General features: G+C 41.8%; 10 protein-coding genes and 2 long non-coding RNA genes across 17 annotated transcripts in view; 9 read left to right on the top strand and 3 right to left on the bottom strand.

The window, feature by feature from the left end:
* GABBR1 (gamma-aminobutyric acid type B receptor subunit 1) overlaps nt 1–14715 on the top strand; it is a 76156-nt gene extending 61441 nt beyond the window's left edge. Inside the window, exons 18-23 of the mRNA XM_075186391.1 lie at nt 7340–7456; nt 8225–8318; nt 8513–8640; nt 9615–9743; nt 13781–13924; nt 14103–14715. Of these exons, the coding sequence (XP_075042492.1) occupies nt 7340–7456; nt 8225–8318; nt 8513–8640; nt 9615–9743; nt 13781–13924; nt 14103–14330 (840 nt within the window). The 3' untranslated portion in view covers nt 14331–14715. The remainder of the gene's footprint in view (nt 1–7339; nt 7457–8224; nt 8319–8512; nt 8641–9614; nt 9744–13780; nt 13925–14102) is intronic.
* Nucleotides 14716–18782: 4067 nt separating this feature from the next.
* Nucleotides 18783–23522, bottom strand: RNF225 (ring finger protein 225). The gene is made up of 2 exons (XM_075186390.1): nt 23305–23522; nt 18783–21768 (listed from the first exon to the last, which is right to left on the bottom strand). The coding sequence occupies exon 2, from the start codon at nt 21743–21745 to the stop codon at nt 21122–21124; it is 624 nt and encodes a 207-aa protein (XP_075042491.1). The 5' UTR covers nt 21746–21768; nt 23305–23522; the 3' UTR covers nt 18783–21121.
* A 9138-nt stretch (nt 23523–32660) lies between these two features.
* Nucleotides 32661–46669, bottom strand: LOC142101930 (butyrophilin subfamily 1 member A1-like). Its single transcript, XM_075186378.1, has 7 exons — nt 46306–46669; nt 44179–44454; nt 43015–43131; nt 40431–40451; nt 40147–40167; nt 36846–36872; nt 32661–33675 (listed from the first exon to the last, which is right to left on the bottom strand). Exons 1-7 carry the CDS (start codon nt 46652–46654, stop codon nt 33134–33136), a joined length of 1353 nt encoding a protein of 450 aa, XP_075042479.1. The 5' UTR covers nt 46655–46669; the 3' UTR covers nt 32661–33133.
* LOC142101942 (uncharacterized) lies at nt 42697–68611 on the top strand. The gene is made up of 3 exons (XR_012679164.1): nt 42697–42858; nt 42948–43172; nt 68305–68611. It is a non-coding gene; the product is annotated as an uncharacterized LOC142101942 (long non-coding RNA).
* A 7156-nt stretch (nt 68612–75767) lies between these two features.
* On the top strand, nt 75768–189556 carry LOC142101929 (butyrophilin subfamily 1 member A1-like). 2 transcript variants are annotated; one of them, XR_012679155.1, is made up of 9 exons: nt 75768–75859; nt 77380–77730; nt 78769–79047; nt 83076–83192; nt 84743–84775; nt 89260–89280; nt 90825–90851; nt 91320–92904; nt 189530–189556. XR_012679155.1 is itself a non-coding variant. In XM_075186376.1 (8 exons), exons 1-8 carry the CDS (start codon nt 75808–75810, stop codon nt 91889–91891), a joined length of 1452 nt encoding a protein of 483 aa, XP_075042477.1. In that variant the 5' UTR covers nt 75768–75807; the 3' UTR covers nt 91892–93083. The 2 variants fall into 2 exon arrangements, 1 of the variants encoding a protein (XP_075042477.1); XM_075186376.1 differs by lacking the exon at nt 189530–189556 and having other exon boundaries at nt 91320–93083.
* LOC142101939 (uncharacterized) lies at nt 101703–106179 on the bottom strand. The gene is made up of 5 exons (XR_012679161.1): nt 106009–106179; nt 104166–104278; nt 103277–103362; nt 102681–102798; nt 101703–101869 (listed from the first exon to the last, which is right to left on the bottom strand). It is a non-coding gene; the product is annotated as an uncharacterized LOC142101939 (long non-coding RNA).
* On the top strand, nt 125138–141523 carry LOC142101428 (carbohydrate sulfotransferase 6-like). 4 transcript variants are annotated; one of them, XM_075185888.1, is made up of 3 exons: nt 125138–125247; nt 137208–137277; nt 139894–141523. In XM_075185888.1, exon 3 carries the CDS (start codon nt 140081–140083, stop codon nt 141251–141253), a length of 1173 nt encoding a protein of 390 aa, XP_075041989.1. In that variant the 5' UTR covers nt 125138–125247; nt 137208–137277; nt 139894–140080; the 3' UTR covers nt 141254–141523. The 4 variants fall into 4 exon arrangements, with proteins under 4 accessions (XP_075041989.1, XP_075041992.1, XP_075041990.1 ...); XM_075185889.1 differs by lacking the exon at nt 125138–125247 and adding an exon at nt 135928–137037; XM_075185890.1 differs by lacking the exon at nt 125138–125247 and adding an exon at nt 135928–137037 and having other exon boundaries at nt 137208–137281.
* LOC142101427 (carbohydrate sulfotransferase 4-like) lies at nt 149399–150795 on the top strand. The gene has a single exon (XM_075185887.1). The coding sequence runs from the start codon at nt 149558–149560 to the stop codon at nt 150737–150739; it is 1182 nt and encodes a 393-aa protein (XP_075041988.1). The 5' UTR covers nt 149399–149557; the 3' UTR covers nt 150740–150795.
* Nucleotides 160282–161721, top strand: LOC142101426 (carbohydrate sulfotransferase 4-like). The gene has a single exon (XM_075185885.1). It carries the CDS (start codon nt 160282–160284, stop codon nt 161452–161454), a length of 1173 nt encoding a protein of 390 aa, XP_075041986.1. The 3' UTR covers nt 161455–161721.
* LOC142101467 (carbohydrate sulfotransferase 4-like) lies at nt 167950–169122 on the top strand. Its single transcript, XM_075185920.1, has one exon. It carries the CDS (start codon nt 167950–167952, stop codon nt 169120–169122), a length of 1173 nt encoding a protein of 390 aa, XP_075042021.1.
* LOC142101424 (carbohydrate sulfotransferase 4-like) lies at nt 185132–186847 on the top strand. The gene has a single exon (XM_075185883.1). The coding sequence runs from the start codon at nt 185326–185328 to the stop codon at nt 186508–186510; it is 1185 nt and encodes a 394-aa protein (XP_075041984.1). The 5' UTR covers nt 185132–185325; the 3' UTR covers nt 186511–186847.
* A 9721-nt stretch (nt 189557–199277) lies between the features above and the next one.
* On the top strand, nt 199278–205138 carry LOC142101422 (carbohydrate sulfotransferase 6-like). Of its 2 annotated transcripts, none has more exons than XM_075185882.1 (2): nt 199278–199352; nt 203890–205138. In XM_075185882.1, the coding sequence occupies exon 2, from the start codon at nt 203903–203905 to the stop codon at nt 205019–205021; it is 1119 nt and encodes a 372-aa protein (XP_075041983.1). In that variant the 5' UTR covers nt 199278–199352; nt 203890–203902; the 3' UTR covers nt 205022–205138. The 2 variants fall into 2 exon arrangements, with proteins under 2 accessions (XP_075041983.1, XP_075041982.1); XM_075185881.1 differs by lacking the exon at nt 199278–199352 and adding an exon at nt 203110–203171.
* The last annotated feature ends 53388 nt before the right edge of the window (nt 205139–258526 follow it).

Here is a 258526-nt window from a genome sequence, read left to right as displayed (position 1 = left end):
GTCTTGGACAACCTGCAGCTGCTGTGGGACTACAAGTCCCAGCTCACGGGGTATTCTGGGACTATAAGTTCCACAGCAGTTTGAGCCACGGTTGGCTCATCTCTGTGGTACAGTTGTTGCAGCAGATGGTTATTTTGGGCCTGTCTTACTGCTTGTAGCTGGTGGGAACAATTGGGACCAAAGATACCCTTAAAGTCAGCACGGTGGCTCAGTGGTTAGCACTTCTGCCTCACAGCGCTGGGGTCATGAGTTCGATTCCCGACCATGGCCTTATCTGTGTGGAGTTTGTATGTTCTCCCCATGTTTGCGTGGGTTTCCTCCGGGTGCTCCGGTTTCCTCCCACACTCCAAAAACATACTGGTAGGTTAATTGGCTGCTAACAAATTGACCCTAGACTGTGTGTGTGTGTGTGTGTGTTAGGGAATTTAGACTGTAAGCTCCAATGGGGCAGGGACTGATGTGAGTGAGTTCTCTGTACAGCGCTGCGGAATTAGTGGCGCTATATAAATAAATGGTGATGATGAAAGTCCCCATTATTCAGGACTAAGGGGTAAATATAAATCCAGCCTGGGAGATATCACTAGTTTTATAAGGGTGAAATCCCCTAAGTAAATTTAGATGTGTTGGTGAGATGGAGACAAAATTGGATCCATCACAAAGATTCTGGCTTTAGAAAATCGCACCAATAATCTGCAAATGTCTGGTCCTAATAGTACAGGGAACGAGGAGACTTCTTTGGTCCAGGTCGTGTAATCAGCAGATCCCAGGAAGCGTATTTAATAATATACTGCAATGGGCACCAGGGGGCTGCTGTAACCCATAGCAACCAGTTACCTGTCTGTTTCTAATCAGGTGACTGGTTGCTATGGGTTACAGGACCCCTGTGTGCGCCATTTTCGTGCAGCTTTCCCCATATATCTTCTCTAAAGGAGCGATAAAGAAATACATCTCTATAGAGATTTGTACAGAAAGGCTTTTAGTATATTACGTGATAGTGTCCTAACTCCTCCCACTGCGCTCTAGTAAACCCCGCCCCTGCTCTGTCAGCCCGGCCCCCTTCACGACTCTACGTTCTCATTACACATTGGTTTATGGGAGAAGAGAGTGAGAGGGTGCGGGAGGGACCCCCGAGGGCCACTCATGGCCGCCAGCTGTGTGTAGAAGATATAGAGAGGGGATAAAATGAGCTTAGGGTCCCTTTAAATCCCCCCCCCACCCCATAAGTGTTGTAGGATGAAGCCAGGCTACTGGGGGGGGGGGGGGGGGGGGGGGCAGCAAGTCGTTTTTGTGTTTCCATGGTAACAGACAGCAACGCAGTGCAGAAGCTTCACACCTGCCCCCCCTATCACCCATCGCCCGTATAGATTGAGCACCCTCCGAATAACACTTCATCACGGGGAGAGATCACACAAGACGGGCTGCATCTTAATATAGAAGAGGCGCTGCTGGAAGATGGAGTATGACAAACAGCATCTGGTTGGCGCCTGGTGCTCCGGCCTCCTCTCAGCCTCTTGTCCCCTCTGGTCATACTGCACGTCCGGGAGCGCGATACCTCTCCTCCTCCTGTCATCATTCTCCACGTTCTCTCCATGTATTTATATCCCAAGCGGCAGTGATGATCTGGTGCCTCCGCTCTGGGGGGGGGGGGGATGTTATCACCCATCTCTGAAACATTTGCTGAGTTGCAGCTTTCTATTGTATACTTGGTGCTGTTAGTCGTTTACACTGAAATTACTGCATATAAACCCACTTTCTGCCGATCATCATAAAGCTCAGAGTCATGTGACCACCACGTCTCCTGTCACCCTATAATAACTGCACGGACCTTCATGGTGACGTTTGTGTCCCCGTAGCCAGATGTAGGAGCTGTATGGTCACAGACTAAACCTGTCCGTCATGTTAACACTGGAAAAAACAGATTTAAAACGAAAGCTTGACTTCCCCTTTAAATCTATTGTTCGCCATCAGTCGACTTTAATATATTGAATATATTGTTTTTTATCTACCATTCAGCAACTTTTACTGAGTGCGTTGTTTTATCTGTCTTGTGGGATTTTTAGACGGCTCTTTTTCATCATCTGGGTGAGGTTTTTTTCATTTTTGCTTCCTTTAGATACGACATGGATCTGCTTTGCTCTCTGCATTGGATGCAGTTGTGTTCAAAGAGCAGCTCTGTGCTGTATCCAAGGGCAGTAAGAATGAATAACTGTCTATATGATATGTGGATTGTGCTGTCGTCTGCTGATGGAAACCCACTTTTGAATGATTGACAGGTGTTATCTTTTTTTTAGTTTTTGCATATCCCAGGTGTATGTTCCTCCTGTCTCACATGAGGGATATTTAATATGTGGCATGTTATTTACTGTTTCACTTAATCAATAACCCCCCATATTGTGTTATATATATATATATATAATTATAAGATTGCAATTGAGCGTCCCATGGTTTCAAATGCAGGTTCTGTAACAGAAGTTAGATTGTAAGCTCCACTGGGGCAGGACTGACATGCCCGAATATAGTTCTCTACTGCGCTGCGGAATATGTTGGCGCTATATTATTGATGGATCATAGTAATGTGTTGTGTACCGCTGTGATTTCCTCCATACATCATATACCCCGGTATAACACACTGTTATAGATGATAATACTCTCAGCCGTGCCTCGGGCCTGCTCTGAGTATTCTAGTTATTAGGATGCCAGTGATTTATAACGTCTTATCACTCTAATGGCCTCATTCCTGCTCCCGCCGCTTCTCTCCTTTCCACTGTTATTCATTTATTTCAGGACCCCATTTCCAGCGTCTTGACAGCTTCTTAAATTTCTTTCCCAGCGTTCTGCTTTGGATTATAGGGTTATAAATCTCTTTATTTTCCCCCTTTTCATTACACTGTAGTTGTCACCTTTAAGATAATGTTTTTGGCTGCTGGATAAATGTTTGGATGGGATATAATCAGCCCTGCACATCTGCCAGCTACTTCTAATGAAATATGTCCTGTCTCCCAGGCTTGAAATCGGGGATTTCACACCTTCCAAAATTCACCCAGTTCAGGAAATAAGTTTTTGATTAAAGGTTCCTGATTTGCGTTATCAGCCGGTGTGTTTGGACGATAGAGATTGGTGTTAGGGTTCCATGATCTTTGTTATAGGGAGGGTAATATTTCAGCATAACGCAGACATGACCCCTATATACACAGTAGTTCCTTAGTAGAGTTGTCGGCATTTCATTGTTCATTAGGATCACTAAAAAGGCTATTTGCATAAATTCTGTATTTCTAATGCAAGCTAAGTGCCTGTAAACAGATGTGTAAATATCATCATCATCAACAACATTTATTTATATAGCGCCAGCAGATTCCATAGCGCCTTACAATTGGGAACAAACAGTAATAAAACAATACTGGGTAATATATACAGAGAGGTAAGAGGGCCCTGCTCACAAGCTTACAATCTATGGGACAATGGGAGTTTGATACACAAGGGTAAGTGCTACATCATATTGCATATTGGACCAGCTAGAATGCAAAGGTTACGAAGTATTGAGTGGGCTGTGAGATCAGTCACACAACTATGTTGGTCAGAGAGTTGTTGTTTTGTGTTAGCTGTGTAGAGGGTGGTAATAGGGTAAACTAGGGAGATTAAGATGCTGGTTGAGGAATACTATAAGCTTGCCTGAAGAGGTGGGTTTTCAGAGAACGCTTGAAGGTTTGAAGACTAGAGGAAAGTCTTACTGTGCGAGGGAGGGAATTCCACAAAGTGGGTGCAGCCCGAAAAAAGTCCTGTAACCGAGAATGGGAGGATGTGATGAGAGTGGAAGAGAGACGCGGATCTTGTGCAGAGCGAAGGTGTTGAGTTGGGAGATATTTTGAGACAAGTGAGGAGATGTCGGTGCAATTTTGTTGATGGCCTTGTATGTTAGTAGAAGAAGTTTATATTGGACTTGTTAAAAAATAGGCAACCAATGTAGAGACTGACAGAGTGGCTCAGCAGAAGAAGAACGATTTGCAAGGAAAATCAATCTAGCTGCTGTGTGCAAAATAGATTGTAGGGGTTCAAGTCTGATTTTGGGATGATAAAATACAAATTATTGCACCAAATGAGACTGTAAGTATTTACTTTGTTTAGTTGCGTTTAACTTGTAAATCTTACATTCCTCCATGGGAGCGTCTTGTAAACGCAATAGGATGCGGCTAACAAGTGCGTCTGGATTCAACAAGATAATAACTTCCTGCTTCCTGTTGTGTCACAGACTGATGTTTAAAACAATGTAGGATGTTAATGTGTCAAAACGCTTATAAAACGCTTACGGAAATGCAGTGCGGTTTCTATGCGTTTTTAGCCGCAATTTAACATGCGTTAAACATCGCATCGCAAACGCCACTGTGTGTACGTAGCCTAAAGAGGTCTCTGGAGGGGTCCAGGCCCTGCTTAGAAGCACAGAGCTTAAAATCTCTTGTCAGAAGGTCACAGAACACGCGTGACCACTAATATGTGTATAATTTACACTAAGATCTGTCATTATTCTATATATAGCAAATGTTGTATGTATGTATATCATGTTGTAATTATCTAGTGGGAAAATTATCATGTTTTTTGGGTAGGAACAAATCCTAATTGTAAATCGGCTGGAATGGGCAGAATCAGTCTTTTAATGGTTGGGCACAACCCAGTTTGTTTATTAGTTTACTATGTTTGTCCCCAATAGTAAAGCGCTACGGAATATGTTGGCGCTATATAAATAAATGATGATGATGATGCCAGTTAGTGGCGTCAGGAGACGTCGGTGCCCGCGTAGTGTAATATCTGCCAGTCACAATCAAAATGTGAACCGGCTTGGTCGGGATCGTTGACTGATTTGGGCATCAGGCAAATTGCAAGAATCGCTCAGTGCTTCAGCAGCCTAAAGAGGTGGCATTAGCCCGTAAGATACAGAGGGGTATTTGTGGAAAGGTCACATGCCTGGAGACGAGGGTGGTATAGGTGGCACAGGAGAGGTCCTCATGATCAATATCTTAATTTCCTATCTTATAAATCACCGGTCCTTCTGCTGAGGGTGTGTTTATCATCAGTCCGCTCTCAGTCCTAGTTACTGGTAGGTTATAGAGATGCGACAAGATGGAGCGCTACGGAATATGTTGGCGCTATATAAATTGATGATGATGATGGAGGGAGCTCTGCACCGTTGCAGGGGAGAGGCAGTGCCAGTAAATGCGTCAGGCGGGTACTGTAGAAAGCCGCTAGTGTTTACAGCACCCAATTTGCTCCGTGCAGACACTCTGAGCGCTCTTCCCCGGTCACACAAGCAATTATTACATAGGGAACAATATATACCTTTTGTAGGGCTTGGTCACATGTCTGTGCCGTGCTCACTGCGTTTATACCGCGTTACCCACGTGCATAGAGCGTGCAGCGGATTTGGGGCTCGTTGATCCCTATGTCCAAAGACCTTGTAACATGCTTTTAGCGTGTGAACGTGTTGAATACCACGCTGATTACATGCACGGTGTATAACAGACCTGTATGTGGATGAGCCCACACTGTAGATTATAAGGATATAATAGAGCACTGGTATCCTGGCCACAGAACCCCTCGGAGCTCTAACTTAGGTAAATAATTATAATGCGTGATACATTTATTACTGAGAAGGAAATGTGAGTTATTCACGGCGGTGATCCGGGTTTGCTGGTGTAACCAGAGCGCTAGATGTGACAGCGCACCTGGAAACAACGCCGCGGCCCATGACATGTCTGTATGTCTAGCGTTAAGCCCCTGGCCCCGGCTGTCTGTACAGATCTATAGGAGCAGAACGAAGCTGTCGCGGTTGATCGCACTTTGCAAGTTCTTAACCCCATTCTGTCACCGCACCGCGCCTAGGAAACACTGGGTGATGGCCGCTGTCAGGTACACACAGCAGGGCAGCACAGGACATATGGATCAGCATACAGACCAGGACGTATCTCCCCAGGTGTAACTGGCATCAAGGGCTGCAATAAATCACTTGGGAAATTAGTTTCTTAAAAAAAACAAAAGAATTGTTCAGAATAAAAATGATTGTGGATTTCTCTGCATGTTCTGAATGTAATCTCTCAGTGACTGCAGTCATTTCCCTAATGGAGCCTAGTGATTACTGAGAGCAGACAAAAGCCGTAGGGGATCTGAGCCACCCAGGGCTTCCAGCCTCCACCGGTCCTTTGTATTGTGGCTCTCCCAGTGATTGCACGAAATCTGGGGGTCTATTCATAATCGCAAATTGCTCAGGTTCATTTTAATTTCTTATCACAATGAGAGGCTCCAATAGGAGTCTGTCCTAGCGAATAATCTATAGCGCAGCGATCACTTTACTAACAGGTGGTAATGCCATCATCATCATCATCATCATTTATTTATATAGCGCCACTGATTCTGCAGCGCTGTACAGAGAACTCATGGCTGAATGTGCAATGGGGGGGGGGGCACGATGCTGGTGGTGGTGGTGGTGGGACCACCCATAGATCCTTCTCCTGCGATGCTGTCCCCGTAGGTTATAACGTCAAGCTCTCGGTTTCAGATATATGGGGCTAATTCGCCCTCCCATTGACAACAATGGAGACTGGTTTGTTTGCGATTGAAGCGGTCGGGACCACAGTAGATATTTGCTGCCATCCTCTATTAATAAATAGCCTTGAAACTTGCAAATGCAGCAATCACCAGAAACTTGCAGTTTTTGGGTGATTTAAACCTCTTTGGAGTTAATATGAATAGGCCCCCTGGTCTGTTACCTGCCTTCCAAGTATGAAGTTTTGCAGCCTAGAGCTATAGTAACATCTGCATAATGGCCACTAGAGGGCGACATGTTAGATAGAACAAAGAGCTCTTAGGAGATGTTCATCATAGCTCTGTGCTTTCTGCCACTGATGAGCGTTAAAATGAGTGATGTCACATATGTGGGCGGGGCCTGTTTATTGGTTACATAAAAAAGAGAGTTTGTGTAAATGCAGCATGTCCTTATTCGCTTTGGAAAAATACGCTAAAAATTATTCATGTCTACCACTTGAATAGTTGTCAACGGTCCCTAACTTTTAGGGACCGTCACAGGTTTACAAAACGTATGGCTGGGAGTATCCCCGGCTTTGGACAGCTTCCTTTATTCTGTATATTGAATATATTTGTCATTATCTCTTCTCTCTTCTACATCAGTAGAAATCTGGGCCGTGTCTGCTCCATTTGTCCTGTAAGATGGCAGCGCGGTCCCATGTGCACGAAAGTGTCTGTAGAAACTGCATTCACATGTTCTTAGTAATCTATGTTTACTGCTCTGTGTGTTTCATAGGATACTATATACTGTATTACTGTTTATCTGCAGCAGTCTCAGACGGTGGAGCCCTGGAAGCTGTACAGCACGGTCTCACTGCTCCTGGGCCTGGACGTCATAGTACTCGGCATCTGGCAGATAGTGGATCCTCTGCAGCGCTCCATCGAGGTGAGAGGTTGGATCGGGAGAGGTCAGATGGCTCCTGGAAGCTGCCTTAAAAATATCCCCTGTTGTCACTCCCAGGGGGGTCAGTTAGCATCGGGAAAATGTCAATCTTGAAGCGTGTATAAGTTGCTGCTTGATGTCCATATCATGTGGCCTTTCAGTGCTTTTAGTGGCCCCCAGTGTCTTGGAGACCATGGTTACATAATAAGTAAGGCTACAGAAAGACACCGGTCCGTCAGATTAATCCTCTCATCTTATCTAACTCATCACACCCCTCAGAAAGTGTTTATTTACCTCTTTTATTAGTAATTATAGTTGCTTTATGACTACGGTTTCTGTAGCATTTCCTTCCTTGGGATGTTTTTCTTTGTATCCACTGATACCTTTGTTTAACACGTTTTTATTATTTTGACCCTGCTCGTGGCTGCCGCTTTCTGTGTATTTGTTTATTTGTATAACTGCACAGTACTTAATTGTTATACTTTAGTTTTTTTCTGCTTTGTCCTAATTTTTCTTGTTTTGGGTTCAATCTCTGGTGACTTTAGCTCTTTTTATTTTGTTCTTCCACTAATTCCCTGTCCTGTTCCTCCCGGGGTGTCTGGCTGCTCCCTTCCCGTGCCCGACACTCTTGCCGGTGATCTTCCCGGTTTCACTTCTCCACTGTCTACGTCCATGTTCCTCTTCGGCTTCTGTTCTGTCTTAGACGTTGGGCTGTCTTAGTCTCTGAGACATACTCTGCTCTTCACTCTCTTTGTCTCACTCTTATTCCAGGAATTTACGAAGGAAGAACCTCGCGGAGACCTGGACGTCCTGATCCTTCCCCAGCTGGAGCACTGCAGCTCAGTGAAGATGAACACTTGGCTTGGTGAGTTTATCAGAGTTTTCCTGATTCCTACTTCCCCTAAATGTTTGGTTCTTTCCTGTGCTGTTTTCCTTGTCTTGTTTTCTTCTTACTCTCCCTCCTCTCTCGTGGCCCAAGGTTCTGACTCTTTGCTTCTCCAGTCTCTTCTGTTTCATCCTCTCTGTCTTCTGATGCTTTTCGCTGTGTTATATTTTTAGGTGTCGTGTACGGCTCTAAGGGTCTCCTCCTCTTGCTTGGTATATTCCTGGCTTACGAGACCAAGAGTGTCTCCACTGAGAAGATTAATGACCATCGTGCGGTGGGAATGGCCATATACAATGTCGCTGTGAGTATTGCGAGGAAGAGAGGATATTGTGAGGAAGTGGGATTAAAGGGGACCAAAGAGAGAGAGAGAACAAAACCCAACACAACGAAAGAGATTAATTAAAAAAGACTCCACTAATATTATGCAACAAGGGCCACTTAACTCCAACTAGCACAATGGACGCCTAATCTCATCCGTTTGTGAAATACTTACCCTACAGCGCTTTAACAATGGTGGATTTTCCTACCGCAGGAGAACGTCAGAACCTTCGCACCTCCTGTAACATATTTATACATTTCAGATTCTTTGACACTACAGCGCTCTCTTGTGACGAGAGCTCTGATTGGCTGGTAACATGTATCATGTGCTAATTGGAGGGATCCTAGCTATACAACGATCAGCCACAACATTATAACCACTGACAAGTGCAGTGAATAACATTTATTTTCTCCTTTTAATGGTACCTGACAAGGGGTGGGATATATTAGTCGGCAAGTATACAGTCAGTTCTTGAAGTTGATGTGTCGGAAGCAGGAAAAATGAGCAAGCGTAAGGATCTGAGCGACTTTGACAAGGGACAAATGATGGTTAGTCGGCTGGGTCAGAGCACCTCCAAAACGGCCGGTCTTGTGTCCCTGGTATGCAGTGGTTAGTATAAGGGTTCAAGGTGTTGACTTGGCCTCCAAATTCCCCAGATCTAGTCTGATCGAGCATCTGTGGGATGTGCTGGAAAAACAAGTCCGAGCCATGGAGGCCCCACCTCGCACCTTACAGGACTTATAGGATCTGCTGCTAACGTCTTGGTCCCAGATACCACAGGACACCTTCAGAGGTCTTGTGGAGTCCATGCCTCGAGGGGGCAGAGCTGTTTTGGCGCCACCAGTGGGATCTACACAAAATTAGGAAGGTGTTTTTAATGTTGAGGCTGATGAGTGTATATTATATATAACATTACAAGTCTTTATCTGGTCCTGTCTTACGATCTCCGTCTCTAGGTCCTGTGTCTGATCACCGCACCAGTCACCATGATCCTCAGCAGTCAGCAAGACGCCTCCTTTGCCTTCTCCTCTCTCGCCATCGTCTTCTCGGCCTACATCACTCTGGTTGTTCTATTTGTACCTAAGGTGAGGAGGGTCCTTGTGGGGCATAAGTAGGTGGAGATACTGTGGATATCTGAGATACTTACGTGGTTAATTAGTTGCAGAGTGTTTGATGGAATTGAGAGGTTCCTTAGGTCCCCTGTGGAAGGGACTGGAATTTAATGCTCCGTGTTTTGATTTGGCGGACAGGGGAATGCGTTAATAGAAGATTATTAACTGGTTAGTAAAGGAAGAGGACAATATAAAGAAACACTCTTGTATTAAGAGTATATATGAGATAATAATTGGAACTAAAGTTGTAATGGAGAATTAATAACTCCTGATAAATAAAATAGGACTTCTGCTTAAACATCTCCTTTTAAACCTCACATTTAGGAGAGTTATTGCACAGAAAAACTGTGCTGTTGCCCGTGGCAGCTGGTTCAGTGTATGCATTTATTTACTATACTCCCTAGAATTTCATTGGTTGTTAGAAACAACACGACAGTTTTCCTGTGCAGTAGTTTTCACAACCTGTTCCCACCCATTTGACAGAAGGTCGTGAATAACCACTTTTGTAACCATGGAAATAATTAGTATAGTCACCAGATTGTTCTCATGGTTACCGATGTATTAAGAATGCTCCGTTATTAGCTGCCTCTCTGCCATTATAACCCGCCCGTGAACCTGCGCCAGTTAGATATTAATGGAACAAAAGTGAGACAGTGATTCGTCTGTAAATTGTTCTCCGTTTACAAATCGGGGTTCTGCATAAGGGCAAAACTCATTCTCGGTCATTCCAAAATTTCAAAATGCTGAATCCATTTTTCTTTAGGATTGCATCTGGCTCCAACAACACCTTCCTATCACAGACTGGGGTGAGATCCCGTCTTAGGGCCTGATTCATTAAGGATCTTAACTTGAGAAACTTCTTATTTCAGTCTCCTGGACAAAACCATGTTACAATGCAAGGGGTGCAAATTAGCATTCTGTTTTGCACATAAGTTAAATACTGACGGTTTTTCCATGTAGCAGACAAATATTAACTTTAAATTTCAGTGTACAACTAAGCTATCAAGTATTTGTGTGCTACATGGAAAAACCATCAGTATTTAACTTATGTGCAAAATAGAATGCTAATTTGCACCCCTTGCATTGTAACATGGTTTTGTCCAGGAGACTGAAATAAGAAGTTTCTCAAGTTAAAATCCTTAATGAATCAGGCCCCTTGTCTTGATAAGATTGTATCTGCTTATGTACATTTCTTTAGCAACTTCTGATCTTCAATTTCCTCTGTCTTTTCAATACTCCAGATTTGCTGACTTCTTTTGCAAACGTAAGTCTGGGTACACACTATACAAAATTTCTCCCGATGCGTTATCAGTAACGATTAAAATAACGGTTAGAATAAACAAATAAGCCCCGATCAGCAGCCGATTCATGTGTACAGTACACGCTATACACATCTTACAGGATTCACCTTCAGTCTGTGCTCTTCATCTGTCATAACCATCGGATGATAAGATGGTGACTCTGCACATTCCATAGAGATCTATGGACACTGCCGGTCCTGAGTGCACACACACTGCAGGATCGGATCGACACCGTTCAGTCGTTGAACGAGAATTTTATTTCACTTTACAAATCAAATGAAACGATACGATGTGCTTTGGAACGATAACTGTTCATCATTGAAGCTTACACACTAATGCTCTATCAGGCCGTACAGTCGTTTATCGTGTGTACCCAGCCTAAGTCTGGGACCTTACACTCACATTGTCTGTATGATTGTGCCGTCAATTTAATCCCATATACCAGATCTCCTAAAGGCCGTGACACCCACTAACAAATTAAAACATCTCTGAACAGCCTCAATATTCTCAAGACTTGATGTACTTGGACCCTACAGTTTCATCCGCATTAAAAAAGGTTCGAGTGAAAGACCGCGATCAATAATTTTGATGACTACTACAAATACGTCATATTTGGGCAGCGTAATGGTCTCCTGGTCTTTCCACACTCCATTAATAAGGCTTTCTGGGGCTATCTTGCCTAATTTGATCTATTATCCTGACCCAGTTACACCATACTCATGTCAGTGTCTGTCCTCCAAAGTGTTTGTGAAAGTGGACTATTTGCCCAGCTTGAAAATTGTCTCTACTCATAAGAGCAGGTATCATTCTTGGGATACATTATCTGACAAAACTGGTCTTCAAATAGATCCTGAAAAGGTGTCTTCAGTACTTAAATGGCCACAACCATTTCGGCCTAAAATCTGTACAATGTGTCCTAGGTTTTTGCCAATTACTAACAACAATTTTTGAAAAACGATTCTTCAATCATCATCGGAAATGGGGCTAGGTCTTGTTTGGCCACCAGCGTCTGCCTTCCAGCTCATTAATTAGGGTTCGGCCCTGGTGCTGAGACACTATAATACTACCCTACCCTTGTATATTGAGGTAGACACCTCTACGCTTATTTCTGCGCAGTAAACAAGGCAGACACCAAGCATGCGGTTTATTCTATACGTTCATCTGAGAACAGAGAGTGACAGAGAATGTTTGGCTATTAAACTGGCTTTCGAGAAACAGAAATATTTTTAAAACATGCCCTTTGCCCTGTCACTATCTCACGTATCATAAAAATGTCCAGGAACTTCAAGCAGCCAAGAGATTAAATCCTAGGCAACATATGGGCACTCTTCTCTTATCTGTTTCAGTCTCTATTGTTACCCGGGTACCAGCAATGTCAGATCTGATGCTCTCTGTACATTTCTTCGATCTTCTAGACCAGGTCTGGACAACCGGTGTCTCTCCAGGTGTTGTGAAACTACAATTCCCAGCATAGACTGCCAGCTATTGGCAAAGCATGCTGGGCCTTGTGGTTGTCTAGGCTTGCTAGACCTGCAGAAGTCCACTCATATCATTTGCATCCACCAATGCTTTGGAGATGCCTCAAGAACAGACATTTTTTGCTAAGAATCTTTGTCGTCTGGCTCCTTGCTGGAGCTCCCAACTCTACACTTTCAAATGTGATTTAAAGAAGGATATATCTGTATTTTGTCTGAACCAGACCTGTTTCCATCAAACATAAATTTAATCAACACCTCCTTAAGCGCCTCATTTTCCTCCTACTGTTGCAGAAAGAACGTGGACCCGTATTTCTGTGGACTTGATCGCCCAACTTCTAAGAATTTCACAATTATCTGAGAGTGGTGGATAGTTTTTCTAAAATATCTCACTTTGTTCCCCTCTAGTATCTCAACTGCTCCTCTAGTCGAAAAATCATTCTTAAAGAAATCTCCCATCTACATGGACCAGCTGTTCATATTTGAGCAGATCGTGGACTTGGGTGTTCTGTAAACAACTAAATTTTAATTTTATGTTCTTCTGAAAATCATCCCCAGCCTAATAGACAGGTCAGTCAGGTTCTCCTGCATCACCTACAGACTTATGTCAGACACACAGCAGAGATAATAGATCGGTGTCGGTGGCTTTAAACATATCTCCGCTTGCACCACCCACGCTATGCCCTTGGCGAGGTGTCATCTACTGGCCCGTGTAATCCGGATACATTAAGGCAAGCCTGGCCAACCTGTTGCTCACCAGGTGTTGTGAAGTTTCAAGTCCCAGCATGCCCTGCCTGCTATCGTTTGACTGTCACAAGCAAAGCATGCTGGGACTTGTAGTTTCATAAACACCTTGAGAGCCACAGGTTGGCCAGGCCTGCATTAGACCTTATCCACATTTTGGGTTTTTTTTGTACAAATTTCTTGACTGACAAAAACACTCCTAAACACTCTGATGTTTATAGTGTTTATATGAGTCTTTAGGAGTGTTTTTCTTTGGTATGTTCCGGTCTTCTGTCATGGCGGTACTAGGTGGAAATGATTCTGACACATTTATCAAAATCAGTTAAAACTTGCTGATCTCTTCTCCCCAGCCCACTATGTATAAATATAAAGTCGCGGTGACTAGTGGGATTGGCGCTCAGATAGGGATCAGTTTAGAGGCGTTTCTCAGGCAGCACAGTGCTGAGATATAGATACATTGCTTCAGCCTCGATCTCTGTGTTACATACAGATGAGACGACTTATTACCAGGGGAGAGTGGCAGTCCGAGCAGCAGGACACGCTGAAGACTGGGTCCTCCACCAACAACAACGAGGAGGAGAAGTCTCGTCTTCTGGAGAGAGAGAACCAGGAACTGGGCAGGATAATCGCTGAGGTGACGTTCTGCTTACTATTTAGCCTGCATCATGTGTGTTCCCTAATAACTCCTTATATGTACACGTATGTGACACATTCATTATATAAAGTGTTCTTTGGTGGAACCGCTGGAAGATAATGGAATAACGACCACATTCCGTAAATGACTCATTGTCTCTCTCTTGTTTCCTCTCCAGAAAGAAGAGCGGGTGTTGGAGTTGCGCCAGCAATTGCGCTCTCGCAGGAAACAGTCCGTGACGCCCCGTGAAAACTGCTCTGACAATCACTACCCCAATTCCTCCGGGGCGGTCTCCTCCCTGTACCAGCCCGGTTTTCCCCTCGCTCGATGCCTGGTAGCCGAGGGGAGCGACAAGCTGGGGAGAAACAGCTGTGACGGCAGCAGAGTGCACCTCCTCTACAAGTAGAGAAGTCCCACCCCCGAGGGGACCAGACCAGCTTGTTCTACATGACTGTCAGTACACTGTGTGGCCTCTGATCGTCTCTTCCCGGCCTCACCCTGTGTCTGTCTCTCTTCAGCCTCCCTCCCTCGTGTGTCTCTGCGCTCTCTCCTATGTCTCTTTGTAGTCTGGATGTCTCATCTAATATGGCACTTTATAAAATCAGCCTACACTAGACACAGGTCCCTGCCCCTCTGGAAGACACAGCCCCCGAATAACCCCCCAGCCCGGTCTCTTCCCCCTCAGGGAATCATCATCATCATCATCTGGTCGTACCCACTGCACTTACAACATGTTTTCTAAACTGTGATTGGCTATTGCAATAAATAAATAAGAGAAGATTTTTTTTTTATTGTTTGGTTATTAAATTCTGTCTTCTCTAGTAACATGCAGTCATTACAGACAGACGTGTTCTGCAAATAACTAAGTGTGCAAACTGTCGGTCTGTACAGGACAGAGGCTCACACACTGCAAGTCTGCACAGGACAGAGGATCACACACTGCAGGTCTGTACAGGACAGAGGCTCACACACTGCAGGTCTGTACAGGACAGAGGCTCACACACTGCAGGTCTGTACAGGACAGAGGATCACACACTGCAGGTCTGTACAGGACAGAGGATCACACACTGCAGGTCTGTACAGGACAGAGGATCACACACTGCAGGTCTGTACAGGACAGAGGCTCACACACTGCAGGTCTGTACAGGACAGCGGATCACACACTGCAGGTCTGTACAGGACAGAGGCTCACACACTGCAGGTCTGTACAGGACAGAGGATCACACACTGCAGGTCTGTACAGGACAGAGGCTCACACTGCAGGTCTGTACAGGACAGAGGCTCACACACTGCAGGTCTGTACAGGACAGAGGATCACACACTGCAGGTCTGTACAGGACAGAGGATCACACACTGCAGGTCTGTACAGGACAGAGGATCACACACTGCAGGTCTGTACAGGACAGAGGATCACACACTGCAGGTCTGTACAGGACAAAGGATCACACACTGCAGGTCTGTACAGGACAGGGGATCACACACTGCAGGTCTGTACAGGACAGAGGATCACACATTGCTGGTCTGTACAGGACAGAGGATCACACACTGCAGGTCTGTACAGGACAGGGGATCACACACTGCTGGTCTGTACAGGACAGAGGATCACACACTGCAGGTCTGTACAGGACAGAGGATCACACACTGCAGGTCTGTACAGGACAGAGGATCACACACTGCAGGTCTGTACAGGACAGAGGATCACACACTGCAGGTCTGTACAGGACAGAGGCTCACACATTGCTGGTCTGTACAGGACAGAGGATCACACTGCAGGTCTGTACAGGACAGAGGATCACATACTGCAGGTCTGTACAGGACAGAGGCTCACACATTGCTGGTCTGTACAGGACAGAGGATCACATACTGCAGGTCTGTACAGGACAGAGGATCACACACTGCAGGTCTGTACAGAACAGGATCACATACTGCAGGTCTGTACAGAACAGGATCACACACTGCAGGTCTGTACAGGACAGAGGCTCACACACTGCAGGTCTGTACAGGACAGAGGCTCACACTGCAGGTCTGTACAGGGCAGAGGATCACACACTGCAGGTCTGTACAGGACAGAGGCTCACACACTGCAGGTCTGTACAGGACAGGATCACACACTGCAGGTCTGTACAGGACAGGATCACACACTGCAGATCTGTACAGGACAGGATCACACACTGCAGGTCTGTACAGGACAGGATCACACACTGCAGATCTGTACAGGACAGGATCACACACTGCAGGTCTGTAAAGGACAGAGGATCACACACTGCAGGTCTGTACAGGACAGAGGATCAGACTCTGTTCTTCTTCCTTCTCCATAAGATGCAGTTAGACATTAATACCAGCAGCTCTTCTGTAGTTATAGAGACGACCGGTGGTTGATCTGTGTACGGACACAGATTCTGGATAATACCAGTCACTGTTATCTTCAATCATCGAACACACTGTGAAATATTCCACATATTTTCCGGCTGCTGTCTCCTCCTAGATGCTGTGTGTTAGTTTTTGTACCTGGGCACTATTGGGTTAATGTTCTTATCTCTCCGTTTCTGGCATTACGGGAAATATATGGAAATTTATGAAAATCTTTCCACTGATAACTGTAGAAAAGGCGACGTTGCCCCCGGCAACCAATCAGATCCATCCATTCGTAATCACACAAGATCAGCAATCATGTAAATAGCCTGGAGTATATTACCGTGATCCGATTGGCTGCAGGTTGCTCTGCCCGCTGTATAACGGGGAGATCCCAGGTGACTGGATACACTAAGGCACTAACCTGTCGGACGCACCTACAAGGGGACAACACTTCTAAACTTCCATTACGAGAGGCATCTGTACGTCCATTTTATTGCACAAATCTACTGTAACCGATAGCAACCAGACGAATCCGACCTGTCATTCTCTGTGCAGTCTAAAAAATGAAATCAAATGTCTGATTGGTTACAATATAACACTATGTTATTAACTTTCCTTTGTATAACTGGTATTATTCGATATCGCTAAGACATAACTGGTTTTCGTGGTAATTTTGGCAACCTAAAGATGAAATATATATGTATTTTTCCCACCACCACGCGAGTGCGAAGGCTGTCACGACTCATGTTGTTATTGCAGAGAACTAAAGTTCCCTGTGCTGGGCTTTAGTACAAAGTACTACGGTGGCACAGTGGTTAGCATTGCTGGCTAGCAATAATAAAATGAATGATGATAATAATAATTGATAGTACGTTTGTGAAAATGAACCAGACTTCCAATTCATAGTGTGGTAACCAGTGTGTGTCACCTTGGTGTATACGTCAATGTCATGTGACTTAAGATGTCACTATATTTAGTAATGCGCCCTGATGTCACTCACCAATTATAAGTGATGACATCACTTTAAACAAATAGTTTACAGGAGTTGATCCACATATTATGCGGCCGGTGTAATATTCTGTCAGTGACTGGTCTGTGTAGAATGAGCTTCTGTCTCTCATCTCCGAGAGTTATCGGAAATCCTCAATGATTATCTGTGTTCTGTAATTACAGCTAATTTGCATAATGACAGGTCATTTGCATATTGACATATTGACTAATTATTATTATTTTTTGGAATTGTTAGAATATAAAATAGTGTCAGACATTGGTTGTAATGGGCTGAAGATTCCCACGTTGTGACTAATACGTATCTCACAGTATATTGCACAACGCAGGTTCTTCAACGCGTTTCCTTGAAGTCAGATTCCACCACGTCCCATCCAGATTCATGCTAAATACACAATACTGATTTATGGTCCTCTCGCTGTCGGGTCAGTCGCAGAGATCTGGCCTGATGCAGAGTTGGTCGCATGTTGGGTGTAATTTCTGCTTAAAAAAAGACACCTGTAATATTACGGTCCTGTGCTGAGTGGTCGTCGCCTCAAGATGTGTCCAGCTCGGTACCTGTAGTATATGAGCCAGGATAACATCAGATGTACGCCTTCTGTCTGGGCACGTGCAGACATATTTTAAGAAGAAACAGGGAGATAAGAGTGAAGTTACGATGGATTTTCATCTTAACTTAAGAAATTATTCACTTACACAGTGGATTTTGCTTCTTCTCTCCCTTTTGTGGGGATGCACAGAGTGGATTTGCTTAAGATAAGCAAAAAACGGCAGATAAGATCACTAATGAATCAGGCCCCATGCGCTTTATGTGTTCCCCTTTAGATTGTAAGCTCACCTGCACTCTTCAATGTCTGCGCACTCTCAAAAATTGTACAACGTTACGTAAATTGTTGGCACTTTAGAATACTGGATAACAATGATATTGGGTATGTTGGTAAATGTGGTGATAAGGAGACTCCTATCTGCCTGTGCGCAGCTTCATCTTCGGTGCCAGCGCATATATCTTGTAGGTGGTCCTGTCCGAGTGACCGGATCTCTATGACTGTGGCCGGCCGACAAGTAAGAGATCGAGAGCTGAGTGACCGGATCAACACGTAATGATCCCATTGTTTTCAATAAGATAATTATTGTACATTGGGGTGAATTTGCCAACAACAAGCCAATTGTCTGATCGATAGTTATATCGCAGTGTGTGTCACACAATAACATCCTTGGTCCCTTTAACTCTCTCTCCTTGTCTGCATAGATTGCAAGCTCACAGGTTCCAACACCTATTGCTGTCGGTATCATCCCTCGCTCAGTATCCCACGTGTATATTATTTACTCCATATCGGTTTTTCCCATTATTTTCGCCTTCTTACTGATTCTGCAAATGAAACAATTTTAGTTTTGGTCCCATTTCGATAACCTCACCCTTCTATGGTAATTATGAGTGTAAATTGTTTTCCCATTGATACATTGCACCTAAATTGAACAGTAAGCACAAGCTCAGTTATGATTGTTTATTGCACAATTTTTATTCTTCATTGTTTAAACAGAGATTGCATACAGAAGAAGTGGAAATGTGGGTGGTTTACAAAGATATATGATTGGATACAATTCATGTTCTTTTAGTTGTCAAATTCCCTTTTTACTCTTATTTGTGGCTCTTTATGTCCTGTCCTATTGTCCTATATATTCAAACTTAAAATAACTTTATTTGATCCACTGCGGAGCTGACAATCTACACTATAATATAGCATAGACCATAAAATTCAGTATAATGCCCTAGACGTGTGATAAGTGTAATAGTCACACTATACATGGTATATTATGGTTTTATTATATAGTGAGCTTTATTTGATGTATTATTTCCTGAACGTGACAGTGGAGGACCTACAGAGAACAGAATAACGCTGACATTAGACAAAGACTGACTGATCTGTTTTGCTGGGTTACTGGTACAATACAGGCAAGACAGGTTTATCCCCAACATGATTACATTCCTTCTACAGCGTCTGCTGGCTGTCTCTTCCACGTGACCACCACTCTTTCAGTGACATAGTTTTGTAGCAATTCTTATCCACCTTTCAAAGCCTAATAACACCCCACTATGCCATGTCTTACACACCCATTCTCCTGCTATTTAGACCGTACACAGACTGATTCTTGCTCCATGAGGTAGAGAGTGGCATTTGAAATGCAAAATGTCTCGTTAATTCAGCGGATGCACCCCCCGAAGACTGCTACTAATTTGCACCGTTGCGGTTGTACGGTCTACCCAGCGCGTTTCTGGGCTTTAGAAACCTGTCTGCAGACTGGAGGGGCACAGAACGATCTCCAGAGGTGCACTGCGCATAAGTGTAAGAGTCGCGTCAAGTCCCACCTCCGGCGACAATATGTTCACATTCGTTCATTAAATACAACAGGTCCCTTTTTCTCCTAAAATACTGCTAACTTTAGTTCTCATTATGGCTTAAAATAATCATGACAGTGAGGGGAAATCGGGACTGTCTGTTTGTTTTGAAGTTTTATTTCCGTTGGGCAAAGGGCATCTAGTAATTGGCTTCTCTGCTGAAGTTCATCTGGAAGGTGCAAGTGCGCCTCACTGAGCGCTCAGGAAGAGACTGGTTCTTGCTCGCTCAGAGCTAGTGCAGAAGTGTTTGCAGAGTTAAAGTGGATATGCTCTCTCTGCAAAGCAAAGAACACCAGTAAAAATGTGCATCTCCCCCCAATCCAATTTCAATAATCTCACTCCATAAACTTGACGCTACGCAGAACAAGGCACAGCTCCTCCTTCAGCTTCTCCGCAAACCACTGAGGAGAACGTCTAAGACCACCAGAACAAGGCAAAGTGCATGGTACTACTAAAGAGGGCTTTGCCCTGCGCTTTGTAAATTAAGACCGATGTGTTTATCACTGTAGGTCTTGGCCAATGGGCTGTGTAGTTGTCCTGGTATAGAGAGAGGCTACCGGCATCTCTCATCTCGTTGTTAAATGTCCTCACATGTCCTGCCAGCAACAGCTTGGAGTCACAGGTCCTAGAAGGGGGCTGGTGGTGGTTTAACTGCTAGTTACATTGTGCAGAAAGAACTCAAGTTATCTTCCACATACTGCAGCATATAATGATCACTAGGTCCCCTTTCTCACATTGAAAAATATAGAGACAGTTCTTGCTTGTGTCGGCTATTAAGACTTGTCCATCCTCCACTTTATCACCAGATGTGGCTTACACCAGAAGCCACCCATCTTCCAAAGCAAAGAAGAAAAGCGTTCTTCACGCTCCACATAGGAGAACTATAGCCTATAAATTGTTTAGAGATTTAGATGCTAAATAAGACCATTGATTGACATAATTTACAGTTTCAGTTCCTCATTACAAAAGCAGCACGTTAATAATGAGAGCGTGTGAAGAGCTTTCTAAGACGTATGGCTCAATCATGTGTCTGTGCCTCATTATTACAGCAGTGTTTAGATGAGGCAGCATTCACACATTGGAATTTTTGGAAACTTGCACGTCAGCAAATTACACCTTACAGAAGTCACCGTCAGCAGTGCAAGAATGAAAAATGTATCTCAACAGATATGTCAGTAGAAGAAGACACTGCGGTGGAAAGACCTCTGTCTCCTTGTATGAGGATGTCCAACAATATTTAATCCAATGCTTTGGATTTCACAGTGAGGTTCCGTCTGGTAAATAGACAAGTGGCTTCATCCTATGGAGTGGTATAATAATTATTGAATGAGTACAATGTAGAAAACCACTTACTGATTATAAAAGTCCAATGATTGGAAATTGTAGTTCAGATCTGTAGAAAGTGCTTTAAGTGGTGAAGACTCTGTTTGAATGGCTCAGCTGTGCTCAGGTCTTGTGGTGGTGATATTTGGTATTAGTGTATTATTGGCACTCCCAGTCGCAGGATATGAACTTGTATAATGCCATGGAAGCAGGTAGAAAATGTAGACTCCAGCCAGGATAAGAGCCACAGTTAGCACCACAATTAAAATAATGGATCCATAGAAGATCCAGCCCCCTGACCTCATAAGTAGACACAGTCCTCGAGGAGAATGAGGTTCCGGCGGTGGGCGCCCAAGGTCTACGCTGAGACTGACGGAGCTAATGTTTACAGAGTTAGTTTGTGGCACATACAAAAGGCCCCGTTTTCTGTTGAATCTCAAGGAGGGTACTGGGCAAGTGAGTGATTTGCTAAGCCTACTCAACAAGTCTTTGTCAGTGGACAGTGCTGGAGGACCCTTCTTTGGTGGAAGTATGGTTGGCACTCGACAAACTGGGCAAGGGAGAGATTCTGGTTCTGTCGATCCCACGGTGATCCGAGATAGACATTCAAGGCAGAAAATATGGCCGCAGGAGAGGACCTTGGGAAGATGGAAGAGTGTGTCATATGGCGTGAAGCAGATCACGCACTCGGAGAGTCCATCCCCGTCCAGGGATGAAGTGGCCTCCTCGTCGGTCATGATGACGTGTGTTCATTACAGGCCTGTGGAGACAAAGGAGGAAAAATAAAGGACATTAATTTTTTGATCTGACTGTTTCTCTGTACCACCCTATCTCTGAAAGCAGAAAAATAACATTATTAATGAAACTCTTAAGAGCTTGTTTTATTAAGGCACGTAAACTGCGCGTATAAGCCACACAATTATTAACATCACAAGGCGTAACTACGTTCAGTGTTCGAGCGCAAAGGACACTTACTACAGCCTGTGATTTCAGGGAGCAACAGGGCAGGGAAGGGGGGTCTTTGTCTGTAGTCAATCTACAGTAAGATCGTGCCAATCTCGATTCAAGCTCTGGGCATCTCTCAGGTACTTGTTTTTCAGCCGTATATCTTGATCCAATTTAAGTAACGGCTGAGTATACATGCTACGACATGTGTTTGCAATCAGGAGGAATTGTAAAAAAGTATTTTATGTACAGTAGACATTCATAACCTCCTAATAAATGTATTTCATGGGGAAAAAAAATAAAATAAACCTTAATGTTTTATCATTAATGCCTATATTATTAACAGTTTACATTAATTGAAATGTGTTTTTTTTCTGTGTGTTCTTTTGTGATTTTATATTCCTCATAGCTATTGTACGTACCCTGCAGTGTCTCATAGAGTAGAGCAGAGCAGACCTACACCCGTATATACCACCGCACATATCGTCAGATCCGCGCCTTGTTCAATTACGTATGCCGCGATTTACGTGCGCAGAGTGCAAGCCTTGATGATTTAGGCCACAGCTGTACTTTTTCACATTGTGTGTACTCAGACGGAATATAAGCCGTATTTATATTAAAGCATAAAATACAATTTACATATTAGACGGCAGTCACGTAGCAAAATCGAAACTGTAGTCGTGTGCGCTGGCACCATGATCTACTGAGCTGTAACAACGATGGTTACTGAGCTGTGACAAAGATGGTGCACATCCCCCCTAACGTATAGGACAGGGCAACAGACGGACAATTAGAGAGTCAGCTCATAAAGCTAGCAATTAGAAAACTAGGGGTTGCCAAGAAAGATGATAGAAGTGTCCGCAGGCCAGTTATATGATATGATCGTGTATACTGGGTGGTTTTAAATATAATTATATCCTCAAAATATCAGATTATAATTACATGACAATAAATCGCAGTGCTTTAATAAATGCAGGTTTTAAGGCTATTCCAATGTAAAACAAAGTGATTTAAAATAAAAACGTGCCCTTGGCGTTGTCTTACCCATGTTTAGGTAGAATAGCAATAGACTGATAGCTACAGTTAGATAATCTATATGTATGTGATGAGGTTTTTTGCCAGAGATGTCAGTTGCTGTGACCCAGCGGTCTCGTACACCTTCTCCGCTGCCCTCTCTATCACTGTGCCAGCTCTCATGTTTGCCACCACTCCTGTCAGTCACTTTATCTTGCTCTAGCTGCTGGTACTGCCCGCTCTGCACATTCTGTAATCTGTCGCGCCCTACAGGTGCCAACTTTCCCTCCTGTGTTTTTTCTCTCTCATTATTATATTATTTCTACGTGTCTCTTACCTTCTCTCTTCATTCAGTCTCTCTTCTCACACCAGACGCCTGATACTCCCATCTCTCTCTCTGCAATATTTCGTCTCTCTTTCCTGAGAAGTCACTTTCTCCTGCTGAGAGTCTCCTTCAGATCGCCAGTTGCCCTCTGCTTGCGGACAGTTTTTTCCAGGCTGTCTAATCTGGCCCAGTGCAGCTCGGGGAATCTCACCCGACCTGTCTATCTGGAAGTCTCACCTACTGCAGATTCTGCCTGCTTCCTTGTACACTCCCTCTTGGCAGGTAGACTGATAAGGGACTTGTCACCTGTAGCAATTGTCCTGCTGACGCACATAGACGGCATGTTGTGTGACACGGCTCCTCCCACAAGAGGGTGGCCAAGACACAAGTCATGAGCATATAATGATTTTCCTTATGTGATGCTGACAATACATTCACTTTATCTAACAGCTGTAGACTGTTTCAGCGGTAAACAACCTGCAGCTCACCAGCTTGTGTGGAACTACAAGTCCCAGCAAGCCACACTAGTCAGAGACAGTCTAAATGAGAGTATTCTTACGAACCCTGTCTAATGCAAAGGTAGGTAACCCATGACATGGCAGTATGAGCCAAGGTAGGCATGCTGGTGCTTGTAGTTCCACAACAATTGAAGAGCTGCAGGTTGCAAGTGACTTGTCGCTCTCCAGCTTTTTCCAAATACCTGCAGGACTTTCTGTAACTTGTAGTTCACCAATAGCTGCCCTAGCTTGTTCTAGGCTTATGTAAGTAGGTGACGTGGGAACCAACTTTCCCACCAGTCTCTCAACACTTACTTTTCAGACTCTATAAACTCTTGGGGCCTCTCCTTCAATATTTCACTGTCACCAAAGGACAATAGAGAAAGAACATATTTCCATCACTTGTGAAAACAAAATGTCATCTCGGGTTGACACGTAGAAAAGCAATCTGCTATGTAAGGAGAGTATTGCATAATACAGACTGAGATTGTTTTTTAACTGTTCTATAGCAATAAATAGGTAGTAATCCTTCGGCCTTCAATACAAAAAACACATCTTTATTCATACTCCTACCATATGGCCTCTAATACATTACATAATCTATTAATGCATAACTAGAGAAACCTGGCGGTAACCATATTACCTTAAAGTAAAATGTAATGACTAAATCTCTTTGTATACTACAATATATGTATAAGTTCTTCCATCGAAGTTATTTGCTGGGCATGGTCCCCGCAAGACACAATGATATATGTGGCTGCAAATAACTGTCACAGTTTTCAGACCACCCAGCAGGTCACATGTTCCAGGTCACCCAGCAGGGCTTAAATTAACTGTCAGTTTCCAGACCACCCAGCAGGTCACATGTTCCAAGTCACCCAGCAGGTGCGCAGGGAAAGTTCACTAACTGTCACAGCTTCCACAGCAACCAGCAGGTGCACAGGTGTATTGTCAACTGTCACATTTTCCAGAGAACAATGTTTTTGCATAGTTGTAATAAAAGACAACGGCATCGAAGAAATAAGTCACTCACAAAAGGGGTACTTATGCTATTAATATATAAATATACAAGTGAATAAAATTTAGCAGCATAAATATATAAACTGTTAAAAAGCTGCTAGGCACTTTCCTCAGTTATTTTGTGTGTGTGTGGAACACTAGGCCCTTCACTTTAGAGAGGGTGCTCCTGTGTATTAGTTAGAAGCCAGACAGACAAGGATGTTGTATATGTTTTGTTTATTTTGATGCTAGTGAATAAAACTAGCATGCAGCTATTTGAACAAAAGCACTGGACTGGTGTGTTTTGGTGTATTTGGCTGATGCATGTGAAGTGCTATCCGAGGAGACTGTAACCCTAACCCGATCTTGTGACTATATATGTATATGTATATATATATATATATATATATTACTGTGCAAAACTTTTAGGCAGGTGTGGGAAAAATGCTGCAAAGTTTTAATAGTTTCTTTTTTATCAATTAAAAAAAATGCAAAGTGAATGAACAGAGGAGACATCAAAATCAAATCAATATTTGGTGTGACCACCCTTTGTCTTCAAAGCCGCATAAATCCTTCTAGGTACACTTGCACACATACATACATACATACATACATACATACATACATACATACATACATACATACATATATACATACATACATACATACATACATACACACACACATACATACATACATACACACACACACATACATACATACATACATACATACATACATACATACATACACACACATACATACATACATACATACACACACATACATACATACATACATACATACATACATACATACATACATACATATATACATACATACATACATACATACATACACACACATACATACATACATACATACACACACATACATACATACATACATACATACACACATACATACACACACATACATACATACATACATACATACACACACATACATACATACATACATACATACATACACACATACATACATACATACATACATACACACATACATACACACACATACATACATACATACATACATACACACACATACATACATACATACATACATACATACACACACATACATACATACATACATACACACACATACATACATACATACATACATACATACATACATACATACATACACAGTATTCGAAGTGGGAGTATATAATACATTATACCGATCAGCCACAACATTAAAACCACTGACAAGTGCAGTGAATAACATTGATATTCTAGTCACAATGGCACCTGCCAAAGGATGGGATATATTTAAGCAGCAAGTGAATAGTCAGTTCTTGAAGTTAATGTCTTGGAAGCAGGAAAATGGGCAAGCGTAAGGATCTGAGCGACTTTGACAAGGGCCAAATTGTGTTGGCTAGATGACTGGGTCAGGGCGTCTCCAAAACGTCTGTTCTTGTGGGGTGATCCCGGTATGCAGTGGTTAGTAACTACTTAAACTGGTCCAAGGAAGGACAATCGGTGAACTGGTAACAGGGTCATGAGAGCCCACGGTTTATTGATGTATGTGGGGAGTGAAGGCTCTAGCCTGTCTGGTCCAGTCCCACATAAAAGCTACTGTAGCACATACTGCTGAAAATGTTAATACTGGCTATGATAGAAAGGTGTCAGCACACACAGTGCATCGCAGCTTTCTGCGTATGGGGCTACAGAGCCACAGACCGGTCAGAGTGCCCATGCTGACCCTTGACCACCGCCAAAAGCACCTACAATGGGCACGTGAGCGCCAGAACTGGACCATGGAGCAATGGAAGAAGGTGGCCTGGTCCGATGAATCATGTTTTCTTTTACATCATGTGGACGGCCGGGTGCGTGTGCGTCATTTACCTGGGGAAGAGATGGCTCCAGGGTGCATTATGGGAAGAAGGCAGCCGGCGGAGGCAGTGTGATGCTCTGGGCAATGTTCTGCTGGGAAACCTTCGGTCCTGGCATTCATGTGGTTGTTACTTTGACATGTACCATCCACCTGCTACACTGCTAAAAAAGGTGCAGGAATGGTTTGAGGAACATGACAAGGGGCTAGATTTACTAAGCTGCGGGTTTGAAAAAGTGGGGATGTTGCCTATAGCAACCAATCAGATTCTAGCTATCATTTTGTAGAAGGTACTAAATAAATGGAAGCTAGAATCCGATTGGTTGCTATAGGCAACATCCCCACTTTTTCAAACCCGCAGCTTAGTAAATCTAGCCCAAAGAGTTAAATGTGTTGACTTGGCCTCCAAATTCCCCAGACCTCAGTCTGATCTAACATCTGTGCATGTGCTGGAAAAACAAGTTCCACCCATGGAGGCCCCACTTTGCAACTTACAGGACTTTAAGGATCTGGGGCCTGATTCATTAGTGATCTTATCTTGTGCAAAAGTTAAGATGCTTACTTTTAAGAAGAAACGGGGAGATAAGAGTGAAGTTAAGATGGATTTTCATCTTAACTTAAGAAATTCTTCACTTACGCAGTGGATTTTGCTTCTTATCTCCCTTTTCTGAGCATGCACAGAGTGGATTTGCTTAAGATAAGCAAAAAACGGTAGATAAGATCACTAATGAATCAGGCCCCTGCTGCTAACGTCTTGGTGCCAGATACCACAGGACACCTTCAGAGGTCTTGTGGAGTCCATACCTCGACGGGTCAGAGCTGTTTTGGCAGCATGAAAGGGGCCTACACAATATTGGGCAGGTGGCTTTAATGGTGTGGCTGATCGGTGTATATATATTATATACACACATACAAAATATTGAATAAATATGTATAAAATAGAGAAACTATAGAAAACACATAAAAGACAATTCTGGCTCATAAATAAAACAGAAAACAACCTCATGAAAATGGAAGCAATGCCACAAACACTGGACTGAATTATAAAATGAGAGCGATTTCTTGTTAACATCGTTTGGAGATATTGTATTTATATTTTATATCCCGTTGGGGTCGTTAGTATGTGTGGGGGATCCTGGAGACGAGGAGAATTGCACATGGAGTTGCATCATTTCGTCACAGGTCGAAATGATTCAATTTGCCGCAGATGAAGGCATCGAACCCCCATCTTGTCAACTTCATCGGGAAACAATGCCACTCTAGCCACCACCCCACTCTCCCTCGATTCCCCCACTCTGCTCTAAAAAGAGGAGTGGTACAAAGCCAAGACTTTTTGCGCTGTGCATCGAATGACCTTCAGCATCTACAATAACCACCAGAAGATCATTATTACTCTTTATTATTTATAAGTGCCGGCATATTATGTAGCGCTGTACATCTAGGAGATCGCGATACAAACAAATTACATACAATGATATGAGACAGACGGTAATGATGGATCTGCCCAAACGAGTTTAGAATGTAAGAGATTCCTTGTTGCTGTACGGCTATCAGAATAGACGGAGGGTGAGATTTGGGCTACACACCATTGCTAGAGGCTTTCTTTGTCCTCTATAGGACAACACCCTGCCCTATAGAGGAAATAGGGTAGATGATATTTTGCGGCATTCGTAATTGGTGGCAAGAAAGGATTGTGACGTTATGTTGTGGACTTTAAACCAGAATGAACTATAGGAAGAATGTGTGTTAGAGTGAGGTGCGGGAGCTCAGCTATGTCTGTAAAACATTGAAAAACTAATGAGAAAAATAAGCTATAAACGTTTAACCCTGTACTGGCCCAGCAGAGTCCCTTGGACTCCTCTCTGCTGCAGCTTTCAGGGCGGACAATAAAACTGTCCGTGGAATTTGGCTAATTATGAAGCTATTTATTTTTTCCAGCTTGGGTCTCCTGTACACCAATGTCAGAGGTCCGTCATGGAATCATTCACCTTCTACACGCTTTCGGAAGTCAGCCATCTTCTCATTTGGAAACAGTTCTTTAATACAGAGACATGCAAACTGTGAGTCAGGACCCCAAGAATCTGTTTTTGGGGTCCTATGATGTCAGATATACACACTTGGGGTCCCAGAACAATGGCACACGGACAATTGGGGTTCCAGAAGACTGGCACACTGACACCTGGGGTCACAGAACAATGGCACACTGACACTTGTGGTCCCAGAACAATGGCACACTGACACTTGTGGTCACAGAACAAAGGCACACTGACACTTGGGGTCACAGAACAAAGGCACACTGACACTTGGGGTCACAGAACAAAGGCACACTGACACTTGGGGTCACAGAACAATGGCACACTGACACTTGTGGTCCCAGAACAATGACACACTGACAGTTGTGGTCACAGAACAAAGGCACACTGACACTTGGGGTCACAGAACAAAGGCACACTGACACTTGGGGTCACAGAACAATGGCACACTGACACTTGTGGTCCCAGAACAATGACACACTGACAGTTGTGGTCACAGAACAAAGGCACACTGACACTTGGGGTCCCAGAACAATGGCACACTGACACTTGGGGTCACAGAACACTGGCACACTGACACTTGGGGTCCCAGAACAATGGCACAAGGACACTAGGGGGTCACAGAACAATGGCGCACTGACACTTGGGGGTCACAGAACAATGACACACTGACACTTGTGGTCCCAGAACAATGACACACTGACACTTGTGGTCACAGAACAAAGGCACACTGACACTTGGGGTACCAGAACAATGACACACTGACACTTGTGGTCACAGAACACTGGCACACTGACACTTGTGGTCACAGAACAATGGCACACTGACACTTGGGGTCACAGAACAAAGGCACACTGACACTTGGGGGTCACAGAACAAAGGCACACTGACACTTGTGGTCACAGAACAATGGCACACTGACACTTGGGGTACCAGAACAATGACACACTGACACTTGGGGGTCACAGAACAAAGGCACACTGACACTTGGGGTCACAGAACAATGGCACACTGACACTTGGGGGTCACAGAACAATGGCACACTGACACTTGGGGGTCACAGAACAATGGCACACTGACACTTGTGGTCCCAGAACAATGGCACACTGACACTTGGGGGTCACAGAACACTGGCGCACTGACACTTGGGGTTATAGAACCACTGCTTTAATAGACATAAATCTTATACGTCTAGTTTTGCTCCTTTTATGGGTAATGATGTGTTGCTGCTGAGCATTTTAACAACATTCCTAACACCATCATTTTAATCTGTTTCTTGTAAAACATGTATTTGGACCTTGCTCTTGGACGTTATTTTTATTTGCTGTACTAACCTGAAAGTAAATTCTTCCAAAGAGCACAACTCGATTCACAAAATAGCGCCCACACATCAATCGCACTGACTAAGAGACTCTAATGAATAACGTGTGATAAATGTGTACACAGCGCTATTAGTAACACTCTGCAAAATGCTTGAAACATTTCAAATCACTGGGGACTGAACCCTTCCAGAGAGAAACCTCTCTCAGAACATGCACAAATAAGTCAATAAACTGATTGCTTTCATGTTATCAAACGTTTGCTTGCCTAATGCATTATATGATCAAAATATACAAATTGGGGATTATATTAGGTATAGATCACGTGCCTTAAGGTGGCCACACGTGGGCTGAGTGTGCCGCCATCCATCCCCCAGAGCTGAGGGACTGGATATTGGTACAATTTGGCAACACACACAGAGCACTAGAAGGTCTGTGAGTGCAGTCAGTAGGGGGTAGTACGAGACACTGCTAGAAGCAACGGTACAAAGAGGGCACAAGACTCCGAGAGGGTGGGATACAAGTAGTGGCCACAGTGAGTTCTCCGTGACAGCCAGAAGTCATGGAGAGGCAGTCATAGAGTGGTCAGCATACACCATAAGCAGTTTTCGGGGCACATATGCTGAGATAGGGGGGTGTTGCCAGCATTGCTATTTCCCAAACTGACAGACTTTGACAATCTGCCAATGGCGTGAGCCAAGAGATTTCCATGTCCTTCCATTATCTCATTTTTTTTCCTCTTTCCCAACTGGTGATTTTCCCCAGACACTGTGTAATAGGATTAAATGGAACCTGTAACACACCAGCCCTTTGTAGCTAAAATAAATTCAGTATTTAATCTCTGCGTTAAAAGTCTCATTATAGATTCCAGGTTCATGTGGGTCAGTTTCTAGTATGACGGGCAACAGGTGGCCCGGGGGCCGCATGCGGCCCATCAGGCCTTTACCTGTGGCCCTCAGCTCCTCCCGCCTGTCCTTATCTCTGCTTTGTGCCCGTTCGGCCCCAGCACTCACTCTCGGCCCCACCAAGCTTCACCGGCTGCTTATTACATAAGTGAGTGAGGAGAGGGGTTATGAGGGGCTTTTTGGGGATGGGGGAAGTGCACTTAGTTAATGAGGTTGAAAAAAAGACACCAGTCCATCAAGTTCAACCTATTTGGATCTCCTGCGATCCCTCACTTATATATATGATCCAGATGGAGCAACCACCAATATGTTTCAATCGGGAAGATCCCTCCTGACCCAATATATCAGTCCTATTTCTCACTGAATCTACTACTATCCTTCATTTTAATTAATGGTCGTAACCCTGGATATCCTGTTCCGCTAAAACTTTGTCTAACCATTTCTTAAACATATCAATTCAATCTGCCATCACAACCTTCCCTGGCAGTGAATTCTTGACTGCCCTTACCGTAAAGAACCCCTTCCTTTGCTGGTTGTAAAACTTCCTCTCCTCTAACCTTAGGGGGTGACCGCGTGTCCTGTGTGTAGTCCTTGGGGTAAAAAGTTCTTAATGACTCCATACCCTTTATCAATATTGTCGCCCTTCTCTGAATCCTTTCTAGTTACAAAATATCTTGTTTATAGAGTGGTTCCCAGAAGTGTACTCAATATTCAAGATGAGGTCTTACCAGCGATTTATACAGTGGCAAAATGACACTGTCTTCCCTTGCATCTATACCCCATTTTATGTATGCCAATACTTTATTTGCCCTTGCAGCTGCTGATTGACATTGAGCACTATTGCTAAGTCTTCTGTCTACGAGAACTCCCAAATCCTTTTCCAATATAGATTCCCCTAAATTTATCCCATTTAATTTATAGATTCCGTGCTTGTTTTTGATCCCTAAGTGCATAACCTTACATTTATCTATGTTAAACCTCATATTCCATTTGGCCGCCCAATCCTCCAGTTTATTTAAGTCCCTCTGCAAGAGGAAGTATATCTTTCTCTGATTTATTATGTTATAAAGTTTAGTGTTATCAGCAAAAATTGAATTTTTGCCAACACCAAAATCATTAATAAATATATTAAATATATTAGTTGTATGCTAGGGGTTGAATGTTACTTGTAGTAAATTGTCCCTCCTCTTAGTTGCTTAGTGCTGATTATAGAATTATTCCCAAATTCATTAAGACACTTTTGTGTTTAGATACATTTGACCAAGGTCAGGGTACCTATTACATTCATTTTCATACAGAGGTGTAAGAGATGAAGTGAGACAGAACAATCTGTAGCCAATCAGAGCATTGGCATGGTAACAGCACAGAGTATTTCAGCTTAGCCATCTCTTGTGTTTAACATTCTAGGCAGATCTGAATTGGGAGGGGCTAAACTGGGCACGTAACCCTTAGCAACAGCACAAAATAGTCATGTTTCACTGATGCTGGAAGATTGCGGTGTCAAACACATCTGTAGAAGACACAGATTGCAACATTGTTTTAGCAGGCAACTATGGGAGGTCTGGAAATGCCTTTCGGTGGTCTTTGTATATGACCCCCCCTATTAAAAAATAGAGAGCTATGAATGTGTTTCTACTTATAGACTAGAATAATCACAATTAGCTCCTCAGATAATAACACTATAGAAGGTCATTGTCAAGTATCTTTACCTTTCTCACTTGCTACAATGTAACAACTGAATATAAGTAAAACAGCTTTGTGGAAAAACTTTATTATAATAAACACTGACAACTTACAATACACGTGTGGCCAGCCCATTCTTGGCTACTAGATGTACCACTTGTGCAACAAATCACCAATAAGTGTTATCGTCTTTACTGGTGTAAAGCGCTATGGAATTTGCTGGCGCTATATAAATAAATGTTGATGATGATGTTGATAATGGTTCCCAAATCATCATTTTCATACCGAGTCCTTTTATAAACTTTGAGTCTAGAGTTCTCCTGTGTTCTATTTCCTCTTCTGCTCTCGATTAGATCCATTGGTAAGAGTGGAATTCGGCATTAGTTTAGAAGATATTTGAATCCACTATGAAATCTTTGTTCGGGAAGGTTAATTCAGATATTGCATTCAGCAAACTGCTACCTTCTTCATTCATATACTTTCTCTTTATCCATTCATCTAAATTTTGATATATTTGCCCTTTCAGTCGATATCTTGTTCAACATCTACCCGCTGCCACCACCACTTTTTAATTTTACTGCCTCTCCATTTTTGCCCAGCCAGAAAAAGGGTAAGACACTTTCTCTTTCCTGGGCCACGTCATTGAATGTATAGAGTATATCCCAGTTTCGAGGGTCATAGAAAGTAATATTACGAGGACCTGATAGATTCAGGTAGACCCCGATCACATGAAGTTTTCCCCCTTCCACTGACAGAGTACTTTCCTGAGTGTCCAGGACTTTAATATCTTCCATAAAACGGGAAATACACCAAATATGTTCCTGGGGGCGAAACATGTAAGCGTGACCTTTTCTTTGCACCTGTGGGGAGGCAACACCCACTGCCCACTCGAGACCATTCCCCAGTTCCACTTCCCAATAATGGCAACCAGTGGAAAAGGCTGGGAGACCAAGGCAGCACCGCTCTGTCTCAAAACGGGAGTTGGATGGAGAAGCCGCGACCGTAGGAGGCTGGTTCATGAGCGTGAGAAAGTCGTTGGTAACAGATAGATCCGGGTGGGCCGTATCCGGAGAGAATGTGATGTGTTCTGAGAGAGAAAGGAAAAGTCATTGTTAGTCATAATGGTATTATATGAAAATACAAACATGGTGAGAGTCTGTGTGAGATGAGGGAGGGTTCTCTTTTACCTAGTATGGATAGATAGATAGATAGATAGATGGATAGATGGATAGATAGATAGATAGATGGATAGATGGATAGATGGATAGATGGATAGAGAGATGGATAGATAGAGAGATAGATAGATATGAGATGGATAGATGGATAGATAGATAGATAGATATGAGATAGATAGATGGATAGATAGATATAGATAGATATGAGATAGATAGATGGATAGATAGATAGATAGATATGAGATAGATAGATAGATAGATATGAGATAGATAAATAGATAGATAGATAGATAGATAGATAGATAGATAGATAGATAGATGGATAGATATAGATAGATGGATGGATAGATAGATAGATAGATAGATAGATAGATAGATAGATATGAGATAGATAGATAGATAGATAGATAGATAGATATGAGATAGATAGATAGATATGAGATAGATAAATAGATAGATAGATAGATAGATAGATAGATAGATAGATAGATAGATAGATATGAGATAGATAAATAAATAGATAGATAGATAAATAGATAGATAGAGAGATAGATAGATATGAGATAGATAGATAGATATGAGATAGATAAATAAATAGATAGATAGATAGATAGATAGATATGAGATAGATAAATAGATAGATAGATAGATAGATAGATAGATAAATAGATAGATAGATAGATAGATAGATAGATATGAGATAGATAAATAGATAGATAGATAGATAGATAGATAGATATGATATAGATAAATAAATAGATAGATAGATAGATAGATAGCATTGTTATTGCCTTAGTGGATAGAAAACTTGTTGAAAAGAGGGATATATAGGACACATTCCTTATGTCACAGGTAACCATTGGAAATTAATTTATATTTTTCAAATACAGAGTTCAAAGCAGCAAAAACAAGTGGAAAAGTAGTGCTTGTCTGGGGGTCCCAGAAGCTTTAGAGAATTTGATTGTTTAAATTTAGTTTTTAACACTATGTAGTAAAATACAGATACATAATAAATGATGCAAGATTATCCCTGCTGTGCCCACCTGTCCCCTGTGTCCCTTCAGCTCTCCACTGTGTCCCTTCAGCTCTCCACTGTGTCCCTTCGTCTTTCCCCTGTGTCCCTTCACCTCTTCGCTGTGTCCCTTTACCTTTCCCCTGTGTCCCTTCACCTCTTCGCTGTGTCCCTTTACCTTTCCCCTGTGTCCCTTCACCTTTCCCCTGTGTCCCTTCACCTCTCCGCTATGTCCCTTCACCTCTCCCGTGTCCCTTCACCTCTCCGCTATGTCCCTTCACCTCTCCCGTGTCCTTGCTCCTTCACTTCTCCTCATATGGGGCGGGGGAGGGTCATCTCATTTACAACTGTCTGGGGTCTCCTGCTGACATTGCTGATACTGGCAGGCAGGATACCCCAGACAGATGTAGTGTGGGGGCGCGGAAGGAGGGAGACAACTAAAGGAGCAGGAGCGGGTGATCTCCTGCATTGACCAGTTGTCTTTGACTTGCTCTGATTAATGTTAGTGAGGAGGGAGCGCTCTATCGGGGAGGAGGCACGTAGTCACGGGAAAGACAGCACAGACGGAGAGCACATGGTCACATGCTCTGCAGTGCAGGAGTACCTGTCTACAGACCATGTGATGAGCAAGGTGGAGAAGTGCCGCTATGTCAAATGCTATATAATATTATCTAGGAATGAATACATAATCCATTATGCATCCTCCCCTCTTTTATTAATATGCATTTTAATATATTTTATTGAAACCAAATTTTATTTATATATATATGTATATATATATATATATATATATATATATATATATATATATATATACAAGTTAACCCGTGCATGATACTCATGCATTCTAGTCAAATCAAGCTACTTAAGGTGTTAAAAAGGTTCTTGTCATGCATTTGGGCCATAGCCCAGGCCTCAACCACCAACCACTCCCCACTGTCACCCCCGGCAACCACCAACCACTCCCCACTGTCACCCCCGGCAACCACCAACCACTCCCAACTGTCACTTCTCCTTCAAGAAATATATATATATTTTTTTTAAATCGTTATAAACACTTTTAACAATTAACAAATTAAATTAACAAATTAAAAACATCATAGTATACCAAATTTCAGCCCTTTCTGAATTTTTTTTTCCACACACACTAAGAATTTAGTAGGTCAGTGTATAACTTTGCCCAGCAGGTGGCGCTGCAGCTTGGTTTTATTTTTTCCACACACACACAGACAGACAGACTAACACACGCCGCTAGACATTTATATATTAGATATATATATATATATATATATATATATATATATATATATATATATATTTATATATATTTATATATATATATATATATAAACTCTGCTGCTATATATCATTGTACATACTAAATCATAAAAGTATGATATATAAATATAATCAAATACTAACTCACAATAAGATTTACTCTTCATTTTCCTGTTCTTACCTCTGCCCCATTAAATAGAGAGTTACATGTTGGCAGCAGAGTGTAATTGATCCTTGGCAACCTTCTATTAGTAAAGACGTCTTACAATAACGCTACCCACAATCCTAAGGATGAGCGTGTCATGCTTACTTACAGGTTTAGGACTTCTGGGCAATCCAAGTGGGATGCATGTAAAACGCGTAAGATGCCTTCGGTGTTATCCTGTCACACAGAGGCGGATGTTCCATAGACCCACCAGTACATTTTATCTCCCTTTTCGTGTATGTTATCCTCTCTTCACTTACCATGTTAGTATATGATATATGCTCTTTATTGTTAAATAAATATAATAATGTTCCCAAGCGCTCTTGTTATTTATTTTTTTTTTTTTGAGATTTTCCTACAATATTGACCGGATGATTGGTATCGATTGCTGGGAGGTCTAAATCCTGGATACTTAACTGGTTGGCACAAATCACCAATCTACACTTTTAGAAGACAAGTATGTCTACAGGAACCAATTCCTCAGCATGGGCAGTAAAAGAATTAAAGTGGTAGATGACAATCTGAGGTGACAAAACAGGGAATCCGAAAACAAATGAGAGATCGGGAGAAAAATGCAGCAAGTTTACCTGGACTCATGACGGCTTTTCTCCAATCTAAAATGAAAACAGAAACGTCAAACAATGGAGTGTTCTCCAGGAATTCCAAACACCCCAATAGCTGAATACTCCTTGTACAAGGTGTAATGTTTTGCCCCTGTCTCTACTTTTCTTGTGCTTGTTAAAACAATCTCGTTCAATAGATAACCTTTATTTTCTCATGTCCTTTTATTCTAGTCTGTTGTCTTATGTGTTGAACGGAGTCATTTTTTTTGCTCAAAGTTTTTGTATATAACTTGTACAATGATGGTAAAGTCTGCAAATGTGTATAAATACGAGTTGATTTCTGTAAGCGTCACTCTCCCCTTCTACTTTGAAGACATAGAGCCCATGCTGGTGTGTTAACCTGAATAAAGAGACGTCTATACTCAGTTCATCAGAGAAAGAACTCATTTCTTCATCCCCTACACTAGTTCCACATTACCAACATTCACATCATGCTTCTCACCTTCAAAGCCCTCACCAACTCCTTCCCTTCAGGTATCTCTGGCCTTGTCAGGAGATAACTCCCCCGTGACCTGTTAGACCTGTGCCTCACCTCCTCTCTGGTAACCACCTCTCACTCCTTCCTCCAAAACTTCTCCAGTGCTGCTCCACAGTTATGGAATTCCCTACCACACCTGACCAGACTCTGTCTCAACCTTCAATCTTTTAAGCTTTTTCTCAAAACTCACCTCTTCACTGCAGTCTATCGTACTATAGGACTGGAGTCTATCAGCTCCAGTACCATCTCCACTCTGACTCCCACTAGCTCCTATTTATTCAGCAGTGAGCTCTTCCTCTAGACTGTAAGCTCTCACAAGCAGGGTCCTGTCTACCTTCTTCTCATGTCAGTTCCTCCTTAGTCTTCGTTCTATGTAGTTGTTCTGTTTTTTTTTATATATATGAGTTATTGTTCTGCCTGTCTGGCGCTGTGGAGTTTGGTGGTGCCTTACAAGTAAACATTGATTATAAATGATGACCATTCTATTCAAGATTAGTGTTACGAGATGCAAATTTACAAATACAGTTTGGAATAGTATTAAGCAGAATGAGGAAGCAAAAGTACAGTGGAAATATTGTATCATGTGAACCTGTCCTGCTTTGAAATTCGATTTGTGGACAATTTCACAACGGTTTTGCTCATCTGTATTATGGAGTAAGAAGAGGTCAGTTTTGTTGGTTGGGTCAACACCATCATCATCATCATCATCACCATTATATTGTATGATACCACAGATTCCATGGTGTCTGACATAACTGACATAAATGACATACTCAATCAGAATAATAAATGAAAGGATGCAATTAACATGTGGAAGTTAGGGAACATACGAGTGAAGAACGAGGGGTGTCAAGCAGATTGCCCAAAAAAAACAAAAAGAGGACTTGAAGTCTAACTGAGCACAGTAGTCAAGTTATACTGACAACATTATACAATAAGAACTGACAAGAGTTAACAGGACAAAGCAGGATGAGGATAAACAATAATGTATATGCTAAGAGTCAGTAAATAGTGACTACGGATTACAGTACAAACATTAAGGCTAAATGCAGATACGGGACGGTCAGTGGGCGTTGCATGGGGCTGTAGATGACAGTAGTCAGTTGTCGGCTGACTGTCACTAGTTGACTTCAAATGGGGCATTAAACTTTTGCAGGCCTCGTACCAGGTAGCTAGGGCACGGCTCTCTGTTAGAGCTCTGACTGAGCCCAGCTCAGTGAGGATGTGGAGAGATGGGTTCTGAGGATTCTGATGAAGTCTCGTCCGCCAGGCTGGTCTTATGGGAGGCAATCGTACAGGCTGCTACTGCTGGAAGTGGGAGTCGCAGGGGGGAACCAATTACTTGTATGGGGGGTAAGACGGGTGCCACCAGTGCTCCACCCACTCCCGGTGAGGCGGGAGTTCTGATATCCGTTTCATGTGTAGGTAGATAAGCCTAACACAGACCTTTCAAAGGACAATACCACAAAATACATTTGCTGACATTGTCCTAGCAGGCCCACTGCGAAAAAGAGGAGTTGGAACAATGTTTGAAAAATATAAAGAGAACGGGCGCTCGGAGTCTCTCCACCGTTACAATAAAAATGTCACCTCGCAAGTTTGACTTACCTTGACACACAGCTTTAGACCGGTCATTGCTTATATGCAGGGGCAGGACTAGCATGAGTGGAGCAAACTGCGTCATTGTGCAATTTGCTCACCTCATTGCGCATGGACCATACTGACGAGCGTTGCATCATCAGGACCCGCTCATCAGTGCCGGGAGGCGCGTTTCGTGTCATCAAGGCCCCGCCCTGCCCTCTATAAGAAAGAGAGGTAGTATCTGGGATGGTGGACTACTCCCCTGGCAGTCCCTGCGAAATTAGGGAGTCTCCCGGACATTCCAGAGAAACAGACAAGTATGACATAGAATAATTGAATTTTGGTGGACGGCAGAGTTAGAATACCGCTTGTCATAGACCTGCCCTTGACTCCCCCTGTTGTTTTTTGATGAAAGGATAGCTGGTTTGGATGCGACACGTAGAACTGTAATCACAGACTCTGATATTGACTCCAGAAAGTGTCAGCTTGTCGCCTACATTTAAAAAAAACATAGCACAGTTTATTGGTTCACCTTTTAGTGACTCACGGTGCCGACAGCTGTGTGCAGTCAGCCGCGTTTAATTTATGATCTTTCACAAGAAGGATTGTCAAGGTGTGGGCACATGTGAATGCACAATACAGCGTGTCGTCTGTTTATCAAATTATAAGTCGCTCTGGGGCAGGAGCTCACTGGGAAAATCATTCAACGTAAACTACATTTTTGTGGACAGTCCCTACTTTTTAAACTTGGTATTACACTTCACGTTTTCTTGCCAACGTTGTCCCTGTTGCGCTTGATTGGCAGATGTCATATTCCCTAATAATTTAAATGTTATACCTAAAAAGCCTCACTGTTATTTCTGTGTCAGACATTATATATATAGATGATATACGTCACGGCAGCCATTTTGTTGACCGAACCAACGTTTATGATAATGCAGCCTATCAGTTTACTAGGAGCTATTGAAATCCCTGAGGCAGGAGGCACTTTGTGCCTCACTGATGCCACAAGCTCCAGGGGAATTGATAGGCTGAACATCGGCTCATGCCTCAGTGATGACACTACTTTCTAGGGAATGGATAGGCTGAATATATTGCTGCGGCCCACAAGATGTCGGCCTCCGTCGTGTGAGAAAACAGGTTCCCCTTAAAAGTCTTATTTTTTTAAGAATGTCGAAGGCTGTTCTTTGTTTGTTTTTGACTTACCCACTTCAGAAGATAAAGTACCTGCATAAAAACAGAGAAAACACATTATATAAACATCTCTTTATCAGTCTAGTTATTATTATGCTAAGGCTGTTTTTTTTTTTCTATCGCTGAAAATTCACAAATCGAAATGTATCAATAAAATATCAGCGGAGCAGCGTTACTGGAGCGATAAGGTTTAATTTAGCGGGTAGCCGGGTCACGGGATATGCACATGCTTGACGCAAATAGTCAACTCTCACATTCACAGTGGGGATGATCCTATATATGCTGTGACAACTCACCTATTTCCTGATGGAGCGCCTCTAAAAGAGAGAGAGAGGGGGGGGGGGGACAGCAAGATTTAGAGAAATGACAAACACTTACCAAACATATTTATTCTACTACTCATAAAAGCATAATGATAACAAAAGCAGCCAATAATCTATCTACGGGCAGAGTCACCGTACTTGGGAAGAGAGAAACACCGGACACAGGAATAATAAATATTATCAGTATCATCTTCAGAATGGCTGGCATACCTAGTATATAATACAGCTCCCGATACCTAGTATACAATACAGCTCCCGATACCTAGTATATAATACAGCTCCCGATACCTAGTATACAATACAGCTCCCGATACCTAGTATACAATACAGCTCCCGATACCTAGTATACAATACAGCTCCCGATACCTAGTATACAATACAGCTCCCGATACCTAGTATACAATACAGCTCCCGATACCTAGTATACAATACAGCTCCCGATACCTAGTATACAGTACAGCTCCCGATACCTAGTATACAATACAGCTCCCGATACCTAGTATATAATACAGCTCCCGATACCTAGTATACAATACAGCTCCCGATACCTAGTATACAATACAGCTCCCGATACCTAGTATACAGTACAGCCCCCGATACCTAGTACACAATACAGCTCCTGATACCTAGTATACAGTACAGCCCCCGATACCTAGTATACAGTACAGCCCCCGATACCTAGTATACAATACAGCCCCTGATACCTAGTATACAATACAGCCCCTGATACCTAGTATACAATACAGCCCCTGATACCTAGTATACAATACAGCCCCTGATACCTAGTATACAATACAGCCCCTGATACCTAGTATACAATACAGCTCCCGAAACCTAGTATACAATACAGCTCCTGATACCTAGTATACAATACAGCTCTCGATACCTAGTATACAATACAGCTCCCGATACCTAGTATACAATACAGCCCCTGATACCTAGTATACAATACAGCTCCCGATACCTAGTATACAATACAGCTCCCGATACCTAGTATACAATACAGCTCTCGATACCTAGTATACAATACAGCTCCCGAAACCTAGTATACAATACAGCTCCCGATACCTAGTATACAATACAGCTCTCGATACCTAGTATACAATACAGCTCCTGATACCTAGTATACAATACAGCTCCCGATACCTAGTATACAATACAGCTCCTGATACCTAGTATACAATACAGCTCCCGATACCTAGTATACAATACAGCTCCTGATACCTAGTATACAATACAGCCCCTGATACCTAGTATACAATACAGCCCCTGATACCTAGTACACAATACAGCCCCCAATACCTAGTATACAATACAGCTCCTGATACCTAGTATACAATACAGCCCCTGATACCTAGTATACAATACAGCTCCCGATACCTAGTATACAATACAGCTCTCGATACCTAGTATACAATACAGCTCCCGATACCTAGTATACAATACAGCTCCCGATACCTAGTATACAATACAGCTCCCGTCCCGATACCTAGTATACAATACAGCTCTCGATACCTAGTATACAATACAGCTCCTGATACCTAGTATACAATACAGCTCCCGATACCTAGTATACAATACAGCTCCTGATACCTAGTATACAATACAGCTCCCGATACCTAGTATACAATACAGCTCTCGATACCTAGTATACAATACAGCTCCCGATACCTAGTATACAATACAGCTCTCGATACCTAGTATACAATACAGCCCTCATGCCAGTATACACTATGCTTTGTTGGTTACGTATACACTATGTTAAGTTGTAGTATCCTATTCTTATTCAATGTTATCCTCAAGAAACAGTAAATGTTGTGCCCCATCACTAGAATACGACACAACCTTATACAGCAGTAAACCTTGTGCCCCAGCGATCAATGACACGGGCTGACGGTCATCATCCTATGACCACAATCACAGGCCTCAGTCACGTGGGGATTCGGACTCTCATTTTGGAAGACCAACCTGTTAAATCTCAGTCAATTGTCCACCTATCCGTGCACGCTGAGCAGTAGAGTCGGCCCGTGTGTACACATTTTACCCTGTCCCATCAGTCCTTATATCCCAACGGTCAAATAGGGTGAAGACCAGTAGTGGATCCACAGGGGGTAATCGGGGCATTTAACCCCCCTCCCCCTCCCCCAGCAGCACTGTACATAACTTTGATTTGCGGACGAGAGGTCTGATCAAAGAGGAGGAGGGTGGGGCCAACCGGAGCCAACCAATCAGAGTGAAGGAGGGGCGTGGCTACCATGACTAAATGGGGGCATTGCTGGCCGCCCGAGGGACTTGGCCTGTCTGGATGAATGGCGTGGCAAATTTTAACATGATTTTTAAACTTTATTTTCGTATATCAGGAGATGTAAGAGACACCTTACCTCCATACTGACATATGCAGGTAACTATGGAGGATAGAGTGATATCGCACACGATGTTGGGTGTAACTTTAGTAAAGGAGTAACCAGGAAGTGTCCTTATTTTGTACAGGGCCTGTATATTTCCAGTGCGCCCCTGGCCGCCCTTCTCACCCCTTTCACCCACTTTCCGTTCCCACCTTTCTGTGCCAGCTGTGTCTTGATGTAATAAATCGTCAATATCGAGCCTATAACCAGCAGCACAAGGGTGAAGAGGAAGGCGTAGGACCAGGCTGAGACACGAGGGAACATATCCGCTGTGGAGACAAATCAACAAATCACTGCTGTTACAATGGACGTAAGTCTTCACAATGATCAACCTGATGTAACTACGGCTGTTCCAGTACATAGATCAAGCTGTGTTTGTACATGTGTGTGTGTATCAACAACATGGGCTTATTTACTAACTCAGAACACAGAACTATACACGGAAGGGGTTAAAGCCAGTTCTTGTTGTGGTGAAGTAAAATGAGATATTAGCAATAGACTCCAATAAACAGAGCTCAGTGACCATGTTGTTGGCAGCCAATTGACCTACCGGTATGTTTTTAGACTATGGGAGGAAACCAGAGCACCCAGAGGAAACCAACATAGTCACAGGCAGAACATACAAACTCTACACTGCCCTGGTAGTAACTGAACCCATGGTCTCAGCGCTATGAGGCAGCACGGTGGCTTAGTGGTTAGCACTTCTGCCTCACAGCTCTGGGGTCATGAGCTCAATTCCTGACCATGGACTTATCTGTGAGGAGTTTGTATGTTCTCCCCGTGTTTGCGTGGGTTTCCTCCGGGTGCTCCGGTTTCCTCCCACACTCCAAAAACATACTGGTAGGTTAATTGGCTGTTATCAAAATTGACCCTAGTCTCTCTCTCTCTGTATATTAGGGGATTTAGACTGTAAGCTCCAGTGGGGCAGGGACTGATGTGAATGAGTTCTCTGTACAGCACTGCGGAATTAGTAGCGCTATATAAAAAGCTGCTGCTGAGGCAGCTATGCTAACCACTGTGCCATCTTTAGGGAACTCGTGGCTCTCCAGCTCTTATGCAACTACCATTCCCTGCTTTATCTGTCATCCTATGATTGGGGCTTAGTCTATATCAGTTTTAGACAACCAGTGGCTCTCTAGCTGTTGCGGAAACACAAAGCCCATAGTTTGCACTTCTACTACAGCTAGGGAGGGCCCTACGTCTGGTTTATTGTCTCAGAAACGCATGTTGTTGACTTGCCCTGTGTGGAGAAAATAAGCACGGCTATTGTTACTGGCTGGTGACATAGGACAACGCTCAGGAGATAAGTCACACACCTGCGAACGTCATATTAAGTCCAATCTCTTTTCCCGTCACCGGGTGTCTGGCTGCTCCGTACAGCCGTCCGGCACTGGCGTCTTCTAGTAGAATACTGCTCTCTAGTTGGAACCGTCCATTGCTCTGGTTGCGGATCTCTATATTATCGGCGGCGATGGGGGAACCGTCCACTTGCCAACGCATCTCCGGCCTTGGAAACCAGTCACGGGTGACAAAAGAGACCATGATGGCGCTGTCTTTCAGAGAGACTGCCAACTCCGGGAGGGAGCCGCTACCTGCAAAACAGCCACCGCCAAGTTGTACAGTCAATTTACTGACGGATGGTAAAAAAAAAAAAAAAAAAAAAGTGCAAATTGTACAGTTTGTGGGAAACTAAGAAAAGAAAACACATCCTGTAACTCTCAAACTCTGTAAAAGTTTACTTTAAATTAAGGTTTACTGACTTTAACAAAGGCAGATTTAAGATCCTGGTGATTTGCTTGTGTCCTGTATCTGGGATTATGTAATCTCCTTTGAAAATATTTTAAGTGCAACAGAAGCCCTTAATACCCCGTTCATTTGATATAAGTGAGCTGGGGGACTGGAGGATTTTACAGCGTTAAAGGAACAGAATAAACACCACAATTATATACAGCTATAAAGCTCCCATCTTATTTTGGTTATGTAAGTAAATGGTTAGAAGAGTATGTGTTGCAGTATGTGCCCCTAATTATCTTCTCTTGCTCCAAATGAAATCAGGGGGTAAATGTATCATACTCCGGTTTCTTCAACTCACAGGAGTTCGGCAAGATGACAGCTAAAATTTAAAGCGGCGCTGCCTTGTAAAGGGAATTTTTAACACTTTGTGGGACATCACGGACTGTAAGTGTAAATGATGAGATGTACTACAGCATTAATTACCTGTTTATACATTTTACATGTATGAACAGACACTTATTACACAGAGTTATAAAAGTTGTGTTTCCATTTGGGCTAATTCCAGTCTAATATACATTAAATTTAAACATTTGGTATTAATTGGTTATTATTGAGCTCTCTATGTACTTTCTATATCAGCAAATTGTTTTAGCAACTTTATCATATTCCAGAATGCACCAGATAAACGATAGCTAGACTATGAATGGTTGCTATGGGCAACACCTCCACTCTTCCTGTATAGAAGGTTTGATAAATCTACCCCACAGTTCCAAAATGTGATTTAATTTAAACCCTTAATTTTGAACATCTGCATTTTCTTACATTGATTTTATTCCTGCAAATATCTTCTTACGCTCGTTCCTCAACATCTCCCATACTCTCTCCCTTTGTGTTTTATTGTAACTTTCCTTAATTCAGTTATAACTAGTTGCATTTTTCATCATGATAAATGGATCTCCGTGCAATCCTGGTCCATTATACTGTCAGGAGAAGTTTGGCTGCTAATGCTATATTATACAGTCATTAAGCTCCTAATTAGCCATCTATGTGGGAGTAGATTCAGGTGTCTGTGTGGAATATAGAGAGTGGATTAATAATTAATTATTACAAATATTTGTTTTTCTCAAGTAATGTATTTATCTTTGGGTATTTTAGTAAAGGAGGGGTTGTATTATATATGATATGCTTTGTGCTAATGTCCCAGTGAATGTGTACATACATTGCCAGGTGTAACAGGCATGTCCCAATTTAATAATTCCTGACAAATAAATCTCAGTTGCACTGACCTTCAAATACATTGGGAATGACAGGCTAATTAGACACAAATAAAAACATGGAGGAAAAGAAATGGAATGGGAATTCTGAGTGTTTTAGCAACTACATTTAAGGGGAGAGGAAAAGCCAAAAGTCAGAAAACAGAATGCTGAAGAACAGTGTGGTAGGTAAACCTGCAGCCTCTCAGCCACTGTTGAACTACAAGTCCTAGCATGCCCAGTCAGCTACAGTACAATCTAGGCATATAGGTTTATGCAATAACATTTCACTATGTGCTAAAATGTGCTGTAACCCATAGCAACCAGACATTTGCTTGCAATATAGAAAATGCACTAGAAAATTATGAAATCTAGTTGGTTGCTATGGGTAACAGACAGTACATTGTACCACGTTACTAATTAAGCTATGCACTAATTGCCTGGTGCAAAACTGACCTATGACAGTGAGCTTTATGATCGCTTCCTCGTATTGTAAATTGCTGATGTTCTCTACGAAACAGTGATAGACGTCTGCATCGGAGAGACTGACATTGCGCAGCATCAGTGTCAGGTCTCCGGCGTCAGTCTTGCCCTGGAGAGACGCTCTCCCGCTGTATTCCTCGCTCTGCTGCTCTTTTTCCTCCTTTCCATTTTTCAGCTGGAATACAGTCGAGTGAGAGAGTTCACGAAACCAATGCACTTTGAGCCCAATAAGTCCGAGAGGAGGCGAGAGAGTGCATGAAAGACACAGGTACAAATGTCTGTGTGGACGGACCCTTAAAGGAATCAGCCATAGGTTCTGCATTTAAGATAAAACAATGGTGGTCTAAAAACTATATAGTAAAAAACGGATCAGTAACAGACATTTACAGAGCAGAAGAGTGCAGGATGAGCCTTTAGTCGTAATTGGCTAATAAAAATTAACATTTGGGAGTAAGTTAGAAAGGTGATTTTTTTAGGTTCTAAACTCTTATCTTGTTGCTTTTCAGCAAACAGCGAGACACCCGCATTGTAAATGTTTTTCAACCTCTTTCCCACTGAAAACCTGTTTTGCCAGAATAACATATTTCTTGCAATCCGCCCAGGTAGGGAACATCTCCGTGTTAACCCATCACTTCACAGTATCAATACAAGTCATACAGAGTTCTAATTAATTCTAACTGCCCTCTGTTTGCCTTAACGTATACACCCTCCCCTATATTTGTGTCTTTCTCTCAATAAAGCTTCGGTCCTGTGACCACAACTATTCTGGGTATAACATACTTATCAACTAATTACTTTTCCCCTCTGGGAGATCCTGGTAGGGGAGGTAAAGAGTGAGGGCGGAGGGGGGCGGTGCACAGCGAATCAAATCATTTTGGTGCCTCCACGATACAATGATCCTAAAGTCTCGTTTTGTCCGACATTCTGTGACAGTGGGCAAGTTTGGCTTATAGTGGCTAACTTGCCCGTGCCACCAGGGAGTCGTAACTCGCGATCTCTAGGCGCCAACCAAATTTTGGGGTGTGGTTGCGGGGATGCCTATCTACGTACCCGGCCGGAAGCCCCGCTCTTTTCAGAATATGTGGCGGCTGGTGCAGGCGCAGTGGATTTTAATTATAATAATAACAGCGGAACTGGAAACGCAAACTGGCCGCCACTGCACACGCTCAGAAGAACGCGGGGCCTCCGGTGCTGTTAGTGGATACGCATTGCCGAAGCCACACCCACAATTTATTATAGAGCCCAGTGGGTTACTCCCTTTGGCGGCATTAGTAGGCTATCCTGCACCTCTAGCGGTTACTTTCATTCCGCTTTATTCTATCACGCCTATTAATGAACGTGTTTTTCACTATCAAAACTGACGTTAAGATTTTTTTCTTGTGCTTATGACCTGGTTGGGTCTATGTGTCTGTGGTCGTATGAATGCCTGACGTAAACCTGGTACACTCGCCACATGAGATGCCTCCGACGTAAATTACAACTAACACTACTGGATATCTCAGGGAGGCTTCTCTAAATAGGACGTCATTCTGAATTCATTTAGTGTTTGGGAATAATATAGTGTAATTATAATAACATTTTGGTTTGATATAACAGTGCATATATTATACTATGTAATAATGGATATTAGGATAACAGAGGGCAGCTATTGGCCCAAAGTAGTGTAAACGCCGAGATTGTTTATATTAAAGAAAAAGTATTGAGATAAGCAAGAGTTAACTTAACATGGAGGGGTGTGGTAATTATTAGCCAATCAGTTTTAGGGCTCAGGGCGGAGCTACGGTAGGGAGGGCTTATAAGTGGGGTAAGTGGCAATTAGATGTCTTTTGCCTTCTGGAAAGTCCAGTTGGCGGAAAGCAGTCAAATCAGCGACCATAATGACACAATCAGGTGGCGTATTGGGCACTCTCCCCTAACAGTGATGTTCCATTATTTGGCTACCCTCGGGATAGTTGGGGGCACCACTTGGTCGGACCGGCCTCAGCTAATAAGCCCTTTGGGGTAGAGATGGGCTCCACCGCCTAAAAGTGTCCCAATATTTAGTTCTAGAAGTCTATGGTTTATGGATATGGCTGGAGGCTGATTGGTCTCGTTTCTATTGGCCACCAGTATGATTACAATGTATTCTTCAATAAATTGTGTGACCTTTCATATGCAAACAAGTCTCTCGTGTCTTTATTTCATGGTGATAAGGTAACTCTTGGTAAGTGACATAATGTAAAGGTGAAGTTATCAACCGCTGGGCGGATTAGGATATGTGTGATGGTGGTGGAGACATTTGGGAAGTCTCTGATGAGAACAGATGAAGTCAAAAGGTCGGAAGAGATTATATATAGACAGAAACAATGTCACAAATGTATATGTATTGTCTGACTGTATTACAGCTTCCTGCAACAAAGCAGAGTGTGAAGCATATTGTGTCAGAGGAATGTGAAACAGGAAATCACTCAAATAGTAGAAAATGATCTAGAAATACTGCAAATTGGTGTCAATGCACAGAAATGGTATTAATACTAATTTTTAGATAGATGAAACATGCAGAAAATCAATTTCACAGCTTTTTGTGTGAAATGCAAAGCCAAAAAACAAAACCAAAACCATATATATAATTTTTTTGATACTTACAATATCAACATATGTACATTTGGTTATTTTTCTTAGAATCTTATAGAGCCTGGATTTCAATTCGATTTGACTTTTTTAGTCTTCAGTCCTCTTTGGAGAGGTCATGCTAGTTGCTGGCTTTACAGCTGAAAACGTTTGAAAGGGGGCGAGGAGAACATGTGATGTGGTTTTGGCCGGCTCAGAACCAATCATACGACGTCTTCTCTTGGCTACTGAAGCTCAAGTTTGTTTCAATGTGATTGTCAAACTACTGATCACTAAATCTGCTCTAAAGTTTGAAAACTTGAGATAAATGATTGAAATTTAGATAGAGTGAAAGACTGAAGCTAGATTCCAGCAAGGCAAATCTGTTTGACTATTTTATTGCCGCTTCAAACATGTCCGAGCTCGGTTGAGCTTAAAGCTGCGCTGCCACCTACAGCGGTCAACGTTCCTGTTCACCGTTCAGAATGGCCGCAGCGCAGGGTGTGAGCGTGAGGACCAGAGAAGGTGCAAAGGCCCCAATTGTAGCTTCTCATCGAACCTCTGCACACACCCCCTCCAAAAAGTGAGAATAACCAAGGACTGTAAGGGGCTGCTCCCAGGGCTTCGGGGAGAGCCCAGAGCTTTAAAGCTCCACTTCTGACTTCTGACTACATTGTAATGGTTACATTGTTTTGTTTTTTTTAATGGTTTTACATCTAAACTTAACTTTAAACTTAACTTTAACTAAAAAAAAAAAAAAGCTGTGACCTCACACTTTGAACCTTCAATTCGGCCTCCACGGTTAAATCCAAATTTACCAGATAGGTGCAGGAGCAAATGCAGGATTTGCAAAGGGGGGTTTCCACACCACACTGCCAGGGGGCGTGACCAGCATGCATGGGGGCGTGACTATAATATTAGACAGTGCTTGGCTGCTCTCCAACTCTCCCTATCCCTATAATATACATGGACAATGCTGCATGCACTACTGTGTGAAGAGCTGTGTGAAGCGGGGACAGGGTCCAGCCACCTCAATTATACAGTGCCCCAGGCTTGGAGGGGGGGTTCCAGACACTAGGAAACCCCCCTTGGTTTGCCTATGAGGTGTGTATATACAACCCTTGGTACTGTACTGTCCTATATTTAAAGAGCGGAAGTGAGTCATCTACGGTGGCTGAAGATGGCTAAAGTGTGGATTAACTGACCGTGAACTGGAACAGTCAGAGTATTCTGAGAGTATTCAGCGTCGGAAGAATATTAAAGCTGAGACCAGAGCACTGTATACCGGAGTCCTTATCTCAGTCACTGTGATACGCCCATCTCAGAATCTGCGACAAAGTCAATATTTGACAGATTCAATTTGAGTTTTAGTCATACTTCCTTTTTTTTTATCACATTGGGTTTTATGTCGAGTACATTTCATAAACCAGTATACATGTAACTGTCTCACACAGCACATATTATGATTGAACCTTGCCTTATAGCTGCAGCCCATATCCATATATCATTACATTGACTGTTTTTTATACAGGAAGTCGATTGGCTCTTGAATTTGCTGCCCATGCGAACGGCTTCCTGTAAATTGCAGTGTGTGCGTCAATTAAAGCAGCAATCCCACATAGAAGGTTTAATTGTTTTCTTTAAATATCTACTTAAGTACTGTTTAAGCATTCATCTGATTTTTCTTAGCTGTCCTCTTACAAATCATTATGTCCTTTTCAAAATCTCTCTGGCGATTGCAAAATATGGCAACCATTCACACACAGGGGGCCTGATTCATTAAGGTTCTTAAATGAAGAGGATTCTCATTTCAGTCTCCTGGACAAAACCATGTTACAATGGAAGGGGTGCAAATAAGTGTTCTGTTTTACACATAAGTTAACTACTGCCTGTTTTTTCATGTAACACACAAATATCAACTTTAAATTTCAGTGTACAAATAAGCTATCAAATATTTGTGTGTTACATGAAAAAACAGGCAGTATTTAACTTATGTGCAAAACAGAACACTTATTTGCACCCCTTCCATTGTAACATGGTTTTGTCCAGGAGACTGAAATGAGAATCCTCTTCATTTAAGAACCTTAATGAATCAGGCCCAGGGTTACAGCTTGCAACATGTCATGTAGTGGCAGAGGGGGGAGAAGATGGAGGAGGAATTTACAGTACACAGAGCTCAAAGGGGGGTTCCAAAACCTCTCTGCTCACTACATCATCTGCCATGTGGCTGTGGTTGTCATGGTAGTACATCATTAAAAGCAGTCTGAAGAAACAAACCAAGGAAAAATGGTAAATACCAAAAATCTTCTTATATCCTGATACAGTGATTTAGGTAGAAAAATATTCTAAAATGTGTATATAAAGTTTACCATACCTTGAGAATAGTTTTTCATGCACGTGTCTACAGAGAAAAGTTTGTCTGTTTAGAAAGAATTTTGGGGAGAAAGTACCACCACAAATAATGTTCACAAGTTAAATGCATGAACGATGCAATGATTAATAAAGCAGTTTTAAAAAAATATTTTTATAAACTCATGTCTGCAGCACTAATGGACTATCTCACATTACGCAACCTTAAAGCTTGTTTTATTCCTCTCCCTGAAAAGAAACACATTTAGCACCTAGTCCCATTAATTTACAGAGGATAGGTGACACTTGTTAATTAGGATAAATAAGAAGTGATAGGTCAGACGTCCACACCCATCAAGGAAAACTAGGACATAGTATTTAGCATAGTGGGTTAAATTAAATGTAATTAGCATTCAGAAATGAATTGTATGATTAATGATGTACTGCTCTGTACTGCAAGATAATTAAACAGCATATTGCCCCCCTCCCCTTAATTTTAAGAGTATGGTCTTTAACCACAAATTATTATTTCATGATGAATGAATGAGGTACTCTCAGGGGGATATTTAGACATTTGTGTTCTTCTTAGAAACATTTTATAAGGGTCCCCATGTACAAGAATCAATCAATTTCCCACCTCATCAGCGTATAGAACTTTCCTCTATTGATTGGTCTGTAGCTAGTAGCAACCTATAGGAAGCAACTTGCTCTGTAGTAATCCAAAAGCACCAATCACAAGCTTCCTTTGGATTACTATAGCAGCTACTGTGTGATCTTTAGAGGGAGCTTCAGTAAGCCAGAGGAGGAGAGAAATTGTTTAGAGTTAAACTAGAGCCCCAGTGAAGCTGCATGGGGCTTTGATGGTGTGGGCAACCCCCATCCACGGGTTGCTACCACGGCAGTGTCACTGGCTACTGTATGTGCAGATCCTGACACTTGGCCTGAGGACCTGGTCACAGGTTCACACCTGTGGGTGGTTTAAACTGGACAGTATCCACAAGTTTGGCATCTTTATCACTACATGATCGTACACAAACAGCGGTCATCTTCCGACCACATTTTCCAACAAACCAGATAATTACGGGATTGAAAAAAAAAAAGATATTATTTAAATGTCCACGTAAACTTTTTTTCCCCTGGTGTTTAATCAGTGGGTGGGTCTGCGATCACACCCACGCTTTTACCTTTAAACTATTTCTGGAGTGCATGACTTGGCTATTATTAGAAGATAAGCGCGGGAGGACCGCCTGCGCCATCACACAGTACCTCGTCGTACTAGTGTAACCTGTTCTGTTTGCACAGTCTGCCAGGTATGCGAGTTATGTCAGATGCGTTCAGATATGTGAACTTTACTCTATAAAAAACAAAGGTCTCATCAGCTAAAAGATATATAGTGCGATGAAAGACACATTTACACTAAACAGGCCGAGGGTGTTGATGTTTCCATTGAAAATTGAAAACAAAAGTTTTTATCTATAAAAGTTATTTTTTTCTCAGCAGAGCATAGAGGAGCTCCAGAGTGACCTCTATCGCTCGGTATATTTTTCGATACATAAATTAATGTTAAATCGTTGCGATAAGACTTTATTTGACAAATTGTTAATTGGATGCTTGTAGACGGTATGCACTGGTCAATACAAACTTTAAAGGGCATATAAAAACTGGCACCAACAATATGTATTTTCTGGGAGTTATTTGTGAAACTGAAATATACACATCTACAAAATACAACACGGTGCCTTAAAGTATATAACATATATAACATATAGCATATATGGCCATTCGCAGAGGGCAAGTAAAGCCGGGGCAGCATGGTGGCTTAGTGGTTAGCACTTCTGCCTCACAGCGCTGGGGTCATGAGTTCAATTCCCAACCATGGCCTTATCTGTGTGGAGTTTGTATGTTCACCCCGTGTTTGCGTGGGTTTCCTCCGGGTGCTCCGGTTTCCTCCCACCCTCCAAAAACATATTAGTAGGTTAATTGGCTGCTATAAAAATTGACCCTAGCCTCTCGCTCTGTGTCTGTGTGTATGTTAGGGTATTTAGACTGTAAGCTCCAATGGGACAGGGACTGATGTGAATGAGTTCTCTGTACAGCACTGCAGAATCAGTGGCGCTATATAAATAAATGGTGGTGATGATGATGATGCTTGACATTATATTAAAAAGTTTGAGTGTTTACAGATCACTAAGAATGTTCATCTCCCAGGCTGCCATGTTAGAAGGTTCTCTATCTGAGCCAGCAAAGTGTGAGTTACAGGCTTCCAGACTTGCTCTGCAGAAAGCACTAGGGCTAATTTACTAACTTAGGTGTAACATTTGCACTAAACCACAGCAGCCAATCACCCCCTTCCTTGTCCAGCTTGCACTAAATAGATAAAAGCTAATTGCTGATTGGTTGCCGTGGATCAGTTCAAATTCTGAAGCCCCGCTGTGCGGGTTACTGATTTATACACAGCTACATAAATAAATAAATGATGATGATAATATAAAGGCAATGATGTCAACAGTGTGACAATGTAGGCATTAGGTTCCCATTAAAATACTGTCCTAAAAATAATGTGGTGCTTAAGCTATCTAATGGGATGGGGAGTTAATAGTTTAATAACTTTTATTTGTTATCTTCTAAAATACTGATTTTTAGGCACCGTAGGAAGGGGGGAGTGTAGCACGCGGGGCAACTAACTAGGAGGGCACAGTAGGACCGTTGTCCCAGGCTTGTCTGAGCCGGAGAGAGAGCGGAGCTGCTGCCTGTCTAATGTGTGTATCCGGCCAGTCCCAGACTATAGTACAATGCGGGGATTGGGGATGTTCAGATAGAGACAGGGCCGGATTAAGAGAATGGAGGCCCCCTGGGCTAAGGGTACTTTGAGACCCACCCTCCTCCATGAGCAGTCTCCCCCCCACGTGAGGTCCCAAGAGCGCTTACCTCCTTCCGTTCTTCCGCCACTGTAGTCTCACTCTCACGAGATCTCCTCAGTAAGGAGCTTACTGCGCGGTGCGGAAGGACTACAATGACAGCAGGCAGTTAACAGCATAACATTTGCTGTTAGCTGCCTGCCATTCTCCAGCTGACAGTCGGAGCTGGGGGCCCCCCGACCCAATGAATGCCAGCGGGCCCCCCGGATGCCCGCTGCCCCTGGGCTGTAGCCCAGTTAGAACAATGGTTAATCCGGCCCTTGATAGAGATAGCAGCACTTTAGATCCGCTACCTCCAACTTAATCATCTTCTCACAAAAATAAAGCAGTTTAAAATTGTGTAAAGGCAGCGGACAATCACAAGGTGGAGCTGGGGCGTCTCATCACACCGAGGGCATCTCGGTTCAGCCGCTGGTCCAGGAGGGTCCAACTGTCATTGCTGTTACTATCTCTGCTTCTTCTACAATGACCTCTGAGGCCTCCTCCATAACTTCTATCAACACAGGGAACAAGCATCATGGGTCTGTATCCAGCTGTGAAGATGATGCCAGAGAAGGAAGCCGGGCACGAAGCTACTCCGAGCTGGTGGAAGACCACAACAGTGCCCAGCAAAGGAAAATAATTGCTACAGGACGGTCATGGTTATGGACTAGTTCATCTTTAATATCTCAATCCTCCGCTGTCTCTCCTCCTTACAACTGCGCCATACCAGCGGTAGAAATGACAGTCGCCAATGGCTGCTTTAATATTGGTGGTTGAAGATGGAGTTAGCAGTTCTAGCCTATGGGGAGAGCATTCCCGGAGAGGGATCCTCTGCTCCGGTCCTGGCAGACTAGATACTAGATCCTCCTCACCCTCCTCAAGACTCCAGGCATGTGCTGACCGACGATAACACAACGCAATAGAGATACTGGGTCAGTACCCAGAGCTGTGAGTAATGCAGAGTCATCGCCAGGGCCGCCTGTTATTGGTTACGCTGTTCTTACATATAGTACAAGTCCGAAACTTCATAATTTATTGCTGCAAAAAGTGTCGATAAGGGACGATAATTAACGAGGAAATATTGAAGTGGGTCATAAATAGACCCCTGAGTACTTGCTGGCAGAACTCTGCAGTGAATAATATATTTCTTAACGCATTTTGTCCGTTCATTCTGACCTGTTCCATGTATACCGGCTGTACGTGACTGGATATGTATAATTACTCGTATGTCCCTAAACACAACCTGTGCCACCCTTGGAACTTTTTACTTATTTAGGGCAGTATTGCTCCTATATTTAGCCTGGGGACATCCAGCTGATTAGGATACCGGTCACCTCCTAATAGATGATTTCGGCAGAGTCATTACCTCACCTCGCTGTCAGTCATCGCTGTGAGCTCTGTTACGTGAAGGTTTCACCTGGTTGTTGTGTTTTATGTGCTCCTGTTTTATGCTTGTTGTATAATTTAATAATATAATAAATCATACTTGCCTACTTTCAGTAGTGACGTCCGTGAGAGGGGCGTGACTAATGGGCGGGAGGGGGCAGGGCGCCTCGAATCGCATCATTTTGGCCTCACCCCCACGAGTAAAATGTCGTTTTGTCGCGGGGGCACGGCCAAAATGACGCGATTCTCTGTGAATCGCATCATTTTAACAAGGGTATTCCGGGATGCCGGAGAAATGCCAGCTCTCGCGGGAGCCCGGGAGACTAACCCGAATTTCGGGATTCTCGCTCCCGTACAGAGGTGATCTCTGGAAGTGGAGTAGTCTGACAAGTTCTTAACAATCACTTTTTAACACATATTGGGCCTGACTCATTAAATAAAGTAAAGTAAAAAAAAATGAGTAACTTTGCAACTGGACAAACCCATGTTACATTGGAGGGGGAGATAAATTTAAAATGTGGGGACAGATTTATAGTTGGGGTAGGACATGTCCTAGATCATCTTTAAATGTCAGTGTAAAAATAAAGCTATCAAGTATTTGTGTGCTACATGAAAGAACAGCCAGTATTTAATTTATGCAAAATAATAAACTAATCTGCACCCCTTGCATTGTAACATGGTTTTGTCCAGGAGAAAACTTACTAATTTTTTTGCCTTAATTTGCTTAATTAATCAGGCCCATTGTATATTATTTAGGATGTAAAAATGTCCTATTTTAGTCCTTAAAACATAGTTGTTGATTATTTTCAGTGGTAGCTAAAAAAAAAAAGATTTTGTTTTATAGTTGTTCTCTTTTAACTTCAGATAATTTCCTATTCCTTTAATGTGGGGCGCTGATTCAGTCGGAAGAAAAGAAGAAGTTACTACATAACATTTATTCTATAAAACTGAGATTTTATTGCAGCGTTTACTAAACCACACCCACTTTGTGCTCATTAGCATAAAAGGAGGAGGAAGTCGCAGAAAAAAATGTGAGAAAATGTTACAGGAAACAAAATATAAAGAGGGACCATCTTGAAGAGACAAGTAGATCAGACTGTGGTTCTCGGGTGTTGTCAAACTACAAGTCCCAGCATGCCAGCTATCTACTGTCTACTTACTAGCAAAGCATGCTGGGGCTTGTAGTTTCACAACACCTGGAGAGCCTCAGGGTGGCCAGGTGTGCATTAAATCGTCCATAGAATATCCCACATAGTGATGTCACTAGTCCCCAGCATACCTGCCAACTTTTCCTTGATGACTTCAGGGAGATCCCGGGGGAGGTGGGCGTGCAAGGGGGGTGCTTGATGAATCGCATCATTTTGGCCCTGCCCCCTAAACGATTGTCACCATTTTGGCCAATTACAGCAGGGGACGGGGCTAAGATGATGCAATATTTGCGTCATTAAGCCCCGTCTCTCACCACTTATCTATTGCGGGGGCGAGAACCGGGAGGTTGCCCAGCTCTCCCAGGAGGCCTCCCAGAAATGTGGGAGTCTCCCGGATATTCCAGGAGAGTAGGCAACTATGCGTTAAAGAAAAGCAGCTAATGAATCTCTAGAGACTGAAGTGTCTTTTACATTTCTGTCTCCATTACTGAAGTCATGTTGTCTTACCTGTCAGTCTTTGATTAAATCTTGGTCTCCATGAAAATGGCCACCTCCATAGGCATCAATACATGGACATAGGACACAATTTCTGAACTGTGTCATCATGTCACAGATGGCGAAGCCAACCACGTCTTGTACTGGCTCAGCATCAGGGAGAATGCCAGACTCTTCAGGGAGTGAGGGAGATCACCCCTATTTCAGGGAGTCTCCCTGACATTCCGGGAGAGTTGGCAAGTATGGTCCCCAGTGAACTCTTCAGCGCACAAAATGGCCGCCTCCGCTTTATGTAGGTGATGCGCACATTTAAACACGTAACAATACAAAGGAAAGGATAAGCTTACATTTACATTTACATTAGGATAAGCTTACATTTTATGACGGAGCCGTAAGGGTATCAGAGAATCAGGACATATGGAAGGAAAGGGCCAGGGGCGGTTGGGTCCTAGCCCCGGACGCTTTCCAGGCACTGCAGTCTCCTCGTCATATTCTAAAGAAAGAATTCTTTCTCCAGCTGCACAGTCTGAGCCCTCACAATGGTGAGATAATGACAGAGTGAGAGCACGCTGTAATGACACGGTCAGGGACCGAGAGACAAGATGGTGATGAGGGGTCTCGGGTAATGACTGACAGTTGTATTTCTTCTGTGATAAATGCAAATTTTACATCAAATTTAACTCTTAAATTTCCCACCAACATCTTGAAGTTTTTTTTTTTCCCATGAAAATAACTAAACCATGTTTTGTAGCAGAAAGGAGGACAATTCCTAGTAATCATTCCTGAGGCGTTTGTACGATGTCAGAGAAAAGAGAATGAATGTGAGGACAAGTCCTCACAGCCGTCAGCGACTGTACATGGCGTATCCTGGGCGCCTCTGCCATCTTTCTCAGGAGGACCTGAGGTTACCCCGACTTCCAACTGAAGATACAAGATATCTCGTAAATGTGAATTGCTGCCCTAAGAAGGTCCTTTCTGTGATAGGTTCACAGCACATATTTGGGGATCTGATTTGCAGTTTGCGGATGATGTCACTACTGGAGAAAATGTTGTAACGTTCACTTATAAGACCAGTGCAGCCGGTCTCTGATCATTTCACTGACCGGAGGTTGTTTTATATGGAACATGTGTATCCGAATGATATGCAAAGGGAATCCAATGAGATGAATAATTAAAGTGCCACAGTGCAGATCACAAAATAGAGTCAATATCCAGATTACAACAAGTTACGAGTTTCCAGCATCTCAACGGCAGATTTAAAGCTGAAGATGAATCATTACGTGGCCAGAGAACTGGCATTATAGTGCACGATACTGGCGACCGGGTGCATCTTGTATACCTAGGAAGTATAATACCACGGCATTGAACGGTGGTAGAGGCCACCTCCATGCCCACGGATGGAAGTCATGGCAGCGTCCATCTTGGTAAGAGAAGGAGGTTACAGCTGCAGATTCTCAGTACGATCTGAGTCATTACAACTGGCATTTACATAGTGCCGATCTGCAAAGTAATTAATGTTTTTCAAGCTGGCCCCAATTCATCTCCTGTAGCTGACTTACACATCTTACAGACAGAGACAGAACCTTGTCTTTCTGCAGTCACTGGGCACCCGGATCAGCCATCATTATGCATCCAGAAGACATTGTCTTATACAGGATTCAGAACAGACGTAGCTGGCCTGGCATACAGATGTGTGCCAGGGAGACAGGAGGTATTTACATGATGTTCAAGTGGTGGAGAGGGCGGACTGATGGAGGCCTTCCCAGGTTATCAGGTGTCTGCTGGGCCTAATCCCCCCCACACTAAGGACTGGCCTTTTAGGCTGCTCATGGGAGTCACCCTATACTTTCAGTGGAATGTCATCATCATCATCATCATCATCATCATCACCACCATTTATTTATATAGCGCCGCTAATTCCGCAGCGCTGTACAGAGAACTCACTCACATCAGTCCCTGCCCCATTGGAACTTCCAGTCTAAATTCCCTTACATACACACACAGAGTAATTAGACAGTCCCGATGTGCCCTTACTCTCATGATTTTCATATGCATCCTGCAAAAGTAGGGGTGTTCCCGTTTTGTGGGGGCCTTCCTCCTTACGTGGCGGAGAACGCACATTGCTATACTGGAGGTGGACAAACTGACGCGTTCGCACAAATCTGAAAGCGCTGAATGTCCACATACTGTGCGGCTGTCACGTGACCCTTTTACTCGTTTACAGAACTTTGATGCAAGGTTAGAATTCAGTTTTAAAAATAATATACACACAAATATGTGTGAGTGTTAGGGAATTTAGACTTTAAGCTCCAATGGGGCAGGGACTGATGTGAGTGAGTTCTCTGTACAGCGCTACGGAATCAGTGGCGCGATAAAAATAAATGGTGATGATGATGATGAGATGGTATATAGAGCAATCCTGCCACACAGTGTGGGGGCTCTGGGAGGGCTCTAGTGGTCAGAAGTGGTACTGCAGTATTATTCTTTGTTTTTTTTACTTTGCTAGAATATTTTGTTCAAAATTTCTACCCCTTCTGCCCCCAATTATTCCTGTTTGAGGCTGGAGTTTAAAAAAACACATACTTCCACAGTTTTAAGTATTCAATATTGTCCTTTCACCAAATTTAAAGATATGGAGGCCATATTTAATTTTTAATTAAAATGTGAAAAACTGGAAAGTCTGGTGATCACTGAGCACAACCACCATGTATAAAGCAGCAGGTGATAGAGGGGGCCCGTGGTCTATGGAAGGGGGGGGGGGGGTGGTTGGTTTTGAGCATCCTAGCTGAATTCTAAATTGCAGTGTAAATATAAAGCTGTCCAGCATTTTTGTCCTACGTGCACAAGCAGACACTGTTTTTCCTGCCTGAAAGACAAAAGAAAAATTGCATTTGCACCACATACTTTGCAACATTTGTTCAGATGCAAATATGCACCTTTAGATGAATTCCTCCTAATTCTAAAAGGGGAACAGAATATCACAATAGTAATCTGTTCACACACCGACACCATGTACGACCTATTCTCTCCCAACGCTCCATGTTAGCAAAACTTTATCACAGCTATCCATCCTCTTATGTGCAGTACCTACAGACCCTTCTCACCAGCCCGGCTCACACTCCTCACATTACAAACAGTTGTGCAATATTCCAAGGAGAAACATGCAGGAAGATTGCAGAACTTCTAAGTGGGTGACACAGTCAGTGCTATCTGGAAATGATTGCATTCAATGTTATGGCAACTTAACACAAACAGGGAAGAGGATTTTCATTAAGAAAGGTCAATTTCTATTTTTAGCTTTGTGAAGATGCCACCAACAGCCACCCAGACAACAATGGACAGTGGCTACACTAGATGTATTGTATTTGTCTTCACATATGGATCAACTAGATCAATATATTGGCAAAGCGGCTCATCGCAGAGACTAAACCCCTTCCCCGCATGAACCATTAAAACTTTTGCACTTTCCAAAGTGACAAAATAAAAACAAGAGAGTGTAGAAATATTTGTACATATAGCAGAGATACAATTCAATACTAGTTCAAACATATAATGTACATCATAAATAAATGCAATTATATACTATCACTGGGCCCGTTCATGTCATGGCATTAATAGTGAGTTGGATGTATGGATTTTGCTTCATATAGAGCATACTTACCAACTTTCTGTTGGTGAAATCCGGGAGCCTGCAGAGGAGGTGGGCGTGACGGGGGGGGGGGGGGGGGGGGGGGGGGGCTCCAAGTGACGTCATTTTGGACCTGCCCCCATGACGTGATGACGCAAAATGCGTCATTTGACAGCGGGGGGCGGGGCCAAACGCCGCGATTCACCGGGAATCGCGGCGTTTGGGACTTAATTCTGCCCACTTCACTAGGAAGTGGGCAGAATTATCCAGATGCGGGGGATTGCCACACTCGCCCGGGAGCCCGGGAGACTCTCGCAAAATTCGGGAGTCTCCCGCAAAATGCGGGAGAGTTGGCAAGTCTGATATAGAGATGAGTTTGACACCACATTATTCCTGCATCAGTGTGACAGCGGCCTCGTATCACTTCTCTGTATATACTGTATACTTATTACTTACAGGAACATAATATTCCGCAATCTGTTACTAGTGTCTGTGGCGCCATCTTCTGTCAAAAATGCGCTATTGCAGATACGTCTGTGGAATGTTCACAATAGTGAAAAACACAGGACAGAATCCGGGGTTTCCCTAATTATTCTGCTGCTTGTGGTGGAAACTGAAACAGCTTCTCATCCCTTATACAAACTACCATAAACATTTATATATGAACTGTGTGCACTATTAAAGACAAATAAAGTCATTTTTAAGCATATCACTATCTACCAACAAGGTAAATTACACAAATTATAATAGCATTTACTTTATAATTCCCTTCATTTTATTTTTGCAACACCAATTTCCCGGACAACCCCCCCACCAAATAAAAATTGTCTGAGTCAGATCCCTCGTTGTAGGAACTATCTTTCACCAAACTAGCATGGGATCTTTGCTTTGGGGTTTTAGCCCACAGGATAAGAACTCCTGCTTCAAACATAATCAATGTAGGTATTTATTAACCTTTATATATCGCAGAGCGCTCTACATATGTAATCATTCATATCACAGCCTGCACCATTTGAGCTTACAGTCTAAGTTCCTTAGAATACACATAATATGGTTAATTTGTCAGCAGCCAATTACCAGTGTGTTTCAGAAATATAGGAGGAAGCATCATCATCATCATTTATTTATATAGCTCCACTAATTCCGTAGCGCTGTACAGAGAACTCATTCAGATCAGTCCCTGCCCCATTGGAGCTTACAGTCTAAATTCCCTAACACACACACACACACACACACACAGACTAAGGTCAATTTGATAGCAGCCAATTAATCGTCAACATTTATTTATATAGCGCCAGCAAATTCCGTAGCGCTTTACAATTGGGAACAAACATTGATAAGACAATACTGGGTAATACATACAGACAGAGAGGTAAGAGAACCCTGCTCGAAAGCTTAAAATCTACTAGTATGTTTTTTTTGGAGTGTGGGAGGAAACCAGAGCACCCGGAGGAAACCCAGGCAAACACAGAGAGAACATACAAACTCCACACAGATAAGGCCATGGTTGGGAATCGAACTCTTGACCCCAGTGCTGTGAGGCAGAAGTGCTAACCACTGAGCCACTGTGACCAATCCTGTATTAAGAACAGGTATTTGGTAGGTCCAGAGGTAAACTGGAGATTTTCAAACAGTTCTCATACAACCCAGGGGATTTGCTAGGGAGATAAAGAGTGAGTGACTTAGTTCTCTCTATTCTAACAAAAGTCAAAGTTCACTTTTTCTGAAAGTTTAATGGCTTGGGTGTCTGGTGGGTACCTCACTATGCTTCCAGAATTCGGACAATGCTGCCCTCGCCTACCACCATGTTCAATAAAGAATTTACATTTCAGAAGTTGCTATCAGCTTATATTCTTCTCCATACGAAACCTGCGCAAACATGGGGGAAACATACAAACGCCACACAGATAATGTCCTGGTAGGAATTGAACCCATGACCCCAGTGCTGTGAGGCAGCAATGCTGACCACTGTGCCATATCAAGCATTCCGTGGCATTTATGGTGGCGATGGATTGGATTTCATCTTGTGTCTGCCAATCGACCAATGTGACAGCGTCCAGTCCTGGAAGTGAACCTGTCACCTACACACACTGCAGGCAGATATTCTCTGGATTGAACCAACATTCATGAGAATGCAGCCAATGAACTCATTAGAAACCAGTGACATCATCGGGGTACGAAAGACAAATTCTATCCTAATGAATTGTAAGGCTGCCATCACTGTGTGCAAACGTTACACTTACACTAAATACAAATGTTACAATAATGTTTAGTGATAGCATCTCAATGGCTTTCACAGTGGCCAATGTGACAACCAAGATCTATCTTCATGGAAGTTTAGATGGTGCTTTCGCTCTCCCACATATTGAACCTACCAGTGTATCGGTTTACCTACCGTTAGAATGTTGGTGTAATTGTTGCGTAACTTATTTTCTGTGCACCCGTTCGTCCCATCCCCTTTTTCACATTACTGTCCCCATTAACCCCTCTCCCCCTTCCCCCAACGACCTCCCTAGGCTTTAAAAATGTTAAGAATCCCCAATACAATTTTTAATAAACTAACTAAATAAACAAGAAAGAAATGCTGGAGCACTGAGGAGGAATTGGAGAAAAAATAAAAGACTTCTATGCAGCGACTCTGATACTCAGTGATCTCCCAGACAGCTCCGGGAACGCCTGTGACCGCACATGATGGTCGACCAGATAACAATGTGATTCCCATATTAGAATATGTCACAGACGAGCCTGTGGATGAATACAAGTGGCACAAACAGAGTGCAGGACAGGACACTGTGCTCAGAGCAGAATCGGCTTTAAAGACACAAGATTGGAGTGAGAATTATAGTCATCAACGTTAAACGCAGGAATGTTTTGCATGGAAGAAACTTTTCAAGTAAAGGTCACCGAGGATGAATCAGCAAAATTCTCAGCAGAATGTCAGAACTGCTGTAAGAGGAAGACAACACTGTCAGTATTTAGACTGCTGTTAACAAGAGTGCGTCATCAATGCAGACATGGGGCTAGATTTACTAAGCTGCGGGTTTGAAAAAGTGGGGATGTTGCCTATAGCAACCAATCAGATTTTAGCTTTCATTTATTCAGTACCTTCTACAAAATGACAGCTAGAATCTGATTGGTTGCTATAGGCAACATCACCACTTTTTCAAACCCGCAGCTTAGTAAATCTAGCCCATGGTGTGCTGACTCTGGGGTGATGAGTGATATGAATAACGATGTAGCTTCTGCTGACACCTTGATTAAGGCAACATGGAAGGAATTAGCGCAGATAATGCACAGTGACCGTAGTAGGTATAGGGGATGGTTACATATACTGCTCAGTCTCCCCTATAATCACCAGGAAGATACCAGTAAACAATGCACTATATGGATCCAGTCCTAAATGTTATCAGTGAAGGAGCTCACCAGCAAGGCCGTGTATAAGGATGACAGCTGCATAGTTGCAGAAAGGGAGCCACGCTCTTGTAGAAGGAGAACTCACTGATATGTTTTATTAGCTAAGATGCAAAGAAGCAGCCAACACCGTCAAGAATAACTGACCTATAAACAGCATTCATGTGTAACACCGACATCTAGGAAATAGTTACCCCAAAGCCATAAGGTAGTTAGCTAAAGCACAGCTTGTCAATGGTGTTAGGACCGACCAGCTTGGGAATGGAATCTTTACCAAATATTATTAGTAGCAGAGCTGAAGAGCCGCTCGCTAGGCTTAATACCCACGGACGCGTTGGCCAATGAGCAGGAAGGAAGAAGTATTGTCTCACGTTTACCATGGGTCAAACAAGATACACAATGTTCTCCCGGCTTCGAAGCTACAATGAGATACCAGAAAAACTCAAAAAATATGATGCTCAAGTAGGTTACAGGATGCCAAGGATATTGGGACTGATGCAGAGGTGGCCCCAAATTGCGCTCAGTAAAAAAAGGCGCAATTGCCAGTCGGCAACAGTGGTTTATGCCAGTCGTACGTCACATACATCTCACTTACGCCTATGTTTCAACTCCCCGCCTCAGGTACGAAAAAAAAAATATGCACACAAAAGCATTATATATGCCTATACAAAGATATCACCAATCAGCTTAAGCGGAGCATTTGCAAACAGCCAATCACAAGTGTTTCGCTAATGCTGGGTACCATTATTATTATCATCATCATCTGCTATTTGCACTTGCCCCTGACCACCCAAATAGAATACCTCAGTACCATACAACTCTGAACAGAATGGAATGACAAAGAGAAAGAATTGTAGTCTTTCGGAATGTAGGCTTTTTGAGGCAGATATGCCATCAACATACTAGAGCTAGACAATCAGGACAGCCTGTTTTCTCCAAAATTGTGTACCCAATAAGGCTGAAGGGAAAACTCCACATAGTGGAACAGAAAGAAGCCTAAACTGCAGCATATTATAATATTTGGAAGCAATGCCTATGTCAATGTTCAAAAGAAAAGAGTAGGGAAGCTCATGCAAATGAAGGAATGCTGGAAGACTACAGAGAGAGACAAAAAGAATACAAACTATAGCACCAATATATCATAAAGGAAACAATTAGCAGAGATGTGATTAATGGAAGATCTGTTTCAGCCAAATTTCACATGTAGTTCAGCCTGAGCAACAAGCTCAACCAGAAAACAGGAAAGGGAGAAACGTGACATTGCAATTGAATGAGTCAATGCAGCTATCGAAGAAGGAGAGAGGATATCACCAGCTCTGCCTTCAGTCACAAGATACACAATTGCCAGTTCCACATGGTTCAAAACACACCACAACTAGAGCCAGAGATGTGACAGGAGGTGCAAAGACTTCCTACCTACAAGAAGTGGAAGTGGATTACACAGTTGATGAATAATAACAGAGGTACCAAACCTCTGAACACACCACATTGTGAAAGTTCAGCGCAACCAAACAAGAGTTAACCCATCTGGCAGAGAAAGCAGAAATGCTATTTCTGCTAATATATTTTGCATCCAATGCTATTAGATGCAAAAGGGCTTTTAAAACCAATTACAAATTTGAATGCAAAGTTCACAGATTCTGATCATAGCTCACAATGAAGATCATGAAATCACAAAGTTAAGTAAATTTCCACTTAAACTCCCGCGATTAGACTAGATTGCGTGTGTTCAACAGACAATAGAAAATGACCCTCACAAAATTGTCTGCACATCCTGATCACATCCAGTCTCGTCTGTACTTGGAAGCTCCGCAAGATTGCGCCTGGTTAGTACTTGGAAGGGAGACTAGCTGGGAATACAGGATATTGTTCCCATGTACTTGAACAATTCTTTAATGAAAAGGGCAATAGGTGTTCAATCTCTGTGAGTCAATTGTATTCATTAAAATAATAGTTTCTCCTCTATGTACTGTTATTCACTTCATATTTGAAAATAACATTCATGAAAAGATTGTAAATATTTTTAATAATAATGTGTATATATGCTATGTTTTTCCTTCTTTATTGTGTTTTACACTTATGTCAGTTAATTGCCTTTGTCAGCTTATGCTAATTAGCAATCCCTGTAATATACATTATCTGCCCCAACTCTCAGTATGTCAGAGTATCCCACTGCCTGTAAAACAAGAATCTGCTTTGAAATGCATACCAAGACCCATAAACCTGTGTAACCAGTTATATTGCTGGGGGGGGGGGGGGGGAAGGGGAGATAGTTGTGAATTGTTCAAAAATGCTTTGACTACAACAAAGTGTAAATCCAATGTTACCCGTAATAGTTAAATAAAGGATTTCACTTGTTCTACAAAAATGACTACATTTAGGAATTTAGAAGATAATAATTGAAAAAATGCTTTATTCTTGGAATAATGCATTTTTTTCCAATTGATAATATGTTTTAAATAGTTTATTATTTTTGATTTTGCTATTATTTGAATCAATTTTTTAAACAATTTAATTTTTTTATTAATTTATTTATTACTATTATTATAATTTTTTTGTTTAATTGGGATATGTAGTGCAGCTGGAGAATGACAGGTTGCTGGGTTCCTATGGTATAATTTTTGTTTAACGGCTATTTGGATGACATTGTTCCATTTAATCTGTAATGATTCCACAGTGTTTTATTTCCCATGGTGAAGGTATGTTTGGCACAGTACATTGCCACTACTTGTAGGTGTATATTTACTGCGGTCAGAGGCTCATTACTTGAATTTCTGCTTTCTCTGCCAGATGGATTAACTCTCGTTTGGTTGCTCTGAACTTTCACAAGTTGTAGCGCGGATAATGTAAATGTCGCTGTAACAACAACCTTCCTCCATTATTAAAACATCAACAACAACAAAACAACTGTTATCACAATCTGGAGTTTCCCTGTCCAGACATATGTCTGAATTAGTAGGTTACTTCCAGCTAATGCCTGGCTATATACATGGTTTTATGTGACTTAGGAGGACCAGTAATTTATATTATATCTTTTCTCTACATTGTTGTCTGCAATCTGCTCTAAAAAAAATATATTTGTCAAGACCATACTACAATGTAAAGATTTCCATACTAATATAATATAGTTAAAAATATTGCATGTTTTTGGGAATAATATTTGTGTTGCACTCATCCCTTCCTGAGCAACAATAATTTTTATAGTTTATCGGAAAAAAATTGAGGTTTGTTCTAAAATCTAGTTAGCCTGTCTCCAGGTTCGGAAGAGTGAAAATGAAAAATGGGGACACAATCAATGTTGTTAGAAGCCTCATTGGTCTCTTGGTTATAATCCTCCAACAACAAACTGTTGTAAACAATGGGAGCGCCTGATATTCTTTTCTTTTTTAGACTCTTTAGAGTAAAATATATTTTCCTACATAGGTTTCTGATATATTTATTAGGTTCTATGAATAATTCAAAGAGATTTGGATTAGAGAAGGATGCAAATTTTAAACCGTTCATGGGTAGTCTGTGAATCAGTAAGAGGCTTAGAGGATATATTGAAAACACCTCTAGGTCTAATCAGTGTTTTAATCTTTTTCTTCCTCTTTGTACACTTTCCTCCTCGTGAGCCTCTGTTTGGGTCTCTTCCTATTTTTGGCGTTTGCAGGTCTAGAGGCTGTTGTGAGATCATGTTAGTGGTGAATAATTCAAGTCCCTGACCCTAGTTTTGGTTTTAGCTTCTAATAAAGTTTCCTTTTTTGTTATGTTGATAAAATAGAGTCTGTAGAATTTTTCCTACCTAATGATTTAGTTTCTTTTAGTGGTTTCAATTTAGACTTAGTGATATCCCTATCTGATCTTGAGTTTTTTAGCCTTATATGTTGGACAATCGGACCTACTACCTCTGTTCTTCTTATGGTAGGATCTCACCTCCCCATTAGCATAATCTGTTAAAGCAACTGTAGAATTCCGTGCGGACGTCCACTTGATTTCTTCACTTTCTGATGAAATAATCTGATGACAGCGAAACGCGTCAAGTATTTTCAATATTTTTAAATCTTGTGATATTTTCACCTTGAAGGTTTTAATCTATTTTATTCTGGATCCCTGTGGACACCGAGACTGATGCACCATGGAGCAAGATATGGGGGAAGAACATTGAAACCGGATGATGAACTGCGTGGTGACCCTGTGTTATATCGGGCAACGTTTATGCTATAACAGCTAAATTATCCTGGAGGGACTGTTTGTAGTTCTTAAGACTTCTTTCATCTACAAGAAAAATATCCTTCAGTCCGCTCTCCTAAAAAATGGAATACACTGTTGCAGTATTGGAAATTGTGTGTCGAATATATTACAAAGGACCGGTTTTGAAATCTTATATGGTAGATTGATACTTATTGCCACTTTTGTACTTTTTAATAAATGTGAAAAAAAATAATAATTCTGTACATTTGTATCATGATTAATATTTCACTTTGCGCTGCCATATTAAATACTATTATATCCCTATTCATAGAAATTGCTTTAACTCACTTTTCACTGGCTGCATTGGGTACATCAAGTGCATTATATTTTATATTCTAGATAATTGTGCTTATTTTCCTAGCAACAATTACCAGAAACGCCTGTTTATAATTCTCCAAATCACTGTCTAACCTGCTACATAGAATGTGTGACTGCGCTCACTGTGTGACATCACCATCCAATCACACACTAACCTGCTACATAGACTGTGTGACTGCGCTGTGACATCACCATCCAATCACACACTAACCTGCTACATGGACTGTGTGACTGCGCTCACTCTGTGACATCACCATCCAATCACACACTAACCTGCTACATGGACTGTGTGACTGCGCTCACTGTGTGACATCACCATCCAATCACACACTAACCTGCTACATAGACTGTGTGACTGCGCTGTGACATCACAATCCAATCACACACTAACCTGCTACATGGACTGTGTGACTGCGCTCACTCTGTGACATCACCATCCAATCACACACTAACCTGCTACATGGACTGTGTGACTGCGCTCACTCTGTGACATCACCATCCAATCACATACTAACCTGCTACATAGACTGTGTGACTGCGCTCACTGTGTGACATCACCATCCAATCACACACTAACCTGCTACATAGACTGTATGACTGCGCTGTGACATCACCATCCAATCACACACTAACCTGCTACATAGACTGTATGACTGCGCTGTGACATCACCATCCAATCACACACTAACCTGCTACATGGACTGTGTGACTGCGCTCACTCTGTGACATCACCATCCAATCACACACTAACCTGCTACATAGACTGTGTGACTGCGCTCACTTTGTGACATCACCATCCAATCACACACTAACCTGCTACATAGACTGTGTGACTGCGCTGTGACATCACCATCCAATCACACACTAACCTGCTACATAGACTGTGTGACTGCGCTCACTGTGTGACATCACCATCCAATCACACACTAACCTGCTACATAGAATGTGTGACTGCGCTCACTGTGTGACATCACCATCCAATCACACACTAACCTGCTACATAGACTGTGTGACTGCGCTCACTGTGTGACATCACCATCCAATCACACACTAACCTGCTACATAGACTGTGTGACTGCGCTCACTGTGTGACATCACCATCCAATCACACACTAACCTGCTACATAGACTGTGTGACTGCGCTCAGTCTGTGACATCACCATCCAATCACACACTAACCTGCTACATAGACTGTGTGACTGCGCTGTGACTTCGCCATCCAATCACACACTAACCTGCTACACAGACTCTGTGACTGCGCTCACTCCTTGACTTCGCCATCCAATCACACACTTTGATGTCTGATCTGATTACCTACCCTGAATTGTTTGACCTTGCCTTCTTCCATTCACAAACTCTTACCCTGTGTGGTAAACACCAATTAGTCCGTGCAGGATTCCTGCGGGGTACAGAGTACTGGTGAACAGATCTAACGCTAAGAGAAACGCGGCCATTATAGGTGAAGAGCACATGTAGTCTGGATAATTGTGTTGATAGAAAGAGTTTCCAGTAGGTGTGCATAATGAGGTGACAAATCGAGTTTTAGCCAATCAACTCCAAGCTCTGAAAGAGACAGACCAAGAACTTTCCACTAGGGCTGCCACACAAGAAGATGTTACCAGACTCCATCCTCCATATATTTCAGTCTCCCTGAAACCTAATATAAATTTAGCACTGGTTCACAAGCGACTACAAATCATTCAAGATCCTCTGTGACATTTGAAAACTCTTCTTTAAATTAAGACCCAGATAATCGTGAACAGAGAACAATGATTGGGAGTTGTAAGATCCTCAAGCTTGGGCATGTAGTCTTGATCTTCAGAGTCCATCCGTCTGACCCCCAGATTCCATCTTTGAAATGTTTGTCCCGCTGCACGATAATCCCGATGAGAGTTTCATCCACTGAATTAAAATCTAAATAGGCCGCAAGCCTGCAGGAGGACAATGGGAGCCATGCCGTTGGGCTACCGGCCCTTTGTAGCCAGTATTGATTAGGAATTCCCAAACTGATCAAGGATTGATTATATCATTACCCTGCTCTGGAGCCCTTGAAGTCAGCCATGGAACTATCTATGAAAAGTGACAGCAGATTCAGATAAAAGAGACAGGAGCGTGGTGTATTATATTCCTCCGTGCTAATTCCTACTATCTACAAATCTGCTCCTGACACCACAGGGAGAGCCTATGCGGATTGAGGCCTTGAGATTAACACCTGGGTTAAAAACAAAACAAATACTGCTCTCTGGGAATTTGTCTACACTAGAGCTAAGTGTCAACCTGTTAATCATTGCTCTAGGAAACAGAAGAATTCAACCTCTCTGGGCTCAGCCAGGAGATCAGGTATTTCACCTAAATGATCTATATTGTTGTTACCAGTTAAAAAGTCTAATTCTTGCTGGATTGTGGAGCCGCCTGCAGATTCCTCTCTTGCTGTCTCTTGCCCTCTAGATATCTTTGTCAATATGCTCTAGTTGGAAGACCTCTATCTAGAGAAGTAGCTGCTCTGAGACCCCCAGAAGTTCTATTTCTATCTCACAGCAAAAAAAGAGAAAAAAAGGTGTAGGTTCAGGTGATAATTATATTATGATATTAATAAGGATATATAACCCCACTCCCTACGGAGGGTAAATATACCGGCGGCCGTACATAAGCAGTAGCTATCAAGTGACGGATGTTGCCGTCTCACCCCTGGTCATTGTTTGGAGAATACAGCTGTTTTCTCCAGAGAATGGCTAACGCAGATTTTCTTTAAATTTATGAGAAGGCGAAATCAGTCTTCTATGGGGACTGCAATGTGTCTGGTCAGATCCTCCATTTACCGGTAGCGCTCGACTGATGGTGAAGGAGTTTTTAGTTAGTTTGGGAGAGGGGTTTCGCCAGAGCTCGCCAATGAGCCCTGGCACTGTACATACAAGTGGCAGTACATACTGTGTCGCTGCGGTATGCAGCAATATCACATGATTCTTAATGCCGCCCACTAGGTACCAATAAATAGACCCCTAAATAAACGTACATTAAAGGAACAATCTGCAGTCATAGTTGGTTAATCCTTCATTTCCAGGTATAGAAATAGATGTTGCAAGGATGTACATGTGGAATGACTCAAGAAATACTGTCATTAGCAACAGCATAGAAAAGAGGTGGGTTTTAAAGGGAGTGCATTAAAGTAGAGATCTAGAGAATCTGGCCGCATTGCTCCCCAAAAGTGGGGATATGCTGAACCCCGTTCATTTTAATTGGGATCTCTTGGCATTATAACATACTTGCCAACTTTCTTCAGCTCCCTTCCGGGAGCCAGGCAGTGAAGGGGGGCGTAAGGGGGGCGGGATGGCCAAAATCGCGTCATTTTGGCCCCGCCCCTGTGACGTCATGGCGCAACCGCCAAACACCGGGAATCACCGGGAATCGCGGCGTTTGGGATCTAATTGTGCCCACTTCACTAGGAAGTGGGGCACTTCCTAGTGAAGTGGGCAGAATTCGGGAGATTGCCACACTCGCCCGGGAGTCCGGGAGACTCTTGCAAAATGCGGGAGTCTCCTGGACATTCCGGGAGAGTTGGCAAGTATGCATTATAATCAATTTTGACGCTGACTCCTCTAATGTGCATTATTGAATGTCTTGCAATTTTGTTAATGAAGTGCTAAATCTTCTGCACAGAAATTGTACTGTTGTCCTGTATTTCATGATTACAGTCGTTTAAGCTGCTTTACTTTATTTGAGATCAAGTTACTTTACCTTATTGGTTGCCGACCAATTTACTGTCCTTCCAGTTGTCAGGCCATGTAATAAATGTGCCAAATGGCTCCTCCCTGTTTGCCCGGTATGTGAGACATCACCAGTCATCTACTGTGAGTCGGGCTGAGGTTTCCTGCGTCATCCCCAAGTGGACCTTGCCAAGATCTGCAACCCCCGAAGAGAGAACAGGGCTCGGTTAGGGGCACTGCGTTGGAGAAGGGGTGAGAATAACCAAACTGTGCAGTTTTTCCAGCCCCCCCTCCGTGTACACTGATGTACTTGCATGCAGGGTGCACACCTCTGTACTGATCTGTAAGATCTGGGATTGCTGTCTGCACGTTTACTGTGCAAGGAGCAAATTTGCATCTTGAGAAAACCATGTTGAACTGAAGAAGGAGGGGGGCAAAATATGTGGACAGATTTGGGGGAGGGTGAACTAGTTGAACTCTTCATTACGCTGTAAAAATAAAGGTGTTCAGTACTTGTGTGATACATGCAAAAGCAGCCAGTATTTACTATGCATGCAAATAATAAATGCATCTGTCCCTCTTGCATTGCATTATGGTTTGCCCAGGATGTGCACCTTCCTTTGCTGTGCTCATAACTCTAATCAGTCCCTGTATCTAGTATTATCATCATTCATTGAAGCCCATTGTGCAGTACAGTGACTATGCTGGGGGCTTTGGACTCTGGACCTATCCCTAAAAGGAAAGGGCCCTGTTCCTCTCCTTCCCCAGGAGGCAAAAGGCTCCAGAGAGGGACAATGGACTTCAGGCCCACCTCCGGACAAGGGAATTCAGGCTCACCTCCGGAGAAGGAACTTCAGGCCCACCTCCGGACAAGGTTCAGGCTCACCTCCGAAGAAGAGACTTCAGGCTCACCTCCGGAGAAGGGACTTCAGGCTCACCTCCGGACAAGGGACTTCAGGCTCACCTCCGAACAAAGGACTTCAGGCTCACCTCTGGAGAAGGGACTTCAGGCCCACCTCCGGTCAAGGGACTTCAGGCTCACCTCCGGACAAAGGACTTCAGGCTCACCTCCGGACAAGGGACTTCAGGCTCACCTCTGGACAAGGGACTTCAGGCCCACCTCCGGACAAGGGACTTCAGGCTCACCTCCAGAGATGGGACTTCAGGCTCACCTCCGGACAAGGGACTTCAGGCTCACCTCCGGACAAGGGACTTCAGGCTCACCTCCGGAGAAGGGACTTGAGGCTCACCTCCGGTCAAGGGACTTCAGGCTCACCTCCGGACAAAGGACTTCAGGCTCACCTCCGGAGAAGGAACTTCAGGCCCACCTCCGGACAAGGTTCAGGCTCACCTCCGAAGAAGAGACTTCAGGCTCACCTCCGGAGAAGGGACTTCAGGCTCACCTCCGGACAAGGGACTTCAGGCTCACCTCCGAACAAAGGACTTCAGGCTCACCTCTGGAGAAGGGACTTCAGGCCCACCTCCGGTCAAGGGACTTCAGGCTCACCTCCGGACAAAGGACTTCAGGCTCACCTCCGGACAAGGGACTTCAGGCTCACCTCTGGACAAGGAACTTCAGGCCCACCTCCGGACAAGGGACTTCAGGCTCACCTCCAGAGATGGGACTTCAGGCTCACCTCCGGACAAGGGACTTCAGGCTCACCTCCGGACAAGGGACTTCAGGCTCACCTCCGGAGAAGGGACTTGAGGCTCACCTCCGGACAAGGGACTTCAGGCTCACCTCCGCCGCAAGGCTCAGACATGTCCCTTGCTCCCCCAGGTAGGCTAAAGCTCTCCCCATGGGAACTGGTTCTACAGCTCCCCCCAGAAGGAGAGACCCTCCGATGTCTAGGGGAGAGGGTCACCCATAAGGCAAACTGCTTAACATTTAGAATCCCAAAAGTGCAGACAAAATAAACTCTCCCTAATTTCCTGTTAAGCCCCTGCCCATTTTGAGGTACATGAATCAGGATGTCCCTCCGAAATTGGGACAATTCAGTAAGGTATGTATAAGGGACTATACCCAAATCCAATAAAACAAGATGTGACACAAATGTGAATAAAGTGCTAGTGTTCAATAAATTAAGGCTATTATTCTCTTGTTCCACTCAGTCTTCTAGACCACCCAGTTTATAAATAACAAGTCCCTACAGTTTGTATTATAATGAAACATGACAAGACACTATATCCATACATGCCAACTCTCCCGGAATGTCCGGACGAGACTCCCGAAATCCAGGTAGTTCTCCCGGGAGAGCTGACAATTCTCCCGCATCTGCTCACTTCCTAGTGAAATGGGCAGATTTCAAACCTCCATGATGCGATTCTCCGGGAACGTGTCATTTTAGCCCCCCTGTGGTAAAATGACGTGTTTGAGTCATAACATCACAGCGGGGCCAAAATTATGTGATTCGCAGAGCCCCGCCCCCTCACGCCCACCTCCGCACCAGACTCCCGGAGACCAATCTTCAAAGATTGGCAACTATGACTATATCTGAGACCTTATAGCATACTTGCCTACTTTTGAAGGCAGCTGTCTGGGAGGGGGTCCGTCGAAGGTGCGTGGCCACACTTGGTGCGCCGTTAGGCTCCGCCCCTGTCAATCTTATGCAATTTTGGTCAAACGCAGTAGGTTGCGGGGCCACGATGACGCGTTTAGCCCCGCCCCCACCATATTCAACAACGGCAACAGCTGGATCCAGGATTTTTGCCTGCTCTCTCGGGAGTCCGGGAGAACTCCCAAAAATTTGGGAGTCTCCCGGACATTCCAACTATGCCTTATAGTAAACAATAGTTAATGCTGCAATAGTGAGACTGCATAACTGTCTTTGTACAAATATTATCCAGATAACATGGCTATCGACCAGGCATGACATGAACAAAGGCTGTATACAAACATACGTTCACATGACACCCTGTTTCTTAGTACTCAGTATTACTCAGGGCTCATATATCTAACCTATATCTGGAAGTCACAGTATAAAGACACAGAGTATAATATAATAGTTATACCTGAGACTGTAGGAAGCAGGAACATGAGGTGAAACAACCAGCACAGAGCGTCCATCCTCACCAGTCTCTGTCCTCACCCCCTGGTTGACTGTCTCTTCCCCCTGCCAGATCTGGCTGCTTTCACTTTCCACTCTCTATTCATCTTCAGAGGAGAGTTTCCTGCTGACACTTCCTGTGTGTTGTAATTTCATATTCGCTGGTGATCATGTGTGTGAGGAAACCCAGCAGCAGATACAGACAGGGCGTTGGGGCCGGAGAACCAGGGGGAATAAGAGACATGTAGCTGGGAGAGACATCAGAGGATGGAGAGACTGCTGACTTATCTCTGCCTGGCCCTAGTCCCAGCCGCTGCAGGTAACACTCTCTCTGTACTGAACCTGTCTCTTACTGTCAGCCAGTTCTACGTCTCAATATCAATGTTCAATATCACTAACATCCAGGGCCGGATTTACCACTATGCAACCTAGGCAATTGCCTAGGGCCCAGCGGTCCCCAGAGGGCCCTACCAGGGCCAGCGGTGAGACCACCCTTTAAAAATGGGCCACTACTTATGGGCCAGTGCTATATGCTTGCTCCCCCGGGCTAAAGTCTGCCAGCCAGCCCCTGAATAGGGGTATATGTTATGCTAAAAAACTATAGTGCTATGGATTTTTTCAGGGAGGGGGCCCCAAACCAGTATCTTGCCTAGGGCCCCATGATGTCTAAATCCGGCTCTGCTAACATCTCACAGACAGGACATGAGCTTGTTAGTGTCACTGTCTCTGTTTCCATGTCTTGTCCTCTCATGTACGGTCTCTAGGGATCATTTACCAACCAAAGATACAGTCATAATGTCACACAGGTGTCTTGGGGATTGCATGTAAGTAGATGTATTGGAAAAGAAATATCTGAAATGCAGACACTGTTGTCTGTGACTATGTAGAGGGCTATACAGCATAAGTGGTGCTTTTTATAAATAACCCCACTGTCATACATGGGCGGCGCATGTTGTGTGTTGTTGTTATTGTTGTTTTTTAAGGACAGTGGCAGAGTGGTTAGCATGGTTGCCCCGGGACACCAGGGGCCCTATCTTTGTGGAGTTTGTATGTTCACATGTTTCCGTTGGCTTCATTCTGGTGCTCTGGTTTTCTCCCACACTCCAAGGACATACTGGTAGGTTAATTGGATTGTGATAAAACTAGACCCTAGTGTGTATCTGTGTCTGTGTGGTAGCTGGTAGGGATTTTAGAATGCAAGCTCCAGTGGGGCAGGGCCTGATGTGACTGATTGCACATTCTCTGTAAAGCGCTGCTTCAAAGATGGAGTCAGGCTCGCACCTATGCGACTTCCACCAACGACTCCTCTGCGCTCTTATGTGAGAGGAGCAGAGCTGTGACATAGGAGGAAGCTGCCCAAGAATGTACACTTCCTTCTATTACCCTCCGGGTAACCGATTGTGGGAGTGTGGGACCAGCTATTCAAAGAGATCCGCTCTTCTAAAACACTAGAAAACTCTCACAGGTGATAAGTGCTATCAGACAGTTTTTGCAGAATCTCCAAACCCTGAATGTGGGAAACGTTTTAACTGGAGTTGCAGAAATTGAAGTAAACGTTTAATCGCATCTCTGTAAAACTATGGACAAGGATATATAGGTTGTAAGGCAAACAGTAGGGGTTACCTATTAAAGGACAACTTATTTTCCAGATAACCTATTACAGATATTCCTTTTGGTGGGAAAGAAAAATTCAAAATCTCCACTTTCCGAGTCTCATTTACACATTTCGTCCTGGAACATGGAAGTTTATTACTAATATATTCAGTTTTTCCGTTCATTTCTAGACTGCAAAGTGTATTTCTTACTTTCTATGTTTGAGTCTCTTTCTGTCTATTACAGCACAATTTCGGGTACACTCCCAAGATGAAGCATTGGTGGCAGCGGTGGGATCAGACGTTCTCTTGCCCTGTACTGTCTCGCCGCCGTTGAGTGCTGTGGGGTTGGCGGTGCGCTGGTTCCACAATCAGGCCCACATTGTGGCCTTCTTGCTGAAAGATGGACGTGAGGACCGTCAGCAACAGAGCGCAGATTACCGTGGTAGAGCTTTCATAGAGGCTGGGCCCGACAGCGGAAACTTGTCCCTTACTCTGCGCAATGTCCACCTCTCTGATGCTGGCAGATACCACTGCTTTGTGGAGAACAGCAGTTCAGAATTCTTCGAGGAAGCGATCTTGGAGCTTATTGTTGTGGGTCAGTCTCATCGAATCTCTTCCAGACTTTATTTTTTACACATGATGGGGGTTAGGGTTAGGACACAAGGGCATATTTAACAACTACCGTTTTCTTGGCATGGTCATATTCATTCCTTATTGCAATAATCGTGACCATTTATTAAAAATGTTCTGCCGGAACAGCAGTCACGATCAACGGTTGTCCCGGCGAACACCTTTATCCTATCTCTTCTATGGTCACCATCGCAAAGTGGCGATCTATGCGGTAGTCATCAGAGGGGAGAACAGTTAGATGTGGTGAAGGATCCGAAGATCCCTCTACCGTAATACTCTCCCCATAGGCTTTAATGGCTAATGCCTTGTTAGCCATTGGGCACAAGTTATGAAAATCTTTGTCTTACAGTGCTGGGGGTCATGGGTACAATTCTCCCCATGTTCGCATAGATGTGCACTTATTTTGTCCCACACCGGATAGTCATACTGGTAGGTTCTCTGTACAGTGCTGTGGAATACGTGACACTATATAAATAACTCTTAATAATATTAATAATAATCCATATCTCAGGATAGAGACAAACACCAAATACAGACACAACAGGTTGTGTTGAATCTCACACCGAATGCTAACCCTAATTTTAATAATAAAATTAAGCAGAAGAGCCCAAATGCTTCTACCTGTAGACTGAGCTCTCAGAACTCAGACTAAGCAGGACTCGGATTCAGTTAAATTTAAATCGTACTAAGAAAATTTGTCACAACCACAAGTCCTGTACTCAGGACATGACTAACGCTGACTGCTACTCGCCCATATTCTGGCATTTCTTGGTGTAGAACATATTTGTGCCACATGACTTTCTATCTTCAGATCAACCCTTAAGCGGTTCTCCTTTCACTATATCACAATGACATGGGTATAAAAGGGATTATTCACTTTTTCCATGTCCTCTTCCAACGACCCCTTCCTGTTTCCTAATTAACCCTCAGTGGCAATTTTGTAGAGTAACGTGTCCTAAATTTGACTCCTGACTCTCGGTTTGATGCCATATGTTTCCTACAGGCTTGGGATCACCACCACTAGCAGATGTTGCTCTACAAGATAGCAATGTGATTGTCTTCTGTTCCTCGGGTGGTTGGTTTCCGGAACCCAAAGTTATCTGGAGGAAAGACACTGAAGAGCTGGTACCAGCAGCACAAGAGACCCACAAGGACAAGGCTAGTGGGCTCTACAGTGTAAAGAGCCATATGGCGTTGAAAGACTCCTTAGATGGACCTGTCTATTGTGGCTTGATACATGCCGTGACAGGGAAGGAGACCGGCCTTTATGTGAAAGTCTCAGGTATGTAAAATGCAAAAGAAAAGAAAAAACCCTTAGGTGCTTGGTATGGTAAAATACGGCTGTAAAGGGAGACTGCAGCCCTACAAACAATTTTTCACAATGAAAAGAGAAAAAGTAACCTCACTATAGGCCAAAACAACAACATAAATATCTATAAAAAGTGAATACCAATATATTAGGTAGACAATAAAACCTGACGCGTGAGCTAGCAGAGTGTGCTTTTAATTTCCCGCAGCCCTTTCCGCTCCAGTACGTTGAAAGGATGAGACGATTTAGCAGCAAAAGTCTCCAACGTCTCCTGTTTTGGCTGACAACAAATGGATAAAAAAAAGTCCAAAAAACGTATCAGTCCTGTATTGTCTATATATAGGGCCTGATTCACCAAGGAAAGTAAAGCAAAAAAAAAATGAATAACTTTGCACCTTAACAAAACCATGTTGCATTGGAGGGGGGAGGTAAATTTAAAATGTGGAAACAGATTTATAGTTGGGGTAAGGATGTCCTAGATCAACTTTAAATTTCATTGTACAAATAAAGCTATTAAGTGTTTGTGTCCTACATGAAAAACAGCCAGTATTTATCTTATGTGCAAAATAATAAACTAATTTGCACCCCTTTCATTGTAACATGGTTTTGTCCAGGAGCAAACTTACTCATTTTTTTGCCTTACTTTCCTTAATGAATCAGGCCCATAATGTCCAGTGAGGCAACTGTACACAGTCCGATAGTACAGAGTGGGTGCAGTGCGAATAGAGTCCTGTAACCGGGAATGGGGGCATGATACAAACAAATTCCAAAACATATCAAAGAACAGAAGGTAAAGTTTGCCAAATGAGCTTACAACCTCTCCGGTGTGGGGTAATACAATGAATAAACCAATGAAACCGATTCTGCATTATTTTTTAATCATTTGTATATTTCCATTAAGAAAACATAAATGTATATATATATATATATATTTATATTTATTATTTTTATTTCTTTTACAATGATTATGTTGTTCCGAGCAGTTATACTAGTATTCGGCTGTGACAGATCACAGTTGTACAGAAGACTCACAACACAGCAACAGCTCAAACTAAGTGAAATACGTCTTTATAGGAGTTATTCAAAAAAAAAGATTTAGGACTCTCATATAATAATATCGACTCATTTGACTATTCAAAATAGCACAATGAGCAAATCGGCGAATAAGAAACAACAGAAGCAGAAACATGAGATGCCTGGTGGACTCTTCAAGTGGTACCATCTATCTATCACCTGTAGGCACATTAGTGGTGATAAGGAAATTCCATCCACAACTAATTTGCCATCCGTAACTGTATGAATTGCATTATGAATAATGTTATTTATCTGCTACAATGTAGTTGTGATTTGCAATTCATTGGCAGAACGAGACGAAATTCGTCAGCCATTATTAACAAGGCGCCCACCCATTGTGTGTTTAGGTTCTCTGCACTTTATCACACTGCCTGAGTGAGGGTCACACTTTCCTATTTTTTGTTTATTTTTCACATATAAAATCACTAACTTTGTCATCTTTTGTATATCTATATATTTGATGTGGAGTTTACTGAGTAACTATTAGACATTCACCAAATGCTGATATTGTTTCTCTTTCAGTTTTACATGTGTTTGTTATGCTATGATACATAGTCACAGAATGACTCTTATCATAGACTTGTGTTAGTCAGTTTGAGCTGTTACTATGTTGTGCTTGTGAGTCTTGTATGGCTGTTTTCTGAGTCACAGTCGAACACTAGAATAACTGATTCTTCCATCTGTCTTCCTCCACCAGATTTTATCTTTATAGTGCTTGCTGGTTCTATTGATACAAAAGGCTGAAAGGGCTTCTTGTAACAGATGAAATGTTATGTAATAATTATGTGATTTGTACAAACTATGCTGTAAACTTAATGTGTTATTTTGGGATCGTTTGTCACTACAAATCTTTTCCTTGGATAGATTTAGTTGTTGTCTTCGCTCCGTACTGTATTTTCTCCCTGTGACCGCTCTTATGGTTTAGGAATGTTGTAGAATAAAACAAATTGAGTAGTTAATCGCAATATTAAATAACAGTAATATTAAATAACAGTAGTCAGGTTATATTAGGGTCACTGCGATGTGACCCAAATTAACAAGTGGTGAAATGCTTTTCGCCACCAGCCTTAAAAAAACTAAGATGGCGTTATCTTAAATTCTTAATAGAGTTCAGAGGACTCCATCGCCACCAGAGAAGACCCCTGTGGATCCGTCATCGGCTCCAGTCACTATATGTGACCCTACGCATGCGCATTAGCTACACAGGTGTCAGTCATTCCTTTCGCCAGCAGCATTAGGAATTTTTAGTTAGTTTAGGAGAGGTGCCAATGAGCCCTGGCATGGTAAATACCAGCGGCAATGCATTTTGTATCATTGTGGTATACAGCGTTACAAGGTTATACTTATTCCCACTCACTAGACACCAATGTTACATAGACTACTATATCATCATCATCACCATTTAATTATATAGCACCACTAATACCGCAGCGCTGTACAGAGAACTCACACCAGTCCCTGCCCCACTGGGGTTTACAGTCTAAATTCCCTAACACACACACACACACACACACACACACACACACAGACAGACTAGGGTAAATTTGGTAGCAGCCAGTTAACCTACTAGTATGTTTTTGGAGTGTAGGAGGAAACTGGAGCACCCGGAAGAAACCCACGCAAACACAGGGAGAACATACAAACTCCACACAGATAAGGCCAAGGTTGGGAATTTAACTTATGACCCCAGTGCTGTGAGGCAGAAATGCTAACCACTGAGCCACTGTGCTGCCTATATGATTATTGTAAAAATATAAATGTATGTTATTACGGTCCATAGGCCTTCTCGCATATAAATGGACCTCATAGTCATGTAGAGGCCACACAGACTGAATTACATAGTGAATGTTGCGCACACCTGTATTAGAGTCATGTGAGAGCTGAAGAATGCTCTGCACTGGTATAAATGACAGTCAGATCGTCCGATCAGGAACTAGCTGCCATTTCTGCACCGGACACAAGAAGCTATCAGACAGGTCTCCAGCAGAGATCTCCTGTGCACTCAGCAGGACCTGCAGGGTTGGTTCACACCAGTCTAATATGAAGAAGGGAGTGGTTGTATAAAATCCCCCACCCCACAGGTGGAAACTCCATATAAGTACAGCACAGAGCATATTTGAACCATGTATAGACTTGTTATCGCTGTGCTCCTGCTGCGCTGTGTGTGTGGTTTGAAAGAATTGTAAAAGCAAAGTCAAAAACACAACACAACCAGCCACATACACAAGCGTTACAGGGACGTGTTCCCAGCGCCTGTAAGAGACACAATTTATTGCACAGCTGCAGCAAGAACAATAGATCAGAGGGGTGAATCGGACACATAACAGCCACACAGCCGCAAAACCAGAGTGCGCCCCTCACTGCGCTGCATGTGAACACCAAGATCCATGTGCACACGATTTAATACCTTCTCTTAAAGTTACCCTATAGAGGTGTCATGCAGTAGAAATCTGAAGGGTTAACAAGTACAAGATGCCAAACATAGAACATTCATGAAATGGAGCCTTTGTCCCTTTACTCCCACAAGTTTCAAATAAAAGTAATTTCTAAGAGCACAGGTGATTTAATCAGGTATGTCACAGGTAGGCGGGGCTTAGGTATGAGCTGTCACCCAGTTGGCACACAGGGCAGACCCTCGCTCCAACCAGTGCACTCATGCCAACATCACAAATGTAAACTTAGGGGTAAATTTATCAAACCTTCTAAGGGATTCTAGTTATCATTTCTTTAGTACATTTTAGAAAATGATATATAAAATCTGATTGATTGCTATGGGCAACATCTCCAATTTATCTTTTTGGAAGGTTTGATAAATCAACCCCTTACTATCACTTGTTCCTTGTGAATTGATTGACTGTATTAGAATATTTGGGCCCCCGTACTGTGCACCCCAGTGATGGTCTCTTTTGCTTGTCTATACCGTACAGACGCCATGTTTCCTCGTACCTCTCCCTGGGCCATCGTCGCTTGTCTGCTCTTCATTCTCATCATCGCTGTCTCTCCGGCGGTGACCTGGCTCTTCTACTCAAAACGAAAGGAGAAAGGTAGTGTACGGCGAAGACTTGACTTTAACAGAATGTCCTTTTCAAAATGCATGTGGTATATTTTCCAGACGAATAGTCTTTAATGTACACATTAATTGCCTGTGTGGCGAAGTGTTAAACATCTATGTCCAGGGATAACCCTCTGTTCAGTTACTTACTCACTTTATAGAAGCAAGTAGATGTGTTTGACCAGATCTGTCGTTCATAAATCCATGCAGGCAGTTGCTGATATTTTTTAAAACATAATACTTTATGAACTCCTCAAATAGTTTTCCAACTATAGAAGTTAGACTTGCTGATCTATAGTACCATACCAAGTTTGTATGGCGTTTTTAAAAATAAGAAGTAATAATTTGGCAATAACTGAACTAAGCTCTCTAAGGACCGGTGGATGTAATCCATTTGTCCCAGGTGGCTCATTCCCATTTATTTTGTTTAATCTTTCTTGGACACACACTTCTGTCATTTTGTGGGAAACCAAACCTTTTTTTTTGTCAGCCACATAGGCTTTGATTTTTTTTTTAGATGTATTTGTTTCTTTATAGGAATAAATTGGTGCGATGTATCTCTGCACACTGTTCTGGAGACACATTGTGACACTTTGCGGCTAATTTCCCCTTTACATTTAAGAGTTTTTGTCATACCAGCGTGCATTTCTATCTTATAACTTAAACACAACGAGACCACATTATGATCGCTATTCTCCAGGTTCTCCTTAATTTGCTATCACTGTATCCATGACAGGAACTCTTTTGGGTAGGCCTTCTACTAACTGACCCATGAAGTCCTTCTTCAGGTTGAAAAAGTTTCGCCCCTTTGCTTTGCTGACCCATCAATTTCAGTTTAATTTAAAGCTCTACAGTTTCACCATTTCCGCAATTGTACAGCATTTACTATCTGTGATCATGATTTACACAAAGGTGCTTGTAATGTACCCCTGCTATTGTCAATTCTTAAACCTGTGAAAGGCATCCCCCAAAATGAGTGGCACTGTGTTATGAGAAGGACATGTTCAAATGAGGATGTGTCCTTTAAGAGATCGCATGGGCATGAACAGTGGGTGAGAGCAGGGACCCTTTAGGATTAAGCATTAGACCCCCGAATTTTGGTACCCCCTCCCCAATAGATCTAGTGGACATTGGGAATCCCAGAGACATAAATTTCCAGTCAGTAGATCAGGGGAAAACGCAGGATTTGTAGAGGGGGGTTTCCACACCATGCCACCAGTCGGCGTGACCAGCATGCATGGGCACGTGGCTATAATATTAGAGAAGGCTTGGCTGCTCTCCAACTCTTCCTATCCCTATAATATACATGGGCAATGCTGCGTGCACTACTGTTAGGTGCACGCAGCTCTCCCTATTCAAGCAGAGCTGTGTGAAGCAGGGGCAGGATCCAGTCACCTCAATTATACAGTGCCCCAGGCTTGGAGGGGGGTTTCCAGGCACTAGGAACCCACCCCCCCTCTGGTTTGCCTATGTCGAGGACAACAGAGAGGGGACATCGAGATACTATTACCAATGTGTTCATTTACACTTTTGTCGTTGCAGCTACACAACTGAATGAAAAAGATAACTATATCGGTAAGTATTTCTCTGTCATTCTTTGTTTATCGATGAATTCCTGCGTGTATGTTATCTCAGGGAACTTGTCTCAAAGCTAGGACCTGCTTATTATCAATGATCAGTTGTTGGGGCGAGGCTCAAGTGACCCTGTTATATTATAAGAATGTGTCTAGATGATGTATCTATGCTCTGCCTAACAAAATGCTAACTGTGTTGATCCAGAAGAAGACAAAACATTATCACCAGGCGATTATCAATGTAACCTCACAGAGTGAAAAACCTTCTGTACCTGGTAATAAGAATTGAGGATCAATCCCTTAAATTGCGCTATTTACTATTTACTTGCGGATGCGTCATCAGGAACAGCCAGTCTAGATGACGCAAATAGCGTCCTCAACACCCCGTCCTCTTTAGAAGAGGGACAGGCAGGATGACGATGGGTGACCACCTCTCCTGGGAACCCAGGAGACCTCCCGTAAATTCTGAAGTCTCCCGGATGTTGCGGGAGCGTAGACAAGTATGTTTTATTTTCTAATACCCTTACCCACCTCTGAACCCCCTCAAGGTCTTTCAACTATCGCCTGTCCCCAACCTCCTGCAGTGAATCGCCGTCTCACCACCTTAAATAATTTAAGAATATAGATGTCGTACTTCCTACAAGGCCACTGCTGTCTACCTGTCATTACGCTTTGAAAAATCTGACATTAATATTACAGCCTGAGTAATAGTCTAATTACAAAGTATACATATTAACCTCTAGCACTGCTAAGAAGATCTGGTACCAGGCTGCACCCCTCCCAATCGTTACCACTAAAGGGCTGAGGCGCTATTTAAACTCGCTGGTATTTGTCATTTTCTCCCAGTTATTAAAAATGTGAAAAGTTGAAATTGATGAACACGAATCTTTGTTCAACTCTGATGACTGTTAAAAACATATAGAACGTTTAGTGCGAGCGTCTGTGTATAACAACGGCCCCAAACACTTCCTGAGTGTCTGTGGTTAGTTGTCTGCACCTGCTGTGCAAATCCACGTCTGACCTGTGTTACACATCTGTGTCACACACATATTGTGTATCCTTTATTTCTTACACACTAAGTGAACTTTTACTTACTTTATATCTAAAGCCTAACACCATCTCAATATAATGTATTTATTGTAAATCATAGCGATCATTTAACTGCATCTTCCAGTCTTGATGGAGGATTGAAAGAATTCGGAATGACCACTTTTGTACACGGAATGAGTAAATGATTCCATTTGTTGTAAAAGCTCTCTAGAACCTCCCCAGTTGTTTTTTTGGGGGGCCCAATGCAGCTGCCGCCTCTCATCTTTCTCTCCTTGTTTCTGCAAGTTCAGATTCAAATCATTTTCGACCCACATGATGAATGGCTGTATCGCCCATACAATGAACTGCTAAGGCCCTACTTGGGCAGGGACTGATGTGAAATAAAATATTATTTGTATGGCATTGCGGTATTGTTACAAGGATATACTTGTCAGACTCACCTGCCCCCTGTGTCTACCACCTTTAGTTCAATGCCTACCATATACAGGAGCTGAGCTGCCATTAGATAGTTATCTAGGGTACCAATGGGTAAGGGGGGCATAGAACACTTACCATAGTACCTGATTCATGTTCGGAAGCAACCTGGACGCAATTTGCGTTTAAAGAGCACAGAATGTGACCGTAGCTCAAGATACGTGTCCACTTGGGTGTACGTAGGCTCTGCCTAAATGTTACTTACACAGACACACGGAACAGACGGCAGTATATGCACAAGCTTATGTGTGATATAAAAGTCACATTAGAACATGTACAAAAAAAAATCATAAATTAAATGAACAACTCTAAACAGTATAATCACTAATAAAAATATGGATTGTTAAAAAAAAAATATATATATATATATTTTTTACAGTAAATACATAAAGATGTTCGTAATGCATACAGTACATACAATGCATTTTTATAGTCTACGAGGGAAAATGAGGGGAGATTTCTACCGTAAATTGTTTAGGGCATTATGCGCAGCGCGATGTCTGCTCGCCGCATCCCCAGCAATTGAATTCCCCCTATGAGTCTGGGGTCTCTTTACTATAGTGATAACCAGCTCCAGGGTATGCAGTGCAGGTCTGGGGACTATTATGGGGAGAGCAGGCCCGGCGCTCCCATTAGGCAAGGTTAGGCACTTGCCTAGGGCGCCGGGCTCTGGAGGGCGCCACAGAATGGTAAATTACTTTAAAACTGTGCGGCGACCACTGACCATACCTGTCACGGCCGCCGCACAGCATTCAGATGCACGGGGAGGGGGGAAGAGGCTATCGCTCACCACCGCCACCTCTCTGCTCCGTCTCCTCCCCTACACTCACTAGTGTCAGTGAGTGGAGGGGAGGAGACGGAGCAGAGAGGCGACGGTGGTGAGACAAGGTAAGGAAAGACGGGGTGAGGGGGGAGGAGGGCGCCGATTTTTGCGGGGGGGGGCGGCGCCGATTTTGAAAAAAATGCCTAGGGCGCCATGGACCCTAACACCGGCCCTGGGGGAGAGGCCTACAAACGTCACATTCCCCTTTCCCTGCAGGAGTCCTGCAGTGAAAGGCACTTGGGTTCTTTACCGCACACTTACACCTATATTAGTAAGTTACCTCTGAAGTACGACAGTTCCGCTCTTCTGACACCTTCCATCGTTTTATTAAATAATCCTTAATATGCACAAATGTTCTGATACACTGTCATGTTTCATGCACCACAAATGGCACAGAGATATTTGTGATGTGATCCTGCTAATAGTCCCAATTTGTACAGGACAGTCTCAATTTCCATTCCCCATAAGAGCTGTAATCTTGCTGGAAATTGGCATGGCCTGAATTGCTCAGATGGATTTATCTGGGAATGTTGACACTGGAGTGTTGTGTAACCGCTGTTTATAGCAAAGCTGCCAAATTGCGATGGAATGATGTAACTTCGTCTCCGATCCCTGTAATCTACAGGTGTTTATTTACACTAATCACCTTTAGAACAGCAGATCGTTGTGCTGATTACACATTACTGCTTCTGTTCTAACATAGTTAAGTCATATAATATCATAAAAATTAATCCTCCGTGGTGATATGCCGGCGGAGGTGGGGAGACACCGCGCTGCCAACAACGCCTCCCATTTATGTGGTGACAATTCCTCATTTGCGTCCTATCAGAATGGGGTCTGATCACATATTGGGGCTTAGATGACCAGACAATTTATGCGCTAATAAAATTTGAATTACATTTTATGTAGTTCACAACTGACACGTAAGAGAGACTTGAGAGTGTGGTTAAGGATGGCAGGGTCTAAACCAGGTGTTGTGAAACTACAAGTCCCAGCATGCCCTTTCAGCTATCAACTGGTTGTCTACTGGCAAAGCATGCTGGGGCTTGTAGTTTCACAACACCGGGAGGGCCGCAGGTTGGACAGGCCTGGTCTAAACCATGAGGTGGGTAAGCAGAGACTCGCCAGCCTCTGCGGAACTACAAGTCCCAGAGCAGCCAGACATTGGTTATAAAATGTTAGCATAAATAATGCTGAATCTATGACATCTTCCTGTCATATTACCTTAATCCAAGTCTGCTGTCCCGCCTAGTCCTCAATGTCCTGCCTGCACTATGTGTACAGTAGACAGACTGTAGTATAATACATACTTGCCAACGCTTCCTGAATGTCAGGGAGACTACCTGAATTAGGGGTGATCTCCCTCACTCCCTGAAGAGTCTGGCATTCTCCCTGATGCTGAGCCAGTACAAGACGTGGTTGGCTTCGCCATCTGTGGGATGACGACACAGTTCAGAAATTGTGTCCTATGTCCATGTATTGATGCCTATGGAGGTGGCCATTTTCATGGAGACCAAGATCTAATCAAAGACTGACAGGTAAGAAAACATGACTTCAGTAATGGAGACAGAAATGTAAAAGACACTTCAGTCTCTAGAGATTAATTAGCTGCTTCTCTTTAATGCATAGTTGCCTACTCTCTCCAAATGTCTGGGCAACCTCCCGGTTCTCGCCCCTGCAATAGATAAGTAGTGGGGGCGGGGCTTAATGACGCAAATATTGTGTCCCCTGCTGTAATTGGCCAAAATTGTGACAATCGTTTAGGGGCGGGCCGAAATGATGCGATCCGTCAAGCCCCGCCCCCGCATGCCCACCTCCCCTGGGATCTCTCTGAAGCCAACGAGAAAAAATTGGAAAGTATGGTATAAGACTAGTAAACAATATACAGATTATATATCAGAGTGAGAATTAGATGCGTCTCTGCAGACTGTTAGTGTCGTCCTTCATCATTTTACTGTCCTCTGAGACCTGCACATTACACAACCTGGTCTAGTGAATCCTGTAAAGAAATAAATGGTAATAGTCTGAGATACAAGGAGATCCCAGTGGTCCCTTGTTGTATAACGTGCAGCCTGTATGTTCTGCACTCTGTCCCTGGGATCTCTTTTTGAAATATGATGTCTGTCTTCTATTTTCAGAGCGCTTGAAAAGTGAAATTGGTGAGTGTCTCCACTAGGGTAACGTAAGAGAATTGTGATATTGGGATGAGGAACACGCATATAATAAAAGTAATAGGAGCACGTTTTTCCATTCGTGAATTGGTCAGTCCCCTAATTCTGTTGAAAGAGTACCGATAAATAGGAATACCAGAGTTATTATTGTATAGTCTGATTGATAATGGTCAATGATTACTGCATTAGTTTGTTAGGAATGTAATATGTTCTCTGCATATTAAGTTGTAACACGTGGCTTTTCCGTGAGCTATATATATAGATGTGTAGCTATTTCCAGCAGCAGGGGAAAACGAAGAATTTGTAGAGGGGGGTTTCCACACCACGCCGCCAGTGGGCGTGACCAGCATGCATGGGGGCGTGGCTATAATTTTAGACAGTGCTGGGCTGCTCTCCAACTCTTCCTATCCTCATAATATACATGGGCAATGCTACGTGCACTACTGTTAGGTGCACGCAGCTCTCCCTTTTCAAGCAGGCCCGTGTGAAGCGGGAGCAGGGTCCAGCCATCTCAATTATACAGTGCCCCAGGCTTGGAGGGAGGTTTCCAGGGACTAGGGAACCCCCCTCGGTTTGCCTATGAGCAGCGTACATTTGACTAAACAGAGAATGTACATAAATTCCAGTGAATGTCTGATCACATGTCCAAGTGAAACAGGACAATTTTGATAAACAGATGTAAGTCTCCTTATCAAAGTCATAGACACACGCCCTATTATATCTATTGAAAACTTATGTGAGTGGGGAAAATTATTTGTATGTTAAGAATACTGCTGTAGTTGTGTCTCTGCTGAATTTGTTTTTTATTGAGAAGCTGGGTGTCCTGTACATTGCATGTAAGACCATTAGGGTGGCAGAATTATCATTCTGTAGAGGGTTCAATCATTTTGAACTTGTATAAACATGTCAGAAGTTACTGAGAACGAGAGGAAGATAATCAATGGAAAATCAGACCAGCTTCAGACTTCACTATAATCTGTATAAAAGGCATAATTGCAAACCCCTTGCAGCAAGCACCTAATGCACTTACATAAACCACCTTTACTGTGTCCAAATCTTTGCGCACTGCACAATACTAGTGTAATATAAATCCTGCAAAAGAAAAGTCTAACAACGACACAGTCAAGGACTTCTGTGTGCCTAATGTCTCCATGATGTCATTAATTCCTAGTGATTTGATAGGCTGCATTCTCATGAATATTGATTCAGTCAAGGACATGTCTGTCTGTAGGTACATGGCGCCCATTAGTATAGCTGCAGGTAAATCGGTCAGTGTAAAGTACAAGCTCTGTTTATTACATTTGAGTAAAGCATTTAAACTCTGGTGCTTATATTTGGATCTGTTAGACAATATGCATGTACAGTTCTTGTTAGCTGTATACTTTCTTTAAATCAAGCCAGTCACCTGGTTCTCCGGTGCTTTTTGTTTTAGTGTTTTATGACGTCTTGTCCTAATATTTGGAAAGTTAAACTGTGTAAAAAAATTAGATCACAAATGTGCTTAATTATTTTTTTTTTTTCTTTCTTTCTAGAATGGAGGAGAGTTTCCATTAAAAGGGGTATGTATACGATCAGTCTATCCATCCATTGGAGAAAGATTTACTTTTCTTTGCTCACTTTTATTTATTTTTTTAGATATATTTTTGTCTTTATTTCTCTGTCTGATTCTTCTACTATTTTTCATTCTGTCTCTCACACTCACACTCACACTGTTTGTCAGTGTGCACTCAGGCCCCATGCAGTGGCATCAGAGCCGTAACTTAGAATTCTAGTGCCCTGGGCGAGAAAGACAAATTGCGCTCCCCTACCCCTCAATTTTAACCAAATTAACCTAAAATATTCCTAAATTGCGCCCCCCTTCAGCGTTGCGCCCTGGGCGGTCGCCCCTGTCGCACAGCCCTAGTTACGGCCCTGAGTGGCATCACTCAATCAGAAAATGTGTTCAGTGATCGTATTTATGTGCGTTTTGTCTTTGCTGTTTGAAGACCGTTTTCTGTAACTGCTTTGCTTTAACTTAACTCTTTCAGATCCAATGTTGTTCGATCCTCGCACCGCTTATTGTGGTCTGCGCCTTTTCTCGGACTATCGTAGCATTTCAACCAGCGACGTGGTTCAAGACGTCCCGGAATACCCTGAGAGGTTTGACACAGAACCCTGTGTACTTGCTCAAACCCCCTTTTCCACAGGCACCCACTACTGGGAGACAGAAATCCTGGAGCAAAGCGGCAATTTCTGGTCTCTGGGGATAGCCAATCAGTCGGTGAGACGGACAGGGGGCCAGCGCGAGTGCCCTGAGGTTGGGATATGGGCTATTAGGGCAACGAACGAAGGTTATTTCGCTCTTTCTACCCCTCCTGAACCCATTATGTTTTCTCAGAAACCCATGCCAGGTGAGTCTGCTTTACTTAACAGCATAGGAACAAATGAGCCGAGACGAGTACAAAAAGTGGGGACGTTTTTAGACTGCGACAAAGGAAAGGTCTCGTTTTACGACGTGGACACCTATGATTGTCTCTACACCTTCGCTCATCGGTTCTCCGAGCCTGTTTATGCGTTTTATTATGTTGGACCAGGAATCTCTTTCTCATTAAACGTGTAATGCTAGGAGAAGATGAGCTTAACCATAGCAGTGGCAGTGGTCACAATCGCCATCAGATTGCCCAGGTCCTTTCTGCAATGCCGTTAGTGAAACACTTCCTCCCATGCAGCCGGAGCTCACGCGTCGTGGGCACCTCACTGGTGTTGTAACAAAGGGGTTGTACTACATTTATTGGGGTGCTCAATGGACTGTATAGTTCAGACGGTGGAGCTAAGAAACAAATGGGTGCACCAGTCACTTTGAGATAGTTTTCAACACTTAGTAAGTTCGATGACAGACAGCAACAGATGGACGAGAAAGGAATAAGACGACTTGTGCCGAACATGCAACACACATGGAGTGTTACTTCTCAATAAAACACAAACTCAGCATCTATAATCATAAGTATGGTTCCAAAACAAAGGAAACATTTTCTTCAACACATACGTTTTCAATAGATATTTCACAAGTGTGTGTGACCACCAACGTGATAAGGATACTGAGATGTACTATCTATCCACCTACGCGTGTGTGGTGAACTAGCCATTCGAATTTCGGTTCACTCACTCTTCTAAAATAAGTTACACTCAATTTCCCGCTGAAAAGTCACGGGTCAGAATCTATACACACAAATCATTTGATATTTCAACTGAGACCTATTAGAACTCTGAATGTATAGCTGTATTCATCATGGAGCACTCGCTTGCATATTCCACCACTTTGGGTATGACTGAGACCTATTAGAACTCTGAATGTATAGCTGTATTCATCATGGAGCACTCGCTTGCATGTTCCACCACTTTGGATATGACTGAGAGTTCTTTTATGTGTGCAGAAACATGTATTTAGAAAGAAATTGGCATTGTATAAACAAGTATTAGTTATAACAGGAAAACATCCCACATTACAACTAATGCTCACTGGCAATGCTATGTAAGATGCAGGTCCTTGTAGCAGTAGTATTTCTTATTTAAATATACAATGATATATACCATCTACTAACCCATTGATGCCCAGGTACTTAGCTGAGAATTGTGTGTGTGTGTGTGTGTGTGTGTGTGTGTGTGTAGTTAGATTTTTATTTATTTTCTTATTATTGTTTTTTTTTATTAATCAGTGACATTTTCTATTTTGTCATTTGTGTTAACTTTATTAATAAAGTTGTTACAAATACCTTTCCATACCTAATAAAGGCGATTCATAGGAAATACAATTGTTTGTTAATTTCTGTCAATAGTTGAACTTTATATATTCACATCTGATGATTTTTTAAATGTATTTATTTTAGTCACACACACGCCTCTCTCTCCCTTTTACCTGAAGATCTGGTAGTTAAGAGGTACCAAAAACCAGAATGAAGGAAAGAAAAATAATTACTGCTACTTAGTGATATAGTAGTACACACAGGTCACTGAGCACCTCCTCTTATAGTCACTGTGAGGAGCTCTGCTATGGAAAGTAATAAGAAGGGGAATATTGTACAGACAGGACCACCTCCACCTAAATCACATTGTGGAGCCCGGCTACATAGAGTAACGAGGAGAGGAATGTACACACACAGACATGACCACGGAATACCTCCTAATACAGACACTGAGAGGAGCCCTGCTACATAAATTAATGTGGAGGGGAATCCTATAGACACAGATCTGTCTTAAAAACACAATTAAAGATTTACTTGGATAGGATAAGAAATGATATAAATAAATAGATAGGTATTTCTGGCAAAAACAATGGTGCAAAAATGTTACTTATGTACTAACCACCTATAGTCATGAAGATGCTAATATGCAGCAGACTGATTGGTTGATACTGGTTACATTACGTTAACTGTCCTGGATTTAGGACTCTAATACTTAGTATTACATTCAGGTGCAACATTTACACTGAACCACAGCAACCAATCAACAATCAGCTTTTCTCTAGCACAAGTTAGACAATGAAAACAAGTGTCTTATTGGCTGCCATGTTTAGTCCTACATGCAATGTTAGTAGGTGATCCCTTTATAGCATTATATATGTACCAGCATAGTGACTTTATACATGTACAGTCATGGGCAAACGTTTTGAGAATGACACAAGTATTGGTTTTCACAAAGTTTGTTTCTTCAGTGTTTTTAGACCTTTTTGTCAGATGTTGCTCTGGTATACTGAAGTAATATTACAAGCATTTCATAAGCGTCAAAGGCTTTTACTGACAATTACATTAAGTTTATGCAAAGGGTCAATATTTGCAATGTTGACCCTTCTTTTGAGGACCTCTGCAATTCGCCCTGGCACGCTGTCAATCAACTTCTGGGCCACATACTGACTGATGGCCGCCCATTGTTGTCTAATCAATTCTTGGAGTTTCTCAGAGTTTGTGGGTTTTTATTTGTCCATCCGCCTCTTGAGAATTGACCACAAGTTCTCAATGGGATTAAGGTCTGGGGAGTTTCCTGGCCATGGACCCAAAATTTTGATATTTTGATCCCAGAGCCACTTAGTTGTCACTTTTGCCTTATGGCAAGGTGCTCCATCATGCTGGAAAAGGCATTGCCCATCACCAAACTGTTCTTGGATGGTTGGGAGAAGTTGCTCTTGGAGGATGTTTTGGTAACATTCTTTATTCATGGCTGTGTTCTTAGGCACAATTGTGAGTGAGCCCACTCCCTTGGCTGAGAAGCAACCCCACACATGAATGGTCTCAGGATGCTTTACTGTTGGCATGACACAGGACTGATGGTAGCGCTCACCTTTCCTTCTCCGGACAAGCGTTTTTCTAGATGCCCCAAACAATCTATAAGAGGATTCATCAGAGAAAATGACTTTACCTCAGTCCTCAGCAGTCCAATCCCTCTACCTTTTGCAGAATATCAGTCTCTCCCTGATGTTGTTCCAGGAGAGAAGTGGCTTCTTTACTGGCCTTCTTGACACCAGGCCATTCTCCAAAAGTCTTTGCCTCACTGTGTGTGCAGATGCACTCACACCTGCCAGCTGCCATTCCTGAGCATGCTCTGCACTGGTGGTGCCATGATCCCGCAGCTGAATCAACTTTAGGAGACGGTCTTGGCGCTTGACGGTTCTTGGGCACCATGAAACCTTCTTCACAACTATTGAACCTCTCTCCTTGAAGTTCTTGATGTTCCGATAAATGGTTGATTTAGGTGCAATCTTACTAGCAGCAATATCCTTGCCTGTGAAGCCCTTTTTGTGCAAAGCAATAATGACTGCACGTGTTTCCTTGCAGATAACCATGGTTAACAGCGGAAGAACAGTGATCTCAAGCACCACCCTCCTTTTAAAGCTTCCAGTCTGTTATTTGAACTCAATCAGCATGACAGAGTGATCTCCAGCCTTGTCCTCATCAACACTCTCACCTGTGTTAACGAGAGAATCACTGACCTGATGTCAGCTGGTCCTTTTGTGGCAGGGCTGAAATGCAGTGGAAATGTTTTTGGGATAAAGTTCATTGTCATGGCAAAGAGGGACTTTGAAATTAATTACAATTCATCTGATCACTCTTCATGACATTCTGGAGTTTATGCAAATTGCCATCATAAAAACTGAGGCAGCAGACTTTGTGAAAAATAATATTTGTGTCATTCTCAAAACTTTTGGCCATGACTGTAAATATAGAGTTTAGACGGGATATCAAGTGACATCTAACACAAAAGTGTTATACAAAGGAATGGGGATAACATCACATAATGATGCATTATCTCAGGTGTTTCTCACTGTATATACTGCTTCCATTATAGAAGGTAATTGGATCCTTGTTTTCTAGAGAATATATATCTATATATATCATGAGGAGAAACTGTGATCCTGGGAAGACTGGTTTGCAGTCTCTCCCTGAGTTGTAACTTAGATGATGATAACAAGACATGAGTCATCACCTCTCTCACATCATCATTAGCTGTTTAGACACTTTGTTATATGAAATGATTGATATTATGTTACAATTATACATAATTAACATTGTGTTTACTAGACAATTATTATCTGCATTACACATCACAAACATGACATGTGTGCAAAGTGCTGGTATTGTCGCCATCTAGTGGTTACTGTACGGCATAGCATATTGTGTACAAATGTCAACAGTTATTATTTTCTTATATATTACCCTATGAAAGAATATTGTAACATATCGTAGTATCTCCCTTTCATATGCAGGGACGGAATGTTTCTTTTTTTATTTGGAAATTTTTTTAATTGTTTTGTTCAACAAGCTAAGTTAAATTACAGGTACAAAGATTGTTTTCACAATACATGAAAGCAAATTACTATATATAGATATATATATATATATAGATATATATATATATATATATATATATATATATATATATATATATAATGGAACATTTGGCATTGTCGGAACAACAGTACAAAGGCGATTTTATTAGCAGTAATAGAAGCATTTTCTTGATTGTTGCTTAAGGGAGAATCCCAATCAAACATGCATTTTCTTTCTAACTGACCCCCATTCTCTATTAGAACTGGGGGGACCCATTCCCACCATTGCAGAGATACTCAGTCCCGCTGGTGTCTGCACCTGACACCGGTCATGTTTGCTGTCTCTGGTGATCATTACTGCTGCAGAGGTGCGTCTACGACCACGTGCAGGATGTTATATCCAGATGAGATGTGAGGAGCTGCTGTTACTGAGGGCTGGAGGGATTTGCAGAGTTGTTCGGTGGATGCTGAGCAGCGATAGAGGAATGTCAGTCTTGCTGCAGCATTTAGGATGGATTGAAGTGGGGGACAGATAGGGGAGGGAACGCCAGATAGCAGGAGCCCCGAAATAAGAGATGATGAGAGTGGGTAACAGTATTGTTTGCGTCTTGGGTAAGAAAGGGTATATTATAGCAACATAACTGACGAAGACAAGACTACAAGAGACAGTGTATGTGAGGAGTAAACCAAGAGGTAGAGCCACGTGTGACACCAAGGCAGCGGCCGTGGGAGACTGAGGAAATTGTGGTGTAGGTGCTGGTGGGGGAGGTGATTTACACTAATAATACAGCATATTTATTAATCAAAGTCCGTGACTGAGGATGAAGGGTGGACAAAACATTTGGTGGGGGGACACACACTACATAACTTATGAATATTCATTAGCTGTGCTGCACAGTGGTTAGCATTGCTTCCTCCCAGCACTGGGATCCATTCTGACCAGGGCCCCATCAGTGTGGCGTTTGTATGTAGGCGCTCTAGTTTATAACCACTGTCCAAAAACATACTGGTGGGTTAATTGGTTTCTGACAAAATGCACCTGTGTATATTCATGTGGGAGAGAATTTAGACTGTAAGCTCCAAAGGGGCAGGAACTGATGTGAGTGATTCTCTGTAAAGCGTTGCGTAAAATGTAAATAAAGGATAATAAATACAGCCATAGCGGTGCCACCGACTGGGCGATATGAGAGAGGGTAATAGAAGTAAATCAATCCTTTTTCTGGGATACTATGCAATTTAAACATAACAATAATAGTTTAATTGGGCCACTATAAAGATGGTTTGAGATTAAGACACAAAATATTTTATTCCCCTCCTCACATCATGTCCCTGTCACATGCAGCCCTGTCCTCACTGACACATCACTCATCTCCTGATATACTCTGTGCTGCTGTGGACCATGCTCCTTCCACTATATAACTCTCAGTCTGTGGCTTCCTGCTGCCTCCATTCCTCTCCTCACATCATGTCACTGCCCCTGTTGCATGCAGCTCGTCTTCACTAACATCACGAGTGGATAGGTCACTGCCAATACAATCAATACACTGATCTCCTGAAATAATCTGTGCTGCTGTGTGCAATCTACTGATCTAAATGGCTAGTCACTTCAAAACTGGAGACATAAGGACTAATAGAAGGTGAAGATTGAATACAAAAAGTGCTCTACTAGTCAAAGACACCTCAATAAAGCATCAACCGGTCAAATGTATCTATTGATGGACCACTAGCTCCACCTTGAGGCAGCTTGGTGTAACTGCATGCAATAAGCAATTTAAAGTTGCAGATTTTTTCATGTGGACCTATGATGTATAGCATACTTGCCAACTCTCCCTGAATGTCAGGGAGACTCCCTGAAATAGGGGTGATCTCCCTCACTCCCTGAAGAGTCTGGCATTCTCCCTGATGCTGAGCCAGTACAAGACATGGTTGGCTTCGCCATCTGTGGCATGATGACACCGTTCACAAATTGTGTCCTATGTCCATGTATTGATGGCTATGGAGGTGGCCATTTTCATGGAGACCAAGATTTAATCAAAGACTTACATTTCTGTCTCCATTACTGAAGTCATGTTGTCTTACCTGTCAAAGACACTTCAGTATCTACAGATTCATTAGCTGCTTTTCTTTAACACATAGTTGCCTACTCTCCCAGAATGTCTGGGAGACTAACGCATTTCTGGGAGACCTCCCGGGCTCCCAGGAAAGCAGGGCAACCTCCCTGTTCTCGCCTCCCAGTAGATAAATGGTGGGGGGGGGGCTTAATGACGCAAATATTGTGTCATCTTAGCCTGCATTTATTGGCCAAAATGGTGACAATCGTTCAGGGGCGGGGCCAAAATTATGTGATTCGTCAAGCCCCACCCCCGCACGCCCACCTCCCCTGGGATCTCCCTGAAGCCAATGAGGAAAAGTTGGCAAGTACGATGTATAGTTATAAACACTGGTACACAGATTACAATGCAAATATGCAAATGTTTCTAAATGCCCCCAATGCAGACACCTTCCGTGTTTCCTATTGATTTGAACTCTATTGCATGGGTATGTTCATTATACTAATATAATCACCAGATCAGCATATTTCTGCTTCAAACAAAATCTCAAACACAAGAGTATTTTCATGAGTGTTTCAGCATTTTATTAGAGAAAACGCTGATTTTCTACTGCTCAGCGTCTTACAGTTTGTGTGTGTGTGACCGGCTACAGCGTTTTAACCTTTTTTCGATGGAGTTGAGTCCCCCAATCAAGGTGAAAACGCTACATACAGCTCTTGTGGTAGAAGCTTTGGAAACAGTAAATGTACCGGCATAGAGCTGAGGACAGGAGCAGACTACATGCTGTGCATTCTTGTCTCACACTCTGCAGTTTCCCATATAACATAGTATATGGGACTTTTATATTCTGCAGTAACTGAATAAAAACTACCGTATTCATTCAAGCACTCTGCTGCCCCCTGGTGGGAGTCTATATAATTACTGCTATGCTGTTTATTCTCTCTACCTCTGAAATGCTGCTTATGTCACCACTACAGCAGAGCTCGGCCAATATTTTAGAACGCAAAATCCAGCCAAATTTTAAAACCGCTTTATATGGTACCTGCTAAAAAAAACATCAGACCATACACACAGCTCACTACTCTTACAGGCATTACCCCAACATAAAACCATTAGCATAACCCTTCTCTATCACACTCCGGTTACCCCCCCCCCCCCCAATGTCCATTTTCTATGCTCCCTCAAACCCAGGAGGGCAATTTATTGCTGGCTGAGCTGTCTCCTCTCTGTACATTGAAAGGGTTAATATACATGATTACACTGCCATTCATTATAGAATGGAAAGATTTAAAAAAATTGTAATAAATCTAGAGGTCACGTGACCCACTTCCTGTAATATAAAGTGGACCATGAGACAAGCCGGTGTTTAATGTTCCAGGAAATGATTGATGGTATAATATGTTCTTATTTAATTCTACTACATAACACATGTCCTGTTATCAGGATATAACGATGATTTGATGGCTCCAAAATAAATATATTTTGTTATTTATTTTGTATGATACTTTTGTATAATAAAAGAATTGTTCTGGCACTTTACAAAACCAGATACTGGTGTTTTTCTACACCGCCAGGACAGCACCGCAGTTCCCCAGGAGGTAGAGGACTTTGCCTAATTTTATAGGCACCATGGGGTCTGTGGAGCCCTGCGCCTCTCAACGGCAGACGATTATTTATCAATGTCATGTCTCCTGGCCAGCTCAACTTGGATGTTCCAGCGCTTTATTAAACGGATTATTTCCAAGACTGAGCTAATCATCTTCCCCCTTTCCAGCACTCCCTCACTTCTCCCTCTCTGGTCTTCGAGTCGGATACCCTGGGGTCACAGACTGCTCCCTCTTCTACAAACCTCATTCTGTCCCTCAAAATCCTGCTTCCACCTCTGGAAAATACCCAAGATTCAGCCCTCTATCACCACAGAAGCCACCAAATCTCTTATTCACTTGTTATCTCACCTTGATCACTGTAACCTCCATCACTCTGGCCTACCTGACTCACCTTACCCCTCTTAGGTCTATCCCCAAAGCTGCTGCCCACCGCGGTCTCTGCTAGTCATTACACGGGCTCCCCGTGGCTTGTAGAATTAAATGTAATCCCCTCCTCCAACATTTCCAACCCCCTCTCTACCTACTCATTGCTGCCCCTTTCACCCTCAATGGATATCAGCCCACTTATGTCTACCCCCTAGAATGTAAGCTTTCAGGAGCAGGCTGCTCTTTCCTCATGTTCTCCTATTTTTCCTTCACCCTCTGCCTCTAGGTAGACTCCCTACCATCACTCACTGTCCTGCATCACCATGTTATATGTATTTCTTCTTCAGTACATGGATCACTGCCGTCTGTACAGCACTGCAGGTGCTACCCGACACCTTATAAATAAAAGATAACCTGTCTTAGACAGCAGACCTGCACTAACCCCTAGTAATCAGAGACTTGATCTCACTGTCCCACATGTACTAGACACAGACTGACAAGTGGTTGATATGATCATATCACTGGATGGATCTTAAAACCTCTGGAGCTGCAGTAACTGTACATTTGTGTTTTATCCAGAGGGATCTTTTGTACACACTCATGGTCTATCCCTTCCTCAGTGTGAGGGGTCTGGTACCTGCATAGAACAGCCTTTATAGTCAGTATTGTGCAATCAATGTCTGTAGTGTGTAAGAAAGAACCACTTTATTTACTGACAGGAGCTTCATATCTTGTATACAATGTAGTTCTTCTTTGATACACTCTGGTCTGTGAGATATACACACAGGTTTTACATAGACTGGGCTGCATTCATCCTAACCACGTTCCTGCAGGTTTGTGGAATGAACCAGGAGACATGTTTACGTCAGGACATAGCAGCTCCAATCTTCATGTAATACACACAAAAAAAACCTGACACCAGAATGGTTGTAAATTGCAATGATCCTGGTTGGGATATTACAGGGTTTTGACAAAACATCTTAAACCAATTAGATTTTCCTTCAGGCCGGAATGCAGTTTATGTTTTCTGTGCACGAGGAGAGCGCTCCTCAGTTTAGCACTGTACAAGTACAGCCACTGGGTATTACAGTGATCCAGCCACATGAGTAAGTGACAGCCTAGGTTAGGTGATAGAGATATATATATATATATATATATCTATCTATCAAATACCACAACACTGGAGACTAAGGTGATAACAAGCAGTGACCATATACCTCCCATTTCATTACAAGTCATCTGATTACTCCTACTGTATACTGGGGTCACTTATATAAATACTAGTTGTACTGGACTGCTCATGTCCACACACAGCTTCTATCTAGTAGAAAACACCCTGCTTGGCACAGGATAAAGGCCATTTACATCAGAACAGCTTCATCTGGCCGAGACATACAAAGCTGGATCTTATGACGTATAGAAGTCCATTATACAGAGCTTGTTTTAATACACCCAAAGCCGGTTATATTGTATAGTGCATCAAGTTACACTTTCATCGCCCATCACAACCAGCCTCTCGTACTTGTACATGTGACTGGATTCAGAGCACCTTTCATTTCCAATTCTACAAACAGAATAGAAGACGCGTTTATTAAGTTTCACATTTTATTCATCTTTAATTATTTGAGTTACAGGCTGGAGCACTTAGGACATCTCCCTCTGCTGCACAATCGGGAACAGAGTTCTGCATCGAGCCCACCAGCGGCGTCAGTACGGATCCATTAGTGACTGATCGCGTTGGCTGCAGCGAGGGTCTGGAACGAGGAGAGAACCAACTTTAATACAAGATGAGTCACAAGAGTTATGATAAGTATATGAGAGGGACTCCACCACCAAGTTATACAGGAGGGGGCCGCCACAAACTATCACCTTCCTCTAGCTACAGGCCCATCTATACAACAGATTGGTATAAGCTGTGCGTAGGTCTACAAGCTGGTTATCTCACTGAAAACTTTCCCCCATCTGGTCCCTGGAGAGAGTCCAGCCTGTCATTTAGATTACATCTCTGCTGGAACAACAGGACACTGATACTACAAGTCCTGTACTAGAGATAGAACACTGACATTAGTGGGCTCTAGTCCAACCTTCCCTTCCTCCATCCATTGTTTCAAGTTTATTTCCTGACCAGAGACGCTTCAATAGGTCCTACTGACCGGACACATTATGCCCCATAACTGCTATTTGTTTAAAGAAAAACCAAAAGATGGAGACAGGGATTCCTTAATTCACAAGCACATAGGAAACATAATGACCACTTGTGTAGTTAATGGTGGATCAGCTGACCAGGGCAGTGAGGTGCATTGTGGGTGTTCCATAAGATGGGCACCTTTCTACTGAGCACTGACTGTCCACACGAGGTCAGCTGAATGTTTTACTACACACCAAGATTAGGAATTGGATTAACCAGGGTAAACCTGTAATTATCTAAATATCATGGGTGACAGAATGTGTGTCCTGCTCAGTAACAGCCTCTGAGGTTCAGCATCAGGCATCAGATGGCATTCAGATATTACATCATTGCAGAGATTGCTCTATGTAACCCCCCCACAACAAGAAGACACTTACCCAGACTTGGTGCTGGGGCTGCAGACGCTGTAATGGAGATGGAGGAGAATGTCAGCTCCATAGTTTGGCGTCTACAGACGTTCCCTCTCCGTTAGATCCCACGACTGCCTATGTCCATCTTGAGAACAAAAAAGATGGAGTCAACAAAACAAACTGGTCCAGGCAGAATATTTAAACATTTAGAATAATTTCCAGCAAGATTAAAACAATCCAGCCCCAAGGACGGAATCACCCCTCAATCTCTATAGAAGACCTGGGATTACCCTATAAAACAGTCCCACTAAGAGGAAACAGACTCCTTGGTCCCATCATAATTGCAGGAGTGTCAGCATATTGAGATTGTCTCTTAGCGAAACACTCAGAAGAGGTCATCTAATCACAGGGACCAAGACAGAGCCCGAGGGGTCTTTACTCCCCTCAAATTGCATTTAAAAAGGGCTACACAATCCCTAAGCTGTAGTTATCAGTCAGACTATGCAGGTAAAACATTGCCCAGAGTTATGCAGACACAGCGACATTAGTGAGTTTATAACACACAAAACCTAACATGGTCCCATTAATACAGAAGCACACAAAGGAGGGTTGTGTGTAGTTACCGGTTGATCAGGTGACAGCGCAGTGAGTTGCATTGTGGGTCCCATTATTGCCTGTATCAGTTATCCAGGTTGTTTCTTCCTTTTCCCTGCAGGGGGACAAGAAAAGTGATGTCTTCAGGTTAATACCCTTTCAAGAAAACAGACAAAAAACACAACACTTCTATAATTACACCTAAATATAACTTCTGAAGACAGCCGACTGCTCAAGGGTTTAACAGATCAGAACCTGTCTATATACAACTAAAGTGTTTAAAGAGGTTTCAGTGCACTCAGCCATGATACCAGCATTTGTACAAACATTTCCAAGCAGCTCGTGACAGATGTTACCATTGCTGTTTACCAAACTGACGCAGCATAACACTGACGTGTCTGGGTGTAGTTTTCAGGGTGCAGAGTATTACCCAAATAGACAGCAGTAGAATCTGCCACATAAGGGGTAAATACAAATTGTCTTTTGGTTGAAACCCCCCAAACCAGGCAGACAGGTTCTCTACTTTTGGACCATTCCAGCCCAGTAAAGCAATTCAAGTCCCAACCCCAAATCTTTTCATCACTAAGCAGAGACCCAGCTCATACAGGCCAATATGTACCCCCAGATAAAGGCAGATACATAGAGCAGACCCCCCCCCCCAGCAGTATAAAGGAGCAGGTTTTAGATTGGTCAATACCGTTCAACATTGACCGATATCTTTAAAGTCATTAGTTGTGCATTACGATAAGTCAGAAACATAAGGAATAATGTCATATTAAACTCCACGGGTGACAGAACGTGCGTCTTGCTCAGTAACAGCCTCTGAGGTTCAGCATCAGGCATCAGATGGCATTCAGATATTACATCATTGCAGAGAGCCGACCCCCAGCACCTATCCGCATAGGAGGACAGACTTACCTATACTGATGCTTGGTCTTGTGGCTGCAGACGTGGTACCTGGGCTGAATGTTGGCTCCACCATTAGAGGTCTACAGGTATCTCCCCTCCATCACATCTCATGGGCTCTGTCCCTGTCCATCATGAACATATAAAAAAAGTCAGCAAAAACTGGTCCAGGAGAATATTAACACATTACAAGCAATTTCCAGCAATATTAAAAACAATCCAATTGAAAGAAACAGGATCACCCCTCAATGTCTATGGAGTGGATGCAATTCAATACAAGGTAATGCAGAGACCCTGTACACACTCCCACGTATTCCAGTAACCAGAACATTACCGACTTGTGCTCACACCTCCGGCTCCTCAGTCCCATCATAATTGCAGGAGTGTCAGCTTATTGAGATTGTCTCTTAACGAAACACTCAGAAGTGATCATCTAATCACAGGGACCAAGACTGAGCCTGAGGCACCTTTTCTGCCATCTAAGAGCAACTACCAAATGACAACACTGGCTGTTAGACCCATTGTCCAGAGTTACTCATCACTGCAGAGGAATGTCAGGGTATTATTACTACCCCGCCCTCCCCCTATTACAGACCACTGAAGCCCCTCCTGCAGCATTAGGACAGTGCATGGATGAGATACAGAATGTAGACATTAAGTCAGTGACACCACTAGCCCAGTGCACACACACACACACAGATTCCCACTACATTACTGCAAGGCTTCCACTCAAACCCACCCTGCTGTTTTACAGAAGCCTCTTCCTCCTAACATGGGCAGCATGGTGGCCTAGTGGTTAGCACTTCTGCCTCACAGCACTGGGGTCATGAGTTCAATTCCCAACCATGGCCTTATCTGTGTTGAGTTTGTATGTCCTCCCTGTGTTTGCATGGGTTTCCTCCAGGTGCTCCGGTTTCCTTCCACACTCCAAAAACATACTAGTAGGTTAATTGGCTGCAAACAAATTGACCCTAGTCTGTGTGTGTGTATGTGTTTGTTAAGGAATTTAGACTAAGCCCCAATGGGCAGGGACTGATGTGAGTGAGTTCTCTGTACAGTGCTGCGGAATTAGTTGCATTATATAAATAAATGGTGATGATGATGATGACACTTTGCTGGAGATGGATGAAAGGGCATGATGGACATATTCAGCCACATATAGTACTAGTTATTTCATGCATGTTATTCAGCTTAGTACTACACAGCCATTGAAAACCAAAGCTGAGAATAGCCATTTGATGGGGGTGTTGTCCTAATCAGGGACCAGAAGAGAATAAACTGCACCAGTGGACAGAAATGAAGTGGAAATGTAAACTCTGATCTCGTTGCAGGACACCCATCACATCTGAAGTACAACAGCCTTTTCTAGCAAAGGGCACTTGTCAACTTATATAAGTGTAAGCTTCACACAAGTATTTGCAATCCATAATTAAAAAGCTTGTACGCTGTGTTACATAACAGGAGTAGCAGAAACACAAGTACATAAACCATCTAAGGACTCCCAGTGTACTAAACACCAGTAACACTAGTCAGTGCAAGTGGTTAATGATAACCAGTGAGTCCCACTCCCACATACATGGATTATACTAGTGCTAAACACACAACTGGGAAATGCATCGATCTTAATATGTAAGGTCCATAACCCTGATCAGATCTAGACACCCTGAAATACAGCACCTCCACCAAACCCCTATATCTGATTGTTACTCAGGGCTCTACTAGAAGACTCATTTACAGGGCAGACATAACTATAAGTCACAATATACACATTCATGATACACTGCACAGCACCAGAGCAGCACTATGTACAGAGATACAGGGTATTGGTCACGTGACCTGCATGCACATTGCTCACCAGCTGAACATGCCTATCCGGGATACTTGTCAGATGTGATCCCGACATTGTGACCGATGTGAGACTCCCGGGGACTCATCTGTCCAATCATAGCACAGACTGGCCGGTAGCCGGTCTCCTGGCGGAGGATGTCACCGGATCGTACTAGGCGGTGAAGAGAGAACGCCAAGTCCTCCAGATGCGGCTTTTATATCCTACGCGTCGGCGCTTTACGTCACGACGCTCAATAGGACGCCTGCCAACCCCAACATGGCGGTGCGTAGATGACAAAGCTGAAGGGTTGGCAAGCTGCAATTCAGTGCTGCAGGAGATTCACACAGTGCCTAGATAGAGTTATATTGTGTTAATGTGATACTGCATCCTCTGGGGCTTTGCAGGAGTTAGGATCCAGGAACTGGCTGCTTTCCTTTTCTGGTATTTTGTTTTATAAAAATTCAACTATATATTTAATTAGACCACAGTCCATGAAAAAGGATGAAGAGGTGTCCAGAAGCTTCAATGAGCTTTACAGATGTATTCAAGATGTAAAATTCAAGATGCTGCTTCATTAATAAACCCATATGGTAACATGCATCTAGTTTTTGTCACTTTTTTAGTGCATTTGGCGACGATTATATTGTGACCTCATCAAATGTCAGGTGGCATGACACTTAAGGCTCTATTTTTACATTTCAAAATGATGAGAGCCCCAAACGTCCTTCATGTCGCGCACTGCACAAAGCTCCTTCCTCGTCTTCCTAATCTCCCAGTGCAGTTGTTGACTTAAAGGTGTGTGTGTGTGTGTGTGTGTGTGTGTGTGTGTGTGTGTGTGTGTAATTTAGGGAATTTAGACTGTAAGCTCCAATGGAGCAGGGACTGATGTGAATGAGTTCTCTGTACAGCACTGCGGAATCAGTGGCGCTATATAAATAAATGATGATGTTGATGATGATCCATCTTTATTCGTGTGTAACCCCCATGTATAGCAAATCAGTTGGGCCACCCCTGAAACCTAGAGACATGAAAAAAAATATATAAACTTAAAGCGCTCACGTTGAATGGCTGGAATCATTGATTTTCTCTTCATAAAATGCATAGGAAAACTGACTTAGGTCACAGGAATTACAGCAGGTAAGTAGGCGTCAAAGCAGAATCCTTAAGCAGTCCATTAATGGCAGGAGCAGGGACCCTTCCGCTGGGATGGGCACGAGCTGGGTGTTGGAAACATGAATCCAAGCTTTCTTCCTTTTAATGAAATCGGGACCTACTTCTTCACAAGGATACAGTCACCATGTTGGATGTTTTAGGCTGAGTCTTTACTGGCTGGAATCTGGTAGCGCTAACTCGTTGCTGTAAAATAACTAAATACTCTGTGTCAGTTATTGATAATAATGAACAAGGCTACTTGTTACATTGTGTCTAATTGTTCCCTTTAGACCCAAAGTAAGAGAATGTCACATTCTCCTACTGATCCCTTTAAAACATACATTGCTTCTCCCTCTCTATTCAAAGTACTGACGTTTAGTATAAAATAAATGTGAATAAATAAATAATGGAGAAAGTTTAATGTAACATTACTAAACCAGGTACATGGGTACAGAGAGGTTTTACGCAGTGTTTCTGGGAGTCCTCCCGGACTCCAGGAAGAGCAGGGCAAACTCCCGGTAGTTAAATTCTTCTATATTAAAGTGGTGGGGGGGAGGGGCTTATGACGCCAATGGTGCGTCACCGTGGCCGCCGCCCCCCCTGTTGTAATTGGCCAGAAAATGTGAGGGACGTTTAGTGGGCAGTGCCAAATGATGCACCTGCCGGGCCCCACCTCCAACACGCCCACCTCCCCCCCCAATCTCCTGGTGTACCTCTTGCCACAGTTGGCAGGTATGGTGTTAAGAATGTTGCAGACACACAGCCCTCGCTCTGCCTCACCCTGGGCACACAGGCAAAAGAGAAAAACAACTTTGTACAACTTGCATACATCTTACTGGCAGAAAAGAAAAGACAATTATTCTAGTAATTTATAAAATCATTATAACATTTATAATTTATTAAACATGGTAGTTTTCAAAAAGTATGACTTATAGTATAGCAAAATAGCAAAAAAAAAAAAAAAACCCACAAAAAATTCACATAAAATTTTTACACCTTTTTTTTTAGTATGCTTTTTACAAGGTATTTATTATATTTACAATTGCAGTTTAAAATACTGCAGACCCACTTTTATCTTGCACTTCCTTATGACTGTTTAGCTTATCATCACTCTGCATTGTGTATGGAATCTGCTTTTTACAGCTCTGTCTATCTCACAAACAAAAATGTAGTTTGCAGTCAGTAAATCACAGGATTTAAACTTGTAAAAATCTTTTTTTTTTCACCACAGTTTTCTGAGGTTCAATAAAGATAACAACAACATAAGCAATGGGTTTGCTCTTTTGTTCTGCAAATTGCAACCAATCACATATGAATACATTTTTAATTGTTTTTAATATACTCATCCCAAGATGAATTTATTATTACCATGCTGCTAATTTGCTACTAGTGTTATGCTGCTATGCTACAATGGAACAACTTTAACTTGGATTTAACTTGGGGCTAGATTTACTAAGCTGCGGGTTTGAAAAAGTGGGGATGTTGCCTATAGCAACCAATCAGATTCTAGCTTTCATTTATTTAGTACCTTCTACAAAATGACAGCTAGAATCTGATTGGTTGTTATAGGCAACATCCCCACTTTTTCAAACCCGCAGCTTAGTAAATCTAGCCCTTGTGGACTTTTTTTAAAGTTCCTGAGTTTACCCCATACTTACCATTTCCGGGAAAGGGGGCGTGACTGTAGAGCGGGAGGGGGCCAATCGCGTCATTTTGTCCCCGCCCCCCGTGGAAACGTAATTTCCACCCTCCAAAATGGAGTGATTCACCGAGAATCGATTCTCGGTGAGATTGGGATGCGGGAGAAATGCCAGCTCGCCCGGGAGACTGACCTGAATTTCGGGAGTCTCCCGGACTTTCCGGGAGAGTTGGCAAGTATGGTTTACCCCTGGCTTGAAACCAAATCCCTCAATGCTATTTCTGCACAAATTGCTGAACCGGTAGCACACACAGGCATGCAGCTCGATAACATTTACACTGATTCTTCCTATGTATTTGGAAAAGTACAGTGGACAATTCTGGTGCCTGTGCCACTTTAAAACATTTCCAGTATGTAGAGGCCTTGCTGAATGCTCTTATGTTACCTAAATCTGTTGCATTTATTAAATGCCAAGTCACAACAATGGTTCTGATATTGTCAGTACCACAGCTCACCGTGCACGAATAAATGCTGCTAACACAAAGCACAGCTAACACTGCACCCGTATACCTTGCAGAAGATTGAAGTGCACACAACCTTCTGCAAGTCATACGTAATTTATGGGTTACAGGTATTCTGCAGGTTTCTGATGACAAATCAAACAGAGATTCCTAGACCCTTGCTGGTGTTTAGAGGGGCCCCTCGCTGTGGCTTGTGGCTCCTCCCTCGTTGCTTCTTGCACCAGATGGTGTTGCTAGATCATTGGTTTGCTCCATTTGTTTGCTTCACAGTACAGTAATCAATGTCTAATTTGTTGACACCATAATCATCATCATCATCATTTATTTATATAGCGCCACAAATTCCGCAACGCTGTACAGAGAACTCACTCACATCAGTCCCTGACCCATTGGGGCTTACAGTCTAAATTCCCTAACACACCATAATGCAGGAAAACCAGCAAAAAGTCCAACAATAATTGAGACACCATTTGGAATGGAGCCACCTCGTATCATACCAATGTCTAAATGTCAACTGTTTAAATATATACTTGATTATTGGTATTGGTTGATCTTTTTGTTTTCTGGTTGGGTAGAGGCCTACCCTTGAGTGAGTTCTAACTCTTCCTAACAAACTATTGAAGGAAGTTGTAAGTCGATTAGAGTTACCAATCATTACGTCATCAGAAACAGTTACACGCCTACCTCTGAACATGTCAGTACCCTGCACGGTGACAGGGGGCGTGGCTATGCCATGGCTGGGGCGTGGTCACATCACGATGATACCTGTGAACGTACCCACCTTGTACACGTTTCACAGGTGAGGTTGTGAGTCAGATACGCAAAGCATTAGGGATCACACACTCACATATTCATTATTCATCATTATTACACACTTATCATTATTTTCCACCTATATACATTCTATAGTTGATCACTAATATAAATGTATTTATTGAAACAATTCTCCTTATGATGATTTATAGCTGATCGATATTAATGATGGTCAGCTGAAACATGTTTGTGATAGTATTTGCATTTTCACTTGTGCCCCCATTACGGATTCATTCATTCAACCTATCATTCAAAGCAAAGAAAAGCACTGCCAAAATAAATCTATAAATATGAGTATAAGTTTTATTCAACCTCTCTAAACATGACTAAGTACAATGAGTAAATCTAATATACTCTATTGCAAAAACTGACACACACATATATACATATATAAATATATACTACAAGTTAACCCGTGCATGATACTCATGCATTCTAGTCAAATCAAGCTACTTAAGGTGTTAAAAAGGTTCTTGTCATGCATTTGGGCCTAGCCCAGGCCTCCTCAGGGGAAGAGCGTTACTTCCCGACGCAAGCGCCCTTTTTTAACGTGGTTTTGTCCACATGTCACCACCTCATCATTTTTCTCCATCACCTCATCCTTCATCTTCATCTCCACATCCTTCATCAAGCTACTTAAGGTGTTAAAAACTCCCCACTGTCACCCCCGGCAACCACCAACCACTCCCAACTGTCACTTCTTCTTCAAGAAATATATAGGTCAGTGTATAACTCTGCCCAGCAGGTGGCGCTGCAGCTTGTTTGTTTTTTTTTCACACACTCCACTAGACATTTATATAGTAGATTATTTACCTGAGTACAAACACACAGATAATGTGGGTTATTACATATTTCAAGCACATTGATGACCCTGCTGTTATCACCTTATTAGGAACCAAAAGTCCAAACGTATCACACGAGAGATAAAGAGCTGAGTTAATGATCATAAATAATGTATATGGGAATGGAGAAGATTAATGTCCTGAGTTCTAAGCATCTTATCTGACCACTCCCAGGCCAGTAATGTCAGGAGATAATAGGAGAACCACAGGTCAGAAACATTGATCTCACTCACCTGGGATCAGCAGCTGTGAGAGTCCAAGTCCCACGTTATTGTAGCAGAGCCCCAGTAATTGTAAATGATGTTTGTTGCGGCTGCCGCAAGTTCCAAGGACGGAGTTCAGCGAGCAAAAGTGATGAATGAAATCCCAGTTAGAGCGTTCAGTAAGCAATTCAGTGTCCACATAGATATCTGCTCAGATAATATAGTGAATCCCAGACAAATGGGAGTAACCTGTGATAAATATAACAACAATAATCACTCGTTAGCAAGATCCCTAATTGCAGTATAGTTATTTAGTTTGGTAGTCAGGAGTGACTGGTATAGTTAGTGCCGAACTAAACAAAACATTAGAAGTATCTGTGTGGTTTACTCACAGGCAAATATCAGGTTTCTTCTAACAGAGACCCTGCAGCCCCTGTCCCCAGGTAGTGAGAGACTGACTGAGCAGCTTTTTATCAGCACCATTCCGGTGCAACTCCTGAATACCAGCGGTAACTGGTAACCTGGGAAACCCAGTTAATAGGCTTCATGGATGGAGCCCTTCCTCACTCTCCATCCATAACCCCAGGACCCTTTATCGGCTTTTCAATCAGGCCTACACGCCCTTCAGCAAGCAGCTCCACAAAACACACATTTTCCTGGTGTTTTAAAACAAGTAGATTAGGAACCTAGGTGAGATATACCTATATATATATATATATATATATATATATATATATATCTCTATAATATAAATGCTTAGTGGCGTGTGTTAGTCTGTCAGTGTGTGTGTGTGTGTGTGTGTGTAAAAAAATAAAACCAAGCTGCAGCGCCACCTGCTGGGTGGAGTTATACACTGAACTACTAAATTCTTAGTGTGTGTGGAAAAAAAAATTCAGAAAGGGCTGAAATTTGGTATACTAAGATGTTTTTAATTTGTTAATTTAATTTGTTAATTGTTAAAAGTGTTTATAAAGATTTTAAAAAAATATATATATATTTCTTGAAGGAGAAGTGACAGTTGGGAGTGGTTGGTGGTTGCCGGGGGTGACAGTTGGGAGTGGTTGGTGGTTGCCGGGGGTGACAGTGGGGAGGGGTTGGTGGTTGCCGGGGGTGACAGAGCGAGAGGAGTGTGATACTCAGGACCGCTGAGAGAGATCCCTGTGTCTGGATAGACATCTGGATAGATGTGGCGATGAAAATGAAGGATGAGGTGATGGAGAAGAATGATGAGGTGGTGACATGTGGACAAAACCATGTTAAAAAAGGGCGCTTACGTCGGGAAGTAACGCTCTTCCCCTGAGGAGGCCTGGGCTATGGCCCAAATGCATGACAAGAACCTTTTTAACACCTTAAGTAGCTTGATTTGACTAGAATGCATGAGTATCATGCACGGGTTAACTTGTATATATATATGTATATATATATATATATATATATATATATATAATGTAAGTGAATGAAATGTGATCATGTTACAATCAGAGCAGTAGGAGAACTGACGTATGACATACCCCCATATACCCCCACTTCCACCACTGTATATATCTATATTCTTATTCAATACTGATTGCCTTCCACACAAGTGGAGGTGTTGCCCATGGCAACCGATCAGATTCTAGCCATCATGTTCAAGAAGTAAAGTAATTGATTGCTATGGGCAATTCCTCCATTTTTCCTTTCTGGAAGCGTTAATAAACCTACTTAAGATCCTGAGAAGGTCGTCCGTTTTTCCTATAAATTACTTGAATTCTCACGGGCTCAAATTTCTGAAAACAGAATAGAAGGGAGTGCTCTAAAGTTTTATCCAGCAGCTTGTTTATAAAAAACACCAAATGCATACCATTAACATGCAATTATCTGATAAGACTCGCGTATCAGATAATTGAAGCTCCGCACAGTGTGCTAAGGACCAGCTCACGTTTTAAAAGATATTGAGCAGCGGAATAAATGACACAATTAGCTGGTCGTGTTACTTGTAGTGCTCCTAGCCACAAACCAACGCGTTTCATCACTGGGATTGCATCACAGAGGTGCTCAGTTCAGTAGATAGAGTATTTCAGAGTGATAGGTAACCCTTATGCTCTAGAATCCTGCTGATAAGTTATTTTGTATTATGGTGATAAAATATTTACACTTATCACTGCGATAAATTTCAATTCAAAGAACAGGCCCCTTAAGCTTAAACAAGGTGATTAAATAGATTAGTAAATGATTAGATTAGTTACTTAGAAAACACTGTGCCACTTTGCAGGATTGATCGTCTGAGTTTAAACTCTCTGAAATCTCATTACACAGGTCAAAGTAGAATACCCTGTTCTGAATCGCAAATAAAAATTGCTTGAGTGAATAACTGCTCCTCCTATCATAGCTAATTTACAGGATTAATTAATTAATGCTCACTTGACTTGATTAAATTGTGGTATGATCAAATGGTCAAAAATCACCTTTGCAGATCACCCTGTATGAAACAAGCAAACGACAATCACCGAGGACTGAACTTCTTAGTGTATCAAGGATCAGTTTACGTGTTGTTTTCAACAATAAAGCAGAAAAAAGAATAGCCATGTTTGCGAATAGTCCAATCATGAATTTAAGCAAAAAACTTGAGAAATGTTGAATACCAGATACCTGTGAATACATGTGATTAAAGAGGTCCGGTGACATTAATAGGCAATGAAAAACTTCCTGAGCCAACACTAACGATAAGAACTTGATACATTGTACTTTGTAAAGAAGCTGCCAAATTATATCCGAGAAAGTCCTAGGTAAACTTCCTCCTTTAATTTCTTATCTCACCCTTGTTCTCCATAAATAAGCGAAGGCACTTGGGTTCGTTGACCAAATATAAAGGGGTATTACTTTTAATTTTTCCATCCTTTGTTTGTCATACCAAGCTAATGGTAAACATTAACAAACTATTGTGTTTAGGTATTTGCTTGTATGACTCTCGGTATTGCTCAATAACGCTTACATTGGTAACAAAGCCCAAATGGGAGATATCTGCTAGATGGAAATATATTGGGGGACATTTAAATATAGGAAAAATAGTGCCGCAAGATCCCGACCGTCATATATGTCCTACATGTATAGAAACCACATTAACTGTAAATGTGCATCAAATAGTACATTGTGCTTGTTAAACGCCAGGTCAGACGTAGAGTAGGAAAGTGTGCTGGTCCTGTTTGTTCCTTTTATTAGTTGTATATAGACCTTAGAAGTAGAATTTATAACTGAATACTGAATCTTCACTTATTTTATAATTCTCTTGAATCTTTCCATGAGATCATTCTTTCATCTTGTTTATTTATCCAAAATATACTCCATGCAATGTTACCCAAAGTCGCTCTTCAGGTTACCATCTTTCCCATATGGTTTCTTTATGTGCAATTTAAATTAGAGGTGAAACATCGTTCTTGGGTCCAAAATTAGTATATTATACATTACAATCATATTTATACCATGTAATAGATGGATGTGCTTGTGGAACACGTTTGGATCCTTAAGTTGAAATAAAGTAAATTTTTGGACAGATTAAAACAAAGTCACTGTGTCAGGCGTGTCAAAACCTCTACTCTGGTTTTACTATACTTACAGCCCGCGAGGAGATTATTATTACCATTTATTTATATAGTGTCACTAATTCCGCAGCGCTGTACAGAGAACTCATTCACATCAGTCCCTGCCCCATTGGGGCTTACAGTCTAAATTCCCTAACATGCACACACACAGAGAGACTAGGGTCAATTTGTTAGCAGCCAATTAAGCTGCCAGTATGTTTTTTGAGTGTGGGAGGAAACCGGAGCACCCAGAGGAAACCCACACTAGCACAGGGAGAACATACAAACTCCTCACAGATAAGGCCATAGTCGGGAATTGAACGCATGACCCCAGTGCTGTAAGGCAGAAGTGCTAACCACTAAGCCACCGTGCTGCTCCAAACTTTGGTAACTTTGATAGCCAGTGGTAGTAGGTTGGTAAAATGATGTATAACATTATGTAGGACCCACAATAATTAAGCTGTAATGTAATTTGCATTTAAAATCAGTTTTGATAATTACCTAGTTGTTTAAGTTGAAAAAAAATATATATATGTCCATTAAGTTTAACCTTCCATACTATCAAGGAAATGTTCTTACCTGTGCCCAGATATTGTTAATGTAGACTATTTTGCAATAGAGATATCCACTGGACTACAAGACCTGTCAGTATAAAATGCAGACCCGCGATACATTTTTATTTCAGCAGGTGATCTTACTTGTCACCGTAGCCCTTCTCAAGATACACGCCTACTTCACTTTCTTTAGCACCATTTAAATTAATCTTAAGACTGAGATGAAATTGGAACTGTCTATATTACATGTGGCTGTATTGTGTGTGTTTGGAGGTGTTAATAACGTTGGCAAAAATGCACTTTCCATCAAAACTGCAGCGATAACTTGTGAGCATATACATCACTGTTCAAGCTCTATTGGAACGCTGATACGAGCGCACGCGCATGCGTGATTCAACTATTATCTTCACGCGCATATCTGTAAGGACCTGAGTACGGCCGCACAGGACCTTATTTACAGAACGATCTTCGGGGCAACAACTCCGGGTAATCATCCAGATCAAGGTTAGTCTCGGAAGCAGCCCAGGACGGGGTCACTGCAAATCTAGTAGTGGACTTACTAAATATAAGGGAAAATTCCACTAGCAGGCCAGCTACACTTGCTCTGCAATTTATTACCCCCATTAATGATGCTAATCGGAATACTGCAAAGGACACCTGGGGGTAAATGTATTAACATGCGGGTTCTTCAACACCCGCGTGTTCAGCGTCTTCGGCGATTAAATTTAAAGCGGCGCTGCATTGTAAAGGGAAACTACCCTTTACAAGGCAGCGCCGTTTTAAATTTAATCGCTGAAGACGCTGAACTCGCGGGCGTTGAAGAACCCGCATGTTAATACATTTACCCCCTGATATTTAAATATTTCGTTGGAACACACTCCTAAAGGGTACTTGTACAATATCTAACCAGCTGATATACTTCTGTTTTGCCACTTTTATAGGAGCTGGCAGCTGGTTCATTTATGGACTTAACCTGTCATAAGGGAGATGTTTATGGACCTAACCTTCTATAAACGATACAATTGTTACAGTTTAAGTTGTTTATCTCAAACAAGTGTTTGAAAAGTAATCCCTTATCTGAATTTTAATTTTAATCTTGTACTGTAATCTAGACTATACCCAGTGCACTGGTATTTTTCTGTTTAACTAATAATCTTATAATAAGTACAATTCATATCAGTACATTTACATACAGTTTCTTATGTTTAAAGTACTGCGCCTGGGAGCGTACTGTTTTATTACGACTACATTGGGGATTGGGATGAACCCCTATACCACTCATGAAGGCTGCAACATACACCCAGTGATGTAGAGCGGTCCCTATACACTGTGTTTATATTTGTGATTAATGTACACTAGGTTATGGGTTGCTCATATATAAGATATGTGTACCTTAAAATACACACGTATAACCACAATTCACTTCTTTGTCAGTTTTATTTGAGTGTACTATCAATATTTGTTCTTTTGTTATTTGAGATCACTTTTATGGATTATATATATATATTTTTTATTATTTACTCATGTCTCATTTCATCACTGTACGCAGCTGTAATTGCTGATAACAGAAACGAGCTACCAGAACGATCGTATGGGAAAAACTTATACCAGGAAGCAACAATAGATGTAATGGATTGCTGTTTAGATTGGAGGCTTCTTTATCTATTCATAGAGAGAAATCTTTCATACCTCTGACAGTACATGCATTGGTATGGTGATTTACAGTGTCCAATGTCCAGGTATTGATAAGTGATTGATAGGCAGGCTGGTCCCTTAGGGCATTGTGCTAAAGTATTATCATAAATTGTAGTCACTGACCCATATATTACATTTTACAAAGGTTTTTTTTCCTCCCAATCTCTCATGGATTGGAACTTAGGCTAGCTACACACTGGCCCAATGATTGCACGAAAAACCTCCAACCAGTCGACATCCGGCCGTTTGGTTAGATATCATGTGAGTGTGTATAGTGACACGATGATCTAAAGTCGTCCCAAAGTGCTGATCGTTGTTTCATTTGGTTGGTTGTACTGTTTAATATTTTCCGACCAATCACTAATCATTTCCCCTTTATCCTTAAATATGTGATCGCTGAGATGAAGTTCTTCTTATTTACTCTAAATACGATTGCGACTGTCATCATAAGTTTGTTTATCATGATCAAACTACCTAACCGCAGGAACCTATCATATCTGTCATATCGTAGCTCTGGGGGCGTGATTCATATGGCATGGATATATCTGAATGGACAAGAGACAAGTCAATCACTGTCAACTCTAGGGACGGCTGAATAACTCTGACATAGAGTGGAGGCCTGGCTGACAGGCTATTTAAAGTGAGTCTGACCATTCATCAAATAGCCTTGACAAAGCCTCCATTGGCGAAACGCGTGTTGGCGTTTGCCCTGTTGCTCGGTTTTGTACTAATTGTAAGGAAAGTGTCAGTCATACACACACACACACTCACACACACTCACTCACAGTCCTCGGCATGTCATGAGATGGCAGAAATTATTTGATTAGTAGCCCTTTCTGGTGTGCACACAACTGTTGATCAATATTTTTTTTGTTAATTATTAATATTTATTAGTTATTTTCCATGTTATTGTTGCTTCTATTACATATGATATGTATTCAATTTGACATTTGGATTTAACAAATTATATATTTTTTATATTATTACTACCTTTGAGGTTTTTCTTTTGTGTGCACTTCTCCTTCTTTTCTTTCATAATAATTTTGGTGCTGCTTAATTTTCCTGTTCCTGTTGAAGTAACACTGAATCCCTGTGGAGTATCATTTGATTTATATAGATTTTTTAATCATTCTAATTGTCTGTCTTTTTCTTTACAGATCTGCTTTTCCCAGTTACATCAACGTACTGCAATGAAAAACCATTAAAAAAGATATATTGTATGAAATATATTTATACATATATATATATATATATATATATATATATATATATATATATATATATATATATGCATAAACAGGGGGTCTCATTGAGCCAGTGCCGATATACTTGTGCTACAATGGACAAGTCACAAGTGATTCAGGTGAATATACATGAAAGTTGTTGGGTCAATGTTTAACTGGTAAAAGTTGATGATTAGGCAGCCTTATTGGAAAACATTGTGGGTGTCCACACCCTGTAATAAACTAGTATATTTGCAAAAGGACCATGCCTCTTGACTTTTAATTTTACAAGTGTTTATATATCCTATACGTGACATAAATGGTTTGCCTTCTTGTTGCCTCATCACTTACTAAAACTATCAGCTGACACTTCACTCTTTATAACTGAGAAAGACTCTCTAGTGCTCATTTTCACAAGTACAAATGTGCAATCATGTAGCACAAATGCAGAATATGTGATATTAGGGACCTAATATAGCAGAAATGCAAATGAACGACTTAATATCACTAAAGAAACATTTGCTAACACAACCAACTTCCAAAGGCAATCCGTCATTTATTGTATGACTTGCCCATGCAATATATTGGCAAAACTATTTGTCAATTGAAAACAGAATACTCTAACATGTTAATAGTAGTAAAAATACTGAATATATAACTCAAAACAAACCACTTATTCATATTCAATAACATTTCTCTAGACAAAAAAGCAACCGAAAGGAACTTTATGGGTATTGATAGCGTTCCTACCGTTCCTGTTGGAGGAAACACATAGGGCCGGATTCATTAAGGATCTTAAATTAAGAAGTTTCTTATTTAAGTCTCCTGGACAAAATCATGTTACAATGCAAGGGGTGCAAATTAGTTTTCTATTTTGCACATAAGTTAAATACTGACTGTTTTTTTCATGTAGCACACAAATATCAACTTTAAATTTCAGTGTACAAATAAGCTATCAAGTATTTCCTACCTCTTTGTCTATTGCTGTGTTTGTCCCCAATTGTAAAGCTCTACGGAATTTGCTGGCATTTTATACATAAAAGTTGATGATGATGATGATAATGATGATGATGATGGCTCCATGTACACTGAATGGTGGATATCACTGGCCATTTATCAGAGTATTGGGATGTCCCCACACACTTATTGGTGAATGCCTGGAATTACCCACAAATCAGAGTGCTGGGAGCTGTCTACTGGGTATTACGGCATCCCAGCACAGCCACACTTTATCTTCAATGTGCTGAGGGACAGTCTGCCACTGGAAGAGGGAGAGGTGTAGGGGGGTCTGTATTATGAAGCCACCAGAGATCTGGGGTCTGCATTGCAAAGCCACCAAAAGTTTTGGGTCTTTCTTATAAAGCCACCAGAGATTTGGGATCTGTACACTAAAGGGCACCATAGGTCTGGGGTTAGTATAATAAAGCCACCAAATATTTGGTGGTGGCCTTCTCTATAACAGCACCAATGATTTAGGGGGAGATGCATTGTGAAGCCACCATAGATTTAGAGGACCTACATTGTAAAACAAGAGACTTGGTGGTCTGCATTTTATTTTGCCTCTGAAAAATGGTTGACATTGAATAATAATCACTACGATGCATTATACTTTGTGTATTGGTCATGATAATCCTTTCAGTTTTGTATAGAGGTCTCTAGAATATTTCCTGTACTGTATATTATTAATTACGTTGCTGTCTGTACTTTAAGTGCTGAGAGGATAAGGGAACAAAAAAATAAATAATGTGTTACTGTGAATATAAAAAAACATAACAAGGGAAATGGCATAGTGGGGAATAATTTAGTTACAATCTATACTAAAACAAAGAAGTGCTCTCAATTGGTATGATACACACCGACTCCAATTATTGAGGACCTATCATCATCATCATCATTTATTTATATAGCGCCAACATATTCCGTAGCGCTTTACAATTGGGGACAAACACAATAAACTAATAAACAAACTGTGTAAAACAGACAGAGAGGTAAGAGAACCCTGCTCGCAAGCTTACAATCTATGGGACAATGGGAGTTTGATACATGAGGTGAAGTCTACATTTTGCATTTCGGCCCAGCCAGACTGCAAAGGTAAAAGTGACTCATAAACTAAATGATCCTGTCACACAACAATGTTGGTCAAGGGGTAGTTGTCTTGTGTGAAATTGTGTAACGGGTGGTAATAGGGTAATGTAGTGAGGTTAAGAGGGTGGTTGAGGAATATTATAAGCTTGTCTGAAGAGGTGGGTTTTCAAAGAACGCTTGAAAGTTTGTAGACCAGAGGAGAGTCTTATTGTGCGAAGGAGAGAATTCCATAGAGTGGGTGCCGCCCGAAAAAAGTCCTGTAACCTGGAATGGGAGGATGTAACCTATGGTCGTCATATCATCCATTTTTAATATACGTTTTCAAGTTCTAACAATCACTTTCTAGAATTTGAATCTAATACTTTGCAAAGAGTTAACAGTTTGAACTATTTTAATGAATATAAATAAAGTTTGAGAAACTTTAAACACTAACGTGGAACTTAACATCAGAATCTTTTTACTGTTTTTGTGAATAGTAAATCTAGCATGAAGTGGAGTCTGCAAAATGTTTTCTTACATACGCAGTTCCACTGCGGTGCAGATTATGAATGCATCATTGTAACGGCCCTGTATGCTGTACAAAAAAGGGAATACAACCTGTAATATTTTGGAAAACACTGTCCTTATACCAGATACAAGTATGAGAGAGGCCATTAAGCCGAAGGAGTTTAAAAACATGTGTTGTGAGCTGATAATGTTACTTACCATTAGGGGTTAAGTCTGTGATGGAATCAGCCAATTGGAATGAGGTAGGAGTGGTCGTGGAAAGAATATATCCAGCAGTGGAGGAGGAGAGAGCTTCCTGTTTCCTGGATCCGGATACCCACCCACCCGCCCTGTTTTAAGTATATCCAATTACAATTCTTCCTTTGTACGAGGAATGAGGTTTGTGTGTGGTGGGAGAGCATGGCAGTCAGATGGTTGTTAAACATACGGTACTGAAGTGTTGGCGATGTAGCCTTGGTTCCCTCGTCGTTATCAGACTCGTTGATGCTCTAGTAAGGAGTATCAGGTTTTGCCTTGAAAGGGCTTAACCAGTTTGAGTCCAGAGGGTATTGAGTTAATTTATAGTCGATAGTACCGGCCAATAGATAAGGTTTTAACCTGGGTTGGTGGAAAGGAGATGATCTTCCACCTTATTGGTTTATGTTGTTTTAGCTGGCTGCCCTGCTCTTCGCCACCTAATTAAAGAAAAAGGTCCAAATTGTTGATAGAAACCTTTGATAGTTTTTGATAGAAATAAAATAAAATAAAATTAGAATAAATAAAATAATTTAAAAAAATAATAATAATAATAACAAAAATAAAAGGACCTTTTCATTCCAAACTTAAGTCGGTGTCCGTGTCGTTATTTTATGGTTTGTAAGTGTTGGACATTATTACCAGTAAGAGGGAGTTACATGAGAAGGGTAATCAACACTATGCTTTTTAAACCAATTAAAATGTAGAACATCCAGAACCAGAAATTTTCTGAATATTATGAGCAGAAAAACTAAATTAAAACTGTGCCGACCATTCATTAACTACATTCCGCTTACAACTAGCTACACAACCCCCCATGTAATAAAATACAATTGCGTGACTGAGCGATAGATAGATGACCAACTAATGCTAAGGAGTGTCTACACTTAACAGCTATAGTTATGCCCAATTCAAGAAACCTTTAACACACCCATAAGCAAAGGTTACTGACAACCTGGAAATTTATTGTATGTTTCACAAAAAGCTTAATCCTCCTAAATTCCTTTTCTGTTTGTAGAATCAATGTCTGTAGGATATGGTGTGTGCTCACGTGTGCGTGTTGCATAACTTTGGGCTATAAAAAAGCTGTGAAACGTTTCTTACATTTATCAGTGGGTGAAAAGCCCTATTGCAGGTGAAAACGTGAATTTTTGCCAGCGATAGAATATTTATTTTTTCAACAGCGCTAACACGGATATGGCCAATGATAACTCCCGCATATACATATCAGCGTTACTTGTACTTCCGCGATAACTGTTCTGTTACCATTATCCAATAAGGCATTTTTTTTAATGACTAATATTTTTAAATGTTTCTTATTTATTTTTTTAAAAACATTGTGGGACTTCAGTTCCACTGTGCACGGGAACGTCGGCAGGCGCAGTGTCTTACTGTACACTCCTCCACTGTGCGTGTTATACTTAATGCACTTAATAAAAATGTTCTGGAAAACAATTGTATAATTTCTAGGGATGTGCACCGGCCACTTTTTGCGTTTTGGGTTTTGGGTTCTGATTACCTTCAGGTTTTGGGTTCTAATGGGTTTTGCTAAAACACCCCCCTCAAGGTTTTGGGTTCTGATTTTTTTTTTAAAAAGCATAAAAACTGCTAAAATCCAGATTATATTTCTTTCACTTCTACGCTATTATTAACCTCAATAACATTCATTTCCACTCATTTCCAGTCTATTCTGAATACCTCACAATATTGTTTTTAGGCAAAAAGGTTGCACCGAGGTAGCTGGATGACTAAGCTAAGCGACACAAGTGGGCGGCACAAACAGGACAGAGCACCGGACAGCACCACTGGACTGAGCAGGACAGAGGACACCACCACACACCCTCCCTCTTCCCTCTCCAATGCCCGAGTGAAGATGGCGGCGGGAAGCGGGGAATAATATGAATACGGATCTCGTGAGATCCGATGGCGGGATGATGACGTTTTGCCTCGTTCTGAGTTTTGCGTCGGGGGGGAATCCCCGAACAGTGCTTGGATCCGGGCTCGGATCGGCACTCTTCGGGGGTGTTCGGATTTCAAAAATCCGAACCCGCTCACCCCTAATAATTTCCTGCCTAGCTCGGTCTGCTAAATGGTTTTAACTCATACTTGCCAACTTTCCTGGAATTTCCAGGGGGCTCCCACAAATTATGCTTTTTTGGCAATAGGATGTCATACTGATTATTCTTCTTAGGCTCTGGGCTTTGTAACTTGGGGATCTATTTATAAAATAATGCCGGAAATAAGACAGATTTTTAATTGCCGCTTGATAGTTGATAGACACACTGCCCCGTACAAGCTGGGTGCTATTGCCGATGGTAATCCTTTAATGCATAGTTGGGAGCAAAATAATGTCCTATCGCCATTTTCACCGGGAATAGTGCTTTTCGACATTTAATAAATATGATTATTATTAGCATTCTAAATTGACATTATCTTTCTATTCAATGAACACATTATCATGAGGACTGTAGTTTGCTGAGGCTCCCCCATGCACGACTTTACATGCACCAGTGATTAGCAAAGGGGCCCAAATCCTGTGCAAATTGTAGCAACTAGGATTTTTTTTTATAAAAAGAATGTCCTGATGAAAATGGTAATTTACCCCAGAATATGAGGACTTAGAACACATTTCATTTCATGTCTCTACCCCTTGCAGCTTATTAAATGGTTCCTGAGTTTGTCATGGCTCCAACCCATACACACACATTTGCAAGTTAGCTAGTGAATGATGGTGTCCTCTGATACATAATTAGGCTGAGGAATAAAAGGTTATGTCTTCAGACACGTACATAAACATGGGCTGTGTTTGTGTTTGCATTCCAGAGCTGTTTATTAGTCCCAGTGCCGACTTGCTCTAGAAAGGCATATCATAGCAATGATTCAATAAAAACCACTGTGTACAATCTTGTCTGTGTAATGTTGTTCTAAAAAAAAAAGGTACTAAAAAAAAAAGTGAAATATGTGTAATACCGACTGTGATTTAGCACAGAGCCATCAGGTTGGTAGTAACGCTGTTCCCTGCACCACCAACTACACAGAGTGCCACTGCAGAAGGGCTGATGCAAACCCTGGGGGCACCTCAGGGCTCCCCCTCAAGCATGTGGAGCGCCCCCCCACCGCTACTACTAACCTTGGCAGGCAGAGGTGGCATCCTCAGCTGCTCAAACAGGGAGCGTGGCGCTTGGCTGTGATATCATAGCCAGGCATTCCACTCCCAACATAACCAGGGCATAAAGGGGCAGCAGCTTCACATATAAAAAGCTGTGCTCCACGGGGGCCTCAAAATCACTGGATGGGAGCAAATACAATTTATTTATAGTATCTATCGTATTGTATGGAACATTGTTATTGCATCATTATTAACAAATCTATTTTTATTGTCACTTCATTTGTGACTGCATCAGAGTTAATTTGCATTTTTAATTAACTTGCACAGGATTGCCTCTGAACCCATTTTATCTGTTTATAGATCCCGCCTTCACTACGTCCTCAGACCACACCCTTATTGTTCCCCCCCCTTATAATTATTGTGCCATATTAGTTTGTTCCCATTTATATTCATGTTGCTATCAGTGATTTGGGTAAGTCAGATAGGGGTTTAAACCCTGGTGGGTGAAGTCTTCATCTATAATCGGCTATGAACCCTTGTGGGTTGAGGCACAATGATGGCCTTCAATCTCCTTATCATACCCCTACGACATACCTGTTAAGAGGTTGCAGACGTTTTGTGAATAGAGTCTTCTGTACCTTTTGCTTAAATACGTCATTGTATACAATCTGTCTTTAAACCACTTCTCTGTATACTATTCTTTCTGAGTAAAGATGGTAATTAAAGTTCTCCTTGATAATGAATTCTAGAAACTAGCCGGTCCTTGTCTTGGCCAGCGGGGAAGTGACGCATAGAAATGTCTAATAGGTAAGGCATTGTCTATATCATGTATTACTTATATTTACTAATAATCCTACTTTCTCTGTAAACCTTTTGGTATTCGTAGTGATGAGTCTTCTGGGAAACAGAATGCATTTAATTCTGCTTCTTCTGACTAAATAACATAGGTTGCAGAGATACCTTGTAAATCGCTATCACTAGAACATTGTAAAAAACATCAAGTCACAAAGCACACAGTGCAGGACATTTGTTGGAATGATTTATGAGTATGCCCTCTGCCTGGATCATGTCTCCTTGAAACTAACTGACATTGCTTGTGGGTTAGTGTAACGCTGGACAACGAGGGCTGCAGGTAAGGCCGTTTTCAATACTTTTACTTTTAATGGTGATTCCATATGTCCTACAGACGTGTAGGCTTCTGTATTAAAATGTTGTTGTAATAGTGATACTGAAAAAGATGAGAAAGGTGCAGGCGTCTACTAGTGTAATATATTAGCACAAGGGGTGGTGTACAAATAAAGGGCAAGGACTGTGTACCAACTGTAGTTTAGAATCAGGCTTATCTGTAATAAATCTTTGAGGTCCTCAATGTTCCTCCCTTTGGATTGATCGCACTTCGTTAAAAGACAACTTATCTGTATAACAAAAAGAAACTGTATCTCCCTGGTGAACTGTAATATATTGTTGGGTAGATCATCAATAGAAAGAGGATTAACTTCTATGACTAATCCCGATATCGCATTAGTGTGTATGCTCCAACAATGGATGATTCTTGTTCCAAAGCACATGGTGTCTTTTGATTTTTAAACCGGACTAAAATACTCGCTCAATCATGGAACAATGTCGTTCTAATTCTGCAGTGTGTATGCACTCACAACCAGCAGTGTTTTTAGATCTCTATGTAGTGTGCAGACTCACAATCTTTTTAGCTGATGGTTATGACAGATGAAGAGCACAGATCTGAAGGTACATCGTGTAAGATGTGTCCAGTGTGTACACATGAATCGGCTGCTGATCAGGACTTATTTTTTAATTGTTGGTAAAATCATTAACGATATCGCATCAGGAAAATATTTCTGTACTGTGTACCCAGCCTAACCCAATATTACAGTTCAAAATTAATTAGATAGTTCTACTTGAGTTAGATTTGTCTTATCTTATTCAGAATATAAATTGTTGACAATTGATTAGTTATTCACATCCATTTAATAAATATGTATATAGTGTATGTGGCACAGATATCTGTGTTATTATAGTTCTTCCTTCAATTCATTTGGTTTGATCGAATATTTAGTCTGCAATCTCTCTCATATGATCGTCCTGACTCATAGAGTTATATCCCTTGTTTCTGATGATATGTAATGCAGATAAGTTCAGCAAGTTATAAATGTTTAAGACAACGTTTCATCATATTGGAAAGTCTAATGAAGCGGCTGAAAACATCACATGAAGATCGTTCTAATAGGTATATATACAGTGACTGTTCTAGGTTAAAGTCTATTGTACCTTAGTATTAAGCTCAGATCATTATAGAGAGTCTCATTTAGAGAATTAGTTACCTCATAATGTCTGATCCCCACTGCATTTATCTTATAATGTAATGAGACATAAGTGTCATTATTCAAGTGTGCATTTATTTGGAGATTAGATGTATTAAAATGCAGCCAGATAACAGTGGAATACTGGAGTGTTTACTTCATACGTTAATCATATTATATATTATACATATTCAATGTTCTATTCCTAAGTAGATATTGTATTCGGGGAGCGTCACACCTAGTTCACGGAACTCCCAATCAATAATGAGACAAAACGTCTATTCGGAGATTAGATTTGTTATGTTATAGGCAGATAGCAGTAAGATTTTTAAGTATTAGTGCATTTATTTGCTTATTTATATTATATATTTTGTGTGTACATGTTCAGCTCTTAGACAAATACCATATACAATCCTCAGCACACCTAGTTTGCTGAGAACCCGCACGGGAATCAAAATCAACAATGGGATATCGTATATATAATGTATCTCTCTTTGAGCCAAACAGCCTTTGAATCTATGAGCAAACCATTTAACTTAGTTTAAATCCCATTGCATTGGAAGCAATCAATTAAACAAACGCAAATCCCGTCATAATACAAACAGTGTTTAATAGTTGAGTGATTTACTATTTGTACAGTATTTTTAATGTATGAACATTTATTATGGGCAGGTTAAAATTGGCAACTAAATAATAGTTAGTGAGACAGAAATCTCAGCTGTTTTAAAAGGTTTTTTTAAGACCACCAATTACTGGAACATTTAAGTGTTTATTTCTCGGATATCGTTATTATTGCTAAATAGTTGAAGGAGGCTAAGAGTCTAGCAACAGTACTCAAGCGTTCAGATTAATTATAATCCCTTCTAATATTAGCAGGATCATATTGAGGTCTATGATCAAATTCACTTTTATAGTGTTTATAAACGTATAAGTGTTTAAATTGTCTTTATTAGAATGGTAGTAAGGGCAAAAACTCATATCTAGGATGACGAAACGCGTCAGTGGAAAGGATATAAATATGCGTTTTACACAGGTCGGGTGCTAATCAGCAGGTAAATTTGCATCTTCTGTGTACAGTGCTTTCCATTCACAATCGCTGTACAGCTGCGGAGAGTTTTTTGCCCTTACTACCTGGGACCCGTGTTAATCAGTAAGCCGGACACCATAGAGAGATACCCAGTAGTACATACTTTGGACTGTGTGGAATTAACAAGGGAGTTATCTCCCAGAGCATCAACCACTCCGTGGACTGGGTGTGATTGTTCCTATATTCCTGTCACCTTTGGAACAAACAAAGTATTTTCATGCTTCTGATAGGGTCCCACACTGAGCAATAATATAATGTGGAATTGAATAAAGAAGCTTGTCTATCTAATATTATCCATTACTATTAACAAGTGAACTGGCCACTCCCTCTCCAAATTATAGGTCATCTAGTCTGGACAATGTTATATAGGAGACTATGCTTAATTTATTTTCTTGTTGAAGGACTGTGTTTCTAAATGTACTACGTTAGAGAGTTTGATTGCTGTTGGTGTTTTATACATAGAATAAACCTGTAACATCAACCCTGGACACAAGCAGTATATATATATATATATATATATATATATATACTGTATATATATTATATATATATATATATTTATTTATTTATCAGTTTTAACGTAGGAACTACTGGTTGAGACACGTTTATATAGTTTTTTCTTTTTGTGGTTTATCATGTATTTTTAATAAAGAAGATTGTATATTAAGCGAATGTACTCCGCGTCACTCCATGAAATTGGTTATTTTTAAATTGATTTATATCAGTCGTCAGGTGACCCTTTGATTGTGTTGGTAAAATTATTATTGTTTAAGGGTCAGAGAGCCACTTTTGACTGACTCTGGGCTAAGAATATATTATCTGCCTTTGGATCCTGAGCTCTTAAGAGTTAGTGTTTATTTTATATAAAATTTGTTGTGTACCATTCAGAAGATATATGATTATATGAAAAATTGAGATTTAATTATACATATGCTATTAAAATACATGTATTATTAAGGGATTAAGGGGCATGTCTATTAATTAACAGGGTTTTGACAGATGACTTTTCAGATTAATTTATTAAAAAATCATACTGGGAGAGCGCATCCGATAGGAGGAATCTTCAGATTAGTTAACCAATTGCCCCAGACCACAGTCCACATTGAAAATTATGTTGACTGTGGTTTAATGCAAAAGGAGATAGCATAGATATCTCCTGCATTAATCTTTTGTTAGATAGATGGGATACATAAATTGCCTAAACCACCTGGAAAAAATCCGCTTCCACATGGTTTATGGATTAATTACTAGATCCCGTAAGTGTGAGTAATCTGTGAATAAAATTGTCAAAAATGTGACAAAAGAGAGTTATTGTGAAAATAAGTGATTTTATACAACTATTTCATATTGTGTTCATCAACCTATCGATTTTAGGTTTCCAGTTAACATTAATGTGAAAATCATTCTGTCTTAAATAGTTAAATATTCATAATAGGGAAGGAAAAAAAAGATAATTTTGTGCCAGGAATTAATTATTTCGTCCCTACATTTTTTTAATTGATTATTGAGAATAGTTCATTTAAAGTTGATTTTTATTATTAATGTAAGTTTATCATCTCTGTGTTTTGCAGATAATTACCTACAGAGAGGAAGGAAAGGAAGAAATAAGATGTTTGTAAAATCATATATTTCCTGAATGGTACACAACAAATTGTATATAAAGCATATCAATTAATATAGAATAAAATTGAAATTTGTACTGATGGATACGTTTCCAAATATAGGTAAGGCATTAATATAAAAATCAGTCAGCTACGATACATTTAGGGAATTCAAACACTCTACTGAAAGGTAGAACATTCTGTTGCACGGGGAATCCAGTGGAACTGTTGGGGTTCTTTACCTATGTTAGCAGAATAACAACCTGTAATTGAATAAGTCAGTCAGCAATTTGTCAGATATCTATAGTAACGATCGATCTGAGCACAGAATAAGAGACCACACAAATGTCTGGTTTCCAAACTGAAACTGCTTTATTGTAGCAATAACTCTTACACTTATAAAAGTTTTAGGGGTATAGAAGCTGAACAACTAATTAGAATTCTTTAGAGGTATAGAAGCTTAACAACCAATTAGAAGCCAGTAAATTATGAAAACAACATGAAAACAACAAGCTAATGATGCAAATTGCAGAATACACATAATGTAAGTTTTAAACAAATCTTTCTTATGGTTTTATCTTCTCAGGCAGTCTTATTGTTACTTTTCAGAGAACATTCAGCTGTCCATGTTCTCTGAGAACATCTTATTGTAACATTTTTTCATGGCTTCAATCTTTTTCTTTTCTCATTCTGAGTATATTATCTGCTAATTTCTTTTAAAGCTATAACATAATGATTACTTATATGGATATGTCATTTTTATTTTTTATACTTTCACAGCACTAATACTCTTAAATTTAAAATGAAAGGTTGCAGCCATTCTAATAAAGACAATTGAATCACTTATAATATGCTTAGAAATGCTAAATAAATGTGAGTTGATCATAGATCCTAATATGATCCTGTTAAATTTAGAAGGGATTAGAATTTATCTGAACGCTTGAGAACAGTTCATACATTTGCTAGATCATTAGCCTCGTTCAACTATAAAGCAATAATAACGATATCCCAAAGGGGGAAATAAACACTTAAGTGGTTGAATAATTGGTGGTCCAAAAACCATTTAAAACAGCTGTGAGAGTTCTATCTAACTATTATTTAGTTGCCTATTACAATGTGCCAATAATAAATGCCCCTGCCTAATACATTAAAAATACTGTAGAAATAGTAAATCACTCAACTATTAAACACTGTTTGTATTATGAAGGGATTTGCATTTGTTGAATTCATTGCTTCCAATGCAATGGGATTTAAACTAATTAAATGGCTTGTTCATAGATTCAAAAGTCATTTGTGTAGCAGTTTTTATATATTAGCAAATTGTTTGATAAAAAGACCAAAAATGCTATTTAGAAAATAAGATTTGTTGCTTTGTCGCTTTGACATTATGTCGTGTTGTGATGAGGTTTCCTTCCAGCAGTCAAACAATTGTTTACAACCAAAAAATTATGTTTTCAATATTTGTCGCTCTGTTGCTTTGTCGCATTGTCGCTATGTGGTCTAATAGGTTACTTTTCGATAAATAACTATGTAAGATTTGGTAGCTTTACGTTGAGAGCTGTGGAAGATATTCGCCAACAAACAAACAAACTTCTTCTTTTATATATATATAGAAGACTACATTATTATATACTATAATATACTATATATCAAACATGCATAGGAGATGGTGTGAACAGACACGGTATGCCATTGTTAATATTGATTCCTGTGCGGGTTCTCAGCAAACTAGGTGTGCTGCGGATTGTATATGGTATTTGTCTGAGAACTGAACATGTACACACAAAATATATAATATAATTAAACAAATAAATGTACTAAAACTTAATAATCATACCGTTATCTGCCTATAGCATAACAAATCTAATCTGTAGAGTTGATATATACTTAGAAGTAGAACATTGGATACAAATAGTATATAATATAATTTAACGTATGAACAAGTGAACACTGAAGTATCCCATCGTTATCTGGCTGCATTTTAATACATCTAATCTCCCAATAAATGCACACTTGCATAATGACACTTATGTCTCATTACATTATAAGATAAATGCAGTGTGGATCAGACATTATAAGGTAACTAATTCTCTAAATGAGGCTCTCTATAATGATCTGAGCTTAATACTATGTTACAATAGACTTTTACTTAGAACAGTCACTGTATATATATAACTATTGGAACTATCTTCATGTGATGTTTTCAGCCGCTTCATTAGACTTTCCAATATGATGAAAGGTTGACTTAAACATTTATAACTTGCTGAATTTTGAATTACATATCATCAGAAACAGGGATATAACTCATACGCAGGGGGGGGGGGGGGGTTTCTGGGTCTCCAAAAAATCCTGCGTGCGCCCCTGAAATGAGTCAGGACGATCATATGAGTGACATTGCAGAATAAATATGCGATCAAATCAAATGAATTGAAGGAAAAACCATAATAACACAGATATCTGTACCACATATATAAACATTTACTAAATGGATGTGAATAACTAATCAGTTGTCAACAATTTATATCCTGAATAAGATAAGAGAAATCTAACTTGGGTTGTAAACAACTGAAAAGTAATATTCGGTCAATTTTAGGGCTTGTAGTTCAATTTGATTTTAATTTAATTTTATTATTTCTAAAACACTCACCTTTTTTTTTCTTTTCTTCATAGTATTATGTTAATTTGAGATATTTTAATATAATAATCTGTTTATGAATGCATGTTTTTAATAATTAATACAATAATGAATTTATAATTTTTAAACAATTATCATTAGTAGTTTAGGAGTGCCGAATTGTCCCAACATTCTAATCTTACAGTAAATTGTCTCCCTGGTGAACCCAAGTTTTCTTCCTGAATTTCCTGGAGATCAGTGAAGGTGGCCTGTGGAAGAAGTTAAAAACAGCAAAGGTTCAGAAGTGGTGAACAGTGTACACAGTAATGGACCCTACGCGTTTTGACCATTTGGGATTTCTTCAGGGGGATTGTTGTTATTTCAGGTGGTTGTTATATCGGCCATATTTTCGATGACAGAAAAATACCAAACAATGTGTATCTGGCTACAACACCAAACACAGCTGGCCAAAAATATGGAAGCAAATAAATGCATTTATAAAATATAATGGCTTATAGAATGGGAGTACAGTTACAATTAGTTTGATTTTGAAGCCTGTCATGGATGCCCAGCCTGTCCCAGATACAGCAATCTGAACAGCTGGCTGTGACTAGCGTCACCTTAGGCATTTAGCGATGAATACACCTTTTCTGCCACCAGAAAATAATTTACTATGGTGTCCTTACATTCACCAAAACCACTTATTAATGTTTCACACTTAAATGACATACACATGTAGCATGAGCCTCTCTGGGCTTTGTAAGTTCACAAAGAATCACGGAGAACATGCTATATTAAATGTATCTAGTATGAAAAATGTTTCCAAGGCTTAATTACAAAAAGTTAATGGCAATACATGCAATAAGTTGCACAAATAGGTTTCAGAAATAAAATAGGAAATAAAACCAGAGTCACTACTCACTAGTTAAGACTTGTTGTTTGTGAGGGAAAACAATTGAGAAATATGCAACATTTCAGTCTTGATAGACCCCCTCATGAAAATGCACATTGTAATGTTTAAAGCAGAAGATTGTAAACATTTTTCCAAACAGCTCTCACCCCCAACCTTTGTAGTTAGCTGTCAATAAGGACAGATTGATCTCCCAAATGTCACAGGGATTTCGAAGTGACCTAGGGATGTCCTGAGATCTGGAATGTTCACAGGGCCTGAGTTCTCACCTCTGCTCGTTCACCTTGGCTGGTCAGGTCCACATTCTCTGCATACCAAAAAAACTCCTCAGAGATGCTTATCTCTCTTTCTGGCTAATTTCAAAAGATTATTGACACTTGTATAGGTTCAGACTCATGTCATTTAGCAAAGCACACATTGAGATTACATTACAAGGTTACATACAATATACATTGTCATACCTGATTATTAAGGGAAAATAACAATAATACATAATCGTCACAAGACCTGTGCAGGCATGCTTTATGAGTGGTTATTTCAGATGGAAAATAAACTAAGGGGCCAATAAATGTATAGTTGGCTGACACAAATGTATAAATATAAAAACATAAAGTTCCTAATAATAAATAAGTAATAAATACAATATAATAGATTATAAAATGAAGTTAAAAATCAATGTCTACAATAGGCCTGATCCGTACATGTGTGATTACCCTATAAGCCATATTTGGTATGGAAAGGATACCTAAAATAGCTGTAGATTCAGCACTATCATAGAGTGAGATTTCTGTCACTCACACAATGGTAGAGCTGTTAATTCACAGATTTGTGTGTTCACTGGAATACACACATGCAGTACTATTACATTTTCTTAGTTTACCTTTATTGTAGTTTAGGGCCTCAGTGTCATAGTTACAGTAGAGCTATTTCATTAAAAAAAAAGAAGAATTAAAATAATAATATATTTCAAATATATTTAATTGGTGCAGCTAACCACAGGATGTGATGGCATACCATGTCTGTATTCTGCAAGGAACACATCCTTTAAGGTTTCTGCCTTAATTGTCGTAATTTCAATGCTTTTTGGAGTTTGAGTGGAAGAGTTTCAATATTGTGAATAGATCAGTGACAGACACCCTAGATGACGATTTAAAAAGCTGTACATCAAGCTTTGTTGAATACGTTATATTTACGGCTCTATGAAATGCTCGTAAACATCTGAATGTGAGAGCTTATCAGTGACAGGCACGCAATGTTATGTTAGCCTGTTATTCAGTGTGTGAATATAGCAGCACTGATCAGAGGCAGGAACACTAAATTATCCTGTCATTTAATGTGTATATAACACTCCTAAGGATCTGAGCGTGAGGGTTGATCAATTGCAGGCGCATAATATTAACCTGTCTGAGGCTGGGTACACACTACTGATTTTTCCAACCAATTTGTTATCTACAACGATTGTACCTACGACTGAAGTTCTAATCAGTCAGTCGATTCATGTGTACACACCATACTTGCCGACATTCAATAATTTTCATCCGGGAGCTGCATGGTGGAGATGGGCATGTAGGGGACGGGGCTTCGGAAATCGCGTCATTTTAGTCCCGCCCCCGTGACGACGTGATAACGCAATTCGCGTCATTTACAGCGGGGGTGGGGCCAAACGCCGCGATTCCCGGTGAATCGCGGCATTTGAACCGAATTCTGGGCAGATCAGGGAGATTGCCATACTCTCCGGGGAGTCCGGGAGACTCTCGCGAAATGCGGGAGTCTCCCGGACATTCCGGGAGAGTTGGCAAGTATGGTACACACTATACATGTTTTAAACGATTTTTGCACGACTAACCCTATGGACAGCGAGCGGTTTTTGTCATAACGTTGCCTCAAAACATTGTGACTCCACACACTGAAATTATATATGGCCTCCCTGCAGCAATACAGCAAATACATTTAAATAAAGGCTGAACATCACCAGCGAAAACTCCCACAAAGTCAGATTCCGGGAAAGGAAATACATCATCGTCATCATTCTATAGCACATATTTGTGTATAGTGCACGTTCGTTCGCAACTGCACATTTACTACGGTTTACTACTGTTTATTTAAATATAATGGCCACAATTGAACAACAGCAAGTTAATGATCTTTCGTTAGTCGCTATGGCAAGAACAGCACAGACCAGGAGGGAAAGAAGGCGATAGAATCGGACCTGTTGGACAAAAGAGTGTTTCCAGAGGAGAGACTTCAAAAATTTCCTGAGGATGAATGAACCCCCCTTCCAGCAGCTGCTCCATATTGTCTCCCCCTCATCCAGAAGGAGGACACCCATTTGAAATGATTCACTACGTTTCTAGATAATTTAGTGTTTTTCATTAAAAATCTATGTATAGATAGATATTTTAGGTATCCTTCCAATATAAAATGTGGCTGACATAGTAATCATACATTTTTCAGATTAGGCCTATTTTTAAAATTGTTTTAAAATTAGTTTTATACACCATTATATTGTACTTATTATTTCTATATTGCTATTAACTTTATTTTTGAATAGTTATGTATTTTTGTTAGCCAACTATGCATTTATTGGCCTTAGTTTATTTTCCATCTCAAATATGGACTATATTACAACCGGGCATGTGCGGATGAGCCTCATATTAAAATGGAACTATAATCCCATCATTTGTCATTATATATTTTTTATATCTACCGTTATTAGTATCTATATTTTTGACCAACTTCAGTTCTTTTGGTTTTAGTCAGATATACGTTGTTCGGTAATTTTCTCCCACCTCAAATATGGCCAATATAACAACCGCACACACGTGGATCAGTCTTATATTAAAACAGAACCTTGAACTCTGTGACCAATCATGTATCTCCCTGGTTAGAGGCATGCTATATACCCAGTGACCTGGGCTCATGCCATTTGATGCACGCTTAATGATGGCCTATTCCAGGGGTGTCCAACCTTTTAGCTTCCCTGGGCCACATTGGCAGACGACGAGTTGGTTTGGGCCGCACATAAGATACACTAACAATAACGATAGCTGATCATCCAAAAAACCATAGAAAACATAGTTAACATATATATATATATATATATATATATATATATATATATATATATATATATATATATATATGAGAAAAAAAGTGATATATATATATATATATATATATATATATATAACTTTTTTTCAAATCCCCCTATACTTACCTTTCAATCGCCCTGTTCAAATATATTATATTATTATACTATAATCACTTTTTGTATTGTTTCGATGCAATATCATTTAAGCCAGGCATTGTATATCAGGGTGCCCTGACCAGGCCTGCGGTACCTGACATATACACCACTGTGACCCCAAATTGTGACCTGTTTTGATAATTACACCACTATGTTAGTTAAGGGATAACAACTTATAATGGGCCAAAGAGAATAATATATAATGCCCCATTAGTATTACAAGTAGAAGTATGTAGCAGGGAGATAAGGTCCATGATGCTCCAGGACCAGGTGACTTTTATTCACTTGTCAGCGTCCCTTGAAATAATAAAAAAAATACCCCTTAACTTACCTTTTAATCGGCTTGTTCTCCTGTCCTCTTCTCTTCTTTTCTCCAATTCTGTGCTGCTGATTGTTCTTCTCGCGCGGGTGTCTTCTCTGTGCTGCGCTGTGGATGTTGGGCGTGATGACATCACGCCCGACATTCACTGCGAGCGCCGCATGGAGGAGGAGACAAGGGAGGGAGCCGGAGTACCAGCTGACGTGACCACGTGACGTGACCGCAAGGTAAGTATTTTCTTTTCTTTTTTTTTTTGCAGGATTTTTTTTCTCCATTAAGAGCGCTGCCCCCTTGCCACAACCAAAACTCCTTCTGGGCCACATTTACAGGCGTGCTGGGCCGGATGCGGCCTGCGGGCCACGGGTTGGACAACCCTGGCCTATTCAATGCAGTTTACCTTTATACTTGCCCTGCAAGCAATGACTACAATGCATGCATGCCTATATTACACCTATCGGGGCATGCTCAATAATTATCTTTTTATTCTGTATGTGGTACACAATTGTAATGAACACTCTTCTGATCAGAAATGATCTCCCTGAAGAAGCCTGAACTGGTTGAAATGCGTAGGGTCCATTACCAGGGACACTTTTCACCACTTTGAACTCTCCTGAATACTATTTATGACTTCTTCCACAGGTCAGCGTCACTGATCTGCAGGAAATTCAGGACTTGAAGGAAACTCGGATACAGTCTCTTTAGACTCTGTTTAACATCAAGATAAGCTGTTTTTTAATCTTTTTAATGAATTGTTATCAATACAAAAGGAAGATTATTGAGGACCTCAAGATTTATTACAGATACGCCTGATATTAAATTACAGTTGGTACGAAGTCACTTTGCACTTAATTTACTTGTACGCCATCCGTTGTGCTAATATACTGCGTCATGAGGTGCCTGCACCTTTCTCATCTTTTTCAGATTTACAGCACTTGACAAGTAATGATAATCCTTAAAAATATATTTTTACAAACTACATTTTCTGTATATTTGTAGCTGTATGCGGTCATTCACGAGTCGGAATAAACGCAGAGGCACTCTCTTTATGGCTCATCTACAGTTGGATGTAGGTCAATTTTTTGCATATGATAAGCATTTCTGTACTGGGCATAAACACAAAAAATGGGTACGCATACGTCCATATATAGTTTTTGATTATTGTTGCCTTGCAACTTTTGGAGAGGCGGCACAATGGCTTGCACAATATATTTACTTATCATCATGATCCATCACGACCTAAGGAAAATGGGAACCAGTTTCTGGAAATGTTCATAGCAACATGTACGATGTGTGTTTTCCAAACAAGTTCTATAAATGATTTATTTTGTTTTTTTATTTTTATCAAATGTGGGATCAATTTATAGTCATTTTATATTATTGTTTAGCGAATAAAATAAGAAATAGCAGGGTAGGTGAGAGGTAGTGTGTTATATTGTGTGATATTCTTACACTTTGTGCTTCCTACTTAGACTAATTATTAACTCATACTTTTTCCACACTTTTCCCTGTGCTCACCAACGCTCACTCCAGTCCTTTATATCACTTAGTAACACAAACAACACTCAATGTCACTGCATCAATATTGTACTACTCAGTACACACCTATACTTGCTATAGATAACCCACAATTATAGTGCAGGTGTATAGACAGAATATCTTTTACTCACAAGTTATCTTCAAGAATATATAGACAGTACATGTAAAAGTCTTACAACCAGTGCAAACATAATAAAACATGTGATACCAATTAACCACTTACAGAGGGGAGTTTCCAGTTCACCTAATTGTACCCAGAAATAGGTGTGGAACATGTCATTGCAAAGTTTGGGATAGGGCCTGATGGTGGTGCGCTACCCTCCTGGACAGAGGAGCAGAGCAGGGCCTAGTTGCAGTAGGAGGGGTCAGTATGCAAGCAGCCAATCAGAAGTGGCTAAATATTGCTGCTGGTGTCATCATCATCATTATCACATATCTATACACCAGGCCTCTGGTACCTACGAAAAAAGCTACTCCTCCTAAGAAGTGTATCTCATACTTGCCAACTTTTATTTATTAAAGTCTGGGCGAGAGCGCAAGGTGCTTGGAAGCGGTCAATCGCGTCATTTTGGCCCCCGTCTCCCGCGACAGAAATGTAATTTTGTCACGGGGACGGGGCTAAATGACTCAATTTGCCGCAAATCGCGTCATTGAGGCTCCCATCCTGCCGACTTCATGTGGGAAAATTGCCTGCTTTCCTGGGGAGACCAACCCAGATTTCGGGAGACTGACGGACATTCTGGGAGTGTGGGCAAGTATGGTGTATCTGGGGCTGTGGCCGAGTCTCATGAGGTCACATGTCCACAGTGCAGGATGCACTTATGTGCACATGCCTTTACTGTATACAACATACACTTGTCCATCCCTGTACCGCCTTTCCAGGCATAAGGACCTGCAAGGCTAAGATAAACACCGATCTAGATACGGATGCATTTCAGTACATATGTGCAGTATGGAAATCTGTATTTTTGTGACCCCCAACATTGGCAAACATCCAACTGTAAATTAGCTCTTTTGCTTAGTTACCTCATTCATGAGTAAAAGTTTGGAATTGTCCAATCATGTGTAATTGTTGCCTCTTCCTCTCCTGGCCTCACCCGCATCATTTAGGGCACCAGTGTTATAGTAGTATAAATGCACATTGCATACTACACTATATTGACCTTGGGTTGCAAGGTTAAATGTTTTGATCAAAATAATGAACCAATACCTTAGATTTCTAATGTGATAGAAATATTCATATTTGTACTTGTATGGACAAGCGCTGACAGAGCTGTACTTTTATAGTGCATTTATATTGCCATGCACCTGGTTCCCTAAAAAAATTAGTTTTTTTTAATCATTGATTATTATTGATTGACAATCACTCATCGGAGGGGCTACAAAGTACATGTAAGAGTATTAGCTTTACCAATGAGTTCCCCCCCATAGTGCTTTATATGCTGAGCTGAAACTCCTTATTTTACACTGAAGCTCCCCAAACATAGTCAAACAGTTGGTTTGTAAATGTAAATCTGTCTCAGCACATGTTGTGTCATTCTCTAACTACCCAGTAAGTAAAGGGCAGGTATGTGAAACGTATTCGCAACAGCGAACACTATTCAGTAACATAGTTGATGAGGTTGAAAAAAAAGACACCAACTCTCACATAAATTTACTTTGCAATAAACATATGGTATTCTGTACATCAATCCTTCCAAAAAGTAGTACCCCAAATATAACAAAACATAACATAACAAAATATTGTACTAAATAGAGTGAACACTAGACATGTGTTATTAAGACCTTCTAGCGTGCACTAAGATGAAGTTTCAGACCATTTTATACACTGTGTTATACGTTATTGTCTAATTTTCTTAATGATAAGCTGTTCTCTTCATTTATGGCCTACACACCCTATAAAACCGAAAGTCCAAAATTTATGTTGTATAATTGCCAAAAGCAATGCTACTGGGACAATATTTGCTTTCTTCAAACAAGTTTTACAGACTTAGAATGATCATATTGGTTACTTCTTGTCCTTAGTTTAGGACTGTAAGACTGTTCTGTGACGGGTGATATTATGAAAAGTTTTGTCTTCCATGAATTAAGATTACTAACTCATATTTTTTATTTTTTTTTACCCCACAATTTCTGACCTTTTCAGTTTCTGTTTCAGTTTCTACTACGCTTCTCTTCAACTATTCTTTTTCCCTTCATTAATCTCTCTGTATTGATGAACTTTTCTGATTGTTTTTCTTTTCACCCTTCCCTCACTCCCTTATGTCTTTACTTCTCAAATACGCCTTCCTACTTCTCTTCTTCTTTCCATAATCCTTAAATTCTACCTGACCATGTACATAAACCAAATGTTAGTGTTCTTACTACTCTTTGTGTCTTTAATGCTTCTCTATCTCTCTCAATTTCTTTCCAACAAATCTCCCTCATACTCCTTCTCCCCTTCTGTCCCTCTAAAACGAAACTCTGTCCATGTCCTTGTTGTCTCTTCTTGGAGATCTGGCTCTTCTTTCCTTGGGCAGATCTTTAACCACCACAGTGACGTCTTTTACCTCTTTGAACCTGGACTTCCCACCTGGATGAAGTTTCAAGAAGAGAGTGCAGAGCTGCTACATTATCCTGTGAGAGATGTCCTACGCTCTCTCTTCACCTGTGATGTGTCACCCCTCCGGCAGTATCTTCCCAACGGTGGAAAGCGCATTGGTGATCTCCGTTTCTTTGCAGAAAGTCGAGCTCTCTGTACCCTTCCAGCTTGCTCAGCCTTTATCCCTGCTGAAGGCTATGATCGCAGCAACTGTTACCAACGTTGTAGAAACACTCCGCTTGATAAAATGGCAGAGATTTGTGGGACGTACAGTCATGTGGTCATGAAAACTGTTAGAATCCTGGATCTTTCTGTCCTTCTTCCCCTTTTTCGAGACCCTGCCCTTGATCTGCGGATCCTTCATCTCGTGAGGGACCCTCGAGCTGTTGCCTTATCAAGGAGATCTTTTCCTCTCAATATTGAGAATCAGATTGTTCTTAAGAATGAAGGAAATTATAAGAAAAATAACATCACAATAAGTATGGTTATGGCAAAGATTTGCAAATCCCAGGTGGCCATTAATAAAGTGGCCAGAACAGCTCAGGCCCTACATGGGCGCTATATGGCTATACGTCTCGAGGACTTGACGAGCAAACCGATCCAAAGTCTAAAACAAATTTACAATTTTTCCGGGCTTCATCTAACTAAGGATCTGAAACAATGGATTTACAATGTTACCCATGAGGAGATTAAAGGGAAAAATGGTTTCCTGGCCTTCTCAAAGGTGTCTTCAAATGTTATCCAAAGGTGGAGAACTGCTCTGGATTTCAACTCAGTTACGGAGATTCAGCAGGGCTGCAAAGAGGCCATGGATTTGTTTGGTTATTTGCCAACGATATCCATTAATGAGCAGAAAAATATGACTGTTAAAGTGATAAAGGATGAATGGTACCAAAGAGACAATCAACCAAGCAATTGGGTATGAAAGAGATTGTGTAAGATTGAAGTGAAATAATAGACAAAGCACATGAATGTCATCTAAAAGGATGTACTTTGTGCACTGTGGGAATGACTCTCAGGGTTAGAGATGTAGATGTCAGTGAGTTCTGCTTTAAACTTAATTTTGGTTAGCAGTGATTACTAAGTGAATTCAATACTTTACAATATTTACAGATATTAAAATGTTATTTAATCAGCTGTGGAAATAAATATGATGTGTAAGTGAATAAAAGAATAATTTGAGATGGCAGAGTAATATAAGTACATATTGTTGTAGTTTCTATGCTTTATTAATTAATTAGGTCATTGTTTATCATTGTACATGAATGCACAGGAACGCCTTGTAAAGTCTGCATGAAGTGTCACACAGGCACAAGGACACGATTGTGAGAAAAATGTTTTTGTGTCCTATTTTAAATTTTTTCTTATCTTGTGTGTTATGTTATCAGAAGGGTACTATAACTAAGGTTACCAAAATAACTTATGTGAATGTTTTTCTCTGGTTCATAAACACAGAACTGATGTGTGTGCAGGCCCATGGTGTGTCTAGAAGAGACGGGCACAGCGGTCAGTCTCACCTGATGACATCTCTGGCTGTAATGACTCAGGGTTTGATGCAGACTGAGCTGTAGATAACACTGAGCATCATTTACAAAGCGCACTGGATGCGCATCGCAAATGCCTTGGTTTTGTACCAGTCTGCCGAGACTCCACAAAGCTCACATCAAGGTGCATCTTTTCTCCGGTCTCAGTAATGACTTAAACTAAGCATGAGAGTGAGTGGACATTGGAACTGTCTTTATTAGATGTGGCCTAATTTGTTTGTTTGAAGGTTTATTTTACTTTGGACAAAGTGCACCTAGATATGCCCCTCTCATACCGCAGGGCACCTAGATATGCCCCTCTCATACCACAGGGCACCTAGATTTGCCCCTCTCATACCACAGGGCACCTAGATATGCCCCTCTCATACCACAGGGCACCTAGATTTGCCCCTCTCATACCACAGGGCACCTAGATTTGCCCCTCTTATACCACAGGGCACCTAGATATGCCCCTCTCATACCACAGGGCACCTAGATATGCCCCTTTCATACCACAGGGCACCTAGATTTGCCCCTCTAATACCACAGGGAACCTATATATACCCTCTTATACCACAGGGCACCTAGATATGCCCCTCTCATACCACAGGGCACCTAGATATGCCCCTCTCATACCACAGGGCACCTAGATATGCCCCTCTCATACCACAGGACACCTAGATTTGCCCTTCTCATACCACAGGGCACCTAGATATGCCCTCTTATACCACAGGGCACCTAGATATGCCCCTCTCATACCACAGGGCACCTAGATATGCCCCTCTCATACCCCAGGGCACCTAGATATGCCCCTCTCATACCACAGGGCACCTAGATTTGCCCTCTTATACCACAGGGCACCTAGATATTCCCCTCTCATACCACAGGGCACCTAGATATGCCCCTCTCATACCACAGGGCACCTAGATTTGCCCCTCTCATACCACAGGGCACCTCGATATGCCCTTATACCACAGGGCACCTAGATATGCCCCTCTCATACCACAGGGCACCGAGATATGCCCCTCTAATACCACAGGGCACCTAGATATGCCCCTCTCATACCACAGGGCACCTAGATTTGCCCCTCTCATACCACAGGGCACCTAGATTTGCCCCTCTCATACCACAGGGCACCTAGATATGCCCCTCTCATACCACAGGGCACCTAGATATGCCTCTACCATACCACAGGGCACCTAGAGATCTTCATCTCCACCAAACTGCAACTAGAAGGCTCAAGATGCAGCTGTTAACCTAAAGGATGTGACAAACTTGCCCTCTCCACCCCTTTAACTCATGTCAATAATCTCGACCTCTAAGATAAGATCTTGTTTTTGCTACAGTCCCCATAACTCGCAGCACTACTCAATGCGGGTTATACTCACATTTGCGATGACCACAATCCCGACAATGACATTGACGGGTGTGTAATATGTTTTAGGAACGGCTAAACACATTACACAACCCTGGGGTCCTCGCATTGGCCCCTTAATAGCATATATCTAACAGACGCGCTTCCGAGTGACGTCAAGGTCACTGACGTTATTGTCTCATGACGGAATTGTTGACAGTCTTTTTTTTTTAGGAAGTCGTAACTGAGTGCAGGTCTGCATTACACCATTAGGAATTTTCCTGACGATGTCACTGGTGTCGGGATTCTCGTCGTCGCTAGCATCTACCCCACCCACTCAATACTTTGCAAGGATCACCCTCATTTTTTCCAGTAGCTGATGCAAATTTCTGCTTATCCACAAATGCTGTCGTCTTGCTCCTAAGCAGTTGGGCAGAAATCATGATGCATTTGTGGAGATCAAGGCACTCGGCACAGCCAAAGACAATGTTTGCACTGCACATCAGACTTTACACAATGGGTGCAATTTAAAGTGTAGTTTATACATGAAAATTATTGTTGATCGTCCACATTGGATGCAGGATGGTTAATATTTTCCTGCTCATTCAATAAACGGGTTACCAGAACCAGGTCTATTACAGTTGCAGCCATATAGGAGAAGATATTACCTATTATATACCTATAATAAAACGTGATTATGCTGCTGTTATTTTTCAGTGCAGCCCATATAACTTCTAAGGTGAGAAGCAGCTTCTTGCAAGGAAGTATCAGCTCATTCTTTAATGGTATCATTATATGTGCAACATCATGCTGTGCATTACTTAGCTCAGGTTTCCCTAAACCTAATCCTCCGGGCACCCTAACAGTGCATGTTTTCCATATCTCTTTGCTGGAGCACAGGTGTATTCATTACTGACTGACGCATTGTAACAGATCTACAAGTGTTATAATTATTTCACTTGTCACCAGGAAAACCTGCACTGTGAGGGGGGTTATGAGGACTGGGTTTGGGAAACTGTGACTTAGCTGAATAATACACATTAAAATAACATAACATATAACATGTAGATATGTAACGCAACATGTCCATCGTGCTCTCTTTCACCTCCTCCCCCCTCCTGCAGGAGGCTGTTATATTAGTAGGGAGGAGCTCCTTTAACTCAGCAGGCAGAGTTTGAGTGACAGCACGGCAGCCTTCCTTTCCAGAAAAGCATAGTGTGGATTGGTGAACTCATACGCATGTTTCAAGTGGCTGGAGAGCTGAATTCTTTGACCCCCAAAATATATATGAAGTCTTGTAATTTTGTCCTTGTCTGTATCAGAAAAGGGCCCCAAAATCAAAGCAAATCAGTCCAAGTTATTGTTAAGCTCCCAATATGTAATATATTGAAATGTAATATAAAACCCCAATATGAATATTAAACTCAAAAAGTAAAGTTTGTGCCCATTGATACATAATAATCACAATTAGCAGCACATATTTACACCAGAGCTTCAGGAGACATAAACGAGCTGCCTGTTATGTGTATCGGAGATGCTGCTTAGTTTAAATAGTCCCCATCTTTAAATGGGCATGTTCCACTTACATGTGCACACTACTAATATAAGTAACTTGTGCTTGCACAACCTCGACCTGTCTGTCTAGCCGTATGGGGTGGTTCATGTTCTGCCTAACTCAAAAAACTGCAGATTTGTGCGACCTGCTAAATAATTGCCCACATCCAAATTAATCTACCATTCTAAATCAACATCAGCTACTCTCCCCAAATTGAATAGCCCTTACTTTCATTCATTTCATTGGACTAAAGCTCCCAGGGTTCATTGCTGGATCATTCAAAGTTACAGCAACACAACTCATATGTTCTGCGCTGGCAGTGAGGAGGGAGATGTGGAGCTGCAGCGGAACACTCAGGAGATATCCAGATCTGGGCCCCCTCTCTGACAGCGCCCCCTGTGCCACTGCAGAGGACATGCAGCCTGTACATCCTGCTCGCTGTACCCTATGGCCAGCTCACTACAGTAAGCAGAAGAGCCATAAAGGTCTAGTGTTAAGCTAGGTACACAATACTGTGTTTTCAGACGATTATTGGGCCAATCAGACCATAAACCACCGTTGGCCCAATGTCACAGTAGTGTGTACGCTCCAATGATGAACAATTATAATTTCAAAGCACATAATATCATTGAACGAGATTCTTAAACTGAACTAAAATTCTCGGTCAACGATGGAACGTTGTCATTCCAACTCGGTAGTGTGTAGGCATAAGCTGGTTTTGCCCCCTACTTGGGCAGCATTCAGATTAATAGCGAGAGGGGTTAATAGACACAGTAAGTGCAACCCCCCCCCCCAAACCCCCGTACCCGCTGACATGTCCCAAAGCTGGAGCTCTGAGATTGAAATGCACTGAGCTCAGCAAATCTCACTGGAGTGAGGTAAGGTGGTTCTGTATCTCTCCATGGACTAAGGAGAAAGCTCTGACATCTTCCAAGGAAACTGCCCTCCTCTCTGCTGAGTCTGCACTGATTCTCTACAAACTTCACTCATACATTATGTTCATAACTTACAAATACTATACATTAAGACTGACACTAAGGCTCCTCTGTTCCGTGCTCTTCAGCCCCCTCACCTTGTATGAGACCTGAGAGTTATTGTTGGAGAACAGGTGTACTGCTCAGGAGAGAGTTGCAGAGTCCCAAGCTTTTCAACCGATGGTTATGAGAGATGCAGGGCACAGATCTGAAGGTAAATCGTGTATAGTGTGTACCCATGAATCGGCTGCTGATCGGGACTTTTTTTTTACTGTCGTTGTAAAAAAAAATGCAAAAACTATTGCATCACTAGAGTTTTCCTGTAGTGTGTACCCAGCCTTAGAGGTGTTAATTTCAGATAAAAGTACAAGGTTGGGCCTGGGAGTCTCATGTTTATTTTAATAGCAAATATCATCCATTGATAAGAGGACAATATGTGCCATATGCTGTGTTTTATTGCTCATGAACAGCTAGGGGAAAATGCTCAACTCTGCTCTCTTTGTAATCACACAAATTCAGGACATTCTTTTCCATATTATGTTATATTTCTGCATGACATTTTTAAAATTTGTAAAAATATAAAATGAATAAGTACAGGTAAAAAGCAAAGCACAGAAAAAGATGTTGGAGGCCAATAATTTGAGAAACTCTGGCCACCTGTTCAGAATTAGCCATTTTTTGTACCACATTGACTATTGCATCATGTGTCACCATAAAATGACTTTTTAAATTGAAACCACAGGAAAATTGCAATAGAATTTAATTGTTGCCAACTATCAATGATTCAATGTTTTGAAATTTGCTTTGTGGTACATTGTCAGTCTCTAAGGAAACAACTCAGAAGATTATACCCCAGAGAGAAACCTGAAATAATAATACATATGGCATCTCAGGTAAGACACTGCTACAACAAGGAGGAAACTATCTGTCGGGAGTTACCACCAAGGGTGCAGCACAGTAGCACAGGTCTCTCCTCTTTCCCCTTAGCCTATTTGAAACTGGCCAATCAGGTGTTGATGCTTTTCCTGTGAATTTCCCATTCATGTGAAAGGGAAGAATATGGATAACTGGAACCAACACTCGCTTGGCAGGTTGAGCAGTTAGAAAAAAATGAAATAGTATGGGACTGCTATACGTTTTACATAGGGCGCATTGCCTGATCCCATGAATGGCCCATTTATTTCATTTTTTTTATCTCAACTATATGAATGTCCCCAAATATAAATTTTTGGGGTTTGTTGGAATTCTCCTTTAAGTATGGTAATAGATAGACCACTATTCCTTATATTTATAGCTACCTACATCGCAGGATAAGTAGTAGCACCTGGCTGCCGTAATGCATAATACATTTTTTGCATGGTTTTATCTAGTCTCTATTGGGGTCATTTACGAGCCGGATTAAATGCAGAGGCGCACTCATTTTGGCTCATTCACTGCTGGATGCATTTGTATATCTTAAGATACATGCAACTTACAATCCAGTGTAAGGAAGTGATTGAGTCAAGATAAGTGTCTCTTGATACGACTGGAGTGAAGATACGGCAGTCGTCACCATCTTCATAATGATAAATATTACCATGTCTTTAAAAAAAAACTCCCTCTAAAAGAAGTAACCAGCACCTTTGTAAAAGCTTGTGCTGGTTCCCATTAAAGCAGGTGGGACCCGAGCTGTGGGGTCTCCCTATCAATCCATCAATCCACTTCCTAAAGTAGTCCAATTGGAATGAAAATAAAGACTTTGAGAGAACGACGAGGACTTGTTACTTGCAGAGCCGCTATGCGTATGAATTGCCTTAGTTGACCTCGAAGCAGTGGCGGAACTACCATTGGTTCAGCAGTTGCGGTGCACTGAGGTCCATGAAGATATTGGGGCCTGCAACACAGCAGATGTAGAGGGTCGGAACTAGCCGTGTGCCCCCGTTTCCCTCCTCCTCTCCTCCCGGCTTCCCTGCATCAGGGCCCAAATAAAAAACAGCCAATCAGAGCGGTCTTCCCACGCTCCAGCTGATAACATTCAAACCGCGTGTTATTTTCTTCACAAAAGAAGATTATGGATTTTGGTAACTAGTAGAGAGGTAAAAGAGGATGTTTAAAAAATAGATATTTGTTCTGTGTGTTTCCATTACTTTTACGTACTTGTGGAATTTCATGTTCCAGGGGATGAGGAAAAAAGTGATTCAAGTGCTAGCCTAGGGGTATATGGCTCAGATTTCATCAGTTAATGTTGGGATGTGAGTTTAAATATTTTGATAAACTTATGAGCCAATATCCCATATTTATATTGTGCTACCTTTATTTAGGCTTTTATTGGGAAGAATTTGTAGTAATTTTTGTGCTTTCATATAGTATATTTATTTTGCCATAAAATGGGTCCCGTTAAAAATACAGTGTGAGGCCAAGTCCGGGCATGTTTGTTTTCTTTCCTAATTTGTTTAATCATTTATTATTGGTTGACAATAAATCTGTTTAAAAGTCAGATTTTAGCTAACAGTGCTATCAATCATAATAAGGTACTGTCATATAACTTCACAATCTCTAAATAAATCAATTAAATGTTTAATAACTGTCAGTTTAGCTCTCGTGGTGAAGGAAGGTTACAGAGGGACTTATAGCTAAATTTAATCATGTGATATTGTAACATTCTGTGTACATTCGGCCTGTGCCCACAATTTTCCTTTTGCATATAAATCATACCTTTTCTCCCCATCCCTGATACAGACAATGTCAGGAAGCGAGTACACTGCACGCTATGGGAAGGACAACACAGCTTAACAGCGCTGAGTTCCTTCAGCTACAAACGCAGAAGCATTTGACAACAGCCATAGTCAATAACTCACTACAAGGAAAGCTTCCCCGTGATAGTGCTTTAGATGCTGAGCTGAAAAGGCTTATCCTACAATGATGCGCTCCAAACAGGGTGAAACAGTTTGTCTGTATGTGTAATTTTGTCTCTAACATATTTCTATCATTCTGTAAATACTCAGCAGGTAAAACAGTAACTTGAAATGCAGCCATGTGAATCATATTCTCAAAAGTAAACATAAAGTTGTATAAATAATTTTAATTTAATCCTACATCTAAATTCTTGCTCATAATATCTACATATTAAATAATTGGGAAGGAAGGGATTAAGCATATAGAACATAAGGGATATATGTTTACTACAGTTTTTTTCTGGTATAACAAGAATGGAAACCAATCACCCATCACAGAAATTTACCTCATCATAGACATACGGAACTCTTTACAACCTCAATTCGTTAAGCCCACCCCTCTCCTACATAAACACTGTACATGTGTTACCAAAGCCTTGTAGGGTGCAGTAATATGATCCTTCTGATCATTTTATTGATTGTGTATCTGTCTCATTTCGTCATTTATGGTCCTAATGGGTGTGGAGCCCATAAGGACCAAAAGTCTACAATAGATTAGAGAATCGTCAAAAGCAATGACACAGTGGACACTGAAGGTACAGTATTTGCTTGCCTTAAATAGTATTTATAGAATTAGAATGATCATGTTGGTTAATCCTTGTCTTTAGTTTAGAATTTTAAGAGTCTACTATGGTTTATGTGACATTGTAACAAGTTTTGTCTGCTAATAAGTTTACTAATTCTTACTTTTATTTCTGTTTTTTCCACTCCACAAAATCTTGCATTTTAATTTTAGTTTCTTCTCCGCTTCTATTCTGCTAATCTTTTCCCCTCATGATATTCTCTGTATTGATGATCTTTTCTGATTGTTTTTCTTTTATGCCTTCACTTCTCTGATTCCCCTTCCTTCTTCTCTTCTTCTTTCTTTAATCCCTAATTTCTAGCTGACCATGTCTCCACGCCGGAAGTTAGTTTTCTTATTACTCTTCATGCCTTTAATGCTTCTCTATCTCTCTCAATTTCTCTCCAACAAATCTCCCTCATACTCCTTCTCCCCTTCTGCCTCTCTGAAACCAAACTCTGTCCATGTCCTTGTTGTCTCTTCTTGGAGATCTGGCTCTTCTTTCCTTGGACAGATCTTTAACCACCACAGTGATGTCTTTTACCTCTTTGAACCTGGACATCCCATCTGGATGAAGTTTCAAGAAGAGAGTGCAGAGCTGCTACATTACCCTGTGAGAGATGTCCTACACTCTCTCTTCACCTGTGATGTGTCACCCCTCCGGCAGTATCTTTCTAACGGTGGAAAGCGCACCAGTGATTTCCGTTTCTTTGCAGAAAGTCGAGCTCTCTGTACCCCTCCAGCTTGCTCAACCTTTAGTTCTTCTGAAGGCTATGAACGCTACAACTGTTTCCAAAGTTGTAGAAACACTCCCCTTGATAAAATGGCAGAGGTTTGTGGGACATACAGTCATGTGGTCATGAAAACTGTTAGAATCCTGGATATTTCTGTCCTTCTTCCACTTTTTCGAGACCCTGCCCTTGATCTGCGGATTCTTCATCTCGTGAGGGACCCTCGAGCTGTTGCCTTATCAAGAAAATCTTTTTCTCTTCGTACTGAGGACCAGATTCTTCTAAAGAATGAAGGAAATTATAAGAAAGAAGACATCACAATAGGTAGGGTCATGGCAAAGATTTGCAAATCCCAGGTGGCCATTAATAAAGTGGCCAGAACAGCTCAGGCCCTTCATGGACGCTATATGGCTATACGTCACGAGGACTTGACGATCAATCCAATTCAAACTCTAAAGCAAATTTATAAATTTTCTGGGCTTCATCTAACTAAGGATCTGAAACAATGGATTTACAATGTTACCCATGAGGAGATTCAAGGGAAACATGGTTTCATGACATTCTCAAAAGTGTCTTCGAATGTTATCCAAAGGTGGAGAACTGCTCTGGATTTCAACTCAGTTACGGAGATTCAACAGGGCTGCAAAGAGGCCATGGATTTGTTCGGTTATTTGCCAATGAGATCCAAACATGAGCAGAAAAATATAAATGTTAAAGGTGTAAAGGATGAATGGTACCAAAGAGACAGTCAACCAAATGAACCAAGTGATCGGGTATGAAAGAGATTGCATATGATTGAAGTGAAATATTAGACAAAGCACATGAATGTCATCTAAAAAGACAGTTCAGATCTACACACAAAACATGTTATTTATGTAACGTATTGTTAGTAGCTAAGGATATTATCATGTGAACGTTAGAACATAAAATGTGGAAAGATGTATTACTTATTTGAAACCACATAAAATGACCCATATATACACAAATGGACCAGAAACTTGCTCCATGGTGGAGAGTATCCACGTATGCCCTGACCCATAGAAGTAACAGCAATTGTAGAGATATTCTGCTCTGTGTAGCTTGTGCACTGCCAGGGTTAGATAATGTAGATGTCGTCTTGTGATCAGTGAGTCTGCTTTCAATTCAATGTGGATTAGAAGCGTTTATTATGTAATATAAACAGTTTTACAAAGTTTACAAATATTAAAATGTTATTTAATCAGCTGTGGAAAATAAATATGATGTGTAAGTGAATAAGAGGATAATTTGAGATGACTGAGTAATATAAATGTACATTATTGTGATTTCTATGATTTACTAATGAAATAGGTTATTGTATCTTTGTACATGAATGCACAGGAACGCCTTGTAAAGTCTGCATGAAGTGTCACAAAGGCACAAGGACACAATTGTGAGAAAAATGTTTTTGTGTCTTATTTTATGTTTTTGCTTATCTTGTATCTTATGCTGTCAGAAGGGAACTATAACTAAGGTTACCAAAATAACTTATGTGAATGTTTTTCTCTGGTTCATTAACACAGAACTGATGTGTGTGCAGGCCCACTGTGTGTCTAGAAGAGACGGGCACAGCCAGGGCCGCCTTCAGAAATTATGGGGCCCAGTACGGCCCCCCCCTCCCGATGAGCGCCCCCCCGGGCCCCCACCCCTTGATGAGCGCCCCCCCCCCGGCAACACATACTTACCTGGGGGCCCGCTGTCTTGCAGTCTGCTCTCCGCTACTCTGTCTTCAGCCTGGCTGTCACGGTGACAGCCAAGCTGAAGACAGAGTAGCGGAGAGCAGACTGCAAGACAGCGGGCACCCAGGTAAGTATGTGTTGCACTGTTGTACCGGGCCTCCTGGTGAGCCCGGGCCCGGTACAACAGTACCCCCTGTACCCCCCTGATGGCGGCCCTGGGCACAGCAGTCAGTCTTACTGATGACATCTCTGGCTGTAATGACTCAGGGTTTGATTCAGACTCTCTGATCTGTAGATAACACTGGGCCTCATTCACAAATCTCACTGAATGCCCAGACTCCCTTCCAAACAGCTCCCATCAGGGTGCCACCTATTCTCTGGTCTCGGGAAGCACCACGCAACCAAGAAGCCCACCCAAGACTGCGGGAGATGAAAAACATCTAAATTTCCCATGAACCTCCAGCCTACTTCCATTTTAGAAACACTACTGCATTACAGGAAACATTACCATTTTTCTTTTAAAACACTGATTGGTTTTGCCTCAATAATGGCTTCTATCCTATTTTCTTTTATGGTATCCTGTGGGAGTTCATTGTATCCAGAGAATTTTTTGGGAGGTTCAATCATGATTTTTATACAGTGGTGTTGATAAAGAAATTTTCTTGTAAGCATATAGTGCACAAGGGAGATGGTGGTGTGAAGCACAATATTGAGGATATTTCATTCCCACTTTCCCCGCTGGCTATCAGGAAACCTTCAGTTTGATCTTGGAATATCTCTGGGACTTCTACTATATGTTGACAGACCAATATTGAATGTATTACACCATTATATTGTATTTTCATTTTACGTGTTCTCTGGTATGCCTGTGAGAATATGAGCGAGGACATCTACTCATCTCTATGTATATGACCCTGAGCGCTTTGTGTACGTATAATTTTTTTCCAATGGCTTAAACTAATCATGAGAGTGAGTGGAGATTGGAACTGTCATTATTCGATGTGGCCTTATTTGTGTATTTGAAGGTTAATTTCACATTGGGCAAAGTGCACCTAGATATGCCCCTCTCATACCACAGGACACCTAGATATGCCCTCTAATACCACAGGACATCTAGATATGCCCCTCTCATACCACAGGACACCTAGATATGTCCTTTTTGAAAACACATCGGACGACCGATGGTTAATTTTTTTCTGCTCATTCAATAAACGGGTTACCACAACCAGGTATATTACAGTTTCAGTCATATAGGAGAGAATATTATCCATAATATATCTATTATAAAAACGTGATTATGCTGCTGTTATTTTTCAGTGAAGCCCATATAACTTCTAAGGTGAGAAGCAGCTTCTACAAGGAAGTATCAGCTCATTCTCTCATGGTATCATTATATGTGCAACAGAGTACCTATACTCACAGAAAAAGTTTAGTCCAGCAGTGAAGTGGTTAAAAAGCAAGTAAAACCATTATTAGTCATTAATATATGTTATAGGCTGTGTATTACTCAGCTCAGGGTTTCCCAAACCCAGTCCTCAGGGCACCCTAACAGTGCAGATTTTCCATATCTTCGTGCCATCTGTCACACATTGTAACAGATCCACAGGTGGTATAATTATTTAACTTGTCACCAGGAAAACCTGCACTGTTAGGGGGTTATGAGGACTGGGTTTTGGAAACGCTGACTTTGCTGATTAATACACATGAAATAACTGGAATGTTTCTGAGTACCTAAATATGTTCATTGTGCTCTCTTGCACCCCTCTGCAGGCAGGGCCGTCTTTCCGACTGGGCACGATGGGCAGTTGCCCGGGGGCCCAGTGGACAAGGGGGCCCAAGGCAGGACTCCTATAAAAAACAGAAAAAGAACAAAATAATAAAAAAAAACAACTTACCTTTTGCGGTCACCTGACCGTACAGGTCAGGTGACGATCCGGCTCACTCCTTGGTCCCCTGTTTCCGTGATGCGCTTGCAGGGAATGTAAGGCGTAATGATGTCATCACGCCCAACATTCACTGCGAGCACAGCATGGAGGAGCACAGAACAGCAACGAAGAACAGAAGAGGATTCGACTCGAAGAACAGGGCAATTGAAAGGAAAGTTAATGGGGATTTAAAAAAAAAAAAAAGTGATATATATATATATATATATATATATATATATATAATTTTTCTTTACACACACACATATATATATGTATATATAACTTTTTTTTACATATATATATATATATATATATATATATATATATATATATATATATATATATAGGGGCCCCGGTGCACTACTTTGCCCGGGGGCCCATAATGTTGTTAAGATGGCCCTGTCTGCAGGAGGCTGCCATATTAGGAGGGAGGAGCTCCTTTAACTCAGCCGGCAGAGTTTGAGTGACAGCACGGCAGCCTTCCTTTCCAGAAAAGCACAGTGTGGATTGGTGAACTCATACGCATGTTTCAAGTGGCTGGAGAGCTACATTCTTTGACCCCCAAGATATATATGAAACCTTGTAATTTTGTTCTTGTCTTCATCAGAAAAGGGCCCCAAACCCAAAACAAATCAGTCCAAATTTCAGCTCCCAGAACAATGTAATTTATTAAAATGTTATATAAACCCCCAATATGAATATTAACCTCAAAAGTAAATATTACGCCCATTGATATGTGATGATCACAATTACCAGCACATATCTTTACACCAGAGCTTCAGGAGACATAAACGAGCTGCCTGTTATGTGTATCGGAGATGCTTCTTAGTTTAAATAGTCCCCATCTTTAAATGGGCATATTCCACTTACATGTGCATACTACTACTATAAGTAACTTGTGCTTGCACAACCTCGATCTGCCTGTCTAGCCGTATGGGGTGGCAAGTTCATGTTCTGCATAACTCAATAGTCCGCAGATTTGTGCAACCTGCTAAGTAATTGCCCTCAATTCAAAACCACATCCAAATTAATCTACCATTCTAAATTTACATCAGCTAATCTCCCCGAATTGATTAGCCCTTACTTTCCAATTAAATCTAGAAAATGCTCTCCAAATATCAGCTACCAGGGTTCATTGTTGGATCATATAAAGTAATTATCCAAAGATATAGCAACACAACTCATGTGTTCTATACTGGCAGTGAGGAGGGATATGTGGAGCTGCTCCGGAACACTCAGGAGGTATCCAGATCTGGGCCCCCTCTCTGACAGCGCCCCCGTGCCGCTGCAGAGGACATGCAGCCTGTACATCCTGCTCGCTGTACCCTATGGCCAGCTCACTACAGTAAGCAGAAGAGCCATTCCCTTGGCAGGTTGAGCAGTTAGAAAAGATTGATATAGTATGGTACTGCTACACATTGTATGATCCCATGAATGGCCCATTTATTTCATTTTTTTGTCTCAACTCATTGAATGTCCCCGAAATTAAATTTTTGGGGTTTGCTGGAACTCTTCTTTAAGTATGGTAATAGATAGACCACTATTCCTTATATTTATAGACACCCACATGGCAGGATAAGTAGTACCACAAGGCCGCCGTAATGCATAATACATTTTCTAAATGGTTTTATCTAGACTATATTGGGGTCATTTACAAGCCCCACTAAATGCAGAGGCGCATTCTTTTGAACTCATTCATTGCGAGATGTATTTGTAAATCTTAAGATGCAAGCAACTTACAATCCAGTGTAAGGAAGCGATCAAGTCAAGATAAGTGTCTCTTGATGCAATTGGAGTAAAGATACTGCAGTCATCATCATCATCATATTGATAAATACTGCCATGTCTTTAGTGGGTTTAAAAAAATGAACAAATTTAACAATGCCCCTCTCCCTCTAAAATAAGTAACCAACACCTTTGCTAAAGTCTGTGCTGGTTACCACTAAAGCAGGGGGGGGGGGGCGAGCTGTGGGGTAGCCCTATCAATCGATAAGAAATCTGTGGTAGGATGGACCACCTATTCCACTCTGTCTGTTGCTGCTGGAAACCGGCTGGGCTTACTTTGCCACCGTTCCCTTTCATTATCCCAAATGCGCCCTCTTGGCGCAGTAGGAGGGGCTTACAAATGCTGCCACCACTGGACCTTACCGGTATCCAGTACCGGGTTTCTTCTGGGTAACTGAAGCTGCGAGTGTACCCTGTTACTCTTGTACCTGGGCTGGTACTCCTGACCTCTTCCTATAGATCAGGGTTGCTGTGGATGGATCCCCCCTGGCCTATCACACTGACCAGGGCTGCAGGGTAGCAGGCAGAGTGGTGGTACCGGAAAAGCTGGGTCCAACCTCAGAAACCGCCGGAGAATGGATAAGATTTAGGGTCTAATCTTCAGGTCACAGGAATACAGCAATATTGAAGATATTTTCAAGCAGGTCTTTGAAGCAAGTGATGTTTGTTTGCTCTCACACTGGTTGGAGGTACCAGTGATCAGGTCAGATGAAACAAGAAGAAGAAGTTTTCAATACAAGCCAGTGCCTTTTATACAGTTTGGACGCAGGCTATTTTTAGAATCAGGAAGCAATGTGTTTACACAAATATGGATTTACATGCATTGCAAAGCCATCAATATTTACACTTAGCTATCAAATTCTAGAGATACTGTGATGTCCTGCATCACATGCTGTTTACGATGTTCAGAAAGGATTGAACACTCTGACAAAAGGCCACACAGTAACAACCCCCTGCTGGGTCATTGGCCAGAGCAGGCAATTGACACTTCATCACAAAACTTAGTTAGCAAATCCTGCTATCAGACTCCCTCCCCATATGCCTAATTGGAGGTTTCCACTAGCAACCTTACAAGTCCCAAACAATGGCACTGCCATACAAAATACATCCCAATACACAAAAGACCTCCATCCACAAAGGCTCATTGTATCAGATATATACATCAGAAATAAAGCATTTCCTTTAGAAAGATTAAAACAGAAAAAAAGGATTTTCTACCCTGGTCTCAGAAAAAATGATTTCCTGTATAAAAATATACACAATATAAAAAATAAGTGCTTATGCAATTATATAAATAAGCGCCCTGCGCTATTTCCTTTAAATAAATTTATACCAGAAGTTATTTATCAGTGATTCAGTCACAGAATCTTTTTTTTAGTCCTAAAGTAGTCCAATTGGAATGAAACTAAAGACCCTGGGAGAACGACCAGGAGTTGCTACTTGCAGAGCCGCTATTCATAGGTATTAACTTAGTTGATCTTGTGGGGTCTGTGACCGGATGGGCTTACTTCTCCAACCGGTCTGTAGGGGGAAAAAGGATGAAGGGATGTTCTTCCTGCAGAGTTTACATGGGTTTCTGTTTCACCATCAGTTACCGACTGTTACTGACCATTCCTACAGGTGTCACCTTGTCACCAGATACTTGCCGACTGCGACTGCCAATTGCACAATAGTTGTAGGAGAATTCCTTCAACAGCACCTAGAACCACATACTTCTGCATAGCTCTTTGCTGTGGGCTGACTGGTACCTCCTGATCTCTGACTATGAATCAGGACTGTTGGGTAGTGGGCAGAGTGTTGACACATAGATGCTGGGTTTAACACAGGTCAGCCGGGGAACAGATTAGAGTGTAAACTCTTATCTGTTGGTCACAGGATACAGCAGGTAGTTTCAGGTAGAATCTTCAAGCAGTGATGTTTTATTGCTCAAGAGTCCTGACAAGGACAGTTACACACTGGTTTGAGGTACTAGCGATCTCCAGAAATTCAGATGGTATAAAACAATATATGGTGAAATTGGGCTCTTTTCATACAGATTCTAACACACGTTGGCAGTGGGTAACCCAGCGCTCTTTCAAACTGGCATCACAATGTCTGAGATATTATATTGACTGTTCACCATGAGGATTTAAATGCAATTTAAACATTAAACAAAATTTACATCAATCTGTGGTTTCCTAAATTACTTGAATCCTGTCTCTTCAAGATATAGGAAACCTAACAGCAAGTCTATGGACCCCCTCCTGTAAATTCAGGCTGAAGGATGGTAAGACACAAATTAATTGGTCTAATTAGCATAAGGGACCTCCTTTAGGAAGAGTTACAAAAAACAAATTTCTTCCAACATGGCATATCCTTACATTTCCAATCCAAATATAAAACAAAATATAAAAAAGTCAGCACATTTGCAATGATATACAGTGGCGCACTTCTGCACTAATTGAGATAAATATCTACAATAAGTTATTTCTACGTGATCTATCCACATTATAAACAACCAATCAGAACGGTTTTCCCACGCTCCGGCCAATAACATACAAGCCGCAAGTTCTCGCCATATGCTCAGGTATTTATTGCATTCCCATTGGACTTAAAAGAAGATTCCCTATGGTTTTTGGAAACTAGTAAATAGGTAGAAGAGGATTTTTAAAAATAAATTTTGTTCTGTGTGTTTTCATTACTATTAGGTACTTTTGTGGAATTCTTTTCTCCAAGGGGAGTTGTCAAGGGGTTGAGGGAAAAGTGATTGAAGTCCTAGCCTAGGGGCATGTGGCTCAGATGTTATCAGTTAATGTTGGGATGTGAGTTTAAATATTTTGATAAACTTATGAGCTAATATTCCATATTTATATTGTGCTTCCTTTATTTAGGTTTTTACTGACATTAAATAGTAGTCCTTCTTGCTTTCATATAGTAAATTTATATTGCCATAAAATGGGTCAACTTAAAAATACAGTGTGAGGCCAAGTGTGGGGATATCTGTTTTCTTTCCTAATTTGTTTAATCATTTATTATTATTGGTTGACAATAAATCTGTTTAAAAGGCAGATTTTAGCTAACAGTGCTATCAATCGTACTAAAGTACTGTCATATAACTTCATAATCTCTAAAGAAATTTATTAAATAAATTATCCCCCTCCTAACCGACCTCCTTCCAGCCTCCCACCTACCGCCCTCCCTATCATGCCCTCCTCCTACCTCCCTTATCATCATTCTCCTCTCCCCCCCCTCTCCGTCTCTGCCTCCGTTCTCCCCCTTTCCTCCTCCTACCCTGGCGTCTCTGTCCGTCCTACCCTCCCCTTAGATTGTACGCTCCTTTGAGCAGGGCCTCCTCTCCTCCTGTTCTCCACCACCTTAACTCTGCTCTCCAGCTCCTTGTCTCCTCCGTGAGGTCCTCCCGCTCTTCTACCCTTCTAGCTACCCCGCTGGGGGCTCTCACCTCTCATCTAGCTGTACATTGAGCTTCCGAGTTACTGTGCTTTTTGTTAACTGTACCGTGCTGTCTCACCCTGTATTGTGTTTCTGTCTGTCCCTGTTCGGCGCTACGGATACCTAGTGGCGCCTTATAAATAATAATTAATAATAATAATAATTAAATGTTCAATAACTGTCAGTTTAGCTCTTGTGGTGAATGGTAAACTTAAGGAAGATTACAGAGGGACTAATAGTCTAATACCTAAATGTAGACATGTGATATTGTAACATTCAGTGTACATGCAGCCTGTGCCCACAATTTTCTTTTTTCATATAAACAAACGCATTTGACAACAGACATAGTCAATAACTCAATACAAGGGAAGGCTCCCCTTGATAGTGCTTTAGATGCTGAGCTAAAATGCCTTATTCTACAACGATGAGCTCCAAACAGGGTGAAACAGTTAGTCTGTATGTGTAATTTTGTTTATAACATATTTCTATCATGCTGTAAATACTAATAATATTTATTTAATGCTACACCTAAATTCTTGCTCATATTATCTACATATGAAATAATTTGGAAGAGAAGGGACATTAGGAATATAGGACATAGACAAGGGCAGGCTGGCCTGGAGGGGGCAGAGGTAATCTGCCTCCGGTCTGCTCCCATAGTTGGCTACCTTGGTTTGGGTCACTTCATTTTCTTTCCTTTAAAAGTTTCCTAATAGGCTGCTGAGTCAATTCTTGCCCCCCGGGCTAAAATTTGACAGCCCTCCCCTGGACATAAAAGTTTATAAGATATATATGCTTAAGGCAGGGTTTTCTTGTAAAACCGCTCACTCATCACAGATATTAACTTCATCACAGACATACGGAACTCTTCACAACCTCAATACCTTGAGCCCACCCCTCTCCTACATAAACACTGTACATGTCTTACCAAGCCCTTGTAGGGTGCAGTAACATGAACTTTCTGACCATTTTATTGATTGTGTTTCTTTCTCAGTTCGTTAATGAAAAACTGCAATCTTCGTTTATGGGCGACACGCCCATTAGGACCAAAAGTCTACAATAGATTAGAGAATTGTCAAAAGCAATGACACAGTGGACACTGAAGGTACAGTATTTGATTGACTTAAAAAGTATTTATAGAATTAGAATGATCGTGTTGGTTACTCCTTGTCTTTAGTTTAGAATTGTAAGAGTCTAATATGCTTTATGTGACATTGTAAAAAGTTTTGTCTGCTACTAAGTTTACTAATTCTTATATTTATTTATGTTTTTTCCACTCCACAAATTTTTGCTTTTCAGCTTTAATTTCAGTTTCTTCTCCGCTTCTCTTCTGGTAATCTTTTACCCTCATGATACACTCTGTATTAATGATCTTTTCTGATTGTTTTTCTTTTCAATCTTCCCTCCCTCTCTTATGCCTTAATTTCTTTGATTCCCCTTCCTACTTCTCTTCTTCTTTCTATAATCCCTAAATTCTAACTGACCATGTCGCCACGGCGGAAGTTAGTTTTCTTATTACTATTCATGTCTTTAATGCTTCTCTATCTCTCTCAATTTCTCTCTAACAAATCTCCCTCATACTCCTTCTCCCCTTCTGCCTCTCTGAAACCAAACTCTGTCCATGTCCTTGTTGTCTCTTCTTGGAGATCTGGCTCTTCTTTCCTTGGGCAGATCTTTAACCATCACAGTGACGTCTTTTACCTCTTTGAGCCTGGACATCCCACCTGGATGAAGTTTCAAGAAGAGAGTGCAGAGCTGCTACATTATCCTGTGAGAGATCTTCTACGCTCTCTCTTCACCTGTGATGTGTCACCCCTCCGGCAGTATCTTTCCAATGGTGGAAAGCGCATTGGTGATTTCCGATTCTTTGCAGAAAGTCGAGCTCTCTGTACCCCTCCAGCTTGCTCAGCCTTTAATTCTTCTGACGGCTATGATCGCTACAACTGTTTTCAACGTTGTAGAAACACTCCCCTTGATAAAATGGCAGAGATTTGTGGAACATACAGTCATGTGGTCATGAAAACTGTTAGAATCCTGGATCTTTCTGTCCTTCTTCCACTTTTTCGAGACCCTGCCCTTGATCTGCGGATTCTTCATCTCGTGAGGGACCCTCGAGCTGTTGCCTTATCAAGAAGATCTTTTTCTCTTCGTATTGAGGACCGGATACTTCTAAAGAATGAAGGAAATTATAAGAAAGAAGACATCACAACAGGTAGGGTCATGGCAAAGATTTGCAAATCCCAGGTGGCCATTAATAAAGTGGCCAGAACAGCTAAGGCCCTTCATGGACGCTATATGGCTATACGTCACGAGGACTTGACAATCAATCCGATTCAATCTCTAAAACAAATTTACAAATTTTCTGGGCTTCATCTAACTAAGGATCTGAAACAATGGATTTACAATGTTACCCATGAGGAGATTAAAGGGAAAAATGGTTTCATGACATTCTCAAAAGTGTCTTCGAATGTTATCCAAAGGTGGAGAACTGCTCTAAATTTCAACTCAGTTAACCAGGTACAACAGGGCTGCAAAGAGGCCATGGATTTGTTCGGTTATTTGCCAATGAGATCCATTAATGAGCAGAGAAATATGACTGTTAAAATGATAAAGGATGAATGGTACCAAAGAGACAATCAACCAAGCGATGTGGTATGAAAGAGATTGTGTATGATTGAAATGAAATATTAGACAAAGCACATGAATGTCATCTAAAAAGACAGTTCAGATCTACACACAAAACATGTTATTTATGTAACTTATTGTTAGTAGCTAAGGATATTATCATGTGAACGTTAGAACCTAAAGTGTGGAAAGATGTATTACTTATTTGAAACCACATAAAATGACCCATATATACATGAATGGACCAGAAACTTGCTCCATGCTGGAGAGTATCCACGTATGCCCTGACCCATAGAAGTAACAGCAATTATAGAGATCTTCTGCTCTGTGTAGCTTGTGCACTGCCAGGGTTAGATAATGTAGATGTCGTCTTGTGATCAGTGAGTCTGCTTTCAATTTAATGTGGATTAGTTGCGTTTATTATGTAAATTAAACAGTTTTACAAAGTTTACAAATAATAAAATGTTATTTAATCAGCTGTGGAAATAAATATGATGTGTTACTGAATTAGAGGATAATATGAGATGTCTGAGTAATATAAATATACATTATTGCGGTTTCTATGATTTATTAATGAAATAGGTTATTGTATCATTGTACATGAATGCACAGGAACGCCTTGTAAAGTCTGCATGAAGTGTCACACAGGCACAAGGACACAATTGTGAGAAAAATGTTTTTGTGTTTTATATTATATTTTTGCTTATCTTGTGTCATATGTTGTCAGATTGGGCAAAGCGCACCTAGAGACGCCCTTCTCATACCACCGGGCACCTAGATATGCCCCTCTCATACCACCGGGCACCTAGATATGCCCCTCTCACACCACAGCGCACCTAGATATGCCCCTCTCATACCACAGGGCACCTAGATATGCCCCTCTCATACCACCGGGCACCTAGATATGCCCCTCTCATACCACAGGGTACCTTGATATGCCCTTCTCATACCACCGGGCACCTAGATATGCCCCTCTCATACCACAGGGCACCTTGATATGCCCCTCTCATACCACAGGGCACTTAGATATGCCCTTGTCATACCACCGGGCACCTAGATATGCCCCTCTCATACCACAGGGTACCTTGATATGCCCCTTTCATACCACAGGGCACCTAGATATGCCCCTCTCATACCACAGGGCACCTAGATATGCCCCTCTCATACCACAGGGCACCTAGATATGCCCCTCTCATACCACAGGGCACCTAGATATGCCCCTCTCATACCACAGGGCACCTAGATATGCCTCTCTCATACCACAGGGCACCTAGATATGCCCCTCTCATACCACAGGGCACCTAGATATGCCCCTCTCATGCAACAGGGCATCTAGTGATGCCCCTCTCATATACCAGGGCACCTAGCTATGCCCTTCTCATACCACAGGGCACCTAGATATGCCCCTCTCATACGACAGGGCACCTAGATATGCTCCTCTCATACCACAGGACACCTAGATATGCCCCTCTCATACCACAGGGCACCTAGATATGCCCCTCTCATACCAAAGGGCACATAGATATGCCCCTTTCATACCACAGGGCACCTAGAAATCTTCTTCTCGATCAAACTGGAACTGGAACTCAGAGCTGGTACAAAAGTCCTTTTGCGGAGTGCAAATTGTTAGGTCCTTTCTGCATGGCAAGGGACGCTGCTAAAAAACTTGCCCTCTCCACTCCTTTTATCTCAGGTCAATAATCTTGCTCTCTAAAATGAGCCCTGGGGCCTGATTCATTAAGGATCTTAACTTGAGAAACTTCTTATTTCAGTCTCCTGGACAAAACCATGTTACAATGCAAGGGGTGCAAATTAGTATTCTGTTTTGCACATAAGTTAAATACTGCCTGTTTTTTCATGTAGCACACAAATACTTGATAGCTTATTTGTACACTGAAATTTAAAGTTGATATTTGTGGACTACATGAAAAAACAGTCAGTATTTAATTTATGTGCAAAACAGAATACTAATTTTCACCCCTTGCATTGTAACATGGTTTTGTCCAGGAGACTGAAATAAGAAACTTCTTAATTTAAGTTCCTTAATGAATCAGGCCCCTAGTGTTAAAGGCATAGATTTCTGATGAAAGTACAAGGTTGGGTCTGAAAGTCTCATGTTTATTTTAACAGCAAATACCATCCATTGATAAAAGGACAATATGTGTCATATGCTGTGTTTTATTGCTCATGAACAGCTAGGAAAAATGCTAGACTCTGCTAATTTTGTAACTACACATGATAAGGACATTCTTTTCCTATTATGCTATATTTCTGCATGACATTTTTAAAATTTGTAAAAAAAGATAAAATGAATGAGTGCAGGTAAAAAGCAAAGCACAGAAAAAGATGTTGGAGGCCAATAATTTGAGAAACTTTGGCCTCCTGTTCAGATTTAGTCACTTTTTGTACCACATTAACTGTTGCATCATGTGGCATGGCAAAAATTAATTTTTAAAATTGGAGCCACTAGAAAATTGCAATTAAATTTAATTGGTGTCAACTACCAATGATTGAACATTTTGAAATTTGCTTTGTGGTAGATTGCCAGTCTCTATAAAAACAATGCAGAAGATTACACTCCGGAGAGAAACCTGAAATAATAATATATATGGCATCTCAGGTAAGACACTGCTAGAACAAGGAGGAAACAATCTGTCGAGTGTTACCAACAAGGGTGCAGCACAGTAGCACAGGTCTCTCCTCTTTCCCCTTAGCCTATTTGAAACTGGCCAATCAGGTGTTGATGCTTTTCCTGTGAATTTCCCATTCATATGAAAGTGAAGAATATGGAGAATTAGAACCAACACTCGCTTGGCAGGTTGAGCAGTTAGAAAACAATGAAATAGTATGGGACTGCTATACATTTTACATAGGGCACATTGTCTGATCCCATGAATGGCCCATTTATTTCATTTTTTTGTCTCAACTCACTGAATGTTCCCAAAATTAAATTTTTGGGGTTTATTGGAATTCTTCTTTAAGTATGGTAATAGATAGACCGCTATTCCTTAAATTTATAGATACCCACATAGCAGGATAAGTAGTACCACATGGCCATCATAATGCATAATACATTTTTTAAATGGTTTTATCCAGACTATATTGGGGTCATTTACAAGCCGGACTAAATGCAGAGGCGCATTCTTTTGGGCCCATTCATTGCGAGATGTATTTGTAAATCTTAAGATACATGCATCTTACAATCCAGTGTAAGAAAGCGATCGAGTCAAGATAAGTGTATATTGATGCAACTGGAGTAAAGATACTGCAATCATCATCATCATCATCATCATAATGAAAAATACTGCCATGTCTTTAGTGGGTTTTAAAAACAATCAAATAAAACAATGCCCCCCTCCCTCCCTCTAAAATAAGTAAGCAACTCCTTTGCTAAAGCCTGTGCTGGTTACCATTAAAGCGGGGGTTCTGAACTGTGGGGTCCCCTATCAATAGATTGGGAATCTTTTTTCTTCTGTCCTAAAGTAATGCAATGGGAATGAAACTAAAGACCCTGAGAGAACGACGAGGATTTGTTACTTGTAAAAGTGCTATTCATATGAATTAACAGTTGATCTCGTTGGGTCTGTGACCAGATGGGCTTACTTCTCCAACCGGTCTGTAGGGGGATAAAGGATGAAGGGATGTTCTTCCTGCAGAGTTTACCTGGGTTTCTCTTTCACCATCAGTTACCGACTGTTACTGACCAACTGCCGACTGTGTTTGCCAACTGCGCAATAGTTGTAAGAGAATTCCTTCAACGGCGCCTAGAACCGCTTACTCCTGGATAGCTAATATAGCTGCTGCAGTGACTCCTTGCTGTGGGCTGCCTGGTATCTCCTGACCTCTGACTATGGAGCAGGACTGCTGGATAGCGGGCAGAGCGTTTACATAGAGGCGCCAGGATTAACACAGGTCAGCCGAGGAACAGAGTAAGCTCTTCTGTGTTGGTCATAGGATACAGCAGGTGATAATCTCAGGCAGAATCTTCAAACAGTGATGTTTAATTGTTCAGGAGTCCTGACAAGGACTGTTACACACTAGTCTGAGGTACTAGCGATCTCCAGAAACTCAGATGGTATAAAACAACACATAGTCAAACATGGCTCTTTTCATACAGATTCTAACACACATGTTGGCAGTGGGTAACCCAGCCCCCTTCCAAGCTGGCACCACAATATCTGTGATATTACATTGACTGTTCACCATCAGAATTTAAATTCTATTTAAACTTAACAAAAATTACATCAATCTGTGATTTTCGAAATTACTTGAATCCTTTCTCTTCAAGAGATAGGAAACCTAACAGCAAGTTTAGCAACTCCATCCTGTGCATTCAGTCTAACAGATGGTAATTCACAAATAAATTGGCCTAATTAGCATAAGGAACCTCCTCTAGAAAAGTTACAAAAATCTAATTTCTTCCAGCATGGCATATCCTTACATTTTGAATCTAAAAATAAAACAAAATATAAAAAATCAGCACATTTGCAATGATATCTAGCGGCGCACTGCTGCACTAATTGAGATAAATATCTACAATCAGTTATTTCTACGTGATCCAACCACAGGGTCACATTACAAACAAACAGTCAGAATGGTTTTCCACACTCCAGCCAATAACATACAAGCCACAATTTCTCGTCATACGCTCAGGATTTTTTATTTATTTCCATTGGACACAAAAGAGGATTCTCTATGGATTTTGGAAACTAGTAAAGAGATAAAAGAGTTGGTTTTTTTTAAAGATATTATGTTTATGTGAATATGTTTGTTCTGTGTGTGTTTTCATTACTATAGGGTACTTTTGTGGAACTGCATGTTCCAAGGGGAGTTGTCAAGGGGATGAGGGAAAAGTGATTCAAGTGCTAGCCTTGGCTTATATGGCTCAGATTTTATCAGTTAATGTTGGGATGTGAGTTTAAATATTTGATAAACTTATGAGCCAATATCCCATATTTATATTGTGCTTCCTTTATTTATGTTTTCACTGGCATGAATTAGTAGCCCTTTATGTTTTCATATAGTATATTTATATTGCCATAAAATGGGCCAGCTTAAAAATACAGTGTGAGGCCAAGTGCGGGCATATTTTCTTTCCTAATTTGTTTAATCATTTATTATGATTGGCTGTCAATAAAGCTGTTTAAAAGTCAGATTTTAGCTAACAGTGCTATCAATCGTACTAAAGTACTGTCATATAACTTCACAATCTCTAAAGAAATGAAGTAAAGGTTCCATAACTGTCAGTTTAGCTCTTGTGGTGAATGCTAAAGTTAAGGAAGGTTACAGAGGGACTAATTCCTAATTGTAAACATGTGATATTGTAACATCCAGTGTACATTCAGCCTGTGCCCACAATTTTCCTTATTCATATAAATCCTACATTTTCTCCACATAACTGATACAGACAATGTCATGGAGCGCATAAGTTGCCCGTTATGGGAAGGAGAACACATCTTAACAGCGCTGAGTTCCTTCAGCTACAAACGTAGTCAATAACTCACTACAAGGGAAGAGCTGCAACGTATCCATCAGCGTATTAGCTTTAACAGTGAGGATCGCAGTCCTAGTGCTTTAAACGCTGATCTAAAAAGCCTTATTCTACAATAATGAGCTCCAAACAGTTTGAAACAGTTTGTCTGTATGTGTAATTTTGTCTTTAACATATTGCTATCATGCTGTAAATACTCAGCAGGTAAAGCATTAACTTGAAGGGCAGCCATGTGAATCATATTCTCATAAGTAAACATGAAGTTGTATAATTAATTTTTATTTAATCCTACATCTAAATTCTTGCTCATATTATCTACATATTAAGTAATTGGGAAGGAAGGGACATAAAGGAATCATATGTTTACTACAGGGTTTTCTGGTATAACAAGAATGAAAACCATTCACTCATAACAGAAATTTACTCTTTACAACCTCAATACTTTGAACCCACCTCTCTCCTACATAAACACTATACATGTGTTACCAAGCCCTTGTAGGGTGCTGTAATTTGAACTTTCTGACCATTTTAAATATTATCTTGCTGTCTCGTTAATGAAAAACTGCAATCCTTATTTATGGTCTACACGCCCTTTAGGGCCTAAAGTCTACAATAGATCAGAAAATAGTCAAAAGCAATGACACAGTGGACACTGAAGGTATAGTATTTGGTTTCCTCAAAAAAAGCTTTCATAGAACAAGAATGATTATCCTTGTTACTCCCTGTCTTTAGTTAAGAATTTTAAGAATCTACTATGCTTTATGTGACATTGTAAAAAGTACTGTCTGTTATGAATGAAGTTTACTAATTCTTATTTTTTTTCCATTTTCCACTCCACAAATTCTTGCTTTCAGCTTCTGTTTCAGTTTCTTCTCCGCTTCTCTTCTGCTAATCTTTTCCCCTAATGATTCTCTCTGTATTGATGATCTTTTCTGATTGTTTTTCTTTTCAATCTTCCCTCTCTCTCCTATTCCTTCACTTCTCTGATTCCCATTCCTACTTCTCTTCTTTCCATAATCCCTAAATTCTAGCTGACCATGTCTCCACGGCGGAAGTTAGTTTTCTTGTTACTCTTCATGTCTTTAATGCTTCTCTATCTCTCTCAATTTCTCTCCAACAAATCTCCCTCATACTCCTTCTCCCCTTCTGCCCCTTTAAAACGAAACTCTGTCCATGTCCTTGTTGTCTCTTCTTGGAGATCTGGCTCTTCTTTCCTTGGGCAGATCTTTAACCACCACAGTGACGTCTTTTACCTCTTTGAGCCTGGACATCCCACCTGGATGAAGTTTCAAGGAGAGAGTGCAGAGCTGCTACATTACCCTGTGAGAGATGTCCTACGCTCTCTCTTCACCTGTGATGTGTCACCCCTTCGGCAGTATCTTCCCAACGGTGGAAAGCACATTGGTGATTTCCGTTTCTTTGCAGAAAGTCGAGCACTCTGTACCCTTCCAGCTTGCCCATTCTTTATCCCTTCTGAAGGCTATGATCGCAGCAACTGTTTCCAACGTTGTAGAAACACTCCGCTTGATAAAATGGCAGAGATTTGTGGAACATACAGTCATGTGGTCATGAAAACTGTTAGAATCCTGGATCTTTCTGTCCTTCTTCCCCTTTTTCGAGACACTGCCCTTGATCTGCGGATTCTTCATCTCGTGAGGGACCCTCGAGCTGTTGCTTTATCAAGGAGATATTTTCCTCTCAATATTGAGGATCAGATTGTTCTTAAGAGTGAAGGAAATAATAAGAAAAATAATATCACAATAAGTAGGGTTATGGGAAAGATTTGCAAATCCCAGGTGGCCATTAATAAAGTGGCCAGAACAACTCAGGCCTTGCATGGACGTTATATGGCTATACGTCACGAGGACTTGACGAGCAACCCGATCCAAAGTCTAAAACAAATTTACAACTTTGCTGGGCTTCGTTTAACTAAGAATCTGAAACAATGGATTTACAATGTTACCCATGAGGAGATTCAAGGTAAACGTGGTTTCATGACATTCTCAAAAGTGTCTTCAAATGTTATCCAAAGGTGGAGAACTGCTCTGAATTTCAACTCAGTTAAGGAGATTCAGCAGGGCTGCAAAGAGGCCATGGATTTGTTCGGTTATTTGCCAACGAGATCCATTAATGAACAGAAAAATATGGCTGTTAAGGTGATAAAGGATGAATGGTACCAAAAAGACAATCAACCAAGCGTTCGGGTATGAAAGAGATTGTGTATGATTGAAATGAAATATTAGACAAAGCACATGAATGTCATCTAAAAAGACAGTTCAGATCTACACACAAAATATGTTATTTATGTAACTTATTGTTAGTAGCTAAGGATATTATCATGTGAACGTTAGAACCTAAAATGTGGAATGAAGTATTACTTATACCACATAAAATGACCCATATATACACAAATGGACCAGAAACTTGCTCCATGCTGGAGAGTATCCACGTATGCCCTGACCCATAGAAGTAACAGCAATTGTAGAGATATTCTACTCTGTGTAGTTTGTGCACTGCCAGGGTTAGATAATGTAGATGTCGTCTTGTGATCAGTGAGTCTGCTTTCCATTCAGTGTGGATTAGAAGCGTTTATTATGTAAGTTAAATAGTTTTACAAAGTTTGTAAATATTAAAATGTTATTTAATCAGCTGTGGAAATAAATATGATGTGTAAGTGAATAAGAGGATAATATGAGAAGGCTGAGTAATATATAAGTATCCATTATTGTGGTTTCTATGATTTATTAATGAAATAGGTTATTGTTTATCGTTGTACATGAATGCACAGGAACGCCTTGTAAAGTCTGCATGAAGTGTCACACAGGCACAAGGACACAATTGTGAGAAAAATGTTTTTGTGTCTTATTTTATGCTTTTGCTTATCTTGTGTCTTATGCTGTCAGAAGGGAACTATAACTAAGGTTAGTAAAATAACTTATGTGAATGTTTTTCTCTGGTTGATTAACACAGAACTGATGTGTGTGCAGAAGAGACGGGCACAGCAGTCAGTCTCACCTGATGACATCTCTGGATGTAATGACTCAGGGTTTAATGTAGACTATCTGATCTGTAGATAACACTGGGCCTCATTCACAAAGCGCACTGGATGCGCATCGCACAATCATACTTGCCCACTTTTACTTTTGCTCCTCAGGGTGAAGTGGGACTGTGGAGAGGGGGTGGGGTTCTGCGAATACTGCAATTTTGGCCCTGCGATCCTATAACACAAATAATAATCATTGAAATCTTGTTTTTACACCAACCCACGTAACAAGCACTGGTGCAAAAACTCTCTTTGTAAATTACTTACAGTATGTTTAGCCAATGGGTGCAATTTAAAATGTTGTTTATACATGAAAATGACTGATATTGTAAGTTGTCCTGTTCGAAAGCACGTTGAACGAGAGAGCGTTAATATTTTCCTGTTCTTTCAATAACAGGTATTTTTACAGCTGTAGCCATATAGTAGAATATATTACCTATTATAAAACATGATTATCTATACCTCCTAACTGTCCCGATTCCAGCGGGACAGTCCCGATTTCAGTGGACTGTCCCGCTGTCCCGCCCGACTTACAGTTCGTCCAGATAAGTGAGGAGATGGATTTGATATAGAGAGCAAAGTATCTGTTAGTTGCACTAGTTATAATCATTTGCCACTAATATTTGGAACCGTACAACACGGAGTCACTGTCTCCATAGCAACACTACTTCCGGCCTTTTACAACCGACACTTAGGGCTAGATCTACTAAACTGTAGGATTAAAAAAAGTGGAGATGTTGCCTATAGCAACCAATCAGATTCTAGGTGTAATTTTGTAGAATGTACTAAATAAACAAAAGCTAGAATCCGATTGGTTGCTATAGGCAACATCTCCACTTTTTCAAACCCACAGTTTAGTAAATATACCCCTTAGTGTTCCAAGTGCGCTTTTCCAATATGGCCGGTTATGTAATTTCAGGGCGGACATCATAGTGCCCAATCTTCTCTCTGTGGTAGTTGTCTGGTTGCACTGGCATTTGTGTTGGCTCAGAGGACCCCGAAGTCGCGTCTCTTTATCCTTCCCCTGTAAGCCGGTGGTAAGATGGCGGGACTCTAAATGTTGGAAGGTATGATTATGTTATATTTCCATTTCACTCCATAGGGGATAAGCACCTAGTGGTTTCAATATACGTGCTGCAGAGTAATCATACGCAAACTAAAACAAAAGATAAAAGATAAAGATAAAACAAATTAGGTCAGCAGTGAAGAGGTTAAAAAGCAAGTAAAGCGACTATTTCACATTAATATATATCAAAAGCTGTCTATTACTGAGCTGAATAATACATATGAAATCACTGTGTGTAGACAAAATATGTCCGTCATGCTCTCTTTCATCCACCTACAGCAGGCTGCCATGTTAGGAGGGAGGGGCTTCTGTAACTGGGCAGTGAGCATTTGCGTTACAGCTTTGCAGCAGTGTAAAGGTGGATTGGTGGATTCACACACAGGGGCAGGGCTAGTGATGTCGAAGCAATTCAAATGTCTGCAGAATCAGCATTTTAACCTTGGTAATATCCCATAAAGTCACTGTGGTGAAGGTGTGGAGGGAGTTCTAGCTTTCTGTATAGGACTGGAATGTCAGGTTAACACTGACTGAAGAATGTACTTTAGCCTCAATGTTCCTTCAGGGCTCATATATGACAATGTAATGTTTTGTGCTTCTTTAAGAACTTGCAGTATTTTATAATAAATAATTGATATCTTTATGTTGTCTAAGGAACAGTAACACAGATAAATCACTAGGCCCATACCTGTCTACTCTCCTGGAACATGCGGGAGATGTTTATGATTTTCGCGTAGTTCTCCTGGGTTTTTCTCCCGCATCGCGTCCATTGCCTGGTGAAGTGGGCGGGATGGAGACCACAATGACGCAATTTGCTACAAATCATGTTATTTTTGTCGCAGCTCCCCCCGCAACGCAATGATGCAGCCATGTGGGAAGTACAGGGAGCATGGCGCAGAGAACTGCATGGCCCTGCCCCCTGCACTTCGGGGTTCAGATAAAAATGTTATTTATTCTTATAGGAACTGTTCACCAGATGCGCTAGAGTTCACATAGTTTACTCATTACAGACGCCAGCACCCTTAATATTTGTGTTGCCAATAACCATGTCTGTGCTTGGCATTTTTCAGTCATATGGTGGAGGAGGGGGTGACATGAGCACCCTTTATTATTTTTAAAAGTTACAATATTTAAAAAAGGAACAAAGCGAGAGCTGGGATATTATAGACACGTAAGCCGGACATCAGTTGTGCGCAGGGGCGTGGGAAGGAAAATTTTCATGTGGGGCAAAAGGCCAAGGACTACTGTAGGGCTTGTAGCCACTTTTACTCGCGCTTGGTATCTCGTTTTACGACAGTTGTAATTTTTGTCAGTGTTTCAGGGGTTGACTAAGAATGTATTTGTACATTATTAAATAAATATTATTATTAGTAATATTAACTACCAATCAGTACAATAGTTGTTAAAAAGATAGATAAATTCAGTAGTTCATCTTAAAAATTTACATTTATCAGAGTCATTAACCCAGTGTTTATTCAGATTTTGTTAACAGTGTAATCGCATTTGATTGCGAGTATTTTTAAATCTATAGTCTCTGCCTTACTGGTTATGGTATGTGCCATACATTTATATTGCTATATCTCATGTCTGTTTCTGGAAACACCACACGAAATTCAGGGTAAAAGTAAAGTGAATAGTAGTTCATCATCAATACAGGTCATTTAGTAAATGTTTATGAACGGAACACTTAGAGTTTTTTAAATAAACATATCAATCAATCTGTATTAATTCTATACTAAGGCAAAGTATATTACAGAACTTTTGGTAGTTAAACTAAGACAATCTATCATTTAAAAAAGTTTCACAAGTTTAGAACAGACACCATGACTTCAGAAAGTTGCATGAAGGCTTTTGCGTAGAAGTTCATAGGGGAGCAAAACACAGTCTTTGCCCACCCAACAGAAATCATGGGGGGACAACTGCCCCCTCAGTTCCTACACCCCTAGTTGTGCATAATATATTTGACAGACTCTAAGGCATGTATTTCAGATATATATTACATAAAATATACTAATAACCATGTCAGGTGACTTGCCAAACTAATCTGATCAGCTTTTCCGGGATCTAGGTAGTGTCGTGAATGTGATATTTTTGGACTTTTCACAAGTATTTTATATATTTCCCTATAAGTAATTGGTGCATATGATACGAATACTAGGATTAGGGTTCCAGTAGAAGATTTTACTACAGTGACCCTTTACCTAACCTGAGGCCTTGGTGTTACGAGCCCCAGCGGTGCTTCTACCCTCCATGACTCGCTGTGCTCATCTGTTTGTGTCCCAGCCGTCTCCATGACGACGGGGCGTCACTTCCGGTTTCGCTCCGGCCATTGCCAAGGCAACGGTCAGGATGCTTAGCTCCTGAATCGCTGATACCTGACTGGAGGGGCAGCCGGGCGCGTGAGCAAGTAGATTAAATTAATAATTTTACTCCTGGGGCGGATTTCTTCCTGCTGGGCTTCCTAGTTTTTGATTGGCTCTTTCATGTATTTAAGGCAGGAAGGGCTTTTCCTGCGATTATAGCGTTCCCTGCCGGTGTATTTGCTGACCTGTTCTGTCTTCTGACCTTTTGATTGATCTCCTGTTGTGATCCTGCCTGAACCTTTGGACCTTGCCTGATTGCCTGTAGCCCCGACCTTTTGCCTGAATATTGAACTTCGCTATTCTTGCTTGTGACCCTGACCTTTGCTAAGATTCTGAACCTGCTTGTTTTCTGCCTGTCCCCGATCTATGACCTGTATCCTGACATTCTTGTTGCTATGGAACCGTGACGTAGACTTGTCTCCGGTTTCCCGCCTTCAGTCTTCCAGTTTCTCTACCCGCTGCTACGGTTAATCTGATAAGCCTCTTCTACCACAGAGATAAGTCCTGGGGGCTTCTGAGTACCTGCGAACATATAAAGTTCTACGGAAAAGGCGACTGCTAAAGGTGAAGACCTCTACTATCTCGGTTCTAATGGCTTATCAATTACAGTGGTCCTAATACTTGGAAAACTGGAGGTTGTGAGCAGGAGCACCAATTCATAGTGGCTTGTAATTGTTTCTCTGCTCACACCCCTTCTCCATCGACAGTAAAAGTTGGTTAAGTCCAGGAAAAACAGCTTATAGTGAGTCTCCAGCTAAGGGGAGGGACCACCAGAGTAAAAACTTTTACGTAGGTGTTAGTGCAGCTTTAAGCGTAGAAAACAGACGTAGCGAACTTTAAATGAACACTTAATGCATCACATGCTATTGAAATGGCATTGAAATTGATTGGTATCTTATGTAGGTGACTGTAATATTAGCATAATAACCATAATAGACTATTCTCCACTCACTCACAGTGGGCTTGATTCATGTCTGGACGTGCAAGTTGTGTTTTAAAAACGAGCCCGGAAACTTGTGTGTAGTTCCGACCAGATTAAAATCCAAACGTATCTCAAGATACTTTTAGATTTGAATCTGGGTGTAAGCACGATCTGCCTAAATGTTACTTGCTGTATACACAAAACAGACTACACTATACGCACAAGCAGCTGCGCACTATAAGGTCACATCAGAAAACATTAAAAAAGATTAAAAGATACTTGCCCACTCTCCCGGGATGTCGGGGAGACAGCTGAAGATACCGGGAAGCCGGTAGGTCTTATACCTTATACTTAGATTTACAGGAGAGCAGGCAATTGTTCCGCATCCTAGCTACTTCCTAGTGAAATAGGCAGGATGGGAGCCTCAAAGATGTGAATTGCAGGGAATCGCGTCATTTTGGCCCCGCCCATGTTGGCAAGTATGGATTAAATAGTATTGCATACTACACTACACTGCTCCTCTTGTATGTTGTCGTTCCACATCCGTAGGAGAAAATCCAGGATGTAAAACTGGAATAAGAAGTTAACCTTTCCAATGAAAGAAAAGGTTTGAAGATAATCAGCTTTTTATAAGTGATCCAAACAGGTACTCTTAATATAAGTTGAACCACAAGAGGGTGGTGTGTGACACAGTTTCCATAGTACATTAGAAGATCTCCAGATCTCCACCGTACAGAGAAAGACAAGCTATTGATTTATTTAGGGATGGTGTTTAACCTTCCCTTTTTTTTTTGAGAAGACAATGTGTATGATATAGACCACATCATAGCGCTTTTTTGTGGTCTTTATGTGTTTGAGACAAGTGTGGGACTCTATATATCTGCGTACTGTAACAGATAATAAATCTTGCTCAACTGTATCATAATGGTCCACTGTTATTCATGGCTCCGCTCCATAGATCAGACAACAAACTTATAGGACCGGCATAGAAAAAAACCCAACAATAGTGCATTATTGCTTGTTCAACAACACCCCAGTGTTTTAAAACAAACACATAAAGTGGACTAATACCATCCATTCTTCTTTTATACCACGTTTCCAAAGGTGATCATTTGTAGCAATCCTTGTCATATCACTCAAAACTTGTGATGGACCACACCAATATTCACAAGTGGTGAATATACATAGAAGGCCTACGTACCGACTTTCATAAAAAAAACCTGTGTATATTTCCTCTCATTCAGGAGCTCTCTGCACTTCAGACCTCTCCTTCAGTACATATAGTGTTGAATTAGAAGCATATAGAAAACATAGTGTAATACCTTTACAAAAATTAATTTATTAAAACAAAATCTAAAAATATTGCATGTACATCAAACAACTCCAAATATAAACTTATCTGTATCCAGGTGATTAACAAGGGCAACTCTGGAACACCATAAAGATTTTTAGCAGTTTTGGAATCTTTAAACCACTAATCAATAGTTGGATAGTGTAGCAAATTTTTCTTCCAACGCGTTTCGTCTTTTAGATACTCTAGGACTTCCACAGGGGGTCATATAAGTTGTCTCATTAACAAGGCTTCTATTTATAACATTTGTAATTATTGGCAAATGACAAATCCTTGCTGTGCATGTGTCCGCATCATGCATGGCGCATTACGTATTTGCAGAACCTCGTTCTCAGTAGAGAATAAAGAAATAAAACAGCCCATACTGGCTGCATTTTTACTATTGTGCATGCGCCCACTTTTCATCTGACTTGCTGCGCGGAAAATCACAATGACCACACTGCGCATGCGTGCAGCACTTTGTGCTTTATACTACACAATATTCATATTCCGAATTCAGGATATATATTTATAGTCACAAAATCAAGCGCATATACCTCTATAAATAGCATACGGTGGCCATTTTTAAACTTGCATGCTACTTATAGAGATTTATTTATAGATATTATTTATATAAAAGCAGCACATTTTATTATTATTATTATTATTATTATTATTATCATTCTCCTTTATTTGTAAGGCGCCACAAGATTTCCCTAGCAGACCATACAGAGTAAAACAGTACAGAACAATATACGAATAATACCAAGACTCCAAAAGCTCCAAGCATAGCTAGTACAGTGAAGTTGGAGGAAACGAATAGGCATAGAGACAGGCGGGAAGAGGGCCCTGCTCATAAGAGCTTACATCCTAGAGGGAGGGCAAACAGACAAGAGGCACAAGAGGGAGTCAGAGGAGGGGAACAGGTGCAAAAGGAGCGAGACAGAGGGGACAGAGGAAGGGAGAGGTGAAAAAACCAAATGTGGAGAGACGGTTAGGCGAATGGCTGGTAGGCTTTGAGGAACAGAAGAGTTTTTAGTGCACGTTTGAAGGAGATTGCCCATTTCAACTCTTCTCTCCATATTCACCACTGCATGGTCGCTTTGTGCTGGGGGTAGAACCAAAGGAGTGTTCGTAGCGGAGCAAGGGTGCACACACAAAGCAATGAGATTAAACATTACCATGTAGTATCTTGCACCACTGTCTCTGCTCCTTATTGTACCAAATTCATATACCACATCTGTTTCGGGTTTGTGAGCAGAGCAGCATTACTTCTAATAAACAAATATTACATATGATGCCAGAACTGGAGCACTGGGGCCGTATGTACGTTAGTGTTTTGTGGTGTTCACGACTTTGTATTGTAAGCAGTGTTTTATGTGTCCAAATAAGAGAGTTTGAGAATAGGTTTGTGTTTGCAACTGCAAGTGTCCGTGTTAACATGAACAGCCACAAGTGGCTGTGTGTCTGTCACCCAATGGGGTGATTAAAAAAAGTATTCCTTCTCCCACCTAAAAGTCGGTTTACAGTATAGTCAGTTTTTGATAGTAACATTATAAAAACATTTACTACTACTCACAAATTGCCCCAGTGGTATACAAGTTACAAGACTTCCTCAATGCCGACAGGAACACAGGTTGTGAAACCAAAAGGTTGGCCATGAGCGGTCTAGTTGTCCAACAGATAGAATATTGTAGTTGCAACTATATTATTACTTAGTATTTTTACCATAGTATTTATGTTGTGTCACATAACATATATCCTTATAAAGCGGACACTATTAAAATATTTAGGGATGATTAACAAATTAAGAGGAAACTCTCAAAAATAATCTCGCCTGATTAACATCATTACACTGATCACTACAACTTACTAGCATAAGTCCTAATATTTGAAAGATGACTTCTGCCTGAAATTGCCTGTTTAAACGATAGGAATGCACTGTTGCTAACATCTGACAGATACGTTTTTAAAGACTTACACTTCTCTAAATATGGAAATAAACTGTGGTCTCTGTTGCTTTTTCCATGGCTGCAGAAGTTGCCAAGGACTGTTATTCTTCAACAACCTGTCTGTCAAATGGCAGCAACAGTGTGTTTCTGAGGTTTAACCAGGTAATTTCAGGAAGAAACCCTATTTCAATGATCCTATTTCAATGATCAAGTGTGTCAATAAAATCGTATTTACTTCAGTCCAGGAACAAGAAAAAAGTTATATTTATTGCAATAAGTTATTGTTCTTATTATATAAGTCTATTGAGCCTATTTATCATTTACAACTATAGAAAATCAATTTCTGCTGCAATAATTGATTTTCTGAAAGTCAAAGAACAGGCTTGGGCTTTCAGTTCCATTAATAAAAAGAAAAAACACTTTCCCCGGTAAAAGGAACAGATGTTACCGTATGGTGACAAAACAAAGAAGAATACACAGTCTATGAAGACATACATAAAAAAGTCAAATTCCTCCTTATCAGAACTAGTTCATACCAGCAAGTTGGAAAACACGCCACATGTCTCAGATCACATTCTAATTCCTAGTTGCTTCTAACAACTAAAGCTAAAGATTAGCATAAAGATTTCCCTACACAGCAACATTTTTCAGTGGTTTTACAAAAACCCAAATGACCCCAAGATCTCAATAGTCCACCCTGATGAAGCTTCTACCCCATGAGACTTAGCATTGCTAATGGATATATGGCGTTAGAAAATCAGTAAATAGTATAATAATAAATACAGGCTTATAAAAACAAAGATGTTAAGAATAGAATAAAAACGAAGATCTTAACTACACCTAAAGTTAGGAAGATTAAAACAATAGATGTAGCAATTATTTAAGACACCTTAAAAGATACATCTTTGCTTTTGATTAATCATCAACAAAGAACAACGGTTGTCAGTGATATTTCTTTCCAGTACAAAACTAATTAAATCTAGCACAATGGAAATATGAGGTTCACACATTGATCGAAACAACTCAATGTCAAGGGTCCTCATTCTTTGTGAGTCCGTACACTTACAGCTATTCTTTAAACGTCACTTAAATGCAGTTAAAATCATATGCACTCACCTCGCTACTTAAAAGGCTAAAATGTGACAAGAAGGTTGGATCTTAAACCACACTTAAATAATCCTTTATAGGCTGGCTGCACAGCAGCCAGAACAACATTATGCAGTATAAGGAAAGTTGAATAGAAATACGACCTCTCTTGTGCTCACCTGTATTCTGTAGGTCGCCACCTACATAGGAATAAAACAAGCACAGTTGTCAGTAAATGTTGCGATGCAGGTTCAAATGTTTTGATCAAATTATAACTCAATATGTAATATATATATTGTGCTAGATATAGTCAGATTTGTGCTAACACTAATAATAAATAAAAAATAAATACTGTCCTTTACCTGTATTCACATAGGGGCTGATACACAATGAGTACTACGCCAATTTTCAGAGTAAGTTGTAGGATTTCGTTCTGCGCGTGCTCAGAATTTGAATCAGTCCTGAGAGCCTCTGCGGCTGGGCGAAATGCGTAACCACTTGTTGACGCATAAAGGGCAATCTCTGGACTGGACCTGTCACTCCCATAAAGTGAAGATACTAATACCACTTTCACACTGCCGTCCTGACTATCCCAGGTTTATGAATCCGGGATATTGCCGGATGACAGTGCAGGACACCCCGGTAAATTCCCAGGTAGACCGTGTACACACTTAACACGGGTCCGCTCGGGTCTCACAGGCAACATCACAAGAGGAGCTTTAATTGGCTCCTCTTGTGATGTTTTTTGTTTTTTTGTTTTTTATTAACTTTACAATAGGATTCAGTGAGACCCGGGTTTTTAAACCCGGGGTCTCACCATTCAGACTGGAGGCTACCTAGGTTTGACCAGGGAATAACCGTCGAAAAGACCCGGGTCTAATTGCCGGGTCATTCGACCAGGGAAGATTCCCCTAGATTTGTTCACACTGGGCTCGTCCCGGCAAAAATCAGGGTTTTTGAGGCAGTGTGAATGGGGTATTAGAGGGATATATAAACTAGATAAGCTCACTTGTTTTTAGCTTTATATATGCGCATTACTTATGTTCTTAATATACTATATTATGTTGATCTTCTCTGTTTGCTGATATTTGAAGGTAAAAGAGGAGGTGTGGAGGAGTTAGCAGCATTTAATCAGACGCGCTTCTAGTAACATTGGCACTGGGCCAATTTTGCACCTTATTTTTTTTATTTATTCACTATTGGAGAATCAGATTTCCTGCACTAGAGGGCGATCTTACCTTCACATATTACTATATATGTTATTATGACCTTCTATCCTGTTATTATATATACATTGTAAGAATTAAATTAAACCCTAAATTATGTTTTTTTTAATATATATGTATGAATACATATGTGTTTTCACATATCAATAATGTTATATGTTATAATATAGATAACTATGTGTATATACATATATTTATATACTTACCTTTAACATCTATATTATTGCAATACTGCAATGCCCAGAGGAGGGGAGAGGTACCTGGGTTTATGTCAGAAGGAGTCCTTCTGGATACATAGCCTAAAAACCTATGTGCTTGAGAGGGCTGAATGGGAAGGTGGATACGGACAATTAAAGGTGATTGTTGTATTGTTACCATTCACTATAAACTAAGGGGTATGAGATATACACATATAAAAGTTAATTATAATAAATATAGCAAAAATAAGTTTAGATGTTAAGGATACGTATATAATTTTAAAAACATAGGGCCTGATTCATTAAGGATCTTAAATGAAGAGGTATCTTATTTCAGTCTCCTGGACAAAACCATGTTACAATGCAAGGAGTGCAAATTAGTATTTTGTTTTGCACATAAGTTAAATACTGACTGTTTTTTCATGTAGCAGACAAATATCAACTTTAAATTTCAGTGTACAAATAAGCTATCAAGTATTTGTGTGCTACATGAAAAAACAGTCAGTATTTAACTTATGTGCAAAACAGAATACTAATTTGTACCCCTTGCATTGTAACATGGTTTTGTCCAGGAGACTGAAATAAGAAGTTTCTCAAGTTAAGATCCTTAATGAATCAGGTCCATAGTTATCAGTTATCTATATTTAAGATTACTGATATGGGAAAATACACATATATTCATGTATAAATATTTAGGAAACACTACATTTAGGTTTTAACTTAATTCAATATTTTGTAAAGTATATATTATAATAGAATATAATTTAATTTAATAATAACATAGAGTACATAGTAATATACTTAGGGGGAAATTCAATTAGCCACGATGTTCCTGAGATCAACGCAGACACTGATTTTTCCTCGTGTCCCATAGAGGTGTGAGTAAAAATCAGCGGAGGATTGACCGTAGTAGTGTTCAAAATGTGCAGCCGTGATACTCTGAGGAACGTCGCGGATGAATCTCCCCATTAATGTCACTTTAGGGTTATAAAGGAGATACAGTGCAGTATAAGTAAGATAAGTTAACAACCAGAATGTGCAGTAAATGGTGGCTTCTCTTTAATAATTTTATGCAATGTCCGCTGTGCACCCACTTTTTGAGAACCAAAGTAAGGTCTCTAACCTAAAGGTAAAAACAAATGAATAAGTCAGTCTGTATGACGTATCTAAGCAACTTACGAAATAACATAAAACCATGAATAGATGTTTGAGATTTAATTTAAATCTAAGTTTGGAATGGGTCCATGGGTTAAACCCTGAGGAGGGAGACTAAAAGGACAATCTTTGATTATCTCTAAATTCTTATGCTCTACCGATGCTGTATTTATATATAGAGAGATCCATGTGTGTGTTCTTAGGTGCAGATGAGAGTGTCCAATACCAACTGATGGCACAGGTTCTGAATGCAGAAACTTCTTGGAATCCCTCTTTAAGGTTCTATAAATATTATTATTATTATCTTTATTTATAAGGCGCCACAAGGGGAGAATACACAGTAAGACATTATATGGCAATACAAAAAAATGGCAAAAAACAGTACAATAACGATATAGGAAACACACATAGGCAGAACAATATTCTTGCAATGAATAGCATAACCAGCACTGATAACCTTTCACTAAAACATGAGGTAGAGGGGGAAATAAAAGGGAGAAAACTGTAAGGTAAGGTAACATGTACCCCCTCTCTGTATCTCATGGTTTGATGTGTGGGCTTCTTGCCATTCGTCTAGTCGTTGAAGGATATAAAGGGTGTAATTCCACCTTGTTACTATCTCTTGCTTCAGTTGGTGGCATGGCAGGTCATTCTTTTGGAAGCTGTTGCAATGATCTACATGCGGTCACTGAATGCCGAAAATGCCCAGAAATTTTATGAGCCACAGACAGCATCTCCTGCACCGACCTCTAATTTTTTACGAAAAATTCTGCACCTCCAAGTTTATTGTGTGTGCAAAGCATGGTACGTGTTGAAATTCACCCAGTTGTAATGAACACACAATGTTCGCTCCCGTATCGGCAAAGAGGAATCCTGCAGAGAGTCTAAGTGGGGTGAGCCATTTTACTAGGACATTCCTGAGTTTTCCAACCGATACCGATATGTTTCTTTGTGAAACCAGTGACACAAAGAGTAGTTTGCCTGTGTGCTAGCACTACTATGCTGAAAAGATGAAGAGGATGATGGTGAAGATACCAGCACTGCTGCTGCTGACGGCCATACACCTACCCAGTGGGCTGTCATGGTCATGTAGTATTTTGTTTGTCCAGTACCGCTTGACCACATATCCGTAGGTAAGTGGACAGTCGGTACAATGGCATTTTCTAGGAACTGAAGTACTTTTTCTTTAATCTCCTGGTACAACTGGAGAAGTGCTGTTCAGGAGAAATTGAATTGTGATGTAATTTAGTAGTGTGGACACATGACCTCGACTAATCGGTTGAAACCTGAGGCATTGATGCCGGAAATTCTACGCACATCCAATGCTAACACGGCTTTAGTGATCCGCTGTGCAGCAGGCTGCTGGCTGTCATACTTGCAAACGCTTGCTTCACAGACAATTGTTGTGGAAAACTATGCTTACTATTCTTGCTCCCCTTCTGTATAGATGTATCACCCCCAGCAGCAGCAGCTGTAGTGTGCAAAGATGTCTCTTAGGAATCATGAATTGTATTAGGGGAGTCAGTTGGAAAATTGAATTCTGTAGTACGTACTAATAATAAGGAGGTTGAAAAAGTACTACTACTGCCAGTACTGGTATTGGGATGCCCTTGATCTTCAGACTGATCCATGGTTGACAAGAGGAGTAATACTACTTGAAGTTGGGGCTACTTGTAGCTGCCACCACACCAGGTGAACACCCAATGAGATAGGGAAAGATGGGGATGTTACCTTACAATTCTTCTCACACTGCTCCACAAATACAAATTTAGACAATTGGTTCTTAAAAAAGAAACAAATTATATTTGTTTTGGTTGTGTGCTGCTCAGAGTCAAAGAACACCCTGGTTTTTGGCTGCTGACTACTAAAGATGCCACGGATACTACCCCTCACACAATTGCATTCAACTTGAAACACTTGGGATATTAAATGCAAGAGATACATTTGTTTGTTTTTAGGGTGTGCTGCTCAGAGTCAAAGAACACCCGGTTACTAAAGATGTCACGGATACTGTCCCTCATACAATTGTATTCTGGTTGTGGAGTTTTTGGCACATCAGGGGGTAAATGTATGAAAGTCCGATTTCTGTAAGTCGCCGGAAACCGGCGACTTTGCAGCTAAAATTTAAAGCGGCGATAGCTTGTAAAGGCAAACTTGCCTCCACTCACTCCACAACTTGCCTTTACAAGCCATCGCCGCTTTAAATTTTAGCTGCAAAGTCAACGATTTCCGGCGACTTGCAGAAATCAGACTTTCATACATTTACTCCCAGGTGTCATGGAGGTTGTGTAGGTATGCTAGATTCCTTAGTTGTCGTGACAGAGATGCTAGATGTGATATATTGAGGTTGAGGGAGTCAAAAATAATGCTACTTCTTGGTTTTGGTTATGGCCATATACAGTGTGACTGATTGGAGAGTTCCAATTAATGAGGTATCTCCCCTCTGTATCTGCAAATGTATGCAACAGAACTAAGGATACTTAGCTGTGTACGGTATCAGAGTAAGGTGTGGCTAACAGTAAGGGTGGGTTTCCTGCAAAAAAACTATGTCTGCTTGCTCTCTCCTACAGGCTCTGAGAACTATCGTGGGGGGGGTGGGGCGCTGGGGGAGGGCGAACTTAGAACATTAGTTTCTTTTTGCATTAGTTCAATAATTGATTATTGCTGATTGACAATAATTCTGTTCAAAAGTCATATGTCAATAAACACAGTGCTTTCAATCTAAATAACTTATCATCATATAACTTCACGAAACTTCTCCAAGAAAAAACAGTTAAATAGTCAATAACTGTCAGTTTTGTGGTGAATGCTAAATTTAAGGAAAGTTATAAAGAGACTGATACCTAAATTCAAACATTCAATGTACTTTCAGTTCATGCCCATTCAAACACAAATTCCTTTTTTCATATAAATTATCAATAACAAATTTCCTCCTTATGCTTGATATGGCAGATGTCACGAGGCATACCAGCTCTCATATGTTGAGTTGAAAACTTTTACCCTACACTGCTGAGCTCCAAACAAGCTGAATCAGTTTGCTTGTCATGCCGTAAATACTCAGTAGATAAAGCTTGGACTAGAAAGGTCATGTGAATTGTATTATTGTGTATTTTTAATATTAGTTTAATCCTACATCTAAAGTCTTAAGGTATGTTAAGAATATAGGGCATAGAGGTATATAGGATATTCATACTAAATATAGTTTTTTTCTGTATAAAAAGACTTAATAATAACTCAAGCGTCACATAAACTTACCTTGTGTAAAGACAAACAGTATTCTGTACAGCTTCACTCCCTTCAACCCACCCCTCACTTCCAAGCAATAATGCAGAAAATATAATAATACATTGTGCTAAATATAATAAATACTACACAAGGACAGCACTGGGTATTGTTCCAAGCAGGGCTCTATCTGTATGGAGTTTGTATGTTCTTCCCCGCTTGTCTGTGTGGGTTTCCTCCCACACTCCAAAGGCATACTGGTAGGTAAACTGGCTTATGACGAAATTAACCATTGTGTTACCCAGCCCTGCTAGTGTGCAGTAAGATGAACTTTCAGACCATTTTATTGACTGAGTTTCTGTCTCATTTCCTTAATAAAAAAAAAATGCAATCTTAATTTATGGTCTACACGCCCAACAGGACTGAAAGTCTGCATATGATTATAGAATTGTCATAAGCAGTGATTCCATGGACACTGAAGGTACAGTATTTGCTTAACCCAAAAAAGTTTTGTAGCACTCGATTGATCATGTTGGCTACTCCCTGCCTATAGTATAGGATAGTAAGATGTTATTAAGCTTTTTGTGACACTATAGAAAGTATCATTAAGTTTACTAACTCTTAGTTTTTTCTGTATTTTTCACTCCACAAATTCTTGCTTTTCAGCTTCTGTTTCAGTTTCTTCTACACTTCTCTCCAGCTACTATTTTCCCCTTCATGATTCTCTCTGTATTTCTGATCTCTTCTGATTGTTTTTCTTTTTCACCCTTCCCTCCTTCTCTTATGCCTTCAGTTCTCTGATTACCCTTCCTAATTCTCTTCTTTTTTCCATAATCCCTAATTTTTACCTGACCATGTCCCTACGCCTGATGTTAGTATTCTTAGTACTTTTCATGTCTTTAATGCTTTTCTATTTTTCTCAGTCTTTCTCCAACAAATCTCCCTCATACTCCTTCTCCCCTTCTGCCTCTCTGAAACCAAACTCTGTCCATGTCCTTGTTGTCTCTTCTTGGAGATCTGGCTCTTCTTTCCTTGGGCAGATTTTTAACCACCACAGTGACGTCTTTTACCTCTTTGAGCCTGGACTTCCCACCTGGATGAAGTTTAAAAAAGAGAGTGCAGAGCTACTACATTATCCTGTGAGAGATGTCCTACGCTCTCTCTTCACCTGTGATGTGTCACCCCTCTGGCAGTATCTTCCTAACGGTGGAAAGAACATTGGTGATCTCCGTTTCTTTGCAGAAAGTCGAGCACTCTGTACCCTTCCAGCTTGCCCATCCTTTATCCCTTCTGAAGGCTATGATCGCAGCAACTGTTACCATCGTTGTAGAAACACTCCCTTTGATAAAATGGCAGAGATTTGTGGAACGTACAGTCATGTGGTCATGAAAACCGTCCGAATCCTGGATCTTTCTGTCCTTCTTCCCCTTTTTCGAGACCCTGCCCTTGATCTGCGGATTCTTCATCTCGTGAGGGACCCTCGAGCTGTTGCCTTATCAAGGAGATCCTTTCCTCTCGATATTGAGGATAAGATTGTTCTTAAGAATGAAGGAAATTATAAGAAAGATAACATCTCAATAAGTAGGGTTATGGGAAAGATTTGCAAATCCCAGGTGGCCATTAATAAAGTGGCCAGAACAGCTCAGGCCCTGCATGGACGCTATATGGCTATACGTCACGAGGACTTGACGATCAATCCAATTCAAAGTCTAAAACAAATTTACAACTTTGCTGGGCTTCGTCTAACTATGGATCTGAAACAATGGATTTACAATGTTACCCATGAGGAGTTTAAAGGGGAAAATGGTTTCATGGCCTTCTCAAAAGTGTCTTCAAATGTTATCCAAAGGTGGAGAACTGCTCTGGATTTCGACTCAGTTAAGGATATTCAACAGGGCTGCAATGAGGCCATGGATTTGTTTGGTTATTTGCCAATGAGATCCATGAATGAGCAGAAAAATATGACTGTTAAAGTGATAAAGGATGAATGGTACCAAAGAGACAATCAAGTGATCCGGTTTAAAAGAGATTGTGCATGATTGACATGAAATATTAGACAAAGTATATGGATGTCATCTGAAAAGACAGTTCAGATCTACACACAAAATATGTTATTTATGTAACTTATGTTTAGCAGCTGAGGATATTATTACTGCAAAGTTAGAACTTCACAGTGTGAAAAGAAGTGTTTCTTTTTTGTGAAACGTATAATAACGACACATGCATGCACAGATGGACCAGGAACTTCCTCCATGGTGGAATGTACCTGCATATGTCCTGATCCATAAAGGTAACCTCTGTTGTATAAACTAGATAGAGATCGATGCTCTAAGTACATTGTGCACTGCAGAAATGACTCCCAGGGTTAGAATATTTAGATATCATCTTAAAGCCTTCCAGTCTCATGCCTAAACTCCCACCGGTCGGCTACCTCTCTTTCTCATCCCTTCTTCCCTTCTCCCCCTTCCTCGACTCCGTCTCCGTTTCTCCCGTCTCTCCATCTCATCCATGTGTCTGTCTGTCTTCCACTCCCTTTAGATTGTTCGCTCCTTTGAGCAGGGCTCTCCTACCTTCTGTTTCCATCACTTTTAACTGCACTCTCCAGCTACTTAGCTCACCTCCTCTCAGTCCCTCTGCCCTCTGTCTCCTCTCGCTTCTCTCCGCTCCCCTCTGTGACTCTCAACCTGTCATCCGTGCCCACCCTCTTGGGCCATAGTTACCTGCCTATACTCACTTTTCCCCTCCCTCCCTCTCTTTCATGCTGTGCCTGAGCCCCCAGAGTTATAGTGCTTACTGTTACTTGTACTGTGCTGTTTCACCTTGTACTGTGCCATTGTTTGTCCTTGTACGGCGCTACGGATACTTTGTGGCGCCCTATAAATAAAAATTAATAATAATAATAATAATAATAATAATAATCTTGTAATCAGTGAGTTCTGCTTTAAAATTAATGTTGGTTAGAAGCGTCAATTAAACAATACTTAATAAAGTTGTAACATACAATACTTTTGCAATATTTACAGACATTAAGATGCTATTCTTATCGGCTTTGGAAATAAACATGATGTATAAGTAAGAGAGTAATGTACGTATACTGTGAGAAAAATGTTCTTATTTCCTATTGTTTGTTTTTACTTATCTAGTGTCTTACGCTTTCCGTGTAGGATACTGTAACAAAGGTTACCAACATAACATTCTATGCAAATGCTTTTCTCTGTTTTGTTAATACGGATTTCATGCCCACCACAAAATGCCTTGGTTTTGTTCAGGTACATCTAGATGGCACACTTCAGGGCGCCCGTCTACTCTTGTCTCTCTGAAGGCACCTAGGTTTAAATGTCTTTGCAATGTTTAAAGCCCTCCCACTTTAGAAACACCCCTTCATTAAAGCAAACCTTTCCACCCCCCAAAACATGTTTGGTGTACGCTCAATTATGGCTTCAATTATTAATGAGAGTGAGGGGGCATAGGGGCTGACTTTATCACACGGCTCTTTTATGTGCTTGAATTGTTTTTTTTTCACATTTGGCGAAGTGCACATAGAAATACACTTTTCCGCCAAAGTGCAACTGGAAGGTGCATCCCAATAAAAGTAGAGGGTAAGAATTCGATCTCTACCAGCTCAAATCTGGTTCATAAGTCAAGTACTATTGCAGAGCTGAAATTGGTGGGTACCTATCTGCACAGAATTGAACACCCTTAAAATGTGAACCCTCCACCCCTTTATCTCATTTAATGATCTCGCTCTGCATTATCACACCATGTTTTTGCACCACTCCACGAACCTAGCAGCACTGGTGCCCTATTCAATACTTTGCAAGAATTGCCCTCACGCCTCCCATCGGCTTATTCTTGCCGACTTTTATTTCTTCCCTCTACAGGGAGGGGAGGTGAAGTGTGAGCAATTGGGCAGGATGCGGGAAAATGGTCTGCTCTCCCTGGAGTCCGGGAGACCTACCTAGGATTCGGAAGTCTCCTGGAGAGTGGGAAAGTATGATCTTACCGCATAAGCCTGTGCGGTTTTGCAGAAATCTAGGTGTACTTGGGAAAATTGAGGCGCATGCCACTACCAAAGAGAAGTTTTGCACTGTGCTTCTAGCATTTAGCCCTTCATAAATGACCTCCACTTTAAAACATGTTGGAAGAGAAATCTTATAGTTAATATATTCATGTTGAATCAATAGCTGGTTTGTTATAACTCAATCATTCATTTACGTTACCGCAGAAAACTCATTGCGTTGACGGATATACATAAAATCAGTTTATTTGTAGGTTTGATTTTGTCTCAGCACATATTGCTGTCATACTGTACATACTGGATTCTCAAAAGTAAACAGTCATGCGGTTCCATTACTAACATTAATTTAATCCTAAATTCTTGCTCATAATATCTATGTTTGAAATAATTAGGAAGAAAAGGGCATTTAGAATATACAGAGTTATACATGCTGAATATAGGATTTTCCTGTATATGTATTCTGTACAAATTTGACCCCTAGGCCTACCTCTCGCCTCCAAAAATGTAATACCACAAAAATAATAAAACATGGCACTAAGTAGAATAAATACTACACATGTGTTACTAACCAGGGGCGGGCTGGGCTATATTGGGCCAGTTCAATGACCGGCCCAAGTCTCTATTGCTTGGTGGGAGGCCCCTTCTCCGGGACAAGCCACCTACTATCATTGTCCACGGATCTTCTGATCCGTTCCCCTCCCCTTTCTTTCCCTCCCCTCTCTCCCTCCCCTCTCTCCCCCTCCCCTCTCTCCCTGCCTCTCTCCCTCCCCTCTCTCTCCCTCCTCTCTCTCTCCCTCCCTCCCCTCTCTCTCTCCCTCCCCTCTTTCTCCCTCCCTCCCCTCTCTCTCTCCCTCCCCTCTTTCTCCCTCCCTCCCCTCTCTCTCTCCCTCCCCTCTTTCTCCCTCCCTCCCCTCTTTCTCCCTCCCTCCCCTCTCTCTCAGAGCCCTGGTGTCACATGGGATGCGCACCACGTGACAGGTGCTGTCCCATATCTGAGGAGCAGCATGTGGATGAATAGTAAGTGATGGGCATCATGTCAGTAAAGTGTGTGTGTGTGTGTGTGTGTGTGTGTGTGTGTGTGTGTGTGGAGAATGTCAATATAATGTGTGAGGGAAGGGGGTCTTAATTTAGTGAGGGAGGTAGGCTATTTAAGGGTGGAGTGCAGGAGGGGGCTAGTTATTTAATGGGTGCTATTTTGTTTTGGGGTGGTGGGGGGCAATTTAATTTATTGTTGGGGCTGTTTGGAGGGAGGGAAATAGGTTTATATATTAAATGTGTTTGCTATCTAATGTCAGGGTTGGTTGGAGGGAAAGAGATCTATTTAGCAAATGTTAATATTATTATTTTAATGTTGTGGCTGGAGGGAGGCATAATTATAAAATATGGGTGCTATTGATTTAACACCAGGACTGTTTGAAGTTTCTAAATTTTATGTACCCATTTGTTTTCCAAATAGGGCCTCCAACATTCCAGGATCCAGACAAGCAGCAACTGATCTAAAGACACCAGCAGCCACAAGCCGTGAAAGTGACGAGAACAGGTAGGAGAGAGCAGGCCAACTGTCCTGAATCTGGTGGGACAGTCCAGAATTTGGGTGACTGTTTCACTTAGGAGAGTTGGGAGGTATGTCCCACTTCACTGTGTATTGCTCGTGAAGGCAGAACCGTGTGCACCTAACAGTAGTGCACACAGTATTGCCTGTGTATTTGTCTAAAATGATAAGCATGCTACATCATAGGGGGTTATCCTGTCTAAAGTGCCCAGGTCCCCCAGAGCCTTAATCCAGCTCTGGGCCTGGGCATAACAATATATATATGGATTAAGCAACATTAAAATAGCCTCTTTTTATATAGATAAATATATATTGTACCAAAAACCACCCTTTAAGGATGGGCCGCTACCTATGGGCCAGTGCTGTGTGCTTGCCCCCGGGCTAAAGTCTGCCAGCCCTCTCCTGATACTAAGTAAAATGAACTTTCAGACCATTTTCTATACTGTTTTATTACCTCAATTTGTTAATGAACAACGGCACTCGTAATTTACAGTCTACACACCCCATAGAAGCAAAAGTCTGTAATTGATTATAGAAACGACATAAGCAGTGATACCGAGGACTCTGAAGGTAAAGTATATGCTTATCACCAAAAAAGTTTTCCGTTTGCTTGTTTTTATAGGGTCAGAATGATCGTGTTAGTTACTCCTTGGGGTATATTTACTAAACTGTGGGTTTGAAAAAGTGGAGATGTTGCCTATAGCAGCCAATCAGATTCTAGCTGTCATTTTGTAGAATGTACTAAATAAATGATAACTTGAATCTGATTGGTTGCTATAGGCATCTCCACTTTTTCAAACCCACAGTTTATTAAATATGCCCTCTTGTCTTTAGTATCGGATTATAAGATTTTGCTATGCTTTATATGATACTGTAGAAAGTTTTGACTGCCATGAATCAAGTTGACTAATTCTTAGTTTCTTCCTGCATTTATCATAATATCATTTCTTTTACATTAGCGCTTGTTTCAGTTTCTTCTCCACTTCCTTTCAACCATTTTTTCCCTCTTTATGATCTTTTCTGAGTCTGGGGCATATTATAGGATCCGAATACCCCTTTAATATCTGGGGAGACAATAGTCACCTAATGTTTACCATTTGCAAGTGACTGTTGTTTTTTTCTGAAGGACCATTTACTATTCTGTTATTTCCATGTTATATATGTTTAAAATAGTATTTCTGCCACGCTGATGCGGTGCATTGATATTGTTTTTACCAAGTATATATTACTATATTTAATAAACTGTACATTTTTATCGGCGCTCCTCTTCACTTTTTTTCTTTTACAACATTTACAGGAATTAAATGATATCTGATCAGCTATGGAAATAAACATGATTTATACGTAAGAGAGTAATATAAGTTTGTGATTTTGATGGTTATATGGTTTTATGGTAAACTGTTGAAATGATTTATTGTTTATCTTTGTACATGAATGCACAGGAACGCTTTGTCTGCATGCAGTGTCCCACAGGCACAAGGACACAACAGTGAGAATAAAGGTTTTTGTGTCCTATCCTTTAGTGTCTTTCAGTGTAGGGTACTATAACTAGGGGTACCAAAGTAACATTCTATGTGAATGCTTTTCGCTGTTTTATTAATATGGAACTGATGTGTGTGCAGGCTGCTCTGTCTCTAGAAGAGCCGTGCACAGCAGTCAGTCTCACCTGATGACATCTCTGGCTGCAATGATTGGAGGTCTGCTTCAGACTCTCACCTCATATACAAACATACCTGCCAACTTTTCCTCGTTGGCTTCAGGGAGATCCCGGGGGAGGTGGGCGTGTGGGGGCGGGGCTCGACGAATCACATCATTTTGGCCTCGCCCCCTAAATGATTGTCACAATTTTGGCCAATTACAACAGGGGGCAGGGCTAAGATGACGCGATATTTGCGTCATTAAGCCTCGCCCCCACCACTTACCTATTGCAGGTGTGAGAACCAGGAGGTTGCCCTGCTCTCTTGGGAGCCTGGGAAGTCTCCCAGAAATGTGGGAGTCTCCGGGACATTCCGGGAGAGTAGGCAACTATGCGTTAAAGAAAAGCAGCTAATGAATCTCTAGAGACTGAAGTGTCTTTTACATTTCTGTCTCCATTAGTGAAGTCATGTTGTCTTACCTGTCAGTCTTTGATTAAATCTTGGTCTCCATGAAAATGGCCACCTCCATAGGCATCAATACATAGACATAGGACACAATTTCTGAACTGTGTCATCATGCCACAGATGGTGAAGCCAACCACGTCTTGTACTGGCTCAGCATCAGGGAGAATGCCAGACTCTTCAGGGAGTGAGGGAGATCACCCCTATTTCAGGGAGTCTCCCTGACATTCAGGGAGAGTAGGCAAGTATGTTTACAAAGCACACTGGATGCACACTGCCTTGGTTTTTCTCTGGTGCACCCTGAAGCCCCCACCCCCTACACACTTCAAGGTGTTAATATGGAGCGCTGCGCTCCGTCACCTACCTTACTAATGTTATCCCTGGTGGTCTAGTAAGAACAGGAAGTGGGGCAGCCTCTGTACATCCGCATCGCGCTACTGCGCATGCGTGAACCTGAAGTTGACTTTCGCTCCGTTCTTCCAAGACCTTTGGAGTGAGAAGAGGTGTCAGCAATAGCTCTGTCTTAAGTGGACAATATAAATTTATGAAATCCACAATTGGATATTGTTTGTAATTATTTAAAAGTGCGTGATGGACTTGTGGGCTGGGAACCCCAACACTTGTTGTACTTACGTTTAGCCCGATCGGCTACCAGCTGGTTTACTAACATCATTTATGCAAATTGGTCTTTCTATTGCCCACCTATGCTTGCTATATATGCTTGTTGTATACAATGTGCTGTTATTGACATACCACATTAAGGTTTTTGCACCACTGCTTTATGTGTGTTTATGTACATCTTTATATGAGAGTTGCAACTCTATTACCAATAAACTGTTTATTTTACATGTTATCATTGTTTATGCGCCCAGGGACTAGCAATTATTACTACTGTATCCAAGGGTTGAGCTACCCTTTAATCTACCCCTTCCCCTTCCCCCTTTCCCCTCCGGTCCCACGAGGCTGCAGTATCCCTTCAATATAAATATGTATATAAAGGTGACCAGAGGCTCTCCTATTAATAAGGAGTCAGTCCATAAATGAATACTCCACGGACGAGTAGTATAACACAATATAGAGGTATATAAACTACAAGCTGACAGCCTGCATAAGATTATTTGTATTCATATATGTGTGTATGAGGTAACCCCCTGTACTGACATTATCATCTATTAGTACCTGTGTTGCTGATCTGTTATTACTGTTCAGAATAAACCCACCAACTTGGTCAAGTTTTAAAGCTTCTTGTGGCTTAACATCCACCACCAACACCGCTGACACCTATCACAGATATCAGCCCAAGTGCTCTGTTCATAGGTTTCTGCCAACAAGTTATGGGCCCAATACCCTGCATTGGAGAAAGCGCTTAAATATTAGAGATGCTCACTGACCCCCGTGAACTGGTTTTGGTTTTGCTTTTGGATCTGGATTAGCTTTGTGTTTTGTTTTGTTTTTGGCAAAACCACCCTCGTGTGTTTTGGTTTTGGGTGTGGATTTTTTAGAAAAAAACGTAAAATATGCTAAAATCACATAATTTTGCTCTTTTTTTTGTTCCTACGTTATTCTTAACCTCAATAGCACTAATTTCAAGTCATTTGCAGTCAATTTTGACCACCTCACATATCACAATATTATTTTCATACACTTTCGGACAAAGACTGTAGCGACCTAGCTTGATGCTAAGCGACAGAGCAATGACACAAACACACAGCAGTTCCTAGCACATCTAGGACACATTGGCGCACAGCAGTGGCAGAAAAGAAAAATGGTGCAGAGGCGCAGGTCAGAGGTAGATCTCAGAGGGTGACAGAGAGAGTATTTCGATATGAGATTTGAGATATAGATGTCCACTGCAGTTTATCTCAGAAACCCACCCACAGTAGCTGTAAAAGGCGTGGTCTGGGAGAAAGCCAAGTGCGCACATTCCTAAAGAAAGAATGTTAGATCTCAAGTCAGTGTAATGTATCATGCTTGGATACTGTCAAGAAAGTAAAGGATACAGGCTTTAGGACATTACAAACAAACGGTTCATAAAGTCAAGAGATGTTGTGTTCATGAAAAGACACCACAGGGCAAAATGGTGGAAAATCAACAATCACGACAAAAATTTGTACTACTGGATGTACAGGCAGCAGAAAGCGTGTCTGAACCTGAGAGTGTGATTGCAGATAGCCAATCAGAAGGCAGGAATTCTATCAGGAGTAACAGAGGTATTCCTCCTAGGAGATGATGAGAGAAATAGGCCAATATAGCTTTCTGTGAACCACAGAATATTCAAGAAACAAATTCAAGTAATGACTGGAAAGAGTGGAAATCAGCGATAGATACGGAGTTGGCAGCATTGGATGACAATCATACAAGGATTGTAGTTGACTGACCGAGTGACTGTAAAAACGATAAAGAACAAGTGGGTCTTTTGTAACCATTGCCCGCTATAAAGTCCACCTTGTTGCCAAAGGATACACACAAAAGTCTGGGATCGACTACGGGTAGATGTTCTTACCTGTTGCCAGATACAGCACTCTAAGGTCATTGCCATTTCTATTATCCATGATTTCTTGCTGTACCAACTTGACTTTGACTCTGCATTCCTGAATTGGGAGTTAGTAGAGGAGATTTACATGGAGCCACATGAACACTATAATGATGGTGTATTCCAAGATGGATAAGTCTCCCTCCTAAAGAAGTCCTTGTATGGTCTTAAACAAAGTGGTCGTTGTTGGTATGTAAACTGGATGCTGTGCTGGTAGAGGTGGGCTTCATTAGGTCAGAGACTGATCACTGTCTATATCGCAAAACTATAAAGGAAAAGTTGTTCATCATGATGGTGTACATAGATGATCTGTTGCTAGCAACCCACGAGAGACACATTACTAGTATAAAGCATCTGTTGAAACAAAAGATCAGATTAAAAGATCTAAGCCCTGCAAACAAGTTATTAGGGATGAGGATTGTCAAAATCTGAGTACTGGGACTGCTATAGTTGATCAACAGACATAATACATTGAAACAATAATTACCAAGTATGAAATGTCTGAGACAAAACCAGTGAACACTCCCATTGATGAAAGCTTAAAAATAACAAAAGCAATGTCACCAACAAGCAGTGAGGCGATGGAGGAGATGAAACAGGTCCCCTACCAAAGCGCTGTTGATAGCTTAATGTATGCTCGTGTTGGAACTTCCCCTGATATCACGCATGCTGTAAGTCGTGTGAGTCAGTTTACCATCAATCCTGTGAGTTTGCACTGTATTGCAATTAAAAGAATCCTGAGAAACCTGGAGGGTACAAGCCATTTAAAGCTGAAATTTACAAAATCTAAAATTTCAACTTTAGAGACTTTCTGTGATGCCGATTGGGGATCAGATGAGGATGTCCATCGTTCATACACGGGATATCTGTTTGTACTAGCACGTGCAACCATCATCTGGGCAAGGTCTTGTTTGCCAAGATGAGACTATCAACATAAAGTGTGATAATCGAGGGGCAATCGATCTGTCCTCCAGCACAAAGCACCATGGACGTTCAAAACACATAGCCATAAGGCATCACTTTATTTGTGAATTAGTGGAGGGGAAATCCATCAGTGTAAATTATGTAGCAAGCGAGAATAATACCGCTGATATGCGAACATAAGGACTGGTATCACACTTGTGAAACTTGTTCTTGTCGTCACATGAACTGGAATGTAAAATTGATCAATGTTGATACATCTCACTGATAACATGTTTTGTTTGGCTAACACACTTCTGATTACAAGAAAGAGACTTCACTAGAAAGTGTGCTTAGTAAAGTATATGTTTTTCTTGTAACAGGAGACATCACTAAGCGAGGGGGGTGTTAATATGGAGCGCTATGCTCCATCTCCTACCTTAGTAATGTTATCCCTGGTGGTCTAGTGAGGACAGAAAGTGGGGCAGCCTCAGGACATCCGCATAGCACTCTGCGCATGCGCAGACCCCAAGTTTGGCTTTTGCATCGTTCTTCCAAGACCGTTGGAGTGAGAAGACATGTTGGCAATAGCTCTGTCTTAAGTGCACAATATAAATATATATAAAGGTGATCAGAGGCACTCTTATTAACATACTTCAAGGTTTGTTAAGGAAACCTGCACTCCTCAATTGGGTGTTGGGGATGGGTATTGGGATGCAGCCAGTGGTGGGATTCAAATAAATTAACAACCGGTTCTCTGCCTTAATGACTGTTTTAAGTACACAAATAGATATAACGAAAGGTAGTTTAATATTTCATGCATTTAATGCTCAAATAGGAACAATAAAAGAGGTACACAAAACTAGATTATGTTATAAGAAGAGTTTTTTTCCATGCTGCTTTTACCCCCCTTCACACTCTGCCATGCTGCTTTTACCCCTCTTCACACTCTGCCATGCTGATTTTACCCCTCTTCACATTCTGCCATGCTGCTTTTACCCCCCTTCACACTCTGCCATGCTGATTTTGCCCCTCTTTACACTCTGCCATGCTGATTTTGCCCCTCTTCACACTCTGCCATACTGATTTTACCCCTCTTCACACTCTGCCATACTGATTTTACCCCTCTTCACACTCTGCCATACTGATTTTACCCCTCTTCACACTCTGCCATGCTGATTTTGCTTCCACTTGCTTCCATTCCTTCACTTACATCTTCTCTTTTCTTCTCTTCTTGTCTTCTGTCTTCTTGCTTGCAGACTCCTCTCTGCACTGCTCCTCACTGAATGTCGGGCATGATGACGTCACACCTGACATTCAGTGCGGACGGAGCAGGGAGGAGGAGTGCCGACGTAGCGAACAGATAAGTATATATTTTTTTTAAAGTACTCTGCTCCCTCCACCAACGAAGAGGATGGACCCAGTCTGGAGCCATTGGTTCACCGAACTGACCTTAACATTAGATATCGGTTCTGGCGAACCAACTGAATCCCACCGCTGGATGCAGCTCTATTGAAGGTAATCTGTGGCCTTCAAAAAATAGAATCTGAAAAAAGTGGTGGATTGGGTATATTGACACAGTTGGGGTGGGTGGGGGGCAAGGTAAGGTGTAAAATAAGTGTGTATTGTGACTGATCTTGTAAAAAATCTAGGTTTGTGTGTTGAAAGGAAATAAAAGTTTATTAAGTCACATCAAATGTGTGTCTCATTTCCTTGTATTACCTTGTAACAAGGGTGTGGGTTCCAAGGTTTGTTCACAAGTTCAGAGTGTTTGACAAACTTTTTCCCTGGATTCAGTTTACTTTTCCTTGTTAGATATGCCACATGTCACATGAAAAAGAGAGATAAAGGGACATAGTGTAGTACTTTAATTCTCAATTATAAATGTTGTTTATTGGAATGACTTACACAGCAGTTTCTTGCCTCCTGCAATGGGTGTGTGCTGGTTGTGGCCGCTTCGCTTTGTGTGTATTCTCTTGTAGCTCTCAAGTTTTTTTTATAAATATTTTTTATTAATGATTATAGTATTAAGAGTTGTTAATTTGCTTTAGAAAAGTTTTCTTTTACATGCATTCTGACGTGACCTTATAGTGAACAGATGCCTGTGAATATCCTGCATTGTGTTCTCTCTCTCTACATACAGCAAGTAACGTATAGCCAGAGAGTACTAATACTCAGATACAAATGGAAACGTGTAATGAGATCTACCTGCTTTTGAATACGTTAGGAACTACAATCAAGTTCAGTGCTTGTTTTTAAATGCAACTTGCATGCAGGTTGCATTTGAAGATGAATCAGGTCCTCATCGTATAATAAAAATGAGAAGGACCTAGGTTCTTGCAGACCTAATTAACTCTTTCAATCCATGCCGCGTAAACACTTTTATACCATATCTGGGCACATTTACATACTGGGATAACCATTTCCAGCTATTCAGAAGCCTATGCCATAGACAATTTCACCCATTAATAGTAAGGAGAAAAACCATACCTAACATGGGGAGGAGTGTTTTGGATATGATGATAACAGGGCTAATAATGTAATGTGTTAGTATAAATTGTATTTATACTTGGCCCTGAGCAGCTGGCTAATCATAATCCCATCTGTGCAGGGGTAATATTTGAAATATCCAGCCTCCTATCCATGATTTGTCCTGAATAGGATCTTGTGTTTGAGGATACCCTACAACATTTTTTGATTTTCTCTTCCTTGATCTTCCTGTGCACCATGAGGCAATGCTTTTAGTCTGCAGGTATTCTCTCCTGTTCTCCAACATTTGTGCTATCACTGCCTCTCTCATCCAAGTATAGCAATGGACCTCGACCTCTGAAACACCCACTCTGACGTAGCTGTGTACTCAGAACCTTCTGCCCCCCTTCCTTTGCTCATTGACGATAGCTTTTTTTTGGATGGCCATGTCATGGGGTATCCAAAAAGTTTGAAGCTCCTTATGCCATGTGGTTCTTAGTGGGACAGTCCAACAAATGGTACTGTTTCTTGAGCATATCGTAACATTTCTTTCTCCATCGACTTGCCATGACACTGAGAAAGCATTTTATATTCAAGTTACTGTACCTTTAAGAGTGCTTCATATTTTAATTATAATAGTTTAAACCAAAGAAATGCTGTACGTGTTAATATTGGCCAGAGATGTTCAGAATGTATTTTTCTCAGAGTAAAATACAGTTGACATTTGCAGAAGTAGCTGATTTTAGATAACAATGTAACTTTTAGGCTTTAGTTTTATTAACACGTTTCAAGGACATGCAAGAACTGCAACTATGATTTGTTACAGTTATGTCCAGTTTCACAGGACATGAATATCTCTCTTTGTTCTTTGTAATATTTGCTGATGTTGGACTTTTGATTCACGCTTATGCAGTGCTAAAATGTCTACGTGACAAAAATATTATATAAAGATGATGATTTGTTTTGATAAACTTGTTTTTCCTGGAGAATTACAGGTTCAGCATGCAATTTCACATAGCCACACCCCTCCTTCACGCTGATTGTTTGCCCCTGCCCCCTTCTTTCCTGATGATGATGATCGGATCTCTCAGCAGCAAGGTGCTAGGGGGGCGATTGCCCTGATCGACTCCCTCTGGTTTCGCCATTGATGCAATTCATCTTCGAGCGCAAAGGACACTTACGATAGGCTATGATTTCATGCGCAGAATGTGGAGGGGACTGGGTGTATGTACGTAGTCAATGTACAGAAAGGACGTGCCAAGCTTGATCGCATGCAGCAGAATCTGATTCAAGATTTGGGCATCTCTCAAGTACGTGATTTTCAGCCGTATCACTTGCACCTAGGGCCACCAAGAGGAATTTGGGGCCCCGCAATAGCAACTTAAAGGCCCCCCACCCTCTACACATTGTAAGAGAAGGGATGTGCGCTGCTGTGCAGTGGCAGCGCCGTCAGAGGGGGCGTGACCAGACAGTGATGGGGGTGTGGCCAACATGGAGTGTGGCTGCGCCTCTTTAGACATGACATATTATATATTATAATGGTGTTGCTCTCACCTACCTGTTATTGCAGTTTTCATAGCTTGGTACTGGATCCTTGTATGGATCCTGGAATGTTGAGACCTGTTTGGAAAATGTATAGGTACACGATATATGGAAAATAATTAGTGAACACAGTACACAGCACAGATCACGCAGTATATAATTATATAACAAGCAAAATATGTGTGATAAAAATAATCACAGATATTTACATGTTTGAAAATGGTCAGATAATGAAACACCATTGTAGCTGTATAAGAGAAATGGCTGCACATCACACCACCTCCACAGCCACACTACAATCCCCCCCCCCCCCCAGACAAATCACAACTCCCCCAAACACATCATAATCTGGGGACTATGAGCTGTTGACAGCTGTCAGCTCGCTCCCTCCCTTCCTCCCCTTTATAAGCCCCCCTCCAAAACAAAGTAATAAAAAAAAGTAATTAAAAAATAAATTACCTGGCTGCAGGGGCCTCAGTAATTTGCAAGCTTTAGCTTTCTATAATAGCAGCACATGATGTAAATTTAGTAGGAACAGGTTTCTGCGACCAGAGATAAGTAAACATAATTACTTAAATAGCTGCTTTACTATTATAGTGACAAAAACATTAACATTTACACATTTTAATGGAGTTGTCAGTATATATTTAATATTTTGGCTGTAATACCTCCCTGAGTGCTCCAATTAATCACACTCCTCTTATTTACTTTTTACTATTAGAGAAGGGAGAATGGGTCTACTGATGAGGTATGCCGATCTGGGCCCCCTCTCTGACAGCGTCCCTGTGCCTTTGCAGAGGACATACCACCTGTACATTCTGCTCAGTGTACCCTATGGCCAGCTCACTAGATTAAGCAGAAGAGTCTATTGTTAGAGGTGTAGATTTCAGATGAAAGTACAAGGTTGGGTCGCGGACTCTCATGTGTCATCTCATGTTTATTTAACAAATGTCACCCATTGATGTCATGCAATATTTCTGCATGACATTTCCAATATGTTGAAAGACATAACAAAAGCTAAAAATAGCATACACAGTTATAAAGCAAAGTACAGAAAAGGATGTTGCAGGTTAATTATTGGAAAAATTCTGGCCACGTGTTCAGATTTAGTCAAAATGTTGTCATGTGTCTTCCTACGAATGACGTTCTAAATTAGAACAACAGGAAACATACAATTTAATTGGTGTTAAATACCATTCATGAAACATTTCTATGTTTGTTAACACCTGCTGCTTCCTCATGGCCGGCGCCCCCCAACCGTCAAATGCCTGCAGCCCATAGGCGTTGCCCTTCCCTTCCCCCACTACTTACTTGTGTGGAGCATGGGTGGGACAGCAGCTTCTCTTCTTGAGAGTGCGTTAGGCTGTGACATCATAGCTGAACGCTGCAGTCCTAGGCCATCGCCATCATAGAAGAGCTGCGGCCGGCCGGTGGTACTCACTATCACGATGCTTGAAATCCCGACAGTAGTATGCTCGGCTTGAACACTCCGAAGCTGACATGACCGACCGAAGTCAGCAACTTCACAGGTGAAAAGCAGCCAGCTGCTGCCCCTTACTGTCAACGGGAAAATAAAGGCACTGCATGAGTGACATTATCTCACTTAATCAGTTTTTTAGGTGCTCTCTTAGTGATGGCACCTTAGGCAACTTCCTAGGTTTGCCTAGTGTAAGCATCTGATCCGTGCCTCCTGCATGCCTGTAGTACCAGACATAACATGGCAAGCATACGGCTGAGTACATCCCCCCAACCCATCCTGCCCCTGCTGCTTCATGTCTCCTGAGGTATTCAGGAGTGGTTGGCTGCTGGTCATGCCCAAAATCCACCCAACTATGTCATGATCTACCCAACTGCACCTACATTTTACGCATGCCACAATCCAAAGTCTGTAAACCCCACCCATTTTGGGGGCAGGGAATTGTGGCTGTCCCACCACTACTGGGCAGTATGCCTTCACTCAAAATGGCTGTGCCACAGTGCAAATGCTCCACCCAAGCGCACCTAGATATCCATCGGAGAACATGGGCTTACAGTAAGATGGCTGTGTTTGCAGTGGAGCAGCAGTTTGCACAGGCAGAGGGGAAGAGTTGGGCCAAGTGAATGCATTCTTACTAATGTAAGTGGGTGGAGAGAATGCATTTTTAGGGCTATTCCTTGCCACACAGTGGCACACAAGGCCATTTCCACTTTGTAAAGGAACTTGAATTCTGCATGAGCTCTGAGCATGTTTATTATGCTTTTAACAGAGACACATGGTAGACAACAAGCCCTCCTTATAAATGGTGCCAATCAGGGCACCAGCTAGGTGTCAGTATACCAAAGTTTATTTCTGTAAGCCAGAGTTCATGATACTCTCTATTGGACTGATTCATATTCGACCTTGGTATTGGCTGACAATTCTTCTGGCTCTTATCTCCTGGCATTGCCTGTCGATGCTTCTGGCTCTTATCTCCTGGCATTGGCTGTGAATGCTTCTGGATCTTATTCCCTGGCATTGGTTGTCAATGCTTCTGGCTCTTATCTACTGGCATTGGTTGTCAATGCTTCTGGCTCTTATCTCCTGGCATTGCCTGTCGATGCTTCTGGCTCTTATCTCCTGGCATTGGTTGTCAATGCTTCTGGCTCTTATCTACTGGCATTGGTTGTCAATGCTTCTGGCTCTTATCTCCTGGCATTGCCTGTCGATGCTTCTGGCTCTTATCTCCTGGCATTGGTTGTCAATGCTTCTAGCTCTTATCTACTGGCATTGGCTGTCAATGCTTCTGGCTCTTATCTCCTGGCATTGCCTGTCGATGCTTCTGACTCTTATCTCCTGCCATTGGCTGTCAATGCTTCTGGCTCTTATCCCCTGGCATTGGTTGTCAATGCTTCTGGCTCTTATCCCCTGGCAATCTCCGACGGTTCTTCAATTTCTTATTACCTAACATTGTCTGACAATGCTTCTGGTTCTTGTCCACCGGCATTGGCTAAAAAATCTGGTTCTTAAATCGCCAAGCTACAGCCTGGATTATTGTTTTGTCTAACATTACAACACATCAGTCCTGTAACTACCCCTGCCTACATAGGTCCTGTGACTATTGATTTAGGTTTCGTTCAAGTCTTTCATTATACACTCCTGCTATTAGCCTGTTACAAGTTATTCAAAAGGTCAAAGAAGATGAAATTTGAAGTGAAGTTTACTCTATACAGTTTCCTCAAATGATTGTTATTGTAACAGCAAATGTCATGCATTAATAAGAGGATGACATATGTCAATGGTCATATTTATCATGAACTTGGAAAAATGTTTGAATCTGGTTCCTAAAACTAAACATAGCTACGGAAATCCTCTTCACACCACGTTGCTGTCATACTAGCTATATATTGTGAAAGAAGGAGTAAATAGTTCACCTGTGTAAAGACAAAGCAGAAAAACAAAGATCCCCACACCTAAAGTTTGTTTGCGGTGACAACTGACATGTCATAGGGAGTCCAGTTACACTTATCTCTCATCTTATCACACTCACTTATAACACAAGACTTGTAGGGAACAATATCTCAGTCTGCTTCCTCTAGGTGTCATTTCTTGTCCTGCTCAGCATGGAAAGGTTGGTCTGAGTTCCGCACTGCGAGGTGGAATAATTGCTTAGATTGTAGATAATTATTAGATTTACTGCAGCAGCCTGTTTTGTTTCTGTGTTTTTACAGTTCTAATGGTCCTTTATTTTAAATGAGGAAATGTGGCAACCTATCTGACATATGAATGGACTTATCTTTAATCTGTGATGGTTTGAGTACAATAAAACCAAGTTTCTCCTTTTTCGTCAATGTTAAAACGTTTGTGACTTGGTAGGAATAAATGTTTTCCTTGCATTCTGAAGTCTCTTCGGTCCACTTAACAAAGACAGGTATATAAGGCTCAGGCATATTTTCCATTTGTCTAGTTATGGAGAAATTAACTTGTTAATGCATTTTGTCATATTTTGTATTGTTTTATGTTTATTATGATTTACAGTAGATGTGTCTTTTTTTCATAATTTAATTAATGTTCTATTCTCTTATTTTCCTTCTCATTACTAATCAGTCTGGGTATTTCTTCTCTCTATACATCTGTTTTATGGTTGGTCTTGTTTACTCTTATCGCCGTTATCCCATTATGCACCTATTTGTTTTCCACCCAAAAATATTGTTTGTCATTTTTTCATTATTATTATTATTATTATTATTATTTAATTTGATGACATTTTGATATCACCCTTCTGGAATGTTTTACCCTCTATTTCACCTAATTTTATGCTTGTTGTGTTCTCTTCTTGTTATCCCTAGGTTCAGCAACACAATGTCCATACGCACAATTTACTTCTTCTTTCTCCTTTTATTCATCCTTTTCTTTCTCTACCAGTTTCTTCACATTAGTCACCTTTCTTACAACTCTTCTTCTTGTCAAAGAAAGGAAACTCCTGTCCATATCCTCATCATATCTTCATGGCGTTCTGGATCTTCCTTTGTTGGGCAGATCTTCAATCACCACGATGATGTCTTTTACCTCTTTGAACCCGGACATTCTATTTGGATGAGGTTTATGCATGAGAGTGTAGAACTACTTCACTATATGGTCAGAGACCTCTTACGTTCTCTCTTCACCTGTGATGTCTCGTCCCTAAAACAATACCTTCCTGGGGGTGGTCAATACATCTCTAGTATGGGATTCTTTGCTGAAAGTCGTGCGCTATGCTTTCCCCCAGCTTGCTCAGCTTACATCCCATCTGAAGGCTTTGATCGCCACCAATGTTCTCACCGCTGTAAGAATACCACCTTGGACAATGTGGAAAAGGCATGTAGGACTTACAGTCATATAGTGATGAAAACAGTTAGAATTCTCGACCTTTCTGTTCTCCTGCCACTTTTTCGAGACCCTGCACTTGATCTTCGGATACTTCACCTTGTGAGAGACCCTCGAGCTGTAGCATCGTCAAGGAAATACTTTAGCCTCACTACTGAGGATTTAATAGTGCTAAAGGGAAACAACAATAACAAGAAGGCCACAACTGATGAGGTCATGGCAAAGGTCTGCAATGCTCAGGTTGCCATAAACCAGGTGGCTAAAGCATCAGGGGATACTTTGAATGGACGATATATGCTTATACGATATGAGGATCTGGTGAAGGAACCTATTTTGAATGTCAAACAAATCTTTGCATTTGCAGGCCTTAAATTAAATGACGAGCTGGAGAGATGGGTCTTTAATGTTACTCATGCTGAGGCTACACAGGAAAAAGGCTTCATGACATTTTCCAAGAAGTCCTCAAAAGTGGTCCAAAGGTGGAGAACTACATTGGACTTCCAGAAGGTAAAGGAGATTGAAAGTAAGTGTGAAGCAGCCATGGATTTGTTTGGTTACCTGCCGGTGAGGTCAGTAAACGATCTGAAGAACATGAGTGTAGACCTCATTTTATAAAGTATACAAGAAGGAGAACAGGATGATGAAATAAAGCAATTGCAACAAGATAATGAAATTGGACTTTAATGTAAGTAAGGATGAGAGAGTACAATGAACGATGCAATGAAAAAGTGACACAAATGCTCAAAAAAAGCTCCCTTTGAATATATACCGTGCTTTTCTGGAGAATTTGAACTTTTGGACTTTCATTAATTTCTGTTTGTATAGCATTATTATATTGTATAGAATCATGAGATTTTATTATTTAGTCTTAAATATTTTTATTGTGATATAGTATTTATGAATAAACTGCTCTATTTTTACATATCAGCACTTTCAAATCAGATTTTATATAGTAATTGTCTTGCCTGTTTCTTCATCGCCTCTTTGATTTTGCTTCCTAAAATGTAAAGGAAACAAAATCAAATAAATGAGGTGATTATTTGGCCTACGTGACAAATAGAGTTCTGTTTGCTGACAGTATTATGATCATATTCTGTAGAAGTAGAAAGCAAATCTCTTGTGTGGTCTCTTGAGATTACGCTGATGTTAATTAAAAAAAACTTGGAAATTAGGTTATGATCAGTTGACATGGTCATAAATCTTTAAACATTTGGACAAAACGCATACAATAAAATATTATAATGTCAATGTATATGTCTGTTATGAAGATGAGAGTTAGCTGTGTCATCATATTAGGCTGCGTTGTCCTTCTCTAGTCTTACATTTGTTCTACCAATTCAACCCCTGAAATAATTTCCATACAATTCCACTTAGTAAACACATCGTCCCGATACGCAAAATCACTCTGGGCAGGCCCAGAACTGGGAGATACATCTGTGAACGCAGCTACGCCTTTGTATGCAAAGAACACTTACTGTAGCCTACGATTTCCGGGAGTAAACGTGGCAGGAAAAGGGGGTATTGCTGTAGGCAATGTTTAACAAGGGTGTGTCGATCAAACTCGTGCGCACGCAGCCATGTCCGAATTAAGCTCTGAATTTCCCAAAGTTACTTGTTTTTCTGCCGTATCTCTTGCTCCAGCTACAGGGCTAGTCTAAGTCCTGATGAGTAGTGATGACGGCTGTGTATGCTGCTATAAGGTGTTTGCAATCACGGCCAACTGTACAAATGTATTTTATGTTCAGTAGACATGAACAACCTCCTAAGAAATGCATTTAATGTTTTATAATTACCAGGTGACATTTTAATTCCTTTATTTTTTTATTTCCTGTGCGTTTTTTTGCAAATTTATATTCCACATAGATACTGGATGTATCCTGCAGTGTTCTGTGTATTAGAGCACAGCAGACCTACAGCTGATTCCAATAGCGCACATATCTTGAGATGAATTTGGGAGTGCGCCATGCCTAAATGCCTTCATTTAATACTAAATGCGGGTTGCGCCCCAAAATACGGGCCTTGATAAACCAGGCCCATCATATTCGTTCAGATTTGGAAAAACAAGCCCAGACAATACTGTAAACTAGTGGTAAATATGAAAGCAGTATAGGTCACAGTCATTCAATTTACCAGAGGACAAATACATAAATTGTAAATTTTCATACAAAACTCAACTTCAACAATCTGTATGCTGCGACATATAATATGATCTCAGGGGTGTACGCAGGATTTTTATGGGAGGGTTTGGGTTTCACCCCCACCCAAGAAAAAGCAAAAAAAAAAAGCGAGAGAGCTGCTGTGCATGCGCCCACGCATGCGCGGCAGCTCCGTTTCGGTGGCACTGGCAGTGCTGTATACAATAGGGCACCGCCACGGACGCTTCTTTGACAGCGCCGCACCTGCTATATAGTACAGTGCCGCTATGTAGGGGCACTTCTTTAGCGCAGGGGAGGGGTTTCTGGAGACCCAGAAACCCCACCTGCGTGCGCCCCTGGATCTAGTCAGGACTTCCTCATTTACTTATTAGAGATATGTCTACAGGATGAAATCATTCACACAATTCCATAAGGAGAAGTCCAGATATTGCATCAGGCAATGCTACAATGTTATCAGCTCAATGGACATTATTTTTAAATCTAAATGTCTTACATTTTGCTTAACTGGCTATATTTATGCCAGTAACCATTGCTGATACATTATTACACAGCAGAGACAAGTAAAGACCAATTTACATTAGTATAGTCAGAAAGGGTGAGGCTTAAACCTCCACTCTTTACTGTTGACTCTCTGAGTTAATGCTTGTTGATAAAAGCAGACACTAAGAATGTGAATCATTTCTGTTATCTGAAGGGGAGTTAATAGTAGAGGGTTTTTTTCCTCTATAAATTTTCTTTGTAATCCTAACTGACACAATGCGTAAGCAGCATTCCAGCATTCAGACGTAATAGGCATCAATCAGTTATTGCACTCAATAGCCTTCACACTGCCATACATGTAAAATCGATATGGGCGGCTTCTCAGCCATTTAGCTGACATCAAGTTGGAGAGCTTGAAAAATCCTCTGATCACTGCCTTGGTCCTCTGAGCGGAGGTGCGGCTGCTAAAGACCACCAGAGAGGCTGCACGGAGGTGCAAGGGAGTGGTGACCCCGCAAGACCAGTACGATATTCTGCTGCACTTTTTGGGCCTTATTCATTTAGGGAGGTGACAGCGATTTTCTGTGTATGGTCCATAAAAACCACTCTGTGCATTCCCAGAACCGGAGCATACGCCACTGAACGCAGCCACGTTCAATTCATCTTTGAGCACAAAGGACACTTACTACAGCCTGTGATTTATTGTACTGTAGGCATTTATAACATAATAGATGTATTTCATGGACAAAATAGCAACAAAATAAAAGATAGTTTTTAATATTTAATCATTAATATCTATATTAATAACAGATGACATTAGTTGAAAAGTTTATTTTGCGCTTTCTTTTGTGAATTGATATCCCACATATGTATTGGATGTATCCTGCAGTGTCTATTCTAGTAGAGCAAAGCGGAGCTATCCGCTCCTTGCTGAATTTGTGCGTTTTAAAACAGACGCACATTGCGCTCAGAATAGGTGCCTTGATGAATGAAACCCTTTAGGTTTGTTGTAGCGTTGTTACCTTTTTTTTTTTTTGCTTCTTTTTGTATTTCCATCCAAATTATCCACCATTATTTTTTCTCTCGTAGTACCTGGGTCATAGGAAGCACACACCTCGGGTTTAAATAATAATAAAATAAAAATTCTTTGTAGGTTACATGACCATGATTGAAGGGGAGTGATGTAGCGCCTGTTTTGTTAAGTCACGCAAAACAAACGTATTGAGGCAAACGTACGTCCGAATTCAACAAGGAGCGGAACGAAAGATACATCTGTTGTTGAATACAGGTCTAGGTGCTCACTGCTCTAACAGGCAATACTTCATCATCATCATCATCCTCATTTATTTATATAGCGACTGCAAATTCCGTAGCGATTTACAATTAAGAACAAACACAATAATATACAATACTGGGTCTTACAGACAGAGAGGTAAGAAGGTCCTGCGCCTTGGGCTTACAATCTATGGGACTGCAGGATGCGTCCAATGCATATGTGGCACGTAACGTATCACAAGATAAAAATATAAAATGCAATTGCTCCTGATTCCAAACACATTTCCTAGCAGGCATCCACAGCTGTCATTACTACCACTCGGCACTTACACCAGGGGGTAAATGTATCAAAGTACGAGTTTGCCAGCGTGTTTAAATCGCGGTAAATCGCGGGTTTTAAAAAAAAACTGGAAATGTATCAAGCTGCGATTTTGACACTCATGTTCAAAATCGCTGGTCATCTCTGGCGATTTTGAGCGATGTAAACACTCCCGAGTTAAGCTAACTCTCCTGTGCTTGGCAAACTCTCCTGTGTTGTAACAGTGAGTTGTCAACACATCACTGTTACACTGGCCCTGTCATACAGCTGCCGGAGCTCCGGCAGCTGTTAAAATGTTAAAGAACAGATAAAAATTGAAAAAAAAAAAGCGTGAGGTCCCCCCACTATTCATGCTTAACCCTAGTGCTGCCTGACTAGTGCTGGTCCCGTGAAAATCGGGGAAAAATTTTGCGTGGGGTCCCCCCGATTTTCACTTTACCAGCACTAGGCAAACCAGCCAGGGTTGGCGGCACTATAGCAGGGGGACACGCGGCAGGGGTCCCCCTACCATAATGACTAACCAACCCTAGACTGTTCAGCGCTGGGCTGGATTCCCTAGGGAGTGGGGTCCGCTGAAAAAAACGAGCGCCCCCCCCCACCTAGAAAGAACCAGCCCAGTGTTGATAGCACTAGGGCTCTTCCTACTACCCCTGGGCTGTGGGTAGTAAGGTAATACGGTGAAAAAGTATGAAAAAAATAAACGGACGCCATTTTGTTTTGTGGAACTACAAGTCCCAGCCAGCCAGGTTGCCAAAAACAGTGTGGCCATGCTGGTGCTTGTATAACTACAAGCACCAGCATACCCACGGCAGCCAGGGCATGTTGGCACTTGGAGAACCACAAGTGCCAACATGCCCTGACATCCCTGGCTTGCTGGGACCTGTAGTACCACAAAAAAAAAGTTAAATAAATAACAAAAGTACCACAAAAAAAAGAATAAATAAATGTTAAAAAAAAGAGTAACCCCACCCCCTCTCCAGCAGGGGAGATCCCTGCTATTTCCCCCCCACCAGCTCTTAGGCTTCTTTTTTTTTTATCATCACTCACTCATTAAACGCTTACAATACTGGATCTAAAAGAAGAAAGAAGAACAGAGTTGGAATGTATGAATGGGTGTTTTTATTTTTTTTAAGAAAATGTGGTTTTAGCAAGGGGTGTCTTTTATTTACATTTTACATTGGTGCACTACAAGACACAGCAGACCCTGGGTGTCAGGTCACGCTGGCACTTGTGGTTCCCCAAGTGCCAGCAAGCCCTGACAGCCATGGGTATGCTGGTAGTTGTAGTACTACAAGCACCAGCATGCCCAGACTGTTCATGATGGTCCAGCCTTGCTGGAACCTGTAGTTCACCAATGTAAAATAGTTGTCACCCCGTCACTGCGTGTAGTGTTGAGGTGCACAGTTTAGGCAGTGCACCTTCTCCTCCGCCCTGGCTAGCTCCTGGCACGGATGTAGATGACCAGGGGGTCCTCACACATGCAGGTTATTATTACACAGTCTCTGTGAAGATGTAACTGGGTGGTGCAGTGCAATCAGATGTCTCAATAATGTGGGGCGCCAGACCATCTCTATATTGCAAAATAAACTCTTTATTTACCCTCCTTCTTCACTTCAGCACATTCTTAAACTGTTGCAGTGATAAATATGTACAGTTCCTATATCATACTTGCCAACTTTTCCTCGTTGGCTTCAGGGAGATCCCGGGGGAGGTGGACGTGCGGGGGTGGGGCTTGATGCATCACATCATTTTGGCCCCACCCCTTAAATGATTGTCACAATTTTGGCCGATTACCGCATGGGGTGGGGCTAAGATGACGAGATATTTGCGTCATTAAGCCCGCCCCGCCACTTATTTATTGCGGGGGTAAGAACCGGGATGTTGCCCTGCTCTCCCGGAAGGTCTCCCAGAAATGCGGGAGTCTGCCAGACATTCCGGAAGAGTAGGCAACTATGCATTAAAGAAAAGCAGCTAATGAATCTCTAGAGACTGAAGTGTCTTTTACATTTCTGTCTCCATTACTGAAGTCATGTTGTCTTACCTGTCAGTCTTTGATTAAATCTTGGTCTCCATGAAAATGGCCACCTCCATAGGCATCAATACATGGACATAGGACACAATTTCTGAACAGTGTCACCATGCCACAGATGGCGAAGCCAACCACGTCTTGTACTGGCTCAGCATCAGGGAGAATGCCAGACTCTTCAGGGAGTGAGGGAGATCACCCCTATTTCAGGGAGTCTCCCTGACATTCAGGGAGAGTTGGAAAGTATGTCCTATATACATCTCCTGTCTCCTCCTGCACAGTTCTTAACAGCTACACAGACAGAATGTCAATGGGGCAGTCACATCCAAAATGGTGGCTCTCTAGCTCACCCTCATCTCTCTCACAGCAGTGTTCACTCACCTTCCTCTGCGGGGGTGATATCTCTCTCCTTCCTCTGCGGGGGTAATATCTTTCCACCGTGCTCTGCAGGGGTAATATCTCTCTGCCGCCCCCTGGGGGGGGTGTTATTATCTCTCAGCTGGACACTGACACACACGCCCCGTGTGCTGCTCCTCTATCATCCTGTCACTTTCTGAGGTAACTTATCCCTGTAATCTGCCCCATATCACTGGTATTATGTCAGTGATGTTGTACTATGCCCCTAGTGGCAGCAGGTGATGGACCAGCCCCCCAGATTATAAGGGGGTCCCAGGACCTCCTCCCCTCTCTCCTGGGTCCCTGACTCTCCCTCTCTACACTGGTTCTGATCCCCTCAGCTCATACCAGCCTGATGTTGCTAAGCAACATTCCCTGTTTGTCTCCTCTGGGTCCTAGTGCGGGTCACACACTCAGTCACTGGGAGGTGTGAACAACTTCACCAGAGGTGTGTTACATATTGTTTAATTAATTAATTAATTTATATATTTACATATTCATTACCACACACCCACCACCCATTGGTGTGGGAAGAGCCCAAGTGCTGTTAGCACGGGGCTGGGTTACCCCTAGGGAGGGGTCTGCATGTTTTTTGCAGACCCCAAATGACCAGCCTGGGGCTGGTTGGCATCCTGGCAGGGGGACACCCTGCTGCGAGTTCCCTTGCTAGAATGTCACCAGCCCCGGCTGTTTAAGCCTTGGGCTGGTTGGAGAAAAATAGGGGGGACTCCACCCTGTTTGTCAGACCAATTTTCCTCCGACCAACTCTAGGCTGGCAGCATGAGGGGTTAATATAACTGGGAAGGGGGAGGGGGGTTATGCTTTTTATTTTTAAACATTTATTTATTTTTTTCACAATGTACTATCGGTGGGTCCAGGAGGTATAGCTGCATTAGCGTTTTAATGCTGGCAGTGTGACTGTCTGCATTTTCACAGTATTTAGACTGTATGTATTTTCTCCAAGTAGTTATGTTATCCATGTCAGTATTTACACTGTCAGGATTTTCGTGTCAGTATTATTTCCATCAGTATTATTTTGGTCTGAAATTATAATCCAACCCTATAATATAGCTGCTGTGCTCTCTGTATTGAATATAGCGAGCACAACTTTATTCAGAGAACAACTAGTGTTGTAACCTACAGCGATGGAAATAAACAGTTCTGTCCTCTGATATAAATATATGGATAAAATGCACAAAAAGAAACAAACTAAATGTATTTAGTAAAACTATCAAGTAGGTAAATACAAAACAATACATTAAAGTAATCTAAAGTACATTAAAGTCCTATAAAGTAAGATACTGTCTAGAAATACTCTCATCCTCCCCGGATTCTCTATAAAAGTTCATTCTCCTATTGTAGGTGAAAGGGAAATTTGAGTTCCAGGGGGTAAATTTATCAAGATGCGAGTTTCTGGCGGTTGGAAAAGTGGAGATTTTGCATATAGAATCTAATCAGATTCTAGCTATCATTTTGTACAATGTATTAAATAAATGATAGTTAGAATCTGATTGGTTGCTATAGGCAATATCTCCACTTTTCAAACCCCCGGAAACTGATACATTTACCCCAGGACTTTAAGCACATTATAGCTTATCATGTTTCAGCAGCACTGATAGGATGGCTGCAGCCAAATCACGGTATTATAAAATCCAGACCTGCTGCAAGGAATGGAGGAGAGGACTGGAGTGGAGGAATGAAGTAGTACACATGTGGAGTGTAGAATTGAAGAAGTGGAATGGAGTGGAGGAATGGAGGAGTGAAGTTAAGGAATGGAGTATTACAAGAGTGGAGAGGATTGAAGGATTGGAATGGAATGGAGGATTAAAGTTAAGGAATGCAGTAGTACAAGTGTGGAGTGGAGGATTGAAGGAATGGAGGAGTGAAGTGGAGGAATGAAGTAATACACATGTGGAGTGGAGGACTGAAGGAGTGGAGGAATGGAGCAGTGGAGTGGAGGAATAGAGTAGTAGAATGGAGCGGAGGAATGAGTACACACTTGAAGTGGGGTCGTGGAGTGAAAGAATGAAGAATGCTCTGGTTTCCTACCACACTCCAAAAACATACTGGTAGGTTAATTGGCTGCTAACAAATTGACTCTAGTCTGTGTGTGTCTGTGTGTTAGGGAATTTAGACTATAAGCTCCAATGGGGCAGGGACTGATGTGAGTGAGTTCTCTGTACAGCGCTGCGGAATCAGTTGCGCTATATAAATAAATGGTGATGATGAAGATGATGAAGGCGTTATAAGCGTAGAGTGAACCTCTTAGTTTAGGAGACTCGCTGGTCAATTCAGTGCTCAGTAGAATGATGTCTCCTATTTGCTAGGATTTCCCCAATACGCCCCCTGCTTGGAAACAAGCAGAACCTCTCATAGCATTTATAAATTGTATCTTGCCCCATGCACTTACATTATTTCTTTAAACTGTTCTTTACCAGGAATAACCACATCCGTTATGGCATATCATCAGTTCTAATGAGTTCCTGGAAGTTTTGTGCACATATTTGTGCTCATGATGAATGCATTCCACGGTTTGTGCTTTTCTAACCTTTCTCACAACAGTTGAGTCAGCAGAAGGTCTGCTGTTGAGTCATGAAATGTGTCATAGATACAGCTGCCATCCCCTGGTGCAGAAAACAGTGTTTACGTTCCCTCTGTCATTAGATCAGAGTGGAAAACAGGTGCGAACATTTCCTTATATGTTGTAACTTTAGATTAACACCTGTTTTTTCTACACCCAGAACCTTTATTCTTATTAATCACCTTGGAACACTCCTGTCTTTGTGAACATCAAAGTTTACACCATATAGTTATTCTTAGCTGGTTGAACTCAGTTGAACTGGTATGTTCAAACATATCTCCTTTCCTGCATCCACAAACTCATCATCTGGCTATATATGACCCTCACCCCCCCCCGCCCCCCCCCCCCCCCACACCATCTCTCTACATATGATCCTTATTCCCCACACATCATCATCCTCATCCCCCCCACACACCATCTCTCTACATATGATCCTTATTCCCCACACATCATCATCATCATGTACTGCTATCGATGATAAGTTGGGTGAGAGACTTCTTCCACCCATTCTTGACCTCTAAATCTCGAGGCCTAAAAGCTAGAAATTGCACATTATTGATGAGCACTGGCTCCAGCACCAATAAATATCTGAGAAAGTTTGACCAGATGACTCAAAATAACCTTAAATAATTGAGTTAAACATTGCCTCCTGTGCCACCTTGGTATTAATGCAATCATCTCTACTCTTTCATCCATTATCTTCCTGATGACTCTGTGAATTAGCGCAGCTGGTGGAAATATATAACAAGAAAGAAATTGCATGTCAGATTGAATGAATCCACCATCAGACCCAAGACTCTTTGTGCCTCTCTGTTTGAAAATGTAATTAACGTTGTATTGTCTGGAAGAACTCACCCCGCTTTGCCCCTGATTTGATCCTGAAAGAATGTGGTTATTTGAACCTCTTGACCAAATTTTATTAAGTTAAAGAAGCGTTCCCTTTCCCTTTCACTAATTTCTAGTTTGTTTTTCTGGGAACTGACCACTCCCTCCAGGTGTTGCATGCTTTAGAAAATAGAGATTCAGGGAAGGTTTTAAATGTGACACCCTGAACCAGGGCCGGATTAAGGGAATGGGGGGCCCCTGGGCTAAGGGGGCCTCCATTCCCCCGTGAGGCCCCCAGGGCCAGATTAAAGGAAGGGAGGCCCCATGTGGCCCCCCCCAGTCATGAGCACCCCCCCATGAGACCCCCCAGTCATGAGCCCCCCCTTCTCCGTGAACTTGCCTCCTTTCGTTGTTCCATTACCTATAGCACTCACGCGGCGCGGCAGTAATCATAGCCTCACTCTCACAAGATCTCCTCAGTAAGGAGATTACTGCTCGCCACATAAGTCCTACAGTGACAGCAGGCAGCTAACAGCATAACATTTGCTGTTAGCTGCCTGCCATTTTCTTTGAAGAGGTGACAGTCAGAGTTGGGGGTGGGGATGCCCCCGACCCAAAGAATCACAGCGGGCCCCCAAGCTGCCCGAGGCCCCTGGGCTGTAGCCCCTTTAGCCCTATTGTTAATCCGGCTCTGCCCTGAACACATGTTTGTTTCACTGACTAGGGAGGGACTCACCTACAGGAGATGCCTTTACGTGGCAGGTGAGCAGAATCCCAATATAGCTATATTCTGCACAAAATTCTCCTTTATGTATATGCTGACATATAGTGATTTAAATACTGTTTGTTTGTGAGCGCCGGACAACAATTTTCTTTTGTTTGTCTATATGAGCCATCTTTCATCGACTGGATGTTGACTCTGATGCTAGGTGAGCTCCAGATTGGCGTTGGTTAATCACTATTATCTCCTAGTTTTGGGAACTGAGTGACAATGCTTTGTTCAGATTGCTATAAAACTGCCATCACTTCAGACCATTTAGTTTGCAATGCTACTAAAATATAGTCCTATTTATCCAGAAAAAAATAAAAACAATTAGCTTGGATAGACTGAGAAACACAAACATTATTCCCAATGAAACTGATGCACCTCCAAGGCATTAACATTGATCTGGTCATAAAGGGTTGAAATCTCAATGTTCTCTAATTTTTATCCTGTTTATACTTTTCGAGAACTCATCAGGTAAGGTATATTAATTGGTGTGGATCCCTATTATAATGGACAATTTACTGCACCTAAATTTGCCACCAATTTGCTAATCATGCGTTGACATGTTCTGGCTATAATGGCAGAACTATAGTTAATTGATCCTCTGAGTTATTTCCAGTTTGGATTTTTCAAAGTTTAGGAGCCATTTGTGGCTGTACAAGTTTGTGACCACTATCTCAAAATGCTACTGTTGGTGGATTGCGTTGATCATGTTGATTAGTAGGTTGTCTAAATAAGCAAATACCTGAGATTCCCCGAAATCTCAGGCTTGCAATTATTGTAAAATTAGTTGAGAGAAAGTTCTCTGAGAGGTGGAAGCCCAAAAAGGCTTTATATTGATAATACCTATAGAATCTGAAGAACATTTGATGGAACTGCCAGATGGATGCATCTTTCAAATCTACCTTCATCATCCAAAATTACAGAAATAGCTGTCATGTTGTTTTGATAGATTAATAGTTGATTTGCCCAGGAGAAATTTGTTCACTTCTATGAGATCATCATCATCATCATTTATTTATTTATATAGAGCCAGCGAATTTCATAGCGCTTTACAATTGTTAAAAAAAAGCAGTAATAAAACATAAGATGCAGAATTGCTCTGTAATCTCTGGAAGACTTTCTGATCAAGAAGAGAAGAGAGTGGGCTCCTAACCCTTTGTGATCTTCTGGAGCCTCCTGCAGCAATTTTTTTTGACACTAAATATTGTAGGGTGTCTCTTCCTCCTGTCTAAGGCTGCTGGACCTCATTTCATCTCAAATTAATCGCACTGGTCAACCCTTGCTGCTGCCCCAATCCGAGTCACACTTGTTCCTCTTGTCTCAGCTCTGCCCTTTTAACACTGCATTTTAAGCTCTCACGCCCATGTTTCCACATCTCCCCTTTATCTAGCTTGTATGTCCTTTTTCAGCATGCTCTGTTTTTCCCACTGTCCGGAGATTCAGAATACAATGGTGCTTTAAAAATCAACAACAGTAATGACAATCTCATGGTTCCCTAACCTGGTCTGTTCTACATGAGGCCATGCAAGGTTGGGAGTTTGAGCCTTATCCATTCTTTCAAGCTTGATGTGTGGCTTCAGATCTACCAGGTCTATACTGACTGACCTCCTTGTAAGTTGCTTGAGCACATCTATTTCCTTGTAAATCTCTCTATGGGTAAAAAAAAGATTTACTCTTCCAAGTTTATATAATACTATCAAGCATCGGCCAAACAGAATAGTAACCTCAAAGGGAAGATGGCATAAGTCTACCTTTGACCTGGAACATCCACTGATTTAATTTTTCCCACCTCTCCTCACCATTGCAGAGATCATCCCTGACACATTATAGAGTGGCTTTAGCCAGAAAAGTTACAGTAATTGCCAATTTAAGATAGGCTCCTGCTACCACATAGGGGCGTTTAAGGGTCACATCTTGTCTGTATTCCATAGTATCTATAGTGGCTTCAGGCCTAAGAACACAGCTATGAATAAAGAATGGTACTAAAACATCCTCGAAGAGAAACTTCTCCCAACCATCCAAGTACCGTGTGGTGATTAACAATGTCTTCTCCACCATGATGGAGCACCTTGCCATAAGGCAAAAATGATAACTAAGTGGCTCGGGGATCAAAACATCACAATTTTAGGTCAATCGCCAGGAAACTTCCCAGACCTTAAGCCCATTGAGAACTTGTGGTCAATCCTCAAGAGGCGGGTGGACAAACAAAAACCCACAAATTCTGACAAACTCCAAGCATTGATTAGACAAGAATGGGCGGCCATCAGTCAGTATGTGGCCCAGAAGTTGATTGACAGCACGCCAGGGCGAATTGCAGAGGTCTTCAAAAAGAAGGGTCAACACTGCAAATATTGACTCTTTGCATAAACTTAATATAATTGTCAATAAAAGCCTTTGACACTTATAAAATGCTTGCAATTATACCTTAGTATACCATAGCAACATCTGACAAAAAGGTCTAAAAACACTGAAGCAGCAAACTTTGTGAAAACCAATACTTGTGTCATTCTCAAAACATTTGGCCATAACTACATACATTATCATCATCAACATTTATTTATATAGCGCCAGCAAATTCCGTAGTACTTTACAATTGGGAACAAACATTAATAAAACAATACTGGGTGATACATACAGACAGAGAGGTAAGAGGGCTCTGCTCGCAAGCTTACAATCCATGGAACATACATGAACTTTGTTTCCCTCCATCTCAGCTGTAATAAGACCCCCTTCCAGAATGCTTAAAGATAGACACAAGCTACAACGGTTGGTCGGATAATAAAGCTGACATCTGGCAAGTGCTACCAAAAGCAGGAACAGAAGCAGAAGCAAAACATACGTCAGCACAGCCTCTTAAGCGATTAGAGGTAAAGAATTGCACCGATTTCTGGACCATTGGGATCAAGTACCATGGAAGGGACAATGTACTGTATGTGATTTAATTGACTTTTATACTTTGGAACTGTTTAAATAACATCTACCTGCCAGGATACCAGACAAGACAAAAAACAGAGATAATTGGATATAAGCACTTAAATGATATCACCACCATACGGCCAGATGAATTGGTATTTGGCTGCAACCAGCTCTTTAACACTTTAGAGAGTTCTGCGAGCTGTGAACTAACCGCTATACCTGGGAGATAACGCAAGTCATAGTAGCGCTGAGCTCGCCCTTGCCCCGTCACACCAATCTGGGTCAAAATCTCAGCCTTTACTTGCTGATAGACAACAGCCTGTTCATCAGACAAATCAACAGAAGCCCGCTGAGATTCACTGCTCAAATATGGCGCCAGTTCTTCCGCCCGACTCCTGGCAGCCATTTAAGAATTATGGTGATTCTCTCAAAGGCTAAGAAATAAGCCTCCATATCATCCGACGCGGTCATTTTCTGCAGGGCAGGCACCTCAGACACATCATCTACCTGCCTCACTTGGGCTAGTTCTTCACGCAAGAGCTCAGTATTTTCTATCTGAGCTCCTGCGACCTGCAGCATTTGTTGCATAGCGGATACATCTAACGGTGCCCCCTGCTGCTTCTGCTGCGTAGTGGCCACATTCACCAAATCCTTCAAGAGTTCATCCTTATTACTGTTTTTATAAATTAAACAGTTTTGCTTATAAGGCTTTATGACACCTGTATTTCACACTTGCAACCATCAAACAATTTTACACCTTTGCTTTGTGATTAAGGTTTGTATCACCTGTGCATTCCTCACGTTTGCAGCAAATATTTTTGTAGAAAACAGTTTCTGCACTTCTTGCAATCCCCAAAAAACTTATATATTTAATTTGTGTTTAAAGTCTCCAACACGTATGACTTTCCCATATGTGCAGCAAATATACATTTGTAGTAAATAAATTTTTGCACTACTTGCAACCAACAGGACATTTTATACATTTGCTTTTGTGTTTAAAGTTTGCAACACCAATGCATTTTCCACATTTGCAGTAAATATATTTGCAGTAAGCAGGTTTTGCATCACTCACCACCCTGGATTTGTTGGCTGGTGAACAGCAGGATCTGGCTGTCTTTTTGCAAATCCCACGATGACACCACTTGTGAAAAACACGCCAAACAAATGCTGCTGACCCAGGTTTGCTGAACCACTTTGCAGTTTTATTCATGCTTGTTAGGATGAAAGAACAGCTACTGTTGTAGTTTCAGCAATCACACCAAAATTATTTGCAAAATCATGCGACCCAAACACTAACTAGAGAGATAGTCTCCTAACAGAACACCGGCCACTCACTGACATCGGTCGCACCACCCACAGCACAAGTCCAGCTATTTAAGCTTCCTCCCAAACACTACATTAGCTGTTCCCTTAATTAATTACACCCAGGTTCTCCACCTGTATTGCTGTGCTGTGTGTGTGTAAGAGGGTGCAGAGTTAACCTGTCTGTAGCCTGAGTCTGTAGATTCTCAAGGAAACTCTTTGGGATAAATTTATCAAGCTCTCGCAAGCGGGGTCCTAACTGCTTATTGTCGCACCTCTGTCTACTGTCTGACTCCCTCGTTTGTTCTGTCACATCTTTTGATGCACTCTGTTTGAGTTGCTATCAGAGACACATTGCATCCAACCAAGCCGCTTAGTCCTGAGAATAGTGGTGGAGTCAAGGGATTGGAGAAGGTAGAAACTCTTAGGGATAAATTTATTAAGCTCTCGCAAGCGGGGTCCTAACTGCTTATTGTCCCACGTCTGTCTCCCTCGTTCGTCCTGTCACATCTTTTGATGCACTCTGTTTGAGTTCCCATAGCATTACTCACACTCATCTGTGCTACTTATAGGTATTGCCTCATCTATTTGTTACTTGCTTCTGTATTAAAAAAATAAATAAATAAAATAGAAGTGTTAATTGTTTATTTTTATAAATGAACAAAATGCAAATTAAATGAACAGAAATCTAAATCAAATCAAAATTTGCTGTGACCACCCGTTGCCTTCAAAACAGGATCAATTCTTCTAGGTACACTTGCACACAGTTTTTTGGGGAACTCGCCAGGGAGGTTGTTCCAAACATCTTGGAGAACTAACCACTAACCACAGCTCTTCTGTGGATGTAGGCTTGCTCAAATCCTTCTGTCTCTTCATGTAATCCCAGACAGATTTGATGATGGTGAGATCAGGGCTCTGTGGGGGTCATATCATCACTTCCAGGACTCCTTGTTCTTCTTTACCATGCAGATAGTTCTTAATAACATTGGCTGTATGTTTAGGGTCGTGCTGTAGAATACATTTGGAGCCAATCAGACTCCTCCCTGATAGTATTACATGATGGATAAGCACCTGCCTGTATTTTTCAGCACTGAAGACACCATTAAATTGGACCAAATCCCCAACTCTAGTTGCTAAAATGCAGCCCCGAACTTGCAAGGAACCTCTCCCACGCTTCACTGTTGTCTGTAGACACTTATTATTGTACCGCCCTTCGGCAAACAAACTGCCTTCTGCTACAGCCAAATATTTCAAATATTGACTCATTATTATTTTTGATCGCAATTCTTCCATGAAGACCACTTCTGGCCAGACTTCTCCAAACATTAGATGGGTGTACCACTGTTTTTTTCCAGTTCTGAGCTGATGGCACTGCTGGACATCTTCCGATTTCGTAGGGAAGTGAGCAAGATGTGTCTTCATCTGATGCACTGTTTCCTTGGCCGACCACTGCATCTGCGGACATCAACGTTGCCTGTTTCTTTGTGCTGCTTCTTCAAAAGAGCTTGAATTGTACATCTTGATACCTCAGTCTGCTTTGAAATATTTGCCTAAGAGAGACCTTGCTGATGCAGTATTGTCTTACAGTACCTTGTACAGTAACTTGTGTCTTGTTGCTGTGCTCAGTCTTGCCATGGTGTATAGCTTGCACCATGAAACTGTCTTCCACAACCTCACCTTTGCAGCAGGGTTTGGCTGTTTCTCACCCAGTTTTAAGCCTCCTACACAACTGTTTCTGTTTCAATTAATGACTGTGTTTCAACCTACATACGAAAATGATGATCATTATCGCCTGTTTGGTATGATCAGTTAATCATACATCTGACTAAACTCCCTGACTTTGTGCAAGTGTACCCAGAAGAATTAATGCTGTTTTGAAGGCAAAGGGTGGTCACACCAAATATTGATTTGATTTAGATTTCTTTTCTGTTCATTCACTTTGCATTTTGTTAACTGATAACAATAAACTATTTAGACTTTCTATTTTTGAAAGCATTTTTACTTTGGAGCAATTTTCCACACCTGCTGAAAACTTTTGCACAGTATTGTATGAGATATAATCACATTGTATAATATTATTTGTAATGTTCACATTTCAATTAATGTTAGGTGATATAGGAACAAGGTATTCTAGCGACATCTATTGGTGAAGAGACTGAAAGACAACCATCATCCTTAGATCAACAGATCTATTTGCCTATTTCACTACAATACTAAGTCATATGCAAAAATGATGTTACACAAAATAGATAATATTTTCTTTGATAGACAAAATATGAAATTCTATTTATATCAAAAGTTGTCATAGTACATTATTGGAATTAAATGTGTCAAACTTAAAAACATTTTCAACATGCGGGTGGAGGTGCATGCTGGCATTTGTAGTGCCACAAGTGTATAAATAGTGCCCCCTTCATGAAAATATAAGTGTCATCCCATCATAATTAATTATTGGGCCCCTTTAGTAGTCAAATAATATTGCCCCCTTAATTTCATTAGAAATTAATATTACCCTCATAAGTTCATTATAAATAAATGTTGCCTCTTTAATCAATAAATAATGCTTTCACCATAATTCATAAAGTAATGGTGCTGTTAGAACCACCTCTACTTTTCTGACGGTTTTTCCAGTGGTTTCCAAAACTGCTGCTTGATCTCACGCTTTGCAATCTTATCATGGCTAAGCCCCAGGACAGCAATTTGCAATATGGGCAGCACGGTAGCTAAGTGGTTAGCACTTCTGCCCAGGGCCATCTTAACAACATTATGGGCCCCCGGGCAAAACAGTGCACCGGGGCCCCTACATATATATATATATATATATATATATATATATATATATAGATGTATAGAGATACAGATATAGATATATAGAGATAGAGATAGATAGATAGATGTACTTGCTCAGTGACCCTTGATGGTTTTTTATGCAGCTTTTTTATTTTGCAGGATTATTTATTCTAATTAAGAGCCCTGCCTATGGGGCCCCCTTGCCCGTGGGACCCCCGGGCACCTGCCCATCGTGCCCAATGGAAAAGATGGCCCTGCTTCTGCCTCACAGCACTGGGGTCATGCGTTCAATTCCCGACCATGGCCTTATCTGTGTGGAGTTTGTATGTTCTCCCCATGTTTGCGTGGGTTTCCTCCGGGTGCTCCGGTTTCCTCCCACACTCCAAAAAAATACTGGTAGGTTAATTGGCTGCTATCAAAATTGACCCTAGTCTGTGTGTGTGTGTGTATATTAGGGAATTTAGACTGTAAGCTCCAATGGGGCAGGGACTGATGTGAATGAGTTCTCTGTACAGTGCTGCGGAATCAGTGGCGCTATATAAATAAATAAATGATGATGATGATGATGTGGTGCTTTTGAAAATAGCAATTTTCCAGTGGTTTTCTATCAGTTTGCCCTTTCACACATTTCTTGCTTTAAAAATAAATCATGGAAACCGGTTATTTTCATAAGCCACAGCTCGGTATATTTCCCCCTCAAAGTGTTATGTTACCATATTGTCATCCTCAGATAAACATGTAAAAATCATAGCCACATAATAATATGCTTAGTATTATTACAAGATTGAGGACCAAATAAAGTATATTCTCAAAGTGACTTATATATAAAATCACTACTGACAGTGCCACAGGGGAACCCATGGCTTCTGCTTTGGTTTGGTGATAATAAGATTTGTCAAATCTAAAATAGTTGAATAAATTGTAATAATTCCACGATAATTGGTGAATTGTGATCTTGATGGCTCTTCAAAAGATCACTAATTATAGACAAAGCCATTTGTATACAAGGATATACATATATACAATACACAATAAAAGCACTTGATTACTATCTATATCACGTAATAATGAGATAAATTGTTGATAACGTAAATATAAGTAGGTAAGTTGAAAACACATACTGGCAAAACTTGCTATAGGTTCTAATAATGAACAACAAGCTGAAAATGGAAAGCATTGGATGTAACACTATACCATGTCTATAGCTGGCAAAATGGATCATTCACGTTTGGTAAGTGAATAAGACAACACACAGTCCCTCAAGAATTGATCACTATTTTTGTTACAGCCTGTGATTGGATCTACTTTAAGAGGAGAGTAGAACGGACTATTCTCTAATTGCCTAAGGCACCCTTTGCTGTATTTAACTACTGTTCCAATTTTATCAGAGGATTTAATTACTAAATTAGAGGCTTTCTGTAATTGCAATAAAACTCTTCTCCAAAGTGGACAGATTATAATTTTTGGGTTGCGTGTCCTGTAACTTGTCTATATTGTCTAACAAAAAATATTGAAATATGTTGAAACATTGTGGACTGGAACAAAAGTAAACTTAGGTTTTAGATGACTGCACATCATCGCTTTCTGCAAAACCTATAGAGAAGAGCTAGCAATGTCCTCTGTTTCGTAAACGTGGTTTTAGTATAACATGGCCTTATTGTGTTTATAATCTTCCTGGAACTTCAAATATATCTTCCTTTTTTTAGATAGTAGAGTGTTCCATAGTTTTGCTAAGTATGCAGCCACATCTTACTTAATTGTAAGTGCAGTGCCCCATGTAATGCACCTTCTTCCTGGTCTCTTAGTCTCTACCTGCAGTGTCCTCAGGCCCTGTTTGTTGTATCCAAGCTCCTGGAAACAGGCTTCACGCTGGTATGCTCCTTGTTTTATTGCCATCCCTCCTCTGAGCTCCCCTGTCACAGTTCTGGCAGCTCCCAGGAAAGAACCACTTGGCTGGGGTTGCTATCAGAGACACATTGCGTCACAAGCCAGTCCTGAGAATAGTAGTGGATGAAGCCAGAGTCAAGGGATTGGAGAAGGTAGAATAGTGGAGGACGAAGCCAGAGTCAAGGAGTTTACAGTCTAAATTCCCTAATACATACACAGACTAGGGCTAATTTTGTCAGCAGCCAATTTACCTACCAGTAAGGAAGTGACCGCTTTCTCTGTTAATATACCATATTCAAGGTAAAAAGATACAAACTCCACAAAGATAAGTGTACCTCTGTGTATCCAAAAGAGGTACACATATTAAGATTCAACACTTGCAACATACCGGATGTCTTACATTTATCATGGTGTGTATCCTCATCTTTTTAGGTTGTACATTCATAAGATTTGGTGAACAATGTTATATCAATATGATAATACGGTAGCACACTTGTGTCTACCATTCCAAACCTATTGGAATGAGATGCCTGGGGATAGAACCTATTCTAGTTGACATCCACATAGGAGACAGATATAAAATATTGTAACAGAGGGAATTATATTGGATTGCTTTCAAGCCTTAAATCCCTTATAATTCCTCACCATGGCCTTATCTGTGTGGAGTTTGAATGTTCTCCCCGTGTTTGCGTGGGTTTCCTCCAGGTGCTCCAGTTTCCTCCCACACTCCAAAAACATACTAGTAGCTTAATTGGCTGCTATCAAAATTGACCCTAGTCTCTCTGTGTGTATGTGTGTTAAGGAATTTAGACTGTAAGCTCCAATGGGGCAGGGACTGATGTGAGTGAGTTCTCTGTACAGCGCTACGGAATCAGTGGCGCTATGTAAATAAATGATGATGATAATATATGGGCTATACTGTTTATCAATGATAAGCAGGTGGCGCAATATCCTTGTGTAGTTTTGAGTTAAAATGTTTTTAAGTTTGACACATTTAATACCAATGATATACTATGACAACTTTTGAAATAAATAGTATTTCATATTTTGTCTATCAGACAAAATATTGTCTAATAAATGTAACATAACTTTTGTATATGACATAGTTTAGAGATGATATTATAGTGACTTATAATGACTTTCATTCTCTTCACCAACAGATGTCGCTAGAATAACTTATCACTTAACATTAGTGAGAATGTGGACACTATGGGGATATACAATTCAATGACACTTTGTAGGGCTGTTCGGGTTGAAACCTCGTCTCCTTTTTGGTAACACGTCATACAGGTAAAATAAAAAATGAGCGGAGATTTCTCTACTGTAATAAGCGGTAATGTGTGTGCAGATGCACATCCTGCGAGGCTCTTATAGGACCTCACGCTGAATTCCCACCTATGAACAGTATAATATAATGTCACTGTATATATTTATGACATTTCTGGAATATAACTATGTTTTCATGTATTGTTATTTTATTTCTTGATGGCAATTTATTATTTTTCTAAGCACTCAATTCATGTGCATATTTTAGGGTGAAATCTTGCAAGACTGCGCAATTTCCGCGATTTTTAGCATTAGCATGTTATTCATATGGCGCCACAGAATCCATAGAGCATGACATATTCCCACGGAGAATGGGCAGACAGGAGACATAGGGAGAGGAGAATGAGAGACAAAAGTAGGAAACAGGACAACAGGCTTAGTGAGGTCCACTAAGGTGCGCTGCTCAGCCTAACGATGGGGCCAGGATGGTACATGTGACATTTTCAGGTCTATTTTATCTTCAATAGTATTTTTATTTTTCTTTGAAATTTAAGGAGTACAGAAAGATAGAGAGGGGGATGGAAGGAAAGGACAAAAAAAAGAGAAGTGAAGGAGGGGTACATAGTGGGGAGGAACACATTACACAATACCAACATTGCAATACATAATATAAAGATATCTGTAAACTCTGTAGGACACTTATGTACTAAAGGCTGGGAGGTCATTCCCTCAGTGACTCTGCCATCTGGTGAAAACTATGTGGGCCCCAACGTGGGTTTTTCAGGTCTATTTAAAGCAGGCTATTGCCTATGTCAGTGGTTCCCAAACTGTGCGCCGCGGCTTCCTGGAGTGCTGCGGCGATCTCACAGGGGTGCTGCGGGCAGGGCCAGTGGTAAGTTGGGTAAGCAAGCGAGGGGTAGGCTCGCAAGCCTGAGAGGTGCTCCCCTCTACCTGCCATCCCCCTCCTGTCCATCAACTGCCCAAGAAAACATACTCACCAGTACGGGACGGCACCTTCTCCCCGCTACCTTCGTTCTGACTGGTCGGGTGTAACGTCTGACATTGGCCACTGGACTTAATTGAAGAGCAGCAGTGAATGGGACATTCCTCCTAACTTTCACCGTGGGACTAATATGTCCATAGGCGAGACAGGGCCATAAAATCGGTATTGTCATGCCTTAATTGGGACAGTTGGGAGGTATGCAGAGAGCTTAACCTTTATTTGTACATGCTTGTTACTCGCCTCTGCTTGACATGGATAATAATTGGGGAACACAAAGGAGTAAAAAGTATCCCTGCCATTTTCACTCACCCTTGGAAATGCAGTGCCACCCCGTACCCAATCCCCTTTGCCTGCGCTCATAGCCACCCACCAGCGCTTGACAAAGGAGAACTCTTATCTGACTCACAAAGAGACAGATACCGAACACAGATAAATGGCAAAAAAAGCCAACATGGTACATTTATTACTAAGGCATAGCAAAAATTCAGTGCAATTAACATACAAATAACATACAAATAATTGTCATATAAATGCAATCACTTTTATATATAACTACAAACGCCAATGAGGCCAGTGTTAGGAACCCCTCCAGCCGGCACAACACAACCCGGAGTCTACTCTGCCAGTCAGGTGTTCACTGGAGCCCCTGATGGTGGGGACAGACTGGGCTGCAGACTGACAGAGGGTCGTGAAGTGTGTACCGGCTGGGGAGAACCCAGGCAAGAAGAGTCAGGTCCACGCAGAGGTCAAAAGGTCGGCAGCAGGTAACAGAAACGATGAGCAAGCTGAGGTCAGAGGTCACGGGCAAAGTAGCAGAACGGGTAAACGAGCCAAGGATCAGGGTTACAGGAAACACAAGCGAAGTCAAATACGAAGCCAAGGGTCATACACGGGAAGTCCAAACGTAGATACAGGAACAGGAACTGGAGCAAGCAGGTCAGCAGACTGGAGCACAGAAGCTATAACCGGCAATGAGGCAGCAGACGTCATTGCCTTAAATACAACCCATAACCAATCAGAACCTGCCCCTAGACAAGGCCACACTTGTAGGCTAATTGCCAGCACCTAGCAAGACCAATCAGGGCTTAGCACTGAAATCCACACCTGCAGGCTAATGCCTGCTAATTCAGCCACAGGCTAAATCTGCCTGATTGTCCCTAGAGCGCATGCGCGCCTGGCTGCCAGGACACGGCGCTGAGGAAGCGTCCGACCGTTGCCTTGGCAACGGTCGGGAGTTGGAAGGAAATGACGTCCCGGTCGTCATGGTGACGGCCGGGACGTTGGGACCTACAGGAAGCGAGCCGCGGCGGCTGTGAGTACCGCCGCGGCTCGTGACAGTACCCCCCCCTTGAGGAGGGGTTAAGGAACCCCGACATCCCGGTTTCCTTGGAAATTTTTTAAAGAACTCCTTCAACTGTTTAGGAGCATCGAGTTGTCTCCGTGGGATCCAAGACCGTTCTTCTAACCCACGATTCCTCCACTGCACTAGGAAGTGCACCTGACCTTGCACTTTTTTGGAATCCAAGATCTTCTGAACAACGTATCTTGGTGATCTGTTTGATTTTCTCTCAGGCAAATTTGAAGACTGGATTTGAGTAGGATATAATACCGGCTTCAACAGAGAACAGTGAAATGTGTTGGGAATTCTCAATGAGCCCGGAATTCTTAACCTAAATGCAACAGAATTAACCTGCTTGATGATAAGGAACGGGCCGATGAACTTGGGACCTAACTTTTTGCAAGGCTGTCTGAGTTTAATGTTTTTTGTAGACAGCCACACTCTCTGGCCCACCTTGAAGGAGCAGATGGTACGGTGGCGATCCGAAAAATTTTTTGCGACAACTGAAGCCTGTTTCAGAGATGCCTGTACTTTTGTCACGGGCACTAGGAGTCTTTACCCAGGGATCACCAGATGGTAGGCTTACCAGAGCAATGTAGATGGTAATCGAGTACTCTGGTAGCTGGGTGATCACGGAACATGAAATGATGGCCGATGAGATGCTCAGGAAAGTCTATGACTAGCAACACTGGTAATAATGAGGTAATAATACACAAGGAACTGTATGGACAAGGGCACGTGAAGGTAGTCAGTGGTCTGCGATAGCAAGTTGTACCACTGCTATAGAGAGGAGGAATGTCCAACAGAAACAAGGAGGTGATGAGAGTCAGCGGTCTGCGGGTAGCAAGTTGTACCGCTGTCTGAGTGAAGGAATGGAATCCAAGTGGAGGTATCCGGGTAGTCAGTGGTCTGCGGTAGCAAGTTGTACCACTGCTATGTGAGAGGATGATGGAACAGGTGATACCGGAAACAGGGATCAGTGGTCTGACATCAGCAAGTTGTACCACTGAATATATATGTGAGGAGGTGCACAGGGGAAGACTGCAACACAGGATATACACAGGCACCTTATACACGATCCACAGTAATATGCACAATATAGATATATATATGGATATAAATGACTGAGCAGGTCTGCAATCTAGAAAGTCTCTTGAAGTAGTCCAGCACAATTATAACACAGTCAATGATGGCAATAGACTCAGCGGATAGCAGACTCCAGAGAGAACCAAACACAGTCCAGCAAGATATGCAATACACAGCACAGTGTCAATGAGAAGTATGCATACCGTGGTTCAGCAGTAGCAGTCAGATGGGATTGCAGCGGTACCCGAGCGGCGGGAGGCCGACTGGATAGGAAGTCCCTGGATAGGTGAAGCAGCGGTCTAGCAGGTGCAGCGCACAGGTGAGTAGACCAACAGGGACACGAATTCACAGGAGTCAGCAACACGTGGAACTGGACTCATAGGAGACCCAGGAGAATGGAGATGATCCAGCAGAGGGTAGTAGATGAGATACAAATCCAATGCTGACAGGAGGGTAGAGACCAGTGGAACACGTGAAGGCGTGGAGAGTGGATCAGCAGGAGATGGACGATAGCGCTGACCACAGCAGCAGGACTCAGCGGCACACGGAGGTAACCAGTAGCAACCACAGGAACCAACAGCGATGGGAAACAGGAGTGCAGCGCAGGGCAGGAGCTGTAGATCACGAAGTGTAGCAGATAGGAGTCAGTTATAGCAGTCTCGAGGAAACACGGGAGAGATGAGATGAGCTGAAGACTGAAGCGCACGGAGGCAGCGGATAGGAATCAGCCAAACAGTCCCAATGATACAAGGTAGAGTTGAAGTGGTTAGAAGACTGTAGTGCACGGAGGCAGCGGATAGGAATCAGCTCACAGTCACGATGATACAGTAGATGGTAGAAGTGGTATGGGAACCACAGTAGTAGAAGTGGTTTGGAAACCACAGAGGTAGAAGTGGTTTGGAAACCACAAGAATCAGCTGGGCTGAATAAACGAGGAAACACAGGAACACCTTCAGAGACTCATGGGGAATGAGACTCCAAGATCAGGCAACGTGGTGTTGACCACAGGTGCTTAATATAGGGAGTGTTGCCTGATCTGCCAATTGAGTTAAAGGGGTATACACTGAAGTATAGAAAAGGGCTGCGCATGCGCAGACCCTCAGGATGGTGGACGGCCACGGTTCCTAAATGTCCGGGAAGAGGCACTCACGGTCCGGTGAGTGACAGTACCCCCCCTTTTAAAGGTGGGCACAGAACGCCTGGAACCGGGCTTGTCCGGATTTTTGGAGTAAAACTTCTTCAAAAGGGCAGGAGCATTAAGATCTTCAGCTTTGATCCAAGAGCGCTCCTCAGGACCAAAGCCCTTCCAATGAACGAGGAAGTGGAGGACTCCTCGCGAAATTTTTGCATCTAGTACCTCGGTAATCTCAAAATCCTCCTCCTGATGAACTTGAACTGGCTGCGGAGCTGAGGGAGGAGTTGAGAAACGGTTGATAATAAGAGGTTTGAGCAAGGATACATGGAAGGCATTAGAAATCCGAAGACTCTTAGGAAGAAGGAGTTTCACACATACTGGATTGATAACTTGAATGATCCTATATGGACCAATAAAACGAGGGGCGAATTTCATGGATGGAACCTTCAAACGAATATTTTTTGTGGATAACCAGACACGATCTCCAATTTTTAGTGGTGGAATAGCCCGCCTCTTCTTATCAGCGAAAAATTTATATTTGACAGATGTCTTCTTTAAACAGGTTCTGACCTGAGACCAGATATTTTTAAAGGTCTGACAAACAGTTTCCACCGCAGGAACTTGGGTGGGCGGGAGGGCAGGAAATTCCGGAAAAGACGGATGGTGACCGTAGACCACAAAAAATGGAGTTTTGGATGATGACTCATGGTACATGTTGTTATGGGCGAACTCAGCCCAAGGGAGTAACTCTACCCAGTTGTCTTGATTGGCTGATGAAAATATCCTTATAAAAGTCTCAAGATCTTGATTGACACGTTCGGTTTGTCCATTGGATTGCGGATGGTAAGAAGATGAGAGTGCTAATCGTATGCCCAAGGTTTTACAAAGGGCTCGCCAGAATCTGGACACGAATTGTACTCCTCTATCAGACACAATCTCAGATGGACATCCATGGATACGGAAGATCTCTTTAATGAAATGTTCAGCCAGGATAGACGAGGAAGGCAAACCAGACAGAGGGATGAAATGAGCCATCTTCGAAAATCTGTCCACTACCACCCAAATAGTGTTATGGTTCTTACTAGGTGGTAAGTCAGTAACGAAATCCATACTAATATGGGTCCATGGTTTGGACGGAATGGGTAGTGGTCGCAGCAACCCTGCTGGGGTTCTGCGAGAGGATTTGAATTGCGAACATAATTCACAGGAAGCAATGAACTCTTTGACGTCTCTCCTCATTGAAGGCCACCAGTAACTTCGAGAGAGGATCTCAAAAGTCTTGTGTTCACCGGCGTGTCCAGAAAAACGAGAGGCATGGAACCACGAAAGGATTTTCCTCCTTAGTATAGGAGGCACAAGGGTCTTCCCAAATGGTAGCGTTCTGGTGGATGAAGCAGCCAGTGAGATACATTTGGGGTCTAGAATGGTATGGTTGGAAACCTCTTCTATATCAGAGGACGTAACAAAGGCTCTAGATAAGGCATCAGCTTTTTTGTTCTTGGCAGCTGGTTTGAAGGTAATTATTAATTCAAAACGGGAAAAGAAAAGAGACCATCTTGCTTGACGAGGGTTCAAGCATTGGGCAGACTGGAGATATGACAAGTTCTTATGATCCGTGAAGATCGTCACCGGATGGCGAGCTCCCTCCAACAAGTATCTCCATTCCTCTAATGCGGCTTTGATAGCCAGTAATTCCTTGTCCCCGATGGTATAATTCTTCTCTGCGGGTAGGAGACCCCGAGAATAGAAGGCACAAGGGTGGAATTTTTGCTGTTCCGAGCGTTGGGAGAGAATAGCTCCTAAGCCCACATTAGAGGCATCTACTTCTAGGAAGAAGGGGAGTGTCACATCAGGCTGTCGAAGGATTGGAGCCGAAGAGAAGGACTCTTTTAATGTTTGAAAGGCTTGAATAGCCTCAGTTGACCATTGCTTAGGATTAGCCCCTTTTCGAGTCAGGGCCACAATAGGAGATGCAATGGAAGAAAAGTCTTGAATGAAGCGTCTATAGTAATTGGCAAAACCTAAAAAACGCTGGATCGCACGAAGAGTAGTTGGCTGGGGCCAATGTAGTACAGCATTTACTTTGTCAGGATCCATCTTCAGGCCAACTCCGGAAACTATATACCCCAAGAATGGAATCTGGGGTAATTCGAATGAACATTTTTCTAATTTACAGAACAATGAATTTTTCCGTAGCCTGGAGAGGACTTCTGCCACATGTTGGTGGTGAGAAGGCAGGTCCTGTGAAAAAATCAATATGTCGTCCAGGTAGACGACGACACATACATATAATAAGTCCCGAAAAATCTCATTGATGAAGCCCTGAAAAACAGCGGGGGCATTACATAGCCCGAAAGGCATTACCAGATATTCGTAATGCCCGTCTCTGGTGTTAAACGCTGTCTTCCATTCGTCACCGGAACGGATTCTGATTAAATTGTAGGCACCACGAAGATCCAACTTAGTAAAAATACGGGCTCCCTTGATGCGGTCAAATAGCTCAGTGATCAACGGAATGGGATACCGATTCTTGATAGTAATGGCATTGAGTCCACGAAAATCTATACAAGGGCGTAATGATCCATCCTTCTTTTTGACAAAGAAGAACCCAGCTCCAGCGGGCGAGGTGGAAGGTCGAATGAACCCACGCTGGAGGTTCTCCCGTATATATTCAGATGTAGCTTGAGTTTCAGGTAACGAGAGTGGATAGACCCGGCCCCTGGGAGGAGTCTTGCCAGGAAGAAGGTCAATCGGACAATCCCAAGAACGATGAGGAGGAAGACGTTCAGACTGAGCTTTATCAAAAACATCGGTAAATGAAGCATATTGAGGAGGGAGTCCCGGTGAAATAGCTGAGATGGAAGCTTGCTGTACCTTGAGAGGAATGACTTGGGAAAGGCAATGATGGTGACATTCAGACCCCCAAGACGTGACTTGAGGGGTGCGCCAGTCAATCTGGGGAGAGTGACACTGAAGCCATGGAAGGCCTAGGACAATCGGACTTGTCGTAACAGGAAGAATTAAAAACGATATCTCTTCATGATGCAGAGCACCAATCTGAAGGGTTACTGGAGACGTACTCTGGGTGATGAGACCGTTGATGAGACGTGATCCATCGATAGCCGTCACAGTAATGGGAGTTTTTAAGGTAATCACTGGTAGAGACCATTGATTTACTAACGATTTGGAAATAAAATTTCCTGCTGCTCCGGAATCAATCAATGCCTGTGACTCAAAGGTTTTGGTAGCAAAGGAAATAGTCACATCAAAAGCGCAGACTTTAGATTTCATAGACGATGGAGAGGACTCCAGGGACCCTAACTTCACCTTCCAGAACTAGTTAGGGCCTGGCATTTCCCGATCTCTTAGGGCAGGAGCTGAGGACATGAGTGGAATCAGCACAATAGATACAGAGTCTATTCTTGACTCTTCGTTTCCTCTCCTCAGAAGATAACTTGGAACGTCCTATCTCCATGGGAATCACAGCGGGTGACACTGGACGAAATTGAGGATTAGAGCGAAGAGGTGCTTTAGCAGAAGTCGTTTTCTCAGCCTCTCTTTCACGAAATCTCATATCAACACGATGGCATAGAGAGATCAAATCTTCAAGTGACGAAGGAAGCTCTTGGGTAGTCAGTGCATCTTTAATTTTATCGGAAAGCCCCTGCCAGAAGGCGGCAACTAGGGCTTCAGTGTTCCACTGAAGTTCAGAGGCTAAGATCCTAAATTGAATGACGTACTGGCCTACAGTATGAGATCCTTGTCGCAGACGGAGGATGCTGGAAGCAGCGGAGGTCACACGACCTGGTTCATCGAACACACTTCGGAATGTAGAAATGAATTTGGCACTATCTTGTAATATTGGATCGTTCCTCTCCCACAGAGGGGAGGCCCAAGCCAGGGCTTGTCCTGAAAACAAAGAGATAAGATAGGCCACTCTGGAACGATGGGTAGAAAAATTTTGAGGTTGGAGCTCAAAATGGACTGAACATTGGTTAAGGAAACCCCTACAAGTTTTGGGGTCTCCATCGTACTTTGACGGAGTAGGCAGGTGAAGCGTGGAAGCTGTAGACACCTGGGATGGCAATGGGGAAACGGAGGAAAGCACAGGAGCTTCAGTAGTAGCTGTCACAGTCTGTCCAGATGTTCCTTGGGAGATTAATGACTGATAACACTGAAGTAACAGCTGTTGGCGGGCATCCTGTTGCTCCACACGGCTAACCAGATGTTGCAGCATCTCTTTGGCGGTAGGTTCCACATCTGGGTCTGTCATGGCCTGATCTTACTGTCACGGGCACTAGGAGTCTTTACCCAGGGATCACCAGATGGTAGGCTTACCAGAGCAATGTAGATGGTAATCGAGTACTCTGGTAGCTGGGTGATCACGGAACATGAAATGATGGCCGATGAGATGCTCAGGAAAGTCTATGACTAGCAACACTGGTAATAATGAGGTAATAATACACAAGGAACTGTATGGACAAGGGCACGTGAAGGTAGTCAGTGGTCTGCGATAGCAAGTTGTACCACTGCTATAGAGAGGAGGAATGTCCAACAGAAACAAGGAGGTGATGAGAGTCAGCGGTCTGCGGGTAGCAAGTTGTACCGCTGTCTGAGTGAAGGAATGGAATCCAAGTGGAGGTATCCGGGTAGTCAGTGGTCTGCGGTAGCAAGTTGTACCACTGCTATGTGAGAGGATGATGGAACAGGTGATACCGGAAACAGGGATCAGTGGTCTGACATCAGCAAGTTGTACCACTGAATATATATGTGAGGAGGTGCACAGGGGAAGACTGCAACACAGGATATACACAGGCACCTTATACACGATCCACAGTAATATGCACAATATAGATATATATATGGATATAAATGACTGAGCAGGTCTGCAATCTAGAAAGTCTCTTGAAGTAGTCCAGCACAATTATAACACAGTCAATGATGGCAATAGACTCAGCGGATAGCAGACTCCAGAGAGAACCAAACACAGTCCAGCAAGATATGCAATACACAGCACAGTGTCAATGAGAAGTATGCATACCGTGGTTCAGCAGTAGCAGTCAGATGGGATTGCAGCGGTACCCGAGCGGCGGGAGGCCGACTGGATAGGAAGTCCCTGGATAGGTGAAGCAGCGGTCTAGCAGGTGCAGCGCACAGGTGAGTAGACCAACAGGGACACGAATTCACAGGAGTCAGCAACACGTGGAACTGGACTCATAGGAGACCCAGGAGAATGGAGATGATCCAGCAGAGGGTAGTAGATGAGATACAAATCCAATGCTGACAGGAGGGTAGAGACCAGTGGAACACGTGAAGGCGTGGAGAGTGGATCAGCAGGAGATGGACGATAGCGCTGACCACAGCAGCAGGACTCAGCGGCACACGGAGGTAACCAGTAGCAACCACAGGAACCAACAGCGATGGGAAACAGGAGTGCAGCGCAGGGCAGGAGCTGTAGATCACGAAGTGTAGCAGATAGGAGTCAGTTATAGCAGTCTCGAGGAAACACGGGAGAGATGAGATGAGCTGAAGACTGAAGCGCACGGAGGCAGCGGATAGGAATCAGCCAAACAGTCCCAATGATACAAGGTAGAGTTGAAGTGGTTAGAAGACTGTAGTGCACGGAGGCAGCGGATAGGAATCAGCTCACAGTCACGATGATACAGTAGATGGTAGAAGTGGTATGGGAACCACAGTAGTAGAAGTGGTTTGGAAACCACAGAGGTAGAAGTGGTTTGGAAACCACAAGAATCAGCTGGGCTGAATAAACGAGGAAACACAGGAACACCTTCAGAGACTCATGGGGAATGAGACTCCAAGATCAGGCAACGTGGTGTTGACCACAGGTGCTTAATATAGGGAGTGTTGCCTGATCTGCCAATTGAGTTAAAGGGGTATACACTGAAGTATAGAAAAGGGCTGCGCATGCGCAGACCCTCAGGATGGTGGACGGCCACGGTTCCTAAATGTCCGGGAAGAGGCACTCACGGTCCGGTGAGTGACAACTTTCCTCCAGATAACTCTGAGATCTCTTGCAGTGGAACAGATCTCCTGGACACCAACTGGGTTAAGTGAATACAGGGAGTTAGATCTGGGGTGAAAACCATAATTGCAGAAAAACGGAGAAGTTTTAGTAGATGAATGACAGGAATTGTTACAGGCGAATTCTGCCCAGGGTAACAAGGAAGACCAATTATCATGGAACTCTGACGTGTAGCATCGCAAAAAATTTTCCAAGGACTGGTTAACTCTTTCGGTCTGCCCATTGGACTGAGGGTGATATGCGGATGATAAACTAACCTTGATTCCGAGGAGGGTACAGAAAGATCTCCAGAATTGCGCTATGAACTGGGAACCCCGATCGGAAACTATGTCAGTAGGGAGTCCATGGAGCCGGAAAATATGTTGAATGAATAAGACGGCCAAATCCCGAGCTGTAGGCAGTCTGGGTAAGGGAACGAAATGGGACATCTTACTGAACCGGTCTACCACGACCCAAATGGTATTGTGTCCTGCAGAAGGTGGTAGATCCACTATAAAGTCCATGGACAAGTGGGTCCATGGTTTTGCAGGTGGTGCCAAAGGAACTAACTGGCCTATTGGGCGGATCCTAGGAACTTTGTTTCTGGCACAAACCTCACATGAGAGGATATGACTCCTGACGTCAGCAGACATAGATGGCCACCAGACTGTACGGGAAAGGATTTCTAACGTCTTGAAAATTCCAGGATGCCCTGCAACCCTACTGTTATGCGCCTCTGCAATAACCGCCTTCCTTAGATGAACTGGAACAAAGAGACGTCGCTCCGGAGTAGTATCAGGGGCTAATTTCTGGAATCTCTGAAGTGTGATACTCAGATCTTGGGTCAACCCGGCATGGATTACAGAAGGGGGAATAATCGGCTCTGGGATAGTGACTGGAATGTGGTGTGCCGAGAAACTTCTGGAAAGGGCATCTGCCCGGACATTTTTGGAGCCTGGTCGGTAGGTGATCAGGAAGTTAAACCGGGTAAAGAATAACGCCCACCGGGCCTGTCTGGGATTTAAACGTTTGGCTGACTGTATATATTGTAAATTCTTGTGATCGGTAATGACAGAGATCTGATGTGAAGCACCCTCCAACCAATGCCGCCACTCCTCGAAGGCCCATTTGATTGCCAATAGTTCTCTATTACCGACATCATAGTTGGCCTCCGCTGAAGAGAACTGACGGGAGAAATAAGCACATGGGTGCAGACGATTAGTATGAGGATCCTTCTGCGATAGGATGGCAACGGCACCGATGTCAGAGGCGTCGACCTCAAGAATAAATGTCCTAGCTGGATCCGGATGTCTGAGGACCTGAGCGGAGACAAAGGCCTTTTTCAGGCTTTCGAATGAGGCTACTGCTTGGGACGACCAATTAGTTGGATCCATTCCTTTACGGGTCAGAGCGACAATGGGAGCCACAATGTCGGCAAAGTTGTGAATGAATCTCCTATAATAATTGGAGAAGCCCAGGAACCTCTGCACCGCCTTAAGATTGTTGGGTTGCACCCAATCCAGAATAGCCTGGACCTTAGCTGGATCCATGGAGAATCCCTCAGAAGAGATTACATAGCCTAAAAAGGATACTCTCTGTACCTCGAACTCACACTTTTCCAGCTTAGCGTACAGGTGGTTCTCTCGTAATTTCTGTAGAACTTGTTTGACGTGAGTCTGATGGGCGGGCAAAGATCTGGAATAGATGAGGATATCATCTAAATAGACGACCACGAAACAACCAAGGAATTCCCGAAGAACTTCATTGATCAAGTCCTGGAACACTGCAGGTGCATTACTAAGGCCAAACGGCATGACCAGATACTCGTAGTGGCCAGAGTGCGAATTGAATGCCGTCTTCCACTCATCTCCTTCTTTGATACGGATGAGATTATATGCTCCGCGAAGGTCGATTTTAGTGAAGACAGTGGCCCCTCTTAGCTGATCAAACAAAACCGAGATGAGCGGAAGGGGATAGGTGTTCTTGACTGTGATATGATTCAATCCCCGGTAGTCAATACAAGGTCTTAACCCTCCGTCTTTTTTTGATACAAAGAAGCATCCCGCTCCTACGGGAGACTTAGATGGCCTGATGAAGCCTCTCTCCAGGTTTTCATCGATATACTCCTGCATGGATTTTGTTTCTGGAGCAGAAAGGGAATACAAACGCCCCTTAGGTAACTTGGAACCAGGAATAAGTTCGATGGCACAGTCAAAGTCACGATGTGGCGGTAAGGTATCAGCAGCCTTCTTGGAGAACACGTCCCAGAATTCATGATACTGTGAGGGAAGCCGCTCCGGAATAGGCTGAATCATACACAGAGACAGTGACAAACAAGACTGTGTACAATAAGTACTCCACTTGACAATCTCTCCTTTTACCCAGTCAATGACAGGGTTATGACAGGAAAGCCATGGGTGGCCCAAGATCATAGGAACCGACGAACAATCGATCAGGAAGAAGGTGATTGACTCAGAATGGAGAGCTCCGATCTTCAACTGTAGTGGCGGGGTCTCCCAGGAAATCTTGCCACCAGGCAACGGACCTCCGTCTAAGCCACAGACAGTAATGGCAGAGTTGAGTTTTACCATCGGAATTCCGGCAGAGCGGGCAAACCCAATATCAAGGAAGTTGCCTGCAGCTCCGCTATCAATGAAGGCCGACAGGTCCACAGAGCGAGCCCGGAAGGTGAGCTGTGCAGGGATTAATACAGCATTTTTCGGGGAGATAATTTGCAGACCTAGGTGAACTTTCCCCTCATTCCCTAGGCATGGTCTTTTCCCGACTTATTTGGGCAAGAACGGGAGAAGTGGCCTTTTATGCCACAGTATAGACATAGACCTTGCGAACGTCTCCTGTCTCTCTCTTCAGAAGAGAGACGATATGCTCCTAATTGCATAGGCTCCTCACCATCCTGGGAAACAGGAACGAAGGCGAATGGAGGTGACGATGCTTCCTTTTCAGTTTTCCGCTCCTTATATCTCCTGTCAATTTTAATGGAGAGGTGCATCAGATCCTCCAGAGAACTAGGAGACGGGTATTGCACCAAAGAATCTTTAATCTGTTCAGATAGGCCGAGACGGAACTGACTCCGTAAGGCAGGGTCGTTCCATCCACTATCAGGTGACCATCTACGGAATTCAGCGCAGTATTCTTCTGCCGACCGTCGGCCTTGTTTCAAGGACCGTAGATGAGCTTCCGCGGAGGCCACTCGATCCGGGTCATCATACAGTAGACCCAGTGCCTCGAAGAAGGAGTCTACGGACTGCATGGCCGGACTGGTCTGCGGCAAAGGAAACGCCCAGGACTGGTGGTCACCCTGTAGAAGGGAAATAATAATCCCAACTCTTTGCTGCTCTGAACCGGAGGAGCGAGGTCTCATCCGAAAATAGAGCTTGCAGCTCTCCCTGAAGTTCCGAAACAGGGTTCTATTTCCGGAGAACCGATCTGGTAAGTTCATTTTGGGTTCACAGATGGGACCTGGAGTTGGTTGTGAAGCTTTTGTGGCTTCTTCTTGAACAGACATACGCTCAGCCAATCCCTGCATCATCTGATACAAGGACTCAACGTGGCCTGCTAGAGTTTGTGCTGGAGACGGTGTGGATCCACTTGCATCCATCCTAATCTTGTCTCCGTGAGTGGGCTGGTTATAATGTTAGGAACCCCTCCAGCCGGCACAACACAACCCGGAGTCTACTCTGCCAGTCAGGTGTTCACTGGAGCCCCTGATGGTGGGGACAGACTGGGCTGCAGACTGACAGAGGGTCGTGAAGTGTGTACCGGCTGGGGGGAACCCAGGCAAGAAGAGTCAGGTCCACGCAGAGGTCAAAAGGTCGGCAGCAGGTAACAGAAACGATGAGCAAGCTGAGGTCAGAGGTCACGGGCAAAGTAGCAGAACGGGTAAACGAGCCAAGGATCAGGGTCACAGGAAACACAAGCGAAGTCAAATACGAAGCCAAGGGTCATACACGGGAAGTCCAAACGTAGATACAGGAACAGGAACTGGAGCAAGCAGGTCAGCAGACTGGAGCACAGAAGCTATAACCGGCAATGAGGCAGCAGACGTCATTGCCTTAAATACAACCCATAACCAATCAGAACCTGCCCCTAGACAAGGCCACACTTGTAGGCTAAATGCCAGCACCTAGCAAGACCAATCAGGGCTTAGCACTGAAATCCACACCTGCAGGCTAATGCCTGCTAATTCAGCCACAGGCTAAATCTGCCTGATTGTCCCTAGAGCGCATGCGCGCCTGGCTGCCAGGACACGGCGCTGAGGAAGCGTCCGACCGTTGCCTTGGCAACGGTCGGGAGTTGGAAGGAAATGACGTCCCGGTCGTCATGGTGACGGCCGGGACGTTGGGACCTACAGGAAGCGAGCCGCGGCGGCTGTGAGTACCGCCGCGGCTCGTGACAGCCAGGTGTGTAGATAGAAGCTGTGTGAGGCCAGGTGTGTAGATAGATACTGTGTGAGGCCAGGTGTGTAGATAGATACTGTGTGAGGCCAGGTGTGTAGATAGATGCTGTGTGAGGCCAGGTGTGTAGAGCGATGCTGTGTGAGGCCAGGTGTGTAGAGCGATGCTGTGTGAGGCCAGGTGTGTAGATAGATGCTGTGTGAGGCCAGGTGTGTAGATAGAAGCTGTGTGATGCCAGGTGTGTAGATAGATGCTGTGTGAGACCAGGTGTGTAGAGCGATGCTGTGTGAGGCCAGGTGTGTAGATAGAAGCTGTGTGAGGCCAGGTGTGTAGAGCGATGCTGTGTGAGGCCAGGTGTGTAGATAGATGCTGTGTGAGGCCAGGTGTGTAGAGCGATGCTGTGTGAGGCCAGGTGTGTAGATAGATACTGTGTGAGGCCAGGTGTGTAGATAGATACTGTGTGAGGCCAGGTGTGTAGATAGATGCTGTGTGAGGCCAGGTGTGTAGAGCAATGTTGTATGAGGCCAGGTGTGTAGATAGAAGCTGTGTGAGGCCAGGTGTGTAGATAGATGCTGTGTGAGGCCAGGTGTGTAGATAGATGCTGTGTGAGGCCAGGTGTGTAGAGCGATGTTGTATGAGGCCAGGTGTGTAGATAGATGCTGTGTGAGGGCAGGTGTGTAGATAGATGCTGTGTGAGACCAGGTGTGTAGAGCGATGCTGTGTGAGGCCAGGTGTGTAGATAGATGCTGTGTGAGGCCAGGTGTGTAGATAGATACTGTGTGAGGCCAGGTGTGTAGATAGATACTGTGTGAGGCCAGGTGTGTAGATAGATGCTGTGTGAGGCCAGGTGTGTAGATAGATACTGTGTGAGGCCAGGTGTGTAGATAGATACTGTGTGAGGCCAGATGTGTAGATAGATACTGTGTGAGGCCAGGTGTGTAGATAGAAGCTGTGTGATGCCAGTTGTGTAGATAGAAGCTGTGTGATGCCAGGTGTGTAGATAGAAGCTGTGTGATGCCAGTTGTGTAGATAGATGCTGTGTGAGGCCAGGTGTGTAGATAGATACTGTGTGAGGCCAGGTGTGCAGATAGATGCTGTGTGAGGCCAGGTGTGTAGATAGATGCTGTGTGAGGCCAGGTGTGTAGATAGATACTGTGTGAGGCCAGGTGTGTAGATAGATGCTGTGTGAGGCCAGGTGTGTAGATAGATGCTGTGTGAGGCCAGGTGTGTAGATAGATGCTGTGTGAGGCCAGTTGTGTAGATAGATGCTGTGTAAGGCCAGGTGTGTAGATAGATGCTGTGTGAGGCCAGGTGTGTAGATAGATGCTGTGTGAGGCCAGGTGTGTAGATAGATACTGTGTGAGGCCAGGTGTGTAGATAGATGCTGTGTGAGGCCAGTTGTGTAGATAGATGCTGTGTGAGGCCAGGTGTGTAGATAGATACTGTGTGAGGCCAGGTGTGTAGATAGATGCTGTGTGAGGCCAGTTGTGTAGATAGATGCTGTGTGATACCAGGTGTGTAGACATTAATAAACATGTCTTTCACCTATTAGATAGTACATTTTACATTTTGTATCATTACATACCCAAAGCATGTTTGTAAGGCACTGTCGTCAGGGACTTTCCTTCAGCCACTTACCTGCACACTGATCATGATGACGGTCACCAGCACTAGATTGTGAATTCAACAAGTTAATTGGAACTTTCTACATTGACCAAGCATATATTATAAGATTTTGTGGACGTATTTTTTTTAAAAAACATTTTTTTAAATTCTTGTTGTCGTGTGTTGGTGGATCTGTGATAGGAAAAGAAAAGAGAGGGTGAGTGGTAGAATTGTTTACAATTGGGGTGTACTGTGCCTGGTTTGTCCTCAGTGATGGGTGTGGTTATTGTGATGAGAGTTTCGCTGGTGCATTCTTGGGGTTGGTGATGAAGAAAAACATATAAATTGTCCTTGTAGCTATGTATCAGTCAGGGTTTGATTATGCTCGTAAGCGCCCCATCGCCTTCCACGCCAGGCTAATAAGTGTTAAGTAAACACAAACTCTGGCTTATTTTGAGATCCGGCTTCCTTCACCCCTCCACCAATGTTTATGTTCCTGTGTTCCCAGAACTCCTCTGAACAGAGGCATGAATGAGGGGCCACTGAGGTTGAAGGGGGCTGTAATACCTGCGCCTATCAACTTCCTTGTCTCTTCTACTCACTTATCCTCAAGCTCCACCCAAGGTTGACTCATAGTCTTCAGCCTGGCAATAAGTCAAGATTAAAAAACCTTACATTTTTCTTTCCTGCTTTCTTTTTACTTTGGAGAATAACAATTTTCTTATATTTATATTAGTTTCAGTTTAGCTTTCCCTGTTACAATTTGGCACCCCCAAAAATGTTGAGCACCCGCAAAATGCAGCCTTGTGCCCTATGCTGCAGCCTTTTGGATAATCAGGATCTGGTATCAGTGCTCCTTGTATTATGTACCTGTTATCTTTCTTTCTGTTTTGTTTTGTACAGATTTTTTTTCTCATTGTCTTTTTCTGGAGGGTCACTGCTACTAACCTATAAATTGATTGAGCAACTTTCCTTTCTGTTTTGTTTGTCTGAGAGGCATGTTGGTGTCAGTAGCTGATGGGGAGTGCTCGTGCTATACTGACATTTGGAGGTTCCTGGGGTACCTCTTGGTAAGTTAGCTCTCAATTATTATTATCCTTTATCTGTTTGGCGCCACAAGGTTTCCGCAGCGCCGTACACAGCACAAACAGTAGATTATACAGGGTGAAACATAACTGAACAATAAACAAAAAATACCAAAACTTCAGAAACTCCAGTCAGGCTAATGCAGTAAAGACGGAGCAGAAGAACAGGTATGGAGACAGGAGAGAAGAGGGCCCTGCTCATGTGAGCTTACATCCTAAGGGAGGGTAAACAAAACTCAGGCACAAAGGGAGCCAGTTACAGTATTTAGGGAGAGAACAGGGGGCAGGGAGGAGAGAGGGGAGAACGAGCAGGGGAGACGAGGGGGTTAGGTGGAAGGTTGCTAGGCTTTGAGGAACAGGTGAGTGTTAAGCGCCCGTTTGAAGGAGCACAGATTAGGAGAGAGACGGATGGAGCGAGGGAGGTCGTTCCAGTGAAGGGCGGCTGCACGGGAGAAGTCTTGGATTCTGGAAAGGGAAGAGGTGATCAGAGTGCAGAAGAGGCGATGGTCATTGGCCGAGCGCAGGGAGCGGGCAGGAGTGTGAATGGAGAGGAGGTTAGAGATATAGGATTTAAAAACATATGTATGACCCAAAAATAGGCACTCTCACTGATTAGAGTTAGGACCACCCTATTAGCAGAAGCGCCGTGATGTGGCGGGTGGCTTATCATGCTTTTGCAAATGTGCGTAACTAAGAATTCTGCATTTTTATGTTCAAGTAGAAATAGCAGCTTTCTTACCTGTTAACAGCTGGGAGATTTTTCTCTGTATTTGCTCCCTTGAGTGATGAAAAAAAACAAAGAAAATAGGGAAGACAATGGAACAGGATCTGGGAGTTTGCAAGAAAGTTAAGGTCAGGGTTTATAGTACCAATGTTCTGTTGTTTAAAGCGGTGGTTCACGTTTATAGCTCTCAGGTGGTGTTAGCTCCATGGGTAGGTAATAAAGTTTGAGAAAATGGGCAGAGATAGGGCTAGGCGAGACTGGGTTAAGTTGATATAGCTCAACAAAAGTTTATAGCAATAATATGTTTATAGCTCTACACATTGTTAATACAGTTATAGACAGATAGCAATGTATATAGGTTTATAGCTCTTGCAAAAAAGTACAAATAACTCTAAGGTATGTTTATAGCTGTAGTGAACGTCTGGCCCATTAAATGCTGCAAAGGAAGTAAGGTGGGGAGGGCTGTATATATTATAGCTGTAGGGCTAAGGCTGGGTACACACTACAGAAAATTTCTCCCGATGTGATATAGATTATGATCTTACCAACGTCCAGATCAGCATGTCGATTCATGTGTACACACTATAGACGTTTTACAAGATTTACTCTCAGATATGTGCTCTTCATCTGTCATAACCATCGGCTGAAAAGATCATGACTCTGTAAACTCTATGTAGCTCTGCCTACACTGCTGGTCCTGAGTGCATACACACTGCAGAATGTGCCCGACATTGTTCCATTGTTTACAGAGATTCTTAGTCCGTTTATAAAATCAAATCAAACATTATGATGTGCTTTGTAATGATAATTGGGAGCATACACACTAATGCGAATTGGGCCAAACAGTCGTTCATCGTGTGAATGGCCCATTAATCGGGTGAAAAACCTGTAGTGTGTACCCTACCTAAGTTGGGGATATGTTAGTGTTTATTGCTCTAGCAATGCTTGATGCTTTGTTCTGTTTATTAGCACACTTGCTCATAAAAGAACAGTTTGTTTAGTTTGTGGGGTGCGATCTTTAGCACTGTAGCCGGGGATGTTTCCGGGATCCAGGATGGCCACTGTGGAATGACAGTCTGTTGTAGTGGAACACAAAAACCGACTGCTGCTGTCCAGTGATTTTCTTGCTTACTGGTGCCTGCCTCATTGCCTGAAGTTGTCTGCACACGTTAACGGGTGAAACACAGTAGAAACTAAACACCACCACAACAAACCAACTGAACCCCCGGACACCAGTAAGCAGGAAAACTGCCAGTGGGGAGCGTGAGTCGGCATTTAGAATTATGAAATGCACAAAATACATGTGTTTAAAAATAAAATTTAGGATGAATTGCTCGGTTTAACATATTATTTTTAATAATGGTTAATTAAAAAGTGTCGGTTGCTGTTTTGGTGTTGGAGGGGCCAACATGTGTTTACGGTTCTGTTCACTAACTAATCACACACTTCAGTTGGTTCTACCCAGAATGGGCAATGCCAAAGTCGCCGAGCTCAGTCCCTTCAAAGTGCAAAGAAGCTACTGATACAATGGAGGAGGGACTAGAGGCTGGATACAAGTGCTGAAACCTCCAAAATGTTTCATTTACACCGCTGCCATAGTGAGTGGTTAATATATAAAATATGAAGCATTAATGAGGAAGCAAAGGCCTATGTAGCACCTCAGCGTACCTGGTTGGTGACAGGGACAAACGCAGGATTTGTAGAGGGGGTTTTCCACACCAAGGTGTACTGAAAGGTCAGTAACTAGTAAATAAGGTTTAAATAATATACCTAAAGTTCCTGAGATGACTGTAACCATTAAAATGAAAATAACATGTGATAGGACAATAGTTTCAATGCAAAAGAAGTAGCAGAAAACCAAGACATTGATATAACATCCAAAAACTGCATTTGGCAATAACATGCAGTAGGAGAATGAACATCGTTGATAACAGCATACATCAGCAGTACCAGTGATAACCAAATAAGACTTTTTCTCTTTTATAATTCTTTAATTTGGTCGACCAATCATAAAACAAGAATGTATAGTCTCCTCACCTCCCCCCCTCCTCCTAACCTACTCTCCCTCTCTGATACAGATTTTGCCTTCTTTTTCTCCTCCAAAATTGAGGATATCAGACTTGACAACTCCTCCTCCCTTTTCCTGCCTTGCTCTTTGCTCCTCCTTCCTCCAACAACCAACACTGGTGCTCCTTCCGCCCTACTACGGGTGAAGAAGTCCACTCCCTCTCTCTTTCCTCTCCCCCATCTACCTGCCACCTGGATCCCCTCTCACCTCTTTCACTCCCTCTCCCCCACTGTCTGCGCTTATTTAGCTAACCTCTTCAACCTGTCTCTCTCCACCGACATCGTCACCCTCCTCCTTCAAACATGCCCTTATCTCTCCCATTATAAGAAACCTAATCTTGATCCCACCTCACTTGCTAACTACCGTACCATTTCACTTCTCCCCTATGCCTCTAAACTACTCAAGCGAATTGTCTGCAACCGCCTCACCAGTCACCTCTCAGACAATTCCCATCCTTGATCCTCTGCCCCCTCCACTCCACTGAAACTGCCCTGGCCAATGTAACTAAAGATCTCCTCTTTGCTAAATCCAGAGGTCACTTCTCCCTGCTCATCCTCCTGGACCTATCCGTAGCCTTTGATACCGTGGACCACCCCCTCCTTTTGCAGACCCTTCACTCTCTGGGTCTGTCCTCAAATGGTTCACCTCATACATCGCCAACTGCTCTTTCTCTGTATCCATGTCCAGTTCATCCCCCTCCCCTCTGCCCACCCTGTATGAGTCCTTCAGGGCTCTGTTCTCGGCCCTCTACTCTGTTCACTTTATACTACCTCCTTAGGTGCTCTCATCACTTCATTCAGTCTACAGTATCACCTATACGCTGATGATATTCAACTTTACATCTCTTCTCCTGATCCCCCTCCCCTCCTCTTTCGTGTATCTAACCGCCTCTCCGCCATCTTTTCTTGGATGTCCTTACGCTTCCTCAAAATTAACATTGCAAAAAACGATCTCATTGTTTTCCCTCCGTCTAAGTTTTCATCCCACCTGGATCTCTCAATCACTGTTAACAATTCCAACATCTCTTCCATCTCTTCTGCCCCCCAACTCCGCTGCTTAAGCGTCACCCTCAACTCCTACCTCACTTTATCCCCACATTCAATTACTTGCCAAATCCTGTTGCTTCCAACTATGCAACATCGCCTGTATCCGGCCCTTCCTATCTCAGGATGTAACCAGAACTATTATCCATGTTCTCAACATTTCCCAGCTTGATTACTGTAACCTTCTCCTCACTGGTCTCCTTTGCTCTTACCTAGTCCCCCTTCGTTCTATACTCAATGTGGCTGCAAGACTTATCTTCCTTCTCACCGCTCCTCTTCTGCCTCGCCTTACACTGGCTCCCCATCCCCTACAGAATCCTTTCTAAACTTTTTACCCTCACCTACAAGGCTCTCTCCCACTCTACTGCCCCTTATATCTCCAATCTTCTTTCCATTCACACTCCCACCCAGTCCCTGTGAACAGCCAAAGCCTGTCGCCTCTCCTCCACTTTGATCACCTCAACCCACTCCTGCATTCAAGACTCCTCCCGAGCCGCCCCCCTGCACTGGAATAACCTGTCATGCTCTATCTGTTTGTCCCCTAACTAGTGCTCCTTCAAACTGGCACTCAAAACTCACCTCTTCCTCAAAGCCCACCAGCCTTCCACTTAACCCTCTCTCTATGCTCGCTCTCATCTCCTCGCTCCACTATACATGCTCGCTCTCATCACCTCGAAGGTATATATGAAAAATAAAAATATGACCAGATTTTTAAGAATTAGAAAAACATAAGATAAGGGTGGAAGAGCGGGGCATTATTGGTACAGGACTAATGGAAGAAGGAGGGCAGTAACCTTATCAGCTCACCTCAATATAACTAGAGGATAGTCACCAAAGGCTGGGTATGTAGCAAATGAAGCACTACTGTCACGATTCACGGCAGGGAATATGGTTCCTAGGCTTGTCATGCAGAAATACAGGTACAGGTAGAAGAGCTCTGTGAACAGAGATCTGTAGATTAGTCACATTGAACAGCAAATCTGAGGTGCTGGAAAGGATAGTAACTCTGTGAGTTGATAGCCAGGTATGAGCAGAGCTGTCAGAGTCAGTCATTCAGAGATAAGGTAAGAGAACTCTGTGAGCTGAGAACTGTAGATTAGACACACTGGTGCAGCTGAGCTGAGGTGCTGGAGAGGATGGTAACTTTGTGAGTTGATATCCATGAATGAGCAGCTGAGTCAGTCATGCAGGAAGCATACAGGAAGCAGGTGCCAAGTTTTCACACAGTCAGGGCTGACAAACAAAGAACAGGCAACTGAGTGTTGGGCCAGGTGCCTTAAAAAGTGAGGTGAAGACAGGCTGGACGAATGGGAGCAGAGAGGAGGAGTTTTATCTGACAGGACAGGTATGCGCATGCGCAGACCTGGAATCAAGATGGCCGTCGCCATCGGTCGGACTTGGCGCATGGCGCCGCCGGACATCCCCACATTGGTCAGGTGAGAGTATCGAGCCCATTGTGTTGGGGCGATGTGATAGTACCCCTCCCCCCTTTTAAAGGTAGCCGCTGAACACATAGGAGAGTTCTTCTGAAGAGTTTTAGAGTGGAATTTCCCTAAAAGAGCCGGGGCATGGATATCTGAAGCATCGACCCATGACAGTTCTTTGGGGCCAAAGCATTTCCAAACCACTAGGCATTTTATCTTGTTCCGAGATCTTTTGGCATCCAGAATCTGAGTGGTCTCGAACTCCTCTTCTTGTAGTAGCTGGGGTGCAGGAGGCAAAGTAGAAACAGACCAGAATCTATTGATGATGAGTGGTCAAAAGACCAAGAGAAAGATGGACAAAAAACTTGCCTGAAGGTGGAACAGGACTAGAGGACAAGGTTGACAAAAGCAAAAACTTGGGATCCAGGATGGGATGTCCCGGAACTTGGTCAGAATTATGAGTGGAGAAAATTCTTGAAAGAGCATCTGCCTTTTTATTCATACAGTCAGGTTTGTAAATCACATGGAGATCAAAATGATAAAATAATAGTGACCAGCGATCTTGGCGAGGATTAAGGTACTGGGTGGCTTGCAAGTATAAGAGATTGTTATGGTCCGTGAAGATGGTAACAGGAAACCGAGCTCCTTCCAGAAGGTAGCACCACTCAGAGAGTGCTATTTTCATGACGAGCAACTCCTTGTCTCCGATGGTGTAGTTGCGTTCTGCAGGAGGAAATTTGCGGTAAATGAAAGCGCAAGGCAGGAATTTATCGGAGTCGGCTTTTTGGGAGAGTACAGCGCCAATTCCTTCTGCTCTGATCCTGATGAGATTGTAAGTCCCCCGCAAGTCCAATTTAGTGAAAATCTTGGCACTTTTAATCCTATCAAACAGTTCTGTGATTAGGGAGATAGGATAGCGATTCTTTACAGTGATGGAATTCAAACCACGGTCTATATAAGGTCTTAGGGTTCAGTCTTTTTATTTACAAAAAAAGAAACCTGCCCCAGGGGAGGTAGAAGGCTGAATAAAGCCACGTAGCGGTTTGACCTGAGCCAGTCAATGAGAGTGGCAGGAGGGACCTCAAGCCAAAACTTGAGAAGAGTTCCAATCCATATGTGGAGAGTGTTGTTGAAGCCACGGTAACAAAAAAATCATGGGTGTGGTAGTTTGAGGCAGTACAATGAACGAGATCTGTTCAGAGAGCAGTGCTCCAACTTTAAGGGTGACTGGTTTTGCTTGTATATAAGTGGTCCCATTGGGGAGCCGAGAACCATCGATGGCAGTTATGATAATAAGAATCTTCAAAGATACTGTAGGCAGAGACCACAGAGAGACTAAGGAATGGGAAATGAAGTTTCCAGCTGCTCCGGAGTCTAATAAGGCTGCAGAGTTAAACTTGATAGAAGCAGAATATACGGAAACAGGAATCAAACAGGAACCAGATATAGAGGAGGATTTAGATGTCTCCAAACTGACCTCCCGAGAGACGATTAGTAGGTTTGGTGTTTCCCAACTTCTTTGGACATGAATTGAGATAATGCCCGGATTCTGCGCAATAGATGCAAAGGTTGTTCCTTCGTCTTCTTTTGCGTTCCTCAGGAGCCAAATGCGTTCTCCCTAGTTGCATTGGCTCATCAGGAACGGTAGAAGGTTGAAAAGTGGGAGCCAACCTAAAAGTAGACTGATGGGAATTATCTTTCTCAGCTGACCTCTCCCGGAATCGTAGATCTGGTTACAAAGGGATAGGAGGGCGTCCAGGGTGAAGGTAACTCTTGAGGGGCTAGAACATCTTTCACCTGATCAGAAAGTCCCTGCCTGAAGACAGCCACTAGAGCCTCATTGTTCCACTGGAGCTCTGAAGAGAGTGTTTGGAACTCAATCACATATTGAGCCACAGAATGGGTCCCTTGGCGGAGTCTCAGAATGCTAGTGGATACAGAAGCAACACAAATCCTCCAAAATGAAGATAAGAATGCAGAGCAGTCACTAAGAAGTGAATCGTTTCACTCCCACAAGGGTGAAGCTCAGGCCAAGGCTGGTTCCATCAACAATGAAAATGATATAAGTGACTTTCGTCCTGCCAGTAGGGAAATTATGAGGTTGGAGCTCGGACTGGATCAAACATTGATTAAAAAATCCACAACAGGTTTTAGGGTCGCCGTCAAACTTGGAAGGTGTAGGGAGTCTAAGTGCAGAGGGAGGTGCAGGAGAGGCCTGCTGGACAATTGACTCAACCGGAGGTGGCGGAGGAACTGGAGGACGTGCAGCCTGAAGGTTTTCAAAGCGAGCGGAAAGGGTCTGAAGACACTGTAGTACTTGGAGTTGTGTGTTTTCATGTTGCTCCACTCTTCCAACCAAATGTTGGAGCATATCCTTCGCTGAGGGTTCTCCAGAGACATCTGTCATGGTTTTTTTTTATATCCTTTAGGGCCTTTTCTTACTGTCACGATTCACGGCAGGAAATATGGTTTCCGGTGCGTTCTTTCTTTTTAAGAATGTTCCAAACAGTTGATTTGGCCACACCTAATGATTTTGCTATCTCTCTGATGGGTTTGTTTTGATTTTTCAGCCTAATGATGGCTTGCTCACTGATAGTGACAGCTCTTTGGATCTCGTATTGAGAGAGTCGACAGCAACAGATTCCAAATGCAAATGTCACACCTAGAATCAACTCCAGACATTTTACCTGCTTAATTAATGATGAAATAACGAGGGAATAGCCCACACTTTTGGTCCCTTGAAAAGTGGGAGGCACATATAGAAACCGTTGTAATTCCTACACCGTTCACCTGATTTGGATGTAAATTCCCTCAAATTAAAGCTGAAAGTCTGCAGTTAAAGCACATCTCGTTAGTTTCATTTCAAATCCATTGTGGTGGTGTATAGAGCCCAAAATATGAGAATTTTGTCATTGTCCAAATATTTATGGACTTGACTGTATGTGAGCTGAGAACTGTAAATTAGACACACTGGAGCAGCTGAACTGAGGTGCTGGAAAGGATGGTAACTCTGAGTTGATATCCAGGAATGAGCAGCTGAGTCAGTCATGCAGAGATACAGGAAGCAGGTAAGAGAGCTCTGTGAACTGAGAACTGTAGATTAGACATACTGGTGCAGCTGAGCTGAGGTGCTGGAAAGGATGGTAACTCTGTGAGTTGATATCCAGGAATGAGCAGCTGAGTCAGTCATGCAGAGATACAGGAAGCAGGTGAGAGAGCTCTGTGAGCTGAGAACTGTAGATTATACATACTGGTGCATCTGAGCTGAGGTGCTGGAAAGGATAGTAACTCTGTGAGCTGATATCCAGGAATAAGCAGAGCTGAGTCAGACATTCAGAGATACAGACAGTAGGTAAGCTGGAGCAAGGGAGCCAAGTCTTCACACAGTCAGGGCTGACAAAGATCAGGCAACTGAGTGTTGGCCCAGGTGCCTTAAATAGTGAGGTGATGACAGGCTGGACGAATGGGAGCAGAGAGGAGTTCTATCCGACAGTACAGAAGTCTGAAAAGATAGTAGTCTGAGCTCACACATTTCTCCCCTCCCTTCCTCCTTGTCAGGCAGCCACAAGTTTTTAATTTGTTGATACAAAGTTGCTGCACTCTGCAGACATTCACCTTAGTAATACAGAGAAGCAATTAAGTTGAAATGTTGTTTTTCAGCCATAATTGCAAGTTATAATTCCAATACTTTCTGTAGACACTGTGATGCTCCAATTCTCCTTCATAGGGTTCAGAAAGACTCCTCCGAGCTTGTTTATCTCACAGGACAAGATGGATCACAGAGAGTTCAACTCTACCTGTTATGTGAACTGAACCATCTCGTAAGAAACATTCTGAAACACAGGCTGCCTTAAGGTGCGCTACCTAATCCGGAAATATTTGTTTTTGTTTGGTTTTGCAAGTACAAGAAAAATCAATAACTTTAATTTTTAAATAATCTTATCATTTAGGGACTATTAATTAAAAACAGAGCGGACATCCTTTGTAATGCTGAGTAAAGATAAATGGAGTATAAAGAGACACATCCAGTCATATCTTATTTCCAGTAATGCTTATAAACACAGTATTAATGTATACTGTCTTCAGGAACCATTACTGTCAATAACATTTATGTCATCAGCCAGGGAAAAAAAACTTTAACAGAAAGTCCGCTTGTTTAGTCATGCTCATTCCCAGTATCCCGTGAGAAGCCTTTCAGAAATTCCAGGTGTACAACTTTGATCTCTATACAGGTGGCAGCTCAAAGAATACATGTAGTGCAGACGTGTAGGAAGGAGTCGCAGTGCACACTATTAATTTTAAGTATACCCAAAAACACTCAGTTGTCTCCATCTCCCTATAAACGTTCAGCCAATCATATTCTTCACCAGTATTCCATATGCATCAGCAGTTTTATAAATATTGTATTTATTTATAAAGAAACATCTCAGACTAAAGGCATTGGACTACAGTGGTTATATTCTGTAATAAAGGGCATTTGTTTAAAAACAAGTATTGGTTCTTTACTACGAGGTGTGAGCATTGTTGTAACACTACGTATGTAGATTGGTCACAAGATGATCATGAGGTGAGAGTGGGACGATGGTCTTGGCTGTGGCTCATGTTACATTACTTACAGATGTTTGGGGGCAGTATGTACTGCAGGATACTAAGATGACTCAAAATACCCCCAGAAAAAGCATTAGTCAGCTGTCCTGGATTCTGGAAGGAAAGGGCATAAGGATCACAGTGCGGTTCAGGGCTGTGGAAAAGACAGAGGAGCAAGTTAATATCATCAGAGGTGGGTTTAAGGAAGTTCCTGACTATGGGGGCAAAGCAACAAAGTGGCCGGTAGGGAGAGGTAAAATGAGCCATCATTGTGGTCAGTTATGGTCCTGAAAAAATCCAGCGGCATAGAGCATGTGTTTTGTAAAAATGTTTCTATTGGTTGGCCAGGCACATATATCATCATCATCAGCAGCAGCAGAAGCAATTTATATCTAATACCGCTTTCATACTGCCGCCCCGGCAATATCCCGGGTTTTTCAAGCCGGGTTTTTGCCGGGGCTCGGAGCGTCCCAGCTCAGAAACACCATTCATACTGCACCTCGGACCCGGGAATTTCCCGGGTTGACCCCATTCATACTGCACAAGTCTGTGCCCTGGCAATTTGTGGGAGTCATCACCAGAGCAGTTTTCATTGGCTGAAAAATGAAGACTGGATGCTGCTCCAGTGTTTAAATCCTGGCAGAAAAACCTGAACTTTGCTTCCTTTCACACAACTAGTATTTCCCAGACTTTGTACCTCTGTAATGTGGGATATCAGCTACATCAGACACCCAAATAAATACACAGCACTGCACTTTAATCAGGACAAGTAACCTTTAAAGGGAAATATACTCTATCTATTCGCATGATTTATATATATATAAAAAAGTACAATAGTGATGGTGCCTTCTCTATATATCTCCAATCATGTATACCCAATGGTATATTTATGTATGTAATAGCCATTAATAAAATTTCTGTAAACTGCCCTTCTTTTCATATACATTCTTTGTATTCTCCTGCTTTAAATCCTCCAGAGACAGGCAGACAGCCAATCATCTTGTCATTCATAGTGCAGGCAACCCGGGTCCGACCCGGGAATTACCCCTCGATAAATCCCGGGTTGAAGACCCGGGTTTTTAGACCCGGGATTTTTGACTTGTACCATTCATACTGCACCAAGACCCGGGTCGTTTGAGCTCGCCCCGGGAAAAACCCGGGATTTTGGTGCAGTATGAAAGGGGTATTACTTGCCAACTCTCCCTGAAATAGGGGTGATCTCCCTCACTCCCTGAAGAGTCTGGCATTCTCCCTGATGCTGAGCCAGTACAAGACGTGGTTGGCTTCGCCATCTGTGGCATAATGACACAGTTCAGAAATTGTGTCCTATGTCCATGTATTGATGCTCATGGAGGTGGCCATTTTCATGGAGACCAAGATTTAATCAAAGACTGACAGGTAAGACAACATGACTTCAGTAATGGAGACAGAAATGTAAAAGACACATCAGTCTCTAGAGATTCATTAGCTGCTTTTCTTTAACGCACAGTTGCCTACTCTCCCAGAATATCTGGGAGACTCCCACATTTCTGGGAGACCTCCAGGGCACCCGAGAGAGCAGGGCAACCTCCCGGTTCTTGCCCCCCAATAAATCGTTTATGGGTGTGGCCCAAATGATGCAATTTGTCAAGCCCCGCCCCCACTAGCCCACCTACCCCGGGATCTCCCTGAAGCCAATGAGAAAAAGTTGGCAAGTATGATTTATATAGCGCCACTAATTCCGCAGCGCTGTACAGAGAACTCACTCACATCAGTCCCTGCCCTATTGGAGCTTACAGTCTAAATTCCCTAACACACACACATACACACAGACAGAAAATATTAGATACAATAAATATATTAGTGCATACTGTGCCAGTGCTACCATTAGCTGAACTAAGGGAAGCTACAGCCTGAAGTACCCAAAGCATGGAGTGACATTTCGTCTCATTTAGTATTTTTATTTTTCCCTGTGACACCTGCACTGAGCACCGGCCGCCCTGGAGATTTAGTATGTGAATTAAGAACACACCCCCCTTCCTCATTGGCTGCCAACGGGAAGGGGGGAGCGTTTCATTTAACTTGAGTACGCCCTGCACCTTCACTAGTGATGCTCCCAGCTGCTCTCTCCCCGTGTCAGTGATAGGCTGGGAGCCTGGGGATGGGTGAAATGTGATTTTGGCCGGGAACTGTCACAGAATTACCCACGAGGTAGGAAAGGAGCATTGAGTGTATACAGTTTTGCATGAGTTGCCTATATTTCATATGACAATGCAAATCAAAATGACAGCCATGATTAGTATCTGAATATATGCAACTAATTATTTAAATTACTAGTTTAACTGGTTGTACAATACAGCGTTGTGACCTGATGATCTGCTGCATACATCCAGAGGTCATACAGTACTAACATCAGGGATTATTGATCACTATATACAGTGTCTCCACCACACACAGGAGCGGTCATAGGACTGCGCATCTGTCACCCAATGCATGTATACATGTCCCAACAATAGCCTTTCACAATCACTGATCGCTCATCCTGCAGCTAGCCTGAGAACAATGAAAGAGTTAACCCTATGAACACACCACACAGCATTTGAAATGCCCACCCTCCTCCAAAATAGGGGTGTGGCCTTGTTACATTGGCATGGCAGGGGGCTTGGGCAAGGTTACTTAGGACTTCTAAAGTGCTAGGCCTCCGCTATCCCTCCTCCCTTTCCTAAACACCCCCCTGAATTGTGAAAGGCACCGTGGTGAGGTGGGCTATAAGGTTCATACAGATGCCAGTAAGAGTTAACAACGTATTCACCCTTCCACATATCAATATGATGAGCGATAGAGATTCTATGCAGGTTGTCCTTTGGAAATCCAGCTACATACTATGAAAGGGTTAAAGCCCATCACTTAATTGACACTGTCACATTTGGCAGCACCAGTCATGCTAATTAAAATATTACTTACATTAGAAAGCTGGGACTGTATTTGGGCACTGCACCTACATGCGTGCTGTGTGTTTGGTTACCTAGAACAAGGTCACCCCCTCCCACACTATAATAATATGTGCAGCTATTGAACATGCTGATGATCTGATTGGTTACACTGTGAACTGTCCACTTATCTGATTGGCTAAAACAAAAACAGGGACATCCTGGACAGGAAGATGAAGAATGAATTCAATAAGGTGCTCAAACGCTATTTAAATACTCATTAAAAAGGATTATGCCACCTGTAACACCTACTCCTTGTACAGCTGTATCACACATTGTCATCTGCTTTTGCAATACACCAGTATACAGTGAATGAAGTCTCCTCACAGAGATCTATGTGAATCTCCATCACTTCTCAATTCATGTAAAAAAAACAAAAAAACAGAACAGAATAAAGACTGATATTAGAACCCAAGTACACAGGACCTTTGTGAATGAACGCAACGGGGCCCCAGACAACGTATTCCATCAATGTATATGCAAGACCACTTTCACATTATCTGAAACGTTTTAAACACTATAAAGAATGACTCGTGAAACTCCCAATCTTGGAGGTGGTTCTATAAAAACTCTTCTTTTCTTCCTAAATGAAACCATGATTTAGTGTTTCTGTGATTCTTGTATAAATATACTCACCACCCGATAGGATTTACCCATATTACGTGAAATGTATGATGAGCTGTCAAAGTGGATGTAGACATTACGCCACACGCCAATATTATCTCAGAGAACGTCATAACATAGGAAGAGCATCATATAGAGATAGGAGCAAATCAAAGTGAACGGGGCATATTTACACCTGAATAAACCACGCTGCGATGCACAAGTGTCATTTTGGGGGGTTTTTTTGTACGCAGGAAAAATACTGGGCAGCTTTATTTTTGCTGTGAGTTAGAGTTGAGCTAGAACGGATTTCCTAACTTTAAATCTGACCACACGTTAAATTTGCCCCCCTGCAACATTGCAAAGGTCTGAAATTGCACCTTCTACCTGTACTTACTTCAAACTGTACATGAAGACTGAAGTGTGAGGACAAGGTGATCAGTGAGGGACAGTAATGTGACCGATATGACCTGGCCTATTGGGAACAGCTGGGTCCTTTGGAGACTGTGCATACGCATTGGAGTGGTTTGCCTAAGGCAGATATTTAATTACAAAGCAAATAATATTTCAGGTATCTAGGTAAGTAACCAAATATATACAAAACCAGGTGCGCCAAGGAAACCAACTGTAGTAAATAAGTATATTCAAATAAAAGAAGACGGGCTTTGTCTAAAATGCAAACAGTGTTTTATTATATCCAACATAAATAATAACAATACATAAAACTCAAATAAACCACCAGCAGTGGAATAATATAAAAACTACCTCTAAAAGAGGATATCTTTGTATATAATATTGTGCATGTTTGTAAATACAGAAATAACAATAAATTTAAATGGTAAACAGTTATATTAGGGTCTTCAATCTGGAGACTAACTTGCAGATGTTCTCGTAAGAAACAAAGTGTGTGGGTCAGTATACTTTGTAAACAAATAATCAAAAATCCTGAGTGTGCAAATAGAGGAGTCTCACCCAGAAACAGCGGCACCTGTAATTAGTGCTTATAGCACCTTCAGATCCAGTTCTATATAATGAATAGGGTGGTGTGTATCATCCGTACACCCCTTATGTTCATAACCTTTCTGGGAGGGGGCATCCAGGCTGTTAGGGAGAATCCTTCCCCTACAAAGTTCCAGCAGCCCAGGAAGATGTTGATTGCCCCAATCTGTTTGTTTGATCAATATCTTTGTTTCTTACAATAACATCTGCAAGTCAGTCTCCAGATTGAAGACCCTATTATAAATATTAACCATTTAAATTTATTGTTATTTCTGCATTTGCAAACATGCCCAATATTATATACAAAGATATCCTTTTTTAGAGGTAGTTTTTATATTATTCCACTGTTGGTGGTTTATTCCAGTTTTATGTATTGTTATCATTTATATTGGGTATAATAAAATACTATTTGCATTTTGGACGAAGCCCGCCTTCTTTTATTTTAATACACTTATTTACCACGGTTGGTTTCCTTGGCGCACCTGGTTTTGCATATATTTGGTTTCTGTTCTGCAACTGGCACCCTTGATTGGTTATGCAACAAGGAACAGACAATCTGATTTATTTTTTCAGTTGTCTGATAGTATATATTTACTTTTGGGTTTTGTGTGCTCAAGATATGTCATTTAATCTAAGGCAATGCCCACGTATACAGTAACATTATTATTATCTTTTATTTATGAGACGCCACAAAGAGTCATATAAATTTATATATATTTCAAATATGGTAACAGGACCAAAGTAAAGGAAGTGCCGTGGGTTTTTCTTTATCCCTTGTGTTTAATAAATTAAACCAAGGGTTAAGTAAAGGAGAGCACATTTCTGTCCCGCCACTAATCAGTCGTCTTCTGACTCTGGGCCAGGATCTGGAAACCATGGCTGGTTAAGATAGTTAATAAAGTTGAAATGGTAGTTTTCTGCTATGCTGACCTCCTCCCTGGGGATGCTTCCTCTTATCATCCCCACATGCTGCCTTAATCTTAGTTTTGCAGGCGAAGGAGAGGTTAAGCGATCTGGTAAATTTC

Source organism: Mixophyes fleayi, chromosome 9, assembly GCF_038048845.1.
Source record: "Mixophyes fleayi isolate aMixFle1 chromosome 9, aMixFle1.hap1, whole genome shotgun sequence".
NCBI classification, from domain to species: domain Eukaryota; kingdom Metazoa; phylum Chordata; class Amphibia; order Anura; family Limnodynastidae; genus Mixophyes; species Mixophyes fleayi.
This window is presented reverse-complemented; position numbering and strand designations above follow the sequence as displayed.

Excerpts from the sequence above, each read along its gene's own strand:
- RNF225 (XM_075186390.1), bottom strand. The coding sequence starts at position 21,745 with ATGACCGACGAGGAGGCCACTTCATCCCTGGACGGGGATGGACTCTCC.
- LOC142101930 (XM_075186378.1), bottom strand. The coding sequence starts at position 46,654 with ATGCAGAACCTATGGCTGATTCCTTTAAGGGTCCGTCCACACAGACAT. Across the intron at positions 36,873-40,146 it reads TACTTTATCTTCTGAAGTGG|ATTGGAGAAAAGCCGTCATG; the intron begins GTAAGTCAAAAA and ends TTTTCATTTTAG. Across the intron at positions 33,676-36,845 it reads AAAAGCCGTCATGAGTCCAG|AACACATCACATTCTCTCCG; the intron begins GTAAACTTGCTG and ends TTTCTCTCTCAG.
- LOC142101929 (XM_075186376.1), top strand. The coding sequence starts at position 75,808 with ATGGAGAGACTGCTGACTTATCTCTGCCTGGCCCTAGTCCCAGCCGCT. Across the intron at positions 77,731-78,768 it reads CTTGGAGCTTATTGTTGTGG|GCTTGGGATCACCACCACTA; the intron begins GTCAGTCTCATC and ends TGTTTCCTACAG. Across the intron at positions 83,193-84,742 it reads CTCAAAACGAAAGGAGAAAG|CTACACAACTGAATGAAAAA; the intron begins GTAGTGTACGGC and ends TTGTCGTTGCAG.
- LOC142101428 (XM_075185891.1), top strand. The coding sequence starts at position 140,081 with ATGTACATAAACCAAATGTTAGTGTTCTTACTACTCTTTGTGTCTTTA.
- LOC142101427 (XM_075185887.1), top strand. The coding sequence starts at position 149,558 with ATGTCTCCACGCCGGAAGTTAGTTTTCTTATTACTCTTCATGCCTTTA.
- LOC142101426 (XM_075185885.1), top strand. The coding sequence starts at position 160,282 with ATGTCGCCACGGCGGAAGTTAGTTTTCTTATTACTATTCATGTCTTTA.
- LOC142101467 (XM_075185920.1), top strand. The coding sequence starts at position 167,950 with ATGTCTCCACGGCGGAAGTTAGTTTTCTTGTTACTCTTCATGTCTTTA.
- LOC142101424 (XM_075185883.1), top strand. The coding sequence starts at position 185,326 with ATGTCCCTACGCCTGATGTTAGTATTCTTAGTACTTTTCATGTCTTTA.